This window comes from Cololabis saira, chromosome 16 (genome assembly GCF_033807715.1).
Source record: "Cololabis saira isolate AMF1-May2022 chromosome 16, fColSai1.1, whole genome shotgun sequence".
NCBI lineage: Eukaryota > Metazoa > Chordata > Actinopteri > Beloniformes > Belonidae > Cololabis > Cololabis saira.
The window spans coordinates 6,891,424-7,179,781 of record NC_084602.1 but is presented as its reverse complement, the minus strand read 5'-3'; the positions used below and the strand labels follow the sequence as shown (position 1 = coordinate 7,179,781).

Sequence of the window (288,358 nt, the reverse complement as noted above, 5' to 3'; positions counted from 1 at the left end):
TCCCTTCCTTTTCTCCCTTCCTTCCTTCCTTCCTTCCTTCCTTCCTTCCTTCCTTCCTTCCTTCCTTCCTTCCTTCCTTCCTTCCTTCCTTCCTTCCTTCTTTCCTCCTGCTCTCTCCTTCCTTCTTCCCTTCCTCGTTTCTTCTTTCCTTCCTTCCTTCCTTCCTTCCTTCCTTCCTTCCTTCCTTCCTCCCTTCCTTCCTTCCTTCTTTTTTCCCTTCCTTCCTTCTTTCCTTCCTTCTTTTTTCCCTTCCTTCCTTCTTTCCTCCTGCTCTCTCCTTCCTTCTTCACTTCCTCTTTTCTCCCTTCCTTCTTTTTTCTCTTCCTTCTTTCCTCCTGCTCCCTTCTTCCTTCCTTCATTCCTTCCTTCCTTCCTTCTTTTTCCCTTCCTTCCTTCTTTCCTCCTGCTCTCTCCTTCCTTCGTCCCTTCCTCTTTTCTTCTTTCCTTCCTTCCTTCTTTTTCCCTTCCTTCCTTCCTTCCTTCTTTTTTCCCTTCCTTCCTTCTTTCCTCCTGCTCTCTCCTTCCTTCTTCCCTTCCTCTTTATCCCTTCCTTCCATTCTTCCTTCCTTCCTTCCTTCCTTCCTTCCTTCCTTCCTTCCTTCCTTCCTTCCTTCCTTCTTTTTCCCTTCCTTCCTTCTTTCCTCCTGCTCTCTCCTTCCTTCTTCCCTTCCTCTTTTCTTCTTTCCTTCCTTCCTTCTTTTTCCCTTCCTTCCTTCCTTCCTTCCTTCCTTCCTTCCTTCCTTCCTTCCTTCCTTCCTTCCTTCCTTCTTTTTTCCCTTCCTTCCTTCTTTCCTTCCTTCTTTTTTCCCTTCCTTCCTTCTTTCCTCCTGCTCTCTCCTTCCTTCTTCACTTCCTCTTTTCTCCCTTCCTTCTTTTTTCTCTTCCTTCTTTCCTCCTGCTCCCTTCTTCCTTCCTTCATTCCTTCCTTCCTTCCTTCTTTTTCCCTTCCTTCCTTCTTTCCTCCTGCTCTCTCCTTCCTTCGTCCCTTCCTCTTTTCTTCTTTCCTTCCTTCCTTCTTTTTCCCTTCCTTCCTTCCTTCCTTCTTTTTTCCCTTCCTTCCTTCTTTCCTCCTGCTCTCTCCTTCCTTCTTCCCTTCCTCTTTTATCCCTTCCTTCCATTCTTCCTTCCTTCCTTCCTTCCTTCCTTCCTTCCTTCCTTCCTTCCTTCCTTCCTTCCTTCCTTCCCTCCTTCCTTCCTTCTTTTTCCCTTCCTTCCTTCTTTCCTCCTGCTCTCTCCTTCCTTCTTCCCTTCCTCTTTTCTTCTTTCCTTCCTTCCTTCTTTTTCCCTTCCTTCCTTCCTTCCTTCCTTCCTTCCTTCCTTCCTTCCTTCCTTCCTTCTTTCCTCCTGCTCTCTCCTTCCTTCTTCCCTTCCTTCTTTTCTCCCTTCCTTTTCTCCCTTCCTTCCTTCCTTCCTTCCTTCCTTCCTTCCTTCCTTCCTTCCTTCCTTCCTTCCTTCCTTCTTTCCTCCTGCTCTCTCCTTCCTTCTTCCCTTCCTCGTTTCTTCTTTCCTTCCTTCCTTCCTTCCTTCCTTCCTTCCTTCCTTCCTTCCTTCCTTCTTTTTTCCCTTCCTTCCTTCTTTCCTTCCTTCTTTTTTCCCTTCCTTCCTTCTTTCCTCCTGCTCTCTCCTTCCTTCTTCACTTCCTCTTTTCTCCCTTCCTTCTTTTTTCTCTTCCTTCTTTCCTCCTGCTCCCTTCTTCCTTCCTTCATTCCTTCCTTCCTTCCTTCTTTTTCCCTTCCTTCCTTCTTTCCTCCTGCTCTCTCCTTCCTTCGTCCCTTCCTCTTTTCTTCTTTCCTTCCTTCCTTCTTTTTCCCTTCCTTCCTTCCTTCCTTCTTTTTCCCTTCCTTCCTTCTTTCCTCCTGCTCTCTCCTTCCTTCTTCCCTTCCTCTTTTATCCCTTCCTTCCATTCTTCCTTCCTTCCTTCCTTCCTTCCTTCCTTCCTTCCTTCCTTCCTTCCTTCCTTCCTTCCTTCCTTCCTTCTTTCCTCCTGCTCTCTCCTTCCTTCTTCCCTTCCTCTTTTCTTCTTTCCTTCCTTCCTTCTTTTTCCCTTCCTTCCTTCCTTCCTTCCTTCCTTCCTTCCTTCTTTCCTCCTGCTCTCTCCTTCCTTCTTCCCTTCCTTCTTTTCTCCCTTCCTTTTCTCCCTTCCTTCCTTCCTTCCTTCCTTCCTTCCTTCCTTCCTTCCTTCCTTCCTTCCTTCCTTCCTTCCTTCTTTTTCCCTTCCTTCCTTCTTTCCTCCTGCTCTCTCCTTCCTTCTTCCCTTCCTCTTTTCTTCTTTCCTTCCTTCCTTCTTTTTCCCTTCCTTCCTTCCTTCCTTCCTTCCTTCCTTCCTTCCTTCCTTCCTTCCTTCCTTCCTTCCTTCTTTCCTCCTGCTCTCTCCTTCCTTCTTCCCTTCCTTCTTTTCTCCCTTCCTTTTCTCCCTTCCTTCCTTCCTTCCTTCCTTCCTTCCTTCCTTCCTTCCTTCCTTCCTTCCTTCCTTCCTTCCTTCCTTCCTTCCTTCCTTCTTTCCTCCCCTCTTCTCTTCCTCTTTCCTTGACCCAAAGACAGCACAAGGGTTAGTTAAATCTACTGAAATCTGGATCATCTCTCCAGTCTTATTCTTGGTAATTTAGATACTCAGTTTCAGTCCAGTTATTCACACTAGTTGGAAACATCGTATTAAAGAGCATATAGTGGGTTTTTCCACAACAGAGTTATCCTCATTATACCCAGTAAGCAGAATTACGGTCACTCTTATCATTTTTACAGTAAATTATTCTGAAGAACTCAGCAAAAAGTCTCGTTACATAAGATAATTTTACAGAAAGATACGAGTGCTCTCTGTTTAACGTTACATTTACTCATCACCAGCCACTTCTTTGTCTTTCCCTTGACCTCTTTGCCCGTCTTTTTCTTTGCCGTGTTCTCCTCCTTTCGTCACCCTCCCTCTCTCTCCTCTCCTGCGCAGTGACAATATTATTCACAGTTGTTTGAGTTCATATCTTTGACCCTCCCAGCAGTGATAAGGTGATGGTCTTTGTGTGCAGCTGGCGGCTCGTTCCCACACCGCCGACGCAGAGAAACACACGACTGCTTGAACGTTGTGAATCACGGTGTGACCTGAAGAACGCTGGACTGACCTGTAATTAAGCCCTGCTGCCATTGTTGCTTCTGTCACCTTTACTCCCCACCACCTTCATCGTCTCTGTCTTTCTTGGCATTACTCTGTGAATGACCTCTGTTTGCTCGCTACGTTCTATTTTAACCAGCAGAATTGAGCTTGACTTTGTTATTAACTAAACCCTTTCCCAGGTTTACATTTGGTACTTAATACGGGGCAGCTGCAAAACGTAGCTGCCGTTTATGCTTGTCCTGAGTCGATTGTGTCATTCTCTTTCTCCGCACTGCAAAAACTCAAAATCTTAACAAGAATATTTGTCTTATTTCTAGTTAAAATGTCTCATTTTTAGTAAAAAGAAATCTCATTACATTTAAAACAAGACTCATTACTGGAAAAAACAACAATTTTTATCTGTTTCAAGTAGATTTTCACTTAAAATAAGTAGAAAAATCTGCCAGTGGAACAAGATTTTTTTGCTTGTAATGAGAAGATAAATCTTGTCCCACTGGCAGATTTTTCTACTTATTTCAAGTGAAAATTTACTTGAAATAGGTGAAAATTTTCAAATAACAAGTTATTTTTCTGGTAATGACTCTTGTTTAAAGTGTAATGAGATTTTTTTGACTAAAAATGAGACATTTTAACTAGAAATAAGACAAATATTCCTAGTAAGATTTTGAGTTTTTGCAGTGCTGAGTGTCCTTTTATTTCCTACTGTATGTGTAGCTCATGCATAGGAACATAGCAAATAAAACATGTTTTGTATGAGATGGGGCTGATAAATATCTGCAATTATTTACCAACATGGCAGCAATTTCTCAGGAACCCAGTTTGAAAATGACAAAGAGGTAGTAGATCACAAGAAGATGAGAACAATGCTTTGTTTCATTTCGTTTTTCGTTTATTTCGAACAAGAAAAAAGACAAGAAAACAAATACAGGTGAGCATTCCACCACATAAAGAAAAGAAAACAACATTAAAACATATTTCAAGTTACATGTTCGAAAAGGAGTGGGAGGAAATATAAACTTATTTAATCCCACCCCCTTTCCACAACTAAACATAAATTATATGTCTGTATTTATTTTTTATACTATACACTTATTTGTATAAATATATATAATTTTTACAAAAATAACCTGTTTAATACAAGATGTAAGCTCTATCATAAATATAATATACAGTAACTATGATATAAATATAATACGTATATCTAAGTATATATACATACAAAGACAACGTGACAAAATAGCAGAACACACACAGCTGGTGATTTTTAAACACAGTCTTCACTTGCTTCTAAGTGGACCAATCACATCTGTTGCTGCCGTGTCAGTTTGATTTGTGGTTATATTTGGATACATCAGCCATTTGCAAGACAGGTGAGAATGAACTTCAGAGTGAGGCATCTTCCTACGGAGGACCAAAACTGACATAATTAAAAATAAAAGCAGCAATATATATATATTTTGTTTTTCATTTTCCTTATACATGCATTTGTTTTTTTTTTTACATTCCTCATCTCCTCTTTTTACTTTACCGTATACATTTCTGTCTCATTATGCAAATGAGGGGGGCTTCTGGGTCCCAGCTCCTCTACTATAGGGCTGGGTCGCCAAGTTGCATTCTGGGACGCGGCGGCCATGTTGGCAGCCTCGTGATTGTAAACAAACAGCAGTGTAGTAGCAGTGTGTATGCACCAAGTGAACAGACGGAACACAAAAAAAAAATGTTTAAATACCGGAAAGGAACTGGAATTTACTGGGATACCTTAAACAAAGAAGCCAGGGACCGGTATATGGAGAAATTAATGATTAGTAACGGGTTGGATCCATATGAAATCCATACTAAAGAGTGGAGCTCCGACGAGGACTTACTGCCGCAGTTCTGCACAACCGACATCTTCGGCTACCTTGTTTGCGGTGTGAGCGCCTGCACTTCGGAGCAGTTCCGTTGTTATAAGTCGTTGGAGTCTCATGTGCAGTTCACAAATGGATGGGTGAAGGAACGATCTTTTCCCCACGTCTGTTATGTGTGGAGCTGCTGCAGCTACAACACAGCAATGGGTTACCATGGTTTACAGAAGAACGGAAAGTAACGATTACAAGTAAGAAACAACGAAGAGGGAGCACGTCTGTACACAGTGTGCAGTGGTCCGAAGAGCAGCTAACGTAGCTTCCAACATGGCGGCTCCGCCCAGTGATGACGTCAAGACGACCAAGCCCTATTGGTCAATAAACAGGAAGGAGCAGGATCGGGCCCAATTCAATACTATTACACAATGACATAATACATTAATTTATAAACCAGACTCTGCTTATTTGACATAAAATTAACAGTGTTACACCGACTGTGGCCAAATGAGGATCTAATCCAGCTAATCCAGGACTGCAACGTTTAAACTATACGAAGAATGAGTCGTCACACATTACTGACCACACCTTCTCAAAGCGGTTCTGATGCAGGAGGATTGAGTTGAGTTTGAGTTTTTATTTCAGTCCATTTGGATACAACATAATACAACATAAAAAAGGTCCAATATTTTAAATGGCACCGAAAAGGTATAGGCTGAAGCCAAGGCTTATTATGCCTACCCTTAAGATTGGTACGGTGCAGAATCCAGGGTTAGATTTTCAATTCAATTCAATTCAATTCAATTCAATTCAATTCAATTCAATTCAATTCAATTCAATTCAATTCAATTCAATTCAATTCAATTTTATTTGTATAGCATCTAATAAAACAAAAGTTGTCTCTAGACGCTTTCCAGAGATCCAGAACATGAACATAAACCCACGAACAATTATTACATAAACAATGGCAGGTAAAAACTCCCCTAGTGGGAGAAAAACCTTAAGCCAAACAGTGGCAAGGAAAAACTCCCCTTTAGGAGGAAGAAACCTGGACCAGGACCTGGATCATAAGGGGGGACCCTCCTGCCGAAGGCCAGACTGGGGGGTCGGGGACGTCAGCATTACACAGCAGGCAGGTGGAAGCAAGATATCTGGGTTTGGAGAGAGGTAAATGTTTAGCATGCAGTTGCACAGATCTCTTCAGTTTGTCACTGAAGCATAAACCAGGCTTTCTATAGACTATGTTAATTTCAGTTTTATTTTATCTATCAGTTGTATGTTCCACACAACAAATAGAGGTTGGGCTATACTCCCAGTGGGCATCCAGTGTCTCAGAGGCCCAGAACATGACCCCCGAATGAAACTCCCCAAGTGGCAAGGAAGAAAACTCCCCTTTGAGAGGGACGTCATGTAGACGCTAATCCTGTTTTTCTCATAATGTTTCTCACATGTTTTCTCATTTTCCTGTTTGTCATGGGCAGGATTTCTTCCAGTGGCATCATGACTCTGATTTACTCATAATGAGGTTCTCTAATTATGATGCCTTATTTCTCCCTGATGCTGCTGATGTTTGAACTGTGCAATTCCTTGCAAAGCGGAGTATCTAGCTTTTAGCTAGGTGGTAATTGCAGAGGTCTGGCACATTACATTTCAAAGGGTATCCATCTGCAGCCTGCCGGATTCCAAGTTATACGAACACCAAGTTACACCTACTCATAGTTTGTAAGAGAAAATAATTAAAGAAGGAAAATCAATTTGAAAAACCTTGCTGCTTCAAAACAGCAATCCCAGTGAGTGTGCTGCACAAAAGCCTCGCTGCATCATTCTTGCAGAGCTAATATTAGAGGAGCAGAGGGCTCAGTTTAGTTAAAAACATGTTTTTACATTACACCAACAATTTTTTGTTCACACAAGTGCTCATCTGAGCAACTTTTTAAACTCTTTGCATCGTTAGTTTACTTTGTACCATCAATTTCACAACTTTAAGATACTGAGAGCCAAATGACAATCTGAATTTACTGATCTGATTTATAAACAGTGCGACGGTCCAGGATTTACCCCTGCCGTTCACCCACAGAGAGCTGGGACAGGCTCCAGCAGATCTGCCTGACCCAAAATAGGAATAAGCAGGTATAAATAATGGATGGATGGATTATGGATTTATGATCCAACATTACCTAACCGACACCTTTGCTAACACAGCCCATCCAAAAATAAATGCAGCAGCACAGGATGTAGTAGTCAGCATTTGGCTTTAATAACAATATTTTTCTGACACCAATCAATTTTTTTGATTATCAGATCGCTGCAACCACGGCGTGCCAAGTCTTCTCATCTCTGTTCCCTGACTGGATGTCTTGCTGCCAGTGGGGAAGCGTCTGGTTTCAACGGCAAATTCTTTACGGGCTGATTGTAGTTAGCAGTCGAGAAACCATCTCTTTTTATGAATCGTCGTTGTGGCTTGGAGAACCTTTTACCCTCAGACTTAGGCCCGTAGCAAAAACTGTGGTGTTTTCATGCGTTTTGGCCGAATGTTTTGGCTCAAAGTCACCAAAAACGGTAATTTCTGAAAAACTCCGGCCAAAGTGGAGATTTGCAAAAACTCTGTCTTCACATTTGCTTGTAAACAGAGAGAAACGGACATTAAGGATTCAGAACGTCACATTATGCGACAGAAACGTCACCAGCGTCATGTGTGCGACCTGTGTTTACAATTTGTTTGGCCGCCGTAGTTACTCGTGTCATTTGTTGATGTTTTTTTTCCAGGATTCTGATTGGCTAGCATGACTTTATCTTCTCGTTACACTGCCCCCTGTAGGTTTGGCTTCTCATAGCACCTTAACAGCGTATTTATGGGGGTTCGTGTAAATGAAGAGATTTTTCAAAACGTAGAGGGGGAAATATCAGTTTTTGTAAATACCCAGTTATGTGTAAACGTGGCCTTAGAGTGAATTAGGGACGGAGCTGCTGACACATCAGCCGCTGGTTTGTGAAGGACCGTTTTGAATGACATTCGGCCATCATTTCATGGGTCTCCTGGGAGCCACATGTGAGCATGTTTTGCACAGAAAGGTGGAAGGTGGAAGGTAATAACTAATAAGTATATGTTAGTCCAGTTTATTTATGTTGTAAACATAACGTTAAAATCATTTATCTTCCAGGTGGACTGCGTCCTGTTAGCTCAGCACATCTCAGTCGTCTGATTCGTAATCCTACTAGTTATAATTCTTGTTTTACTCAAAACTATCTGAATGATCGTGAGAATAAAAATGAAAAAGTATTGAGTGTCTTAGAAAAGTTGGAAAAACGACTGTCCCGCAAAGAGTAAATAATATCTGATACGTTTTTGATGGTGATGTTTATTTTTTAAACTGGTGGTTCATGACAAATGTATGGTCTGTGGAGTGAAAATGAAGCGCAGTGAAAAGATGAACATATAACACAGACAACAACGGTGTGATTTCATTTAATCTATACGTGCGGCAGCTATGACATGTGATGAACAGCACAGTAATTACCGTAAACTCTAAAAATCCCTACAAACGAATGATCATATCGTGACAGAGGACCAGTGGATTAACCCTTGTGCTGTCTTCGGGTCAAGGAAGGAAGAATGAAAAGAAGGAAAGGAAGAAGCAAGGAAGCAAGGAAGCAAGGAAGGAAGGAAGGAAGGAAGGAAGGAAGGAGAATTAGGTTATTTTGACCCGAAGACAGCACAAGGGTTAAAGAACAACTACGGCGTGGTTTCAGATACAGCCATGGTTGAAGAACATACCGCTTAAAGTCACAGAGAAACGGCCTTCAGCCACAGTCACACTTTATTTCCAAACTAGATGTTGGTGTAAACTGTTTAATTTCAGAGTATAGTTTGTCTCCAGGTCACCAATCAAACAATACAGAAAAAGAAACGTCCAACTCTAGGTGAGAACCCGCATGTGTTGTGTCACTGTGCCGTTGCCTTCACTTCAAGGCGGTCGTCATGGAAACACAACGCTCCGTCTCCACTGACACTGACCGATGCCGGCACCTACTGCTGTCACGGGGCTGCTGGTGCAGCAGGCCGAACCACGTGGAAACAGCCTTCCAGTCGTCTTTACACGTTGGCAAGAACTTAAACTCATACTGCTTGGCTGCTCGGTGGCGCAGTGGTTTAAGCGGCGGCTCATATACTGAGGCTACAGTCCTCCTCCTGCAGCAGTCGCGGGTTCGAATCCAGCCCGCGCACCTTTGCTGTGTGTCTTCCCCGTTCTCTCTCTCTACCCCTTTCCAGCCTGCATCTTCAATAAAGGGCCACTAGAGCCCAAAAAAATCTTAAAAAAAAAAAAAAAAACTCATACTGCTGCTTATTTCTCCTCATGGCAGGTTTTTTTCCTGAACATATACTGTACAAAGGCCACCGGAGTAATTCAAACCTTCAACAGTCTTGGTGTAACAAAGAACGCTTCCGCTCCATCAGTACACATAAAATGAGTTTTGTTTCAAACACAATTTAAAGTGAGGCTTCATTGGGTAATTTATCTGCTGGTTATTGAGCAGCTTGCCGAGCAGTTAAAAGCCACGCGCTTCTTTCAAGTGCTCTTCAGCAGATGTTACTGAGAGTTTTCCAATCCAGTCTGGGTATTTGAGCTGCCAGGCTGAAGCAGAGCGCTACAGACTGGTGTGAGTCACTTCCCTTTTTTTTTTTCAAACTTACTGTAAAGAACTACTTGAAAAACAAGCATGCATACTTTTTAAAAAGCTAGTCCTATAGATGACCCTATCTTTTTTTCCCCCTCTATTTACATCATAGTGGGACGAGGGCAAGGTCAGTCTGACCTCACCTGTCATCATAGCCCACATGTAGCAGACAATACAAACACATACTGTACCTTCAGTTTGTCGAAAGTTGTCTTTGTGTTGAGATTAGGAATGGGTGATATTTTACCGTTCACGATATACCGTCAAAAAAATTCCCCACAGTAAGAATTTGTATCTCACGGTAAAAAGGATAAATTCCCGTTGATGAGGTTTTTCGTGTAACAAACATGGTGGAAGGCGGATCTGAGAGCGAGGAGCTCGTCGTTAAAGAGGCTCCAGCTCTGGAACTGGTTTGGATTTTAAAACAGTGACGAGGAGCAAACATCATCTATTATGTGCAGAGTCTGCAAAAAAACAGTGAGTGCAAAGGATGGCAATACTGTTTTTTATTTATCAGGTTGTATTTTTTTCTACTTTGTGATTTTATAAGCTAAGAAAACTTGAAGGACAATGGTGCTGTTTGCTGTTATCGCACTGTTTAAGCCATACAGTTTGAATAAATGTTGAATCTGTTCTTACATTTCAAACTTGTTTCATTTGACTCATTACAGTTTTGCAGTACAGGTGTACTAATTTAATTGGTTTTTATGAATTCAATTTAATTGGTGTAGTTTAGTAGCATTTAGTATTCTTTTAGAGCAGTGTTTTGGGGGCGCCAAAGACTGAATGTGGTGATAGATTTATAGTTAAAAAGGTGGAGTTGAATTGGTATTTTTTTTATCGTCATTTTATTGTTATTGGGATAAATGCCAGAAAATATTGTGATACATTTTTGAGTCCATACCGCCCATCCCTAGTTGAGATCAGCTTTACGTGCTTGAGCGTGAGCAGACCCGGCCAGCAGCACCGACTGGAGCTGCAACATAAATGCACTGATGTGACCAAATCAGAAGAATGCCTTTACCGAAACATGAACCTCTTCTTGTGCAGCAAACAGACAAAAATACCAGACAGCATGCATGCATCCGTCTGCATGAAGTGCAAAGTCCTGGTTCCTCATTACTGGAAAAAGGCATAGTTTGCATATCAGATGTCGACTCCCTTAATGACTATTTTTCGTCAACAGTGCACTATTAATGATGCGGCGGCGATGCTGGGATAGGGAAAAGGGCCCTCTGCAAATAATATTTAGTAGGCCATTATCCTACTAGGCACAAAAAGTCAGCTAGGCTTAATCACCAAGTAACTTGAAATGTTAATATTTTCAGCTTAATGATGGGGCATGGGTGCACGTCTAATTCCTCAGTGCACTGTGACCGCTGGGGCTCTGGATTAGATGACGACTGTGAGCTGATGGAAACTGTTCAACATGTATCAAAGTCGAGCAGAAATCCCCAGACGTTTGCATAAATAAGCCGTTCCCCGCGGCCTTTGGGCCCCGACGCGCCCGTTAGTAGGTGGACGGCTTCTGACTGAGACGGCGAGTGTTTCGCGTGGGCAGCCGGCTGCTCGTCAGCATATTCGCTTTCACTAAAAGCTGCAGCCGTGAACCTTGTTTCTGTCTTACTCGCACCTCGAAAGCAACCAAATTGGCGAGCAAATGCCCAAAAGGAAAAATCCCACGTCTGTCAACGGGAACGGGCCCCGCCGGTCACACAGACACGGCGCGGGCACGTACACACATCACTCAGGCTCTCTCACACTCCTATTATTCACAACTCACATTAGAGTCCGCAAGTGTGCTGTTTGATAAATCTTCCCCTTAAGTCTATTATCCACGGAATACTCTGGTGGCACGAAGAAGCAGCTTTGAAGTCTTTCACCCTATCCCCGCTTATTCTCCGGCTGAAAACACAGATGACGCTCTGCAACTCAGCTGCTCACCACGGATCCACTATATTATGCTTTAAAAGTACATTTCCAGAGTGCTACTTATAGATTTTCTAAATCATTCAAAAGCCTGTTATCTATCAGTTTAAGGGAAAACACATAATGTGCTTCTGACGTTCGCCAGCAGTCATTTTGTGAGAGTGGGTCATAGTATCACACTTTATTAAATGCAAACTCCGACTGAAGGAATCACTTCTGCTCTGGTGGAGCTTGTAAAGTTGCATATAAAAGGTGGCAGACATCAACGCTGACGCTTTTAGAAAGAACGGCAACTGAATATAGTGAGTGTTATCTAAGTACTTATTTGTTCTGTGTGTGTGTTTTTGTTGGCTTGTTTTGTAGCGCAGATAAAAATGTATAAGTAAAAGTGAGTGATTTGGCTGATGGATAGATTTATGATCCACTGTTTGAATGCAGAACTTTGCAGATGGTTCCTTAAGACAGATTATGTCAAGAATCGATTCGATTTCGATTCTTAAGATTCAGAATCGATTATCACACTTTGATTCGATCCGATTCGATTCCGATATTGATTTGGGTTAGTGTTATTAAAATGTTTTTTGAGCTGTTGCATGAATTGATCAAATGAGCCAGCAGCCACAGAACATGGTAGCTGGAACCCAGAGAGACGACCTACCAATGCGTCCTCGTAAGAAACTTCTTTTGATGATTTGACTGTGTAGTTATGCAACATATTGATACTAGTATTATATTGAGATTAAACAGCAAGTATTGGCAGCTAATGATGCTCTAAGGACCAATCACCTCCAAGAATGCTGATAGAACTGCAAACAGAAACATCGTGGGTCTTAATTATCAAACAGATCCAGGGAGGAAACAGAGACGGATGAAATCAGTTTTATTTTTCCTTTTTTGAAAATTTGGTTTTTTACTATTTTATGCAAATGTAACCCCAAGACAGTATATAAGGCAATGAAATATAGACAATTTATGCAATTATAACTGAAAACTTTAATGTTTTCATACCTTTAAACATATTTCAAGGCAAAAACATGGCACCAGTTATTCTCATGTCCAATAAAACATTCCTTTTTTTGGCATAAATAAAAAAATACAAAAAGTTGTAATGTAATGATGAAAAAAAATCGATCTTTAGACATATGAATCGATTTTTAGGAATTAATATGAGAATCGATTTAGAATCGGAAAATCGATCTTTTCAACACAGGCCTAACGATAACAGAAGTATAAGTATAATTGAAGTATTACTGATTTTACTCATTTGTCGTCTTTTATCACAATACAAAGTGTATCAAGGCCATTTCCATCCATTATCTTTCCACTTAATTTGTCCATTCCAGCCGTCTTCAGGTGAAAAGCAGGATCACACCCTGGACAGGTCATCAGTCCACACACACACACACACACACGCACACACACACACACACACTCACACACACACACACACACACACACACACACACACACACACACACACACACACACACACACACAGTGTAGAATCAGCAGGTAACCTGACGTGAGTGGTTTGGACTGTTCAGCGCTTTCATTTCTGTGAGAAACTAAACCAAGCTGTGGAAACGCTGCTTCCATTAGATTTAAGAGAGCAATGGGAAGAGCGTGTTCTTTCTTTTTGACCTGACTGTAAGTATTTATCAGAAACCCTTTTGAAGCCATTTCATCGCATTTATTTGTTATTATTCCACGTGGGATCTCAGGAAATCTCATTGTTGTTGTACCATGGAAGAGATTTGGGTCAATTTAAAGCCCAGGGTAGCTGTCCTTTTGGTCCGCACATATGACAAAGAATCATGGCCACAAGCTTACTTTCTTTCTCTTTTGCTACCAAGAAACACAGATGAGTTTTGTGTTTAATGGAGGCAAACAGACATTTGGACAAAAGCGGAGACACAGACATGAGGGGTTATGCCTTATGGGATCCAATTTCACGGTGAAGTTAAAGATACGTCACAAATCCCAGTTGTCATCGTCGAAAGAAGCGGGGACGATGGAACAACAAAGAATACTTATTTGTCACTTTTGAATAATTAAACAAACAATCTTGTTAGAAAAACCTTTTGTTGTTTTGTAACTGACTCTGAGGCAATCTCAGCCACCAGAATTCCCAGCGGCGTAGAGTGCATTACGCAAACACTCCCCCACTGCTGAAATGAAGCAAGTCACTCACGCATGATGATGTCTTTATGCAGAGTTCAATGTGTGGTCTTGGAAATGTTCAAAAAAAGAGGAAAACAAAGTTTATGATATCTGGATTCTCCTTTGTCCATTGGTTTTAATACAAACAATTAGCAGAAGATAAGACGGGGAAGGAGTGTCATGTTACAAGAACTCTTTTCAGTTTCTGCTCTGTCTTTTTGGATGTTGAACGAGCTGGATCCAGTCACCTAAGAGACGCTTTAGTAGGTCTGGGCGATTAACCCGAAAATTTATTGTTACCGACATTCACTGTGATGACCCGGCGTCAATTTTCCCATGTCGGTAAATTTGGTGTTTTGATAAAGAAGACAGCGATGCTTGCAGGACCCCCTCCTCCTACACTGCACCCTCCAAGGACATTTTGATGTGTAATACAGTCAAAGTACTACATCTTTTATAGAGACTTGCTGTTTCTCTTTTTATGGAAGGCAAGGATTCCCTCATGCAATGAAACAGGTCAAGTAAAGGCCACTTAACCTCAGAGATTGTTGAAACACAATCAGTTCAGCCTGGCCTTCTGGATGAAAATCTGTCATCCCTGCACCTAGGTGAGTTAAATCTTCCCCTCAACAAGTGCCGTTTTTATGGTACATTTCCTCCCCAAGCCCTGGACGGGGCCCCATGGGGAGGGAAAAGCTACCAGGGTTAAACCCTCTCAAAGCACAGGCTGATGCAACAGTTCCATCCATTAGTCACTATTCTGTACCATTGTTAATACTATCAATTGTTGTTATTAGGGCCCGAGCACAGTGCAAAGGTTTTTCTTCCGATAATATGAGGGCCTTTTTTCCCCCTAAACGTGCCCCAAAAGTCACCAAATTTTGCACGCAAGCAAGGCCTGGCGAGAAATTTGATATTTAATGGTTTGCATTAATGGGCGTGGCCTAATGGCTCAACAGCGCCCTCTAGAAAACTTTTTGCCTCAAGCCCCACAATACGGTTTGACGTACATGCACGAAAATCGGAACACACCTGTATCATGTCGCAACTTAAAGAAATGGCCCTTGGCGCCATGGCCGAAACCCAACAGGAAGTCGGCCATTTTGAACTAATCGTGTAATTTTGGAGCAATTTATGCCATTTCTTCGGCCGTTAATGCGGCCCGAACCGTAATGTGCACCCAGGTGTGTTATACATCAAAATAGATCCTGCAACGATGGGCATTACTTTTCACAGTCAAAAGCGTTACCGTGGTGACGATAGATGCCAAAAAGCGCGCCCCCCCCCTTCATTTGATTGGTCCATATTTGATAGTTCCTACTTTCTGCCATAACTTTTGAATAGTTTGATATAGAGAGTCGTGGCTGCTGTCATCCACTAAATGTCCAGGCCTGAAGAATCTACATGCAAGTCATACAAGCGCTTCCACCGCTTCCACGCTTCATCGCTGCTTGCAGCTTTAATTTTGCATTACTTTAGAAAGCTTTTCAATTTTTTATTTTCCACATACTCATATTCAAATGATTCATAGTATTGTAATATTTGATTTATTTTGTACATGTAAAATACAACAATTAAAGAGAAGAGAAGAAAGCAAAACAAAGCAAACAAAAAAACAACAAAACAAGAATGTCATACTTTAACACTTAATATCTTAATTACATGTGCAAAAAGGAGTAGTAAGAAGTGTAAACTTATTTAATCCTACCGCCATTCACTGATCATTTATTAACACGTATTTATAATAACTAACTATACTGTAATTATACTCACACACTTACACATAGTTGAGTATTTCTATGTATTTGTACACACATGCCCATATAAATATTTATATAAATATACTTATTTACACCATACTATCTCTATAGCAAGGGATTACTGTATGTACATATATAAATGCTCAAATATAAATGCTTTTTTGTGCATTTTTGTTTTTTTTTGTCAAACTTGACCCCTTTCAATTGGAATATAATCACACTTATTACAATTAAATCCAGTTTGTTATAATCCCATTATAATGCATTTAATTTGAAGTCCCTCATATACCTTAAAGCGCAGTGGATGGATGGATGATGGTGATTTTGGTTTGGAGCTAGGGCCTGCAGTCACTCCTCCGTGTATCGAGGTGTTCTGGAGGGAAAAACCAGGCCATCCGTGTGACAGGTAAAGGTCGACTGAGGTCGGACTGAAACACACCGGCCAGTTTACAACAGAATAGCTGGAGAGGAACTGAATCCAGAGTCTCAAAGATCCAGTCAAAGGTTAGACTTCAGCCTGACTAAAATGATGACGTTGGACTTTAAGAGAGACGTTCACAATCAAAGGCTCACTTTCATGAGGAATTTGATTAATAGTAAAAAACCACAATATTTTGCAGATCAGATAGTGTTCACTAGAAATGCCAATAAATATCCAACCAAACAATCATGTTATGATAATTTACTGGCACCTAAGCCAAGAACAAACTTTTTAAAACACACTGTTTTATACAGAGCTATCACAGGATGGAACACATTACCTAATAACATCAAAAATATTACATCAAAATACAGTTTTTAAAAGGTAGCAAAAGACTTTTTACATAACATTCAATGAGTAAGAAATATATCACGTGCTATAATTTATTACAGGAATTTATTTGTGGGTTATACTTGTGGTATTGTAATGACTGTATGATGCATTCTTTGTACCAATAATGTATTTAGAAAGTTTGCTGTTTGTGTATATGATGACTCGGTGTAACAGTGACCTGTAACAGCGATAAATGTCTGTATGTTTGGACTATGTTCTTTTAAAGGAGCATGAGGCAGGATTGAGGCAGCATTTATGAAAAAAATTTGTATACGTTTTAAGTTTTCTAGTAATAATGTCAGATGAAGCGTTCCAAACCCAAAAGAATGAGCCCTCTAGTGTATCTCTCCTTTGCCTTGAACAGGCTGTGTGCTGCAAAATGTGCTGCAATTGTGGGCCCGAATTTCCCGCGCTGTCCTGCGGATGTGACGTCACATGACGCTGCATGTGCGTTCTCCCCGTTCTCCCGTGCAGGCTTCACTGTTGGCTGCAGTACCCCCGACGGCCGTCGTGGTGAAGGGTGGCGCTAGAGAGTCTCATTTCTTAAAAGGAGCCTCAAGCTCCTTTAAATTGCATTGGGGACCCCAGGAAGAATAGCTGATGTCGCGACATCAGCTAATGGGGATCCTATAAATAAACAAATAAATATTAATGAACTGAAGTAACATTAGAAGGAAGAATGGCCCAAATTTCTTCCACAACAACGTGAGAAACTGATGCGTCACGTAGAATATAAATACTTCCAAGTTATTGCTGCAAAATGTGATTCTGCAAGCAAATGAATCCTGGGCTTTACTTTAGTTTTTCACAAGCATTTTCACAAAGGATTTTGTCTTGTTTTTTTGTTAAATAAACAAAAACACAGCTGGATGTGTCAGGTCTTGTTCTTCTGAGGTTGTAAATCATCTTAAGGCTGCGTTTTTCTGATGCTGTGATACATAAAAGCAAAGAATAGGAAGAGGACATACTTCCTTTATCCCATGACTGCATAGGGACGGCCCGCCCAAGTCCTAACATTGAGTGGGAAACCCTGATAAAAATGTCTATTAAAGCTCAAGCTCTCTGTCACATTGAGATATGGTACCAGATGAGTGTAAGGATTTAACATGAGAGCAGTGAAGGTCACCCACCCAGCGGCGTTATTTCAAAGGAAGACAGTATTCCCACACTGCTGCATATCTCCATTTGTCTTACTTCCGCTAAATGATAAAAGGGGAGCTAATTCTTTCTGGGAGAAGTGCTTTGTGTTTTAGTTCCCCCTGCAGATTTCCCCGCCGGCTGCCTTGGCCCCGTTCCACAGCGATGCCACACAAACGTGGTCATGGCGTCCCAGCAGCAGGCGCGCTGCCGCGGAAAAGCTCCTCGGACATTATTTAAGCAAAGTTAACTTGTCAACAGATCAACCGGACAGTGAATAAGAAGAAGTTATATAAATGTCACTGACTGATCTTTCCAGGTCACTTCTGCCGCATTTCTCTCGGCTAAATGAGAATACATTTCCCAATCAAATACATGGTACATCATTAAAATAAGATACATCAAAAGGTCAGAGCAGCATGGCTGAGAATACAGATATAGTAAATATTACTGTGTCCCTCAAAAAGATAATACACAAGAATATCATCATATACAGGACTGTCTCAGAAAATTAGAATATTGTGATAAAGTTCTTTATTTTCTGTAATGCAAAAATGTCATACATTCTGGATTCATTACAAATCAACTGAAATATTGCAAGCCTTTTGTTATTTTAATATTGCTGATCATGGCTTACAGTTTAAGAAAACTCAAATATCCTATCTCAAAAAATTTGAATATTCTGGGAATCTTAATCTTAAACTGTAAACCATAATCAGCAATATTAACATAATAAAAGGCTTGCAATATTTCAGTTGATTTGTAATGAATGCAGAATGTATGACATTTTTTTTTTTTAATTGCATTACAGAAAATAAAGAACTTTATCACAATATTCTAATTTTCTGAGACAGTCCTGTATATTCTAATATAGTCATCTGATATGGAAGATGTGTTTTTCTTCTGTACTCCACAAAGTAATGTGTATTTTAACTGCCATTTCCCCCAGTCATGTGGGAAAGCATTGCCATTTTTTTGTTTTGTCTTTAATTTGTGAATAAAAATCTAATGTTAGTGTTTCTTGGTATTAGGCGCATGCAACCTCAAACAAACGACAATGCAGCGCTTTTTTTTCACAGTGCCATTATCTTTTCAACAAAAATGAAACTAAAAAGTAAAATAAAAATGTGTGGACAACACAAAGTACTTCCTCTAAGATGTAAGAGGGTATTTTGCAGCCAGGGGTGTAGTCCTCGATAAGAGTCGTCTTTTTCACAGTTTGTTGGTTTGGTGTGTTCAGGTCTGGTGTATTAACACAATGCCAAGAGGGAAGAAGATAAACAGTTGTCTTAAAGATGCAAAACTTCTGGCAAATCAGTCTTGGTAGGATTATTGAGATATTTTCAAGCAATTTGGAGTTCAACATTCTATCGTGAGGAGGATTATTCACAAGTGGAAAGTTTTCAAGATAGCTGCCAGTCTTCAAACCAGTCAAGGGATTTCAAGTCCAGACAATCCAACTGGTGGGATCTTGAGAGAGCTGAGCGTACGTGAACACTCAAAAAAAGGGTTGCCAAGCGTCCCTTGAAAAACAGAATCGTCCCGTATTTATAAACTAAAGTACGTGTCCCGTATTGAGCTGAAAAGGGACGCACTTTGTCTCGTATTGCTGTGAGAGTCAGAAAATAGCCATGAAATGCCAATGGAAAATGGCATTGAGCTGTTGAGTTCATAAGTTATTTTTTTCTGTTTTACTACAACTGTAGCTACAGTCATGGCCTTTGAGGCACAAATATGTTTACAAGTTTTCTACAGAATTTCTGTTGGCACTTTTTTTATTGGACTAAAAATGTGCACTATTACAGAATGGATGTTCTGCTTTCTTTCTATTGTTTTATATTAATTTATACAACTTCAAGTTAAGCAGGACAGGTTTCTGTTTAAGAAAGATACTTATTTTATTCAGTTAATTTTGTTATTTTGTATTAATGTGAATTGCTGGATAATAATTTGTTTTCCATGTGTTCATGGCATTCAAAAATATGCATCTAATTCAATTCAGGTTCGAGTCAAATAGTTAAAAAATTTGTTTCACTCACAAAAAAAGGGACTAAAAAAACTCACCACTCCAGGAAGGGTGAAGGCTGCAGATGAGGTGTCCCTTATTTATTTTACAGGGAGTTGGCAACCCTAGTTGTTGATGTTGTAAAAAAGAACAACTAATAAAAGAAGTCATACAAGAAAAAACTTCTTCAAGTCCCTGCTGCTAAAGGCGATGCCACAAGCATTTGAATCGTGAGGGGAATTAGTTTTGCCCAAATTATAATTTTTTTATTTTCCTGGATACTAACTTTTGCACTTGACTGTATTAAAAATAAAATAACATGTTGCGATCAGCAAACTTAGACAGTCATCAAGACAGACACATATAGCTGAGGCCCAAATAGATAAATGAATGAATTAATACTAAATACTAGTTAATCAGAATCAGAATCAGAAAAAGGTTTATTGCCAAATTTGTTAAGAAAACACACACAAGGAATTTGTTGTGGTGATTGGTGCAGAATATATATATAATATATTTGTATTATTTTTTTACATGCATGTTCGAAATGAAATCTTCAAATCTTCAAATCTAATCAAACAGAGCCCACAAGAGCTGGTAGCAGAGACGGACTGACAAATGTGAAGCCAGAGAGCGAGTGACGAGGCTCAGACAAAAGCACACATGCATAGAGACAGACAGCAGACAGGCAGCTCTTTTCATGGCTCACTCTGCGAGGGATCAGGGGAGGGAAACGGCCTCTGAGCAGATGGAATATTTATCATGTCTGGCTCTGTGTTCACCACCGAGTCACAGCCAAGGAGCACTGAGACGTCTGGGACGGTTCTGAACAGCACAACATACCCCGGGCACACAGGGACGTGGAGCAGCTCAGACTCGCTGTGCTCGTGATTGTGATGAAGGCCTTGTCACTAACCTGTCGCTTGCCATTCACAAAGTCTCGTCCAGCTGCCAACTAGAGATTACACAGCATGGCCCTCTAATGAATACAAGACAGCTCTGGTGCCAGTCGCAGCCACAACTATTTTATATTTTTATTGATACACATCTACAATTCTGTGGGCATTTTTCCCCGATCTCCAGCGCTCCCCGTCGTCTGGCTTTGATGTGCACTGCCGACAGCTAAGGCAGGACAAATGTCAGTAGTGACAGGTCTGTTATCAAGACAACAAAAGTGACCTACTAAAGTTATCAAAACCACCTAATAATGTCAATACAAGTGACAGTGATAGAAAATATGGAAATTTAAAGTTTCTCCGCAAGTGTTTCCATCAAAGTCTGGAGTTTTTCCACATAGGAAAGTGTGTATTGCAGTTGTGCTCAAAAGTTTGCAAACCAAGGCAGAAATTATGACATGTTGGCATTTATTTTGAAGTTATGAGGGCTCATGCAAAAAAAAACTTGTATCAACAATGGTGATCAGGTGAAGTGATTTGTTATCTCAAAATTGTTTTACTCTTTATGTAGGCCTTTGGTAGGAAGGCCCCCCCTTATGATCCAGGTCCTGCTCAAGGTTTCTTCCCTCCTAAAGGAGAGTTTGTACCTGCCTGTGTTTATGTTTATGTACCGTATTTTCGCGACCATTCGGGGCGCTGTGTGGAAAGGTGCACCCTCAGTTTTGTCTGTCATTTTTGGATTTAAAACACACATACAGCGCACCGACCGAAAAGGCGCCGTCTACACACACGGAGCGCTGCCTTACAACACACACACACGCTCGCCGCACAACACACACACACACAAGCATACAAGTGTGCGTATTTTAAAATAAAGCGGGAGCAAAACTTAGTTTGATTGTACTTTATTTAAGTTATTACATGAATCAAATCCATCGAAATCTTCATCCTCCGTTTCTGCATTCATCCGAGCCTGATCGCGCTGAGACCGGGAGAACTGATCAGCTGAGACGGGCAGAGGCCGCAGCTCTCTGGCCGCGCTGAGCAGCCGAGCCATTTTCCGTGCCGTGCGGCCCCTCGGAAATTATGCCGGCTTTTGCAAAAGCCCGAACAACAGTCCAACCCAGCAGACACGTCGGCCCACGCATCTACAATCCATCAACAGTAAACGACGGAGCCCGCCGACCGAGCGGCAGCCGACGCTTCGGTTCCTCCGGCCTTCCGCCCCGCCTCTGTGGCGCAGCTCCCCCCCCGGGGGGGCCGCGTCTCCTTCTCGGTAGCGAGGCCGAGTCTCCCCGTCCGCCCCAGGTGTCCCGCCACGGAGCCGCTGCCGGGCAATCACGGGCAGTTCACACGCCCCCCTTCCCCCTTTAACGTTCTTATGGTGGCCTCAATAACGTCCGCCTTATGGATCCGCGTTAAGTCGACGCAGCCCTACGCCGTAGGCTCTGCGTCCATAAATCAGCCTTTACAATAATACAATGGGCGCATTGCGTCATTGGGCGCGCAGTACATTTAAAAAAAAGACGTTTATATGCGCCTAATGGTCGCAATAATACGGTAATAATTTCTCTGGGATCATGTTCTGGGTCTCTGGAAAGCACCTGGAGGCAAGTTGTTTTGTAATAGATGCAATATAAATAAAATTGAATTGAACTGAATTGAATAAATCATAATGACAACTGGAATCACCCAGATGTCCCCGATCAAAAGTTGACATAAACTTGTTGGACCTTTTAATAGAAGCACAGGGTCACAGCTTTGACAATATAAGCCAAGGTCAGCTAGACCAAGAAAGATGTCGAAGATTCACCTTCCCAGGAGAATAGAACTTATCAGTGACAACTGTAAGAGCTACGTTTAGAGAGTACTCAACAAGGCCCGTAGTGAAATGTACACCATCTTCTAAGCACGGTGCCGGCTCTCTGATGTTCTGAGGTGTGTGTGCACTCTAAAGGCACAGGGAATCTAATGAAAGTAGCAGAGAAAATTAATGTAGCCGTTGTCAGAAAATACTGCCAGACCATTTGCATTCCTTAACAAGAACGTTGCACTTGGACTTTCCGCTATGACCCAAAGCTCAAGGCGAAGTTACAAAAGAAAAAGGATTGTGTAGCCATCTCAGCCTTGATCTCAATGTCATCGAGCCATACTGGAGAGATTTCAGTCATGTGGTTCATGCATATTCTTTCACTATCAGATTAAGAGGAAATACTATTCATGTATTTGCATTTAGTCAAAGGAATTTGCAGAAAATGAATCTTTCATCTTCCAGTCTCACATTATTCAGGCGGTGTCACATTGAATTAAATGTTCCATAGAATTTATTTTGACATCCTAATGGCATGAGATATCATAAAGTGTGTTATCTAGGCCTCCTCATAAATCCTGTTACTGTAGCTGTTTGGACAGGTTTGGACAGATATTTGTGGTAAGGTAGGACCAGCATCCCTCAAATAATTTAGTTTATGACTAACTACCAACAAAAGGATTATTTAGCCTCAAACACATTCACATCCTGATGGAAACTCATTCTGTAAAAAGTCAGAATGTCGAGATAAATGTTAAAGTAGCATCTCGACAAAAAAGTCGAAACGTTGAGAAAAAGGTCAAAATGTCGAGAAAAAAGGCAAAATGTCGAGATTAAAAAGGAAAGGAAAAAGGAAGAAAAAGAGAGAAAAAAGAGAAAAAAGGAGAAAAAAAGAGAAAAAAGGGGAAAAAGAAGAAAAAAAGGAAAAAAAAGGTCAAACATTTTTGAAAAAGCTCCAGGAGCCACTACGGCGGCGGTAAAGAGCCGCATGCGGCTCTGGAACCGCGGGTTGCCGACCCCCGAGCTAAGGTCAAGGGCTATATACATTATGTAAAATCTGAACTTGCACTGAAACAACTATATACAGTATGTTATACCTTGATGATGAGGTAAACCTAAAAAGTTAAGTTGGGCATACAAGTCAGACAGTGTTTCTGCTTGCTTTCACTGCTCTGCTTGGTTCATTCCATATTCATATCTAATTCATAGACCTAAATAAGGAGAAAGAGGTACTTGTCTCTGAGATGCCCTCTGGTGTCTCTGCCCCACCAACTGTGCTGCTGTTAAAATACCCCAACCCAACTCAAATTCCTTATGGAGGCTCTAATTGTATGGCAAAAGGTTAAATTCATAACGCTCAGTATCTCTATGTTATCCTAATGCGTGGGGCTGATTGAAGCATGATTGAGTTAAGTTTATTTTTATTTCAGACGGGGCAATGCATATTAATGAACACTACATTAAGCAGTTTAAATACACTGGGTTTTAGCAGAAATGCTACTTTCCACCTGCAGTCCCCACAGAAAACAGAAAAAGAAATTCAGTCAAACAATACAATCAAACAAGGGAACAAACATAAAACATACATGGTAGCGAAATAGATTTAGCAGCATTTAAAAGCATTATGGATTGTATCTAAAGTGACTTGAGTCTAAAGTCACTTGAACAAAAAAATGCACATTACGATAATGAAATACCAGCTATGATAATATTATGGTACTGAGAGTATCCAAGTTGTGTAACATACAAGATGGAAGACTAGACCCCAAGAACCAAGTCTACGCTGCAAGAGTGGACCGACTCATTTTGAAATTGGAAATAACAGCCATGCTTTGCCTTCATCACCCAGTCGAGTGGTCCAATGCCAGCCGTTGTAATCACTTTAATAATAATGTTTTAACAAATGTTTTTTTTTTTTTTTTTTACACAATGTTTGAGGTCAATTTCAGGATAAAGAGGCCATTTTCAAAACATACTGTACTGTGAAACTTCACAGTATGTTTACCACAATTGGTAATTTTACAGTCCAGAAAGACAGCAAAAAATATAAAAGCGAATACAAAGCTTTCAAATACAAATGATAAATGTTGTTAAGAACACATACTGGTTCAACGTAATGCAATAAGAGAAATACATACAAACAATACCTGAAAATAAATCCTTCAGTGTTACAGATCAAGTAGCTGTGTCTCAGCAGGTACAGTGATCAACCTGAGGGTTGGCCAGGCCATCAAACCCCAGCTCTCCACACTTTGAAACCTGCACTGCATATATAGTGTATTTAGTGTATTTATATGTATAGTGTCTGATATGACAGGAGGAAAGACCAACATACACAGAGAAATTGGTCCATAGATATCTGCCTCTGAAACACAGAAGAGAACAAGGTCATTTGTAATAACAAGTTCATATAAATTCAAGAAGAGTAAAGAATAGAGACCCAGGAAGAGCCCAGTGTAGGTGTATAGTTGCATAATTAAAGGGATAGTTCAGGGTACCTGAGCCATCCAGCAGTAACAGGGTCTGGTTCCACACAAGAGGAGCTTGAAAACTATGATAATGGGTGAAATTGTGAAAAAGGAAACACAGTAAAGCACTTTGTAGAACCTACACAAAATTGAAAGGTGCCATAAAAGTGTTGCCTATTTCATTGCAACTTTTATAGCCATGTATTTGCAGTTCTGGTAGCCAACATGTGTCCTTGGGAGAAGACAGTGAACTCCAACATCGCCCCCAATGTGTTCATTTGAAATAAAATCCTACTTAATCGGTAATTACGTGAATGTGCGACACAAGTGCTTCGTAGAAACCAGACAAGGTTACAAAGGAGAAAGAGGTTACAGTCTCCTGTCTATCTTCACTGATATAGTAACAGAGTGAACGAATATGCAACATTTATCCAAGGGTCATGAAGAATTAATATTTTTAATCTTTTACATTGCATCTTACACCTTAGCTAAACTGGGAATTGAGCTATTGAGAAATCCGTAAGGCTGATTTGAAATCCAGGACCGTTTGTCCCCACACCATCAATGATTCTCAGTAGGCTTTCAAAGACAAAAAAAGCAGTTGTCCAGACAGGTTCCATGTCATGTCAGAGCTTAAAGGGTAAAGCATCAATGTTCTGTAACGATTCCTTCCTGAAAAATCCAATTTAAACAAAGGAAATGTAGTGATCCATTCACTGTTTGAGATAAGAAGAGCAGTTTAACAGGGTAGGTAATGGCTCTTGTGGCTAGAGTTCATCAGTAGCCAGACAGTACCTGTTCCTCCTCCTTTCCCTCTGCACTTTATACTGCTCTTAATTTCTCAACTTTCTTCTCATTTCTCCAGGGCTTCAGGCTGGCAGAGACTACACTATTCAGCCGAATCAGTCCAATTAGAGGGGCTCATTTAGGGCTGTTTGAAGGGGTCCGGGTGCTCCGGTATAGGACCGTAAATCATTAATAGGTGCCTTTCCATTAGCAGGGGGTTCTGGGTAGTTTTTCAGGGGCCGGATCATTGACGCGTGTCTCCATTACTGGGAACAGCCCGGTGGAAGTGGCCTTCATGAACCTTTACAGGTTAAAAAATGTTCCTGTGGTAGGAAAGGGACTCAGATTGCCCTCTGGGAACTAGTGGGGGATCTCTGTTGCTCAGGATTTTCTAAGCTAGCTCACATGAACATAAATCACGTGAGAACATCCCATTTGAACCTACTGGACCAGAAACATTTTGGTACAAGTACTTTTGATGAAGATGGCAATTACAAGAAAAAAATGATGAATGGAACGACAAATCGGTTCAGGCCTCAGCTCGGGGTAGGGGTTTCTCTTACTACCAATTTAATTATTAGGGTCCGAGCACTTACAGTGCAAAGGCCCTATCTGTAGGAATTTTTTTTTCTAGTTTTTATTTTTTAGACGAAATGAGGGCCTTTTTTCCCCCCTAAACGTGCCCCAAAAGTCATCAAATTTTGCACGCAAGCCAGGCCTGGTGAAAAATTTGATATTTAATGGTTTGCATTAATGGGCGTGGCCTAATGGCTCAACAGCGCCTCCCGGAAAACTTTGTGCCTCAAGCCCCACAATACGGTTTGACGTACATGCACGGAAATCGGTACATACCTGTATCATGTCGCACCTTAAAGGAAAAAAAAAGAAAAGTCTCTTGGCGACATGGCCGAAACCGAACAGGAAGCTATTTTGAATTAATCGTGTAATTTTGGCGCAATTTATGCCATTTCTTCGGCCGTTAATGCAGCCCGAACCGTAACGTGCAGCCAGGTGTGTTATACATCAAAATGTGCGTCTCCATCCTGCAACGATGGGCATTACTTTTCCCAGTCAAAAGCGCTACCGTGGCGACGATAGACGCCAAAAAGCGTGCCCCCCCTTGGCGATTTGATAGTTCCTACTTTCTGCCATAACTTTTGAATGGTTTCACATAAAGATTCGTGGGTGGTGTCACGGACTTCGTTTTGAGTCCTTGACCTTTATTGGTGGAAATTGCACGCGCGAGGGCCCGTTCATCGCTGCTTGCAGCTTTAATTAGTATTAGCATGTACAGTACCATGGTGTATGCTAAAATAGCAAATAAACATGCAAAAAACATCTCTGGAGCTTTATGTTTACTTCTTTCTTCCTCCTTTGCTGCATTCTTCTTATGCATCTCCTTTTACGCTGGCCATTTCCGAACAGAAAAAAATGTCAATTACTGCCAACACATGGTTGGCAGTGTTATTTGTTTGGTCAGTGGTTCTTGTTTGACGCTGTTGTGTAATGCAGGGTGTCTTAACCTTGGAGGCCTGCCGGCTGAAGGGGTTGAGGAGGTGCTTGGCCCCGTTAGACGTTCCTGTCAGGCGGGTTTACATTCAACCTCTCACTAATGGAAAAATACTTAAAGGGGACCTATTATGAAAAACATGTTTTTTTCTTGCTTTAACATATATAAAGTGGTCTCCCCTCAGCCTGCCAACTCAGAGAAGGAGGAAAGCAATCAAATTCTACCATCAGTTACTGCTTAGACTCCCTTTTGCAAAGACAAACAGATACAAACACTCCTTTGTTCCTCCGCTATTGTTCTTTTAAATGCCGGAAGGAAAAGGTAGTGGGTGAAAAAGCCTTCCCTCTTAACTATAGCTTAGGTCTGTATTAGGATGTGTAACTTATTGTAATTTATTATGTATATTTTATGTATATTTACCATTGTGTGCTTCTCCTGTCGCAAAACTAATCGTCCCCTTGGGGACAAATGAAGTAATTGATGGATTGATTGATTCTGCAGTGTCTGTACAGCCGCCCGGATGAGCCGTCCAGTGTGATGTGGATCTACGAGCCGTTCAGATTCTGCTCCCGTCGTTACGTAACAGGCGGTGCGTGAAACCACGCCCACAACTAACTCTGGCCGGAACAACCACAACAACTCCGCTGGCCGGAGCTTCCGCCATTTTTTCGTAGCGGTGTATCGCGTCATTCAGTCAGCCAATCAGCACAGAGCCTCATTATCATAGCCCCGCCCACTCAGAATCCCACATAGATAATGAGGTTAGAGAATGGGAAGATAAAGACATGGCTCAGGGGCTGAATTTCTAATTTATTTAGCAAAAACAACCAAAAGCTTGTTTTTAAGACATTCAAGGCCTGTTTAAAATAGGTATTAGATGCCATAAAAGGTCCCCTTTAAAATACCATATTCACAACTACAAATGTCATCTAGTTATTCATATCCAAAGGTTTTCCCATTGACATGTTTCCTTTGGCCCCTCCCCTTTTCTGCAGAAAAGGCGAATCTCCATCTGCTTTATCAGATGGCAGTCTGATTCCACGTACCAGGCCAAGTAGCACCACTTAGGGATGAGTCTGGGCCGGCTTGCACTTGCAGATTATCAATCAACTATTCGCCGCTTTTTACTCAACAAATTTCAAATGCGTTTAGAGGACAGGCAAGTTTATTTGAATAGCACATTTCAGCAACAAGGCAATGCAAAGTGCTTTACTTAGTAAAAAACATGAAAGTAATGAGGAAAAGAAAAAAAACATGAGCTACAGTGCAGTGGCAGAATAAAGAAATTAGACTTAAGCTAGAGTTACAGTTTAGTACTGAAATTGAAATTTTTTAAATAATTCAGTTTGAGGCAACTGTAAACAAATTAGTTCTTAACTTTGATTTAAAGGAACTGAGGGTATCAGCGTTCCTGCAGTTTTCTGAAAATTTGTCCCAGATCTGTGGAGCATAAAAGCTGAATGCTGCTTCTCCATGTTTCATTGGGACTCAACCTGAATAACTGTCGTTTTGAAATATACAGGTTTGCTGTTTGGGGAGAACAGGCGGGCATTGGCTGGGCAGCAAGACTAAAACAGAGGCGCAACAAACATAAGGCTTCCTTGCAAAGAAAAGAAGGGGAACATAGAAACAGGAGTATCGCAGTCATCACTTTGAAATCAGCACAAATCAGACTGTACTCTAAACACAAGTGTATCCAGCAGCCTTGTTGAGCAAAGACAGGAATAATGAGAACAGATACACTGTGTGTGTGTGCGCGTGCATATTACTGTACTTTCATGTTTATGTATATCATCCAGAATGCACGTATTAACCGGCAGCATATGACTTCTTCTCATATCAGTGTAGAATCTTGGTGCATTAATAAATGTTTTATTGCATTTATGATGTCATGTGTATGTACGTTAGAATCCAAGGATACTTGTGTTTATTGTGCAATCGCCAGAAACATGAGTTGGTCTGAAGGGAGTGAAAACACAATAAAGGAGCTGAGGTATCAGGTAAAGCTAACAAGGCCAGCGCTGGCAGCGATGCAGACTGTGCATCATCACTCCCCCTCCGTGGGGAAACCGCCCACCATCATCAGGCGACGACTGCAGAATGCTTAAGGCAAACTGACAGTCAGGTGTATCAGAGAAAAAGCATTTATTTCCCGTTCCTTCACTTAAGCTGAGCAATGTAACATCATGATTATATCATAACACTAACCCAGTTTATATAATAAAACCCAGTGTTAGAGCAAAATGTGAATGGACTACAAACATTATTCTACTGATTTGTGTCCACGGACATGGCTCTCGTCAGGTAATGAGCACACATTTAAATTAAAAGATGGTCAAGTTCAACACTTGAGCACAAATATAAACCATAATCAATTAAGAGTTTGGGACACTATATCAAATGTAATTGAAAACATAAAATGCAGTTATTCTTACATTTACTTTGACTTTTATTTCCCTTCAGACAGTATTCAAACAAAATATTTCACATCTTTTTTGCCATCTTTATTTCATTTGTAAATATAATTCAATTTACTTGTGATAGTATGGAGTTAAAATGTGGAAATGGATTACAGTACAGTACAACAGCCACCTCTCCAACTACAGTATGTTGTCACACCACTATTCACAATGTTCCGTTTTAGGGGATGGAATTATCGTTGCATCTTGACATCACATAATCAATTAAGGGTGTATGTTTTGAAATTGGTGTTACAGATTCATGTTACACATTTTGAAGCTACAGCAATAGCAGCAGGATGTGACATTTGGTTAAGATCGGAATGGGGAGAATAGCTAATTCAACTCTCACCTGGGCCTGTGATGTCACAGCCCCCTGCAAATCTCAAGACCTAGATGGCCCCAAAAAGTGACAGGTTGGTGTTACAGTTCTTGAGATGAGAGTCACTTCAGACATTCACATAAATGCTTCCAAGCTCAGGTTTTATGATACTTTGATACTTTTGAGCTTATTCCCCAAGGTTCCATCCTGGGACCTCTTCTGTTTAACATCTACATTTTTCCACCGGCACAGATTACACCACAGAGCTTCAATCTATCCATCTAAAAACCACCAACCAGGCCAGAAATCTGGGTGTAGTGATGGACTCAGACCTACATTTGGAAAAACACATTAAAGCAATAACAAAGTCAGCCTACTATCACCTTAAGAATATATCAAGGTTAAACGATCTGATGTCTCAGCAGTACCTGGAGACACTAATCCATACATTAATCTGTAGTAGCTTGATTATTGTAACAGATTCTTCAAAGTCCACCTTAAAAGTCAGTTAGACAACTGCAGCTCATTCATCACTCTGCTGCCCGAGTCAGGACTAAGACCTAAAAGTGGACACATCAGTCCAGCTCTGAGCTCTTTACACAGGCGGCCTGTCCGTCAGAGGACAGACTTTAGATAGATAGATTCAACTTTATTGTCACATGTACATAGTGCAGATTAATAAATAACTGTTGCTATAAGCTGCAGATCAGACATGAATGAATGATAATATATAGGCTATTATGAACAGATGAGATGTGATTATATGATTTATACAGATTTGAGTTACAGTAGCCTATATACATGGGTGATTGCAATATTTACATGAGTGTGGAGGTATCTACAGTGGTGTGAGGAGGTAGTTAAAAGGTAAAAAGGTAAAAAGTCCAGTGCAAATATATTACAGTTGTGCAGAATGGTGCAAAGAGTTAGTGGGTACTAGCCCCGTTCACTTCTGGGGGGGTGGAGGGATGGGGGGGTTGGTGTGTGTGAGTGAGAGGGGGTTGGGGGCCTGGGGGGGCAGAGTTCAGCCAAAGATAATCTATACAGAAGATCACGCATTACCGTTTCTGCCAATGGTATGAAATGGTATACACTTCCTGTCTCCTAAGTGGGCGTGGTCGCCCCTCTCCCCACATCATTTTGGAAGTGTTGTAAACGTGTGTGTGTGTGTGTGTGTGTGTGTGTGTGTGTGTGTGTGTGTGTGTGTGTGTGTGTGTGTGTGTGTGTGTGTGTGTGTGTGTGTGTGTGTGTGTGTGTGTGGATGGACAACACTAGATACAGTAAAACTTATCTGCTACCTTAATGTCTGATATCAACCCAGTACAAGATCATCGGATCAGTCTAATATTCTTTTTTTCCCTTCCAAAAAGACTTCAATAATAACAATAACAGTATTATTAAACAAAGAAGCAAGTTTTATTTTAGTTTTAAAGTTTATCCGATAAGAAAACGACATTGGCATTTTGTTTGATAGTGAATGAAGATGGGACGGACTTTTCTGTTTCACCAAGTGAACAGACGGAACGCAAAAAAAAGATGTTAAACTGCTGGAAAGGAACTGGAATTTACCGGGATACCTTAAACAAGGAAGCCAGGAAGCGGTATATGGAGAAAATAATGATTATTAACGGTTTGGATCCATATGAAATCCCTACTGAAGAATGGAGCTCCTCGTCTTAGCTGCACTCTTTAGAAAGGATTTACTGCCGCAGTTCTGCAGAACCCACGTCTCCGGCTACCTTGTTTAGGAGTGTTTGGCAGCTGCTTTGGTAAATGTTTGACTCGCCATGTGTTTCAATAAATTAGTATAATAGTACAACATACAGTACATGTTTTGTATTACTCTTACTTCTCTTTTCTTTTTTTTTGACTGCTATATTATGCTGAAGAGGCTCCGAGGCGTGAGCAATATTTTTGTTTTCCTCGTGAGATTATTTTTTTCCTCTGCAGCTACAAATAAGAGTTAATATTTTTTCCTCAACAAACTAGTTTTATCTGAAGATTGGGGTTAATTCCACCGCAGAGAGCTGGCCAGCAACTGCGTTTAGCTGGAGAAGTGGGGAATAAAACCTGTGTTTTGATCCGACCCGGTCTGTGTGAGTGTTTGTGGTACTGTGTGGAAGGTGTTTGGTCGTTCGCCGCAATCCAAGCGAGCCGACGACTCTTTCACTCTTTTACTCTGTTATCTCAGATACTTGGTCTCCGTAGTTCTGCCTCCGAGCAGGAAACTGGTGAAAAGTTAAACCATTAGGGATCTTTTCCCCACGTCTGTTGTGTGGAGCTGCTGCAGCTACAACACAGCAACGGGTTACCAGCTTCAGCTGAGCTCTGCGCTCCACGCCCCGCCCATTTTCGTCTCGACTGCGAATTGGGAAGGAGGGGGAAGTGACGTATGCCGTAAAGCAGTCAAAGCCGTAGAAATGTGTAGTTTTTTAGTGTGGCAGGGTTCCTACCATGCTCCTCAAAGTTACATAGTGCCAGTGAAGGCGATACAGACCCCTCAGACCATGACAGAGGTTCATTAAACTTGTTGGAAGTTGATGTACCATCACAATGACTCTGGAAATATGATATTAAGGTGGAAAAGTTACATAGTGCCGCTTTAATGCCCCTGTAAAGTTCTTTGAGTCATCTTGTTGAATTGTGCCAAATAAATTTGCCTTGATAGGATAAACTAGTTACATCAAAAACAAAAACAAAAGCGTTTAGCATAATTCCTTTCTATCATATATACACACTCACTCTATTATTTACAATCAAAGCTTGACTCACCACATCTGTGTGCAGTCAAGTGATGACTAATCTGACCAAACGCTGAACTCTCATCACTCTTATCTCCATTTACTGTGAAGATAGGCTCCAAAATTCGGCAGTAATTATCAGATAACCATACTTAAACAAAATGTTTATCAAAATGGTAATCTTATTGTGCTCCTTTTCTAACGTTTTTTTTTATGAGAAATACTTTAATATGCAGGCTAATATATAAAATCATGTAAAATGTACTTGAATATCAAAATATTGCATTAACTGTCCATGAGAAATTTGTTTCCTGATTCTTTAAACTAAAATGAGCCATTTCACTAACTTTTTATTCCTATACTGTAGGTAATACAAGTATTACTTACAGTAAGACATTGCATTACAAACAGTTGATAGGTTAGTGGTGAGAGCGTTGGCGAACATTACTGTTCTTTTTAGTATTCTGATAAAAGATGTAAGAGTTCAAAATGAAAATAAATGGTTGCTTTGGAAACAGAGCCATATTCCATGTGTAAATTTCTGATTTGCATTGTAGTGCACTTTTAATAGAATACAATGTTCATCTTATGAATCTTTTAAACATTCTTATGTTATATTATTTAAATTTACATTTTAAGACTACACTGTGCATTACATTAAAAGCGATAATCCCAAAGAGCAAAGTGGAAAATAATGTCAATCCTTACAAGTGGATTCATGAAAAGACAATGTTTCTTTATGATGTTGAAATGAGTTAACATATTTTATTCTCTTTGCCATGTACATGTAATAGTTTCTTTGATAACTCATCAAAAATTCTTCATGACTATTGCTTGGGTAGAAGTTCAATTTAAATTTCACAGGTCTGCTGTTTTGCATTAATTCTTCTGGAGGTCAGAGCATGCGTTATGATGCCGCGATGCGAGTTACACGATTCTGTGAAAATTCTTATAGGACTTGATAGTGGGCTCAAGGTGTACACTTGCACATAATGTGATTAGGTCGGTCCACACATAGTCCACGTATCTTAGTTCAGTTTTTATTAAAGTCTATGTTTCTGGGCTATTTTTAAACCATAAACATTATGGCATGTTCCAGTTTACATGGGATTACCACGACACAATTGTAGAAGAGAAAACGATTAGCACGCTAACAAAATGACTCATCCAGTTCTTATTTTATCTCGCAGCAGGCACACTGAAGGGAATTACTGTAGTGGACTACACGGCTTATTTAAATCGTGTGATTACATTTTCAAGGGCAAAAATCACATTATTAGATGTGACTCAGGGAGAAGCTTTGTCCCCAAGGTGCCAGACAATGGTGCAGCTAAACTCTGTGAATGATGCTGTGGCCTTTGGCTGTGTAGAGGATTGTAAAGTTTGGTCATGAAAACAGTTCGTTGGCAGTGAAACATTGGCTGATCACACATATCCTGGCCTGGTGGACTTATGGTTGCTTTTTTATTTATTTTTTCTTGATATTTAGCAAGGAAAAGCTACTTTCATATAAAGTGTGACCACCCAGATACAGCATCCCTCTAGTGCCCACACTTCCACCCAGCTGCTCGTTTATATATTCATCTATCCACCCGATCCATTTTGCTCTCTGTCACATTCTTTGATCTACTACCCAATCATAATCAAGTAGCCTTCGAAGGCAAGGCAGAGTCTTTTATCTCAATCAACAGCTCTCCACTTCACAATCACCGACACCATCTTTGGATCTCCTGCAGAAAATGAGTTGCTGTATATATTGCAACCACCAGCTGACCCGTGCTTAGCTTGGTCACACCTTTGCCTTAAACTGCTGCTCTTTCATGAAACGATCCGCCTGAATTCAAAAGCAATGTGCAATTTCCTGATTAGTGGAGGCAGAAGATGTTTGGCAGCCGCCTGCTGAGTCAGTATGTATGCACTGTGTGTGAGTCGTCAGGGTTATCACTGCACGGCTCAATGGTTGAGGACAGTTTGTGTGTTTTTCTGCTTTCTTTGCTGTGCCTCTTATTTGCTGAGATGTTGCATTTAATGGGTTTGAGATCAGTTTACTACGTGTGTAGCCTTCCATGTGTACGTATGCGAGTGTGGGAAGAAAAAGGCTTGGGCTTGAAATTAGTCATGTTGAGTCGATGTGTAATTAACTCGTTTTAGAACAAATTAATGAAGCATTGGTTGGCAGGTTTCTTGCAGACAACATCTGCATCTAGCTAATTCGCTCGACAAAATAACACAAAGTCACTTCAACAGGATGCAATTTTACGGTGATCGAGAAGAGGAGGGGTCTGAGATGTTAAATCAAGAATCCTCAACATACTGAACATATTGGGAATTTAAAAATCAGAGTAAATCATGTAAATGAATACAATTAATCAACTGAGATTCTAGTTTTTTGATCAATGAGACAGTAGAAGTTATAAAACGACAACTTACCGTAAAAATCTTGTTTTTAAGTGTGGCTCGGATGCTTAATTAGTTTAGCTTAGCCTAACAGAAACAGCAGATTAGTGGCATGAATGTGTCTAATTCTGCATTTCAGAATCATTCAAGTTGACAGACATTAATCATACGTTGTATTTTACCTTGTACTTCTATCACAAAAGGGGATTTCAAAAACAGAATTTAACCCTGACAAAGACATCTTGGGCTAATTCATAAGGTAAGCAACAGCATGGATTCAAGACCATTTTAAAGTTGGATGAACACCAGAGAAGTACATTATAAGGGTTAGGTGGCTCCCCCTGTGTCCACCAAAGTGTCCTTGGACAAGACACTGAATCCCCATTTGCTGTAGGAGTTCAGCTGGAAAAAGCGCTATATAAGTGTAAGCTATTTACCATAAGAAGCTAATAACGTATGGACCATGGACTGGATTTAAAGAAAACACTAGTAACCATTCCATGATGTTGTCTGAAAAGTGCTTTGAAGCCCATTTTTCAGAGCTTTTGCAACATTGACAGGAGCTGACTCTTCCTAACCACGGTTAATCCAAAACTGGGCAGAAGTCTCATAGCTGGCTGGAACATTCCAACCTTAACTCAATTACCACAAACTAGCTCTTTTAGCTTAGCTTTGCTCATGCTAGCCTATGATCATAATGAGCTGCAGCTAGCTGCACTTGGCTTGCCGCTAGTTACTGGTTTGTATATACTGTAGGGTTGCCACCTTTCAGAAATAGAAATAAGGGAAGCCCCATTTCAGCAGTGCAGGCGCCAAAAAAGAGGGACATCCCCAAAACTTCTAAAATGCATAGAAATGTATTTACTTTACTTTACTACAAAATGCTTTGATTTAAAGTTTAAAGTGCTTTAATAGCATTGAACTTGCATGACTGTACAGACAACCATATAGAAACTGAAATAGCCTCATATGCTCCTATGGTAAATATAAATATAGCCTACAGGTGAAGGTCAAATTAGAATATGGTGTAAAAGTTAATTTATTTTAATAATTCAACTTAAAAGGCGAAACTAATATATTACATAGTCTCATTACATGCAAAGCAAGATATGTTAAACCTTTATTTGTTATAATTTTGATGATTGAATTGTTTATTGATTTCATAAAATATTCTAATTTTTTGAGATTTTTTATTTGAGGTTTTCATAAATTGTGAGTCATAATCATCAAAATTATAACAAATAAAGGCTTGAAATATCTCACTTTGCATGTAGTGGGAAATAATATATTTGTTTCACCTTTAGTTGAATTTATTACAAATGAAGTTTTTCAATATATTCAAATTTTCCGACCTTCCCCTGTATATTGTGACATCAATAAATAAGAGCATAATATATGTCCATATTAGTTCAATACGGAATGCAACTTTTAATTCCCAATTACGTAACGATTCCGTACTTCAAGGGACGGGTGGCAACCCTGTTTGTATATGACCACTAGGTTAAGCTGGATCAGATGGCAAAAGTTGCTTATTTGGAGCCTTCTGCCGAGGAGCTAGCTGCTGTCCGGCCGCTGGCTAGCCCCGGCTAACTGCCTTCAGTTAGGGCCAAAGGTAGTTGCTTTTGACTCCTCCAGCATAGGAGCAGACCAACCCAAAGCCGGTTGCTGCATTCTGTTAGAACAATTAACTCCACAACAAGGCACATCTCAAAATGAGAATGATTCTCTCAGGGCTTTATGCAAAGTTCACTGAAAGTGCTAAAAAACTAAAGTGATGACAACTAGCTGCTTGACGCTACAGACCGCAATGCAGCTGTCATTGAAAAAATGCCCCAAATAATGTCTTAATTCATGACTTAATACAATTTTAACCTATGAGGTAACGACATAACCCACATCATCGTCACCATCAGAGGAAAGCACCAGCTGGAATCGGTCTCAGCTTTGATTCAGAGACGAGAGCTGCACGTACACACACAGGTTTATCGGTTGTGTAGATGCACTTTAAATGCAGTTGTGGATGGCGTACTGGGCACCTTTTTTTTCAACTTTAATGGGAACTAATGAAGTGCTGACATTAAACTGCAACATTAAAATCGAGGGAGAGAAGGATGACACGCAACAAAGGTCACCTGAGACAGGCTCAAACTGTGAATGTTGCGATTATGTGGGCCGCGTCTGAAATCCCCAGGGAATCAGGTCGCCCCGTTTGTAGTGCTTCCTGCATGACGGCTTCAAAGTCAACCACAGTTAAATGAACCACATGGCTTTTCTCCCATGTTTGCTCTCTATTTATCATTTACTGTATATATTATTATTCTGCGATTGACTGGCGACCTGTCCAGGGTGTACCCCTGCCTTTCGCCTGAAAATAGCTGGGATAGGCTCCAGCAGACCCCCGGGACCCTGCAAAGGATAAAGCGAGTATGGAGAATGGATGGATGGATAGAAATTTACCTTTAATTTTTTTTTTAATTTCCATTTGACTTTGGACGCTTGTTGCTAGGCAACAGGTTATCGTAGAGACATCGTACAAATGTTCCCCGACTCGGCACGCTTTGGACTTCAATATATTCAAATTTCATGAAGCTGTGATTTAAGGAAATTTTATGTCAAAATCCATGCCAAATGGCCCCCTTCATTCGGATGGGGTTTTTTACCATGGTGAAAAAAATAATCTATCCGTTAACGTAGCCTGAACCGGAACGTGCATCCATGCATGGCATACATCGTTAGATGCATCTCCATCGTGCCTCAGGCATTACTTTTCTCAGTCAAAAGCATTACCGTGGGGACGCTAGACTCCAAAAAGCGCCCCCCATTAATAACTATGGGGAGTACAGGAATTAATGAAATACAACCGTAAACACCTCAAACTGACATAGAACCCCCCCGAACACAACCACTACAGCCCCAAACCAAAGCAGCAAGAGGGGACGAATGGGCAGTAGGGCATGCCCATATCAAAATTTCCAGAAATTTTCTAGTTATTATTAATATTATGGCCCACTTCAAAAAAAATTTTAACTTTTTGTTTTTAATTCATTTAATTTTCACTTCTAAAAATGCAGCACATACAAACATGGAGAGGAACGAACGAAAACCCCACAATGGTCACTGAGATTACTGGAACGTGACAAAAGTGATAATAAATTTACTGAACACCAGCTAATACAAATCAGTTATTACTTTGTATTGTCCCTGAACAGCATAAAAAATACAAAGAATTATTGAAAGTGACCTGGGAAAATGAGTGGGTCCCTCTAAAACACATGGAGAACGATGTGACCATAATGACAAGTCAAGATGAATTCTGTCCTGTAACAAACATCACATCACTTTTACAGCAGTCCGTCTACCTATTTCAAGAGTGAAAATGAGTCATTCTGCTTGTCGTTCGCCAAATTGAACACCGACCAGAGAAAGCAAAGCCGAGATTTGTCTGAGGATGTCAGAAAGAAACTCATTGACAAACGTCTTAAAGGCAAAAGCTAGAAGACCATCTTCAAGTAGCTTGGTGCTACTTGTTGGACATTACAGTTGGAAATGTCCATGCAGAAGTTAAGGGTGAACTCCAAGGTCAAGGTACATCAGTGTCAGACCACCATCCATCACTGTCTGAGCCAAAGTGGACTTGATGAAAGACAACCGAGGACGATGACACTGGTGAAAGCAAATCATAAAAAAGTCACGCTGGAATTTGTCAAAATCCTACCCTGAAAAGCTACAAATCTTCTAGGATAATGTCCTAGATGAGACAAAACTGAGGGTTTGTGGGAGGACGTGTCAGTTTTGTGTTTGCAGAGGTGGAAGTGAAGGCTTTATAGAAGACTGTATCTAATGTGAAACACGGAGGAGGTTTGGTCATATTCTGGGGCTGCATTGTTGCGTTCTTGAATCTGTGCATGCAGGAACAATGAAATCCCAAGACTATATGTGACTGTATGTGCTGCCCAGTGTCGGACAGCTCAGTCTCATTTGCATGTCATCGGTCTTACAACAAGATAATGAATTCATTAATTTCCCTATTTTGTATTTGAATTGAATAATGACCCGAAACGCACAATGAAAATCGGCCAAGAATGACTAAGAACTAAACACAGGATTGTCTCTTCATGAGTCCTTATCTAAATCCTGTCGAACATCCGCCATTAGAAAAAACGGAAACATGCAGTCTGGAGAAGAAACCCTCCAAACCTGAGATGGCTGGAAGAGTTGTTGAAGAGGACTTGACCAGAATACCCGCCTGCCGGTGCACGATTCTCGCTAAGAGTTAGAGAAATCACTTGATTGCAGTGAGCGGCTCAAATGTGGTGTTTTGTGTGCAACAAAATATTGAGTGGGTCTCATCATTTTTGTCCACACCGATTTGGTTCGTTTATGGGTTTTTTTTGTTTTGTTTTGTGTTCAGTTAATTCTTTCTTCCAGTTTCATGTAATTACAGTAACTATTGTGGGTTTTTCCTTCATTAATGGAAGGCTACCAACAAACGTGTATTTTGAGGTTCTGAAGTCATTTATAACAAGTAAGTGTGAATATTGCTAATAATATTTTAAAGGTGGTTAAGGATCTGTCTGAAAGATCATATCTGATCTTTTCCACTGTGTTGCACATAGATGTGCTTTGTGCGTGAAAGCAGCAGACACTTTAGCTGGGCACATTCCTGTGACAGGGGATGCAGACGTAAGACTTGTGCAGATTCATGGTAACAATCAGCACACCCTTACAGACAAAACACTGTGTCTGTGATCACACACGTCGCTTAGACACAAATATATATCTGATTTGTACCACATACTGAAGCCTGATCAGATGTCTGTGCCCACACAGCTCTTAAAAAAGATGTGATCCACTTAATAGGGAAAAAGAATCCTACAGTATATAGGGGACTTCAGCCAGGTGCTGTGAACATGGTGTGCATAGCTTACACATGCAGCATGCACAAAGTGGCCACCATCCATGTACAATGCACATATTTAGAAGCATGAATGTTTTTGCTTGACACTTTTGATAAGAAACCAAACATATTTCCAAAACTCTCAGTGTTCTTTCGAGGTTTGGGTTGGAGGTTAGGGAATGAGTGTAGAGAATTAAATTGTGAATGAAATTGGCATTCACTATACGGCGTAAAAGTGTTTCCTTGCCTGTCTTTATCTGTGTGTCTGTGTCTAATCCAAAGCTGTGGGAGAGCGACAGGGACACTGTACCTCTGAGAGTTTCAGAGAGATAATTGGGACCTTTTCCCAGGTGATTACCATTCAGAAGGAGTTAGGATCAAAGTGAGGGCACCCTGGCAGCTGCGACGAGAGGCGATGGCTGCCTTCAGTAATCTTTTCAGATAAAAACACTATCCTGCATGCTGGTACGCCTACATGGCCCTGACTGTCCCATTCAAACTGTTCAGACTGTTCCTCGCTCTCACCAAAGGCAGACCCTTGTCACACTGTCAATTAAAAAAAAAATCAAATAAAACAACATTGTATGATATAGGAACATATTTCCCCATGAATCAATTCATGTATTTATTTTTCTTAAAAGGCACAGCTACACAGATGACCCCCCACTCCTCTTAAAGAAAGAAAAGCAAAGGAGAACACATCTGTGAGGCTTGTTTAAAACAGCTACTGTTGAGTAGGTGAGACAATCGTGTGCAAACAGTAATAACTTGGCAATTTTCCTGGACCTTAATGTTTTGGAAATGTCATATTTTCCGCTTGAGAAAGCCAGTGCATTTAATCATCCAATTATATTCACATTAACAGAGATGGATCAGAACATCTAGACGAGTTCATCACATTACAGTAAATGAAATCAAAGTGTGATTGTGCTGCTGATGACTGAGATATTGTCGCTGTGTTCCATCTCCCTCAAACACTGAAGCCGATACAATCACTCAGCAGTATAACACGATTATTTGAAGTGGTGGGATTTAGGATTGAATAAGTCTCTAACTGTGTTATAGCCTCATTCTTATAGCGCTGGTTTTATCACAATCAATGTGTAAAGAATGTGTTTTTTTTTACAATTACAGCTCTGACAGTGATTAAGGAAAGGTGACAGAGATACTTTATATGAAGATATTAAATGTGTTCATACGGGCATGTTTAAGCAAGGATTTTGTGCTCTATGGGAGGAAAACCCACAATGTTGTTAAAAGTGCAAGGCGCCATCTTGGAAACAAAATGCGTTCAGCAACCGTACTAATGATTTATGCTAATATGCAGTATGTTACTATACTTTCAATTGATCAGCAAAAAAGGATGCAGGAAGCTGTGGTGTGAGGTGTCTTGTGTGCTTTCTTAGGCCTCTTTCAGACATAATTGCTCAGAGTTTGTGACCTGCTGTCTTACAATGTGTCAAAGTTGTTGAAGTGTTCATACTATGTGACTGATGGTTGCAGTGAGGTTACATACAAGCTGACAGCAACTCGGTCACCTACCTGATCTCTGAACCACGTTTTGTGAAGAAGTGCATAACACAAAGCAGGAGCTGATTATTTGAAAACGATCCGAGGGAACAAAGTACAGCACAAGTTGCGTGTGCACTGATTTGTTGGGAACGTCAATATGAAAGGATAGGGTAACGGACAATGGTAAAGGTATGGATTAGCACATGAGGGCAGCAGAGATCATCTTTACTACAGAGAGGTCCAGAGGGGAGTAAAAAACATTGTATTATGAAACACTAGTAGACTGGTCCTCTAATAAGGTTTTGCCCCCCTAAACGTGCCCCAAAAGTCACCAAATTTTGCACCAAGCCAGGCCTGGCGAAAAATGTGATATTTAATGGTTTGCATTAATGGGCGTGGCCTAAAGGCTCAACAGCACCCCCTAGAACACGATACGGTTTGACGTACATGCACGAAAATCGGTACACACCTGTATCATGTCGCAACTTAAAGAAAAGTCTCTTGGCGCCATGGCCGAAACCGAACAGGAAGTCGGCCATTTTTAATTAATCGTGTAATTTTGGCGCAATTTATGCCATTTCTTCGGCCTTTAATACGGCCCGAACTGTAATGTGCACCCAGGTGTGTTATACATCAAAATGTGCGTCTCGATCCTGCAATGACGTGCATTACTTTTCTCAGTCAAAAGCGTTACCGTGGTGACGATAGATGCCAAAAAGCGCGCCCCCCCTTCATCTGATTGGTCCATATTTAATAGTCCCTATTCTCTGCCATAACTTTTGATCGGGTTGTGATAAAGGCATGTGGGTGGTGTCATCGGACTCGGTATTGAGTACTTGATCTTCATTGGCCTGAATTAGCCCCGCCCATTCTTCTGATTGGTCAATATTTGATAGTCCCTATTTTCTGGCATAACTTTTGAATGGTTTGACATAAAGACTCATGTGTGTCATCAGACTCGGTTTTGAGTCCTTGAACATAATTGGTGCAAATTAGCCCCGCCCCTTCATCTGATTGGTCGATATCTGATAGTTCCTACTTTCTGCTATAACTTTTGAATGGTTTGACATAGAGAGTCGTGGCTGGTTTCATCCGCTAAATGTCCAGGCCTGAAGAATCTACATCAAGTCATACAAGCTTCCACTGCAGCCTGAACGTGCACAAGGGTGCGAGGGTCCGTTCATCGCTGCTTGCAGCTTTAATGTTTATGTAATAATTGCTCAGGGGTCCTGGGTCTCTGGAAAGCACCTAGACATAACTTGTATTGTAGTAGACGCTATATAAATAAAATTGAATAATGGCTAATCAGCCATTTTCGATTTAGTCACTTTTCAAAATGTCACATGTAGTCACCAAAATCTAACTTTTGAGGGTCTGATCAAATGCTTTAACTAGATATTCAAAGTTAATGTTAAATAGAAGGTAATCGATTAACGAAATGCAAGGTCTCAATGTGACTTTCAGGACCAATGTTGGTAAATTACAGTAACAGACAGACTTTGCTTATCCAGTGTGAATGCACGGAACTAAAGACAGATATCTTAAGTGTCATTTCAGAATCACTTGACCTTTGCAGGTCCAGAGGTAATTTCATTCCAGTGCCAACAGTCATTAGTCTGGTTGAAATTCCTCTAGCTAACGGTGTGTGTAGAGGCCGGTTGACGTCCACAATAAGAGTGATGATATTCTCCTCTAAAGCAGCTGCATTTCCTCGTCCAGCTCCAAGGTTCAGGTTGAGATTACCTTCTGAATAGGTTTATTGACCCTTTTGAATCCACTCCATCAACAGGTTTGCTGATGACACCTTTGTGATGGGGCTCATCTCGAGGGGGGATGAGGCTGACTATGACCCATGGACAGTAACCTGACTCTAAACACAATCAATACCAAGAAAGTGGTTTTAGATTTTAGGACAAAAAGACAGAAATGTAGCCCCTGTTTAGTGGTGCGGACTGTGTGAAGATCACAGGCTTTGAGTTTCTGGGCATCTACAACGACAATCTGACCTGGAGCACCAGCAACGCATCTCTCGCTAACCTTGCTTTGATTTTAGACGCAATTAGCTCAAGACTGCTCAGAGGCAATCTGGGAACAGTCGATGCTTCCTTACTGGCAACCCATTGTTACAAGCCACAAGTTGTTGTTGCGTACAGCAACTTGGAGACTCATCAAAGACGGTTGCCAAGAAATGACTGAAGGCCAGTCGATATCTAGCACACTGTACGTGACTCTCCATTTGAGTTACACCAAATGTGTCAGTGGTTGACATTTCCCCCAGTTTGTGTTTCTGTTTTGCCCCAGCTGTCTTCCATCTGCCCTGATTGTTCACACCTGTGTCTCGTTACCCCCTTGTGTATATCTGGTCTTGTCATTCCCTTGCTCCTTGTGGTTCCATCCTGTTTCTTTCCTCCATGTGTCCTGCCAAGTTTTTGCTCTAGTTTTTGGATCCCTGTTTCTGTGTGACTTTTGATCCTGCCAAGCAGCGCTTTTGGTTTTTGGCTCTTGCCTTTTTGTAAAATAAACCCTTTTTTGTTGAACTCCTGCCTCTCGCTCTCCTGCATCTGGGTCCTCACCACACCAGCCTGATATAATGAAAGCACAAGCATGGACTGAGGTCACGATGGCGAAGGGAAACCAGAACTAAGCAAGAGGAAGACACTGTAAACATTCAACAAGAAACATGTGTGAATTCAATTCAATTTTATTTATATGGCGTATATTACAACAGAGACCCAGAACATGACCCCCGAGCAATTATTACATAAACAATGGCAGGTAAAAACTCCCCCAGTAAAAAAACCTTAAGCCAAACAGTGGAAAAGAAAAACTCCCCTTTGGGAGGGAGGAAACCTTGAGCAGGACCTGGATCACAAGGGGGGACTCTCCTGCTGGAGGGCAGCTGGGCGGAGCAGGGAGAGAGAGATCAGACAGGGAGACTCAAGGACAGAGAGAGGAGAGGCACAGACACACTGTCAAAGGTACAAAAGCCTATGTGTGTAAGTTGCCATGGTAACAGTAAACATATAACCAGGGCTTTCGTTAAAGCCCTAAAGGTTTTGTGTTGTCAGAGAGGTTCTTAACTCAAATAAAAGATAAAAAGTCCCTTACTGCGTGATGCAGCCAGACATGTCTTCATCTCGTTCTTCTGCTGATCTGGACTCCTCATGTCTCCATGTGAAGCTTAATGTTGATTACTTTCTGTATCATTATCATCTAAAAATATCAAATCATTACACCATATGGAGTGGGAATAGGCTGAAGTTGTAATATGTCACACTATGTGCTGCAATTGTCAAAGTTAAAGCAGGAAAGAGGCAGAAAAGGATTAAAGATTCCAGCCCAGACATCACCAACACGTACATTCGGAAATGATCCCATGACCTCAGTGTTTGGTGAAATAGGGTTGAATTTTGCAGAAATTACAAATCATAGACATGGAGCATTTGGACAGGATTAAAACCACAGATGTCCTCTGATTTTTACAAATTACCGCTGGTCCCCAGCTAATTTTAATCCCGTGCGAATGGGACATTAGAATGGCTAAATGCTTTTACTTCATCTGAAATTCAGTGATATAGTTATTTTATTGTCTGCTGAATAACAGCTCCTCCAATTTTACCACCGGATAACCAATATGTTGTGGGACTTTCTGAATTGATTCCTCAATCCATCTACACAGTGTTTAGCATAGTTCCATCTTGCTTTCAGGTCAGATACCTGCATTCAACGTCCTGTGAGATAAAGTAATGTAGTGCTGGCACACATTTATTTCAGAAGTCCTAGATAACCATAACAAAATAGTCTGCTTTTTTTTTTTTACCTTGTAACATTTTCTGCTGTGGACTATTGGTCTGCAATAAAATGATTTGTTTTCCAAAAAATCACGCCAGCGAGAATGAAAACAATATATACTTTTATACTTCTTGCTGGCGAATCAATTCAGTAATTTTCCACGGTGGTACAAATTTAAAGCTTAAAAAGTTGTGCCCAGCTGGCAGATTTAAATGATGACCCAGGATGCATATTTTAGCACAACAAGAGCCAAGGGCATGCATCAGATCCACAGTTTGTGCTTACAGAGTCACCTCAGATGGAAATAATAACAAAACTGTCTCAAAGGCATTCTGTCCTTTTTGCTTTCATTGAAAAGATGATTTAAGAGATTTTTCGCCAACCAGGTTACACATTATATAAGACTGCAGTAGCATCGTTTCGACGCGGAAAGGCCACCAGGACGTTTCCAAGCTTCATGTCTTTGTCACTCGTGAGCTCAGCTAAAGCATCTGGCTCCATACAGAAACCAGGCAGCACCTTGAATGTAAATGCGGGAGACCTTATCTCAAGGTTTGTGAAATCGACAGACCCCTGGCAGAGCATAGGAATCAGGCTGCATTATTCACGGCCGCAAACGAGACTGTACAACCCTGATAGAAGCAAACCCCAAAGAGAACACACACACGCACACACACACACACACAACTGAACTGGCCTTCTGTTCATGCTGTTTTTGCATCTTTCATTCCCTATAAATCCTTGCATCACTGTAGCTGTGCATACAGAACAAGTCGCCACCTCCCTGTGGAATGGCTCCGCGCAGCTCAGTTTAGCAATGAGAACTGTTTGCTTAGGGACATTATGATGGATCTGTGTGAACAAGGGCCCATAAAGGCAAGCATGAGCAGTTCCTCCAATCTGCTGCGTATCCTTGACGTGATGAAGTGTCACCTACAGCTCGGCTGCCAATAAAAATACTTCTCAGGAAAGATCCTGCCAGTGACATAAAAGTTTTGCTTTATTTTAATTTCATATTGCATAGGTGATGTAATAAATATTTATAAACGTGACAGCAGGAGGATGAGCATATACTGTTTTTATAATGTTGTTTTCAGCCAATAATCACAGACAGAAACCGAAACCTGGCACATTAAAAATGCATAATACAAATGGTATGTTAAAATAGAGCGTCCTTGTGTATTGATCTCTGATGCCAAAAGGCTTGACAAATCAGCAATATATGCTGTCGGACTGAGAACAGGCTTGGTATTTCTTTTTGCATAAATAACAGCATCGATGTTATGCACACATTTACACATTGAGGCAGAGTTGTATCAAGGCTTAAAATGAAGTTATTGGAGAATGCTTGGACCTGTAAGGTCTTGGAAAGAGTTGTGAGGATTATGTATAAAAACCATGAATTAACTCAATTAAAATTAGTTAAATAAATTTTAAAATAATAATCAGTTTTTGTGTTATGTCTATTTTTATGCGTGTGCATGTATACAGGTATGTATATATAGGTGTGTGCACCTTGGGCATGGATTTATTTTATAGATTTATTTATTTTGTGTACATTCAGTTAAAATAAGATTTATTTATTTACATAAATGTATTAACAAGGGATTATGTATGTTCAAAATGTGTGGGTATGCGTGTGTGTGTATATGTGTATTTATTTGTATCAAGATGCATAGATTCATACTAGAGTTAACGTTTTAATATGCTGATTCTTTTTTGTCGGAAAAGAATATTTAGGTTTTTTAAATTCCTGACATATTTCGCCGATTCCTTTCACATTCATCAGATTAAATATTCTTGTCGGACAAAAAGGATTAACAAATTAAATTGTAAAGCCATTGACTAAATTAACTTTAGTTAACTTTAGTTAACGTTGTTAAACAATAGTTTTTACATTGGCATTGCTTTAGTGGTGGCCCGATCTGCTCCAGATTTGCAACCTTACTATTTTTGTTTAAACAGATTCCTCTGGTTTGGATGGCATGCTTGGGATTTCTGGACCTTTTCAACATCAGTTTTGATGCACAATACTGGAAATGCAGCATTAAGTATTTTGCTAAAATATGCCTGCGAGAATATATTCTGGACGCCTCTTCACCCAGGTTTCAGACAATACGAAGGGAAAGAGACTTCACAAAAACCCTCCCTCCTGTGCATGCTCAGTGTCCACAGTCGTTGATGTCCCTTCATTTTGAGTGTTGCTGAACTGAATTGTAGGTTCCGTGCGCTCTGGTGGCAACGTTGTTCTGTCAAAAACTCTGGGAATTTTCAACTTTTCATGCTTTGACATGAATGTCAAAGGGGTGTTTTTTCTTGCCACTGTTTGGCGTGAGGTTTTTCTCACACTAGGGGAGGTTTTACCTGCCATTGTTTATGTAATAATTGCTCGGGGGTCATGTTCTGGGTCTCTGGAAAGCGCCTAGAGACAACTTTTGTTGTATTAGACGCTATATAAATAAAATAAAATTGAATTGAAAATTGAATGTCAGGTCATATCGGTCAAATTGTTGCTGCACAGCCAGAGCTGGCCCATGAAATATACTTTGTATGTGTGCGGGACCGTTTACTCGTATGAGATGGAGAACGTGTTTAAGCCTCTGTAAAGCAGGAGGTTGTGTAGTGGTTATTAACAACAGAGTGACCCTGGACATGTTAGTGTGAAGGAGCGTCTCAGCATGCCATACAGTTACCTGCTACCTGTGACCTTCTGCCCATGTCAACTACCGAGTGAGTTCTGTGTTAATTGGCCGTACGGACTGTGGCATCATCAGCTCAGTCGTTGCCAGACTACAAGCACAACAACCCACTGCATTCATTGGGATCACTGCAGATTTCAAGGAAGCTTCTCTCTGTGACACTTCCAACTTTCTCACAATTTTCCAACTGGTTTTTATGTCCAATCATTAGCTATGCCCGATTCTCCCTACCCAGGGTCATGGAGGTGTGCTGGAGTCTTTCCTAGCTCTTCAACAGGCAGGGGAACACCCTGGGCAGATCACCAACCCATCACACTTGCCTGGGAAATTTCTAATCACCAGTTGGCCAAACATATAGCTAGTTAGACTCTGGGAGGAAACTAGGGTACCTAAGTGAAACCCAGACAAGCACAGGGAAATAAACTCCACACAGAAAGACCTTCGCTGAGATAACCTTAGCTGTAAGGCGACGGTGCTCACCACCGTGCCACCATCGGGTTATCATGTCAGTTATATTTTACTGGGTACTTATTTATTTTTCTTCAATTACATAAAAAAGGAAAGAAAAAACATCCTTTGGTGATAAGTAATCAGTTTTGATTCAGTTCCACAGCAACAACCTGATGTGTGTCTGTCTTGGGACGATCGTATCGTCACACTTCACAAGTCTGTGACTGACATCTGTCGTGATTAGCTTTATTTCCTTTCAGGTTATTGGTTTGGAATATTATGAAACACTTGCATTAGTCTGGGTGTTATTGAAAACACTGACAAGGCCAAATTAATTTAAGATGCCAACATATTACTCAGATAAACATCTCCTTTTCTCATGTATTTGTTGTTGTTGGTAATTAATTTCAATCAGTCAGTGAGGAAGGCAGTGCATGTTTGAGAAAGTGCATGGTTGACAGTGATCAGCTGGCTGAACAAGAAAGACAATAAGCGTGCAACAAAAATGTGCAATGCACCTCAATAAGCATTTTTCTCTCTCCAAATTCCTCCCAGAAGCCAGGCCATCGAGCCTTCTGGCGCTTGCCCTGTGCCAGGATATCCTGCTGCAGCATGGCCCCTGGGAATTGGAGGGCAGTAGCTCCAATCCTGATGTGAATGCAGAGCCGGAGCTTTAGTCAATAAATCACTGGCCATGACTGATGTGCTTGAACATGGAACTTAAGTGTTTGAAAACTTGGCACATTCTTTATAGAGTCACTTTCAGAGCGATCTGTCAATGCAAATGGAGTCAGAGGCAGCAATAAGACCATGCAGCACATGTTTGAAACAAATCACAGCTTCTTACTTTGACATCCACTGTATGGATGCTGCAAACTTGTTCATATATTCCATCCCATTGGATCAGATAATCCCCCTGAACAGGTACGATCCTCTGAGTAGAAGGAGAATCAACTTTATAGATCAGGTTTGCATAAACAAATGAGGAGACTAGTTTTAATTAGCTTGCTCTCAGTGTACAAGGGACAGACTTCAGAAATGTAATTAAAACTGATGTGTTCATATCTTCATTTTACAAACTGCATGCCAATGCACAAGTACCAGAGTACAGGACTGTCTCAGAAAATTAGAATATTGTGATAAAGTTCTTTATTTTCTGTAATGCAATTAAAAAAACAAAAATGTCATACATTCTGGATTCATTACAAATCAACTGAAATATTGCAAGCCTTTTATTATTTTAATATTGCTGATTATGGCTTACAGTTTAAGATTCCCAGAATATTCTAATTTTTTGAGATAGGATATTTGAGTTTTCTTAAACTGTAAACCATAATCAGCAATATTAAAATAATAAAAGGCTTGCAATATTTCAGTTGATTTGTAATGAATCCAGAATGTATGACATTTTTGTTTCTTTAATTGCATTACAGAAAATCACAATATTCAAATTTTCTGAGACAGTCCTGTAAATTTGAAGTGAAAACAATAGTGTAAAATACAACCAAGAACTTATCCTTACTTATTTCATAGTACATTTTAATGGTATATATAAATTAATATTAACAGTTAAACAAAAAAAAACAATTGAGCAGATTCATGTGTGTGACAACAGTAACAATAGTATTGAGTGTGGGGGGTACACCACCTCGCTGGGCCTAAGAACCGAGTGTTCCTATCAGGGACAGATTCTCTTGACACGCTGTCTGCTTGAATTTGTCAGCATGACAGTCTGGAAGAAACTCTTCTGATACAGGACACCTGCGACATGTGGCATTCACCAAAAATTTGACCTCACCAAAACTGTAAAATGTGTTTTACAAAACTGTTTCTTTCAACAATGAATCAGTGCCTAATAACAATCTGCTCATGCAATCCAGAGTTTTCTTTGCGATGATATTGAATGTCTTGATACCTCCCTCTGGCTAAAGGTACTGCAGGTGTTGAAAGGTAATCCACCTTCTCCACTATCTTGCTGAAAAAGAAAAAGTATTAAGCTGTGTTGAATCAGCAGATGAGAGCAAAACATCCGGGTACTTTGCCTTTTCACAGTGCCACCTCCCCGTTTTGGGTGAAAAACTTTGACTGGCGGTAAATGAGGTGTTTGCTAATATAAAGGTGTTATAAGGGCATCTGAATGACATGTTCGGCGAGGCAATCAATGATCAGCAGGAATATATGGAAAAACCTTTATGCAAACTGATGCAGGAATGTCCAATTATTCTGGCTCAGTCAAAACGACAAATGATCCCAGCAAGGGGCCAGTGGTGACATGTCCTGAAACATGTCGTTACTTTAATGCATCTCTGGGCAATGTGTTTCTGACACCTCACCTCACCTCACACCTTTTTCTTTTTAATTTCTCTGTTTTGGCTCTATCCGGATCTCTCCGGAAGTTCCTATTAACAAACTGCATTAATTGTAGACCAGCTCACACCTTTCAAGGTGCTTAAAAACAAGGTTGTACAAGGAATGTATCTTCGTCCTTTCAAGGAATCAAATTTGACAACTACCAACTTTTGGCGTCACAAGTAGTGAGTTTTTTTCATGAATAGTAGGATGAAGAGATTACAGCCTAGGCAAGGTCCCACAGTTCATGGATATCTTCTTTTACTCTCTTTCTCTCTTCGGGGAGGTAAGAAAACATCCATCAATCCATTTTCTAGACCCGCTCTCTCCTTTCCATGGTCATGGGGGACTGCTGGAGCCTATCCCAGCGAGACGCAGGGGTCCACCCTGGACACCCGTCACCCGTCTATCGCAGGGCCACACATACAGTCAGACAACCAGGCACACTCACTCTCACACCTACGGGCAATTTAGAACCATCAGTTAGAGCCCAGATATACTTGCAGTTCAGAATGCGTACGCATCATGGCCGCCACGCGTATCCTGCGTTCATTTGATGCGTCAACGTGCACGTTCTCCAAAAGACACTGAACGTTTACGCGACCTGCAGTTCTCACTCTGGCCGCGAGTGGCACTGGTCCCGGTCTGATACCAGCTGGCCACAAGTGACGGCGCAGCGGTCGCTGGCACCGTTTCCTTTGCCGAGATCACAAACCAAAGCCATGTTATAATCTCCCCTTCATCCAATGTTGTCATGTTAACTTGTTCGTTGTTCTAATCTGCTACTGCTACTACCGCTGCTACCGACAAATATAAATAACATAAAAAATGAACGTCACTTACCACTGACTCGTGTGCAGTTGCCGGGTCCGTGCTGTTGGTACTGATCCTTTTATGAGGGTACGTGTCGATGCAAAACCTAATTTTTACTGTCCTTCGTTGTTGAAACAGCCCGAGGTTCTTGTTCCGGCGGAGTAGTTGTTAGTTTCACGCAGCGGAGGCCGACCTACGACAGGAGCAGAATCTGAACGGCTCGTAGAAGCCACGTATCACACTGGATGGCTCATCCGGGCGGCTGTACAGACACTGCAGAATTTGGTTGCTTTCCTCCTTCTCTGAGTTGGCAGGATGAGGGGAGACCACTTTATATATGTTTAAGGAGCTTGAGGCCGGATTGTGGCAAGATTTATGAAAAAAATCTGTATACATTTTAAGTTTTCTAGTAATAATGTCAGATGAAGCGTTCCAAACCAAAAAGAATGATTCCTCTAGTGTATCTCTCCGTTGCCTTGAACAGGCTGTGTGCTGCAAAATGTGCTGCAATTCGGTCCCGAATTTCCCGCGCTGTCCTGCGGATGTGACGTCACATGACGCTGCATGTGCGTTCTCCCCGTTCTCCCGTGCCGGCTTCACTGTTGGCTGCAGTACCCCCAACGGCCGTCGTGGTGAGGGGTGGCGCTAGAGAGTCTCATTTCTTAAAAGGAGCCTCAAGCTCCTTTAAAGCAAGAAAAAACATGTTTTTCATAATAGGTCCCCTTTAACTGTTATTGCTAATTTGTTGATGTTTGACTGTGCCATAGAAATATTCTCCAGGTATATTTGGAAGACTCATCTGGAAGACTTTATCAGGGTTTCTTTCTTCTTTACGCATCAATGACAATTTTGTCCTAGAACTCATGTACTTGGTTGACAAATAGCTTGATGTTATTCCTGAAAACAGTGACACTGTAAATGTATAACACCACCTTTGTATCAATGCTGGCGATAAATGATAATTAAAATCACAACATTATGTACCAACCTTTCTTTTTCCTCATCTGGATCTACTATCAAAAGCACTACATTACTAACCTTTCACTATCAGAGAAAACTATTAGTCCAGTCTAAACACAGACAGTGCTCTGATGTGGTTAAGTAAAGTGGCATTGCAAATATGCAACTTTCTGTTATTCTGTTTCTATTTAAGAAGCGCCTGGCGTGATCTGGCATTGGTTTCCAAGTGTAAAGCTTAATTTAAAAAAGACAGTCTTAAGGAAATCATTGATTTGCATAAAGCAGCCACTGCAATGGACTCGTGACCTTTTCATTTGATTTGATTTGTATTTGTCTCAAACATACACAAGCATAAAACAAACGGTATATATAATGATATTAAAATAAAATAGCACATTGCGATGAAGTGCAAGTTCGAGAAGGAACTGAAGGAAGCAAAGCTTTTCAAGTTCAGCCCCCCCTTACATTGACACACAGTATATAAACAATTATACATAAAATACAATTACATATACATATATACATACATAAACACATACATACACATACACACCTATATATATATATATATATATATATATACAGATCCATTCACACATATACATGTATGCATACAGTACATACACACACACACGATACAGACACACATTCATACAAATTTAAATTCCATAAGAATATTCATAATCCATAAATCAATGCAAACTAAAAAAATTCAGAACATTTAACCTTAATATGAATAGATATAAATAAACCTTTCCAGCGTGAACCCCAGCCTTTCACCTGTAATGAGCTGGGATTGGATGTCATGGACCCCTGTGACCACGTATGGGATTAAATGAATTAAATGGATGGTGGATGAACAGAGCAGTCATGATTCTCAGCTGCCTATTGATTCTAGTAGTGCATCTAACAAAGCCAGAAAACAATCAAAAGGCCTGCAAAAGAACATATAGATAGAAAATTGTTAGACTCTTCCCACAGGTATTGAGGGAGACCAAAGTCTTAAATGTGTTATTTTGACATATAGATGCAGTTAAAGCTTGTTGGGTAGGTGGCAGCTTGTATGAATGAATTAATGATGTATTTCCCAGTCCCATTGGCATGTCCCATTGGTATGTTGATGTCAATCAATTATAAGCAACAGTAACAATAAAACTGAGTAACAATAAAACTTCTTGTGGTCCCGCGAACACAAGAAGTTATTGCACAGATTGTAAAGAGCTTGATTATATTGCATGCTGCCACACTATGCAGTGTGTGTTTCACACTACCTAGAGCAGGGGTGGCCAACCCCGGCTCTTGCAAGCGGCTCTTTGCCCGATGTCTCTTACGACTTTATTTGATAAGTGGGTCAAAATATGCCGCGACTGGAATCAAACCCACGTCGCTGTACAAGGGAAGGTTTACATAAGTCGCCTGCTCAACCTGTTGAGCTATACGGGCGCGTGCTTGTGTTTGTGACGGAAATAACTTGGAGGGGAAAATATCCACTCTCAAAATGGCAGGGACAAAATGCACAGCCAAGCGAAAATATGAACATAAACACAGTATGTTTTTAACAGAGTGGGAGAGTTTAATATATATAATATAAATTAAATATTAATATTTAAGCAATACATCACGACAGGCCGTGGTATACGCTCATTATATCACAGCTGAGGGGAGTCTCCGGCCCGACGCCAAGTGATGTATTGCTTTTATAAAACGTTTACCAATAATGCAAATATGAAAGAGGAATACACAATCTATTTTATGTAGTTTTTAATTAATCAGAAATACATATTATCCTGTAAAAATAGCCCCACTGTGGAAAAGAATAGTCCCATCTCTCCAGATGTAGCTCCGCATGTCGTCTTTTGCTCGTCTTTTTTTCAGAGAGAGGAACTCCTCCATCCATCCATCCATCGTTAGCTCCTCCCCCCAGATCAAAGTTTACCGTGAACATGCCTAATTAATTGTTAACGAAAATAAAAAAACAAACTTTAACACCAGCTACTTTTTGCTACCTGCTGTAACCGTTAAAAAAATATGTAACAGTTGGTTGTTGTCATGGATACATTGTTGCTTTCCTGACATGGAATGGTATGCTGTGATACTGTAAGGCTTTAGAATAGAAGCCATGGTAGATAAGATGAGATAAGATGAGATAAGATTGTCCTTTATTTCTCCCTCAATGGGGAAATTCACTTTGTGCAGCAGCAGTACAGTATACAGTATACTGTATACATTGGAATGAAAAATAACATGCTCATTATACCACAGTTAACAACCAATCAGATTTCCGGATTTCACCTTTCCGTTTTATAATGGTATTTTAATGTCTCAGAGAGAGCAGGGAGTGAGGGATGGGGCAGTTGATGTGTGCATGTGTACGATGTGGCTCTTTGCAGTAACACACTAACCAACCGTGGCTCCTCTGACTGGTTGACCACCCCTGACCTAGAGATCATATCGGACCCGGCCCATGCACTGTGTTGCACAATGCCCATAGATTGTGGTACATACTGCCATAGTACACACGTGTTCATGGAGGTGTGTGTCTTGCACTGAACTAAATTTGCACACATACGTATATTACGTACAGGCTAGTTAACAAGTTAGTATACATAACATACATTCAGCACAGTAGGGCAGTGTAACAAGTGGCACCCCAATTGTGAAGCCAGAAGTTGTTTGCAGATACCAGAACGAAGATAAGGACAAAGAAAGAGAGCAAGAGGTGAATAAGTACAGAGGTGATTGATGGGGCCCAGAAAATGAGAATAAACAGGCGTGAAGGGCAAGCATCTGTGGGCGGATGGTAAGAAATGTTTGAGGTGTGGTTATGAGCCTCAGCTACAGAATATAATCTCTGTTAAATTAAATGAATGAAAATCTAAACATGCTCAAAATAAATAAGAAATGCTTAGTCATCCCTGAAAATTGCCTGTCAGTACACCCTTAGCAAAGGATTGAACAGTTGTGAATGATCTCCGAGACACCTCGGGCTGCGGCGGTGCAGCTATGTGAAAACATGACGCGGGTCGGCGTTGTAAATGAGTTTGTTCAGCAAACCTGCCCAGTGAGAAAGAAATGGATTGCTGGAAATTTTTCAGAAAATAAATGGTGTATCCAGTTTTTAAACCGAGAAATGCATGAAAGCACATGATGCCATTTGTCATTGTTTACAAGACGTAGCCTCCCCATCTCACACACACATGCACTCACACAGACGCAGAAATCAAATCCTGCTAAGCAGGTCCAGACCTGCAGGATACTTTATCACAGCCATTTAAAGAGCTGCTGGATGTTTGGGATGATACATTCCCTGTTCATTTGTTTCTCATTCTTCATCTATACACTGGTTTCAAACCGTCATTGAATAGGAGGTATTATCCTTTTTGAGGCGTGAGAAGATGTCCGTCCTCATGAGCTATGATGCTAAGATGGTTCCGAACCAAAGTGTGAGTAAACAGCTGGATATGCACAGACACGTATCCCCTGATCTGGTATCTGTGTACAGGCTCTGCAACTGTGCTCATATGCACAGATGCATTTCAAACCACACAGGTCTCTCAGAATAAAGCACAAATATACAATAAAAAAGACTGTCTCAAATGAACATGAATTATTCCAAATTTTTTATTGAATTTCCCTTCAGGGGTTAATAAAGTGTTTTTGCTCCAGCTGCTCTTGGACAAGCAGCAAGGTGCCACATTGGACAAGTTGCCTGTCCATCACTGGCACAGACAACAAAAATAGAGCACCATGGATGTCCACACTTAGGTTCAATGTGGAAACCCCAATCAGCCGAGAACATTCGCTTTGGAAGTTGGGACGAAGACGGAGTACAGTAATCCCTGGCTATAACGCGGTTCACCTTTCACGTCTCGCTGCTTCACGGATTTGCATTGTGCTTCGTGTTCTGCATTCTGATTGGCTAAACAGTCTCCCCGCTTCTTCACTTCCTGTGTCAATAACGTTGGTCGCTTAGCAACAAGCTGAGAACGGCCAATGAGCTTCAGCAGCAGCTCAAGAACGGGACCCTTTGATGAATCGTTCATTACAGTCTCAGATATAATCTATGGTGGCATGTCGGTTTATAGGAATCTTTTTGCCCAGATGAAAAAAGAGCGACAACAACGACCCAGAACTATGTTCTTCTCTGGAAAAAACACACCTGCACCACGGCTTTAGAAGAAAAAGATGCTACAGAGTAAAGTCAGGATGCAGCAGCATCACAAGAGCAGTGAAATACACACCAGTCACTATTTGTCCTACTGTACTTATTGTATTTTTTTTCATAATCATTTTTCATTTTCTCTCGTTCAAATCCAATCACTCGTGTCGCGGTGGGGCTGATCTCAGCAATTTCAAGCCTTGTATAATAATTGTAAAAAAAAAGAAAAAAGTTTGCTACTTCGCAGATTTCACTTATCACGGGTTCTTTTTGGAACGTAACCCTTGGGAAAAGAAGGGATTACTGTACCTGGAGGGAACTCCACAAAGAGAGCACCCAGCTGAGATTCAACCCAGAAACCCTAGAGCAGGGGTCGGCAACCCGCGACTCTAGAGCCGCATGCGGCTCTTTAGCGGCGCCCTAGTGGCTCCTGGAGCTTTTTCAAAAATGTTTGACTTTTTTTTTCCCTTTTTTTCTTCTTTTTTTCCTCTTTCTCTCTTTCTCTTCTTTTTTTTCTTCTTTTTTCTTCTTTTTTTTACTTTTTTCTTCTTCCTTTTTCCTTTCCTTTTTAATCTCGACATTTTGACTTTTTTCTTGAAATTTTTACTTTTTTCTCGACATTTCGACTTTTTTCTCTAAATTTTGACTATTTCCTCAACATTTCGCATTTTTTATCAACATTTCGCCTTTCGCCATTTGCCTTCATTCTAAGGCTTATACAAGACTTTTCATTTTTTGCGGCTCCAGACATATTTGTTTTTTGTGTTTTTGGTCCAATATGGCTCTTTCAACATTTTGGGTTGCTGACCCCTGCCCTAGGGCTTTGAAACAATTGTGCAATTAAGAACATTCTTTTTAGTTTCACAACTTAAAAAGCAGCAATGGCAGCCATCACATATTGAGCAGCGTGGACATGTTCGGGTGAGCACGTCCAACACCTGCATAAACAAAGTGTTCCAAACAGACGTTCCACTTGTCCAGGCTTAATCATGAGCTGATAAACATCCCTCACATGGAGCCGATCAGTCCGTGGCACAGCTGACAGACTGGTGTGGCTGTCAACGTTGCAGTCCGTGACAGGGCCACTTCACTGCCTGATGAGTCTAAATCCTGCATCAGCACCGACTCCTCGTGTAGGCCCGCTGCTGCTGGCGCACCATGTCACTCCTCATCACCTCTCCCACGCTGACAGCTCACTACTTTCCCCCGTCCTTCTGTCTGACTGCTTCAAGTCTGACCTCCTCCCACTCATACCCACAAGTAACGGGCTGTAATTTCATCGCGGGGATTATCTTTGCTCCGCATGTGTAAACCCCCGCTTGCCTTTTGTTGGAGGCGCTGCAGTCTTTTTATGTTTGACCTCTGAGTGACGGCGTATTGGGGTAACTCTGATGGTGTAAAAATGATTAATTTTTAACAGATTCATGTCCATCTGAAGTCACACATCACATTATGCATCAAAACAGCACAGTTGATTCGTGGAACACTGTGAAAAGCAGCTGCCGACACATTGTCATCGCTGGTAAGAAATACATTCACACCCATCAGAATTGCTTTAACACCTTTGCAGACTGAAACGCTTGGCCCAGAGCTATTGTACATTATTTCTCAACGTGGACAAACAACATTTGTGAAATGCAGATAACGTTCTCATGATAAATAATGCTTGCTGTTGTGGAAAACATCTGGCACTGGCTGAGAGATGTGCTGCACTCTACAATGCAGCTGTTTCTGTCAACTGGAATGGAGATACATTGGGGCAAAAAAGTATTTAGTCAAACACCTGTTGTGCGAGTTCTCCCACTTAAAAAGATAAGAGAGGCGTATAATATTCATCACAGGTATATCTCAACTATGAGAGACAAAATTAAAAAAAATCCAGGAAATCACGTCTTATTTGTCTCTTTGGATGCCACTCAGCTTTCTTTCTCCTCCAAACACGAGAAGTTGTGTTTCTACCAAAAAGTTCTATTTTGGTTTCATTTGACCATATAACATTCTCCCAGTCCTCTTCTGCATCATCCAAATGCTCTCTATCAAACTTCAGACCTGGACATGTACTGTCTTCAGCAGGGGGAACGTCTGGCCCTGCAGGATCTGAGTCCCTGATCATAGTGAGTTACTGATGGTTCCTTTGTTACTTTGGTACACTCTTCCTGTTGGTGCAGTCCCCCATCCTGAGCATTCACGATGCACAATAATAACTATACATTTTATCTTCTGAACACATGAAAACATGTTTAATCATCAGTAAAGCTAATTATGAGTTTGGCATTGATATGGTTCCAATGAGACATCTCCAACAGATCATTTTTACCCCACGGGGTGAGATCTTGATGGAGCCTCAGATCCAGGGAGATTATCAGTGTCTTGTGTGTCTTCCATTTTCTAATAATTGCTCCCACAGTTGATTTCTTCACCGAGCTGTTACCTATTGCAGATTCAGTCTTCCCAGCCTGGTGCAGGTCTACAATTTAGTTTCTCTGTCCTTTAACAGATCTTTGGTCTTGGCCATAGTGGAGTTTGGAGTGAGACTGTTTGAGGTTGTGGACAGGTGTCTTTTATACTGATAACCAGTTAGAACAGGTGTCTTTTATACTGATAACCAGTTAAAACAGGTGCCATTAAAGGTAAAGTAATGAGTACAGAGGACAGAGGAGCCTCTTAAAGAAGAAGTTACATGTCTGTGAAAGCCAGAAATCTTGCTTGTTTGGAGGTGACCAAATACTTATTTTACCGAGGAATTTACCAATTAATTCAGTAAAAATCCTACAATGTGATTTCCTGGATTCTTTCCCCCCATTCTGTCTCTCATAGTTGAATTTACCTACAGTATGATGGAAATCATAAAAATGATGGAAATCATACTGTAGGCTGGCTAAATACTTTTTTCAGAATCAGAATCAGAAAGGGGGTTTATTGCCAAGTTTGTTAACACACACAAGGAATTTGTTGTGGTGATTGGTGCAATACAGTAAAAATAAAAATATAAAAACAAACAAATATATGGAGATAAAATAAGAGATAGAATAAAATGAAATGTATAAACAGAAATAAACAGAAATGTACAATATGAGGATTAAAAAGTGCCGGATATGAGTCTTTACAAAAAGTGACGTAGGATGACAGATGACAGATAAAATGTATAAACAGAAATGTACAATATGGGGTTTTTAAAGTGCCGGATGTGAGTCTGTTTTGCCCCACTGTATGTCAGTAGCACCGCTTAAAACCTGGAGGTGTTGTATATGTGACGGATATCTCATGTTTTAGAAACGTGTATAAAGGTGGCCTGTTAGGCCTGTTAGCCTGTTAGCCTAACAGGCCACTGCTTTTTCCTCTCCAGTGAGGGAGGAATTAGCCTCGAACAACCAAAGAGAAATCTGTAATAAAATATTTGAGACATGTTTTGGTAAAAATAGCACATGGATACACATGGATACAACCTAAGCTCATTTTTCAACCACAACTTTACAGTCTTATTCATAGTGGCTGGTTTGGAGGGTGGAGTCAGCCACCCAGCTCCACCCTCCTCATCCAGGGAGAGCGCTTCTTTTGAATTCAGCGTCGCAGCTTTGTGCCTACTGCACTTCAGCGGTGCAGCGACTGCAAGCTGAAATGAAGTTGAGTAGAAATTTAAAAAAATGGCGGAGGCTGGACAATTTTACTGTTATCTGGGGCTGTGATGTCACACTACCCCGTAAACCTTATCCACTCAATGAATGGCATATCTTCATATTAACGCAGCTCCAAATAACGTGACAAGATTGTGTTATGGTATCTACACTGAAAAATATTAATTAAAATATAGCTACTATAATCTTTACATTCACCAATGGATCGATTTATATGCCTTTTTGTCATTTTTGTGCAGATAATTAAAGGTCCAAGGAACATTGTAAAATGACTTTTTTCCATATTTATCAAAATTTGGGACAAATGAACAAGCGCACAGTCAGAGGGTTGTAAACTACCAGATAAGAGGATGTTGCTCAGTGTCACCTTCTAGACAAAGATGCAACAGTACTATTTGTCTGCAGCGTTTCTGATCCCATCATGAAGAGCGTAATGATGGGTAATATAATTTAATTTAGTTATAAAACATGAAGGGCCATGGTAGACTGAGCCAAGGCTCTATAAATCTGAGGAGGCTGCAGGTGCAATGGTCGGCCTTTCAATGGATCTGCAATTCAGTTCATTTCAATTTGTTTGCTTAGTATCAATCCACAACAGAAGTTAATTTAAAGCATTTTAGACCAAAATGTAAACAAGCAAGAAAACAGAGAGACCAATTAAAGTCTGTTTCAGTTCAATTATAATCCAATTCAGTCCACTTCACTGTAATTAGTTTATAATCTAATTCATTCCAGTTGAAATTCAAAATGTATATAATGCCAATCTAATCAATGTCGCTAAGCAACCCAGCAGATTACACGCCGTCCCCCATCCTGAGCATTCACCATGCACAATAACAACTATACATTTTATCTTCTGAACACATGAAAACACGTTTAATCATCAGTAAAGCTAATTATGAGTTTGGCATTGATATTGTTCCAATGAGACATCTCCAACAGATTAGAATAAATAATAATAAATCGAGTAAACGGATCACGACGAACTGAATTTAACGGGAGTATATGTCATTAAACTTAATGGTTTTGCATTCACGTTTTAATTTAACAGCTGAACAGTTTGACTTTGTAAAAGAGTTGACAGAAATAGAAAGTAGAATACCCTGAAGTTGCTTCTCAGTTACACACCAGGAAGTATTCTTTCAAAATAAAAGGAAAAAAACAGAAAAAACACCCAGATAGATAGATAGACAGACAGACAGACAGACAGACAGACAGACAGACAGACAGACAGACAGACAGACAGACAGACAGACAGACAGACAGACAGACAGACAGACAGACAGACAGACAGACAGACAGACAGACAGACAGACAGACAGACAGACAGACAGACAGATTGATAGGGTAGGAGTTTAGGGCCTTTTAGTCCTTTGCTGTGTTTGATCGGCTATGATTAGACATAAGATAGGTGTTATAAAGACAAGGTTTGACTTAAATATAGGTGAATACATGGTTAAAGGTTGGTATCTTGCCTTTGGCAAACAACTGTCAAAATAAATGTTTTTGACTCCAGATTTCTTTTTTTTTCAAATGTGCAAAAAGATGATGGGTTAGTGGGAAGACTGGGTGGTTAGAGGGGGGGAGCTGCAGGCCAGGATGTCAGCAGGCATCTACCAGCAGCTACAGGTGGTTACACCATTACTTGTCTTAACTACTTGCTGCCGCTAGGTGGAGCACCATTTCCGACGACCGGGTCGTTAATTAAAGTGCAAACTCCGACAATAATATTATATTTGCGTTACACACAGTCCATAACACGCACACATTCATTATACATCTGTGTCGCTACTTTTTATGCATCTTTACAGTCTTTTGCTCACCTGAAAATACCACTATTTCCACTAGGGGTCTAACGTGCCGAGTAGATACTTTTCTGTAACTATTCTGCCGAGGTTCTAAGCGGCTGAGTCGGCTGTATCTGACATCATCACACTACAGACCACCGATTGGTCGGGGGGTTGGAGTCAGACGTCTGAGTCAGGAGGAGGAAATCAGAGAAAGAGACTCTGACGGATTCTGGTTCATTTTATTCAACAGGCAATGGCAGCAAAAGTCTGTTTGGTGATCCAACTCTGAGGGTCAGATGTTCATAAACCTGGTGCTGAGGAGAGAATTAAAAAGGGATCTAGACGGAGATAAGGAACGACCAGATCTACCAGGAGCTCTGTCTCTTCATAGCTGCTCACGGCTCCAGCTGACTTTTCAGCAGCGCAGAGACAAACTAACAAAAAAAAAGCGTCACACTTGAAGCTTCTTTCACTCTCATTTTTGAACTTGATATCAAACACAAGCCACAGACCCAGCAGCACATCTATCATCTCCTCCAGGTTCTACATCTTTAGTGTTGTTGTCTTCTTTGTTTAGATCACACAATCAAATACGTCACAGCAGCTTCACTCCAACCTCCCACTTCTCATCTGGTATATAAAAGAAACGAGGGCAAGGCGAGTCAAGTCGGGCTGAGTAGGTACTAGTGGAAAAGCGCCATTTGACATTTGGACTGTGAGGACACGACTCAAACCGCTGGTATCCGGTTGGCAGAGGACGGCTCCGGTCACAGGCAGCATGTACCAATGTCGGCCAGAGACCCTGCAAGAGATGTGATAAAGAGAGGTTTATCTGCATTGAACGAACTAAAAAAGAAAAAGGAAAATGTTTTGTGGTCGGTTTTATGTACTACGTGTTTCTCAGAAACAGTAGAACCCTGAACTGTGTGGAGATGCTGGTGATGACCTCAGTCACTCCGCAGCATCTCACAACACTACAGCGTTTTCACCAGAATCCCTCTGAGCTGAAGGTCTGTGAAGACACATCCTCCAGTACTCTGAATGTTTTCAATAAAGATGTGAACAAATGATGATTAACTGTGTGTCATCAACGTAAGCACCTTGTTTTTTTGTGTGTTTACTATTGAGATTTTGATGAATATCAGGTCACATTTTATCCAGAAAACCAGTTAATTCTACTAGACTTGCTGGAAATGAATATTTGAAACAAAAAATAAAGAAGAAGAAATAAAGACTTGCCTAAAAACGTGTACTTAAAAGAAACCATTTATTTCCAGTTGCTTTGTGTCACTCTGCACAAAGACGATCATCTTATTGATATGCATCACTAGAGGTTTAAGTGTGTGATAATTGGGCCTCTGTGGTTTTTAATTGTTCATCTGTGCTCGTCACCTGCTGCTTTGCTGAGACTGGGATGGCACTCATCACTAGATTGTTATTCAGGCAGAAGAACAAAGCCTGTTTTAGTGAAACCAGAACCCTGGGAACTTAATAATGTGGCCCAGTTCTGTTGATGCTGCGTGTTCCCTCAGCGGTATGCGCGACATGCGCTAACATTTGATTCATGATTCCACAGTCCATCTCCATGCATTTGTGTTTGTGTGTTAGGTCTGATTAGGATCACGTGTATTAATGCATTTGCATGCAGGGGAACATCTACAAAGTAAAAATTATATAAGAAAAGCTCGTTGATGGATCATATAGTACACAGATGCAAAAAAAGCTCAGTAGTTAACAGATTTCGAGAATATCAAAGAGGTTTTTTCATTTAAAATTTCAAAAAGTCACTTGTCGACTTAATTAACTTTTATCCTAGGATAAACAGTAATCATTCTGTGTGCCTTGAATAATTGTTACACAGTGCCAGTTGCGTCATTCTTGATTCCAGATCAAATATTTATTCAAAAGATGTGTAGTAAGGCTCTTATTTTGTTCCAGGTATGCCGTACGAACGTGGTTCAAGTTACCAGAGTAGCAAAAGGCTTTTGTTTAAAGTTCCATCTTTTGTCCTCTCACTGTCGACTAGATTCAAACCCCGAACCAACGGAGGCATCAAACAGGAGACAGAAGATTTGCAGGGCTGTCTCTTAACCCTTGTACTGTCTTTGGGTCAAAATGACCTAATTCTCCTGTTCCTTCTTTCCTCCTGCTCTCTCCTTCCTTCTCCCTTCCTCTTTTCTAGCTTCCTTCCTTATTTACTCTTTTCCTTCTTTCTTTTCTCCCCTCGTACAATCTTTCCTTGTTTTTTCCCTTCCTTCCTTCCTTCCTTCCTTCCTTCCTTCCTTCCTTCCTTCCTTCCTTCCTTCCTTCCTTCCTTCCTTCCTTCCTTCCTTCTTTTTTCCCTTCCTCCCTTCTTTCCTCCCCTCTTTCCTTCCTTCCTTCCTTCTTTCCTCCCTCCCGTCTTCCCTTCCGTCCTTCTTTTCTCCCATCTTTCCTTCATTCCTTCTTTTCCCCCTTCCTTCCTTTTTTTCTCCCCTCGTACAATCTTTCCTTGTTTTCTCCTTTCCTTCCTTCCTTCCTTCTTTTTTCCCTTCCTTCCTTCCTTCCTTCCTTCCTTCCTTCCTTCCTTCCTTCCTTCCTTCCTTCCTTCCTTCCTTCTTTTTTCCCTTCCTCCCATCTTCCCTTCCTTCCTTCTTTTCTCCCATCTTTCCTTCCTCCCTTCTTTTTTCCCTTTCTTCCTTCTTTCCTCCCTTCTTTCCTTCCTTCTTTTCTCCATTCCTTCCATCTTTTCTCCCTTCCTTCCTTCTTTCCTCCCTTCTTTCCTTCTTGTCTCCCTTCCTTCTTTCCTTCCTTCCTTCCTTCCTTCCTTCCTTCCTTCTATTTTCCCTTCCTTCCTTCTTTCCTCCCTTCTTTCCTTCCTTCCTTCTTTTTTCCCTTCTGTCCTTCTTTTCTCCCTTCTTTCCTTCCTTCCTTCCTTCCTTCTTTCCTCCCTTCTTCCATTCCTCCTTCCTTGACCAGAAGACAGCACAAGGGTTAAGCGCCACCTTTCTCGATCACTGCTTGTATTATTTTAGACATTGCAGGATATTTCTCAGTGAGTGTGGCATGGGAAAGGAGGCCAGGAAGTGACCTGAGGACGTGGACTCTCAGGACCTTGGAGCAGGATAATTGAGTCATTAGTTTTGATCAAGGCCCCTATCAGCCTCCTGCAGATATATTACGGTCATTTTTTAGTACAGGTAAAACTAAGTGAAATTTTCTTAAAGAATAGCTTTTTCCTTAGGTTGTTTATAATAACTAAAGAAAAGAAAGAGTACTTAAGTGAAACAAATGAGCACTCCAGTTTTCACTTGTGAATGCAACACAGTATTAAGGTTCACTGCATGCAGTTGAGTGTTGAGAGAGTTTACCTGGAGAAAACATTAGTGACCACATTCAATGCCATCCTGACCTACAGACACGATCCCTAACCAATCAGCCACAAAGAAAAAAACTGAATATTTAGCGTGCGAGACTCCTCTTCCATCATTGACCGACTCTTTAATGCTGAATCCTATTGATATGTAGTAGGAAGCACTGATTACATTACGTCCTTCCGACAAATCCTCACGAGTACATGAGCTGTTAATGTTTAAATCAAAATCAATACGCAACTTAATCATTCAAACTCGTCTCTAATTTGTTTGTCACAATCGATTGCCTCGGCCTGAGCACGCTGTCTGCCCCTCTCCCCGTCAATTAAGGCGTGAGATGAGAGCAGACTGTAGCTGCCACGGAGGACGGCGTCCGAGGGGTTTTATGATCAGCCCCGCTGACATTATGATCTATCAAATGTTACGACCTTGGGGATATTAACTGCTAACTAATACAGAGGCATTTGCAGTCAAAATGAAGTGACACTAATGATTTCTTATTCAACGCAGTGCATGTTCTGGAGACCATAATTAGAGGATTGGTCAATTACACATGTACAGTTCACCCTGTTTTAATTGAAGGTTGGATGTACCGGGACGTAACAATAAAAAACACATCCTCAGATGAGCAACATCACGTGTCATAATGGGTCATTACTTATTTAACAATAATTACGCTTCAATTCTGAGGCAGTGGAAGGAAAGGTAAATGTGTGCTACGCTTCAATAGCACATAGAGCCATCAGTAAGCTTGATCTAATTGTTTTCTGGAGGCTTTTATCAGTCTCTCACAGCATAATGGAAGGAATTTTAAACCCCTTTTCATGACAACACGTCCTCGTTGTTTTCAAGTGTGCAGGTATTTGTTTATGCGCAGCACTTTTGGGATCTTGCAGCACCATTTCAGTCAGGTTGATGATTGATTTGTGCAGGGAATTGCGATCATTCCACGATTATTTGCTGGCGTGCTTGAAATCTTTGTCCTGCTGCATAACCCAATTTTAGTGAAGCTTTAGCTGTTGGAAATAATGGCCCGGCAATTGATTCAAGAATAGTTTGTTATACAAAGGATATTATGGTCCCCATTGTGGCCAAAACACAAGGCTGAACAACCGCCCTCCACCAGCATGCTTGACACTCGCTATGAGCAGGGGTGCACACAAACCGGTACTCAAGTGCCAGTCTACTGCATGTTTTAGATGTTTCCCTGCTTCAACACACCTGATTTTATCACTGATCATCATCAGCATGTCATAAAGGTCTTACACAACTCTGTTTGTGACACGGTCATGTCTGTCAGGGTTGTGTTGAAGGAGGGAAACATCTAAAACATGCAGTAGACTGGCCCTTGAGTACCGGCTTGTGTGCACCCCTGGCTATGAGGCATGTGTGCTTATGTGTTGCTTTAGGTAAACATGGGGCTGTACATTATAGACAAATATAACCATGTTGGTGTCACATGTACAAAGGACAGTGTTTTAGAGGTCCTGTGGTGTGTTCACATGCAACTTGACAAACCTCAGTCCAACAAGTAGTGAGACAAAGCCTGTAGATTGTGAGTAGCAGATCTTTTTTGTTTTGTTTCTTGCAGTTTCTTTGAACATTGCATGGTTTGACGTCAGGTGAACTTGCTGGGATGTTCATCCCTGGGATTACTTAATTGTTTTTCACTTACTTATGAATGACTTTCTCACTGGAGAATGATTGATTCCAGTTTGATTAGAAATTGTCCAATAACTCTTCCATGCCTTGATGGGCAGTGTCAGTGTTTGACATTTCCCCCAGTTTGTGTTTCTGTTCTGCCCCGCCTGTCTTCCATCTGCCCTGATTGTTCACACCTGTGTCTCGTTACCCCCTTGTGTATATCTGGTCTTGTCTTTCCCTTGCTCCTTGTGGTTCCGTACTGTTTGCTCCCTCCATGTGTCCTGTCAGGTTCTTTGTTTTTGCGCTCGTGTCTTTTGCTAATCCTGCTCTGCAGCGTTTTTGGTTCTTGTTTTTCTTAATAAACCCAGTTTTTTTGCAACTCCTGGCTCCTACTCTCCTGCATTTGGGGCTTAACCAACCACTCCGTGACAGGCAGCAGCAGTTTTTTTTCTCCAACACCGTTACTGATGCCGTTCTTCCCCGGCATTGCGTCAAAACACATGCAAATACTACAAAACAGTAAAATGTGAAAGTTTCTATTCTTGTGGAGATTCTCAAATTTGCTGACGATCCCTTCATTTCCATCTGATTCCCTCATTACAAACACCAGGAAACTGGACCACATTACACCGGTCATGAAATCACTACACTGGCTTCCAGTGAGTCAAAGGATAGAGTTTAAAATCTTACTGCTGGTCTACAAAGACCTGAATGGTCTTGAACCAAAATACATGGTTGATCTGTTAGTTCCTATGAAGCTCCCAGACCCCTGAGATTCATCTGGATCTGTTAGTTCCTATGAAGCTCCCAGACCCCTGAGGTTCATCTGGATCTGGTTTGTTGTGGTTCCAGAACCAGAACCAAGCAAGGTTCAGCAGCGTTCAGTTATTCTGCTCCTCACCGGTGGAACAAACTTCCTGTAGACCTGAGGTCTGCTCCAACTGTAGATCCTTTAAATCAGGCCTAAAAACATTACTCTTAAATTAAATACTTACCTGCTGTACTCTACTGCCCTTACTTTTTAACAACTTGTGCTCTTTATTATTTTACCTCTTTTCTTATCATTTTATTTCATTTTATTAGCTATTTACTGTTTAATTGTGTCTTGCCGCTTTTAATGTTGATGTAAAGCACTTTGAATTACCTTGCATTGAATTGTGCTATACAAATAAACTTGCCTTGCCTTCATAAGTGCATTTCATTAGCACCACCATTCTATTAAACGTCTGTTTAATCACTTTACTACAACTGAAACAGTGATGGTGTTTTTAGATTTTCACACACGTGTCTGCTTCTTCGGATACGTCTGTGTAAAATTAATAATGACAGTGTAATATCGCATGTGCTGTTTATCTAACGCTGCATTTTCTAATGTTGGGAGCTGTTAAAGACGAGATCATGTGTAATTAAATCCAGATTAAAATGTTGGTTTAGAATATTTTCAAAGTAGTTTTGTTAACCAGTTCAAAACAGAAAATGTAGTTCTTAAACCTACGTTTTTAGATTGATGTATACCTATACATTTCGTAATGACTCTCCCAAACCTTACTTAAACCAGGTTGACACTGCTAGAATATAAAACCATCCCAGCCATGACAAATGTCAACATTATTTTATTCTTTTCCCTTTGGAAATAATAAAATATATTTCAATTTTATTTTAGACATTATATTTCCTAATGCCCAAACACATTGGTTTATTGACATTCCAGTTGTTGAATCTGTGTGATTCTAAGGGGAACTGATGTGTCAGCAACGGTGAGCTGATGAGCACCAATTATGGCTCAAATAAAACATAAAACTGCGGCATGAAGCCCCCTCTTGGTTCTTTTCTCTCTAAAACTTTCTCTTATTTTTTATTCGTTACTTTGCTGCAGTGTGTACATGAGTGAAATCCTGCGCCGAGGAAAGACCACCAGATTCTCTCCAGCCACTGAACCAGGATGTTCCATACGTCCTTGATCAAATCTGAGCTTATTTCAGACTCGTGTTTTATTAGTCCCATAGAAACGTATTATACAGAAGTCTGCCTATGTCTTTGAAATTCACAGGTGTTGAGCAGTTCACTTCTCACTGCCTTGTTATTGAAAATCTACTGTAATGCCAGGGCTTTGAAGGCTGGGAGGGATTCGCTCCGTGTGGTTTCAGGTGGGCCCAACAGTAATAAATGCTCCACAACTCTTCCCCTTAATAACCTCTTCTAGGTCCTACAAAGCACCTAAACAGTATTCTGCCGAAGTGCGTTATTTTAACAATGTTTTATCGGACAACTAGATGTATTTTGCAGTCTCGTTATTAAAAAAACAACAAACAAAAAAACTTTCAGTGCTAAAGTCTGGATTTATTACGACTTTGCTCATAACTGAGCACAAATATAACTATTTTTAAGGAGACTTTGATTTTAATTAACCCTCGTACTGTCTTTGGGTCAAAATGACCTAATTCTCCTTTCCTTCTTTCCTCCTCCTCTCTCCTTCCTTCTCCCTTCCTCTTTTCTCCCTTCCTTCTTCCCTCCCTCCCTCCCTCCCTCCCTCCCTCCCTCCCTTATTTCCTTCCTTCCTTCCTTCCTTCCTTCCTTCCTTCCTTCCTTCCTTCCTTCCTTCCTTCCTTCCTTCCTTCCTTCCTTCCTTCCTTCCTTCTTTTTTCCTGCTCTCTCCTTCCTTCCTCCCCCTTCCTTCTTTTATCCCTTCCTTCTTTTCTCCCATCCTTTTCTCCCATCCTCCCTTCCTTACTTTCTCCCTTCCTTCCTTCCTTTCTTCCTTCCTTCCTTCTTTCCTCCTGCTCTCTCCTTCCTTCTTCCCTTCCTCTTTTCTCCCTTCCTTCCTTCTTTCATGGTTTCCTTCCTTCCTTCTTTTCTCCCCTTCCTTATTTTCTCCCTTCCTTCCTTCCTTCTTTTTTCCTGCTCTCTCCTTCCTTCCTTCCTTCCTTCCTTCCTTCCTTCCTTCCTTCCTTCCTTCCTTCCTTCCTTCCTTCCTTCCTTCCTTCCTTCCTTCCTTCCTTCCTTCTTTTCTCCCTTCCTTTTCTCCCATCCTCCCTTTCTTATTTTCTCCCTTCCATGTATTCATCCTTCTTTTCTCCCTTCCTTCCTTCTTTTCTCCCTTCCTTCCTTCTTTTCTCCCTTCCTTCCTTCTTGTCTCCCTTCCTTTTCTCCCATCCTCCCTTCCTTATTTTCTCCCTTCCATCCTTCTTTTCTCCCTTCCTTCTTTCTTTCCTTCTTTTCATTCTTCTTTCCTCCCTTCTTCCCTTCCTCCTTCCTTGACCTGAAGACAGCACAAGGGTTAAGATTCAAATCTACTTTGGTTTGAGAGAGCCAGGCTCTGGTATTTTCTGTTTGTATCTTTAATAGATACGAGCAGAAAAACATGCCTGTTATTAAAACTCACTCACACCTTAACAATCACATCAGGGTGAAATGGGCTTGGCAGGATCACTGGGGCTGTCACGTTTCTGCTCTATCCTCATCCCAACCTCAGCAGCAGCGTACTGCCGTCTGCCATCTGTTACTAACGTACTTGTTTAAAAACGTATTTAGAATCCTCACCTTCCACTCCATCATCAGTAGCTATTTCTCGTCCTTTCTCCTGTTACCCATGTAAAAATAATAGGAAGGTGTCAAGTAAAATATTTTAGCTTCTAAAATAAACCTTGGTTGAACTCACATCTATGTCCCTTTGACTTTTTTCACCTGTTGGCCTGGACAGGTTGACTAAGTTTACATGCAGTCAAAATTCAGGTTAAGGTCAATATTCCCGTTACTGAAACATTCGGAATAATCTGTTTCCATGCGTGAGCAAACAGGGTTATCCCTGATGACCAATTACATGGTAATTGTAATCATTTATATCTCCATCAAACTAGCGATGCACAGAGAACGCCATGACACAATTCCCGTCATCTCTGCTTCTTCTTCCTGTATCCAAATTCAAAACAACAACAATAACAGCAGCACGGCGGATAATCAACAGCCCAGTTGAAGTCGTTTTGTTTCTTGACCTGTAGTTCGCCTATTTCAGCGTCTTCAAGCAGAGCTTGATCTGGTCTGGCGTTCATACAAATCCTGCTTCGTGCAACTTCTCGCTCACCTTTTTTGTAAATCTCGGTAAAAAATCTATCCCGGTACTTTCTACCGTCTACAAATGCCAAAATGTTCATATCCTTCATTACATTTATGAAGTGATTAGTCTCCTCCTGGTCTTGCGTTTCTCCGTGTTTATAAGAACTTCCTGGACTCAAAAGACCAAGATTCCTTGTGAAAAGAACATGCGCAGAAAACAAATTCATGTTCCTTTTGATGGGGAAATCCTGTTAGGCTATACATGACCAAATATTCAGGTTAGAAAAGGAGTAACCCAGGGGTCATTTTTGGGTTTTTAAAAACCGGAATATGAGCAAATTTCAGTTATTCAAAGGGGTTATTGGTGTTTACATGGCCGTGCGCAACTGGGTTATTGTTAATATTCCGGTTAGAAAAGGGTTATTGACTGCATGGAGACGTAGTCATTGACATAATGTTGCAAGATCAACTAATCTCTGTGGAACTGTTGTGTCTGGCGTCTTGCAAGCTTGAGCTGCCATGTAGAGGTTAAACAACACTCAGCTCATATCTTTAGTGTTACAGAACAAAGGGTGCCTCTGGGACGCTTTGGAGATGTGCCGCACCGGAGTTACCGTCTCACCCAAGGACACGCAAGACCATACAGTAGTTTGGCCGGTGACTGAACGCCGTACTTTATGGAGCCGCCACCCACTGACAATGTTAAGGTGTAATTTTTTAAAGAGCAGCTTCAGTCTTTTAACTTTAGGTACTACTGTACATTAAGGGTAAATTGGGAGAAAAAAAAAACGTCATGGTGAAAACCCCAAGTACCAAACATGATTTCTGCAGCTTATGATTGCTTTGTAAGTAGCTGACATCAAAGAAGTTCAAAGTCATCACTCAGCAGCCAGAAAATACTCGCTGAACTCTGACCACGCAGTCCACAATTTTATTTGCCCTCCCCAAGATTCAAAGGCATGTAAAGTACTCTGCCTACCGACTGGAAGTAATTTGCCTGAAATGTGGTCATAAATCCCGCCAACCGGCAGAGCTTTACGAGGAATGTGGGATTTAACAGAAAAGTCAGGAGGGATCTGTCTTTTATGTAAACGTCAAAACACTACACAGTGATGAGGCAGACTGTGCTGGAAATCACAGCAGATTTGAGAGTAATAAAGGTATTATCATCATGTGAAACCAGGAAGGGAGCTATCCCAGAGCATTGCATCATCGGACATCTTTCAAATATTACTGCCCACAGAGATGTTAACCCTGTTGAGAGGAGCTTAAAATTACGGTACAAATGTGTCCGAAGCATGAAGCATTTATTGTTTTTCTCACAATAATAGCATGATCATTATGGAAAATAGAAGCTGTGTGTCTATCACAGCTGTGTCCAGTTCCCTGTGCTTATCTGGGTCCGGGTCGCGGGGGAAGCAGCCTAAGCAGAAAGGTCCGGACCTCCTTCTCCCCGGCCACTTATCCCAGCTACTCCAGGAAGACACCATGGTGTTGAAAGACCAGACAAGGAATATAATCTCTCCAGCGTGTCCTGGGTCTGCCTCAAGACTTTCTCCCAGCTAGACATGCTCAAAACACCTCCCCAGGCAGACGACCAGGGGGCATCTTAACTAGATCCCCCCAGCTGAACCACCTCAGCTGGCTCCTTGATTAACTTTAACTCAAACTCTGTGTTTTGCTTTAAAGTTTCTTATAAACCCCCAGCTCATACTTGAGCTAAAACTTTCGAATTGAAGGCCTGAAACTCATTTCTCTGCTGAAGGCACACCGATGACTGGATGGTACTAAAGGAGCTTTCACACCTGCAGGTTTTAGTCCACTCAGAACTAACTGGTGTTGATTGTCCCATTTGATGCAGGTCATTTTGTCCTGTGAAAACACGTAATTGCACACAAGTTGGAACAAAAGAAAATCACATTTAGACCATCAACAAAAATGTTCTTGATACAAGTCATCTAACGAAACCTGGTGATATATCATACAGAAAGAAAACTAGACAAAAAGCCTAGAAACATGATTTGGGGAATTTGCTCTTCTCTGATTCCTGTAGGATAAACTCTCGTGCTGAATCAGCCTTAGCTGTTAGTGCAGACTCTCAGAGGGGAGATGGTCACTGGCCCCCACCCATTCAAGACCAACCTGGAAGGTTCAAAGTGACGATGGATGGATATATGCCTTTGGTTTTTACCTACGTGGTATCAATCATTAATATGTGTGCAGACAAGGTAAAAAAAAAAAAAAAAAAAACAAAGTGACGATGGAGTCTTGCATTTTTACCTGAGCCACCAACCCACCAAGGCTAGCGGCGGTTGGCCACAGTATCTCTGGCAGAGCTTCGTCAATGCTATGGATGATGCTACTGACATCTGAAACGAGAACAGATTCGGTCAGGATAAGTGTGAGGTAACATTAGAGAGTTGATATGAGATACGCTAAGCTAAAATAGCTCTTTTGTGGTGGCAGAGATTAGGTGTTCTCTTGTTCCACATATTTGCCCATTTCTGGGTTAACGAGGGCTGGGCAGAGTCAGTTCCTGGCCATAAATGCAACATCCAGGTCAACAAGTGCAAAGCTTTACACCAAGTCTTCAGAAAACCTGTTGGCAACACCACAGATGGTTTATCCACATCTGTCTTTGTCCATAACAGTAAATTCCTAACATTTTTGCACTGTTCATAATGTCATACACTGGTAAATTCAAAAAAAAAAAGCATCTTATTTCTCTATTTACATCATTTTCTTGCTGGCAGTAGGCAGGCAGGATGGTGCTATGTGGCAGCTGTCCTGCATGTTTGAGATGCTGCCCAGCTTCAACCCATCCTGATACAGATGGCTGTCATTTACCCACCTGTGCAGACCTTGATGACGATGAGACCAAGCTGGTGATTATTCATTCATTTGAATAATGAGTGCTGGAGCATGGAAACATCTCAAACATGCAGGACAGGGGTCCAAGAGGGCTAGGATTGGGCACCCCCGACCTAAAACAACACAGATGTTGAGAAAATGGGAAACCCCAATAACATACAAAGTCAATATACTTGTTTCAAATTGACGATTGTAAAATTCTTTGATACCTGTAAATCTATAAGCCACCAATGATCATTATCTACACTGTCGATGGTTAATGATGGCAGAGTAAACAAAAGTGAAAGGGATAACACCACTATGGATGTTTTGTGCAGTCAAGAGTAATTGTGATGCAGCACTGGTTATCAAACCCATCAAACGTCTCTGAAAGAAGAAACGCCTCCAAACCTTTCCAAAAACATTCACATCTTTAAATTAACTTACGACACAGCAATGCTGCAATGAAAATAAAAAGGTTTTCCAAAAAGTGTTCACGTGACATTGTCCGCCATTTTCTTTTTGGTCCATGTAACATTGTCTGCCATTTCCCTTTTGGTCCACGTGACGTGGCATGGTCTGCTATTTTGTTTGTATGTCCATGAGGACATACAAACAAACATCGTGAGGCGATGTTGTTCTGACACACACACATATAATCTGAAGTTTATGTTTAATGTTTTGTTAGTTGTTGTTTATGTGTAGTTTAGGCATTGGAATTTATCCTAAGTGTTGTTTTATCATCTTTTTGACACTTGTGTAAATACATTTTGATTCATTTGAATGGGGGAAGTTTTTTGTGTTTATTGTATACATATTTGTCACAGCTGCTGGTTGCAAAGGCCTGTGCTCAGACTCCTATTATTCTGAGGAATAATTTACCTTGAGACTGATTTTGCTGTTTAGTTATCATTTTCCTGATTAAGTCAGGTGGGGCCCCGTTTTGATTCATTCATTTTGATAATTCACTTAGATAAATAATGTACTTTATTAATTATTAATACTTGTCGGAGGACAATTATTAATAACTATTTGATAACTGAACCAGCACCCCGTTTGTGGCACCACAAAAGACAAGAAAAAAATACATGCACATATTTATTTGCTGAGTATGCACATATGTTTATTCATGTAATATGTTCTTAAAGGAGCATGAGGCTCCTTTTAAGAAATGAGACTCATTAGCGCCACCCTTCGCCATGATGGCAGTTGGGGGTACTGCAGCCAACAGCTGTTCAAGGTAACGGAGTGATACGCTAGAGGGCTCATTCATTTTGGTTTGGAACGCTTCATCTGACATTATTACTAGAAAACTTAAAACGTATACGAATTTTTTTCATAAATCCTGTCTCAATCCTTCCTCATGCTCCTTTAAGACAGAAATCTGCAGTAAATAAATTTCATACGCATTGTTTTAATCTACTGATTTTTGTGCTAAACCAAATAGATGGATGTCAGAAAAGAAATTTGCTCACAAGGTAAAAACTCACAACACCATGTTGCCGGTGTCACCTTGTGAGTAAAACTCTTTCGATGGAGTCAAATCTTCTCAGAAGCTTTTATGATGATGTGCTTTGCTGGGACCTTTAGAGATTAAAGATTTTGTCATTCTCCTTTGTTGTAACAACTCCCAAAGCCATCTGCATTCAGAGGGCGATGGGAAGAAATGGAAAGTTAGAAGCAGCGGCCTTCGTCTCTGAGCCCTATCGATTGCTCATACATGTCAAAAGGGAAACGAGAGCGAGCTGACCACCACTGGATTGACTGAAATCCCTCTCAGGCAGCATCGTAATGAGGTAGAGAGCTTACGGCCCAAGAATGTGTTTGTGCGGCAGATTGATTTGTTGTGGGTGCATTATCGAAATTTTAAGGCATACACTCTTATGTCTTTAAACGTGTTCTTCTTTTTTTAATAAAGAAGAAAAATCTCATCCGAACAGATAACATGTAAACATTACTGACTCTAGTAGGTTCAATATTTTGGGAATTATGTTCCAGCATTGGCATGTAGTCACTGCGTCAGCATTTGTAACACATTCATGACATTAAAGGTTTGAGTCTGTTCCAGATTGAGTGCCTTTTGGTATGAGCCTTCTTCATTGATTCCAGATCCACTTGATCATGCTTAATGTATGCTACTTAGATTAATGCTGCCTTTGAGATAGGTCACTTGAAAGGACTATAATATACTTACCCATATAAGCAGCTTTGCTTTCAGATGTGTTTGGGTTTCAACAACCAGAAACTTGAGCCTTCACTCAAATGCTCTGGAGCAATTTTTGATTTAAGACAAGTTGCTTCTTATAGTTCTGAAACATGTAATTGTCTGTTTTTAGACAAAGAAGAACAACTGACACATTTCACAGTGTCATTATAAAGAATACTAAGCCAAATGCGGGAGCAGTGAGTGAACTAAGAACATCCAGGGTTCCCAGGGATCCCAGGAAGTGTTTTCTGTATCACAACACATAGTTTTGGAGGAGTTTTGGGTCTCTCTTCTCAACAATATTGTTTTAGTTCTTGGAGGTTTGCAGGTTTTTGTTTGCACACAGCTCTCTTAAGGTTCCACCACAGCATTTCAGTCGGGTCTGAGCTGCGACTGGACCACTGCAAGTCCCAGTGCTTTTGTTTTTCCATCATTCTGAGGTAGATTTGCTTGCGTGTTTGTTATTTTCAAAGCTAACTTTTGAGGAGTTCGGCAAAATCTTTTTCACATTAGCATTGTTAAGCATCCCTGCAGTCTCAAGCTTCAGAATAGTGTCCAATCATGTTTGTGCATTTACGTAGCATATATATTTGTTCTACCAATGGTTAAAAACAGTGTCCAATATCGTATTTATTGGCTTACTTCAAGGCTCCACACTGGTTTTTACTGACTTACTCTTGATTCGTACTGCAACTATACATTCTGTCCACATAGTATGTATTATAGATGGCCACCTGAGTTTTGTTGAAGAGGTGTAAAAAATATATTTTTTGTTGCTGAATGAACATGCTTCCACTTTTTGACTCTTTAAAATGATGATTCTGATATGATTAGCCCTCCCTGGGTATTGAATTACTAAGTGTAAGTAGATCAACTCCAGGATAAAATAACATTCTCAGCTTTTTCTTTTTTAATGTAACGTAGTAAACTGGAAACAGTCGCAAGTTGGAGTTTCCATTGAGTAGCTGTCAAGTCCACCTCTTTTTCCCTCCAAAGGACGCAACGACAACTCAATTCCAATTTCCAACTCAAACTTTTATTTTTCTTAGGTCGGTTGGTCACTTCATCTTAATACAGTAGGTTGTAAACCTTTAAACACAGAAACAAAAGTTAACATCTTAAACATTTTAAATAAATCAAATATCTTAAACATTTTAAACATTTTTAGTAAAGTTTTAACATTCAACAGAATTGTAACATTTTCACCTTTTTATTATCCTTCTGTATTCTATACTTTTAATTTTTCAAACTCAAAATGACATTTTTTCTTACTGAAAAATGAAAGATTATCTTAGTGCAAACTCATTCAACACAAAACCAATGAAGTCAATGCTGCAATGCTTTCACACTGCAAAAACTCAAAATCTTAAGAAGAATATTTGTCTTATTTCTCATTTTTAGTAAAAAAGAATCTCATTACACTTAAAACAAGAGTCATCACTGGAAAAAAAAACAACAATTTTCACCTGTTTCAAGTAGATTTTCACTTAAAATAAGTAGAAAAATCTGCCAGTGGAACAAGATTTTTTTGCCTGTAATGAAAAGATAAATCTTGTCCCACTGGCACATTTTCCTACTTATTTCAAGTGAAAATTTACTTGAAACAGGTGAAAATTGTCAAATAAGTTATTTTTCTGAGGGTGACTCTTGTTTTAAGTGTAATGAGATTTTTTGAATAAAAATTAGACATTTTAACTGGAAATAAGACAAATATTCCTGGTAAGATTTTGAGTTTTTGCAGTGCATTAACCAATCTACACAGCAGTTAAACATAAACTTGACCATATTAAGAAGCATTTCACAAAATATGAAAGCAAATAAAACATTTCACCGACCATTGGCGTCTTTGGACTGAATCCATGAGTGGACTTGGAGCTTCTTTCCTCTGAAGTTTGTTTGTTTGACTAACTGAGCTTCCCCCAGTGACAGTGAATGATCAGGCGACCAGCAGCCTGCTTGCTGCTACTGTTGCATTCTGGGAAGTGTAGTTGGGATGCATTCCTGAGATTCAGCTCAACAGTAAAGCAGCTAATGTTTTCAGAGCTTAGTTTAAAAAGGTATGCGAGCTGTAAGGACTTATACCCACAACTGGTCTGCAGAGGTGCGGGTGGGGAGGGTTTCATCGTGCACGGTGGTGCAGGCAGGAGAGGGAACCAGGGTGGCTGCACTGGAAATGGAGGCCATAGATCTGTTTGTTTGGGGATTAGGTTGGGATTAGACCTCTAATTCTTTTCCCTGGTGTGCATAATTGAAAATTGTGTCTGCCCATCGAGGGGAGATGAGAGGCCGTCAAGCTCTGAGGCGGATAGAAGAGGAGGAACTTATGACAATGAGTTTCAGTTGAGACACAATTGAATTCTACTTAGCTGCACAAAGTTGTTGGGTCCCTCCATCCACGTCTGTGAAGGATGAGCCCTCTCACCACGGCAACAAAGAGACAGACAGCTGCATCTAGCCAGCTTTTCATTCCTCCCCTGTGAGCTCCGTCGCCGTCTGTGGAGTCTGTAATAGAGTGCCTGACTCCTTGGATTCGTTGTGTGTGATTTTGTATTTGTTTTTCCCTACAATTCTGCGTGTCTTATTCTCAGCGGGCCTCACTCTGGAATGAGCTGGAATTGGCTGGAAATTCATTGCAGCATTTTTCAATGCATGACACCTTGCATCAAGGTGCAGCTGCGTAGTTGCATGTTTTATTCAGAGTTCTAGATGTATCCAGGGCCTGAGTCCGCTTGAGATTTTGAAAATGCGTTGTAATTGTCTTTTATATCCCTCAGCTAGAGTATCTGGCTGTATTTGGCACTGAATGATGACATCGCTGGGTGGATGATGAAGCAGCCCGAGATTTGTTACAAGAAATCACAGCAGATAGCTCAGTAGTGCTGCATGAAACTTGAACAGAAAGGGCACATATGATCTGTCATATGTAAGATCTATGTAAAGCCCTCCCTAAACACAACACGGGTAAAATATTTTTGAACTAGAATCAGTCCAGGCAAACTGTACTGACATTTTTTGAGAAATGTCAGGCTAATCCACAATCAGTGCGTTTCCATGCATCAATAACCCTTTTAAAACCTGAATATTGGCAATAACCCGAATTTGCACGGCCATGTAAACACCAATAACCCCTTTGAATAACCCGAATTTGCTCATATTCGGGTTTTTAAAAACCCCAATATGACCCCTGGGTTACTCCTTTTAAAACCTGAATATTGGGTCATGTAAACGCCAAACGGAATATCCCCATCAAACGGAACAGGAATTTGTTTTCTGCACATGCTCTGTTCACAAGGAATCTTGGTCTTTTGAGTCCAGGAAGTTCTTATAAACACGGAGAAACGCAAGACCAGGAGGAGATTAATCACTTCATAAATGTAATGAAGGATATGAACATTTCTGCATTTGTAGACGGTAGAAAGTACCGGGATAGAAGATTTACAAGAAGGTGAGAGAAAAGTTGCGCGAAGCAGCATTTGTTTTGAATTTGGATAAAGGAAGAAGAAGCGGAAATGACGGGAATTGCGTCATCACGTTTTCCACGCGTCGCTGGTTTGATCCAGATATCCCAAATGATTAATTACCATGTAAACGGAATATTCCGAATGTTTCAGTAACCGGAATATTAGCAATAACCCGAATTTTGACTGCATGTAAACGTAGTCACTGCTGTATGTGTCTCTTCAGTTCCAACCACTACACAGATCACAGACTGCACCACACCACACACACAACTGCATTATCAGCAACACACACCCAGGGGCGTCGCCAGGTGTAATCCCTTATGGGTTCTGAGCCCAAAGGGGCCCCTGCGTAGTGGAGGCCTAAACTGCGCTTTGCGCGTGCACGCGCAAAATTTTTGGGATCTTACGGGTCGGATCGGTTAACTTTGCATGACTTTAAGTCGTTTAGAAACAGATTGACAGCCACAAGCAGCTTCAATGATTATAACAAAAAAGACCATTCCAGATCAGCAGATGAATGCATAGCACAGGATAATAATAACTGCAGGGTGGTGAATAGTGCAACAGGGCAAAGCTCTGTATATTCCCCTATTCAATTTTAGACAATATAAGGAGTAAAAACTGAATGAGAAACGAGAAAGCCAAAGAAAATGTCATGACAACAATTATAATTATTATCCTCCTCATTTTATTGCTGCATTCAGCAAAATACCAATGACCTCCAAGTTCCAACTCACTGCATCATATAGGGCTAAACAAACATCCATCTCAGACTGGTATTTTATACAAAATGGCAAAATAAATAAATAAGAAAAAACACATGACTGACCAACATAGCAGCATATAAATAAAATTCACATTAAACATTCCCAACTCAGTCCCAATACAAAGACATACTCAATAAAATTACAATAAAACAACTTAAGGTGCCATTACAATGGCTTTTTCTATCTTTTCGTTTCTGTGCTGCTGATTTCTTCTGTTTTGTTTTAGCCTCCGTCAGTGGCGGAGCGTGGGTTTCAGCACAGAGGGGGCAGAGCATTCTCAATGGGCCCTTATGATAATTATTTTACTATTCAACAACTTAAAGATAACGGACACCACATCATACCCAGCAAACAACACAAATGCTCACGTTTACTGAGCCAAGCAAGCCTAGGTGCCTCAGAAAGCCACAAACCAGTTCACACACACACACACACTCACACACACACACACACACACACACACACACACACACACACACACACACACACACACACGCCACGCAGCCTGACAGCCGTCAATCTGAGCGCATCGCTGTCCTTAGTGCTGGTGTGACGGTGACTCACAGGGTCTGAACCATCTTTAATATAACTTAAAACATCAAATGTAAACTACAATTACACAATCTATTCAGATAGAATATAGACACAATTGTGTATAAGCCATTAATGAGATCTATAAATAGAAAATAGACACGTGGTCTAAACACAACAAAACGCATAGCCTATTAAAAATGTATCAACTGCACACAATATGCATTCAAATAGAAAATAGACTCGGCGGTCTATTACAGTTGACAACAACACAAGGTATATTAAGGTGGTCAAGGCAATAACAACATTCTGATCATTATTTATGTGCTCACCGATTGCTGTCTCTGCGCTTGTTGCTGCTGCACCAATTCACAGACTCCGAACTCCAGAACATCATCCTCGGCTCCAACAATATATTCCAAGTAACGTGGAAAACAATGTAACGGCCGCTACAGCTAACACTAGCCTCCTCATCAGCCACCGGCGCCGTTGCAAAATATGAGTCCGCCGCTCACCTCACACCTCCGCCGCGGACAGGAAGCAACTAGCCTCTCCTTTCTCTATTTTACCTTTCTTTTTAACGATCCAGACTGGTGCTTTTTATTCTCCATTTTTCCTCTTTCAAAGTTCCCTCCAAAATGCCGCAGTCTCACATACAAGACGAGTTAGTTCAAATGTAAAAAAACGAAACAAGTTAAGTTCCAGCCAATCAGGTCGGCTCTCAGCCCTGATGCGTTCAGGACAGTAGTAAAGTAAGAATTAACCTGCACTGGCCACACAATGCACATGTTATCGTTATTATAACCTACCAATTTTACGATTATATATGAACGTATCACACAAAACGGGGCCCTCTCATTGGGCCCCCCTTAGGGCAGAGGGGGGGCCCTCTACTTTGAAATGTTGTTGACATTGGGTTTTTATAACCCGGAAACCCGCGCCAGCGTCGCTAGTGCACACACCCCATTCAAAACTGTCTTCTGTCTTTGTCTGTCTTTCTGGACTTTCTGGGTCCTCTTTGACAGAGTCCAGAGCTTCAGGAGCTGCATGCTGACCTGCAGTCCCCCCTCTGAGCATCCCACTGCTGCTTCCACCTGTCTGTGAGGAAGTCTGGTGTATAACAGCCGACATCCTCACCTGAGTCCCCCCCCTCTAACCACCCAGTCTTGCCACTAACCCATCATCTTTTTGCACATTTGAAAAAAAAAAGAAATCTGGAGTCGAAAACATTTATTTTGACAGTTGTTTGCCGAAGGCATACTTCAGAGCAGGAATTGCGTCATCACGTTCTCTGTGCGTCATTGGTTTGATCCAGATATCCCAAATGATTAATTACCATGTATACAGGGATAATGTTTGCTCACGCATGGAAATGGAATATTCCCAATGTTTCAGTAACCAGAATATTAGCAATAACCCGAATTTTGACTGCATGTAAACGTAGTAAAAGTCTCTCTGATGTCAGCTGAGTCATACTTATCCAAGAAAGGCTTTTGAATTTTTTTTTTTTTTTTATCTTAACTCTCAACAATACACACAAAGCACTTTTCAGAGGCAGACTGAATCAACTCTTGTCTCGTGCTGCCGAAAGCTCCACACAGTTGGTTATCAGATATGATAACACTTTGACTCTGATATCAAAATGCCTCTCATCTCAAGGCCAAAGAGACTCGCTTTTTGCCTCTGGACTGAAAACTAAAAGTGAGCCCTAAACCACGGATGTTTTTCCTCACTGATCCTCATCCCTGGGATTTTTGAGACATGTTCATTTATGAAAACCCTGAGTTTTATAGTCAGCAGTATTTTAAGAGACAGAGAAATGTATCTGTTTAAATAATGAATGATTTCCTTTCCTGCGACGTGTGTTTTCACGGTGCCTGTGAGCCAACACTACCCAATGGCCAACACTAAATTCTTCTCGCGGCTCCTGTTATGAGAGTTATATGCGTATAAACCATACGAATACAGAAGAAGGAAAGGATGAAAAAGAGTATGTCTGTCCAAAAAAACTTTCCCATGATGCATAAAGGTTTAAGTACTTCAACGGAATTAGGTTGAAATAGAATTTTAGATTATCTTTTGATACTTCTGGAAATCCAAGACAAGAGGCACAATCCATGTTATCTTCCTACCGGCCCAGCGAGATCAAGAAAGTAGCGCTAAGGTATTTGATCTCCTCCACAGTTAATTACCAGTTAGCTATTTAATATTACATTTCTATTTGCTGAGGGCTAATTAATTACATGCATTTACCCGCTGAACTGCAGACATTTAATTGAAATGCAGATTTGAAAAAGTGAGTTTGTCAGTATCTTTTCACCTTTTGAAAGAGTCTGAAACGCTTGTGATTAGATGAGAGCCGGCGATGACCTTTTTTAAGATAAATCCTAATTAAAATCCCCCCCTCCAAAGCTAAAGGGCTCTCTCATTTGAATGACACGTTCTCTCCAAATGCTGATTAAATGTACCCAATGCCACATTTAGCAAATGAGCAGTCAGCTCTGTTTTATTTGGCTGAGTGTGTCAGAAATGTAGCAGCAGTCAGGGAAGTTAAGGTGGCTTTTGTTAAGGTCAGCCACTCCGATGAGAGGCTTTTTAACACTAATGTAGGTGTACTGTATATCAAATACTTCACAATGTTGTCCAGTTAGCATCGCTGGGCACTTTTATCTGCTTTGTTAACATGTACAGGAATGTGCTGTAACCAGTACTGGAGTTGAGGGGGGATGAGGGGGGATGGCATCCCCCCTGAAATAAAATGGTCCAAATCATCCCCCCAGTAAAACTGCCATCCCTCCTTTCCATCCCTTATGTCATTTCATCAATGAATGTGGTTTTACTGCTATTTCAACATTTAGAGTCATCACCAGAAAAATAACACCAGAAAAATAACTTATTTGACAATTTTCACCTGTTTCAAGTAAATTTTCCCTTGAAATAAGTAGGAAAATCTACCAGTGGAACAAGATTTATCTTCTTATTACTGTTTTTTCCAGTGATGAGTCTTGTTTTAAGTGTAATGAGATTTTTTTAATAAAATAAATTTAATAAAATAAAATTAACTAGGACTAAGACAAATATTCTTGTTAAGATTTTGAATTTTTGCAATGATCCATTTTACTTATCCTGTGAAGGACAGAGTCATATTGATAAGTTCAGAAAAGTGTTTTTTATTGTTGTGTTTTGATGTATTTGATGTTAGCCCAGTGGATATTTAAAGCTTACAGAAGGCTGCATTTAACTGCTGCTATGTCATTCCTGCAGTATTTCTGCAGGTGTTTTGGTCACTGCTATTATTTGTAATATATTATATTATTTGTAATCAGCACAAATTATCTGTCCTCATATGATAAAATCCACCATGCCACCTGATTTTCTTTTACAACTCGAGTACTGGCTGTAACTAACATTGTGAACAGGATTTGGAGATGTGGGCGGCTTCACTTCATTGAGTAGCAGAGTTGTCCAAGTGCACACCGGAGAATCAATCAATCAATCAATCAATCAATTACTTTATTTGTCCCCAAGGGGGCGATTAGTTTCACTACAGGAGGAGCACACAATGGTAAATATACATAAAATATACATAATAAATTACAATAAGTTACACATCATAGTACAGACTTAAGCTATAGTTAAGAGGGAAGGCTTTTTCACCCACTACCTTTTCCTTCCGGCATTTAAAAGAACAATAGCGGAGGAACAAAGGAGTGTTTGTATCTGTTTGTCTTTGCAAAAGGGAGTCTAAGCAGTAACTGATGGTAGAAACTGAAACTGTTTATGTAAGGGATGTGAGAATCAGACAACATGGAGTTTGCCTTCTTGATCAGCTGTTTGTTATAAAGTTCTTGTAAAGTTTGTTGAGCCGACCCAATGATTTTACTGCTTAGACTGACAACCTTATTGAGCAAGTTTCCTTTGACCTTCAAAGATTGAAACCAACGCTCACAGAACTTTATTCAAATGAAGGTCCCGAGAGCCAGAACTGAACTGGGTAAAAAGGCGTTCAAGTTTTCTGCCCCGTCAACCTGGAATGATGCGCAGAAGGACTTCAAATTGGTTGAGCTTGAATCCTTGGGTAAATTCAAATCCATTTTAAAAGACAGAGAAATGATCTCTCTCGGTTCTTGTGACTGCCCCGTTGTGTAAATTTTACTATTGTTTTACTATTGTTTCCCCGGAATGTGTGACTGACTGTCTGTGTTTGTATGTATTGTTGTATTGTTTTCATGCTGCCATTTTGGCCAGGTCACTCATAAAAAAGAGGTTTTAATCTCAATGAGGTTTTTTTTAGCTGGTTAAATAAAGGATATATATATATATATATATATATATATATATAACAAATAAAAGAAAAAGTGATAACAGATTCGATAAAAGAACGATAAAACATAGTCATCAGGGAAGAATCAACCTGGTTCATAAGACTGCTTCATAATCCAATGTTCACCTTAGCAGGCCTCTCAAGTCTCACGCGTTGAGCATGGGAATCACACAATTAACACTTTCCACAAGACCTCACGCCACATCCATCTTTGCATGCAGCGAACAAGAAGTTCACAACTGACGACAGTAGCATGAACCAAAGAGGGTGACACTTCCTGTGTTGCCAACGTTGTCATTTATTGCTCTGCGAAACCAGTAGGATAAACTTTGAACTGTAAGAGTGTGAGATATTAAAATAAGTTCAAATATATTGTAGTTTTTCCTTTTTAGTTTAAGTTTATGACATTTATAACTATTCTAAAACCAACGCGTTTTTTTTATAGGTGCCAAAAACTAAAATTGCAACCTAAAAGATGCCAAAAAACTACAGGTGCTTTCTGGTTACATGATAATAGTTTTGGGGTATTATAGCTATTGCTATAGCCATATACAGTTATAATTAGTATGGTACTTCACTCTTCTTTATGTGACAGAAATTAAAAATAAAATGTATTTAAACATTCACAATCGTTGATATCTTGTCACGTTCTTTTGAGGAGGACTTTATAATGTATGTAAATGACCTCCTAATCCTTATTATTGCAGGTTCTTCTTCTTCATGGTTAGAGGTTACTAAGAATAATTGGATGTGTTTAAAGGTATTGTGACATCATTTTTAACATGCTTTTAACACTATTAAAAGTCTTGGCCAACATCCCTCAAACGTGTCTAAAAGAGTGTAACAAGAAAAACTTCACTCTAGTACTTTTTTCCTGGCTGTTTATTACAGTGTTTTTTTGCGCCGTGAAAAATGCTTCCTTTCCCCCCTTTCCTGTCAATCATTGCTCCGCTCCTCCTCCAAACCTCCTCCTCCTCCAGCCATACGCTCACAGCGGCGTCGGAGCGACAGGCGAAGCATGCACGGAAAAACAGCAGGGCGAACCACAGCAAACACTCATAAAAATAAAGGCATGCAAGCAGCACTGTCCCCTTATCTTAAGTCCAGTCAGTGGCCGCGGGTCTTCTTAGCAGTTTTCCTCCGGTGATGAGAAGAGAAGAGGCTGTAAACAGCTCCATGTTAAGCCTGATTTATGGTTCCGCGTTAAATCGACGCAGCGTATGGTGCGCGTCGCCGCGTAACCCTACGCCGTAGGCTCTGCGTCGGTGTAACGCGGAACCATAAATCAGCCTTTATGGTGCGCTGGAGAGGAGCGGAGGCAGGGAGCTGGGTGGAGGGGGCGGTGATTTAGCGGATCGTTACGTAACGATCCGCCACCAAACCAGATGCGCCGTTTTTGCATAGTTATGCGGAAAATCCCAGAAAGCACACAATACACTGAATGTTAAAAGTTTGTTGTTTTTTGGGTGTAATTGATGTCAAGACACCCAACAAAACACAAAAAATCAAGAAAAATGTGTTTTTCATGTCACAATCCCTTTAATATCTGCACCAAGGTGGGTCTGTTTCCTTCTGTGCTTCCGTGTTGCTGCAGCTTTCTTGTTGCACAAACTGACCAGGTAGTTGACTGAACCATCGTCCCAGAATATTTGGTTAGCAGTCCAAATATCAACAGTTGTAGAGACACAGCTACTTATACGCCAATTATACTGTACCTCCATCTTCCAATCTAACTTGCTAACTGCTATTCTTTGGGCCTGTGAATTTACACTGCAAAAACTCAAAATCTTAACAAGAATATTTGTCTTATTAGGGCCCGAGCACCTTCAGTGCGAAGGCCCTATTGTATCTGTAGGAATTTTTTCTTTCTTTCTTTCTTTCTTTCTTTTTCTTCTGACGAAAGGAGGGCCTTTTTGCCCCCCTAAATGTGCCCAAAAAGTCACCAAATTTTGCATGCAAGTCAGGCCTGGCGAAAAATTTGATATTTAATGGTTTGCATTAATGGGCGTGGCAAAATGGCTCAACAGCGCCCCCTTGAAAACTTTGTGCCTCAAGCCCCAGAATGCGGTATGTCGTACACGCACGAAAATCGGTACACACCTGTATCATGGCGCACCTGAAAGAAAAGTCTCTTGGCGTCATGCCCGAAACCGAACAGGAAGTCGGCCATTTTGAATTAGTTGTGTCATTTTGGCGAAATTTATGCCATTCCTTCGAAAGTTAATTCAGCCCGAACCGTAACGTGCACCCAAGTGTGTTATACATCAAAATGTGCGTCTCCATCCTGCGACTACACGCATTACTTTTCTCTTTCAAAAGCGTTACCGTGGCGATGCTAGACGCCAAAAAGCGCGGCCACCCTTCATCTGGTTGGTTCAGACAGAAAAAACTTTGCGCCTCAAGCCCCATAATACGGTTTGACGTACATGAACGAAAATTGGTACACTCCTGTATCATGTCGCAACTTAAAGAAAAGTCTCTTGGCGCCATGGCCGAAACCGAACAGGAAGTCGGCCATTTTGAACATTCTGAATTAATTGCGTAATTTTGGAGCAATATATGCCATTCCTTCGAGAGTTAAGTCAGCCCGAACCGTATCGTGAACCCAGATGTGTTATACATCAAAATGTGCGTCTCCATCCTGCGACTACACGCATTACTTTTCTCTTTCAAAAGTGTTACCGTGGCGACGCTAGATGCCAACAAGTGGACCCCCCCTTCATCTGATTGGTCCATATTTGATAGTTCCCCAAAAGGCACCAAATTTGGCATGCAAGCCAGGCCTGGCGATAAATTTGATCTTTCATGGTTTGCATTAATGGGCGTGGCAAAATGGCTCAACAGCGCCCCCCGGAAAACTTTGTGCCTCAAGCCCCACAATACGGTTTGACGTACATGCACGAAAATCGCTACACACCTGTATCATGTCACAACTAAAAGAAAAGTCTCTTGGCGCCATGGCCGAAACCGAACAGGAAGTCGGCCATTTTGAATAAATTGTGTCATTTTGGCGAAATTTATGCCATTCCTTCGGCAGTTAATTCAGCCCGAACCGTAACGTGCACCCAGGTGTGTTATACATCAAAATGTGCGTCTACATCCTGCGACACCACGCATTACTTTTCTCTTTCAAAAGTATTACCGTGGCGACGCTAGACGCCAAAAGGCGCGCCCCCCCTTCATGTGATTGGTCCATATTTGATAGTTCTCCAAAAGTCACCAAATTTTGCATGCAAGCCAGACTTGGCGATAAATTTGATATTTCATGGTTTGCATTAATGGGCGTGGCCTAACGGCTCAATAGCGCCCCCTAGAATACTTTTATCTGCCATAACTTTGGAATGGTTTGACATAGGAAGTCGTGGGTGGTGTCATGGGACTCTGTAATGAGTCCTTAAGCTTCGTTGGCCTTAATTAGCCCCGCCCCTTCTTCTGATTGGTTGTCCCGATTTTCTGCTATAACTTTGGAATGGTTTAACATAGAAAGTCGTGGGTGGTGTCATGGGACTCTGTAATGAGTCCTTAAGCTTCGTTGGCCTTAATTAGCCCCGCCCCTTCTTCTGATTGGTTGTCCCGATTTTCTGCTATAACTTTGGAATGGTTTGACATAGAGAGTCGTGGGTGGTGTCATCAGATTCTGTATGGAGTCCTTGACCTTCATTGGCCTGAATTAGCCCCGCCCCTTCTTCTGATTGGTTGTCCCTTTTTTCTGCTATATCTTTTGAATGGTTTGACATAGGAAGTCGTGGGTGGTGTTATTTCTGATATGCTTATGGGGGCGGTGGCCGTGAGTGCGAGGGCCCGTTCATCGCTGCTTGCAGCTTTAATTTCTAGTTAAAATGTCTCATTTTTAGTCAAACAAATCTCATTACACTTGTCATTACCAGAAAAATAACTTGTTATTTAACAATTTTCACCTGTTTCAAGTAGATTTTCACTTAAAATAAGTAGAAAAATCTGCCAGTGGAACAAGATTTTTTTGCTTGTAATGAGAAGATAAATCTTGTTCCACTGGCAGATTTTCTCCTTATTTCAAGTGAAAATTTACTTGAAACAGGTGAAATTTTTCAAATAAGTTATTTTTTTGGTAATTACTCTTGTTTTAAGTGTAATTAGATTTTTTACTAAAAATTATACATTTTAACTAGAAATAAGACAAATATTCCTGGTAAGATTTTGAGTTTTTGCAGTGTAGCAACATGTCACAGCTCACTTTTCCACCTTCAATGCTCTTGGTCTAGTTTTAGTGTGTGTTTTGATTTATACTGACAAATAAATATTATTATTATTATTAAAAAAAACAAGTAATTTAATTACTTTAGTGTTTGTCAGATTTCCCATCTGATGATTGACGTTAATGAAATAAAGTGTTTATGAAAACTGGGGTTTCTCTGAAATATGAGAAATAAGCTCCTGAAACCATGATAAACTGATTTCCCCCGACCGTCGGCACATTCGCTGCTGCAGCTCAGAGCGTTTGTCTGTCATTGTTGCTGTTTCTCTCGGCCTCCTGCTCCCGCTGATTCCAGGCCTGACAGCCACATCGGGCACGTTATGTAACCACAGATTTTCTCCACTGTCCACTGGTTTCCCTAAAGCTTTTAGTGTACAAGTATTTTAAATACTGTTGTGGACAGTGTTTGGGGCAAACTTTCTCTTTTTGGGGGGGAAGATAATGAAGCGATAATGAAGCGATAATGAAGCGATGTTAAATGGCAACAGAAACTTGAGGAAGAGATGAAATGCAGCAAAGGTCATCGTCTGAAAACCCCAGGAGATCAGGACGCACCCCGTTAGTAGCGCTGTCTGCACCACGGCTTCAAAGTCAACCACAGTTAAATGAAGCTAGTCCCCCACATTTCACTCTTCATTTATTATTAATTTGTATAAATTATGATGATGATGATGATGATGATGATGATGATGATGATGATGATGATGATTGGCACATTACATGAACATGCTTCCACTTTTTACTCTTTAAATGATTCTGTTGAACAATTCCAATTTTCATTAGTGAAGTTCCAATTATTTTTTAATAATACTTTTGTCAGTTTCAAGTTATTTCAGAGACTATAATGGGTTTTTCTTTCTTTAAAAGAAAGATATCAGCACATGTGTCCATGTATGCACATATATTTTTGGTCTGTTTAAACCTAAAATATATGATAAAATAGAATATTGGACAGAGGAAGATGGAAAGACAGTGGAAGATGGAAACAGGTTTGTCTGGTGTAACAACCCCTGAAGGGAAAACCCGAAAGAAGAGAAGAATAATACCAGTAAATGAAACATTAAAGGTCAGCTGATTTCCGCTGACCTTTACATTACATCCTGCAGACACTTTTATCCAAAGTGACTTGCAATAGAGGAACACAGTCAAGGAGCTGTTTAAGTGGGGTGACGCCAGTCGCTAAACTGGAACAGTGGTAGGAGAAGTATGTACATCCTTTAAACTTTAAACTTTATTTATTTATATAGCACTTTTCATGCAGCTGGAGTGCAACACAAAGTGCTTTACATTAATACATAAAGAAACAATCTCCCTTGACCCTCCCACTCCCCATACCCTCATTCATACGACATACACACACATACACACAGTATATTATACAGCTGCAGACACACCCGGCTCCCCCCACCCCACCCTTGTATGGCTGAGCTGATAGACCAGGTGAGGAAACACCATCCTATGGGAACCATCCACACCGAGAGCCGTCCAATCCCACGACTACAGGGGACGCTGCCGCAGAGACCCTCCCCCACCCCCACACCCAGACAGAGAGGTGATCATCAAGTGAACTGTTTTGTTTGTTTTTTTTTACTGAATAAAACATCAAATTAGTCTTCAGCGTGCTTAAGCTAATAAAATACATAGATTTATATTTATATTTAGTAGTAGTAGCGGTAGTTCAATTCAATTCAATTCAATTTTATTTATATAGCGTCTAATACAACAAAAGTTGTCTCTAGACGCTTTCCAGAGACCCATACCCAGAACATGTCCCCCGAGCAGTTATTACATAAACAATGGCAGGTAAAAACTCCCCTAGTGGGAGAAAAACCTTAAGCCAAACAGTGGCAAGGAAAAACTCCCCTTTAGGAGGGAAGAAACCTTGAGCAGGACCAGGCTCATAAGGGGGGACCCTCCTGCCGAGGGCCAGACTGGTGGGTCAGGGACGGCAACAGCACAGCAGGCAGGTGGAAGCAGCAACGGGATGACCAGGGGTGGGGACCGCAGGCCAGCACGCAGCTCCCGAAGCTCCGGCCCAATCATCAAGTCCCAGGTTGGGGTGCAGGGTCGGGGAAAGGTTGAGAAGGGGCAGGGCCAGGGAGAGGAATCTTGACGGACAAACCTCTCCCCCGCCTGCCAGGGAGAGGAATCTTGACGGACAAACCTCTCCCCCGCCTGCCCGGGCCGTTACCCTGCCCCTCTCACTCCCACGCTGCAGGTTCCGGTGTCCGGCAAAGGATGCTGCAACATGGACAAAAGAGAGAAAAGGGAGGAGAAGGGGGGGCCAGCACAAGAAACTACAGGAACGACTCTAACACACTAGAGTTTACACTACCTAGAGATTTACCAACACCAGCTAGAGGTTTACTAAACACTATCTATAGGCTTTACTAAACAGAAATGTTTTAAGTTTAGTTTTAAAGGTGGAGTTGGTGTCAGCCTCCTTAACCCAGATTGGAAGTTGGTTCCAAAGTAATGGTGCCTGATAGCAGAACGCCCGCCCTCCAAATCTACATTTGGATACTCTAGGAACTACGAGTAAACCTGCACTCTGAGAACGGAGAGCTCTGCCAGGCATAAGGCACTATCAGGTCTTGCAAATAATGCGGAGCTAAGCCGTTTTGGGCTTTATATGCAAGTAATAAAATTTTAAATTGGATTCTGAATTTTACGGGTAACCAATGGAGCGGCGGTAGTAGCTGTAGCAGATTAGAACAACGGACAAGTTAACATGATAACATTGGATGAAGAGGAGATTATAACATGGCTTGGTTGCGATCTCAGCAAAGGAAACGACGCCAGCGCCATCGGAGATGGTATGTTAGACCGTTAAATCAGCTGGTACCAGACCGGGACCAGCTGGTATCAGACCAGGACCAGCTGGTATCAGACCGGGACCAGCTGGTATCTGACCGGGACCAGCTGGTACCGGGACCAGCGCCACCCGTGGCCAGAGCCAGAACTGCAGGTCGCTACGTATTCAGTGTCTTTTTGAGAATGTGCACGTCGACGCATCAAATGAACGCAGGATACACGTGACGGCCATGAACCGTACGCGTTCTGAACTGCAAGTATATCAGGGCTTAGAGCACCACATCCATCAACAAAAGACTGCATTTTATTGCCAGTTAATTGGAAAACCAGTTTCAATTTCACACAGTTCTTACCTTTTCCCTACAATTCCTCTTTTTTTAAATAAAAACAAAAAAATAATAATTAAAAAATGTTTTTCCTCATTTCATAATGGCAATTTTCCAAATTCCATATATATCGAATAAGATGAATCAATATTTAACTTCTGGAAAATTCAAAGTAGAAAAAAGCATTTTTGACTTGCCGTTGAGCAGCTCATGCTCCATGACTGCCCTCCCTGCAGTGCTGCTGCAGGTTTACACAGCGTGCATGATGGTCTTATCAAGCCAAGGACAATAGACGCGTTGCATGATGGTGGTTGCAGGGTGGCTGTAATTGGAATGGACAAGGTCAAGTGTGGCACTCCCAGCTCCGCAGAAAAACCTAGTGAGCTTTTCTTCTGCTCTAACTATGATGCCTACACAATCTGACATCTGTTGCTATTACACTGGAGCCACGCTTCCAGGCAGGAACGGGCCGATAGTGGGTCCGTGGTGTAATATAAATCTTCAGTTACTGAAAAATGAAACACGGGTTATGTAATCAGCGAAAAAAAAAAAAGGCCAAGTGTCTCAGGTGAGAAAAACATGTTTACCCATAGAGGGGAAATCACGGGAGCATAATGCATCAGATTTCTTCAGAGATCTTAAGTTTGTAAACATGTTTACTGAACACGACTGATAAGGGTTTGTCAAGGAATACGATGCACCAGGGATCCGGGGCCCGCGGGCCTGTTGACATCGGGAGTTTCCTCAGAGTGCCATTTTTGTTACGGTAAGGGAAGGTAAAATCTCCATAAAGAGCTAGCTCGTGTTTACAGTCACAGAGTGTGACAGGGTTTAAGATAAGGCTTCACATGAGGTGCACAGGGGTCTAATATCACTGTCAAGATGATTAGTATTCTGAGGAAAGGTGGCGTGACACATAGGCTTAATACATTTGCATTATTCATTAGGACTCTGCAAACTTGCTGTGGGAGGCTCCCTCGTTTGTTGGGAGAGATGCGCCTCCTGAGGAGAAACTTCTCTGCTGGTGACCCCTAAAATAAAATGCTGCGTCTTCATATATTGCCGAGCGAGGAATGCCGTTGTCCAAAACGATGAGCTTAATTGACAACCGGTGGAACATAGACCCTGTCATTCTGCTGAAAGGTTGAGAATTTCCTCCAGCAACATAATCAATCTTGTTGCTGTGAATGAGAGAGCCTCAACTAATACAAATGCATTTTTTTTCCCAAGCTGTTTTGGGAGATTTTACCACAGGCTATATTGTACATTACCTGAGGGAAAAAGCATATCTTTTTACACCAAATGCAGCTGGATTCCTTTAACATGGATATTTCAGTAGCTTTAATTTCAGTAGCCGTTTGGCCAAAAAAAAAGATTTTTTTCTCTCTTCCTCTGTCAAAAAAGATTTATGTTTTGAGCCAGCAATAAACACATGGCCAAAAAAATGTACAACATGCTGTATGGGGAAGAGATATTTTCCTTTAATCATCTCAACCACTTTAGCATAATTGACTTTGCCTTTGACTGTATTTGCTCTTTCTGTCTCAACAGTCTGAAGGTTGCAGATCAAATCTGGGATTGACAATCGCCACCACTTACTTGCAAACAAGCTGTTTTTATTCATTTGTTTCTGATTTTAAAGTATCTCACCCTTCCTACACACTGAACGACAAAAAAAACAACCCTGCTGTTCCTTGTGATGCTTTAAATTTATATATTTCCATATTAAGGCTTCTTTTGTTATTGTTGTTTTTGTGTGATTCCTCAAGATCAAGACTCTCTGTATGTGCAGGATACCCAATGGTAGAACAAAGTCGTGTTATTGTCATATCGTCCACAGATGGGAAAAGGGAATGAAACATGACATGGAATCAATAAGCACAAAACGGCCTAGTTAGCCCTTTTTCCATTGAGCAGTTCCATACAGTCCTGTACGGTTCATTACGGTTTAGAACGCTCCAGTCAATTCAGGTGAGCGTTTTCCCTGCAGGTCGGGCCGCCATGGCCCATGCAGGGTGGAGACCAAACACCTAGCGTGACGTCATAGTAATGCGACGACAACAAAAGTGAACCTACCATAGAGACGCTTGGCTTCTTGTACATCGTATTAGAGCCCTGCGCGTTTTTTTTTCATCCCGCTCCCGCCCGCCTTCGCTGCATTTCTGACCATTACCGCCTGCACCCGCAATGTCTGTGTGACACTCCCGCCCGCTCCCGCAAAATTCTGAGAATTCATGCCCGCACAATGATGGAGATGCATTGATTTTGTGTCTTCTCCCGTCCCACAAGAGAAATATCCGAGAGTCTAGACAAATCTATCTGATTTCATGTTAACATGAACATTGTGGAGCTTGATGGATAATTGACAGTTCATACGCACCTGACAGAAAGTTAGATGCAAATCCATCATTGTCATCATCACACGCTTTTTCGCCTTTCACGCACGCATCAATTATGTTATTGAGGTTATAGCAACGAGAGTAGGCTGTGAGTGGCTCAAACACTAATAAATAACAAATGAAACCAATCAATTTAACAAATGAATCACGTGGCCATTACATTGCTGTGGAGTAAGAGAATGTTGCTGACCGACTGAGGTTCTAATCCCTCGTCTTTCTTCCAAGATGCTCCACAGACACTAAACGCAGTTTCTCCAAATATCTGACTTGCCTTGCTTCGTCTTTGTTTTTCAAAGACCTTGTTTGAGGTTTATTTTCCCCGTCATTGATTTCCATCTTGTCATTAGATTACATCCCAATCCCGCATTGTTTTTTTTGGCCGTCCCGCCCGCAGGAGAGTTCAAACCGCCTGCTCCCGTGAGATTTGCGTTGGGTCCCGCAGGACCCGACAGGACCCAATCCCCATGCAGCCCTCTACATCGTACATGTATGTACAATCCATGCCACGTTGTTTGAGAGAAGATTGCAGGCGGCAAAGAGTGTTTAGAAATGCTTGCCCCATTCACATAGCTACATAGACATATACACACTCACGCACACATACACATATATACATATTCATACATTCATGCATGCACACATGCACACACATACACACACATATGCTTACACAGACACATTTAGCCACACTTACATATACACACACACACACACACACACACACACACACACACACACACACACACACACACACACACACACACACACACAGACACACACACACACACACACACACACACACACACACACACACATATAGCCACTCAGTCACATACATATACACACATACACACACATGACATGGAATCAATAAGCACGAAAGAGCCTACTTAGCCCCTTTTCCATTGAGCAGTTCGATACAGTCCGGTACGGTTCAGTACAGTTTAGAACGGTCCAGTCAATTCAGGTGAGCGTTTCAACTGCAGGTCGGGCCGCCACGGCCCATGCAGGGTGTACACCAAATGCCTAGCGTGACGTCATAGTAGTGCGACGACAACAAAAGTGAACCTACCATAGAGACGCTCACAACACAGCCACACAAACATATACATACACACACACACACACACACACACACACACACACACACACACACACACACACACACACACATAGCCACACACACACGCATGATCATATACATACACGCACACACACACATAGACATACACACTGGCTTGTTCACCTGTATGCTTGCTCTGTAGTTTTTGGGGTTAGGTAGCGGTAGCGGTAGCTTAGCTCAGACTGTGATCAGATCTCAAGATTTGGGTCGATTGCTGCTCGTGTTTTGGTCGGCTCCTTGTCGGTTTTGTCGGTTTTGTGTTTTGTTTGTGGTTTTTGTTGCAGATTTCCAGTGCTTGCCCTGGTTTCGCGCTTTCTTTTGTCATTGTTAGTGACGTTTTCTGTCCACCAATCAACGGATTGTATCGCGTGACGCCAGTAGCTCCGCCCTTACCGTACCGTTCCATTTTTTTCCATAGACCTACAAACAATGGGGCCAAAAAATGGTGCGGTAGGGTTCAGTTTAATGGGACCAATTTATAATGGAAATGCATAAAAATACCGTACTGGACCGTACTGAACTACTCAGTGGAAACAGCGCTTTTTAGATTTGCATTCTCATTTCTCTACATGCTGTCTGCCTCGCAGGTGGCCATTGTGTTGCAGATGTGTACAAATAAACAAGCAGCGTTGTGGGTCTTCATAATGACTTTTCTCTCGGGGGATCACAAAGAGACTTTCCATCAAGAAAAGCTTGAAAACCTTTGCATTTTATTTTCACAACAAAGAGGTATTCAAAGTAATTACGCCAGCAGGATAAACATAATTAGCACAGCATGAAACTCCACGGCTTTTCCTATGAATTTACCATCACTAATTACCTTGGTATGGTTCAACAGTTTGTTGGCCCAACCTCAATGAAGATCCATGCCTCTGCAGTTAATATCTATGTGTTTTACTTAATCACTCTCTATTCACACTTCAGGCCTCTGTCAGTTATCACCAACCCATGTGATCAGACAAATGTCCAGAGGAAGGTTGCAACCTTTCAGAATTTATTCATTAGTGTATGAATAAAAGTTTGCGACAAGTGAAAAAGCCTTGAGCCTGTTTTCGTATGTTTGCTTGCACTGCTGTGACCCCAGATGCTGCAGAGACCTATTACACAAGTGCACTTGTCTTCATTTTATTGCTTCCTCTTAGGCTTTATAGCTTGGGGACTGTAAGTGGCTACTCTCCAGACTTCTGTGTCCAACTGCCTCTGGTGGGGACAGCAAACAAGATTCACGCATTTTAGTGGCATTTTAAGAATAAAGATACTCCTATTTTCAGTATAACGTGATTTAATAATCAGATTAGTCACAGAATCAGAAAAAGATGAGACTAAACAAATGATGATTAGAAAAGGAGCGTCATGAAAGCGCACGTTGACATCAAAAGAGGTTGGAAACTGCAGATAGCTCTTTGTGAGACGAGTGACCAACAGCCATTATAAGCATAATGATTTTATGTCTACTGTATGTGTGGGCCGCTAACATAATTGCTGATGAGTTGATGGAAAGAAAGCTATCATGGCTTCTTGACAACCATAGCTGTCTCCATCTTTTAGGGAAAGAATTCATCATCATCCTCCCTCATATTACCTCCTGTTCATCTCTGTTAACTGCAGAATTACAAATAAATTATGGATGAAGGAAGCAATATGCTGTTGTATTATAATGTAGTTTACATAAACTTTGCACATAAAGTAAGGAAATGTGTGTTTGGTAGATTATTTCTTTGCTTCTTGGCAATACATATACCATTAGAGTGCCTGTTTATTTGCCTTTTAACTGGTGCCACATTTGTAAGGAACATGGATTTATGGGATGAGCAGCAGAGCTGAGTATGTAGGTTGAACCAAAGAAAAATTTATCAAATCTTCTCTGCCAATGCCAAACAACTTCTCTTGCCATTGACTGTTTGGTGTTCGGTGGCTTGGATAATTGAACTCTGGATACAACATACTTTGGCAATTTGACAATGTATCTATTTAACAAACAGGAGCATATTCTATTCAATTCAATTTTATTGTGTCTATTACAACACAAGTTGTCTTTAGGTGCTTTCCAGTGACCTAAAACATGACACCAAGCAATTATTACATTAACAATTAGTGGGAGACAAATTATAGCCAAAAAGTGGCAAGAAAAACTCCCCTTTTGTAGGGAACAAACCTGGAGCAGGACCTGGATCATAAGGGGGACCCTCCTGCCGGAGGCCAGCTGTGCATAACAGGAAAAGGGAGGATGAAGAACAAATCAGAGATTGGCTAAATTGGGTCCCTGGATTGGGTAACATATTGTGCAAATCGAAATCGAAAATAACACCAAGGTTTCACATGACTGTATTGGAGGCCATCGCAACACCATGTAATCCCTTTGTTTGGGACTAAAAAAAAAACCTCGGTTTTATGGGAACTTAGAAGCAAAAAAATTCATCGACATCCAGTCCTTGATTTCCCAAAGACATACCTGAAGTTTGGCTAACGGTTCTGTTACATCCGGCTTTAGAGACAAATACAGCTCTGTATCATCAGCATCACAATGAAATGTATGCTGTGATTCTGGCAGTGGTGGCTGGTGATAAAAAATTTGGGGGGGGCGCACTGGCGAGTGGGGATTACAATACAAGTATAAACTCTACTTGAACATACATTTTTTTGCTATTTTTTATTACATATTACTACATATACTACATATACATATACTACATATACATGTAGCATATTTTACATAAACATATTTAAAAAATGTTCAGATTTTTTCAGTTACTATATAGAGATATTGACAGATATTGTCTGAAAAATGGTTCAAATACGTTATTTTGTTATTTGAAAAATTAAAAATTTGTTTTGTTGATGAGAAAATATGTTTTCTCTATTTTTCTTATTTTTGTAAGGGGGGATATATATTGTTTTTCGGCACTACCTTGTTCTCTATAGCTGATATAACATGGATTACTCCTATGTGGGATCAATAAAGTTCTTATTTTTGCCATCTCAGAAAATTAAATATATTATATTTGGTGTCTAACTGTTTCCCAAGTATATTAGTGCATGTGTGAATGAATAAATGAGACGTAAAACGTACATTTCTTTGTAGAAAAGCACTTTATGAAAATAAGTCCATTTAGTCAGACACATTTTAGTCAGGCACATTTTATGAGTCCACAGATGTGATAATTGATGTGCCCTAGTGCCCCCTATTGACAAGCCGCCACTGGATTCTGGATTATACTTCTCAAGGGCTGCATGTATAAACTGAACAAGATTGGCCCTAGCACTGAACCCTGTGGGACACCGTAGCAGACCCTCGTCTGTTCTGAAGATCCTGTGAACCGGAAAGCCAAGAACTCATATGTTCTTTAAAAAACTGAAAAATAAAAAAGATGACAAAAAACAATATAAGGGGGAAATGCTACAATCATAATAGTATACAAATAAAGCATAACTTACTTTTATTTTATTTAGTAGTCCAGAAGCTCTTGCAAATGTAACAAAGCGTCTCCAAGATTTACTTTTTACTTCACAAATCCCTCAGTGATTATTTTTCACAAACTGGCAAGTGGCAAATTGAGCAACTTCCAGGATAAATATACCCAAAGTCGGGTTACCAGAGTGAGGTCTACCTCCCACTGTGGAAACACTTCTCTACTTCCGCTCCGTTGGTGACAGCATGTGTGAGCTACATTTGCAGTTGTTATTTTTGTCATGCATTAGGAAGCTGTGCACGGCAAAAAACAAACTATTTTTGTTGGTTCTAGCTTTACCCAAGATCACAGCCATTTACTTTAACTTTTATGCAAGTCAGAAAAACAAATGGTGGTTTTGTTAGATTAAACTATTCTTATAACAGAGCAAGAACGAAAAATGCTTTTCTGTCTCAATTGAGCCAATTGTTTCATTTTATTTTCATAAAAGAATAGGAATGTCGGCATATATAGCCAGATTAAGCTGCTTTCTTTCAGCAGTTATTTTCAACATACATCTACTTGCCTACATACAAACGCAGCAGGTGTCCAGGGTCTCCGATGGGAATAAGTGACTTTCTACTCTGCTTTTATAAGTCTGTAGGCCATTACACTGACTTGAAAACACTGAAATGAACTGAAATGAATGAAAAACATAGAACAACAAATTCAATTTAATAAGAAATACATTTTTCTTTAACTTCACGACTCTCGCTGGGTGGGCTATCGTCAATCTGAGTAGGGCGTGCACATCCATGCCCACCCATAGCTCCGCCCATCATCAGTGAATCGGAAAATGGGGAGATAGAATTATGCATCTCTATTCCTCTTACTGTGTACTGAAACTGCTGAAAGGTTAGAAAGAAAACTAAAAATAAGCATTTTTGTAGTAATATATATTCATTGCTGAGTGGGGACTAAATGAGTTTAATCTTGTCAAAAGATGACGGTCTCTAATAAAGATTAATATCTCTTTATCGGAGTTCTGTGGAGTGAATGAGCAGAGGGCTGCTGGGTATTTAGCCGCAGTGACATGACAGGAGATTTGCAGTGTGTGTTGGCATCGCCAAGCAACACCCTCTACGTTTCCTGGAGTTCTTAGCAGATTGGAGAAAAGGGGATGGAAGAAGAGAAAAGGTGTTCCCGGCAGCACCTCGGCGTATAGATCCTGCTGCCTGGGTCCCTCGTGTGATGCTGAGTGTCAGCTTGATTAATGAGCTTTGAGCTCGCACGGGCCTCTCACGGGGACAACGCAGATCAATACACACTGAGATGTTGCTCTGGAGGACCCTGCTCATGCCTCATGTGGCTGGGCCTGAAATCCCAGATTGATTGAAGCATTCGGAGAAAGTTTGTTAGAACACATTCTTGTACTTAGAACCTTAGAAGAGTCCAAAGTTGGAGCTGCAGCTGAGATTCTTTCTCAGATACCCAGTACTGGAGTTGAGGGGGGGGGGGGGGGGGGGGGGGGGGGAGGGGGGATGGCATCTCTTTTGAAATAAAAACGGTCCAAATCATCCCCCCTGTAAAACTGCCATCCCTCCTTTCCATCCCTTATGTCATTTCATCAATGAATGTGGTTTTACTGCTATTTCAACATTTAGAGTCATCACCAGAAAAATAACACCAGAAAAATAACTTATTTGACAATTTTCACCTGTTTCAAGTACATTTTCACTTGAAATAAGTAGGAAAGTCTGCCAGTGGGACAAGATTTATCTTCTTATTACAAGCAAAAAAATCTTGTTCCACTGGCAGATTTTCTACTTATTTAAAGTGAAAATCTACTTGAAACAGGTGAAAATTGTTGTTTTTCCAGTGATGAGTCTTGTTTTAAATGTAATGAGATTTCTTTACTAGAATGAGACATTTTAACTAGAAATAAGACAAATATTCTTGATAAGATTTTGAGTTTTTGCAGTGATCCATTTTACTTATCCTGTGAAGGACAAAATCGTATAAGTATTAAATATGAGTATATATATATATATATATATATATATATATATATGAATATAAGTTCATTGTTTTTTATTGTAGTGTTTTGATGTATTTGATGTAAGCCCAGTGGATATTTAAAGCTTACAGAAGGCTGCATTTAACTGCTGCTATGTCATTCCTGCAGTATTTCTGCAGGTGTTCTGGTCACTGCTATTATTTGTAATATATTAAATTATTTGTAGTCAGCACAAATTATCTGTCCCCATATGATAAAATCCACCATCCCCCCTGATTCTTTTTTACAACTCGAGTACTGCAGATACCAAACACATGAGGTGGATTATTTGATATGAAGGTCTGCGCGCTGCAGCATTTACTTTTCACCCAAACTGTCCTTGCTGAAGATGTTTTTCCAAATAAAAAAGGTGAGTTTTTAGAAGCATGTTGATGTGTGATTTTGGAAATTTCCCTGTTTTACTGCATGTTGTATAATTGGCCCTCTCTGAAAAGACAAAGCGTTGAGCGTCTCTCATGGGTTTTAATTGTTTTGGCAGGAACACAAGTCTGGCTCCTGCTCAGATGTGGGAGCAGTCAGGGTCAATAGCACACAGTCGATATTGGTTCATGTCAGGGAGAGAGCAGGGAATCACAATGTCGGGATTTACAAGCCCATATTGAAAAAGGATTTAAAATGTGGGAACGATTGTTGACGTTGAAATCCATGAATTCTAAATGGGAAAATTTATTTCATGGACGGCGAATTATTCCTTTTTTTCTTCCAGTTCACAGGCTGAGGTCCGTCCCCTCATGAAATCTCATTTTTATTTGCAGGCTCCCTTCAAAGTGGTCACATTTGCTCATCACATTTTCTGCATACAGTTTGCTTATTACTCAAGTCAAAAATCAAAGATTTGAATTTTTCTCACCCGTGAGGGCAATTGAAACAAAAACGACATGAAAATGCCCTGATGCTTGTTCTTGCTGTGAGAAAACAAATCCATTGCTCCAATTAATTTCTTCTTGATTCTTGAAGTTTTGGCTAAGTAAGAGCAAGTCTTGATTCGTTCTAACAATTTTTGCTGTTAATTTCATGGCAGCAAGTCACAAAACCTGGCTTTTTCTTAACAGTGTCTCCTAATCTGCCAATCAAACGCATCAGCTTTGATTTTGTCTCTGTGCTTGTGTTGTTCTCTCAGATGTGAGTCTCTTCGGATAAAAAGCATCTGCTAAATGACAGTAGTAGAATTTCTTTTTTATGCTCTTGAAAGGAACTACTTTAAGACTTGTATGCCACAGTATTAACACTGTCATTGACTACAGAGACATGATATTTTAAACAGTTGATCCCAACGGGTGATTGTAAAGATGATTTGGTACGAGAGAGAGCAGCATCCGCTTGAGGAATCAGTCCGTGATGAGCAAAGATTGGGCAGAGGCTCTCCACTTTGTCAACTAATATGTGAGAAAATCACTGTAAACAATATTCTTCAAAGAATGATTGGAATGGATTTGCACATTTCTTCTTCTGGGTGCGAGGCTGAGCTGGACACCTGTGATCCCCGTCGAGAACCATTATTGATCAATAGCTGATCTAACAACGTTGATGAGGGATTGCTGCAGGAAACCTTTATCAAGTGTTACTTTAGTTACTTTAACTAATGAAATTCATGTTATCTTTGGAAGTTTGTTTTGAGATCAGGTCTCCCAGGTCTGTCCAGCGTGTCCTGGGTCTTCCCCGGTGGAACCTGCCTGGTACACCTCTCTAGGGAGGCGTCCAGGAGGCATCCGATATATTCCCAAGCCACCTGAGCTACAGTAACCCTCAATGTGAAAGAGCTCCCACCCTCTTCTGGTCCTCCGTGGGGCTGCTGGTGGCCTGGGTTCGGGTTTCTTCCTTGTCATCCTCTGGTCTTTCGGGGGACGGGGTTGTGCCCTCCCTCCTCCACTATAGTTACAGTTCAGGTAGAGCATCGTTTTCACTTTGCACACACACAGTTACATGGACATACACACCTGCTCACTCACCTACATACTCACTCCACAGTTTTGGGGGACAGATAATCACAGTAGTCTAGTCTTGATTCAGTCTCAAGGACCTGAAATGGTTGATGTTTGTGTCTCTGCTTGTTCTCGTGTCTGTTTGTTTTTTCTCTTACAGATCTCAAAGGCTTGTGTGCCCGTTGTGCGTTTCCCTGTGTTTTTCACGTTTTAGACTTGCAGCGGATGTACATACTGTATATATATTACTAATAAAATAAAAATAAATATATATGATATATTAAAATACATATGATATATATTATATATTAAAAATGCATATATATACTGTATTTTCCGTACTATAAGACGCACCACATTATAAGGCGCATAAATATCTGGTAAATTACCGTACTATAGTGGCTGGGGTTGAGTTACGTATCTACCTGATGGAGCTGCGCTACAGGAAATGCTGCAAAATCCTACAGCAAATGCAAAAAAAAAACCAAGAAGAAAAGTACCGTCTGTCAACCTTTATTAACAAAATAAAAACCAGCTTTTCTCCGTCTCGTCAAAGTCTCCATTATGTGAGTCAGCGTCGCTGCTGTTGTCTTGAACGTCTGTGACGATTCCTGCCGTTTTTAGCGCCGTTACTTTGGCGACACCAACTACATTACCCACAATCCCCCTGACTACAGTAACAGAAATTACTGAAATGATCATATATAAGGCGCACTGCATTATAAGGCGCACTGCCGTTTTTTGAGAAAATTAAAGGCTTTTAGGTGTGCCTTATAGTGCGGAAAATACGGTGTATATAAATATATATATATATATATATATATATATATACACTGTATATATAGGTTTTTACCAACATGGTATTAACTATTAATATATATGCAGACAAAAAAGAAAAAGAAAAAAAAAAGAAAGAACAGCTCGACTCCGAGCTCCTCCCGAACAATTCTTCGCTGTCAGTATGAACTCAAAGACAATGTGAGAATGACCTTTTTTTATGTGATCCAAACTTTTTTGGGGTTGTAAATTAGCTTTCCCTCAACTGTTTTCTGAAGAACACAGTGATACAGATCAGATGTCACACAATTTATGTAAAAACACCTTTAACAACATTTGTGCCAATGTATCTGGCTCACAAATGGAAAACCTCACAGTAGTATGACACCATCACATTAACACCTCACTCTCACATGCTAACTACAATGTCTTGTGAACTTATCAAATGACATAATTATCAGAGTAATAAATCATATAAACGCAAACAAAACTACTTCCTATTCAAGCTGGATGTGTAACTATGAACTATGATGTCAAAATGACTCAGGATACAGTTGCCTAATTTGTGCTTTACGCCAAGTTGCCAAAAAAGAACTGAGGACATAAAAAAGAGGATATGACAAAGTAAAAAAGCCTCAAAAAATGATTACTGTAGAACACCTTATTTAAGTTTTAAACTTTCCATGTGAAGTGTGAGATGTCTTTCGCTGTGAATAAAGCTTTACAAGTAGACTAAACTGAACTGAAAAGTGACCTTAACAGAAGGATTTCCTATTGGACACAACGTTTTAAGGTTTAAATGACTGATATCAGTAGTAAATTATACAAATGCTGACCGACCAAAACTGAGGGGTCACAGTTTAAACACAAAAACAGATTTGTGGAACGCCAAAGTTCCACCATCACTAAATTAGATTTTGTGGTCACGAGGCTGCAACAAATCTGGTGTCTTCATGTTTGTGGCAGATATTACCTCGTATAATACACACCCTGATTTTGTACCTGAACATAAATCTTGGACAAAAGCTTTGCAATGGATCTTCTTTGTCTTATTTCCAGCTTTCATTTCGTGCCTTTTTATTTCTAGCTGCTGTCTTTGGCGATTTAAAAAAAAACAACAGTTTTGGTGTTTGCAAGCGTTAAAGAAATGTTTGCTTATTTCCATATAGAGCGAAAAGGTTCAGACCCGATCAATCAAGACGCATTTGTGTACACGTTTCATTGCAAAGCGTGAACACCAGCATTGACCAGTTGTGATCAGATTTCCCAGGACGTTAAATTATGGCCTCGTCTCAGCGGGGCCTCACTCACTATTGGAGTTAAATGGATTTCAAGGAGCAGAAATATGCTTGTGCTTAAGTTACATGCATTACATCGTATGATGTGCTAATTCGTTACCTTAAGAAAATACAGACCCATCCGTCACTACAACACCCTAAAATGGAGAGAGAAGTGCCTTTAGTCCCATTGGGTGATAGAGCTGGATTGCTGCAAATGACATCATCAGCTCTTTTCTATCAGGTATCAAATGGATCAGAAGACATGCAGAAAAACCCACTGCAGGTCTTTAGAAGGCTCTCTTTGTTTGTTTGTTTTTCTAGCTAAGCTGTAAAGACTTGTTTTACTTCTACTCTTGTTACCAGCATGTACAACCAAAAGCAGCACCATGTGGCATCAAATCAATATCTTTACTCGTGAACGGAAAAGCTGGAATGGTAATTAAAGTAAAGAGGCAGAATGTGTGGCACATGATGCTGTAAAGATGAGCACGTTAATGACACATTTAAGTTGAAGAGGCTCATTAGAACATAAAAAGGCCCATTAGAGTTATTGCTCAGCGTTCCTTTTGATTCCTGACATCATAGGCATTTTTCTCCTTGTGATTTCACCTTATTGAACTCTGCGTTTATAAAAAGAAAGCATAATTGCAGCAGTTATATATTTAAATATAAATATATATATATACTAGTGTTGGGGAAAAAAATCGATATTGCAATATATTGTTGCGCTCCCTGTTGCAATAAATAATCGATAAACTGATGGCAAATATCAATATTTTATTACAACACGCATAATGGATTTACGCGGTTGTCACCGCACTATTGTTCATGCACTTTAATTAGTCCAGCTGTTCAGTGTTTACATTTACAAGACTAAGAGACAGTGAGGTACTATACAGAATTAAGTTGCTTACTGACTTTTTCAGTATTAGAAACAAAGCAGTGCACTGTCCAGGTTTATATAAAACATGTTATTAATGTTCATGCACTTTAATTTGTCCAGCTGTTCAGTGTTTACATTTACAAGCCTAGGAGGCAGTGAGGCTAATATACAAATGCACTTTCTTTGTACATTGTAGGAAGTTTTGGCATTGAATAAATGCATAACTACAGATGTTTTCCTTTTTATGGGTATTTTTTTTTCTTTTTCAGTCACATATATTGTGATATATCGTTGATGAGATTTCTTACAATATATGGAATATCATAGATATCGTGTATCGTGATATTATCGTTATCGTGGGCCACATATCGCCACAGTATTGAATCGTGAATTACCCGTATCATTCCACCCCTAATATATACACTATATATGTATATACAGAGATGACAGCTGGAAACAGTCATTCTTTGGCATTTGTACAATGGAAATGAAATATTCTTCAGAAAGTTCCTCCCAACTGCGTTGCAGAAGTTCCCATCAGTCCAGTTCATCCCAAACCAGCTTCTGTCTGGAGGCTGAGCTGGCAGCTGACTGTCTTGTCTTTTTACCTAAGGTGGATCTGGCATAGCTGGGACTTATGTTTTTGGTCACCATCCTCCTGCAGAATCATGCCATTTCAGTGATGCTGATATACGGTGTAATTTGGCTACTATAATGGTAAATAATGCAATTTCAAAATTCACATTTCATCTACAAATTAATTTTTTAATTAAATTTAAATCAGTAACATTTACTATTCTTTCCTTTTCTGAGGTGGAGGGGGGTGTTGGAGCTGGTTATTCTGCTAGAGGACTTTGGGACTAGTTAGTAGTCGTGTCAATCCTTAAAAGCACTGGAGTCAATCCTCCAATAGTGTAGAAATAGCGGTAGTGCAGTCGCCACACATATCTGATCTCAGCTGATGGATGGAAACATTTATAGTGAGTTCAACATCATCATCCACTTCTGTGTTATTGTGCTGCAGTTGAAAACAAGCTCATATGGAAACTAGAACCAGGATGGAACTGATGTTCTACAATCACGCAGGATCAGGAAATAACTAGGTTTTTTTTGGTCTGGGTTTTGACCTGAACTAGTCTTGGTCTGTCTTGACTGCAACTCTATGTCAGTGCAGTGCCAAACTTTCAGTTCGGTTTATTTGTTAAACAAAAGTCATCTCAAGGCGGTTCACGCAGAGTTCAAGGCAGTCCGGGTAAATAAAGCCCAATTTAGTCCCGTTATATTCAACTCTGTCTGTCTGGCAGCATTCCAGTATATCGCAGCAAAATATGATATCAGGTTGAGAAACCAAAGTAGAAAACCAAAGCATGCTTGGACTCTTTGTATCTGAGTTAAAGTCAGATCAGTGCACACCACTTTCTTATGCTGTGGTAGCTGTTTTTTTTTGTATTACAGACATGTCTTCTATATGCAAAAAGACGAAAACAAAAGCACAGCGGCGCTTAGAACAGACGGGGGCACATGCCTTTAGATCCAGAAGTACAAAAAAGCAGATTGTGCAAACATTTCTCAGTGTTTCTTCGGTGAGAAATGTGAACCGATGTTGCAGTCGTGAAAGGTTTTAAGAAACTTTACAGAATAAACACAATAGAGCTGCATCCTCAAAAAGAAAACTGTCAAGGTGGTTAACGCACACACACACACACAAAATGAATCTAAAAAGCCATTCTTTTTGTCAAATTGCATCGCAGTCAAACAACTCCAGACTGTTGTGAAGTCTCTGCAACAATGATGCAGAGACACAAGCCTCCCTGAACTCCTGCCACCCTGTCCATATATTAGCATATCTAAATCCCTACGAGCTGAGAGCGTATTCCACTTTAAGTTCCATGAAAACACACAGGGACACACTTTTCCGCAGCACTAATTAACCACACAGCACGATTCTGCCCATATACATCAAAGTAACAAATTCCTGACTTATATAATCCTTGTGCTCACTCATGGGACTCCTGTGAATCAGCCCGTGGCGTGGCCTCATCGTAACATATTAAGTTTTAGCTTTATTCAGGTCAATCCAGACCACATCCTCTTTTGGGCTGGGGGGAGAAGATAAATAAGCAAGTAGCACATTTAAAGTTTATTTCTGTTGGGTCTTTCGGGAGCATTTTATCAGACTTCCATACTAACTCCACTAAATTGAGTGTATTAAATCATTTATTTTGCTTTGGAGCTAAAAGTCTGAGGATTTTAATATCCTTTATGGGAAAATTAAAGCATTATGTGCTGATGCTAAGCCTTTTGTCGACTCCTTTTTAGAAAGTTTGCTTGTATTATTGGAGAAAATGTTGTTTTTCTTTTGCAGTGTCAAAGATGAGCTCTGCTGAAAACCAAATGCTGTCCATTTATGATCCGCAGCCTACAAAAGCCGGGTTGCATAATGAAGATGTTCTGTGTCTCTTGTTTGTTCCTTTACTCTTTACGCCTCTGATCTGTTGCCTTGATCACATTTTGTGGTCATTACTCTCATAAACGTGGTGTAAATGTCACGCTGGGTTTCACAGTGAGGTAACATGTGGTTGCGTTTCAGACCTGGAACACATTCAAAAAAAAAGTTGGTCCAGTAAAACTTTTAGCACTTCCAAAAACTCTTAAGCCTTAAAGGGAAAGTTACGTTTTTTACAACCTGGACCTTATTTCTGGCATTTTTTATGGTTGTATACTCACCCAGGCAAGTTTGGTGTCATTTGGAGTCCTTCGGAAGATATTAGGAGTTTTGTGCGAGCTGCTTCTCCATATAACGGTAGTGAACGGGGCACAGCGGGACACAGACGATGCAGCGTCTAAATAACACATGATTGCCGCGAAACTCGTTCATTTCTTTTTTGAATCACTAGATCTGCTTCTGAGCATCTTCCAGGACCTGTTGTCAGAAATTAGGTCTAGGTTGTAAAAAACAGAACTTTCCCTTTAAGCCCTCTTAAAGGAGCTTGAGGCAGGATCGAGGCAGGATTTATGAAAAAAATTCGTATACGTTTTAAGTTTTCTAGTAATAATGTCAGATGAAGCGTTCCAAACCAAAAAGAATGAGCCCTCTAGTGTATCTCTCCTTTGACTTGAACAGGCTGTGTGCTGCAAAATGTGCTGCAATTGTGGGGCCGAATTTCCCGCGCTGGGCTGCGGATGTGACGTCACATGACGCTGCATGCGTGTTCTCCCCGTTCTCCCGTGCCGGCTTCACTGTTGGCTGCAGTACCCCCAACGGCCGTCGTGGTGAAGGGTGGCGCTAGAGAGTCTCATTTCTTAAAAGGAGCCTCATGCTCCTTTAAACCTCAACTCAATGAAGTCAACTTTATTTATAGAGCACTTGAAAAACAAACACCACGGAAGTGATAGGAAAAGGTAACACAGGTAAAATGGCTCTCAAAGGCCATGAAACGAAAAGTTGACTTTTTGACGATGGCTGGACTGAAAAGTACGCATTTATCATGCCAACCTTCTGAAATACATCACCTGCTTGCCTCATTAGCAATGAAACTGTTGCTGTTGCAAAAGAATATAGCCTGCGCCGTCACCACAACACTAAACATACACATTTCAAGGATTCATATCCTGAGCTGTCAGAGGCCCGTCAGAGAGGAATACAGTCGCGAGCCGGATTGGACGGTTCGGGCGCGCCGGATTCAGCCCGCGGGCCGCCAGTTGGTGATCACTGGTGTATATGATTAGAACAACACAGGTAACACCAGGTAACGGGGCGTTACAGGGGGGGGCTGCAGGTCTGGGCCTTCACACTCTCATCTTTATGGCCTCATTGGTAGGATGTACCTGTGCTATGACACTAGTTGATCATTATACATCACATATAGTCCATGGGTCAGCACCACTCAAGGTGACCAAACTTACTTGTGATTTTTGAAAAGATCCATGTCTGTAGATGATATTATTGTACGATAACCTTCCTGAGTGGCAGCTGGATCATACTGTAGTTATCAGCTCATGAAGTTACCCACCCCCTTCAGAAAATTACATTTTAGATGCTGCTGCATGTCCTGGTTTAGACTCATGTACAGGAAATCTGTCAATGTTTCACAATATTGTCTTTGGTATCATTTTAAGCGTTCATTCAAGCTAAGATGTGAATCTTTCTGACCAACATAGAGGTCACTGCAGCTCTTTAAACTCTAAACAACACATTTTTTCACAATTTTCGCCTAAAAGATATACTATCTTTTAGCTCTGTGTTATCTAAGAACAACAGAGACACAAAATACAAAAACTGGAATACTCACAGGACCATAAGGATTCAGGAAATGTATAATAAATATACCCCTACTATATCATTGTTACAGGTCATTGTGAGCCTTAAACTAGAAGAGCATCATTAGGCTCCTATGAAACTATAACAGCCACTAATGTCACAAACTGGTCTTTATCATGTAAATACAGGATGATCCAGCTGCTACTCAGGAAACGTTATCACACCAAAATATAATCTATAGACATGGATATTTTCAAAAATTATAAGCAAGTTTTGTGACTTTGAGTGGTGCTGATATTTGGTCTGGAACATGGACTAATCATCTGACTGTTTTCTGCAGCTGTAGCAGCAATCGCAATAATTGATCAAACACTAAAGATTTTTAAGTCCAACTTCTTCAACTTTGAGATTTTCTTTTTTTTTTGTTTTGAAGAGAAGTCTCACAGGGCGAGATGTGGAAAGTTAGGAGAATTACCCTTATTCGAAAAAACATAGTTTGATAGAAACTCTGGCCCACCACAGCGCAGCCTTCATCAACAACTCAGCCTCGATTTTCTTTTGCAAACAAAAACGTGTCATGGAAACACAACGAGAGTAACCAGTTTGCTGTAAGGTCAGAATTAATTGGTGTTGCTTATAAGATGCCTCAAAGAATGCAGAGGTGTTCTAAAATTACAACCCCCCCCCCAGAGGAAATCTTTCCTTGGGTGGAATATCTGGGCCACCCCTCGTGTTCTGCAGAGATGCTGCTGTCCTGCTGAAGGTGGATCCTTCTGCACTTTTACCCACAAACTCCTTGGTTCTTTCTGATATTTTCCGGCTCGTTATCAACTTTTCTCTGAGAGTTTTGTTTGCCAACTTTTGAGACTCCCTCCCACATTTCTTTTGCGGAGTACTTTTAGCTGGAGGAGCCTGTGTTTTGATGATTTTTTTTTTAGAGACAGGTTTGCCTAAGTTTATCTCCGTCCCAAGCACTCCCCTCCAGATCGTTTGTACATTTGTCACATTTTGCTAACTCGTCATCTTTTTATTTAACTTCTATTGTGACGCAGCACCGTAAAACTGAAGCAAGATGTCATGAGTTCTGGTGTGTGGCCAGTGTCTAGAAATCAGGGGTCTTGCTGATATTCAAACCGGTCATCATTTTTACCTTCACCCCACTCGACCCAGACGACCTTCAGGAACTTCAGGAACGTGCTAGACTCTTCTACTGAGACAGTCCCAACGTTATCAGTGCTACTTCACTGCAAAAACTCAAAATCTTACCAGGAATATTTGTCTTATTTCTAGTTAAAAAGTAATTACACTTAAAACAAGAGTCGTTAACAGAAACATAACTTGTAATTTGACAATTTTCACCTGTTTCAAGTAAATTTTCACTTGAAATAAGTAGGAAAATCTGCCAGTGGGACAAGATTTATCTTATTACAAGCAAAAAAATCTTGTAATAAGATAAATCTGGGTGTAGTGATTGACTCAGACCTACATTTGGAAAACCACATTAAGACAGCAAAAAAGTCAGCCTACTATCACCTTAAGAATATATCATGTCTAAAAGATCTGATGTCTCAGCAGGACTTGGAGACAGAAGTCCAGCATTCATTTATAGTAGCTTGATTATTGTAACAGCATCTTTACATCCACCTTAAAACTCAGTTAGAAAACTATCAACTTGTTGACCTATCTGGATCCAGATTTTATCAGTTCCCAGAGTCAGAACCAGACATGAGAAGCTGCATTCAGCTTCTATGCTCCACATGTCTGGAACAAACTCCCAGAAAACCTCAGATCAGCTGAAACACAGTTTATTTAAGTCCAGGTTGAAGTCTCACCTGTTCTCAGCTGCATTTTAATAAAGCTCAAAATCTGCACTGTTTTACTCTTAAGCTTGAGTTTCAAAACTTGATAATATTTTAACTGCTATTTCTTTTATTTGCTCCTTTTTGGTCAAAGTTTTGACTCATGCTTTTTTCTGCTATGCGATGATGTTTTAATGTCTCTATACTGTAAAGCACTTTGAACCACCTTGTTGAATTGTGCCGTACAAATAAACTTGCCTTCTAAACACGGTTTGAGGAACATTGTTTTTGAACATTTCAGGGATTTATCTCATGCATCTGTTACAATGGAAATCCTCTGGCCATATTTGCTCCTCGAGGACTCAAACCTCAGAGAAAATGGTTTTGTAATTGTTGTTACCTGTTGGACCTTTTTAAAGTAACAGCATGATTTTTATTATTTCACCTTTATACTAGCACTAAACCCCTTAATGAATTAATACTGTCAGTTAATTAAATATTAACCTTCCCCTTGTGTTGGCGTTCTGTTTTTCTTTTGTTAACAAATGTGTTTTGACCCGTGTCTTAAAGCTGCCAGAAAAATACCATCATAACAATGATTTATCATCCAATCTGCTTCTTAAGTGCAGGTTGCGTTGGTAAGCTTTTACATCCCTGACGGACTGGTTTTGAATATTTTCTTTTTACAGCATCCCTCTCGTTTTCATTCTTTGAAAAAAAGGTGAATTAAACCTTGAGAGAATTTCATGAATATATAAAAGGTTATCATTTTACCTGCAGATTACTGAGATTGTATTGTTCTACAATTCAATAATATATTTCTCTTATTTATATCAATATTGTAGCAACATATGGTGATGTTGCAGGTCAATCTTGACCCACATACATTTACTTCAAGAAAAAGGCAGAAAACTACTATGTCTCATGTGATATTGTGGTGCCGTGGTCATATCGAAGACAATGCATTAGCCTTCATTTTTATTCCAGGGATTCCACCTGCAGTTAACTGCAAAAACTCAAAATCTTACCAAGAATATTTGTCTTATTTCTAGTTTCTTGTCAAATTTTTAGTCAAAAAATACACTTAAAACAAGAGTCACTACCAGAAAAATAACCTGTTATTTGACAATTTTCAACTGTTTCAAGTAGATTTTCACTTAAAATAAGTAGAAAAATCTGCCAGTGGAACAAGATTTTTTCGCTTGTAATAAGAAGATAAATCTTGTTCCATTGGCAGATTTTTCTACTTATTTCAAGTGAAAATTTACTTGAAACAGGTGAAAATTGTCAAATAACAATCATGAGCAGCTGCGTATGTGAACTCCTCATCAGACTCATCAGCTGTGTCTGTGTCCAATCAGAGCTCTTATATCAGAACTGTCTGGAAACCGGCCCTAACACCACAAAAGTCATGATTTTCAGCACATTTGATCATTTTGTGATGTCAAAAAGCCTTGATGGAATAAAGAAATTGTAAACGGTACTACTATGCATGTAAAGTTTTAAAACGGGTCAGTGCCGACTGGAACAGAAGAGAGTGTCTGTCACAGAAAACAGATGTAGATTTCCTTTCCATGAAACAGACCACATTCTAATGCAGGTGCTTGCTTCTATGTTAACGTCAGCTCCACAAAATGTTGTTTTTTTTTGTTTTTCATGGATTTTATCAATAAATACAGAGACAGGAGGACCAAAGCAAAGAAAAAGAGAAGCAGCTGCATTCTCAGCTCTTCACTGATGAAAGCGTGAATTTTCACTCAGATGATTTGGATTGTGATTTTTATTGTCGCCTCTACAAGATAATGCCCATACTGCATCATATAGCTATAATTGGGAGTTTTGACAAGCCAGTAAATGAAGGAAAGGCATGAATAAATATCCTGGATGTCCTTTCTTCTCAAGCAGCCAGCATCAGAATAAACAAACACAAACGGAGATACAGTCTCAGTGTAGTTGAATCAAATGAATAGAATCCTGTAGCAGCAGGACTCTGCCACATCTGGTATCGTCTTGAGATGGCTTCCTTTTTTGAGGACGGAGGATGAAGGATTCAATCCAATTCAATAAACTTTATTTATCCCCAAAGGGAAATTAATTCCAGTACAGTCCGTCCAAGAAAACAAATAAAAGACATGGGTAGACGGGCGCCGGAGGACGCAGCCAATACCGGACACAGTCGCTCTCTGCTCTTCTGCAGATTTTTAGTTATATACTCAAGTATTTCAGGTTAAGGTGTCTGGCCAAGGTCATTAAATAGACACGAGAACTACAGATATCTAGTTATGATCAAAACGTTCATATCAATTCACTCATCGACTCTCAGCTGTCATACGACGAGAGGAAATATAATACCAAGGTCCTGAACTGGTTCCTTATGCACATAAACTAAAGCCACATTCAGAAGAGAACAGATAATCAAGCTTACATCTATTTGTGGTTAACAGTACGTGATCTGTTAATCTGATTGGTTCCTTAAACAGGAGAAAATCAAATAAAAAATTTTGGATTGCTCAGATTAACGGATCAAATTTAGAATAAAGAGGCCATTTCTAAATAGTCACAGCCTGTTGTTCTCACCAGCAACGTCATATGTGCATTTATGAGTATTAGGGCCAAACGAAGACCAAAAATTGGAAATTACAAGAATAAAGTCATAATAATATGAGAATAAATTCGTAAAATTACGAGAATAAAGTCATAACGTTGCGAGAATAAAATCGTAATATTACGAGAATAAAGTTGTAATATTATGAGAATAAAGTCATAATATTACGAGAATAAAGTCGTAATTTATGAGAACTCTAACATCATAATATTACGACTTTATTCTCATAATATTACGACTTTATTCTCATAATATTACGACTTTATTCTCATAATATTACGACTTCATCCTCGTAATATTACAACTTTATTCTCATAATACTACAACTTTACTCTCGTAATATTACGACTTTATTCTCATAATATTACGACTTTATTCTCATAATATTACGACTTTATTCTCATAATATTACGACTTTATTCTCATAATATTACGACTTTATTCTCATAATATTACGACTTTATTCTCGTAATTTATATGACTTTATTCTCATAATGTTATGACATTATTCTCGTAATTTACAAATTTTGTTTTTTGTCTTAGTTTGGCCCTAATACTCCGATGTATGCATTAAATAGTTGAAGCCCGATTTTGTTTTTCTGGCAGTGTGATTTTTGCCCAAATCTTTTGGCTCTTCCGGCGAACAACAAATAACAGGTTCCCTCATCCTTTCTTATTTGTCCAAATCCTCCCGATCTGAGCTGACAGCCGCTGCAGAAACATGCTAATCATCTGAACCGGAGCTCCAGGGAAGAGTCCCAGGCTGCATCAGACCTCGACGCTCTGACCTGGATTCATACAACACAAACCTCTAATCACCCGGGACATGAAAAGCACCTGAGCAGGTTTTCAGGGCCGTCTGAGGTGAATGAAACGACATTCCCCCGGACTGAACCGCTGACGTCCTGCAAACAGTGTTGAAAGTTACACAACGCTGCCCCCCAAATGCACAGCTGCTGGTTTCACCATCGGTCCTTAAATAACCTACTGTATGTCATTCCTATTGCACTGTTGCATATAAAGCCAACAGGATACATTTTATTTATTCCTCCATCAGAATGAAATGTATGCTCAAACTTGACAAACAGAAAAAATTTGCTCCGCAGAGATAAATTGAAACTATTTCCCACCTCCTTTGTGCAAACCTGAAGACAAAAAAAAGCTGTTTCTTATTACAAAGAAAAAACATCTTGGAATATAGAAATGTATTTTCTTTACAGCAGAAAACAAAATTGATGCTGGTCACGACGTGTTACATTTTTCTCAAAAATAAATGGGAAGCAAACCACTGATTTTAAAGTATGCAGTGTCCACTGCTGCCATTTGTTCCCAGATTTGGTTTTTACTTTATATGCAATTCTAACTTATTTTTTTCCCTCTAATAATAAAAAAATGTCTATATCATTGTATTAAAGTCTCTAACTTCAGGCCAACTTCAAAGGTAACAATCGAGGAACAAAACTCTCAAGAGATCTAGTTATCACTTTTCAGACATGTAATTCACCATTTATATTTAGCTGTTTGGAGTACATGTAAATATAAGATATATGCCTGAGCAGATGTGAGTGCTTTTTTAATTTGCTATACAGTAAGTGAACGTTGGGGGTGGGGTGGAGGTGTGTGTGGTGGTGGGGTCCTTTTATCTGAAAGCAAACGCTTAATCAAGCTTTTCCCAGCAGCTAATTAAAATAACTTTATCATTACTTTTGCTGCCTCCTTTTTTTCCCTCTCACGATGAGCAGACATTTGAATCTGTGTGTTCATGCGAGTAAAGTAGCTGGCTGTGCGTCTGTGCCCTGCCTGGCTCCAGCTCCAGCAGCCGCTCTGCACCGCCCACATATAAAGAAGCTGCGCCAGAACAGCGTTCACTTCCAACTCTTGTCATTAATGGCGAGTAGGTGTGGAACTGTTTCCCTGGAGGATCTTCCGAGCCCACCACTTGTAATTTATGTGATTAGTCAGTTATTTCCATTGCCTTGATCAACATGTAACACATTTGACTGGTGACTAAGTAATCTGTTAAGTGGCTAATAGAAGTACTGAAGGATCCAACTCAAAAATGGCAACAGAGCTTTTTTTGCTTTTTGCAGTGATTTAAAGCCACATGTTGTGTGGTTTCATAAAGCTCTTTTCCAAGGTAAAAACAAGCACCTTGCACATAAAACACTGCTGCAGATAGAAGCTGAGTCCAAAATCCCACACTTCCACCCTAATGAGTAGCAAAAACAGTATGTGAGATTTTTTAGTGCGTCCGAAACATTAGTACGTACACAATAGTATGTACTATCCATACTCATTCTGGAGAAATGTATTAGTATGGATTGATGGACACTAGCTAAGCAGAAACTTCCCACAATGCAATGCAGCGGTGTTTGGTTGCTAAGTGCTGCGCAGATACAAAAAATTCCTACAGATACAATAAGGCCTTCGCACTCTCAGTGCTCGGGCCCTAATTAAAGCTTCTTTAAGAGTCAGGCCACGTTTACACATAGCCGGGTATTTACTAAAACGGATATTTCCCCTTTTACGTTTTGAAAAATACCATCATTTACACGGACCCGCATAAATACGCTGTTAAGGTGCTATGAGCAGCCAAACCTACAGGGGGCAGTGTAACGAGAAGATAAAGTCATGCTAGCCAATCAGAATCCTGGAAAAAAACATCAACAAATGACACGAGTAACTTCCAGTTACTTCCAAGATGAACCAGAGTTTTTCGTTTGGAATGGAGTTACTTTTAAGTGTGACTTTAGAACAGCCTTTCTCATCCAGGGTGTCGGCACCCTGGGGTGTCGTCTGACTGCTTCAGGGGTGACATTTCATATATAAATACCGTAAATAAATTAAATTAAATAATTAAATATAAATTCCTCGCTGTCAGATTCACTTTCCGTGCCGTGCGGCGCCTCGGAAATGCCGGCTTTTGCGAAATCTCGCAAAATAGTCCCAGCAGAGTTATCGTGTTCAAGTTATTGATACAAAATAAATGGGACATATGCATTTACAGTCAGAGCAATGCAGTTTGGTTTTTAATTATATTTTACTCTGGGGTGTCGTGAAATTTTATTCACTTTTGAAAGGTGTCATGACTGAAAAAAGGTTGAGAAAGGCTGCTTTAGAATATAAAACAGGTAAAATACAAGAAAATATTGATGGTGGCCAAACAAATTGTAAACACTGGTCGCACACATGACGCTGGTGACGTTTCTGTCTCATAATGTGACTTTCTGGAGCCTAAATGTCTGTTTCTCTCTGTTTACAAGCAAACGTGAAGACGAAGTTTTTGCAAATCTCCACTTTGGCCGGAGCTTTCAGAAATAATCGTTTTTGGTGACTTTGAGCTTCGTTTTCGTGTAAACGAACGGCCAAAACGTATGAAAACACCACCGTTTTTGATACGTGTAAACGGGGCCTGAGACTCAGACGGCACCAACTGCTGTTAATCTTCAGCACTTGATGAATTAATTATCAGCATGTGAGCAGACTGATATTATGGTAGTTTTGTGGTCTGGAGGATTTAGGTGTGTGTTATTGCGAAAAGGGTAAGACATAATCAGTGGTCTTTGAGAAGCATTTGTTGCCTCACAACAATCTGGAAAATGTTGATAATATTGTGGTCAGAGAAATGCTAAAAAACATCCCAGCTCTAACACTGAACATGCTCTGCTCAGTGAAGCCTGACAGGTCAAAGTCCATGACGGATAACAACAGGAACACTGAATAAGTATTGTTTGGAAGAGCTCACACAGCCCCTGCCTAAAAAACCAAAAACCTAAAAAATCACCACTGAGATCCACAAAACTTTACAGTTTCATGCCTTATATGGACTGCTATTTTACTACGGAAGAGTATTAGGGCCATGCAGGAGAAAAAATATTTGAGAAGGGAAGATTTTTTTTTTTGTGCACTTCGAGAAAATTTGAAATGTCGAGATTAATGTTGAGATACAATTTCAAGAAAAAAGTCGGAATTTCGTGAATAACTTTTTTTTGCCTTTTTTCTCAAAATTTCAACTTTATTCACGAAATTTTGACTTTTTTCTCTCAACATTTCGACTTTTTTATCGACATTTCGACTTTTTTTTTTAAGTGCATAATGAAAAAAAAATCTGCCTCCTCTAAAATATTATTTTTCTTTTTATCCTGCCTGGCCCTGATACTCTTCCGTACAGATCTCATGAAATGGTACACTTTTTTACTTTCAACATTTGATATGTTTTCATGTTCTTCTAGGATTAAAATATGGGTTTAAAATATTTGAAACAATTGAATACTTTTCATTTTACATTTTACCAGCATCCCACAGCATTTCTGAGCAGGTTTTACCGTGATCATAGCAGCATGTTGAATTAACAAAATACCTTTTTGTTTATCAAGCTGCCTCTTATTAAAAAACATACATTTGCTCAAGTACTGCTGTTTATTACTTCAAAGTGATACAGCAGGGTTTAATCTGCTGCTGCCAGATTTCCACAACATTAACATGTATGTTTGCACAAACTAATGGTGTTGATTGTGTTGACGGGGGAAAAAGCTGCATGTTTATTAGGACTGCAGGAAACAGAATCTGTAGACCTTCATGTCTTTAACAGCAGCAAAAGCAACAGATGTTAAGGTCTGCAGGTAATCCAATTAAGTGAACATGTGCGCCTTTTGTGTTGGATTTGTGCACTTCGAGAAAAAAGTTGAAATGTCGATAAGAAAGTCGAAATATCAAGATTAATGTTGAAATACAATTTCGAGAAAACAATCGAAATGTCAAGAATAATGTTGAAATTTCACCTTTAACTCAATGTTTCAACTTTATCAATTCATGGCACCCCTTATGAAGCTATTCATCTATTTATTATTTATTATTTAAAAATTCTCCGATACCATGCACCGATACTTCATTGTTGTTGTAGTTACTGGTTAGTGATTCTAGGGGGAGATGTTGAGCTGCAGTCAGCGTGGTGATGAGAAGAGAGTGATACATGAGTGAGACTGGCAGCGCCGTTTCAGGCAAGATGGCGACAATTAATGCAAGCGGGATGTCAGCAGTGTGGACATATTTCAAAATAAGGGAAGACGACAGAAGCAAGACAGACTGAAGCTACTGCTGCTAAGGTGTCGAGAGGAGGAAAGGAGATTACGTCATTTAATACCAGCAACTTGATAAAACATCTCAAGACGCATCATAAAGCTGAGGATACGAAGTTTGCTAATGCTACTGCAAGAACACAACAGCAACATTAGCAACAGACAATGGAAAGAAACAACCCCCGGGCCGTTAAAATAACAGAGGTTCTAACCCGTTATATAGCTGGATGAGCAGCCACTGTCAGCTGGAGAAGACGAAGGATTTCTCCGTCTTCTCAACGCACTCGAGCCGCGATATGATGTTTCATTGATATGTTATATGTTTGATATTTTCTTAAATGTGAAGACAGTGCCAGTGTGAAGACTTTATTTACATAGAAAGATTATTTTTTGTTTAAAATAGTTATTCTACTCATTTTATTTATTTTTATTGAATTTATCTGTTGTAAATAAAACCTGTCTTCCAATTCATTGCATTTTTCATTGCATTTTTAGCCTAGTTATTTTTGTGGTAGAAGTATCGTATCGGTACTCGGTATCGGCAAGTACACAAATTAAAATACTCGTACTCGGTGTGACAAAAATGGTATCGGGGCATCCCTAATAATAACAGTATAAGCTTTGGGGCTTGCTGTTGGCTTTGTCTTTTTCAATATGATCTCTGACAAAGATTTAATCACAGAGACAATAGACTTGTCTGAAGCAGTTTTGCTGAAGTTAGACTAGTCCATACGACACTATAGTCCTCTAACAGAGCAAACCAGAAGTGTTTTTCTTTGCTCTGCATCACTTAAATTCATCTCTATTGCTGTGTCAAAACATTTTTTCTTCTTCTATTTCTGTCTCTCCTTTTCTTTTCAAATGTGTCCTCTCCAAACCTCGACATGAGGGTTGAAAATGAACCTTTCCACCTCCATATACCGTGGTCTCGGGGCAAGGATTGATGCAAATTAGTAAACTGTGGGAGTGCACTGCCAACCTGCAATCAATTGGTATTCATGAATGTATGCACGTTTTTATTAACAAATCAGAGAATTCCACAGTGTTTGTGAATCTGGAGTGAGTTTTTAGTAACAAGATGTACAAAAAACACCCACAGGTTCAGCAAGGTTTTTTGCTTTTTTTATGAAAATATAGATGTTGTGGAGAAAAATACAGTGCAAAATTGACAAAATTAAATTTCAGGAACGTTCAGGAACATCACGCCCACCCCGAGCACAGACTAAACCCTGGATGTTATCATGAGATTCACAGGGATCATCTGGTCACGCAAAATGATTTTGTTTTCAGAGTGTGACGGAGCATGAGCAGTTAGAGCGAGACACAAAGACACCAGAGTGAATCTGTCAATACACATTATCATTTCTTTCTGATTATATGGAACATAATGCACCTTTAACTTAGATAAGGGGCTGCCAGGAACCACTGGTGCATTTTTTTTTAATCTGTTCCCTTACATAATGAGGCAGCCAGTCCCTGCTTCACTCACCATGGGTCATCTTCCAAGGAGTGTGTGACCACACATCTCTGCCAACCGCTATTATCAATGCTGTTTTTTTCTATCTTTTGGAACATTGTTAATTAGCATGCATCCACGATCAGTAATTAATGCAGAGTAGATTGTTCACTGGTGAGAGCACAATACCGATAACTCAGTAATGACACCTCCGCCACGAGGGCTTGAGACCATCTGCCTGAACAAAGGCTTCTATCTGACGGTTTCAAGGTTAGTTCTTCCCTCATCAAAAGTTTTTTTTTCTTTCTGGTGATTATAATCGTCTGCAAACCTATACCCTCAGGGTTATAACACGCATTTGTAGAGGTTTTTGTAAAAAAGCTATAAATTGTGTTAGAAATGCATACGCAGCTCGGGCTTACAGTAAATATATCCTCATCCTATTAAATGATCCCCCCCACCGTATGTATAACCGGTGGCACGCTCTTGTTTTACTAAACTAATAGAACGTGAAGCATAAAGCAGATGCAGGGACGTAATGAACAAACCCTCCAATAGGAAGCATGCATGAATAGACACATGTTTACTTTAATCTTCAGAGTCATCAATATTTAGTGTCTCATTTTTATACAAATTTCATATTTGAAGATAGAAACCAATTCAGAGCAAATATGTTTATCTGTATGTTTTAACCCTGGTACTGTCTTTGGGTCAAAATGACCTAATTCTCCTGTCCTTCTTTCCTCCTGCTCTCTCTCTCCTTCCTTCCTTCCTTCCTTCTTTCCTCCTGCTCTCTCCTTCCTTCCTTCCTTCCTTCCTTCCTTCCTTCCTTCCTTCCTTCCTTCCTTCCTTCCTTCCTTCCTTCCTTCCTTCCTTCCTTCCTTCCTTCCTTCCTTCCTTCCTTCCTTCCTTCCTTCCTCCCTCCCTCCCTCCCTCCCTTCTTTCCTTCCTTCCTTCCTTCCTTCCTTCCTTCCTTCCTTCCTTCCTTCCTCCCTCCCTCCCTCCCTTCTTTCCTTCCTTCCTTCTTTTCTTTCTTCCTTCCTTCCTTCTTTCTTTCCTTCCTTCCTTCCTTCCTTACTTCCTTCCTTACTTCTTTATTTCCTTCCTTCCTTACTTCCTTCCTTACTTATTTCCTTCCTTCCTTCTTTTTTCCCTTCTTTCCTTCCTTCCTTCCTTCTTCCCTTCCTTCCTTCCTTCCTTCCTTCCTTCCTCCCTTCCTTTTTTCCTCCCTTCTTTCCTTCCTTCCTTGTTTCTTTTCTTTCTTCCTTCCTTCATTCTTTTCTTCCTTCCTTCCTTCCTTCCTTCCTCCCTCCCTCCCTCCCTTCTTTCCTTCCTTCCTTCTTTTCTTTCTTCCTTCCTTCCTTCTTTCTTTCCTTCCTTCCTTCCTTCCTTACTTCCTTCCTTACTTCTTTATTTCCTTCCTTCCTTACTTCCTTCCTTACTTATTTCCTTCCTTCCTTCTTTTTTCCCTTCTTTCCTTCCTTCCTTCCTTCTTCCCTTCCTTCCTTCCTTCCTTCCTTCCTTCCTCCCTTCCTTTTTTCCTCCCTTCTTTCCTTCCTTCCTTGTTTCTTTTCTTTCTTCCTTCCTTCATTCTTTTCTTCCTTCTTTCTTTCCTCCCTTCTTCCCTTCCTCCTGCCTTGACTTGAAGACAGCACAAGGGTTAAAGGAATTCATGCCCCGTTGGAATGATGGAAGATTGCAGACTAAGGCCTCTTTTCCACGTAGCAAAAATGGTGGTGTTTTCATGCGTTTTGGCCGTTCGTTTACATAAAATGAAGCTCAAAGTCACCAAAAATGATCATTTCTGAAAACTCCGGGCAAAGTGGAGATTTTTAAAAACTCTGTCTTCACGTTTTCTTGTAAACGGAGGGAAACGGACATTTAGGCTTCAGAACGTCACATTATGTGACAGAAACGTCACCAGCGTCATGAGTGACACTTGTGTTTACAATTTGTTTGGCCACCATCAATATTTTCTTGTATTTTACCTGAATTTATATTCTAAAGTCACACTTAAAAGTAACTCCACTTCTCTATCACTCCAAACGAAAGACTCTCATTCATCTTGGAAGTAACTGGAAGTTACTCGTGTCATTTGTTGATGTTTTTTTCCAGGATTCTGATTGGCTAGCATGACTTTATCTTCTCGTTACACTGCCCCCTGCAGGTTTGGCTGCTCATTGCACCGTAACAGCGTATTTATGCGGGTTTGTGTAAATGAAGAGATTTTTCAAAACGTAGAGGGGGAAATATCTGTTTTTGTAAATACCAGGTTATGTGTAAACGTGGCCTAAAGCAGGAAGCTTTGGGGGAACAAAAACTGACAAAAGCCTTTACTTCAGATAGAGATTCAGCAACTTGAAATCTAACATCACTGTTTATACGCTGATTGGGCTGGTGAAACTCTGTGTTATGTTGTATTGTGATAATTATGTTGAGTGCTTTTGTTTTTTTGTTGGGGTTTTTTTTTTTGTCAGTAACATGTAATGTAAAAAAGTTATTTCAACTACCACATTCTTCTGAATTTTGGAGGTTTGCCAATAAGAATATACATTATGTGGCAACAGAAAAGTTCTAGTATGAGTTAAAATGATGCACTGCATCTGAACAAGATGTGTGGCACAACTGACAGTTTGATTTTTGTAGTTTTATAATACTTATGAAAGGAAGCATCCTATGAGACTTTAAGCATAGTGTCTTCATATTAAATATTCCGTCAACAGAATATTTTATTATAACTATCATCTGGGTTTTTTATGCAATGTATAAAATGTATGGATCATGGCTTTTTTGTAGCAATACATTAACATATTTTAAGTGTTTGAGCAAATTTTGAGAGGCATGTTTTTGGAAGTGCTGTTACTGTTCTTGCTTCATATTCAGCACCATGGACAGAGCAATCCTGGAGTAGAAGAAACCATGTATAAGGGGAGGTCAAATAAATGTTAATATACTGTGTGTGTGTGCGTGCGTGCGACCGTGCGTGCGTGCGTGCGTGCGTGCGTGCGTGCGTGCGTGCGTGCGTGCGTGCGTGCGTGCGTGCGTGCGTGCGTGCGTGCGTGCGTGCGTGTACATATACATGTATATATATAAATAAATTAAATTAGTTCAAAATTAGTTCAAACTGAGAATCATAATTGACGCTGATGTATATACGTGTATATATATATATATATATATATATATATATATATAGATATATATATAGATATATATATATATACATATGTGTATATATATGTATGTATGTATATATATATATATATATATATATATATATATATATATATATATATATATATATATATATATATATATACTCAAATGAAATTTGTTCAAACTGAGAATCAGAATTGACGCTCAATATGACATTTTGGTGGTTTAGTGGTGCGGGGGCATATTTTAGGCTCCTCACTGAGCTTCATTTAAATACCAACCAACCTGTTGGTGTTGCTGACCTGGTCGATCTCTTTAGGACCACCGTCTTCCGATCAGGTGATGCTCCTTCCAGCATCACGCACCACGTTATCTCTTAAAGGAACATGGCATTGATCATTTTATGAAACTCAACAAGGTCTCCACAACAAACTAACCATTAATTTAGTATATTTAGTACGTACGATGTGTGGGAGTTGCTTTGTCAGCCTCAAGCTGAGCCTCTGACATTTGAAAATAGTGCTTGATATTCTAATACATTACAAAGCAAGATGGCAGTCATACTAGCACAATAAGTCCTGCAGATTCACAGAATGGCTCTGTCAATGTGTAATGAAAGCGCAAAAAAAAGAGAAAAGATTGCCATCAAATTTATTCATTCAGTACGACACACGTGCGAGCTGAAAAGTGGTGCTTGGATTTTGATTTTATTGAGCAATAATGACTTACTGTTACAGTAAGTCAGCATGGACAATGCTTTATTATATTAACTTTCACACTCTGAGGAGATGTGTTTGATTGTTTCCTGGTAACAGATTTCATATCTAGAAATTATTTCAGCTACTTTTATCATAATTTTGTGTGACTGTTTTGTACAACATTATATGCCTTTGATCAGTTTATTAGAGCAGAGTAATAACATGAAATGAGTGGAGAAACATGCACAAACCCCTGGGCCTCAAGATGGTTTTCCCATTCCTAATCCTGCCTGCTCAGTTTTAGTCATAAAAAGACCATGTGCTTTATATCTTTATATGTAAAAATGTACTAAATACGGATGATCACAAGCATTATAGAACCAAGGACCAACAGTGAGTTCATAAATACAAGGAAACTAAATACAGCTCTCCGAAGGATGCCCTTGAACTTGTTCCACATCCCCTTTAATTGAATGCATTGGCAACACAACATCTGACAAAATGTGAATTAATTCAATGTGAAACAGCAATTCATATCAAAAATCATCTCACTGAAGTTTACGCAGAAGATAGACAAGCTGAATGCAGTCCAATTAAGTTATTTCAGGACAGTTGTTTTGCAAGTCATTACAACTGAATCCAAATTCAAAATTCATGTAATGTCATTAAATACAAAACATTAAATAAAGTCCACAGCATGGTGACTTGGATGTGAGCAACGTTGCCTCACAGCAAGAAGGTTCATGGTTTAAACCTTGGCAGAGATCTTTCTGTGTGGTGTTTGCTTTTTTTCCTCGTGTTTGTGTGGGTCTGCAGTACTGCAGCTTCCTCCCGGAGTCCAAAAACATGTATCTCAGGTTAACTGATGCATCTATATTTGCCCATAAGAGTGAATTTTTTCTTAGATTTTAAGGTTCTTTTACTAGTTTTTAAAGGTGACCTATTATGGCATTTAATGTATATTTTAAACAGGCCTTGAATGTCTTAAAAACAGGCTTTTGATTATTTTTTCTACATAAATCAGAAATTCAGCCTCTGGGCCATGTCTTTATTTTTACTGCTTCTAACCTCCTTCTCTATGAGGTATTCTGAGGGGTAACGTGCGTAACGTAACGTGCACCCAGGTGTGTTATACATCAAAATGTGCGTCTCCATTCTTCGACGACGTGCATTACTTTTCTCAGTCAAAAGCGTTACCGTGGCGACGCTAGACGCCAAAAAGCTTCATCTGATTGGTCCATATTTGATAGTTCCTACTTTCTGCCATAACTTTTGAATGGTTTGACATAAAGACTTGTGGGTGGTGTCATCGGACTCGGTTTTGAGTCCTTGAACAAAATTGGTGCAAATTAGCCCCGCCTCTCCATCTGATCGGTCCATATCTGATAGTTCTTACTTTCTGCCATAACTTTTGAATTGTTTGATATAGAGAGTCTTGGGTGGTTCATCCGCTAAATGTCCAGGCCTGAAGAATCTACATGCAAGTCATACAAGCTTCCACTGCAGCTTGAACGTGCACAAGGGTGCGAGGGCCCGTTCATCGCTACTTGATGCTTTAATTGTATATTGATCTTGAGCAGTCACCACTTCAATGTCCACGGCCCGTACGAAGCGCAGGAGCTCGCCTTTTCACAGGAAAACAAAGCTACGTGATCACATCACTCCTGCACTGGCCCGTTTGTAGTGGCTTCCTGTCGATTTCAAGTCTCAAATCCATAGCACCACCCAATATGTGTGAGTACTGACACCTACAGTTACCTCTGAATGTTCCTGGACCCAAATTAAAAAAAAAAAAGTGGTGACGGAGCATTTTTGGTGGAACTGTAGAACAGTTAACATTTTCATATCAGAGCAGCTAACACACACCATTTTCTTTTCTTCAGCTTTTCATATTGACTGAGCAAAATGCTTTTTCTTTAATTTTAATTATTCATAAAGTAATTATATAATAATCTGATTTTAAAAAGTAAAAGATTAATTGCAACACACTAATGCAGACTTGCTCATGTGAATCCACATACATGTCTTCGACAGCGTAGAAAATTTAGACTTTTTTTTTTTAAACCTATTACCTCAAAAGAGCGTGACGAATGACAACATAATTGTGAAGACATTTTCTACAACCCCAATTCTAAAGAAGTTGGGACAATGTGTAAAAAAGCAAAAGTAAAAAGCAATAATTTACAAATCTCATAAATTCCATATTTTATTACCAGTAGAGCATAAATATATCAGATGTTGAAACAGGCACTTTCCCATTCCATGGCAGGCATCTCATTTATTTTACATGTTATAGCAGCAACAAATCTCTAAAAAAAACGGAAAACGGGCGAAAAAGAGTCTGGAAAAGTAATTGGCACAAATGAAAAACTACTTGAGGAACATTTGACAGCTAATTACTGACAACTGACAACAGGTCATGATCGGGTATAAGGTGGAGCATTTCAGAGAGGCAGAGCCTCTCGCATGTAATGATGGGCAGAGGCTCGCCAGTCTGCAACCGTCCATCCAGTTTCTATACCCGTTTCATCCTGTACAGGGGGGTCTGCTGGAGCCTATCCAAGCTCATTACAGGCCAGAGGCAGGGATACACCCTGGACAGGTTACCAGTCTATCGTAGGGCCAGTCTGCAACCAACTGCATAAAAAAAAGGAAACATTTTCAGGAAAATGTTTTTCAACTTAAAATTGCATAGACTTTGAAGATACCCAGATCTACAGTGTATGAGATGATCACAATAATCATCTCTGTTTGCAAGGGACAATGCCAAAGTCAGAAATGGATGATTGCACTGCAAAAACTCTAAATCTTACCAAGAATATGTGTCTTATTTCTAGTTAAAATGTGTCATTTTTAGTCATTACACTTAAAACAAGAGTCATTACCAGAAACATAACTTGTTATTTGACAATTTTCACCTGTTTCAAGTAGATTTGCACTTGAAATAAGTAGAAAGAATCTGCCAGTGGAACAAGATTTATCTTCTCATTACAAGCTAATTTTTGGCAGATTTTTTCTACTTATTTCAAGTGAAAACTTACTTGAAACAGGTGTAAATTGTCAAATAACAAGTTATTTTTCTGGTAATGACTCTTGTTTTAAGTATAAGGAGACTAAAAATGAGACATTTTAACTAGAAATAAGACAAATATTCTTGCTAAGATTTTGAATGTTTGCAGTGTGTGATCTTTCTGACCTTACTGCATTTCAATCTTGGAGGATTGACTGTTTGGGGTTACATCATGCCTGTGGTGTGAGCATGTTATACCACAGTTTTCCAGCAACATATGCTCCCCTCCAGAGAATGACTCTTTCACAGCAAGATGCTGAATCCCATACCGTTTGCAGGAGAAGAGTCCAGGTGCTGAACTGGGCTGCCAGCCGTTCCAGACATTTCACCAAAAGAACTAATTTAATCAAAAATGAAAAAAACCTGGCAATGAAAGCGCATGACTGTTGAGCAACTTGAATCCTGCATCTGATAGAACTAGGACAACGTTCCTCTCCTTAAACTCCAGCAACTGATCTCATCGCTGCCAAGAAGTTTGCATACAGTTGTTTTTATTATTTAAAAAATAATGAATAGGGAATACTACACTGTGGTCAAGGGTGCACAAAGCTGGTCCTCAAGGTTGGGCCTACTGCATGTACTAGGCCCAGTTTACACGTAGCAAAAACGGTGGTGTTTTCATGCGTTTTGGCCATTCGTTTACATGAAAACGAAGCTCAAAGTCACGAAAAACGATAATTTCTGAAAAATGGAGATTTGCAAAAACTCCGTCTTCACGTTTGCTTGTAAACAGAGGGAAACGGACATTTAGGCTTCAGAACGTCACATTATGCGACAGAAATGTCACCAGCATCATGTGCTCGACCTGTGTTTACAATTTGTTTGGCCACGTATCATTTGTTGATGTTTTTTTCCAGGATTATGATTGGTTAGCATGACTTTATGCTTCTCGTTACACTGCCCCCTGTAGGTTTGGCTCATATCACCTTAACAGCGTATTTATGCACGTTTGTGTAAATGATGGTATTCTTCAAAACGTAGAGGGGGGAATATCCGTTTTTGTAAATACCCGGCTATGTGTAAACGTGGCCTTTGAGGGTTCCTGGTTCTGTCACACCTGATTCTAAGGGTCATCAACAGCTTGTCATCAAGGTCTGCACAGTTCTGTTAATGACACAGCCATGTCTATCAGGGTGTGTAGAAGCAGGGAAACATAAAACATGCAGGACACCAGCCCTCAAGGACGAGTTATGTGCATCCTTCCACCCTGATGAGAAGCAAAAACAGTATGTCAGATTTTTTAGTGCGTCTGAAACATTAGTAAGTACACAATAGTATGCACTATGCATACTCATTCTGGAGAAATGTATTAGTATGGATTGATGGACACTAGCTAAGCAGAAACTTCCCACAATGCAATGCAGCGGTGTTTGGTTGCTAAGTGCTGCAGATACTTAGCAACCAACAAAAATGGAGGATAACGTTACCGGTACCAAGAAGAGCTGCAGCAGCAGCATCATCACGCTACAATTAAAATGTGAGGAATTAGGTGTGATTTCGCTTTGTTTCCATAAGATATTAACCAGATGAGTTCATCATTTATCACATTATTGTGTGGGGAGATGTATTTGTAAAGTTTACAAATGAACTAGCTACAGGCAGCCAATGATAGCTAGTGCTAATGTTATTGTTTTATGGCATAACGTTAACATTAAGTGAGAGAGAGTAGGGAAACACAACTATCGTAGGCTATCTAATCAATTTAAGGGGCGATGCTTTTCACTTTTAGTGAAATACTATTACGTTAATAACTCTGAGTAGTAGGTCCGAATTAATGCATACTATTGATATTTACTCAAAAGACTGCCGGACTTAAGTATACTTTTTGAGTATATACTGTTTAGTATGGCATTTCGGATGCACTGCTTGACTATAGTAATCACCCCTGTTCCTTTTTCCTTCTTTTTTTTCAACTTTTTCTGAGATGTGTTGCTACCATCAAATTCCAAAAAAATGAATATTTTCATGAAATTGTAAAACGTCAATTTTCAAGTGTTCCGTCGTCTCAAGCAGACAAAGACAAAAACAATGTAGGCAGAATCACACGCAGGTAAAGCATGTCATTCTCAACAAACACAACAGATACAGGTGAGAGTTCACACTCTCGCATCCACATACCTGTTTAATTGTCAGGAAAATAAGATACTGTATATGGATACATATGGAGGGGCATTACTGGGAGATGATGAAAACAAATGAGATATCGCAGCCAGTAACTTCACATCAGGAGGTGATAACTATTTGTGCATGTACTTAAATTAAATAAATAATTATAATTAGTGTGAATGTGAGAGTCAAGAGAAGGAATAACAGTCATGTGGAGAGTTCAGTACTCCTATATGTGTGGAATTGGAGAAATTGTGGCTCAGTTTATTTTGGTTTCTGTTTGCATTCAAAGCTCCACACAGTCTTCTTATTTTCTTTAAAAAGGGATGAGCGGAAATAGGAGATGGATGTTAAATCGACAACTGGGTCTGTCTGTCAATCACACGTTGCAGCTCCTTGCTTTATTAGGACAGTGAGGAAGTTGGAAGGAAAGCCACCAAAAAAAAAGCATCTGAAAAACATTTATTGTGTATTTACAGACTAGGGGAATGCTATCACTAATTTTTCCTCTTCTAACTGCTCCATATGTTGCCTATTGGGAAAGAGCTTGTTTCAGTGGAAACTCAGCAACAACAGCAATGTGATTGAGACGGATTTTTTTTTTTTTGGCTTGCCTTTGCCTTTTATCCTCATAGCAGAATAGAAAATCTCAAACCTAACTCTGACTTTATTTCAGAAAAAGTCATGGCGACTTGAATTTCCTCTAATACTCACATGTTCCTTTCTGGTGGAAGAACTCTAGTTTTCCTAGCACATTGGTCCATGTGGGCCAATATAGGACAAAAAAAGAAAACCCATCTGGTCCCCGATAAAGCAAGCTTGTACCCCAAAGTGAGAGACCCAAGTTGGGCACCAGCAGGACAGTCGGTGAAGTTTGGGTTAAAAGTGGGCAGGTTGAAGATAGTAGTAGTCCCTCTTGAAAAATCCCTGATAGGGACACAAAACAGTAAGACTGTTGTAGTCCCACTGACATTAAACCCCAGGGAGCATATGGAGGGTCTGCGTTGACGTCACTTCACCACTGGACCAGCCCCCTCACTCGCACTGGGTGGCAAAAATGGCTGCAACTAGTGGAGAAGACGGGATAAAGCCGATTATCGGCTTAAATTAAAGGCAGTTGGACTTGACAGTGACCCGTACAGTTACGCCAAGAACCAGTGGTCCAGGGACATTAATATTTGTCCACAAATCCAGTTTCCTGATATTTATATGTACTTAATTTCTACGCCGGGGAAATACACGAAGCAAAGCTTAAAGGCATACAAAAGTCTTGACGCTTGGTCCGACTTCAAGGCAGGATTTGTTGGCAAAATTAAAGTGATGAGGACACCGAACTTTATGATTTGACCGTTTAACGTTAGCTACCCAAAAATCCAACATTACCTGATACAAAATGGGAACCGCAAATCCACGTTTCAGTGCCTGGAATCCAATTGTTTCTGCAAATTGCAGCAATCCATTTGTCTCTTAAGCTTATTTTTCGGCAGTCTGTAAAACGATAAGTCCGATTTCTTGCTAAATCTATGGGTACAGTCTATCGCACAACAGCTCTTTCCCATTTTAGATGTAACTGAAGTTTACGCTGCCACTCAGACTTTCTGCCACTCATGGGCGTAACCCGCTGTGAAGTCGCATCTGCGACATCATGAGCATTCCCTCCATGTGGGTGAGGCCCAAGATAACCGTGGGTTCAGCAATCATATGGAGTCTATGTCTGTTGCTTTCTTGGGAAAACCCTATTGTGGTTTATCCGTGGAAAACTCACATGCAGGCACAAAGGACTGTAGATATGACTCAAGAGATTTGTATCTCCCAAACTCCTTGGTTCTATATGCTCTCACACTGCATGATAAGAAAACACATCCAGTGTCTCGATGGAATTAAGAAAGTGGGACCCAGTTGTCTTTAGGATGTCTTGTGGATGTGTATCATTCAAAAGCTTAATATTTTGCTAAAAACACTATATGGCCTCTATTGATAACTTGTCACAGTAAACCAATTTGTTATCCACTTGTTTTCTTCACTTGTATCCATAGTGACTCTGTGATAATCTGGCTCAGAAGGTTTTTGCCTGCAAGATCAACCATCTTGTGGAGACAGGGAGGTTATTTGCTAGTAGTTGGAAGGGATTGTCCCTTTATGGGGCTGCTTCATGATTATGACTATGCAACCTTGGGTTATGCTTAGTGGGTCCCATCCAAGTGCCAATTATCTAACTTCCAAGTCTCATCTACGATTTGTTGCAGTTCCTGGACTGGCGCTTGAGGCTGGCGAGTAAATCTCCCTTGACCTTCATGTTAAAATATCCAATGTTGGAACATAAATAAACATGTTTACAGCCTGGCTCAAAAAACTGTTTGAGTTTCAATTGTTTGATTTTTACATCCATGACAACTCGGAGGGGTGTGAATTTTCTTCTTATTTTGATTGATTGAAAGTTGGCTCTGACAGTCGTCATGTTACTGTGCTTAGTGAAGCAATCAGCAGTTTGTACTCACCCAGAGAATAAACTCGACTTTTGATTATGATTTTGATTTCGAAACTTGGAATATTCTGCAGATAACTTCTATTTCCATTTGGCGTGAAAATGTTTTATTGCGATGGTAACTGGTTCTTGATCTGGTGAATGCTGAGGTCCGCTCTTAGATTCACTGCCCATTGATGTTATGCAATGCTTCTTTCTCAGATATATTATTCAGTCTTAGGCTTGGGTTGGTCTAGCCACATGATGATACCTTGAGAGTGCACTGTGAATGGTTCAGTAGAAAACAACCTCTTTATTCTCCTAGCCTCTGCACCTGTAGTGTATCTTCTCACCTGGGTAACCTAAGGCTGGGGTTCTTTGTTTGGCAGATTCCAGTGCCTCAGGTACTGAGAGCTTGTGGTACTTCCTAGCAATTGTTTATTTTGTCTTTATTGCATCTTTCAATTGTTCAGACAGCTGGCATACAGTACCTCTTTCCACATAGCTTTGATCTTGGTGTGTAGCCTTCTCTGCCATGGGTCGTGAGTCTGAGGCCCCGTTTACACGTAGCAAAAACGGTGGTGTTTTCATGTGTTTTGGCCGTTTGTTTAACGAAAACGAAGCTCAAAGTCAAAAACGATCATTTCTGAAAACTCCGGCCAAAGTGGAGATTGGCAAAAATTCTCTCTTCACGTTTGCTTGTAAACAGAGGGAAACGGGCATTTAGGCTTCAGAACGTCACATTATGCATCAGAAACGTCAACAGCGTCATGTGTGCGACCTGTGTTTACAATTTGTTTGACCACTGTAGTTACTTGTGTCATTTGTTGATGTTTTTTTCCAGGTTTCTGATTGGCTAGCATGACTTTATCTTCTCGTTACACTGTCGCCTGTAGGTTTGGCTGCTCATAGCACCTTAGCAGCGTATTTATCCGGGTTTGTGTAAATGTTGTGCCCTTGTGCTGCATTTGGGTCTGCCACACAACTGTGTGTGTGTGTGTGTGTGTGTGTGTGTGTGTGTGTGTGTGTGTGTGTGTGTGTGTGTGTGTGTGTGTGTGTGTGTGTGTGTGTGTGTGTGTATGCACTGACTATGATTTCCTGTTGCAGCACCATTTCAGCCATGGCCTATGAGTAACAGAGTGTAAGGACTCAAAAATCTCCAGGGACTGTTAAGAGGGATTTCTTTGCCAGATCCAAAAGTGCTGTGGGATTCCACCATGAAAGCTGAGGAATTTAACTTAAACTGTATACCAGTTTAGAGAGCAAAAATATTTAAACAGTATTTACTCTTACAAAGGAAAGACTTTGGTCCCATTTGTATCTTCATATGTTGTCAGCTTTCTTCATCACTTCTGCAGTGAGATTAGGGTTCTATTCCAACATCCTGAAATTACAAGGAATCAACCCTAAGACGGCAAGTGTCAAAGCCATTCTGCTAAAACAAGTGTAAAGATTTTAAAGGTCAAGATGACAGCACCAAGACAATAGATTAAATAAATGGCCTTGTTTCCCCAGATTACTATGTTAGTGAGAAAATTACATCTGCACTGATCTGGGCTTTGTTTTGTCAAGGCTATGGATTTCCTGGTATGCTGAATAGAAAATCCAAGGAAAATGTCATTTCACAAGTCTCTTTTTTTTTCAACAGAGCATGCTACTTCCAGGATAATACAGTAGCTTTGAGGTGGATTTTTGTATCCATAACATTGTATAAAACTCCCAGTGCACCCCTGAGTAATGACAAATATAAACACTTTGCTTTTTGTGTCTGAGCAGAACATTAAAGCAAATAGGAAGGAATCATTTAATGAGAGTAAAGGATAATAGGATGTCTTGTTGACAACCAATGGTTCTGTAGTTAGGATCATTGTCAAGTTGTACAACACCCTCCATTTGTTGGCAGGATACAACAGAGTGCAGCTGGCAGGGTGGACATGGTTCAGTGTGCTGCCAGCATTTCCCTCTAATGAGCTCTTTGACCACCCATAAGACAGATGACTTTTTCATGGATGGGCAAATCTCACTAATGTGAACTAGTTTCAACTAATCTCCTATAGCCTCTTTTTGAAATAAAGTCCTTTTTTATGTTGGATTTTCTTGTGTTACCTTTTCTAAGGTGCTGGGGTTGGTATGTGGTTTAGTCTAGACTTTCGGTTTGACCAAAAAAGAATATCAAACTTTAATTGGTCAGTTAACCCTTGTGCTGTCTTCGGGTCAAGGAAGGGGGAAGAGAAGAAGGGAGGAAAGAAGGAAGGAAGGAAGAATGAAAAGAAGGAAAGAAGGAAGGAAGGAAACAAGGAAAGAAGGAAGGAAGGGAAGAAGGAAGGAAGGGAAGAAGGAAGGAAGGAAAAGAAGGAAGGAGAAAGCAGGAAGAAGGAAGGAAGGAAGGAAGGAAGGAAGGAAGGAAGGAAGGAAGGAAGGAAGGAAGGAAGGAAGGAAGGAAGGAAGAATAAGAAGGAAGGAAGGAAGGAAGGAAGGAAGGAAGGAAGGAAGGAAGGAAGGAAGGAAGGAAGGAAGGAAGGAAGGAAGGAAGGAAGGAAGGAAGGAAGGAGAAAGCAGGAAGAAGGAAGCAAGGAAGCAAGCAAGGAAGCAAGCAAGGAAGCAAGGAAGGAAGGAAGGAAGGAAGGAAGGAAGGAAGGAAGGAAGGAAGGAAGGAAGGAAGGAAGGAAGGAAGGAAGGATAGGAGAGAACTGAAGCATGTGGCGGGGTCAGAGCGACGACCAGACTAGTGTTACCAAAGGACATGCGAAATGGTGTGCAGTGTATGACACCAGGCAATGTTGGCTTTGCAGTGAAAACCTGCTGATCCAACGTGTTATTAGACACTCTGCAGCCATCTTTGTTGTTTTGTAAAGTGGCAGTTAGACACCCCCATCCCTGCCATATTGTGATCAGTTTAGTACATTCTCTACTGGTGGAAATGCCTCAGAAAACTGTATATCTTGTCAAATCAGCCTGGTATACCATCCCTCCCGAATGGGAGGGATATCTTTGTATGTATATGTACAACTGTCCAGGTTAAAAGTTTGGACCATTAACAGTAAGACAAGTTTTTACCAAAGTTGGAAAAAGGGAATATTGCTTAGATTTTCCGCCGACATAAACTTCTACTCATCCTAGGGGTCTCTCCCAATATGAGGGAAGTATAATGCAAAGGGAAGAGGAGTTACCACTATCTCCGTGCTCATCAGCAATTGTAGTGACCTTTCAATGTGGAGGACTTTAGGTGTGTAAATGCCCAAAATGTGAAACCAGACAATTCTGCTTGGATTACTTGGGTGTATTAGGGGTATGGTTGGGTATGTGTTTTATAAAACAGTATACACTTCTCCTTCCTCCAGCCACAGTCATTGCTTGTGATGAGGAAGTCGATATTATTTATTAGATACAAATAAGGCCACGTTCACACATAGCCGGGTATTTACAAAAATGGATATTTCCCCCTCTACGTTTTGAAAAATACCATCATTTACACAAACCCACATAAATAGCTGTTAAGGTGCTATGAGCAGCCAAACCTACAGGGGGCAGTGTAACGAGAAGCATAGATTCATGCTAGCCAATCAGAATCCTGGAAAAAAACATCAACAAATGACACGTGGCCAAACACATTTTAAACACAGGTCGAGCACATGATGCTGTGACGTTTCTGACGCATAATGTGACTTTCTGAAGCCTAAATGTCCTAAATGTTTCCCTCTGTTTACAGGCAAACGTGAAAACTGAGTTTTTGCAAATCTCTACTTTGGCCAGCATTTTCAGAAATGATTGTTTTTGGTGACTTTGAGCTTTGTCTTCGTGTAAACGAACGGCCGAAACGCATGAAAACACCACTGTTTTTGCTACGTGGAAACAGGGCCCAAGTGGGTGGAGGCAGTACTGGAGATGAGGGGGGATGAGGGGGGATGGCATCCCCCCTGAAATAAAAAGGGTCAAAATCATCCCCTCTGTAAAACTGTCATCCCCCCTTTCCATCCCTTATGTCATTCCATCAATGAATGTGGTTTTACTGCTATTTCAACATTTAGAGTCATCACCAGAAAAATAACACCAGAAAATAACTTATTTGACAATTTTCACCTGTTTCAAGTAAATTTTCACTTGAAATAAGTAGGAAAATCTGCCAGTGGGACAAGATTTATCTTCTTATTACAAGCGAAAAAATCTTATTCCACTGGCAGATTTTTCTACTTATTTTAAGTGAAAATCTACTTGAAACAGGTGAAAATTGTTTTGTTTTTTCCAGTGATGAGTCTTGTTTTAAGTGTAATGAGATTTTTTTTTACTAAAATAAGACATTTTAACTAGAAATAAGACAAATATTCTTGTTAAGATTGTGAGATTTTGCAGTGATCCATTTTACTTATCCTGTGAAGGACAGAGTCATATTGATAAGTTCAGAAAAGTGTTTTTTATTGTTGTGTTTTGATGTATTTGATGTAAGCCCAGTGGATATTTAAAGCTTACAGAAGGCTGCATTTAACTGCTGCTATGTCATTCCTGCAGTATTTCTGCAGGTGTTTTGGTCACTGCTATTATTCGTAATATATTATATTATTTATAATCAGCACAAATTATCTGTCCCCATATGATAAAATCCACCATTCCCCCTGATTTTATTTTACAACTCGAGTACTGGGTGGAGGTCGCCCTGGGACCACGACTCAGACCAGCCACAGTAGCTGGTCATAGAAAATGCCCATCATAGGGCAGCGTTGGACTTTCTATGATTTTGAAATTCTCTGCTCGACTACATTGTGGTCAGTTTGTTTGTACTTTTTCAATTGTTGTTGTACAGTTGTTAAGCTCCGGTCTTATTTTGAAAGTTGCTCTTCGCTTGTACTTTTGTGAAAGTTGCGGATCCTGCGTAGGACTGTGTCACACCTGTTTTTAATTAAGTTGATTACCCCACTGTTCTGCTCCTGCATCCACAGCTGTTTCTAATCAATGGCTTGTGTGCACTCTGCAGTTTTCCTTGTTCTGCTTGATTGATTCCTGCCTCCATGAACTTCAGTGATCTTGTCATGAGGTTCGTTACAATTAACAAAGGGCTACCTGTCATAATGTAAATAAGTCTTTTTTTTATCTGACCCTGAAACAGTTTAACTATTTGTCATTTCTATTCATAACTAGCATATTAAAGAAGGTTATCAATTTCAGTTATGAGCAAGAATGCACTGAAGTATGCACTGAAATTGTAAGTGAAATATCTTTGTGGCTTTAACTGAAAATTAAGTGTTATAAATTGGCCTTCACAACTAAGAACGATTTAAAAAAAGATACACCAACATTTAGGGAATAAGTAGTGTCTGATTGTGAGAGATGTACTGGAACAGAAGGTGACAACGGTGACATGCATCAACCTTTTTTTTTTAAGTTTTTTTTTTTAAGTTTTTTTTTTCTTTTTTTTTTTACTTTATTTACTTTCCTCCATAAATTTGCTAATATCTGCCCATAGTTTTTTCCGAATGAGAGCAAAGCCAAAATAAATATAAATAACTAAATGAATGAACTGTTTCTGGATGTAAATTACAGAAGGAACAATTTGTATTAATGTCCTTTTTAAATTTATGCATGTAATGGCGACATGCATCAACCTGAGTGGAATCAGGAGCTGTGAAAGTGCTGCATCACCAAACTATGGATCCTTTTATGCATCTGTTCAGAAGATCTTTGTCGCATTTTAGGCAGTTTAACTACACAAGATAAATATACAAGTCTCAAGGTATAAAGAACATCATTTTGGACTCATCAGTAATTTTATTGCCATAAAGGTGCATCAATCCACGTCAAGGGACTAAACAAAGCAGGGCTAGAAGGGAATCTTATCAATCAGAGGTATTGAATGCACAGAGAAGAGAATTTTAGAGACTATCTTATGAAGCTCTTGGGCTGATGGCAAATGGGCAAATTCCCAAAATATCCCCTGGCACATCCCTTTAAAATGTTCACTATATTTCATACTTGGGAAGATGGCAGCTTCTCTTGAGCAAATTGCCAAGCTACTTGGGATCATTAAATTGCCAAAGGAACTCATAATATTCATAAACAGATTAAGTTTGTTCTGTTGCCTTAGAGCAACATTTTCCCTAATGCACAACGCCCAAAAGACAAAATGTTCAAGTGGGACGTCAGCTTTTCTAATGTGCATAAAATTAATCTACTGAACTCTACCTGTTCACTTCATGCTTTCAACTACAAAACGATCATAAGCCGTACAATTCCCTGCCTCTGAAAATATTCTACTCGTAACTGCTCTGATTTACACAGATTAAATGTCTTTATTTTCATAATATCCTATTTTTACTTTTCTGAGCCACAGATAATCTTCAGCTTCTTTCATTTCTTTTCAAATGATCTTGTAATCTAATTTCATTGTAATCATTTTCTTCCTCCGTATCATTCACAGCACTAGAGCTCATTCTGAAATCAATTTTCTTTGCAGGTCTTCCAAATATTGTCCCTCACGTCCCTGCCACCTTTCCTCCTAAAAACTTGCATGGATGGCTGATGTATCGCAGATTCCCACACGTACGTTCAGTTCCAAGATAGAAGTCCAAATGGCCATTGCATGGTCATACTGGAGCAGCTGCGGAATATTGATTTTCTTTGGGATGGATTCATCACTGAAAAAATAAATATATTATTCTGCATTGGGGCCAGAGAGGTTTCTTGGTTCTGCATCATTTCCTCATATTTTGCTGAATCAATAATGCAGAGAAAAATATTCCTTACTATGCAGAATAAATTATTTATACATAGTAAATCAATATATTTTTAATTTTATTTTCCCTTCAATTACATTCATGTTGACGTGTAAGACTACATATTTATTAAGGATTTTTTTTGTGTCAAATATTTATTAATTTATTTAGACTTGACTGCTGATGAGGAGGAGATCAGGCAACATTAGCCACAGAAAAAGCCCCAGCAAACACAGTGACTGGTCTCAGTTAAAAAGTCTTCGTAGAGATGTTTGCAAATAAGGTACTACAATATACAGGACTGTCTCAGAAAATTAGAATATTGTGATAAAGTTCTTTATTTTCTGTAATGCAATTAAAAAAACAAAAATGTGATACATTCTGGATTCATTACAAATCAACTGAAATATTGCAAGCCTTTTATTATTTTAATATTGCTGATTATGGTTTACAGTTTAAGATTAAGATTCCCAGAATATTCAAATTTTTTGAGATAGGATATTTGAGTTTTCTTAAGCAATATTAAAATAATAAAATGCTTGCAATATTTCAGTTGATTTGTAATGAATCCAGAATGTATGACATTTTTGCATTACAGAAAATAAAGGACTTTATCACAATATTTTAATTTTCTGAGACAGTCCTGTAGAGTAACAAAACTGCAGTCCCTCAAAAGAACGGTCAAGTTACCATCCAATCCAAGGGTTTAGAGTCCCCGTTAGGATTCACTATCCTCCCTACTGCAGCAAATGATCAACTGAAATGTATTTTTTCTCTCGGTTAAAGCAGAAACATAAAAAATAGACGAGGTAAGAAAGTTCAACATAAGAAAAAAACTCACTCGTGATCTCTGATCTTTTTACTGTGCAAAAAAAAGTGTTCTGAATTTGGAGTTGAAACTTTCAAGAAAAGGTTTAAAGCTTGCTGCATAAATACTGCACCCTTATGAAATTATGAGATCTGGTTTTAGCCGAAAACCTCAGTCTTTTTATACTCACTACACGTTACCTGATGTGTTCCTTTTAATTTATTGTTTTGTCAGACCTAGCAACAGGGGCGGGGCTTGACAAACGGTCAATAAGGGGGAATAAACCTGTTGCCAGTTTCATATTTCTCAAAGATTGCAAACAGGTACTGTACATCCAATTTGAGTAAACGTTAACTTTTTGAACAAGTCAAATCGATTTTTTTTTCAATAAAAGCCTTTGAAAGTTAGGAAATGCTCATAAATGTTCTTCAGTAAACTATAAACAACATTGTTGTGGTGAAACATAATATGAAATCATTAAACTGGCTCCGGTTGAATATTAGCAAAGGAAAGACCTTTATTTTACATGCAAGGAGAGCAGTTCATACTCACTCTCTGGTATCCGTCTGAACCATCAGGAAAATAATAACTGAACAGAAAAATCAGTCTCAAGGTAACTGTTAGTCCCTACGTGCCAGCGTGTTGCCGGGGGTGGCGTTACAGAATAACAGTGAAAGAAGGAGTTCAAGCACAGACCTTTGCAACCAGCAGCTGTGACAAATCTGTATAAAATAAACACAAACAACTTCTTTCATTTCAATTTATCAGAATTTATTTACACAAGTGTTAAAACATAGTGAAACAACACTTGGGACAAATTATGATGGCTAAACTACACATAAGCAACAACTAACTAAACATTAACACATCAGATTATATACGTATGTGACTGTGTGTGTGTGTGTGTGTGTGTGTGTGTGTGTGTGTGTGTGTGTGTGTGTGTGTGTGTGTGTGTGTGTGTGTGTGTGTGTGTGTGCGTGCGTCAGTGTGTTAGTGTGTGTGTCACGATGGCTGTTCATACACATGAAAAGAAAGATGGATGGCTGACAAAGTCACGTGGTGACTGAGTCTCACGTGATTCAAAATGGTGGGCGAGATTTCACCTCATCCAGTGAAAAACAAACTCGGAAGCTTTATGGCCAAGATAAGAGTGTTTGTGGGGGTTAGTAGGAGAGGATGAGAGGAAAAAAGTAAAATCCAAGACACTAGAAAAATTTTTCACGACCGGAAAACCAAGTTCTTCTGATGTTTCCCACACAGAGACGCACCAATGTGAAACGCTCTGCGCTCTGGTCATTCAACTGGGAAATGAGGAAGGGCTTTGTTTTCTGTTGTGGAAGAACATGTCAACAAGATCCAGCAACGTGGATGCAACAGCAGACAAGCAATAAAATAAACAAACACACTTAAACTAATAAACACAGTTGTGATGGGATCAGTGGTCCGGCTCACAACGCAAAAATACGCTAGTTAAATGTGTTAACTAAGTTTCTCTGCCCAGACACAAAAACAGCCTCTTACATGGATCTTTGTAGTTGAAGAAAAAGGTGGTTTGGTCTGGCCAGTCAGCGTTCCTTGGGAACAGCTGGATGGTTACGATCTGCAGGTGATCCTGGTGAAGAGCATATCTCTCGTTCTCCTGCTCTCCTCATCTCAGTGTGGATGATGGGATGCTGTCACAGAGTGGTTGGATGAGGACCCAGATGCAGGAGAGCGAGAGGCAGGAGTTCAGCAAAAAGGGTTTATTTAAAAAAAAAAAAAGGCAAGAACCAAAAACGCTGCAGAGCAGGATTAACTAAAAACACTAGAGAAAAACCTGAAAACTTGGCAAGACACATGGAGGAAGGAAACAGTATGGAACCACGAGGAGCAAGGGAAAGACAAGACCAGATATACACAAGGGGGTAACGAGACACAGGTGTGAACAATCAGGGCAGATGGAAAACAGGCGGGGCAAAACAGAAACACAAACTGGGGGAAACGCAGCTGTGCCTCCTACAGCTCCAGGTCGGTCCAAAGGCGTTCACGTCGAGGCATGCAACAGTCCCTCGTTCGGCTCTTCTGGGGCTCAGAACGTTCGCGGGTCACTCGTTGCAGCGCTGCAGACTGTGGTTGCCATTTCAAGGCCACCAGACGCTTCTTCAGGTCCGATAATGGAGCAGGCCAGCCCATAGCTAGTAGCTCTTCATGCTAAAATAGGAGCTGTGGCCTTCTTCATAGCTCACAGAGAACTCCATGGGACCGTGGACAGGGCAGAGGTAGAAGAGATCTTGGGAGAAAGAGAGGAGGAAAAAGAGAAAAAGAAAGGGGGGAGCCTGCTCTTTATAGCCGGACCAGGCTGCAATGAATCGACAACGGCCCCTCCTGCGTTTTGGGGTTCAAGCCCAATGAGGAGGCTATTCCTCATCACCAAGGTCCGTAAATGCAAAGCCTGCTGGGGTTTTGAGTCATTATGGAGGTTCCTTTGTTTCGAACCATGCGGTCAGTTGTAAGAAATCAAGGCTGGTCTCAGAGTGAGGCCTCAGAATTGACATCAAGTCGTTCCATGTTCAAAACAGGACTGTGGCCCGACAACATATATGTATTTATTGTCTCCTCTGTGGGATTAATAAAGTTCTATTCTATTCTATTCCCATTACAAACTTGATCGAAGAACAGTGGAGCAGCAAAGGTTAGAAACAAAATGTGTATCGCTGTATAATACATGTCTCAACATGACTTAATGACTCACTCATGATTATTATCCAAGAATTAAATCCAAATTAACTCAACAGCAAATAAATGACAAGGGAGTTCACTTTGATTTTATTTTTTTTGTTTCCTTTCAAAGTCGGCTGCTTGAACTATTCCAGGTGGGTTTCTGGGCAAATGAAGAATGAAACACACCAGTGGAAACAGATAATGTGATGGTGAACAAAGGAAACAACACAGCAGAGAAAGAGAGCGCTAAAACAGATTATTTGCCACAGTGGGATTATCGGAGGAATATAGGATGGAACATATTTGAATGAAAAGGCGACTGATTTCTCCTAATTGGTTGTCACTGTGTGCTGCCGTACTAGTTTTTTTTTTTTTTTTTTTAGGCCAATCTTTATCTCTTGCAATCTGAAGTGCTTATTAATTTCTCAAACATCAAACCTCAACCCACACTGGATTAGTGGCAATAAAATGTGATTTACACTGGCAATGCTCACTGGGGCGCATTTCCGCTTGAAATTGAATGATGCCGAATGGTGCCTCTTCCATCCACCTAGAGTATCAGAACACACACACACACACACACACACACACACACACACACACACACACACACACACACACACACACACACACACACACACACACCACCCACATAACTGTTCCCACCTGCAGTGAAACATAACATACATGCAAGAAAGATTTTTCTTCGTTGGGTTATTTTCCTGCATACACAGGGTAGAAATTATGTTTATTTCCATTGCAAATGTACATTCCAAGTATTAGAGTTCTTGACATGAAGCAGATCAGATCCTTCAGGTTTTTTTTCTGTTTTTCTTCTAAGTTTTCTTTTCTCGGTCCAATAAAACTCTCCAGAGAAGCTAATTTGCATCAGAAACGAATGACATTATAACACCCAGCATTTTACCCCCTCCATCTGCTTTAAATAAAAAAATATTTATAGATAACTGCTGAGTTTAAGGAGCTATGTGAATAAATAGACTTTTGCTAGTATTTTCATTTATTAACTTTGCACTAACTTTTCTTTTGGTTTTCGAACACTTTTAATACATAAAACACATCATTAAAATTCAAGCATTTTAAAGGATTTAAAGCACGGATATAAATCCAGGAAATTATCTTGAAAATCCTGGAATAAAAATGATGGTACCTTCAACTTAACATTTTGTTGTAAAAAAAATGTGTTGCAGTCACTGCCAACAACCTACTCTGTATAGGTCTCAGTGAGATTTCTGCATCCACCCTTGTTGTTTCTCTCTTCATGAGCAGACAGATTATTATCCCATGGCACTTCCTGGCACTCATTTTTAACTCCAGGGCTTTTACGGTCTTCAAAATCCCTTGTGCCCTGCACAGCTTCAGTGCCTCCTGTCTGTGCCAGATGCATAAAAGCAGGCCATGACCAACTTCCCTGCTAGTTTCACAGCAGGTATGCTGTTCTTTTTCTTAAGAGTTTGAGTGTTGAATCTCTGAAATATAATTTGTTTAAGTTAGAGAAAAGAAAAGAAAAAAATATATATTTTATTCCACCTTTTTGAGCAACAGTGTGGATAAGAAATGTATTATTTTCATAAATTTATTGGATTTCCCTGCCACGCATTAAAGGCAAGCAGGTATTCATTAGAAAATTTGTTTCATTTTAATCACTTTTCAGGAGGGACGAAGTATTGTTTCAATGAGCTGTGAGGTTATGAGTGAGTTGTGTCGGTTGCTGTGTAGATTATGTTCTCACTGCAAACGATCTCGGCTCCCTTGTTTTGTGCCGCATCCGAGCGCGATTGCTGTGTTCAAATATACTGTACTAAACAAACCGATCTTAAGGGGGAAACGCTCCCTGTTTCGGAAAAACTGGGACAGGTGTGAAAGCACTCTAAGTGACAGTCCTGGGCATTGCTCCGTCTACCAACCCCGGGAGTTCCTGCACTGAGCTCAGGTCTCCTCCTTAACCTGAGGAGTGAGCAGGCCGCTTCTTTTCACCAGACAGGGTGGGGTTTATCTTGCCGGACGTAGCGCGTGGAAGGATCACGATATTCCGGCCAGATCCTCTCCACCCCATCTGGCGCCCCGGTTGGCCAGAGGGGGCAGTGTAGAGTCCAGGGGCCTCATTTATATAGCTTGCGTGCGCACAAAACAGGGCTTGAAAGATGCGCAAGCCACCTTCTACGCAAAGCGTATCTTTACGCAAACTTTGATCCTAGGGCAGGAACATTTTGAAGATATGGGGAACTGGCGACGCAGACGGTGAGGTGGTGAAATGAAGCAAGATTCATGTCATACCTGTACTTTTAATGTCATCACATATCAGACTTATAATATAATAGCGCTGATCGTGTCCCTCTGTGTTTGAAGCTCAGCGTCAGTCAGTCGGCCACTTCCAGCTGCGCTCTGGTGCTGCTGGTGCTGCAGCCGTGTGCAGGACACGCCGTGCCGGTGTCGTGCCAAAAAGTGATTGCCTGCCAGAATCTGATTTCTCCCCCTGAAAATGGGTATTTTTACCTGACAAAAATTGATTGAAGGCCAAATACAGTTAATGAAAAGTTGTTTTGTACCTAAATATGATTTGATCTCATCCTCGAGCTTCAGGAAATATTTTGAAATAAGGTGTACTGTGTATATATATATATATATGATTGTAGATGTATGTGTGTGATATGCTAAACTAGACACATCCATGGATCAAAACACACCATCACTGTTAAGAGTGAGTAAGAGCTCTTTGAAAACTGAGAATAAACAAGCATTTAGTTTCCTGAGGGAAATTAAGCTTGTGTCACATGAAATCATATAAAAGTAGATGTGTTGCTCTCCTACAAATGATGCTCGCCCTTTTGGGGCCAGTCTGTAACAAATAGGTGGTTTTGATTTGAGATGAAATATTTTTGCAATTCCAAGTACGTCCGGATGTACTGGTGCTTCATCCCCCCCCCAAGTTTTATCAGAATTCACTCAGTGGTGTTTAAGGGATTACATGTGACAGCTGTATAAATTCATGAATATTATAGCACCCCTTTGGGTTTTTGAGTGCAGCTTCAGAAAGATTGTACACAGTGGTGGAAGCATCACTGGACACGTTTGATCACCGCATATATAATACATTAGCATTCTAATAAGTTTAGTTTGAAAGGTGTGATTCACTTCTTTACATTGACTTACTTACAGAATAAATTTCCACATTAAACAAAAAAATTGAGGACGAAAAAAGATATTCCAACAAACATCTCATCTGATTGGGTGGGGTGGAGGGGTATACATTGAAATAAAGTCAAAGAAATGAAGGCACTCTAAAACATTCTTTGTGAGTCACGCAAACTGGGGAGGAGCCAGTCTGAAATATTTGGGGAATATTTCCGAGGAAGCTAAGTGAGACACAACCTCAAAGCCGTGTGTTTAATGGGGGCAGAAAATCATTCCAATTTATATGTTCCTATTTCATGTAGCCATCCCTCTCTCTCTCTCTCTCTCGCTCTCTCGGGGCTGACGATTGTTTTTTTTAATCACAATTAATTGAAAGATTATTAATTAAGTTGCAATTTATTGCACAAATACTTTTTTTTTTAAAGTTCTGCTCACCCGAAAATCAGATGTTTCAAATTGCAATAATACAGGTGCAGACAATGACCCTTGCTTTTTTTTTTTTTTTTTTAATTATTATTTCAAAAACATGTCCTGAAAGTGAAAGGAATGTCCATTTAAACATCCCCTGTTTTTAAGCAGTTTTTAATAAACATACAGTACGGACCAAAAGTTTGGACACACTTCGCCATTTGTTTGAATGGGAAGGTGTGTCCAAACTTTTGGTCTGTACTGTATTTTCAGCCTGGTTAAAAAAGCATTTTGCTTTCTGTGTGTGTGTGTGTGTGTGTGTGTGTGTGTGTGTGTGTGTGTGTGTGTGTGTGTGTGTGTGTGTGTGTGTGTGTGTGTGTGTGTGTGTTCAGGGTGTACACTGTCCTGCAGTCAGCTTGGATAAGCTCCAGCATCTGGATGGATGGATGGATGGATGGGTGGATGGGTGGGTGGACATTATACAATACACTTACAGTATAACTGTTGGCATAAATACGTGTATAAGACTGACTGGTAATAAATCAAAAACGAATTGTTTGTGGTCCTGTAGTGTGTGTAAAGGCATCTGCACAACCAGCAGCTGTTCTGTCTGAGGAAGTTGTCCCGTTTCCACATTGATAGGACCATGATGACACTTTTTTATAGCGCTTTTATTGAATCTGTTTTAACTTTTTCACTAGCATCATGGTTCAGAAACCTGCCCCTAAAAGAAAAGGAGCTCACTCAACCCGATCATTAAATGGTTGGGGAAACATAGCTGGGCCTGGAGTCGCTGGAGGCCAAGCAGTTGCCGCAGCTCCAGCTCCATTCCCAATGATGCCTCCCATTCCTTAGCGAGTGAGTTCCAGCTACTGCCATCAGGGCGCAGATTCATAGTCCCGAGAATGAGGACCACACGCTATAGGAACAACTTTGTCTCTGCTGCTGTCTCTTTTAAACAAATCTTAACACATTTTACCTGGTCGCGGGGGCAGCAGCCTCAGCAGGGATGCCCAGACTTCCTTCACCCCAGACACTTCCTCCATCTCTTCCTCCAGCTCTTCCTCCAGCTCTTCCTCCATCTCTTCCTCCATCTCTTCCTCCAGACACTTCCTCCAGCTCTTCCGGGGGGAGTCTGAGACGTTCCCAGGCCAGCTGAGAGACATAGTCTCTCCAGCGTGTCCTGGGTCTTCCCCGGGGTCTCCTCCCGGAGGGTGTTGAGGAATTTATCAAAACCAGTTCAGAAGTCCGCTTTGTGGTATAGTGAGTTTTTATTCAGCAAGCCGGCGGTGGGCGAACCTACACAGATCGTGTCTGAGTTGGTGTGCCGACCTCGAGTGATGTTGTAACCAGATTTTTATACAAGAAGTTTAACACCAAAATGCAGGAATACACAAATCAGGCAAGAGACAAAAAGTAATTTACAGTCGGATGGGATTCGGGCCAAATGTCATTATCAGACATTTGGCATGACTGTCACAGACTTCCAAAATACCCCATAGGGTGTTCTCATGTTTCAAGTCTGTTTGAACCAACTTCCAGGTGTCGTTTACAGGGGGTTGAGTAGGGAACTGGGTAGGAAGTTTGAAGCTAACACAAAGGTGTTGGGTCCTAGTTCAAAGCCCTGCAGGGGGCCACGTGCTACAATGCTTCATCAAGGGACATGCCTGGAACTCCTCCCTAGGGAGGATCCACCAGGATCCGATACAGATGCCCAAGCCACCTCAGCTGACTCCTCTCAATGTGGAGGAGCAGCGGCTCGACTCCGAGCTCCTCCCGGGTGACCGAACATCTCACCCTATCTCTAAGGGAGCGTCCAGCCACCCTGCGGAGGAAACTCATCTCGGCCGCTTGTATCCGCGATCTCGTCCTTTCGGTCACTACCCAAAGTTCATGACCATAGGTGAGGGTAGGAGTGTAGATTGACCGGATTGACCCTTTTGAAGTGGCGGAAAATGGATGGATGGATGGATGGATGGATGGATGGATGGATGGATGGATGGATGGATGGATGGATGGATGGATGGATGGATGGATGGATGAACACATTTTATTTATTGCTGAGGTCTATCCTGCTTTTAACTTATTTATTTCTATTTATCGGAAACCCTGACCTTGGTTATGCCTCTATTTATTGTTCTTTGCCTTGTGGGCAACATCTACTTTCATCCTGTTCAGTGAGCATTGTGAGTACCTGCCATGTCTGTCTTGTGCTGTCGTAAACCTGTTCTCTGTATTGTCCTGTGTCAAATTAATGACTGTAAAGATTGTGTGTGAGATGCCTTCTCCCATCTACTGCAAAACAAATCTACCTACGGGTACTGATAAGGTCAACTTGAACTTGAACTGGAACTTGAGCTCCGACTGAAGTGGCTGAACGTGGACTGAACCTGTCCCGTGTCTTATCTTGCAGGAGTTCCACCCGTGGTTCTGTCTGCAGGCGGGAGCGACTGCCTGCGAGCTGGAGACACCTGTTCCAGCGACGACACCTGCAGCCCGCGACTGCGCACCCTCAGGCAGTGCGTGGCCGGAGACGGCAGCGTCAAACTGGGTCCAGGAGCGCGAAACCAGTGTGAGAATGCCATGACGGCACTTCTCTCCACCCCTCTGCACGGCTGCCAGTGTAAACGAGGGATGAAGAAGGAGAAGAACTGTCTGAGTATCTACTGGAGCCTCCACCAGTCTGTGCTACACGGTGAGCTTGGCGTTGGGACACAGAAGCTGATGATTGTGGGGGGGGTTGAGAGCAAGTAGAGTATGTTATTGAGATTATCGAGCGTGTGCTGCCCGTTGCACATGAATTAAGAATCCGCCCCCACACAAGCACAACAGTAGATTCCAGTCCCAAAGGAAAAGAGTGATTATTGTGTCAAAACCGGGTAAAACTGGAGCTCTGATTCCTTTCATTCCACCCACGCGTATTGTATTTTATCCCTGTGGCGCTTATTTCAGATGCTTAGCCATGTCCTGACTGAAGCCCTTTTATTTGCCACACGTTTACATTCAAATGCAGGCATTTAACAGACTCTTTTCAGCACAACGCGTATGAAGAGGTTGAAAGCATTCTGCAGTCCTACAATGTAAGATATGGACATGCACAGATGAAACAGCTGCCTGAACTGATCATCAGCCATCATTCTGGATGGGATGGAGTGAGTGTGCAACAAATAATTGTCATGCACTTTACAAACGCATCCTACCGTAGCTTTGTTATACGATACAAAGCATTTTTTCATGCTTGTGCAGACTGTCCAACAAATGATTACCTACAGACTTGTTTTGCAGTTTAAATGGAAAGATGTTGACATTCGGACCACTTCAGGTTAATAGTAGCGTTAGAAGAAAAGCACCTGACATCAGAGCCCTAGTTAGTTCAAATCTGGAACAATCAGAGTGAATTTTTAATATGAGAGGTCATGTGAATTTCTTCATCAACTATCAAATATACACATGTACAGAACTGTCTCAGAAAATTAGAATATTGTGATAAAGTTCTTTATTTTCTGTAATGCAATTAAAAACACAAAATGTCATACATTCTGGATTCATTACAAATCAACTGAAGGGGGCCTGTGGGGGGGGTTACCTCATGGCGGTGGGGGGGGGGTGGCTGGGGAGGGCTCGGGCGGGGGGCTGTGGCTGGGGCGTCTCCGGGCCTCCCGGGGGGGGCGGGGCCATGGACGTGGGGGTCCCACCCGGAGGGCCCGGCCCTGCCTGGGTGGGGGGTGGCTGTCTGCGCTGGGGGGGCATTGCTGCCTTGGTCCTCCGTCGCTGGGCGGGGGCCAAGTGCCCCTGCGGATGTGGGGACTCCGGGACCCTTGGGGTGTCCGCCGGGGTGGCCTCGGGGGGGGGTGGGGCCGGGTCCGGGGAGCGGGCCTCCCCTGACCGGGGGGTGCACGGGCGGGCGCGACGGCGGGGTGGCACCATTCCCCGGTATCTATGTCTTATGTTGTCAGTATGAATGGGAGGATGTTGGACCGTTTCCCCCTCCGTCTGGGGGCTCCGGCGGCGCCGGGGGCGCCCTTGGAGGTACGGTGGGGCCCTTGCCCGGCTCGGGGGGCCGGCCCCCGTCTACTGGACGGCCGGTGGGGGGACGCGGGTGTCTTATCAGGGCCGGCTTTGCTGGTCCTGCTTCCTGGCTTCGGCCTCCGCTCCCCCTCTTGCCCCCCCTACACGATTCATACGCACATAGGCGAAAGGCGGGGGGTCCGGGTCGTGGGGGGCACTGTCCCGCGGGGCCTGGCACTCCCCGCCTCACGGTTTTAACAGCAAAATAGACACTGCACATTCAACATTTTATAAATACACTTGACAAGGACACGTAGTTCGGGAGGGGGGGGGGTCGGTGTCAATCGATACTTGGCCCTCCCTCCTCCCTGTTTTTATGGCATTAATCACATGCACTCAACACAAGGGGCGGGAGGGGGTCCCACATCACCCGCGTTCCCTCACCGGCCTGGGCCTGGGACGGGTGGGTCGGGTTACCCGGGCCTGGCGGGGCCCGCCGTGCAGCCTGGGTTGCCTTCTGGCGGTGTTGGACCCCCCCGGGGAGGGGGAAACGGTGCGTGATTGTATGTCTGTGTCGGTGAGAATGCGGTGTCCTGCCATGGAGGATTTGAGCCTCCATTGGCAGGACATCAAAAACTTAATAATTTATCAATATTATATTATACAAAGATGGTTATTATTATTATTATTATTAGTATTATTATTATTATTATTATGTATAGTATATTATATTATTATTAGTATAGGTATCGGATAGGTGAATGGATGAATGAATGGGATGCCTGGGTCTGGGGCCCTCCGTTGTCGGGCCTGCGCGGGTGTCGCCTTGTTGGGGGGTTCCCTCTCTCCGGGCCCGTCTCCGGTCCCCCCCGCTGCCTCTACGGCGGGGCGCCCCTCTGGTCTTGGAGGGCCACTTTCGTGGGGGACGGGTGCGCCTGCCCGCGTCGGCGGCCGGGGCGGCTCTGTCTCTCCGGGCAGGCTGGCCCCCTGCCGGGTGGGGGTCGTTGGCCTGAAGGGTGAGGGCCTCCTGGCCGCGTGTCCGGCCCGGACCGGGTGGCCGGGGATTGCCTGGGTCGCGGTCCGCCGCCGCGGGATCCCTGGCTGCTTCTTTCCGCGCCGTGGGGGCCCCGCCCGCGGGCCCCCTCGGCCGCCGCCGGGTGGGGGGGGGGCCTCGCAGGCGGTGGGTTGCCTCCCTCCTACTTCTCCCCTCTGTGGGGTTGCCGGTGGCCTGGGTTCCGGGCTCTTCCTTGTCGGCCTCTGGTCTCGCGGGTGGCGGGGTTGCTCCCCCCCCTCCCCCACTATAGATACACTTCAGGTGGAGCTTTGTTTGGTTTATTACACACACACACACACACACACACACACACACACACACACACACACACACACACACACACACACACACACATACACACATATAGTCATTTAGTCACATGCATACACACACACACACACACACACACACACACACACACACACACACACACACACACACACACACACACACACACACACACACACACACACACACACACGCATGATCATATACATACACACACACACACATAGACATACACACTGGCTTGTTCACCTGCATGCTGGCTCTCTAGTTTTTGGGTTTAGGTAGCAGTAGCGATAGCTTAGCTCAGACTGCGATCAGATCTCAAGATTTAGGTCGATTGCTGTTCGTGTTTTGGATGGCTCCGTGCCGGTTTCGTGCTTTGTTTGTGGTTTTTTGTTGCAGATTTCCAGTGCTTGACGTGTGTCTCCGTGTGTTCCTGCTTCCTGGATTGGCAGTGGATGTCGTCACCCCCCCCCCACCGCCTCCCCCACCCCAAAAAAAAAAAAAAAAAAAAAACACTGGGTTTGTATGTGTATATTTATGTATGTGTACGCATATGTGTGCGTATATATATGTATATATTACATACAGTAATAATGCACATATATACACTTTTGGTTTCTACCGTCATGGTATCAATCAATAATATGTGTGCAGACAAGGTAAAAAAAAAAAAAAAAAAACAAATCAACTGAAATATTGCAAGCCTTTTATTATTTTAATATTGCTGATTATGGCTTACAGTTTAAGATTAAGATTCCCAGAATATTCAAATTTTTTGAGATAGGATATTTGAGTTTTCTTAAGCTGTAAGCCATGATCAGCAATATTAAAATAATAAAAGGCTTGCAATATTTCAGTTGATTTGTAATGAATCCAGAATGTATGACATTTTTGCATTACAGAAAATAAAGGACTTTATCACAATATTCTAATTTTCTGAGACAGTCCTGTATATGTTCAATATCCAAACATTAGGAGCATGATGTCACCAAATCAAAAGTGACCTTCTCTTCTTGACCTGGAAAAGAGTTGAGGACTGTGGATTGACTTAAGACTTTCTGACCGCGCTGATTCCAAGCTGATTAAAGACGGAGTCCGTTATATTGCACAGCTCTCAAGTTTGAGGCTATGACTGCAATTTGCATGATAAAAGGAATGTGAGCCCTTATGGTGTTCTCTATTGGAGCTATATACTGTACCTCTTCAATAACATGCACTGTATAATGAGAAACTTACAATTCATTTGGAAATGATGTTTCTGTATCCTGGGCGATACACTGAGTGAGGACAAGTCGCTCCCAGCACATTTCCATCCACAGGCTCATCCACCGGCTTATAGTATTTGGTAAGCTGCTCTTGTTGAGCATTAAATGTCTGTTCATTATGCCGGGGAAAGGAGGCCTGAGTGCTGTTCAGATTGCTGCTGCACTTGAAAAAGCAGCAGACACACAAAAATCATGTGCAGGACACAATATGGCTCATCTTTATCTGTTAAAAGATTGGAATTCAGTGAATTGAGAATTCAAATCTTTTTGTTCCTCTGCTTTTAATGGTTTTCTCAAATTTTAGCGAGTAGGAACACATTGGGAATGTAAAAAAAAGAAAACATAAAATCTGAAAAGATTTCCACCCATTAAAAAGGATTTTTTTTTATTGATTTGTTTTAAAACTTGGTTTGATTTTCTTGAGCAAAAAGTTATCAAGCTGTTCCAGAACAACTCAAGGTTTTAACGTCATTAGCAGCGCCAGATGGTGGTTTCTGTGGTAGGAGACATCATGAGCGGGATAAACGGTCAACAGCGTGATTAAGCATTTCATATGTACATTAGCTCGTTAGAAACTGCGAGGGATCTTGTTTGTGGCGAACCTGAGGAGCTGTTCCTGTTACCTTACTGGAGGTTTGTGGAGCTGACGATGAGGAAGGAGATGTAGCTGATGTGAAAGTGAGGAGTCAAGAGTGTGGGAGTCGTCGAGGCAGATGCAGACGAGCAAACCGGGCACAGAGAGGCAGGGCTGATTTGCATATTCATAGATCCGATTATGTTAAATGAGGCAAAGACGCAGAGTTACATCTAAGCCATTTTAAGGCTTGAGGGGATTATTTTGACGGGGAAGAATATCTAAATGTGTCATTTTATTCAACAGAATTGAGTTCTTAGGTAGGGGGAGTTTAAACCAGTTTATCGAGAAGGCTTGATGATAATGGTAATAATAATAGTTTATCTTTTATCATTTTCAAATTAGTAAGTTCGTTTATGAAATACCCTATTGAGCCAAACATACTGACCGGGCTCATAGACCCAACCCCCTACATTTGAGACAAAATAATGTATAAATTGCACGAGGGCAATCTTGTCCTACCTTAATAATTACTTGTTTTGTTCTTTTTGATCCAGGTATGAGTGCTTTTCAGTAAGTTAATGGAATATTGATGAAAAAACACAAAGTCTGAGGGCAAGCTCTGGGCCAGACAGTCTCTGGGTGTTAAAAACTGTTTTGTCAATGCACATTAAAGATAAAAAAAATAAAAGGAACAATTCTTGCCCAGTGAAATTCCTTGGCGATTATATTTGCATTACTGTAACTGTAAGCTTGAATAAGGTGTGACGAGTGATTACAGTACACCTTATGAAAACAGGGATTGTGTGCTCGGTTGCCAGACGGGTACCTTTTTAAATTCTCTGAGGATTTGTCAGTTGAGCCGTTACTCAACCTACTATGCAGACATTAGTTTTTTTGCACCATGTTTTTAAAGCAATCTCATGGGGCTTGCCATCACATTGCACTACAATTTGTGACACCATTTTTCTTTTTTTGAAACTTTTGCCAGCTTTATCACCATCCTCCTACAGTTGGCATCAGCAGTTCTTGTTTCCTTATGATCTCCAAACACTCACAGATGCTGCCAACAATATGGTTATCAGAATCAGTGAGTATCTATGTCCACACACCCCACAAAACCGTGTCATTTTTATAAATAATTCTTCTTTGTTGCTATAAAAGCTATACGTTTGTTAGATGCTGCTTTGGAAATTTCTGTTTTGAGTCTCCAGGAGGAGAAGCAGCGGGACATGAGTTCCTGGACTGAGGTAGCTATGTAAGTCTAGAGCTTAAATGTTAGGCAACCTAACGGAAATAAAAATCATAGCTGCGTCCCAAATTCCATACTTCCACCCTAATGAGTATGCAAAAACAGTATGTGAGATTTTTTAGTGTGTCCGAAACATTAGTACGTACACAATAGTATGTACTATCCATACTCATTCTGGAGAAATATATTAGTATGGATTGATGGACACTAGCTAAGCAGAAACTTCCCACAATGCAATGCAGCGGTGTTTGGTTGCTAAGTGCTGGGCAGATACGTATATGTCATAAGTATAATATAATATTAAGTATAATTAAAGCTGCAAGCAGCGATGAACGGGCCCTCGCACAAACGGCCACAGTCCCCCATAAGCATATCAGAAATGACACCACCCACGACTCTCTATGTCAAACCATTCAAAAGTTATAGCAGAAAAAAGAGACAACCAATCAGAAGAAGGGGCGGGGCTAATTCAGGCCAATGAAGGTCAAGGACTCCATACAGAATCTGATGACACCACCCACGACTCTCTATGTCAAACCATTCAAAAGTTAGAGCAGAAAATCGGGACAACCAATCAGAAGAAGGGGCGGGGCTAATTTTCACCAATTATGGTCAAGGACTCAATACCGAGTCTCATGACACTACCCACAACTCTTTATGTCAAACCTTTCAAAAGTTATGGCAGAGAAAAGTATTCTAGGGGGCGCTGTTGAGTCGTTAGGCCACGCCCATGCAAACCATGAAATATCAAATTTATCGCCAGGCCTGGCTTGCATGCAAAATTTGGTGACTTTTGGAGAACTATCAAATATGGACCAATCAGATGAAGGGGGGCACGCTTTTTGGCGTCTAGCGTCGCCACGGTAACACTTTTGAAAGAGAAAAGTAATGCGCGTAGTCGCAGGATAGAGACGCACATTTTGATGTATAACACACCTGGGTGCACGTTACGGTTCGGGCCGTATTCATTGCCGAAGGAATGGCATGAATTGCGCCAAAATTACACAATTAATTCAAAATGGCTGACTTCCTGTTCGGTTTCGGCCATGGTGCCAAGAGACTTTTCTTTAAGTTGCGACATGAGACAGGTGTGTACCGATTTTCGTGCATGTACGTCAAACCGTATTGTGGGGCTTGAGGCACAAAGTTTTCCGTGGGGGCGCTGTTGAGCCATTTTGCCACACCCATTAATACAAACCATGAAATATCAAATTTATCGCCAGGCTTGCCTTGCATGCAAAATATGGTGACTTTTGGGGAACTATCAAATATGGACTAATCAGATGAAGGGGGGCGCGCTTTTTGGCGTCTAGCGTCGCCACGGTAACACTTTTGAAAGTGAAAAGTAATGCGCGTAGTCGCAGGATAGAGACGCACATTTTGATGTATAACACACCTGGATGCACGTTACGGTTCGGGCCGTATTAATTCTCGAAGGAATGGCTCATATTGCTCCAAAATTACGCGATTAATTCAGAATGTTCAAAATGGCCGACTTCCTGTTCGGTTTCGGCCATGGCGCCAAGAGACTTTTCTTTAAGTTGTGTACTGATTTTCGTTCATGTACGTCAAACCGTATTATGGGGCTTGAGGCTCAAAGTTTTTTCTGTCTGAACCAACCAGATGAAGGGTGGGCGCGCTTTTTGGCGTCTAGCGTCGCCACGGTAACACTTTTGACAGAGAAAAGTAATGCGCGTCGGCCGCTCGTTGGCGCAGTGGGTTAAGCAGCGGGCCATATACTGAGGCTACAGTCCTCCTCCTGCAGCGGTCGCGGGTTCGAATCCAGCCCGCGCACCTTTGCTGCGTGTCTTCCCCGTTCTCTCTCTCTACCCCTTTCCAGTCTGCATCTCTAATAAAGGGCCACTAGAGCCCAAAAAAACCTTTAAAAAAAAAAAAAAAGAAAAGTAATGCGCGTAGTCGCAGGATAGAGACGCACATTTTGATGTATAACACACCTGGGTGCACGTTACGGTTCGGGCCGTATTAATTCTCGAAGGAATGGCTCATATTGCTCCAAAATTACGCGATTAATTCAGAATGTTCAAAATGGCCGACTTCCTGTTCGGTTTCGGCCATGGCGCCAAGAGACTTTTCTTTAAGTTGCGACATGATACAGGTGTGTACCGATTTTCGTTCATGTACGTCAAACCGTATTATGGGGCTTGAGGCGCAAAGTTTTTTCTGTCTGAACCAACCAAATGAAGGGTGGGCGCGCTTTTTGGCGTCTAGCGTCGCCACGGTAACGCTTTTGAAAGAGAAAAGTAATGCGTGTTGTCGCAGGATGGAGACGCACATTTTTATGTATAACACACTTGGGGGCACGTTACGGTTCGGGCCGTATTAACTGCCGAAGGAATGGCATAAATTGTGCCAAAGTGACACGATTAATTCAAAATGGCTGACTTCCTGTTCGGTTTCGGCCATGTCGCCAAGAGACTTTTCTTTAAGTTGTGTACTGATACAGGTGTGTAGCGATTTTCGTGCATGTACGTCAAACCGTATTGTGGGGCTTGAGGAACAAAGTTTTCCGGGGGGCGCTGTTGAGCCATTTTGCCACGCCCATTAATGTAAACCATTAAATATCAAATTTTTCGCCAGGCCTGACTTGCATGCAAAATTTGGTGACTTTTTGGGCATGTTTAGGGGGGCAAAAAGGCCCTCCTTTCGTCAGAAGAAAAAAGAAAAAAAAAATTCCTACAGATACAATAGGGCCTTCGCACTGAAGGTGCTCGGGCCCTAATAATATTATTATATAATATTAATATTATAATATTGGTATATAATAATATTATATAATGTCATCTCGTTTGGGCTGAATAAACGGGAAAGAGCGGAGCAGTGCTACTGCGCCCCCTCCCAAGGGCAGGAAGTGCCGTGTGGCTCTGAGTAGTACCGTACGTCCGAATTAATGCATACTACGGATATTTACTCAAAAGTGTGCTGCTCCGCACCGCCCACATCCTCAAAACAGCGTTCACTTCCAACTCTTCTCATTAATGGCGAGTAGGTGTGGAACTGTTTCCCTGGAGGATCTTCGGAGCCCACCACTTGTAATTTATGTGATTAGTCAGTCATTTCCATTGCCTTGATCAACATGTAACACATTTGACTGGTGACTAAGTAATCTGTTAAGTGGCTAATAGAAGTACTGAAGGATCCAACTCAGAAATGGCAACGGAGCTTTTTTTGCTTTTTGTAGTGATTTAAAGCCACATGTTGTGTGGTGTCATAAAGCTTCTTTCAAGGTAAAATCAAGCACCTTGCACATAAAACACCGCTGCAGATAGATTATAATATTCGTATATATAATAATATTATATAATATCATCTTGTTTGGGCCAGGATAAACGGGAAAGAGTGGAGCTGCTACTGCTGCTATAACAGATACCATGGTAACAACTCCCCCTCCCAACGGCAGGAAGTGCCGTGTGGCTCTGAGTAGTACGTCCCAATTAATGCATACTACTGATATTTACTCAAAAGTGTGCCGACTTAAGTATACTTTTTGAGTACATACTGTTTAGTAGGGCATTTCGGACGCACCGCATGTCTTATTTTCAGGTCGAGATGGCATATTGGGCCAATAGAACTGTTGCTAGCTTAGCTTAGGAGAGCCAGAGAAGGTCCAAAAAGCCGCAAAGTCTTCACCCACGGTACAACTTGGCTAGTGTGACTGTACACTCGTACTCCTGTATGATGTCAGAAAATCCTGTCATGTCATTGTCATTAAAGCCCATGGTTTAAGGCTGTAGCTACAGGTTAACATGATCTAATCTGTCATTTCCTCAAAAATGATCATAACAAGTCATTGTCATGCATGCTGGCTTAAATCTGGTAAAGGAGGGATGCGCAATACACTCATTTTGTTCATATCTACTGTCATTTAAGCCTATGCAGTTTGAGGCCTACAGTTTTTCAGAAGAGTTCAACAAACTGGATTAAAATGGTGTCTGAGAGTCAAAAAACTTGAGATGACAAACTTTAGTTTCTAGTTTCAAATCAGGGGTTTGAAGTCTCTGAGTTGCACCATGAATACAAAAAGCCAGTGTCAATGGAGCTCTGACACTGTGATTTACCATTGCAACGTCAGCTAAATGGAACAGATCCTCCTACTTTTCTTTGTTAGAATTAGACCTTTTATTATAATCATATACTGTAGTCAATTTGAGCACATCCGTCTGCAGCAAAATAACATGGCTGCAGCAGAAAAGAAAAGAGAGCTGGCGTGGCAAAGGTGCACACTGAGTGAATGTGTAATTTACATATTCAGTGACTGCTATAATATGACATAAGTGACAAGTGGTGGAACGTAGGTGTATTATACCTAAGATTTACTTTTATATACCGTATTTTGCGGACCATTAGGCGTACCGCATTATAAGGCACAACATAAATGAACGGGTCTATTTTCTTACATAAGGCGCACCGGGTTATATAAAGCGAAACAAATCAGTCTGTTAAGTTGAACTTTATTCAACTTCTTCACAATAACTCAGAATATCATTCAGAGTTATTGTGACTTCAGCTGTAAATAAAACTGAAAAATACTCTCACATTTTAAATCATTCGTCTTCCACGAATCCACAAATAAAAAGTGGAGGAGGTAAGCGTCGTACTACGTCTTGTTCTCTGATTGGCTGATCGTTGCCAGCGATAGCGGACACCTGAAGTTAGTGTGAGGTTGGAACAACGTTGTATTTCAACATTTCATTATAATTGGATTATGATATAGATTTGAATATTGGGTTTTATTCTAAAAACCTAACGTTGGCTTGACGTCTAATTATAGAGAGATAACACTGACTAGAAGTTGGATGATGGTTGTCTGCAGCATAATTAGTTATCTAACGTCATCTGACGTCGCAATCCGTATCCAACCGAGGATCGACTTTAATATAACGTCCCTGTGTCAGTGGAATGGTCCGACAATCAATCAAGCGGAAAATACGCTATTTGCAATCCTGCTGGTAAAAAAGCGAAACAAACAGTTTAAAAAAGTTAAGGGTGAAGTGTAAGAATGATTTTGACAAGTAATTTGAATGTAATGGCCTCATAGTTGTCACTTGTTTTGATAACATTTTGCCCTAGCAAAGAAAACATTACTCAATGAGCTTTGGTGGTAATAGGGATGTTATTCAATCACGGTTGGAAATCATAAAAGAAAATTCCTTCACTCACAGCAGGATGCTATATAAATGAAGTTATAGAAAATCCTGGGAAATTCTCATTTAATGGCTCTTTCCCTCATTTCCACAAAACCCGCTTTCTGAAATGGTTCCCAGGATCCACTAATTAAAGGAACGGTTGGTAGGTGGGAACAGCATCAAGAAAGCATTGATCCTATGTACAGTATGTTGTGGTGAACTGTATCGAAGGCAGCAGATAGGTTTCGAAGGATAAGCACAAAGGGTTGACCCGCTGACCTGTCTCACTGTTCTGTTAGGGCTGCTGTCACGGACGGCAGAGCCATTTCAGTTTAATGGCCCTTTTTGAAACCAGATTTAAATCAAGAAGGTTTTTCTCTGTGAGGAAGTGAATGACCTTAGAAACCGCTAGTTCCATAACCTTGGGGAGGAAGAGAAACAAGTGAGACTGGTTCTAAGTTTTCAACCACAGCAGAGTTGAGTGAGGATTTTTTTTTAACAGTGGTATGATTGTAGCCTGTTTGAAGGCCGATGGAAATATGCCTGAAGCAAGAGAGGAGTTCATTATGGTCAAGACTGTTGCTATGGCTTGCAGTGGCTTGAAAGAAACTGTGTCTAGCAGGCAAGTATTAGAACTCATTGGAGTCCTGGCAATCGGTCTGGGAAGAAAAAGATGAGAGCTTTGCACTGCTGACTGGGAAAGTAAGGGAGGAGCACGAGGTATGCCTGTTATATGCCGTATGTGCAGGAGCCACGTAGTCACCAGTTGAGTCCATGACTGAGGGTGACAGGTTTGGACCAGATAGGACTCCAAATTGATCACTAATGGAAGCTACCTTTTTTTGTCCAAAAAAAAGGAAGCAAAGCTGTCAGCTGAGAGATTTGAGACAAGTGGAGTCGGAGGAGGGTTCAGCAGGGAGTTGAAGATAGAAAATAGTTTCCGTGTATCTGTGGCACAGCTGATCTTGTCATTGTAATAAGCCGTTTTGCTTTGGTGATGGTAGTAGTTCAGCAGGACTAGAGAGTCCTGTGCAACTTACAGATGGTATCAGTCAGCCGCGGGCGAAGCTGAGTGGAGTGAGTAGATTTGGTGGATAGATGACACAAACTATCCAGGCAAGAGGTCAGCATAGAGCGTAGTCTCTGTAGTACCATTGACCTCAAGCAAGGAGAACGTGGTTGGCAAGGTTGGCAATAAAAGCCAAGGCAAAGTGTGTAGGGGACAGGTTCCAGGGGGTGTTCTGGGAGGCCAACAGAAAAGCGAAAGAAGAAGTGGTCAGAGATGTGTATGGGTGCAGTTTCTTGTGAGAATCAAGTCCAGCATCTTACCACCTTTGTAAGTTGGAGGACAGCAGGCCAGTTTAAGGGTAAATGATTTTAGGAGGAAAATAAGCTCTTCAGTGTAAGGTTTGTCAAAGTATATGTTCAGGGTCACGCAGGATGAGTAACGGCAGTCTATATCTGGGATGGAAGACAGTAGAGCATCAACCTCTTCCACAAAGCCGCCAAGTGGTCTGGGTGGATGGCAAATAACAACCACAGGGACCTTGACCAGAGCCATCACCATGGTAGTATGGTGTTGTCAGGTAGCAGTGGAGTGGATTTCCTTTGTCAGAAATTAGGACACCATTTCCGCTTTCCCACCTTAAACAGTGGGATGAGTGGGAAAAAGAGTGGTTAGAGAATAGTGCAGCTGGTGTAGCAGTATTTTCAGGTATTAACCCAGTTTCTATGAGTGCCTGGAGATCAAGTTTTAAACTGACATGAGCAGCAATAAAATTAGCTTAGTTGACGCAAATTGGCAGTTCCACAAACCACCAGAGAAGGGATTTTATGCAGGTGTGGTTTGTCTTCTTGACCAGAGATTAGACAGATTTCCATGCCGTCTGGCAGGGAAATGTCTTTTGTGGTTGCCGGTGATGACAGATATTAGCTGAAAGCACATTTTGTTAGAGCTGAGGATTATGCATTATGGCGATAGGACATCTTGCGTTGCTGGTGTTCTTGCTTAGTGGTCACACCTGGTCTTAACTCAGTCAACACACCTTTTATGAATAATAGTAAGAAATTATTTTAAAATCATTGTTATGTGATAGAATCACTTTCACATAGGCAATACTACTACGACTGGTGAATCTTGAAATCATGGTATATTCTGGTTTAACTGCAATCATGTTCAACTTCAAATGCAGTGGTGGGTTAAACTCAAAATCTTCTGATATAAGTCAGCTGTACGCTAACCAACAGTGCAGTTGGCTAATTCAGTCTTTTCGGTCATTTTTTTTTTACACCGGATGTAGAGCCTCAATACGCAAATCTGCAGCTGAGAGAATTCTTTTGGAGTTGTTTCATCAAAGACTTACCTCTCTCCTCTGTGTTGGCAGGACTCAGCCTGGTGGAGAGCTACCCATACGAACCAGAGGAGAGGGGCTCCGACTACGTTCGTCTGGCGTCCATTGCTGCAGGTGACTGGCTAAGTACTGACCGTCAAAATTACCAGTCATGCACGGAAAGAAAAAGAAATGCTATAACAAGAGGGTAAACCAACAAACGGTTTCCCACCCGGTTTGCCTTGTCATACTTTATTATTTTAGTAGAGTATGCTATGCTATGGTGTGGATCTGTGGGTGTGTTTGGGGTGTGTGTGTGGGTGATGAGCCACATGGTGAGTTATAAACCTAATTTCCCTTCCTTCCGTCTAGCTTTTGAGCCTGTGGGCAAGCTACAGGGCTGGTATGTGCAGCAGTTTGCCCAAAAGGCATGGAATAATTACTTATTTACTTTATTGCAGCTTGAAACAAAAAATAGCTAGGGTGGTTGATATGGAGAAAGAGAGTGAGAAGAAAAGAAGGAAACTGTGACCTGGAAACAGCAGTAGGTAGGCACACAGGTGAGACACACGAGGTTAACAAGGAGGGCACAGGTTCAGGACATGATGAGTGACTGGGGAATCCTGGGAACTGTAGTCTAGGCCAGTGATTCTTAACCATAGGGCCGCGGCCCACACTTGGGCCGCGAGCGCCATCTAGTGGGCCGCCAAAAAAAATGCAGTTTTGTACGTGTGGGCCGCGAGGGCCGCGGGACTGCATAGCAACTCCCAACCAAATGAGGAGAAGAAGACACTCAGCTAGCTGTACGTGTAATAGTAAGAGAAATGGTGTGTCTTTACAGAGAAAATCCTTCATTTTGCACAGAGTAGGTTTAGATCCGCCAGGATTAGGGATCGATTAATTGGGTCTGCGCCCAGAGCGAGCGAGTGCGGCGGGATCACTTATCCCGGCGCGTGCCCGCGGCCGGGGAGGTCGGCTGAGGCTGCCGCTCGGGCGGTGGGCTCCGTCGTTACTGCTGAAAGATGGTAGATGTAGATGCGTGGGCTGTCGTGTCTGCTGGACTGGACTGTTCGGGCTTTCGAAAAAGCATCGGAAAGTAACTGCTGCAGCGCGACCAGAGAGCTGCGGTGCGGGCTGTGCCCGTCGCAGCTGATCAGGCTCGGATGAACCCGACACACTGAGTCCTGCCAACTTATTAATGTAAATAACTTAAAGTAAAATCAAACTAAGTTTTGTCCTCGCTCTATTTTTAAATATGCAACCCGGAATGGACAAATTCATCCTGTTCAGTCTTCCCACTGGGACAAAACCAGTGTCTCATACGTTCAGAGACCGTGGCGTTCAAAGTGCGAAAGTGAAACGCCACTGAAACAAAACACAAAGTTTTTCATCAAACATATCCACTCAAGTCTGAACTGAAGTCACAGAAAAATAAGCTGAGCATCTTAAAACACCCATGTTTGGGTCCAGATACAGCTGTGAAGCAGCTTTCTCCACAGTGAACATAATTAAAACTAAATATCGTTTCAGGCTCATCAATGAGCACCTCCACATGCATATGAGAACCTGAACCTGAACCTTAAATTGTTAAGATGTGTTTATATTAATTTATTATAAAAATGTGTTGAGACAATTAACAAAGAAAAGGGGAAATTCAAACTGCTGGTAGAGAAATAAAATAAGATAGCATTTGAAAAATAAAATAAAATCTACTTTATTTTTAAGAAAAAAATATGTTTAATTCAAGTTAAACATGTTAATTGGCAAATATGTACTTTTTTTAATATAACAGTCAGATGCAGATGTTGATACAACTATGAGGCTACTTGAATATATATACACACACACACACATATATATATATATATATATATATATATATATATATATATATATATATATATATATATATATATATTATGATGTTCTGGACCTTCGCTTGAGTAAATTTTCTCTAAATGGACCTCTTAAAGTTGAATACCCCTGCTATACAGTGTTTATATTTAATGGGCCCCGGGCCACTCTGTACTGAAAAAATTGGGCCCCAAGGTCAGAAAGGTTAAGAACCCCTGGTCTAGGCCGCTGATCCGTATAGTGGGGAATCTGGGGAGAGGAGAAGGAGGAGGCATGACAGAAACTGAGGCCACGTTTCCACATAGTATTTACAAAAACGGATATTTCCCCCTCTACGTTTTGAAAAATACCATCATTTACACGAACCCGGATAAATACGCTGTTAAGGGTTGGTATGAGCAGCCAAACCTACAGAGAAGCAAAAAGCCATGCTAACTAATCGGAATCCTGGAAAAAAACATCAACAAATGACACTAGTAACTTCCAGTTACTTCCAAGATGAACGAGAGTCTTTCGTTTGGAGTGACAGAGAAGTGGAGTTACTTTTAAATGACGTTAGAATATAAATCAAGTAGAATACAAGAAAATATTGACGGTAGCCAAAAAAATTGTAAACACAGGTCGCACAGATAACACTGCTGACGTTTCTGTCTCATAATGTGACGTTTTGAAGCCTAAATCTCAAACTTAAACTCAAACTTTATTTATTTATATAGCACCATTCATACATTAGGAATGCAACACATGGTGCTTTACAAGAAGAATAAAATAACAATCAAAAACAGAATTTAAAACATCCCATACGACCACACCCCCCACGCGCACGCACACACTCACTCACACTCATACACATGTGCACACACTCACACACATACACACACACACACACACACACACACACACACACACACAGTAAGTGGACTGGTGACATGGCTTAGCACTAACGATCCAGGTGAGGAAAACACTACCTATGGGTGGCCGTCCACACCGAGAGGCTCCACCGACCATGACCACAAGGAGCATCGCCACAGAGACCCCCCCCAACCCGGACAGACCAGGACAGACCCCACACAGAAGGTGGAGTCCCTCCCCCAGCTACCCAGGCCTGAGGGACCCCCATGACGACACCCCCATGGGCAGAGCAGGCACACCTCCCAGTGTGGATGACCCCCCTGAGGAAACACTGGAGCTAAAAACTAAAAGATAAAAAGAAAGTAAAAAATGCCTAAAGGTGTAAAATTTAAGAAAAATCTATACAAAACTTAAGATGATAAATAAATAAATAACATTAAAAAAAAATGTAAAAAATTAAAATAAAAATAAAAAAAAATAAAAATGTCCGTTTCCCTCTGTTTACAAGCAAACGTGAAGACAGAGCTTTTGCAAGTTTTCAGAAATGATTGTTTTTGGTGACTTTGAGCTTTGTTTTCATGTAAACGAACGGCCAAAACGCATGAAAACACCACCGTTTTTGCTACGTGTAAACGGGGCCTCAGTTAGTTTACTAATAGTTACAGTAGTTTTCAATAAAACTGAATTTTATTTAGATTTTCCAATGCTTGGGAAAGAGAAAAGCGCACAAATAATGAGTATTTTGTTCCTCTGCTTGAGAGGTCAGGAAGTCTTCTGCTTTAATCTCAATGGGAGCAGTTGTATTTTGGATGAGAGACTGAGACCAAATGACTTAAATTAATGAATTAATATGGAAGACAAGACGGTGTCAACACAAGTATAATCAGCATGGTCTCAAAAACAAAGGTCAATTACCGTGAGAGGCTAATTGTTCTTTTTACATAGTACTGGCTGATGAGCCACATCTGTGTTTCAGACAAGGTAGTTCACATATTTTGATACAGTCTGTAGTTCTTAGACGAGGTGTGGAGTGGAAGCTCGCAGTCTCTCAAAGTGTTTCCTTGAACAGTGTTATTTGTCATAATCATCACAGGATTTGATTTATGCTGTAATGTTAAAAATGCATTAGTGAGTTCTGCATCTTGACTGCGTCTCAAAGCATTGACTGCAAAGTATGCAGTAAGTTTCAGTAGATCAACCCTGAACTAATGCAAAAAGACATCAGTCAGCAGCTCATGCTTTATTTTAATACCACGAGGATGAGAGAGGCAAGGCATTGAAACGTCTATGATGTGTGGAGAATAGCCTCAAAGGTAAATTTAGGTTGTGTAACAGTTAAACATCCTGCTCAGCAGGAGCTGCTCTACCAAACAAAGCCTCACCAAAAAAAGCTTTGGTTTAAAGTAAACTGAAGTAAAGGCACACATCTGAGATGTTACTACTGTTTTTTCTGCAACAAAACAGATATTTTTAAGGCAGATTCTTGTGTATATCTTGGATGTCTTAAGGACTTCCTCTGGTTCTTTAATCCATCACATCTCGCTGAGGTCTTATTCAGTTTTCATGGATGTTCCCAAAACATTTTGGCAGACTGTTAAAATCAACCTTAAAAAGTCAGCAGTGTACTGTTACAGTGATATCAACTCAACGCCATCTATAACCCAAAGAAATGTTGGAAATGGATGCTACAAGAGTGACCTAGAAAATCCCGAGAACTAAACAAAAGAGGTCTTGTGACGGCCTCATTTCAAAGAGCGTGGTCATGTTTTGTGACCTTAGCCATATGCTTCTTTTGAATATGACACCACTTGTCCCAGGATCCTTTGAATTACAGCTTCTCCAGAACAGTTTTGAACTGCCTCCTCATAAATTTCTCTCCATTAACTACACAGGAGGCCACCCAGTTGACACCCATGCCATGCATCTTGACAAGCCGACTGCCAAAACAACAGAGGCATGATTAATGGGTGTTTTCCCACTCTTATAGCATCTTTCCCACAAGCAGAATAATGACCCTCCTCAAAGATACAACCAGAGCTACAACTCATCATATTTTGAGGGGTATTGAAACAGTACTTTTCACAGAAAAATGAATCGGCTAACTAAAGTCAAGCCAGTGTTAACAGCCTGCTTATGTTACATGTGCGTCCTGGGAGAAGCTTTTCAATGCGTCACTGGCCCATAGGAGTTGTACAAATTGTGTTTCCTTACAAGGATTTTCCACTTCATGCTCTGCGGTGGGAAGAAAAACATGCCATCAGTTTGGTTTTCTCTGGGTCACTGGTGTACAGTAATAAGTTTGTTGAAAGCTTAGCAACTAGGAAGTCGACTCATTGGATATAGATGATACAGTAAGTAAAGATGGCATCTAGATTTAAGTGTGTTTACATCCAGATGATTGAAAGGTGCAGCTGTAATCCTGGTCTATTACAATATTCAAATGGTTTTCTTTATAAGACTCTTAATGGGCCATTCCACTTAAACTACATTTTTTAGGATCAAAACCTTGCCTTATGAACTGTGAGCCTATCTGTAAGCATGACTTCTGTATGCAGCTGCAGACAGGACAATAGATTTCAACAACACTTGTGGAGAAATCCATCAAAATCTCCATACAATGATCAGACTAATATGGCATAATCTAATGTTCTCTCTCTCCTTTGCTTAAAATCACACTACTGTCAAAGCTTAGGGGCTATGAAAGGTAATTGTAAACATGCAAGCAGTGTGCCACTGTAATCTGTCCTAGGGTAACTAAATGGAAATGTCTAAGCACTTTAACCACCATTACTCAGCATGGAAAACCTTGTTGATGCAATTCCAGGTCTAAATTGAAAGTGCCCATTCCAGGTGCTAACAAGATCCACAGGTAGCCTACAATTGATTTCTTTTACAAATACTCCTTTCTAATTTGACATTGGATTTCTTACAAAACCTATATATATTTGCAGTGAAAACCAGCATATTCCAGAGTTCAGTTTTAAGGCTTGTTGAGAAATGTGTTGCTGATTCCGGGTTGTACAACGTCAACATATGCGTGCTCTGGGTGATGGATCTGATTACAGAATGTTGAAGTATGTAAGACACTTTGGGAGTAAAGAGTTCTAGGGTCTTTCTGAAGTAATTGGGACTTATTTATTTATTTATTTATTTATAGGATCCCCATTAGCTGATGTCGCAACATCAGCTATTCTTCCTGGGGTCCCCAATGCAATTTTAAAAGAACATACATAGTCCATACATACACACATATATCGCAGTTACGGATCACCGTAACCCCGAGTCATAATATACACTAACAGCAAACTTTCTGTCTAAAATACATTAGTGGTGAAAAAAAAAAAGGAATCATACATTCATTCCAATACCACGAAGTATAACCAACAAATACATTTCTGTAATAAATCATAGCATGTGATATATTTGTTATTCATTGAATTTTATGTAAAAAGTATTTTGCTACCTTTTTAAAACTGTATTTTGACGTAATATTTCTGATGTTATTAGGTAATGTGTTCCATCCTGTGATAGCTCTGTATATAACAGTGTGTTTTAAAAAGTTTGTTCTTGGCTTAGGTGCCAGTAAATGATCATAACATGATTGTCTGGTTGGATATTTATTGACGTTTCTAGTGAACACTATCTGAACTGCGAAATATTGTGTTTTTTTACTATTAATCAACTTCCTCATGAAAGTAAGGAGACTTAATTTTAATCTGTCTACAACCAACAGCCATGACAAATGCTGATGCATTTTTAAGATATTTGCATGCAGTGAACAATTTAAAGCAATCCTAGCTGCTTTGTTCTGTGCAATTTGAAGTTTATTAATATCTTTGGTGCCTGCAGATGACCAGATGGGACTGGGAAGCTTTTTGAGGGTAATGTAACGTCATGGGTTTTTCTCCATTTAAAATCAAACTGACTGGAATGCTAACGTGACATAACATCTTCTGGCTGTCAACTCTTGTCCTCAATGTCTCTGTGTTTTGCAGATTTTCATTTATGTATTTATTTTGTGAGTGTGTGACTAGAAGTGCTCTCTGGGCCACATTTTACTAAGATTTACTATGGATGTACTGTATACTTTTTGTACTTTTTGAACTGTACTGCTTCCTTGGATCTCCGAAGTTCACGCCCTGTGACACCCGTAGGTTTTCTGAAAAATGCTTTTGAAGCCTCCCTTTCCCTCCAGTGGATTTAACACCATCCTGCATTACTGTGTAAGAAACTCCAGAAGAAACATGTGGAGCCTCCACCACCCCCATGACTACTGACTACCCAACAAACAGACCACAGTTTGTGAGACTGAACGGTTGTGACCAGATCCAGGTGGTCAGTAACACAGGAGCACCACAGGGGACTGTACTCTCACCACTCCCCTTAAATCCTTCAGTGTTTTCAGTAAGATGTTGAATATCTTTTATAAGTCATTTGTTAGGGGAACATCAGAGCCAAGGATCTAAACAAACTGAGAAGAAAGAAGGAGCTGATTGTGCAAAGGACAACTTCCTAAAATGAAGATGATCAAGGACGACCCTGAGCATCTTCTTCACAACAGTTATTCAGCAACAGAGTGTCTTCAGTCAGAGGTTTTTTCAGATCCACTGCAACACAGACCGCTACAGGAGATCCTTCCTACCGATAGCAATAACCCTATACAATGACTCCTTGAAGAGACATAAATGATTACTGTAAAAATGAATCTCCTTTCGGGAATAAATAAAGTATTTCAGAATTTGGCAGCACGGTGGCTTGGTGGTTAGCACTGTTGCCTCACAGCAAGAAGGTCCCCAGTTAGACTCCCAGGCCCGGCAGGGTCTTTCTGTGTGGAGTTTGCATGTTCTCCCCGTGCTTGCGTGGGTTTCCTCCGGGTACTCCGGTTTCCTCCCACAGTCCAAAACATGCATGCTAGGTTAATTGGTCATTTTAAATTGCCCGTAGGTGTGAGTGTGAGTGTGTCTGGTTGTTTGTGTATCTATGTGGCCCTGAGATGGACTGGCGACCTGTCCAGGTAAACCTGCCTCTCGCCTAAAAATAGCTGGGATAGACTCCAGCAGACCCCCGTGACCCTGCAAAGGATAAAGCGGGTATAGATAATGGATGGATGGATTTCAGAATTTGAATATTAAATGAGTTCACCTCCATTTTAAGGGTTCCATGGATAAGATCACATGTGTTTTTATCACCTCTATTTTTAATCATTGAATGTGTTTTTGCCCCTCATAAAAATCCTTGACTAGGTGTTTTGCATATTGAAGGGTAGTTATGTTAAGGTGAGTGAGATATGATCACTTGAGACACACGTGGAGACGGTTATTGCCAAGTGTGAACAGACGCATGCAGAGCTCTACCTCTCGTGATGGGATCCCTCAAGATGTTACCAAGTTACCAAGTCTACCAGGTGTAAACGCCTAACAGCCATGACAAAGAGAAATGATAGAAGAGAACACAAGAGACCGCCCAAACAAGAGACCGAAAAAGAGTAGCCTAAATCATGAACAACTTAATCTTAAAAGCAAATTACACTGCCTGCGATGCAAAAAGATGTTGTAGATCCTCTGCTCAGGTTTCTGCTGTCTGAAAATATCAGATGATCCACAGCACGATTATAGTCAGCCTACAGTCTAGCATAATTGGCACATAAATGAGAATGAAGAATGTGAACAAAAACACCAGAATTTTGCACATACATGTAGGTATGTGTATATATATATATATATATATATATATATATATATATATATATATATATATATATATATATATATATATATATATATATATATATTTATATTTATATATTTGTGTGCATGTATATATATATATGTGGCACAACCTAGCACAACCATTTGACAGCATGTTTATTTCCCCTTTAAATGGTGCCACATTTGTAAGGAACGTGCATTTGTGGGATGCGCAGCAGAGCTGATTTTGTGGGTGGTGCCCATGAAAAATTTGCCAAATCCTCTCTGCCAATGCCAAACAGCTTATTTTGCTGTTGCTGTTACTCTTGTTTTGAGTTGCTGCCAAGAAGACAGTTTCCTCGCCCTGTCAGCACTTAGGCACCGTAGGATGTCTCCTACTGATTTGCAGTCAACGTTTGCAGGACGATATGGTCGATGGCTTTCTGCCCAGACAATCCAGAACAGACTGTTTGCAGCCAATCTCCGGTCTCACGGGGCTGCCAGGAGTCCTGCCATGACTGCCCCTTCACCACCAGGCCCATTTGCCTCGCTGTCGGCAACACGTGCACTGGAACCTGGGCATGTGGAGGAATGTTATGTGCAGCGATGAGTCCAGATTCTGCCTACAGCGTTGGATCGTAGGCATAAAGTGTGGAGAAGACATGGAGAGCGCTATGGTGATCGCTGCACCGATAGAGTGACATTATTTGGTGGAGGCAGTGTGATGGTGGGGGGTGGCATATCCCTCTCTGTAAAAATGAGATTCGTCATCATAGGAAGTAATCTCAATGCAGAGAGATACAGAGATGAAGTTCTGCAACCGGCGGTGATCTCATACCTCCACAGTCTGGGACTGATCTATATCTTCCAAGGTGACAACAGTCGTACCCAGTAACGGAGCCAGAGGGGGGGCAAGGGGGCGGTCGCCACGGGGCCCACAAGCTCATAGGGCCCAATGATAGGGCCCCGTTTTGTGTGATACGTTCATCTATAATCGTAAATTGTCGGTTATAATAATGATAAAATGTGCATTGTGCGGCCAGTGTAGGCTAATTCTTACTTACAACTGTCCTGAACACATCAGGGTTGTGAGCCAACGCTGATTGGCTGTAAAGCCTGAATTATGGTTCCGTGTTAAATCGACGCAGAGCCTTGCCGTAAGGTACGGCGTAGGGTACGGCGTAGGGTACGGCGTAGGGTACGGCGTAGGGTACGGCGTAGGGTACGGCGTAGGGTACGCCGTAGGGTACGGCGTAGGGTACGCCGTAGGGTACGGCGTAGGGTGCGCCGTAGGGTACGGCGTAGGGTGCGCCGTAGAGTACGGCGTAGGGTGTGCCGTAGGGTACGCCGTAGGATGCGCCGTAGGATGCGCCGTAGGGTGCGGCGTAGGGTGCGCCGTAGGCTACGGCATAGGGTACGGTGTAGGGTACGGCGTAGGGTACGCCGTATCCTACGGCGTAGGGTACGGCGTAGGATACGGCGTAGGATACGGCGTAGGATACGGCGTAGGATACGGCGTAGGATACGGCGTAGGATACGGCGTAGGGTACGCCGTAGGGTACGCCGTAGGGTACGGCAAAGGGTACGGCGTAGGCTCTGCGTTGGTATAACGCGGAACCATAAATCAGCCTTTACAGTTACAGCCAATTTGCCGACTCTGCAAGTTTGCTGCTGTGAAGGAGATGAGCGCTAAACTTTAAAAGAGGACTAAGCATGTACAAAGTTTTGAATGTTATCCTGTTTTCCACGTTACCTGGATTATTTTGTTCGGGCCAAGGGCTATGGAAGAGTCAACTACCATTGGTGAGTCAGTGTAACCTTCATAAATAATGTCTTTATCAGAATGTTGTGGTAGCCTTGACCACCTGCCTATTTGAATGAGCTTTGTGTTGTTGTCAACTAGACCGCCGAGTCTATTCTCTATTATAGAGCTCAGAAATGATGTTATACACCGCTGTGTCTATATCTATTTAGATTGTGTAATTTTAGACCAGTTATGTTTTTTTTGTATTTAAGCTGTATCAAAGATGGAACTGAGTCAGTCCGTGACTATCTGAGTTTTCAACGCCAGGTGATTGACAGCTGTCAGGCCTGTGTGTGTGTGTGTGTGTGTGTGTGTGTGTGTGTGTGTGTGTGTGTGTGTGTGTGTGTGTGTGTGTGTGTGTGTGTGTGTGTGTGTGTGTGTGTGTGTGTGCGTGCGTGCGTGCGTGCGTGCGTGCGTGCGTGCGTGCGTGCGTGCGTGCGTGCGTGCGTGCGTGCGTGCGTGCGTGCGTGCGTGCGTGCGTGCGTGCGTGCGTGCGTGCGTGCGTGCGTGCGTGCGGCATAGGCCTATAGGATTGCTTGGCTCAATAAAAGTGAGAATAAATGTTGTTTGATGGGTAGGATGAGGTGTTGTTGAACGTTAAAATGACTATCATAAGGCCCATGGAGAATGCTCCGCCCCCTCTGTACTGAGACCCGCGCTCCGCCACTGGTCGTCCCCCACAGAGCGGGTTTATCAGAGACCACCTCCAGAATCTGGGAGTGGAGAGGATGGGATGGCCTACAAGCAGTCCTGACCTCAACCCCACTGAACACTTGTGGGACCAGCTTGGGCTCTTCGTCCCAGAGTGACCAACGCAACCTTTGGCTGACTTAAATGCTGGTTGAAGAATGTGATAGCATCCCAGAGCAGTCAGAGACCAGGCTGGGGACCGGCATGAGGAGGAGGTGCTAGACTGTTGTGGCTGTGTATGCTTCTTCCACACGCTACTGAGGCTCCTGTTTGTTAAATGGATAAAGGTTTAAATTGCCAATATGTGTTGTTTCTTCAAATTTCAATTGTCCAATCCACCAAGCACCAAAGAGTAAATTGGCAGAGAAGATTTAGCACATTTTTATTGGGTGTAACTCACATTCTCAGCTCTGCTGCTCATCCCACAAATCCATGTTCTCTACAAAGTTGGCACCGTTTAAAAGAGAAATAAACAGGCTTTCCAATCGTATAAAATGTATTGCCAAGAAGCATTGCTACAACAAAGAAATAATCTACTGAACAAATTTCCTTACTTTTTGTGCTAGTTTGTGCCACATATATACATATACATATACATATATATATATATATATATATATATATATATATATATATATATATATATATATATTAGAAAATTAGAATATTGTGATAAAGTTCTTTATTTTATGTGATGCAAAAATGTCATACATTCTGGATTCATTACAAATCAACTGAAATATTGCAAGCCTTTTATTATTTTAATATTGTTGATCATGGCTTACAGTTTAAGAAAACTCAAATATCCTATCTCAAAAAATTGAATATTCTGGGAATCTTAATATTAAACTGTAAACCATAATCAGCAATATTAAAATAATAAAAGGCTTGCAATATTTCATTTGATTTGTAATGAATCCAGAATGTATGACATTTTTGTTTTTTTAATAGCATTACAGAAAATAAAGAACTTTATCACAATATTCTAATTTTCTGAGACAGTCCTGTTTATATGTGTGTGTGCGTGTGTGTGTGTGTGTGTGTGTGTGTGTGTGTGTGTGTACTGTATGTGTATCCAAAGGGTACAGTTTTGCCTCCACTCCCTCCATCCCGGGGCTTCTGTTACGTCAGGAATACAGCAGCTTGTGCTTTGTGATGGGCTGGTATCTCACTTTACAACATCATTCTTATTTTATATGACTGGTTGTTCTGACTCAAATTCACCAGGAGATGCAACAACAGGCCCTTTACTAACCGATGAGAGGGGCACTATCTACTGAAGGAGCCGAGCACATCGTGGGTATACATTGACTGGGGGTTCACCTGGAGAAACAAAAAGAAAAAAAAACATGAGTGTATAATGATGATTTTGAGAATAACACGGGGGGCTTTCCACTGCCTTCACAGAACTGGCTCATTACTGAGGATTCAGTGGGAGAATGAGCACAGAGGGAGGCAAAGACGAGCAAGAGCAGAAAGAATAGACGGAGGACAAATTGAAGGGAGCCGAGCTGAGGAAAGGAAAAGACAGATGGGGTGGGGATGATAGCAGCACAGCAGCAGGGGCAGAGCAAGGGAGGAAAACGGTGAGTGAAGGAAGGAATCAGGTGAATGAGGGATGGTCCCAGATGAAGGGAAGGAGTGTTGGATAGATGGATGGATGGACGAAGAGGAAGGAGCAGTAATTACAGGCCTTGTGCAGTTGGAGAGATGGAGGAGCCGCATCTTCAGAGCTGCCACTCTGCATTAACCCAGCAGAATGAAACATTCAGCCATTAGGCCTTGGCTGAAACCCATCCAGTGCCCAGGATCATTCAATATTTAACCACCATCATGTTCTATTTATAACAAGAAGGCCTTTCACACATATTCATCTTTTTTGTTCGGTTTGTTGGGCCAAGCTCATGTTTATTTGTTCATTTTAAACACAACACTGCAGCTGAATCTACAGGTGAGAGAGGGACGTCACTCCCAGCTCTAATTAGGACCTAAATTGATTTTAAAGCATTTCCCCCTGGTTTGATTTTCTGTTTTTTTAGACCATGGAAAGTTTTTTTTTTACCACTGATTTGTCTGATTTCTCTTTCCAGAGTCTGAAGTAACGACAGTGAACCGCTGCCTGGATGCTGCCAAGGCGTGTAACATAGATGAGACATGTCAGAAGCTTCGTACGGAGTACGTCTCATCCTGCATCCAGCCATCGGCCCGCTCGGGGCCATGTAATCGACCAAAGTGCAACAAGGCACTGAGGAAGTTCTTTGACCGCGTTCCCCCTGACTACACCCATGAGCTGCTGTTCTGTCCCTGCACTGACACGGCCTGTGCAGAGCGCCGCAGGCAAACCATCGTGCCATCCTGCTCCTACGAAGAGAAGGAGAAGCCCAACTGCCTGGTCCAACTGCGGCTCTGCAAGTCAGATTATGTGTGCAGGTAAAAATGCTGCTTGTTCTATTAGATTACCCGTGTGTGTTTACAGTGTTGTGCATGAACGGGTTCAAAAGAACGCGTTCATTTCTGTGAGAACGTTGAACTGAACGCAACATATTTGCAAATAAAGAACTTGAACGTGAACTTGTTCATTCTGCAGATCATGAACTGGAATTTGAACTGTTCAGATTATGAGTTTCAGCTTCGCTGTTTAGGTCCAATTATTATGGAATACATTTCACCAGCGGGCAGTGCACATTTAAAATACTCGATGAGACGACGACTTCACACTACATTACCCACAATGCAGTGAACACTAGTATAGCAACGGGCACCAGCTTGCATGCCAACGGCAGCCCGAGCCCGGTGCAGTCAGTACATGACCAATGAAGACAGAGACGTTGCAGACGCAGATGATGATCCATTTATGATTATCTGCGGGAATTAAACATTGTCTCCCAAATAGTCAGACGGTAAAAATCTAACCTTTCTGTGTAAATTATGTCCACCTGCGCTGAGAAAACAAGTCCGGGCTTCTGCCTCGTCAACTTCACATTTGAAACGTCATGTGGAGTTATATGGAGCCAAATCAAGGCCAAAAGTTTTGCTAATTTGAAAATAAAATTTGAACCTGTAAAATTTTTTTACAGTTAAAATTTTTTTTTTTTTCAGTATCAGATCTTTTTTTCAGTTTCACATCTTTTTTTTTTTAGTTTCACATCTTTTTTTTCAGGTTCAGATTTGTTTTCAGTTTCAGACTTTTGGCCCCGATCTGGCGTAGGGGGCGTGGCATCAACTGAGAGGGGCGTGGAATCATGAGTGACAGCATAACAGAGAAGGCGGAGGACGTTCCTCAGTCATGTTGCCTTCAGGAAACGTAGGTTGCAGAAGTTATCAGTAGAAGTATGATTCAACACTGTATATACACCATATTCACATGATTGACAGTGGAAAAAACGCTCCGGTCCGCCAGGACAAGTTTTTTCCACTGCCAATCACGAGTCCTTGACAATCAAACAAAGTGATCAGGAAAGAGCAAGAAGACCCAACAGCCCCAAACGACCCCAGTCCCACTGCTGCTCCTTCAGGGGGAGGATTTACCTGCAACAGGTAGACACACTGATAATGGACTACATTGTTGGAGATTTACAGCCTCTGAGTAAAGTTGAAAAGCCACTAGGACAATACATGATTGTAAACAGTGAACAGTTTTAGGATAGGGGGGCGTTTCATTCATACCTAAAAATATTGAAATGAACTGAATTTGAACTAGTTCAAAGTGAAAATGGTGAACTATGAACGTGAACTGTTCATTTTTAAACTATGTGAACGGATTTGAACTAGTTCATGAGAAGTATGAACTTGCACAACACTGGATCTCACAGGGCCGAGCCCACTTTAGAATTTTGTTCGATCGCACATTTGAACAAAATCATGTGGGGGTAGTTGGACCCCCACATGAGAAAAGTGTTCTGTCCAGACGATGTGTTGAGAACAATCTGGAAAAACTCCCAGATCTGGGAGCCAGAACGAGTATCTTTGTTCTTGCAGAGCATGAACACCCTTAAGACAGAGCAAACATTCGTACTCACCGTTTTGCATAATTACAGCATCCTCTGATATTTATTCTGTCACTCCATTTTCTATATCCTCTTCATCCTGTTCAGGACTGCAGGTCCTCAGGAGAGAAGTGTAACCTTCACAGGTTAGCGGTCCGTCACAGGCCACGCAGAGACAAGTGAGCTAAAGAGCCATGCATGCTCACGCTCAGTCTCTTACTCACCTGAATATCTGTGTTTAAACCGCGGGAGAAGGCCGGAGGGTCCAATGAAGGTGTCATGAAGGACTAATATAGAGGAACAAAATCAGCCAGAAGTCTCTAGTTTACTTTTCTAGTGAGATGTTATTTTGTATTAAATTCTGTCACCTTTTTTTTTGTCATTTCCATTTAATCATGATGTGAGAAAGCCATCCTAACCGCACATTCCCCTATCTACGTATTGATTATGCATCAGGGCAGGATTCTAATGCATCTGGAACCAGATGTATTAAAATCCTGCCCTGAAGCTCTGATGTACAAGGCTTTGAGAGAGCTGAGTAATGCAACGTTCAATAAGGCTGAGTTACATTAAGAGACAAAAGGTAAGGTGGCACATAAAAGAAGAAACTGGGGTTTGTTTTTACAGAGTGGCAGGTTCTTTTGTTTGACTTGTTACCAAACTCCCACCTATGGCTACAAAGCCATTCTGGGTTTTGTTTGATGTATCAACTTCCTGAGAAAATTAATATTAGTATCTTTGTTTCGTCATGTGTTTTAATCAGCAACTTTTTATTCATAGATTTTCTCATCTTCTCGTATTAAAATCATATTTATTCTAAAAGGTTCACACCTGCAGAATTGCACGTAAATCACAGAGGAGGTGTTGTACGTAAGGTCTAGAGGAGTACTGTACTTAACTTCGAGACAAAGCCTTAGCAGGTTTTAAAAAGTGCCTGGGGAATATGTTGTAAAAAGTCTCCACTTAAAGAGCACTGAGATTAGATAGACAGGTGCTTTGACTCATATTTAGTTATAGTCTGCCAAGAAAAATATCCACCAATTGTATCTTTAGACTTAGTTTTAACGCCAAAGCAGAGAGTTTGCATCAGGCACAGAGATGTACTGTAGCAGGTCTGCTCCTTAGTTTGAACCCACCAACCCAGCTTTATCCATGATGGTTTCTTTCTTCTCCGTGGCAGTCAAAGCTCATAGACCAAAGACGGCAACAAGGCCAGGAGGCAAGCAGGAGGAGCCGAGTAAAAAACACCACCTGCTTCAGGAGTCCCTTGCTATTTCAGCCTCCACCTCAGACTTGGTGCAAACTTTTAAGACTTAACTCACCACAACAGCCTCGGTTAACTTTTTCACCATTTCCATCAGTACTGGATCTAGCAGTGGGCTTTGTGTGACGACTATACAAAGCAACCACAACGGCTGCAGAATCGCTGCTGAATGGGGCCTTGAAGAACAGTCGTTAATATGTAGATGCCTTCTGTTGATGGTTGCAGCTCTGCCCATGTCTCATGCTTCCTTTCTATGATTTGTTGTACAGTAATCCCTGGTTTTTCGCGGGAGTTACGTTCCAAAATGAACCCGTGATAAGTGAAATCCGCGAAGTAGCAACCTTCTTCTTTTTTTTTTAACAATTATTATACAAGGCTTCAAATTGCAGAGATCAGCCCCACCCCACCGCGACCCGATTAATTGAATTTGAACGGGAGAAAATGAAAAATTATTAAAAAATACAGTAAGTACAGTAGGACAGATTGTGACTGGCTTGTATTTCTCTGCTCTTCTGATGCCGCTGCATCCTGACTCGCTCTATAGGGTCTTTTTCTCCTAAAACCGCGGTGCAGCTGTGTTTTTTCCAGAGAAGAACATAGTTATGGGTCATTGTTGTCGCTCTTTTTTCTTCTGTGCAAAAGTATTCTTATAAACCAACATGCCACCATGGATTATATCTGAGAACTGGAATAATAATACATTTTATTTATAGGGCGCCTTTCATGGCACTCAAGGTCGCCGTACAACATCAAATACAGTCGATAAAATAATTAAGACAGACTCATAAAATATAAACAGACTGCACAGAACCCGTAGCAGAGCAGCCACAAACAGGGCAACATCAGGTCTCATATGCCAGTCTGAAGATGTGGGTTTTGAGGAGGGACTTGAAAAGGGAGAAGGAGTCAGTGTTCCTGAGGTCAGGGGGGAGGGAGTTCCAGAGATGAAGGGCAGAGTGGCTGAAAGCTCTAGACCCCATGGTGGACAGACGGACTGGGGGGACAGTGAGGGTGATGAAGAGGCAGACCTGAGAGACCGGGTGGGGACATTGATGTGAAGGAGGTCAGAGAGGTATGAGGGAGAGAGGTTGTGGATGGCCTTAAATGTATGGAGGAGGATTTTATAGTTGATCCGGTGTTTGATGGGGAGCCAGTGGAGTTGGTGTAGAACGGGAGTGATGTGACTGGTGGAAGGTGTGATGAACGATTCATCAAAGGTCCCGTTCTTGAGCTGCTGAAGCTCATTGGTCGTTCTCAGCTTGTTTTGCTAGCAACCAACGTTATTGACACAGGAAGTGAAGAAGCAGGGAGACTGTTTAGCCAATCAGAATGCAGAACACTATGCACGACGTGAAAGGTGAACCGCGTTATAGCGAGGGATCACTGTATGCCAAAATAATGGCGTCCAGAGGGCGTTTCCTCCGCACCCTTCGGTACTGCTCCATGAAAGTCAAAGAGGAATCCAGAGGAACCAGACTCATTCTTCTGATGGAAGAGGAAAAGCAATAAGGCGTTGGGCGAGCTACACTGGCAGAGCAACTGTAACAGTGTCGATTTTCATTTAAATCTCTGAAATATTAAAAAAGCCACCCAGCCTTGGTCCACCATCAGATCATTAGATTGTTAATTGACTGTCGTGAAGCTCTACCCAGTTAATCGTCACGCTTCTGAGCAGCGGCTCATCATTGTTCTTTTAAACAGGATGGGCTTTGTTGGTGTGGTGGTCTTCCACAATGACTTTCCCTAAGGACAATAAACAGCATTATGTTCCCTGGAAGATGTCTGCCTAATGTGATATGTTCATTTAGATTTAATTAGACAGTTGCGTTTAATTAATTCAATTGTTATACTCATTAACTGCGTTTAATTAGTTCAGTTAAATTCTGCATTCGTTTTCCGAGGGACACAGTCTGGCAACACGTGAAAGAGTCATTATTATAAACGGCTATTATCACCCGGGATCCACTGAGATGCCAGGATGCTCAGAAAATAGTTCATGCTGAGCAGCTGATAAAAAATGGACTCTCCATGAGATGTGTTATCTGAATGTTTTGACTCGGCTTTAACTCTCTGTTTATGTGAGCGATTGGATTCACATCTGAAAGAATTTTCAATCAGAGAGCCAACGATATCGTCCAAAGTGTCGCAGAGTCGTCCAGCGTTCCTCTCTCAGGAACATGGACCCCTCCGACCATCATGTCTGTCTCTTGTCTCTGACAGCAAATGTCCCCTTGCCTTTAATCTAGTTCCTCTTCAAATGTCAAGAAGATAACGGCATTCATCTGTCATGGCTATCGATCAGCTATTATGCTCCCTCGAATGGAGCGTCTCAAGGCCCAGCAATCCGCAGCAGTCACTTGGAATTACCCGGCCGCCTGCAGAGGATGCATTCACTCGCTGCACAAGCTTGAGTTTTATGCACATCATTACAATGACATGAAAAATGAGAGCAGAACAGACAGCTGTGCTGCCCTGAGGGGGATCCCGATGCAAATGCTAGTAAGTGGGCGGCCAGTGATGCGATATGATTGCCTTATATGATGATGAAGTTTATGAGGTTAGATGTTTGGGTGGCAGCAGGAAAAGGTAAGGGAGGAAAGGCAGAGGGGGGTCTGGGAGCAAGTTATTTATGTGGAACATCCATATTTGTCTAATCTCCTCTCAGCCAGGCCCCGCCACACAGCAGCCCAAAGAATGTAGAGAGCAAAGACAAGGCCTATCGTGGGCCCTCATTGACACTTCACAGCCTGGCAGTCTTCCAAAAGACAAGTGACTGGGGGAAGAGACGAGGAAGGGGATGAGACAGGGATGAATGTCACCAGAGGTGACTGGATTATGAGCTGAACTCCTGCAGAGCACTTCAAAGGCAAAGAAACTTGATGTATGAGTATAGGCAAAGATACTCTATACCGAAGATAGCGCATTACCGTTACTGCCAATGGTATGACATGGTTTACACTTCCTGTCTCCTAAGTGGGCGTCGTCGCCCCTCTCCCCACATCGTTTTGGAACATACAACACTAGATACAGTACAACTTTCTTTCAAAAAGACTTAAAGGAGCATGAGGCTCCTTTTAAGAAATGAGACTCTCTAGCACCACCCTTCACCACGACGGCCGTCGGGGGTACTGCAACCAACAGCGAAGCCGGCACGGGAGAACGGGGAGAACGGGGAGAACGGGGAGAACGCACATGCAGCGTCATGTGACGTCACATCCGCAGCCCAGCGCGGGAAATTCGGGACCGAATTGCAGCACATTTTGCAGCACACTAGAGGGCTCATTCTTTTTGGTTTGGAACGCTTCATCTGACATTATTACTAGAAAACTTAAAATGTATACGAATTGTTTTCATAAATCCTGCCACAATCCGGCCTCAAGCTCCTTTAAATAATAAAAATAACAGTATTATTAAGCAAAGAAGCAAGTTTTAATTTTGTTTTAAACTTCATTTTATCCGATGGGAAAACAATGAGAGCCAAATCTGGCGAGAGTGTGTTGCTCAGACAGAGACAGGTCTCAAACAATGTTCATTTTCTCCTAATCTGTCGGTCTGAAAATTTCCATTTTGGTGTCAGAATGTTCTGAAGGTTTGTGGCTTTTGAAAAATGGGTCCCGTATTTATTTAGGTTACTATGGGGCGAAGGAATTGGTAATAATCTGTGCTCACGTTCACTTTTCCCATAGGACTCAATAGACTCAGGACCTACTTCCTGTCTCCTAAAGGGGCGGGGCAGTCACGTGACACAGATACAAGAAACCGAACCGTAGTGGGCTGTCTCGTTTATTGAACGTCTCTGGTATAGGCATGCAGATAAGTATTGTGGGTTTTTTTAGATCCACAATGCTGCTGCTGAGAGAAAGCACCTGACCAACATTCAGCAGCACGGTGCGTGTGGTTGCCAAGTCCAAATAAATGATGAATGGCGTGTTACTGCTCCCACAGGTCTCGCTGGGCACAGTTCCAGTACGACTGCCAGCCCTCCGAGCTGAGCACCAACGGCTGCAAGCAGGAGAACTACGGAGCATGTCTTCTCGCATACACCGGCCTGATAGGTAAGAACTAAATCTGTCTGCAGCCAGCTCTGGTATCTCCCAGCGTCTGTGATGGATCGGGAACCAAACACTTTTACAGAGAGGGAAGAGAAGAGCCGACAAGTGAAGCGAGCAAACTCTAAAGAATGATGGCGGATGGCGATGAAAACTTGCTTCAATGATCGATGGGGCGCTGGTTAATTTGGCTGCAGCGTGCCCAGCCAAATCGCTGTTATTATAAGTCGCACAATTACAACTATTGACTGCTGTTTTGACAGAATTATCCCAGACGTGACCATGGGCGGGAGCGCATGAAGGCATACAATACAGCAATTATGCTTTAGATAAAAACTTAACAAATGATCACATAATGAGCAAAATGTTGTTAAAAACCACTCAATTTAAACATGACAACAAGGGACGACAATACCAAGCTAACGACCGGAGTCGCAGGGATAAAGAAGCCGTTTTATTCCTATGGAGCTAAAGGAGAGAGACAGACAGACGGAGATCTGGCTGCTATTGATCATTGGATACAGGTGAAGAAGAAATGAGGCGTTGACATGTTGTTGTTTAAAAGTGTGGAACCCAGACAACTGATTGAGATAAATCAAAATTTTTTTGTCATTGTGTATGTCAGGGGTTCTTAACCTTTCTGACCTCGAGGCCCAATTTTTTCAGTACAGAGCGGCCCAGGGCCCAAGCAAAAACCTTATAAAATGATCACGGACTTTTATGAAACATGTGAGTGTTAACATGCACACGTCAAGCTTGATTTATACCAGGACAAATCAATCAGTTCAGGCTTATTAATAAAAAAAGATCAATAATTAGATTTTACTTAAATAAAAAAGGAAGGACTCAGAATAAAATATATATACATATAAATCAATCAATGGATGGCAGTAGAGCGGGTCGTCCAATGATCGGAAGGTCGGCAGTTCAAATCCCGCTCCGTCCCAGTGGCTGTCATAGTGTCCTTGGGCAAGACACCTTACCCACCTTGCCCCGTTTGAATGTTTTTGAATGTTTGGTGGTGGTCGGAGGGGCCGACTGACGCTTCTGTCAGTCTGCAAGGCAGCTGTGGCTACAAACGTAGCTACCACCACCGGTGAGGATGTTTATGAATGAATAATGGTCTCTGTAAAAAGCTCTCTGGGTGCCTTGAAGGGCGCTATATAAAACCAAGCCATTATTATTAATAAAAAGTAAAATACATTAAAAATAATGTTTTTAAATTAAATAAACTGTAAATAAAATTGAAATAAAGTGCAAATGAAACTATATTTGTGCATAGCAGAACCAGAATAATCTTTATTTTCTTTCATATACATATTAACAAAAAAAATACAATTCCCTTTTTATCTGCAGCTCTTAATGAGACACTTGGGCCTGCCTCTGAGACACAATCAGGTCCAGTCTGGGTGGAATGGGGGAGAGGCTCACTCTCAGAGTAGCATCCAGCGTTGCTCTGAGTCTGTTTCGGGCTTAGTAGCACTGGAAGAAAAATAAAGGATAAATGATCAGGCCAGTGATACAGTGTTTCCTCAAACCAGAGCTTTTAGTTATCTTTTTAAATCACATTTTACATCAACACTTCTTTGCAAACTGTTAAGTTTAAAGCATATTTTAAATCATATCTGTAAACTGCACACTTAAGTTACTTTAGGTTTAACCTGCAGTACACAAATGGTAAAATACATTCAAACCAAAATCTTAATAAAGCTACAAAATAATATAGCCTACAAGCAACAAACAATTTCTTATTAGCTCATTACCTTCAATAAGTCTTGTGAAAATGAACTTTATCTCAGGGAAATTCACCTTTTTAATACAAAAACTGCTACATACATAGTAACTAAACAATTAACATGAACAAATATGGTCTTTGCCTTAACGAAATGTAATAAAATACATTCACTCATGCACAACGCATGTCGGTATTGAGTAATTCCACAAGATGGCGGCAAAACGCACGCGTTTACTCTTGAACACAAAGAAAATATACTTTTTAACTTAATAAAACATCACAAAAATATTCTCCTCAAAGCTAAAACATATTAAGAAATTGAGTACCAGTTCCACCGTTAAACTAATTTAAAACATACCTGGAAAATAAAGGATCACAGTGCGCTCGCTCTCCCCCGTTGCTGGGCGCAGACCAAGTAAACGATCCCTTATCCTGGCGGATTTAAAACTATTTTGTGCAAAATAAAGGATCTTAAAATAATAAAGGATAAAGCAGCTAGATGAGTGTCCGAGGTAAATAAAACGTGCCGCGGCATTTCTCCTGTGCTCACCCGTCTTCTTCCTCTGGGTTCCCTCCTCCACCGGCTGGCAGTCAGTAACAGCGCCACCACATGGTCGGGATGCAGTCCCGCGGCCCCCGCGGCCCAAACGTAGAAAACAGAATTTTTTTCGCGGCCCACTAGGGGGCGCTCGCGGCCCAAGTGTGGGCCGCGGCCCTATGGTTAAGAATCAAGGGTGTATGTGAACCTGCCGACCGAAGTACGTGATCAAGGAAATCCTGAAGAGCCCAAAGCAGTTTAATTTGGGGTTTTTTGTCACGTTATGCTTAAAGTTGACAAAAGATCAGGGTTCTGGTTGATCAATCCAATACCTGTACCCTATTCTTCTTCTTCTTCTTCTTCTTCTGCCGTTTTGGCGGGAAAAGGTGTAATATGTTGACAGGGTGGTGAAACATGTTGCTCTAAAATCTATTCACTTTTTTTTGAATTACTGCTGTCATTTATGGATCAAATCAAATCCAACATTATTTATATAACCCATTTCAACAGCCTAAGTTGATCAAAGTGAAGGAACATGGTGTTCTTATGTGCCAAAAGTGAACCTGAACAAGTAGGTTTTGAGTTTGGCTGGTTGCAGGTCAGAGATGGTACGTTGCTCAGGGGGAAGAGTTTGGGAACTGCAAGGTTTGCTCCTCGACCGCGGGACTTCTTAAGCCGGGCAGACACTGTGTGATATTTTAAATTGTTTGATTCAGCCCCATCTCAAACTGCACAACTAGATCGCTGAGATCAAAAGTTCACAGCCCACGATTTATGGTCTCACACTGTACGACCCGATACTCTTTTGCGACCCGTCTGCTCACACTATACGATCATAATCTTCACTTCGGACTTCTGTGTACTGGAACTGCAACGTCAAAAAGAAGTAGAAGAGGAGGAACCCGGAAGTGGGAGACACCGAAGATGCTCAGCAAAAACAAACGCGCTGCTTTAAGCCTGAATTATGTATCCGCGTTAAATCGACGGCGTAGGCTCTGCGTTGGTGTAACACGGAACCATAAATCAGCCTTTAGCAATCAGTGCCATTCTGTGTTGCGATAAAAGAAAAAAGATCAGACAACGTCGTTATTGGAGAAGGAATTGGCTGGGCAGACGTGGGAAATGCAGTCTTTTTTCTGCTATTAAAACATGATTTGTAATGTGAACTTTAAACTACAAATAATAGTTTTTGACGTGACGTCAGAGATTGTGCATGCTCTCTGTGAAAGGATGAGGCCAATCGGGTCGTAGCTGATTCAACTGTGATTCCTTCACGAGGAGCGACCAGGATTTCAAACACGTTTGATTTTCTTGCGAGCACATGATTTGTGATCGGGAGCTCGTCGTGAGGTGTTACTCTCTCGTCGTGAGGTGTTACTCTCTCGTCGTGAGGTGTTAATCTCTCGTTGTTACCCCACGTACACTGCACGAGGCACGACCAACGATTGGGTCGAAATCCGGCCCGATCCAAAAAATAGTTGCACGAGTGGAAAATCGGCTCAAAACGAGCCGATAATCGCACAGTGTCTGCCCGGCTTAACAGATGCAGAACACAGAGCTCTATTAGGTTGGTGAAGACTTAAAAGCTCTCATAAATATGGAGGTGCAACACCATTAACGCGGTGGTGAAGCTGAGGGGCCAAAGATACTGTGGATACCACACCGCTGGGCTGCTCGGAGGAGAAAACACTGCACACTCCGTTCTGCTCTCATTCAAACAGAGAAAATGATGTGACAGGCAGTTGGATGTCATCCAAACAACTGTGAATGGAATTGAATGCGCTTGATGAGCAGGGCATAATAAGCAGATAGATTTGTAAATCATTTCCATACAGATGAAAGGAGACATTATGTTGTGAGCTAACTGACTCTAATGGCAGCATGTATAAGGGAAATAGAACAGGGCCTAAGATGGATCCCGGTGGTACCCCAAAGGTCAGAGGAGCTGAGGAAAAAGAAAGGTTATTGGTCATATTGGAGAAACTCCTGTCTGTTAAACACAAGCTAAACCTCTGCAGCACAGGACCTGAATGGCCAACAAGTTGATTGAAGTGTTTCTGTCAGGGTTTGACACTTCCCCCCAGTGTTTGTAACTTTCAGTTCTGTCTTGCCCCGCCTGTGTCCCATCTGCCCTGATTGTGTCCACACCTGTGTCTCGTTATCCCCTCAGTATATCTTGTCTTGTCATTCCTTGGTTCCCTGTCGGTCCGTACTGGTTCTTCCCTCCATGTCTCCTCGTCGGTTTTCCCTGTTCCTGGTTTTTGTTTATCCTGCTCTGCAGCGCCTTGTGTTTTGCCTTTTTTGGATTAAATCCTTTTGTTTTTGAGAACTCCTGCCCCTGGCCTCCCTCTCTCTCCCTGCACTTGGGTCCTTTAAAAACCATACCACAACAGAACGGACCGACCAACATGGACCCAGCGGGAGAGTATATTACTCTTTTTGAGTTCTTCCGCCGAGAGGCAGAGAAAAATGGGGACCCCTTTCTGGGAACCTGCCAGGCTCGAGGCGGGCCCGGGGGTTCTCAGCCCCAGGGGAAGCAACGGCGTCAGCGCCAGCCCCAGCCTGTTCCGGTGGGGGCCCTGGACGCACCTCTTCCTGTTCCCGAGGTGGTCCTGGACGCATTCCAGCCTGTTCCCCCCTTCTGGGGAACACGCCTGGCTCGAGGCGGGCCCGGGGGTTCTCAGCCCCAGGGGAAGCGACGGCGCCAGCGCCAGCCCCAGCCTGTTCCTGCTCCAGCGGTGGTCCTGGACGCATCACTCCCTGTTCCTGCTCCGGCGGTGGTCCTGGACGCATCACTCCCTGTTCCTGCTCCGGCGGTGGTCCTGGACGCATCGCTCCCTGTTCCTGCTCCGGCGGTGGTCCTGGACGCATCACTCCCTGTTCCTGCTCCGGCGGTGGTCCTGGACGCATCGCTCCCTGTTCCTGCTCCGGCGGTGGTCCTGGACGCATCGCTCCCTGTTCCTGCTCCAGCGGTGGTCCTGGACGCATCGCCCCCTGTTCTGGCTCCAGCGGTGGTCCTGGACGCCTCAGCTCCTGCTGGAGTTCCTCCTCCGGTGATGGTTCCGGACCCCCCCCAGCCAGCTCCGAGGACCCGTGCCCCCCCTCAGCCAGCTCCGAGGACCCGTGCCCCCCCTCAGCCAGCTCCGAGGACCCGTGCCCCCCCTCAGCCAGCTCCGAGGACCCGTGCCCCCCCTCAGCCAGCTCCGAGGACCCGTGCCCCCCCTCAGCCAGCTCCGAGGACCTGTGTTCCCCCCCAGCCCGCCCTGGATGTGGACTGTGGGGACATCTGGGATCTGTCCCTTGAGGGGGGGCCAGCGCCCCGGACCCGGGTACCCCCGCAGCCGGCACCTCGGACCCGGGTACCCCCGCAGCCGGCACCTCGGACCCGGGTCCCCACTCGGGCAGCTCCGGGGATCCTCTGCCCCCCGACGCCGGCTCCCCGCATCCTGTCTGCTCCTGTTCCGGTTCCCCGCATCCTGTCTGCTCCTGTTCCGGTTCCCCGCATCCTGTCTGCTCCTGTTCCGGTTCCCCGCATCCTGTCTGCCCCGACTCCGGATCCTGAGGCGGTCCCGCAGCCCTCTGTTCCTGAGGCGGTCCCGCAGCCCTCGGTTCCTGAGGCGGTCCCGCAGCCCTCGGTTCCTGAGGCGGTCCCGCAGCCCTCGGTTCCTGAGGCGGTCCCGCAGCCCTCGGTTCCTGAGGCTGTCCCGCAGCCCTCGGTTCCTGAGGCGGTCCCGCAGCCCTCGGTTCCTGAGGCGGTCCCAGAGCCCCGTCAGGTTCCCGAGGCGGTCCCAGAGCCCCGTCAGGTTCCCGAGCCCCGTCAAGTCCCCGAGCCACGCCAAGAATCCCCGTCACGCCCCCCGCCAAGACCCAGGCCTAGGCCTCGGGGACGCCCCCCCGAGCGGTCTCGCTGGTCTGCCCGGTCCCGAGGTCGGCCCCCGGAACTTTGGCCGTGTGTGGCCTGGGCCCTCCTCCAGGCCCCCTCCGCCCACCCTGGGTTAGGACTCTGGGGACATCTGGGATCTGTCCCTTGAGGGGGGGGTACTGTCAGGGTTTGACACTTCCCCCCCAGTGTTTGTAACTTTCAGTTCTGTCTTGCCCCGCCTGTGTCCCATCTGCCCTGATTGTGTCCACACCTGTGTCTCGTTATCCCCTCAGTATATCTTGTCTTGTCATTCCTTGGTTCCCTGTCGGTCCGTACTGGTTCTTCCCTCCATGTCTCCTCGTCGGTTTTCCATGTTCCTGGTTTTTGTTTATCCTGCTCTGCAGCGCCTTGTGTTTTGCCTTTTTTGGATTAAATCCTTTTGTTTTTGAGAACTCCTGCCCCTGGCCTCCCTCTCTCTCCCTGCACTTGGGTCCTTTAAAAACCATACCACAACAGTTTCAGGAGGACGGAGCCGTCCACCGTATCAAATGCTGACAGGAAGAGGTTCGAAATCCAGATTGGAAATTCTCAAAAATATGATTCTCTTCCAAAAATTGGAGCAACTGATAGAGAGAAAAACTTTCTCTTCAGCCTTAGCAAAAAAAAAGGAAGATGGGACACTCCTAAAATTTGACAAAACTGTAGTATCAAGATGAAGCCTCTTGAGCAGAGGTCAGACCTTAGCATGCTTAAAAACCGGTACAGATCCTGAACTAAGACAGCTGTTCATGAAAGAGGCAGTCGGTTGGTTTCAACCGCTGGAGCATTTCAGCGAGCAGCGACAAGGACACTGGCTCAAACACACTAAACACAGCAGAAGGTGCAGGAGAAGAGTAGAGACGACCTTTGCCAATGGAGCTGTTACAGCCACATGCCATGACAGGACAAAGCTTTTGGACTTGTTGCTCATTACGGTCGGCTCACCAGAATACTGATTTATCATACTACGATTAGGGGTGTCAAATTACATGTTAATTGCGATTAATTAAAGCAGCACAATGTAACTTTCAGCTTTTGTTCAGTTTGGCGGCGTCTTTGGACAAAAGCGGTAGTGCTTTACCAGTAGTGTGGCAGAGTTCCTACCATCCACCTCCAAGTTACAAAGTGCCAGTGAAGGCGATACAGACCCCTCAGACCATGACAGAGGTTCATTAAACCTGTTGGAAGTTGATGTACCATCACAATGATGATGATGAAATATTATATTAAGGTGGAAAAGTTACATTGTGCTTCTTTAATTATAAGCATATTTAGCGCGTTATGTTTTTTAATCGCTTAATCTATTTTTTAAATCCCTAACTTTACCTTTTCTGTTTGCGAGGTACCTTTATTTTGAAATCTGTGTCCTATAAATATATAAATTACTTTATAAAGCCACTTTTTTGTTGTCATATATCAATGTTTTGATCTGCCACAATAATGTAATGAATTTGAAGGAAAATACCTCAAATTTGAGGGCTTTTTATCAGCAATTTTTAGGTGCGATTAAAAAATAGATTACTTAAATTAATTAATTATAGATCTTAATTAATTAATTAATCAGTCAATTTTTTTAATGGCTTGACAGCACTAACTACAATACATGTTTCCACTGTGTGATGTTCCATCCCTGATGCTTCTGAGCCCAGCGATGTTGACACCACCTGAACAACATAAGATTCATGTACGATAATGTCGAGGAAAAACCCAAAGGAATCCCCTGCTCCTCATTGCCGATCATCATGGGTGTCCGACTTAGGCTTACGCTATTGCCCCACATTTTATATCCCTCTACACTGAGAACGTATCAGGGCGCAAATGTAACAGCTATTCTTCCAAGTTATTTAGTGTGAGTGAATGTGTGTCGGCAGGTATGATTTGCCCCTTCATACACTGTTCTGGTTCTGGTCTTCCCCCTCGCTCCATATGGATCCAAACCCTTAAACAGTAGTTTTGATGGCATCACAAAAACAGTCAATGCCTCATCCGGCATTGTCGACGTATTGCATAGAAGGAAAAATTATTTCCACAGCTGGGTTTGTGTATCATGCCCTGGCTCCTGTGTGCTGCTCACAGACTGATGTTGCCTTACACCCCCCCTTCACATGCAGCTGTGAAAACACAGCAGAAAATCTCCCGCTGTGCAGTGCACATGTGAATAGCAACTGTGAAAAGATTTTCTAGACTTAATTATGTGATATTCCCCCAAACACCTTAGTGTTCATGTGTGAAAACAGATTTTCTGTGTACTCACCCCGCTTTCATCTGTGGCCCTTATTCTACATTTCTGTCACTTTTCCTTCTCCATAAATGCATTTACATGCGCGCTAATATCTCATTCCTAACCTGATTAGAGCAGGACTGTGATGAAAGAAATTGCCATGTAAATGCCTTTATTTGATTATTGCAATCAGAGTAAGGTCATAATCAGACAAGCACAACAAGATTGAATTAGCCAAATTCCTGCTTAACAGGCATTTAACTCCTCAGTATATGTTCTATGCACTTCTGTGGAAACTGCACATTTATGAGGTGTTTATAAGTGGAGCGTTGCCCAGAAAGCCACAGAGCAGCAGCCGGGAGATCCTGAATTATAAGAGACAGCAATCATTTTCAACTCAGTTCAGTTAAATTAATAAATTAAAGCTGCAAGCAGTGATGAACGGGCCCTTGCACCCTTGTGCACGTTCAGGCTGCAGTGGAAGCTTGTATGACTTGCATGTAGATTCTTCAGGCCTGGACATTTAGCGGATGATACCACCCACGACTCTCTATATGAAGGGGTGGGGCTAATTTGCACCAATTATGGTCAAGGATTCAAAACCATGTCCGATGACACCACCCACGAGTTTTTATGTGAAACCATTCAAAAGTTATTGCAGAAAATAGGAACTATCACATATCGATCAATCAGACGAAGGGGCGGGGCTAATTTGCACCAATTAAGGTGAAGGAGTCAAAACCGAGTCCGATGACACCACATATCACCAATCAGAAAAAGGAGCGGGGCTAATTCAGGCCAATGAAGGTCAAGTACTCAATACCGTGTCCGATGACACCACCCACGACTCTCTGTGTCAAACCATTCAAAAGTTATGGCAGAAAGTAGGAACTATCAAATATGGACCAATCAGATGAAGGGGGGGCACGCTTTTTGGCATCTATTGACGCCACGGTAATATTTTTGACTAAGAAAAGTTATGCCCATTGTTGCAGGATCTAGACGCACATTTTGATGTATAACACACCTGGGTACAAGTTACGGTTCGGGCCGCATTAACGGCCGAAGGAATGACATAAATTGCGCCAAAAGTTTTCTAGGGGGCGCTGTTGAGCCATTAGGCCACGCCCATTAATGCAAACCATTAAATATCAAAATTTTTGCCAGGCCTGGCTTGCATGCAAAATTTGGTGACTGTTGGGGCACGTTTAGGGGGGAAAAAGGCCCTCTTTTCGTCGGAAGAAGAACGAGAACGAGAACAATTCCTACAGATACAATAGGGCCTTCGCACTGTCAGTGCTCGGGCCCTAATTATATGTTGTTTATTTAAAATTGAGCTGCTGTGTGAGATCTATTGATCAAGTATGGCTTTAAATGTACAAAACTGTTGTTTTTCTAGGAAGCACAACAACCCCCAACTACCTTGACAACTCTACATCCAACGTGGGACCGTGGTGCTCGTGCGCAGCAAGTGGCAACCACAAGGAGCAATGCAGTGACTTCCTGGCTTTCTTCCATGACAACGTTTGCTTGAGTGAGTAGCAACGACTCTCAGATGCCCCTGGCAACAGCGCGAACAATAACATCCCCAACAAGAAAACCAGCACACATGGGGAAATAAAACTGCAGCAGCAAACAAAATGATCCAAGACTTTTTTCCTCTTTTTTTTAGTCCTTGTCCTTTGAAGTAAAATGTATTTATATAGCACTTTTGACAGATTAAATAAAAATAAAATTGCAGTTTCAAATAAATTGTCATGTTAAAAAATAAGATGCTCTGACATTACGGAAAATATAATACAAATTTATGAGAATGAAGAAATAAATGTGAAGGCTGACGTAAAACAGCTCTCACTTACTCAAGGCTTGTCTGAGTAAAAAAGACTTCAGTTGTTGAAAGCATTAATATCTTTTCCAATTCTGGTTTTGACACCAACCCTCTTAGTTTTGAAATGTTCGTCAACTCGAAAAAAAAAAACTATTTTGCAGCAGAAGTTTGATATGATTGTCAAAAGACATTGATTGGTCAAATAAGACACTTAAATTTCTCAGGCTGTGCAGATGAAAATAGAAAGCCAACTTCTGCCAGATTTGTGGACAAATTATCCAGGGCAATAATCAGATATTCTGACCTTAGTTAAAAGGTAGCTATCAGTCTCCAGCCTTTCTTGAGTTTTTAAAGGAACATCCATCCATCAATCGTCCATACTTGTATACCTTACTGTATACCTGTTTAGGATCACAGGGATCTCCGGGAGCCTGTTCCAGCTCTCTTTGGGCAAAAGGCGGGCTCTCACCTTCGACAGGTTAGGCGGATTTAAAGGAACATCATAGCATACTGTAACACAATGTGTTAACACAATGCAAAGCGGGAATGACATAAGTTAGACAGTGAGAAAGATTATCCACAAGTGGGGAGCATTACCCCAAAGTCAGATTATGCGATTCTAAGAAAATAGAGGAACAACAGTTCAAGCCTCACTGAGCCTGGTCAAACTCATGGTGCTTTCAGACCTGTGGCCCGTTTGTTTTGTTACGATTCAGGGGCTAAATCGATACAGTTGTTTCGTTTTTCGTTTGTGTTCACAAGGCAACCGTCTGTAGCGGTTCAAAGCTGTTAACAAATGCCATGCGCAAACCAACTGTTCTCGCATTAGTCAGAAATGAACGCGGAATGAGTTTCCTCTTCCGCACCCCGGGAAAAACAACAAGCCCCTTTCACATAGAGGGTGCAGACCCCCGCCGGCAATCCCATTCATTGTGTATGTGCTACCGCGGCGCAAGAGCGGGCCGCTCTGGCGTAAGAGGGCACCTGCCACAGCGTTTGCACAGCGCCTGCCTGCCTGAATTGAACATTTTTTTAATTTCACCCTATGACGACATCTCAGCACGTCCAATAATGACTTGGTTTTATATAGCACCCTTCAAGGCACCCAGAGCGCTTTACAGAGATCATTATTCATTCATACACATTCTCACTGGTGGTGGTAGCTACGTTTGTAGCCACAGCTGCCCTGTGCCCCAAACGGCCCCTCCGACCACCACCAAACATTCATACACATTCAAACGGGGCAAGGTGGGTAAGGTGTCCTGCCCAAGGACACTACAACAGCAAACTGGGACGGAGCAGGATTCGTACCCGCCGACCTTCTGATCATTGGACGACCCACTCTACCACCTGAGCTACTGCCGCTTCTCTAATAGGAGAGAAGGTGGTGGAGGCTCTGTGCCAACTCTGCGCCCCTACCCGGCAGTGGGCGCGGCGCAAACCGCATGAAAGCAGCTTATGAGTGAGTTGTGTGGGTTGCTGTGTGGATTCTGTTCTCACTGCAAACTAACCGCTCCAGGTCTCGATTGAAATCGAGCCGAGACCACCTCTCCTAGGAGATCTCGGCTTGCTTGTTTTGACCCGCATCCGAGCGCGATTGCTGTTTTCACATATACCAAACGAACCGATCTTTAGGGGGAAACGCTCCCTGTTTCGGAACAACTGCTCCAAACAGGACAGGTGTGAAAGCACCCTTAGAGTCCATGACAGAACAATTAGATGAACACTGAACAGATATGGCTTGTTTGGAAGGGTTGCCAGGAAAACTCTCTTAAGTCTAAAAACAACATGCAACCATGACTTTGGTTCATAAAACTGTATCTGAACAAACTACTACACTTCTGGAATAATACGAGAGTATAGTGTTTGACCCGATGCCCAGTACCAAGTTATGTATATTAGCAAAAAACTCCCTACGTACTGTCCTGCACAGCAGTGAAGGGATGATGATTTGGCGTTTTGCAGCCAGTACCTGGTCACCTTGCAGATATTGTGCCCACTATGAACTCCTGGTATTCTACAGTAATCTAGAGACAAATGTCCGACCATCTGACTGCCAAAATTGGTCAAAACTGGGTAATGCAACAGGACGATGATCCAAGACACAGTCTCTCAAGGATGATTGTTTGTTTTTTCGTGCTATGAATGGGAGCAGACAGAACAGTGACATGCAACAGTAAAGCTGGTGGCACAGAGCACTGGATGAGCACTTCCAGTATGGATTTATTGGTGCAAGGTTTTGTCATTTAAGAGTTACCCACCCATCTTTTGAAGTCTATGACTTTGTGCTGTAGTTCTTATTTTTGTAACAACTCTGAAAAGACATTAGTTTGATGATAGAAGATCATGCCTCTGAAGGAATGATAGCATTGCCGACAGCAGAATGAGGCAGGTCAACAAGCGGTACGAACTGTAGCTGCTGGAGTGGAATTTACTTTGAGTTATTGCTTTTTCTAACAACAAACAAAGCTGTTGGCATGAGTAACGACAGCAGTGACAGACTAATGAGCAAAGTGATGGTACAAACTGCAGCTGCCATCATGTGTTGATAATAACAAGGCCACTGCTTGTTATGTCTATATTAAGCAGTCATTTGTGTCCATTAATGACACAATAGCAAAGGAATTAGCTCTGATCAGACAGTACACCACTGCCCTCTTACCTTTAACCTAGAACCAGTACCCTATAAAGGGTACTGGTATCATAAAACCAGTACCCTATCAAGGGTTCTGGTATCCTAAAACCAGTACCCTATCAAGGGTACTGGTATCCTAAAACCAGTACCCTATCAAGGGTACTGGTAACCTAAAACCAGTACCCTATCAAGGGTACTGGGAACCTAAAACCAGTACCCTATCAAGGGCAGTGTTAACCTAAAACCAGTACCCTATCAAGGGTACTGGGAACCTAAAACCAGTACCCTATCAAGGGTACTGGGAACCTAAAACCAGTACCTTATCAAGGGCAGTGTTAACCTAAAACCAGTACTCTATCATTAGTACACTAAAAGGGTTATTGATGCATGGAAACGTAGTCACTTTTCTACATTGTTAGTGAACTGCCATCACAGAAGTGGTCGTGATCTTCGCCACGGTTACTGAAATCTTCCATCCTGGATGCCTCGGAGCCCAGAGATGTTGACCACACTTCTGGACAACATTCTATTCTTATTTGCACAATAAAGTCTTGAAGTAATTCTTCGTTCACATGGGTATTATATCCACCATTGACGAATGACATCTCTTGATGCCGTCGTTGTCTGCAGGATCAGAGATGACCAGTGTTTAATGTAGGCTTCATGCCCTGAAATTCCTTCAGATATCTCATCATATGATGATATGATGCACAGTAGAGGGAGAAGTAAGCATTTAAGTGATTTTTCATGCATATATTTGCATATCCTCCAAGATTAATATTGCTTCTATTTTTATTATTTAATCATCATCATATTAAGCTGCTGAGGTCACCAGTCTGTGATTGTATTTTTATTTCACCCCCTTACGAGTACAAAGCTGTTCCTGAACCTTTTTTTTTTTTCTTTTTTTTTTACTTTGTCTGCATATATATTAATGATTAATACCACGTTGGTAAAAACCTAAGGCATATATATATTTTTTAATATATAATATATATCATATATATTTACTTCATTAATACATATAAATATATATATATTTTTTTGTATTTTTGTTTTTAATATGTGTTGCAGGCCTGAAGTTCAAAATTTGACGAAGTTAACAACTCAAATAAAGAAAGGAGAAAGAAAAAGCATGGCACATCTTGGGGTAACATTGTCTACAAAACAGTAAAAGTTTACCTAAATGTAAGAAATTAAATGTTTTTTAAGGTCATTCCAGCTTTTCCTCATTTGGCGTTTGCAAAGACTTTCTGTAATGTCATCTACCAAAGTGAGTTTATGATATCTCATGAATTATCTCTATCAATGATACATTCAGCTTTTCATTACACGATGATGAGGTTACTCCATCTTGCCATTTAATTATGTCTTAGTACCAAGTCACAGTATTCCTTATCATATAATTATTTAGATGTTAAACTCATTTTCATGAATTCCTACTGATACCCCAGAGTACATTAATTTGTGTAAAAACAAAAAAGAAGGAAAAAAAAGTCAATGAGCTGAGATTATGCAATATTTCGGGGCTCTTTTTGGATAATTATACATTTTCGTTTTTAGTTTTTAGGCTCAGCCTCTTTGAAGTCTCATTCACTTTCTTCCGCTCATCACATTACTATAACTGTACCCACTTATGGCTGTAAAAAGCAGGAAAGTGTCTGCTTAACCAGTACTCAAGTTGTAAAAAACAAATCAGGGGGGATGGTGGATTTTATCATATGGGGACAGATAATTTGTGCTGATTACAAATAATATAATATATTACAAATAATAGCAGTGACCAAAACACCTGCAGAAATACTGCAGGAATGACATAGCAGCAGTTAAATGCAGCCTTCTGTAAGCTTTAAATATCCACTGGGCTTACATCAAATACATCAAAACACAACAATAAAAAACACTTTTCTGAACTTATCAATATGACTCTGTCCTTCACAGGATAAGTAAAATGGATCACTGCAAAAACTCAAAATCTTAACAAGAATATTTGTCTTATTTCTAGTTAAAATGTCTCATTTTAGTAAAAAAAAATCATTACACTTAAAACAAGACTAATCACTGGAAAAAACAACAATTCATAGAATAGAATCAGGATTCTAATCATACATTCATTTGTGCTAATAATTACCCTTTTTTTTTTTTAAAGTAGTCAAATTACACCACATTGACCGGTTAAAAATGTAACTTCATTACTTTTTCTTTTCATACAAATATTTTTTTTAATAGATCCTGCACTGCAAAAAATTTAAATCTTAACAAGAATATTTGTCTTATTTCTAGTTAAAATGTTTCATTTTTAGTCAAACAAATCTCATTACACTTAAAACAAGTGTCATTACCAGAAAAATAACTTGCTATTTGACAATTTTCACCTGTTTCAAGTAAATTTTCACTTGAAATAAGTAGAAAAATCTGCCAGTGGAACAAGATTATTTTGCTTGTAATAAGAAGATAAATCTTGTCCCACTGACAGATTTTCCTACTTATTTCAAGTGAAAATTGACTTGAAACAGATGAAAATTGTCAAATAAGTTATTTTTCTGGTGTTATTTTTGATGACTCTAAATGTTGAAATAGCAGTAAAACCACATTCATTGATGAAATGACATAAGGGATGGAAATGGGGGATGACAGTTTTACAGGGGGGATGATTTGGACCCTTTTTATTTCATGGGGGATGCCATCCCCCCTCATCCCCCCTCATCCCCCCTCAACTCCAGTACTGTGCTTAACACCGGCCACATAAGGGTCCTGAGATCTGACTGGAGGTGGGATCTTGCCCGTCTGGGAAAAGCCCCCAAGAACCCTGCGCAGTGCACGGGGTTCACGAAAAAGGATCCTGGCAACCATGGGAAGAAGCCGCGGGGAGCCGCAGATATTTTCGCTTGCAAGTGGTTGAAAGATCTTTGCTTGAGAAACTCTGCGTCTTCTACTAAATGTATTCAGAGAAAACTCTCCAGCAGCAGGACTGAGGGGAACATGAGTGGGCTATGCAGTTTCTCAGGGAGAGAGATTGTATGTGAGTTCAGCACTTTTTAGACAGACTACAAGACAATGCATCAGTGTTTAAAGAATAAATGCTATCCATCGTGCGTTATTCAGTGGAGAGACTAACAGATATTTGTCACAATCTTTCAGTTTTTTACAAGAAAACTAAGTGCATCCTTTTAGTGAGTGAAAGCTCACAGTTTAGTGACACATATCCCTCTTGACGGATGGATGCTAGAAATGCGATGAGGTTGCTAGAATGTATCTCAGATGTATCTCAGATTCAGATTTGCTGCGGCTGGTCCTGTGTGCTATTTTCTGGAGGCTCCTCGGGGACCCAGGAGACGAGAACAACCCTCCGTTTGAATGGCCTCATTTCCTAAAAAAGGAAAAGGGGGACAAAAAAACCCTCTTTCCTTTCCTGAGGAAATAGCATGTACCGGATGACAAGGAGGAACAGGTTCCTTACTGGAAGCGTGATTCACTGACTGTTAAATCGCGTCGCACGCTCATTATCAGTCACTTCTCCGTCTGGAAGAGAAACATTATGATTTGGCAGAGACTCTGCCGATAACTGGGACAATAAATCTGCCCGGTGAGACCTCTTCACAATTTTTTGCTTCTGCTTGATTCTCTTGTAATCACAGTGTACAAAGTATTAAGTCGTGTTTATTTTCGGTGAAAGCCAAAAGACTCTCCTGTCCTTCAGCGAGGGTTTTGTTTTTAAAAGTGGCCAGGGCCTTCATCAATAAAACAACGCCTCCCGGTCCCCGATCCAAGTGGATTCTGCACTTGTTTTGCACACGCGTCCTCGTGTTCTTTGGCCAGCTTGCTGAGACAGGACTTCAGATGGCTTTTGATGACTTTGTAATTGAGCGTAATTTGGTTTCCTGCCTCTGAACTAATGAGGCGAACAGAGACAATAGTGCTGGGGAACAATACAGTTGCTTGCAGACGGGGGAGGGCGAAAAACTGCTGAGGAAAACGTCCCTCTCCTGAGTGAGTGCACTCAGGTTTTACGAACAGCTGTCACCCTGCCTTACTTCCTCATCACGGCAGTAATGGCCGAATCACTATGCAGAACTGCAAGGCTGGACTTCATTTTCTGAAAGCTGGGTTTGTCAGGGAAAGATGAGAGAACAGATGGAGGTGAAGCTCATTTATATCTGCATTTATTAAAAATCTTCTCTGGAAGTAAAATTGGTAATGTATGAAAAAGTGATAATAACCAGTGATGTGGCACAGGACGTGCTCTTATACCTCAAGGTTTTATTTAATTATTGTCGGCTTTATCTTGAACAACAACAAATCACCATCAAATTAAAAGCGTTGAAATATCAAAAAAATCCAAACAATTTAACAGAAATAAAGAACAACAGCAAAATAATGTGTTGGAGAGGGAATAGGAGGAAGCAGAACGCTTATTTAGTCCTGTCCCTTCCTCACTATATCATATCATATGCAGCAGAAAAAAAAGAATTAAAAATTAAAACAAGAAAAGAAAGAAAAGACAAAATAATAAAAATAAATAAATAAATACAACACAACCAGCCATGAATGCAGGGAGTTGCATTTGTATCATATATGATGTATCACATAAGGAACAGAATAATAATCAAAGAAATACATACAGAAGGTAAATTCAGTTATTTACATACTTTCACATGAAGTCTGTATATATTTACTGCTTTCACAGACATGTAACTTCCTCTTTAAGAGGCTCCTACTCATTACTTTACTATTAATGGCACCTGTTTTAACTGGTTATCAGTATAAAATAAACCTGTTTTAACTGGTTATCAGTATAAAAGACACCTGTTTTAACTGGTTATCAGTATAAAAGACACCAGTCCACAACCTCAAACAGTCACACTCTAAACTCCACTATGGCCAAGACCAAAGAGCTGTTAAAGGACAGAGAAACTAAATTGTACACCTGCACCAGGCTGGGAAGACTGAATCTGCAGTAGATAACAGCTCGGTGTGAAGAAATCAACTGTGGAAGCAATTATTAGAAAATGGAAGACACACGCTCGGTGGCGCAGTGGGTTAAGCGGCGGCTCATATACTGAGGCTACAGTCCTCCTGCAGCGGTCGCGGGTTCGAATCCAGCCCGCGCACCTTTGCGGCGTGTCTTCCCCGTTCTCTCTCTCTACCCCTTTCCAGTCTGCATCTCAATAAAGGGCCACTAGAGCCCAAAAAAAAAAAAAAAAATGGAAGACACACAAGACACTGATAATCTCCCTGGATCTGAGGCTCCATCAAGATCTCACCCTGTGGGGTAAAAATGATCACCAGAACGGTGAGTAAAGATCCCAGAACCACACGGGGACCTAGTGAATGACCTGCAGAGCTGGGACCAGAGTAACAAAGAAACCATCAGTAACACACTACACTACGATCAGGGACTCAGATCATGCAGGGCCAGACGTTCCCCCTGCTGAAGACAGTACATGTCCAGGCCCGTCTGAAGTTTGCTAGAGAGCATTTGGATTTTTGGAGCAGAGTTGCATCCAAAGAACACCAAACCTACTGTGAAGCACGGGGGTGGAAACATCATGCTTTGGGGGATGTTTTTCTGCAAAGGGACCAGGACAACTGATCCGTGTAGGAAAAGAATGAACGGGGCCATGTATGGTGAGATTTTGAGTGAAAACCTCCTTCCATCATCAAAGGACTTGAAGATGAAACGTGGCTGGGTCTTTCAGCAGGACATTGATCCCAACACATCCACCGCCCGCAACGAAGGATTGGCTTCGTAAGAAACATTTCAAGGTCCTGGAGTGGCCTAGCCAGTCTCCAGATCTCAACCCCATAGAAAATCTTTGGAGGGAGTTAAAGTCCGTGTTGCCCAGCGACAGCCCCAAAACATCACTGCTCTAGAGGAGACCTGCATGGAGGAACGGGACAAAATACCAGCAACAGTGTGGGAAAAACTTATGAAGACTTACAGAAAACGTTTGACCTCTGTCATTGCCAACAAAGGGTATATATCAAAGTATATAACTTATTCCCCACTATAATTTGCAAATACATTCTTTAAAAATCACATAATGTGATTTTCTTGATTTTTCTTTTTCCATTCTGTCTCATTCTGTCATAGTTGAGATATACCTGTGATGAAAATTACAGGCCTCTCTTATCGACTTGCACAACTGGTGTCTGACTAAATACGTTTTTGCCCCACTGTATCTGTATTTATGATTTTTAAAAATCTCTCAGGAAAAAGACTTGGAAGTCAAAGAGATACGAGCCGAGGTGCTAAAACAAATAAGTTCCCACAATTTACAAAGGAACTGTCACAACAGCTTACCACTGAATATATCAATTGGCACTTCATCTCTGCATGGCGGCAGGTGGTGAACAGCTGGAGGTGCAACTCTCATCCTTCAGCTTCCCAGGAGACGGCTACGTGCTCCCGAGCAGTAACTGCATGCTCAGAGTCCGCTGGAACACTTCCCCACCTGTCCCAGCGAGGCTTCTGACCCAGCGCACCATCAGCATGCTGCTGCCATGCCGTCCTTGTGCAGACATGTGCACAGCCTGAGCCGGCCCAGCGTGCTGGTTTTCATAACATGCACACTGCAAAAACTATATTTGTCTTATTTCTAGTTCAAATGTCTCATTTTTAGTCAAAAAATCTCATTACACTTAAAACAAGAGTAATTACCAGAAAAATAACTTGTTATTTGACAATTTTCACCTGTTTCAAGTAAATTTTCACTTGAAATAAGTAGAAAAAAATCTGCCAGTGGGACAAGATTTATCTTCTCATTACAAGCAAAAAAATCTTGTTCAACTGGCAGATTTTTCTACTTATTTCAAGTGAAAATTTACTTGAAACAGGTGAAAATTGTCAAATAACAAGTTATTTTTCTGGTAATGACACTTTTTTTTAAGTGTAATGAGATTTGTTTGACTAAAAATGAGACATTTTAACCAGAAATAAGACAAATATTCTTGGTAAGATTTTGAGTTTTTGCAGTGCAAGATCTATTAAAGAAAAAAAGAAAAAGTAATGAAGTTACATTTTTAACCGGTCAATGTGGTGTAATTTGACTGCTATTCAAAAAAAATGGGTAATTATTAGCACGAATGAATGTATGATTAGAATCCTGATGTTCTAAGATAAACCTTTTATGATCCCTAAAGGAAACTCGTCTCAGGTACTTAGTGCATTGTCTTGTATTCTTACAAGACAGTAAATACAATAGCAAATGCTACTAACGAACAACAAAAGGATTACAGAAAAATGTTCATGACTAGACGAGCCTGAACAATTTAAAAAATCTATCTCTAAAATCGCCTGAAAATATTACACTGGACTCAAAAGTTTAAAAACACATACAAGACATCAATTCTTGACAAATATAAAAATAAGGACCTCTAAAGAACTCAATTTACCTTCTGTATGTATTTCTTTTATTATTATTCTGTTCCTTATGTGATACATCATAAATGATACAAATGTAACTCCTGCATTCATGGCTGGTCATGGATCATCAGAGAAGTGACTGGAAATTACATTTTTGAGTTTAGGATATTGTAGGAGGCTAGTTTAATTATGCCTTGATACCTTGATTAATTGTTTGTGTTGTATTTATTTATTTTTTGTTATTATTTTCTTTCTTTTCTTATTTTACTTATTAAACTTACTTACTTATATAAATTTAGTATTTTTATATTTTCTATGGCATATGATATGATATAGTGAGGAAGGAACAGGTCTAAATCAGCGTTCTGCTTCCTCCTGTTCCCTCTCCAACACATTATTTTGCTGTTGTTCTTTATTTCTGGATGAGACTGTTAAATTCTTTTGCCTGTTTTGATATTTTGACGCTTTTAATTTGATGGTGATTTCTTGTTGTTCGAGACAAAGCCAACAATAAAAGTAGAAAGTGGGGAAACGTTGAAACATGATTGAAAATAGATTGTACTGATCCACCTTTTTTATAACAATTTAAGTTGGAAAACTCGGACACTGAGTTCTTGGCTGGTCCTGAGTCAGATCCATCAAATCAAATCCATATCCAGGGTCGCGAGGGCCTGCTGGAGTCTCTCCCAGCTCTCAGGCCAAAGGTCGGGGTGCACCCCGGACAGGTTGGGCAGCTTTCCCCGTCTGTGAAGTTGTCATCGATTTTGGACAGTATAAACTGATTTTTGATTATGTTTCATTGGTTTTTGTTGCCTCCCAAGTGGAAGGTCTCTGGATCGATCCCAAGCGCGGTGAGCGTCACTGGGCAGGACAGTGAACCGTGAATTGTCCTCAATGTCCCAGGTGTTCATGACGTCGATGTCAGGCCTGGAAAAATGGTGAGGGATGTGCCAGGAGACAAAAGAAAAGATGAAATTAAAGCTGCAAGCAGCGATGAACGGGCCCTCGCACCCTTGTGCACGTTCAGGCTGCAGTGGAAGCTTGTATGACTTGATGTAGATTCTTCAGGCCTGGACATTTAGCTGATGAAACTACCCACAACTCTCTATATCAAACCATTCAAAAGTTATGGCAGAAAGGAGGAACTATCAAATATCGACCAATCAGAAGAAGGGGCAGGGCTAATTGTCACCAATTTTGTTCAAGGACTCAAAACCGAGTCCGATGACACCACCCACTAGTCTTTATGTCAAACCATTCAAAAGTTATGGCAGAAAGTAGGAACTATCAAATATGGACCAATCAGATGAAGGGGGGGCGCGCTTTTTGGCGTCTATCGTCGCCACGGTAACGCTTTTGACTGAGAAAAGTAATGCCCATCGTCGCAGGATGGAGACGCACATTTTGATGTATAACACACCTGGGTGCACGTTACGGTTCGGACGAAGAAACGGCCGAAGAAATGGCATAAATTGCGGCAAAATTACACAATGAATTCAAAATGGCCGACTTCCTGTTCGGTTTCGGCCATGGCGCCAAGAGACTTTTCTTTAAGTTCCGAAATGATACAGGTGTGTACCCATTTTCATGCATGTACGTCAAACCGTATTGTGGGGCTTGAGGCACAAAGTTTTCTAGGGGGCGCTGTTGAGCCATTAGGCCACGCCCATTAATGCAAACCATTAAATATCACATTTATCGCCAGGCCTGGCTTGCGTGCAAAATTTGGTGAGGTGTTTGTAAAAAGTAGATGTGAAGTGAGGAAGAAAAACAAAGTTTCAGCATTTGAGTTGATTTGACTGATTTGTAAATCCCCCCATTCTTTAGTTATGTACATGTTTCTTTTCCACAGCGGACGGTAGCTGATGGGCGGGTTGTTGAAGCACGCACGTCAACGTTCCACTCCTTCGTCTTTATCTAGCAGCTGATGAAGTCGGCGTTGCATCAGTGCAGGAGGAGAGTGAGAGCTCTGAGCTCTGCATTGATTTCTGCAAAATCTTGTTTGCAAAGGCAAACCATCTCAGGAGAATGGATCAATTTGTTATGATCCTGTGAGAAATCAATGTTTGTATGTCACAGCCCAATACTCCTCTGAAGGCTTAGAAATCCTCTGACTAATAACCAGCGAGTTGCTGCAGGAATCTGAGCGGTTTTGGCGTGGAACCGATGAAATAACGGTATGATTTTCATGGAAAAACACTCCCATTTATTTGACCAATGGGGACTTTTCTTGATGGTTTTCCTATTCATGTCCTCATCTGAGAATATTTGAATTGATGGGACTTTTATGCAAATGCAGTTGCTGTTCAGTAGCCCATTAGCTGAAGGAAAATGAATGCTTAGAGAATATAAATGATCATATGATCATAAGTCACTCTAGATGTAATAGATCCAAGAACTTGATGTAATTAGTTTCTTGTAGAGTTTATAAAACTCTATAAATCCCACAGACAGTAACTTGTACATTGTGCAGAATGCACATAACATAATATTCCTCTGAGTTATAGCTACACGCCTGAAAACGCTCCGTTTAGATATCCACAGAGATCTTTATCTCAGCTTTACTAACAGATGAAAACTAAAAGGCGCCAAAATCTCTTTCGTCCATTTTCAGGCAACACATCAAAGTCTAATGTTACTGCTTTTTTTGGATAACTTGAGTTTCAAATGGCTTCTTCTGCACTGTCCCACATTTCCATGCCAGCACTTATCTAGAACAGCGGTTGTTTGTCTCCAACACTCAGGGTGTGACAGCCAGGGGTGTGATACCTTATCTGCTGCCAACAGGTGACTGTTCCAACACAAAACGTCAGGCGCACATGTTCACTTAATTGGATTACCTGCAGACCTTAACATCTGTTGCTTTTGCTGCTGTTAAAGACATGAAGGTCTACAGATTCTGTTTCCTGCAGTCCTAATAAACATGCAGCTTTTTCCCCCGTCAACACAATCAACACCCATTAGTTTGTGCAAACATACATGTTAATGTTGTGAAAATCTGGCAGCAGCAGATTAAACCCTGCTGTATCACTTTGAAGTAATAAACAGCAGTACTTGTACGTTTTTTAATAAGAGGCAGCTTGATAAACAAAAAAGTATTTTGTTAATTCAACATGCTGCCAAGATCACGGTAAAACCTGCTCAGAAATGCTGTGGGATGCAGGTAAAATGTAAAATGAAAAGTATTCAATTGTTTCAAATATTTTAAACCCATATTTTAATCCTAGAAGAACATAAAAACATATCAAATGGTCCTGTTCATAATTTTTATGGACAGGATTTCTAGGCGTAGCCAGGGGCCGGAGGGGATCCGGTTCGGGAACCTCAGGATTTCATCTCTGCTTTTTGCAGATGATGTTGTCCTGTTGGCTTCATCGGACCGGGACCTTCAGCATGTGCTGGGGCGGTTTGCGGCCGAGTGCGACGCGGCAGGGATGAGAATCAGCACCTCCAAAACCGAGGCCATGGTTCTCCACCGGGAAAGGGTGGCGTGCCTTCTCCGGGTGGGTGGAGAAGTCCTGCCTCAGGTGTACAAGTTCAAGTATCTCGGGGTCTTGTTCACGAGCGAGGGAAAGATGGAGCGGGAGATTGACAGACGGATCGGTGCAGCGTCCGCAGTTATGCGGTCGATTACTGGACCGTCGTGGTGAAGAAGGAGCTGAGTCGAAAGGTGAAGCTCTCGATTTACCGGTCAATCTACGCACCTACCTTCACCTATGGTCATGAATTTTGGATAGTGACCAAAAGGACAAGATCGCGGATACAAGTGGCCGAGATGAGTTTCCTCCGCAGGGTGGCTGGACGCTCCCTTAGAGATAGGGTGAGGAGTTGGGTCACCCGGGAGGAGCTCAGAGTCGAGTCGCTGCTCCTTCACATTGAGAGGAGTCAGCTGAGGTGGCTTGGGCATCTGTACCGGATCCTCCTGGACGCCTCCCTAGGGAGGTGTTCCAGGCATGTCCCTCCTCCCTAGGCAGGTGTTCCAGGCATGTCCCTCCTCCCTAGGGAGGTGTTCCAGGCATGTCCCTCCTCCCTAGGGAGGTGTTCCAGGCATGTCCCACCGGGAGGAGACCCCGGGGAAGACCCGAGAGACCCGAGAGACTATGTCTCTCGGCTGGCCTGGGAATGTCTCAGACTCCCCTCGGAGGAGCTGGAGGAAGAGCTGGAGGAAGTGTCTGGGGTGAAGGAAGTCTGGGCATCCCTGTTGAGACTCCTGCCCCCGCGACCGGCAACGGATGAGCGGAAGAAGATAGTTGGATGTTGAAAGTAAAAAAGTGTACCATTTCATGAGATCTGTACAGAAGAGTATTAGAACCAGTCAGGAGAAAAAGAAAAATAATATTTTAGAGGAGGCAGATTTTTTTTCATTATGCACTTCGAGAAAAAAGTTGAAATGTCGAGAAAAAAGGCAAAATTTTGCCTTTTTTCTCAACATTTCAACTTTTTTCTTGACATTTCGACTTTTTTTCGAAATTGTATTTCAACATTAATCTCGACATTTCACATTTTTTCTCGAAGTGCACAATAAAATAAAATCTTCCCCTCTCAAATATTTTTTCTCCTGCATGGCCCTAATACTCTTCCTTAGATCTGATCAAATTTCATGGCAGCGACACATCTCAAAAAAGCTGTGACATGAACAATTGGCTGGAAAGGTGAGTGGTAATGATCCAGAAACTCCTGCAGGAACACCGTGCAGACGATCAGGTCAGTTGTGATCAATAGTGACATGATTTGGTATACATATCACATCTTGGAGTCAGAGTCTCTGAAGTAAAGCTAGAATGAGGTCACCAAACTGCCAAAAACTGCATCTAGAAATGGCGAAACAATATCAGAGTAATGTTCCTCAACCAAACACTGAGAATCTGGAGAAATCTTGTCTCCCAAAACCCCCAAAACTGCAAAACAAATGCTGCTTTTTGTGAAAAGTCACAATTTTTTGACACATCTTGCTGCCATCAGATTCAAAATGACTTCTTTTCCTTCCATCAGATGTTTGCATTTCTTCGGCTTCAGCGTTTTGTTTCCTGTGTTCTGTGGTGAATAAAACATGGGTTTATAGCATTTGCACATTACACCCTTCTACATTAATTTATAGTGCATTCTACACAATGTGCCTACTTCCAGTGAGGAAAGGTAAGTCATGATTTCACAAATAGCTGCGGGCCGTGGCAGCAGGTGATGACAGAACTGTTGCTGAGCGCTGCTGATGCAGGCTGGCAGATCTGAATCCATCCAGCCACGGCTGGGCTGCTGTAGAGCTGCATTAATACCTTCATCACTGCACATTTACAGCAGGCCGGACCGTGAGCAGCATGCAGAGGTCACCGAGGCAACCGTGCTCTCGCGTGATCGACGGCATACATCTGTTCTGCTGGGCTGCAGATGTAAACTGTAATGGAGTTTTTCCACTAGTACCTACTCAGCCCGACTCCACTCCACTCGCCCTTGTTTCTCTTCAACGGAGGAAGCAGGAGGGTTGGAGCGAAGTTGTTGTTAGGTATTTGATTGTGTGATCTAAATGAAGAAGACAACAACACTAAAGATGTAGAACCTGGAGGAGATGATATATGTGCTGCTGGGTCTTTGGCTTGTGTTCGATATCAAGTAAAAAAATGAGAGTGAGAGAATCTTCAAGCGGCAACGCTTTTTTTTTTTGTCAGTTTGTCTCGGTGCTGCTGAAAAGTCAGCTGGAGTCGTGAGCAGCTATGAAGAGACAGAGCTCCTGGTGGATCTGGTCGTTCCTTATCTCCCGTCTAGATCCCTTTTTAATTCTCTCCTCAGCACCAGGTTTATGAACATCTGCACCTCAGAGTTGGATCATGAAACAGACTTTTGTGACATTGCTGGTTGAATAAAATGAACCAGAATCCGTCAGAGTCTCTTTCTCTGATTTCCTCCTCCTGACTCAGACGTCTGACTCCAACCCCCGACCAATCGGTGGCCTGTAGTGTGATGATGTCAGATACAGCCGACTCAGCCGCTTAGAACCTCGGCAGAATAGTTACAGAAAAGTATCTACTCTGCACGTTAGACCCCTGGTGGGAAAGCGGCAAACTGAGGCAAGTCGGGTCGGGCTGAGTAGGTACTAGTGGAAAAGCGCCATAAATGGTGTCGTCTCTTTCTTCTTCTTCTCTAGCAACAACCAGCCACAATGGTTTGTTAACCCCCCCTCAGTCTGCAAGTCAGTCTGGAGCTGTCTTTTGTGAAATATGTTTTCCCTCTCTGGTCATTTCCTCCATCTAGCAGGCTTGTCCATTTTTAACATTTGAAAAAGATCCGAGCAGTTTCCATTTTTCTCTTTTGGAGAGTGTGGTAAAGGACTTCCGGTGTCCTGCGCTCTGCAGCTCGTGACTCTTTGAGATGCTCGTGTTTTACTAAAGAGACAATCCTGCTGGGTTGAGAGCGTCTGAGGGTGTGTGTCCTTGGTTTCCACCCAGTGAATATATATATATGCAAGTCCTGCAGCATAATTCATGACATTTTGATCTTAGTTTAAAATCAATCATTGTGCATGAAATTAAACGTTGCCTGTGTAACTTTCGTCCTAATTATAGCTAACACAAGGCATGAATTTAAAGTATAAAGCTCGACAGCGGAGGGATTGCAGACCTTAGAACTCAAAGGTATTTGCTCACTCGGGTATCAGGGTTGGCTGAACTCTGCACCTGAGGCCAGACGTTAACTCCTCCACACCTCCTCCAGAAGCAGAAACTGGCACTGGACAAGTGAATATGTGCAGCCAAAGCTTCAAGTGGAAATGAAAACAAGCATTGCAAAAACTCAAAATCTTAACAAGAATATTTGTCTTATTTCTAGTTAAAATGTCTCATTTTTAGTCAAAAAAATCTCATTACACTTAAAACAAGACTCATCACTGGAAAAAAAACAACAATTTTCACCTGTTTCAAGTCGATTTTCACTTAAAATAAGTTTCAAAAATCTGCCAGTGGAACAAGATTTTTTTGGTTGTAATGAGAAGATAAATCTTGTCCCACTGGCAGATTTTTCTACTTATTTCAAGTGAAAATTTAATTGAAAAAGGTGAAAATATTCAAATAAGTGATTTTTCTGTTAATGACTGTTTTAAGTGTAATGAGTTTTTGCAATGAGTGGATTTAAAGAGAACCATTTTTTTTTGTCTGCATATATATTAATGGTTAATACCATGTTGGTAAAAACCTAAGGCATATATATATGCATTTCTAATATATAATATATATCATATATATATCATTTTATATATATATATATATATATATATATATGAATAAAATATATATTTTGTCTGAATATATATTAATGGTCCTAAGGCATATATGCATTTTGAATATATAATATGTATCATATATATTTTAATATATCATATATATTTATTTTATTCATATATATATATATATATATATATATATATATATATATATATATATATATATATATATATATATATATATATATATATATTTTTTTTTTTTTTTGTATTTATTTATTTTTTTTAAATGTGAAGGTGAAGGGGGTTGGGGTGGCGTTCGGTTGACATCAGCTGCTAGTCTAAAACGTGAAAAACACATGGAAACACACAACGAGCACACAATACTACAATACTACGAACAATATTATCATTAATTACAAGAGGTTGTGCATTTCGAGGCCAAAGATGTGGCTGGAAATCACAGTTGAGAGCGACTCCAGCCCGTCCAGACCCCGACCCCACGACCCCACGACCCCACGACCCGCGGGACGAGAGGATCTGCTGCCGCTCACATGTTCTTTGTCATGTTCTGGCTGGGCGGAGCTGTTCTGGCAGCACGAGGAAGACTTAAACTGTGATAATATCAAATCCAGCCCTTCATGTGCCGTGTTGTGACAGCTGCCCCGTTGTTAGATGTTAGCGCACGCTAGTCCCTGCGGTGCACTTTAAAGCTTTTCACTAAAAGTGACCCTTCAGATTTCTTCCCTCTGCTGAATAAACCGGGTTCTTTGAGTAAAAAAGGTCTCCTGCCAGGAGAAGAATAATATCAGCTTCAATATTTGTCCCCCTTTCCAGAGCTGGAGAGCTGTTTGAGGGGATGGAGGCCTCCAGATTACAGACCCAGCTGATGGTGTGAGGTGTTGGTGCTCTTCGTTGAAATTTTATTTGATATATTTCTCCTTCTAAATCAGGGGTCGGCAACCCGCGGCTCTAGAGCCGCCCTAGTGGCTCCTGGAGCTTTTTCAAAAATGTTTGAACTTTTTTTTACTTTTTTTCTCTTTTTTTTACTTTTTTTTACTTTTTTTCTCTTTTTTTCTTCTCTTTTCTTCTTTTTTCTTCTTTCTTTTTTTCTTCCTTTTTCCTTTCCTTTTTAATCTCAACATTTCGTCTTTTTTCTCAACATTTCGACTTTTTTCTCGAAATTGTACTCCAACATTAATCTCGACATTTCTACTTTTTTCTCGACATTTCGCCTTTCACCATTTGCCTTCATTCTAAGGCTTATACAAGACTTTTAATTTTTTGCGGCTCCAGACATATTTGTTTTTTTGGTCCAATATGGGTCTTTCAACATTTTGGGTTGCCGACCCCTGGTCTAAATAGACATCTTACCACCATTTTTTTTTAACAGCAAGCTGTGCTTGACAAAGTTGACGGATGACTTTTAGCTGACTGACTGCATCATTTATAAGTGACGTGGCACAAGCTTATGACACTATTTTGTGAACACACACTTTCTTATCATTTTTATTGTTGATGGAAACTCGTCAGAGCCACGTTTGTCAAGCAGGGCAGTTGATGCTTCTTCCTAACTTTGCTTAAAAAAACAGCCAAGTTAAATTTGAACTTATTTCACTTTTTGAGTCTTGTTGCCACCTGTTGTCTCTTCTTAAGGCTGAATTAAGGTTCTGCGTTAAATCAACGCAGAGCCTATGCCTACGCGGGAGTCTCTCCGTAGCCTACGCCGTAGCCTACGCCGTAGCCTGACGTGCAGCTCCCAAAAATTGTAACTACGCGTCGAGGTGACGCAGACCCAACGCAGACCAAGAGGGCTGTGATTGGTTTGCTTGGTAGCAACGCATTTCTGGTTCCAGTTCGTGAAGCAGTCGTGAACTTTCAGCGCTCTTTTCTTTGTGCGTGTGTGATTTGTTTGTTTTTTTTGGGGTTGTTTTGGTTTTTTGCACAATAGTTGTCCTTATCTCTTTGATTCACTGTGACCGGAAAAGCGGGAAGCTAAACAAAGTATCAACTAGCGCGTAGGCTCTGCGTTGGTTTAACGTGGAACCTTAAAGCTAGGGTCTACGATCTTGAGTTTTAAAAAAAAAAAAGACAACTACTCCCCACACAAACTCCCTCCCCCCTGTGCTCTGCCTCACATGAAGCTCCTGCCTCCGACACCCCCCCTCTGGTACGGGAGCCAGCAGGAATATGTCCGTGGTGTTGCCGTACTTTGGGAGGCGGAGAGTAGGGTGAGGACTGTCCAATCACTGACTGTGGCAGGGTGGAGAGGTTGATGGGACACGCGCACCTGTGTCCCATCCGCCTGAGTGGCTGCCGCTCTCCACCCTGCCTGCCTTTATAAGGCAGAGCTGGACAGCAGCAAAGGGTCCGGAGGAGCTGCTGGCATGCTGATGTGTGATGCGGTGCTTGGGCACGTGTGGCGGGTGATTTGCGTTAAATAAAAAAGGGTCTGCACGAAACTCTGTGTCTCTCCATCCTTCGGTCGGCCCCGGTAGCACTCGCCCTGCTACACTGACATTCAAGCAGATTGACCAATAGGCACCGTTCGGGCCGAATGGCGCCTATTGGTTGACTGCAGGATTACAGCAGATAGAAGAAATATTTTCTTTCATTTCATAGGTAACATAATTGGGTTTATTGTTGCTATGTATTCAAGTTCCCCCTCCACTACACATTCAAAGGTTTTCAAAGGGAAAAAGTCAAGGTAAAATTGCTAAGATACAGTATGTACATTGTACACATATATTGAAAAGCCACATTACTGCAATCGTTGGCCTCTGACAGCAGCTGAGACGGATGTCACAGGCAGCCTTGACGTTAAGAAGCAACAGAAAGGTTGGAGAAGAATCAAGTGTCCTGTGTTTCAGAGATGTTTTGCTGCTTCCCTTTAATGCCGCCCCACGGCTGTCCAGGTGAGCTGGCCAGGAAACCCAAAGACAAGAGATGGGTTATCCATCGTTTTACACGATGACCAGCATTCTCATTGAACAACTCTAATTTACCGTTGTGGGGATCAGATTGTATCTTACTTCCTCTCTTCCCTCTGAGATCTATGTAATTAAAATGAATGTGTCCACGTGCCCATGAACCAGGCACACTTGACAAGCGTCCCCAGTTTGTTTACTTTTAACATAAAGAAATGAATCACGCTCACATACATCTTCTTTGTCCTGTATAGTGGAGGAGAGTTTTGTAGAAGAATGAGAGCAGCAGTGTTTTGTGTCTCTCAAGAAGGATATAGTTGAGTCTGTACCTCGGGATTGAATAGCATACAGTACGTTCCACGTTGGTGCACAGAGACTTTAAGATGTGTACATTATGAAATGTCTGAATTAAACTTTTTCACAGGTCTGCATGTTTACTTTTCTCAGCCGATGCTTATGTTTTACATCCTGTGAGCAGAATAGAGTGAATATATTTCCATTCGTACTATTCAGACAGGTAGCGTCTCGTATATTTGTGTCGTGGTTCGGACTGAAGGCTGTTGCTAAGCAACCTGATCACTCGCGATTGAAGGTTGTTTTTTTTTTTGTGTTACAGAAAATGCCATCTCGGCCTTTGGGAACGGATCAGATCAGAAAACGGACGTCAGTCAGCCCGGGATGGCCAGTCCAGCGACAGGCAAGCAGAGCCCGCAGTCGGCCACCACCGCCTCCGGCATCGCCATGGAAACAGAGCAGAACGTTCTGCGGGCACAAATACCTACTCAGGTGAGTTGGGTGGACTGCTGAAAATGTGACATACAACCTTCCCTGTTTAGTTAGTCTCTGTCAGAGGTCAGAGGTCACGCAGCAGCAGGGTTGGGCATGAACGAGTTCAAATGAACGTGTTCATTTCTGTGAGAACGTTGAACTGAACGCAACATATTTGCAAATAAAGAACGTGACCTTGTTCATTATGCGGATCACGAACTGGAGTTAAAGCATCCGTCCAGTGTGAGAAAATATCTGCAAGTCCTTGATAATCAAAAAAAGTCATCAAGAAAGACGAAGAAGACCCAACAGCCCCAAACGACCCCAGTCCCACTGCTGCTCCTTCAGGGGGAGGATTCCCGTTGCTGCTTCCACCTGCCTGCTGTGTTGTTGCCGTCCCTGACCCACCAGTCTGGCCCTCGGCAGGAGGGTCCCCCCTGATGAGCCTGGTCCTGCTCAAGGTTTCTTCCCTCCTAAAGGGGAGTTTTTCTTGCCACTGTTTGGCTTAAGGTTTTTCTCCCACTAGGGGAGTTTTTACCTGCCATTGTTTATGTAATAATTGCTCGGGGGTCATGTTCTGGGTATGGGTCTCTGGAAAGCGTCTAGAGACAACTCTGTTGTATTAGACGCTATATAAATAAAATTGAATTGAAAAAAAAAATTGAATTGATTTACCTGCAACAGGTAGACCAGGGGTCAGCAACCCGCTTGCGGCTCTTTAGCACCGCCCTATTGGCTCCCTGGAGCTTTTTCAAAAATGTTTGACCTTTTTTTCTTCTTTTTTTTCTTTTTTTTCTCTTTTTTTCCTTTTTTTCTCTTTTTTTTCTATTTTCCTTTTTTTCTTCCTTTTTCCTTTCTTTTTTAATCTCGACATTTCGACTTTTTTCTCGAAATTGTACTTCAACATTAATCTTGACAGTTCGACTTTTTTCTCAAAATTTCGACTTTTTTCTCAACATTTCGCCTTTCACCATTTGCCTTCATTCTAAGGCTTATACAAGACGTTTCATTTTTTGCGGCTCCAGACATATTTGTTTTTTGTGTTTTTGGTCCAATACGGCTCTTTCAACATTTTGGGTTGCCGACCGCTGAGGTAGACAAACTGATAATGGACTACATTGTTGGAGATTTACAGCCTCTGAGTAAAGTTGAAAAGCCACTAGGACAAAACATGATTGTATAAGTGAACAGTTTTAAGATAGGGGGGCGTTTCATTCGTACTTCTCACCTAAAAATATTGAAATGAACTTAATTTGAACTAGATCAAAGTGAAAATGGTGAACTATGAACGTGAACTGTTCATTTTTAAACTATGTGAACTGAACTTTGAACTAGTTCATGAGAAGTATGAACTTGCACAACACTGCACATGCCTCTGAGTGGGAACACGGATGGATTGGGTTCACATTCAATACAAACTCACAAAGCGTCAAGGTCTCCACATGATGAACACAAACGCTGATCTTAAGAAGCTCGGACTCTTTACATTTACTCATTTGACAGATTAGATTAGATTATTCTTTATTTCTCCCTCAATGAGGAAACTCACTTTGTGCAGCAGCAGTAACTCAACACACACATGCAGGGGAGGGTGAAAAAGTAAAAAATATGTAATTACGAAATATAAACAGTATATACATTAAAATGAAAATAAAAGTAGTGCAGTACGGGAAAGAAAGAAAAACAGTGCAAAAAAGCAGTTAGGATTTGTGTGAGGTAGACAGATATTGCACAGATATTGCACATGTTATTATACGTTATTGCACATGTTATTGTCCATTAACTACTGTGAGCAGGCCTGGTTGTACAGTCTTTTGAATAAATAACAGATGTTTTTTATTCAAAAGTACACTTACAGGTGAACCACATTCGAGCCTCGCGACAGTAACAACCCTGTCATACGGTGTTTAATCTGCTTTCCTCTGCTCAAAGCTGACTTTTACATTTTATTTGGCCTTTTTAGATTTCATTTGAGTGTCCACGTTCTTGCCGTCCCCACACCCAAATGTGTTTTTGAGTCATGTTCAACGATTTCAACGAGTCTGACATTGTGCTTGTTGGACACCCACCGCCAGTCACTTGAAAACATTTTACATTTTTAATCAACAGTCGGTACCCCAAATTTGAATTTTAGAACCATCGTTTATCACTTGTTTCCAGTCACAACAAAGTGTCGGCTCACTCTGGCAAGAAAAAGTGTGCAACCTTTGCAGTTTTGGTTTCTTGCATTGATTTGCCATGAAATGTGACCTCATCTTCCTCCAAGTCATAACAGGCAAACACAAGGTGCAGAAGCTGATAACACTCAGACAGTTAGAATTCCTGCGGTGCGTCCGAAATGCCATACTAAACACTATATACTCCAAAAGTACACTTAAGTTCGGCACACTTTTGAGTAAATATCAGTAGTATGCATTATTTGGGACGTACTACTCAGAGCCACACGGCACTTCCTGCCGTTGGGAGGGGGAGTTGTTTCCATGGTAACAACTCCTGTCACAGCAGCAGTAGCAGCACCGCTCTTTCCCCTTTATCCTGGCCCAAGCAAGCGCTGTGTGGTTTTATTCGTACCTCTTCAACTTCTAACGAGAAACAGAAGAAGAATAAGAATAATGTGATAAATGATTAACTCATCTGATTAATATCTTATGGAAACAAAGTGAAATCACACCTAATTCCTCACATTGAATTGTAGCGTGATGGTGCTGCTGCTGCAGCTTTGCTCGGTACCGGTAGCGTTATCCTCCATTTTTGTTGGTTGCTAAGTATCTGCAGCACTTAGCAACCAAACACCGCTGCATTGCATTGTGGGAAGTTTCTGCTTAGATAGTGTCCATCAATCCATACTAATAAATTTCTCCAGAATGAGTATGGATAGTACATACTATCGTGTACGTACTAATGTTTCGGACACACTAAAATATCTCATATACTGTTTTTGCTGCTCATTAGGGTGGAAGGATGGAATTTCGGACGCAGATCAGGTGTTTTTATTGAACACACCCACTGAAAATCACAATGTTGGAGGAAAAAGCAAGCGAACTGTCAAAGTTAAAGGCTGGCCGAAGCTCCCTGAAGCTCTGGGTCAGACCTGAACAACGTTCGTCAGGCAGGTTTGACCAGTTCTCTCTAGATGCTTCAGCTCAGACACATTTCTAGGATTTCTGATGTGGAGATCTCTCTCGAGGTTATTTCACAGCATCTCCATGAGGCTGTGGTCAGGGCTCTGACCAGTCGGCTCCTTCTCTGGAGTCATTTTTTCATTTTCTTCATTCTTTAGGTTCAGGAAGCTCAAATCATGATAGCGTCTCTACCATGCTTCACCATGGGATAATGTTTGGAGGGTGGCACGCGGTGGCCTTTTTGGGGCTTTCATAACTCTAAGTAGCCTTTCAAATATTTCAGTTTCTGATTCATCAGTCCACAAAAACTTTTCCCAGTGTTCTTGTGTCCCAAGGTGTTCTTTAGGGAAAACTCAGGCACATAGTTTTATTTTGGAGAGCAGTGACTTCCTCCATGGCTTTATTTCATAAGTCTGTTCAATGACTTACATGTAACAGACTCTTGGACAGAGATGTTAGCCAGTTCCAGTGGTTCTTCAAGTCTTTATCTGTTACTCTTGGCTTCTTCTTCACCTCACTAAGGGTTCTGGAGTCATCAGGGGCGTCAATTGGGTATGGCAAGGTACGGCAGCCTCCACCTTGGCTTCAGAGGGAAATGTAAATGTTTGTTTTTTAAATACATTAATGGAATTACTGTCTATTCGTGACTATTCTTGACGTTGACTATTCTATTATTTAATACATATAAACTAACTACAAATGCAAATCAGAACATGATCGATTTCACTAGGTATTATCTTTCCCAACACTTGTACCCCCCCCACCCCCCCTCATATCTTGAAATGTGATGTCCCAGCATCCCTGACGACAGTGGTCGCTATCAATCTTGTTTTTAGCGCTCCTTGCAGTGTAACTAACTTACAAAAGTTCTGCTCCCTCCCTCTCCTCTTTGCATTTGGACTTTAACTGTTTTGAGTTAAACTGGGAGATTTCTGCTCTCTAACTCTGCCGTCCATGGTGCAGAAAACGGATGCGTATTGCGTAATTAACACGTTGTTAAAGTGTAGTGTTCGTAGTTATGTTAGCAGGATGTGAGTGAGACTGCATTTGAAAAAGTTCCAATTTCCCTTACCATGCAGATAAGCTACATAGACGTCTGTGATGAGTTTGCTGGGCATGTTGATTGATACTCTAGTTAAGTTATGTGACTCGTAACCTTGCCATACCTTAGCTCTGACTGAATTGACGCCACTGGGAGTCATCTTGGCTGGGTGCATACCTCAACTTTTTACACCTGTTTTTCCCAGTGTGGACTGCTGAGCACCTAAATACTCTCAGATGACTTAGTACCCACTTTCCCTTTTTGATCGATTGTACCTCATCTCTGTTTCCCCAGTTATCTTTCATGTCAGCAGCTGCTGCTTAACTGCTTCGCGTTCCGCTGCATCAAATAGTTCCTGTGGGCAGAATAAAGCATAAAACAAAACAGCATAAAGATAATAAAGTTATGGCATTTCAAAAAAAGCGTGACTCGGTGTTAGCAAATGTTGTCATTTACACTTGAAGAAGAAAAACCCAGAGCGCCTCATGAATGACATAGTTCCCTATTAATGATAGCTGCACCAAATAAAGTACGCAATCCATAAACAAGAAATTAAAAAAGCAAAGAAAGCACTTGTGTGTAAATCAAGGGGATGAAAATCAAATTGTTTGCAGTTATTGACGCCACTAAGCCATAGAAGTCATTTGGACGACACCAAGCCCTTGGTGGTGCAAATATATGTATATTGACCATATATCTTTCCTACAGCAATAAAGCTCATTCAGTATTAATGTAAACTAGGGAACAGTCATGTAAAGAAATGATAATGTACACAGCCTGTCTAATAATCGCTGGAATCTCATGAATAACTTTCTTCAGGCAAAAGGCACTTTGATCCCAATGGGAACTAAAAGTTCCGTAGATAACATAAACGACAATCTCCCAGCAGATAAAAATAAACGTAACCGCGCTTATTACCACAGAGAAGGACGATAAAAATGCCAAGGGCCCAAATGTTTTTTCCTTTGCGTCATGTCCTCTCAAGGGTTGTACCCACGCAGTTGTTTCAATGGTCCACATTAAGCAGCGACAGCAGAAATAAAGTACACAAACCAATGGAACTCTGCAGAACATGAACATTTTATCAGCTAATGGTTAAAGATGAATCAAACTTCACATCGAATTTCACCCAAACTGCTGTCAATGATAGTCATTTAAACTCAAGTATGACAGTATCTCTGATGAATCACCATCAATACATCAGTTGTTGTTTTTTTTACCTATTTCCAATAAAGTAGTTCAACCGGCTGCATGAAAACTCTATTTGTGATATGGTGCATGCAGGGTAAGTCTTATCCAGATAACAGAACTGAAATACCCCACTTTGTCCGTCCATGGCTTGACGTCAGTACCAGTATATCATCTATTTCCCTTGTTCTACTGGTAAAAGCAAGAAATAATGCACTGCTTGAAAAACATTCAAAGAATGTTTCAAGATGAAGGAGAAAAATATAATCTAAGAGGAAAATTAAATTTTAAACAACCTTGTGTACGTACTGCTCTTAAAAGCATGTGCATATCAGTCTGTGGGGAAACTTTGTGGAAGGTTCTTGATGAAGAAATCAAACAAAACTCTATACAGTTTAAAAACACATACAAGAAAAACATTCTTGACAAATATAAAAATAAGGACCCCTAAAGAACTTAATTTACCTTCTGTATGTATTTATTTTATTATTATTCTGTTCCTTATGTGATACATCAAATACGATACAAATGTAACTCCCTGCATTCATGGCTGGTCATGGATCATCAGAGAAGTGACTGGAAATTACATTTTTGAGTTTAGGATATTGTAGGAGGCTAGTTTAATTATGCCTTGATCTTTGTTTATTAATTGTTTGTGTTGTATTTATTTATTTTTGTTATTATTTTGTCTTTTCTTTCTTTTCTTATATTATTTTATTTTAATTTCTAATTTTTATATTTTCTCTGGCATATGATATGATATTGTGAGGAAGGGACAGGACTAAATCAGCGTTCTGCTTCCTCCTGTTCCCTCTCCAACACATTATTTTGCTGTTCTTTATTTCTGGATGAGACTGTTAAATTCTTTTGCCTTTTTTGATATTTTGACGCTTTTAATTTGATGGTGATTTCTTGTTGTTCGAAACAAAGCCAACAATAAAAGTAGAAAGTGGGGAAACGTTGAAACATGAGACTGCTAAATTGTTGTTTTTTTTTATATATATTTTGACACTTTTAATTTGATGGTGATTTTTTGTTGTTCGAGATAAAGCCAACAAAAAAGAAATAACTAAATAAATCAGTACAGTGTGCCGTATTCAAACGCCATCACTCTTCCTACATTTGCTGCCTTTTCTGCCGGCCTCTTAGCAGCCCGCGCCACCACACCCCCTTAAAGTCCGACTGATTCAGTGTCATGTCTGTCATTGATGCATCTCTGTTCTGTACTCTGGGGAGTGTTTGCTGTTGCTCCTCTGCCTCGGGCGGTCCACGTATGCGGGGAGGTCCCAGAACAGCCGTCTGCAAAGGACCAACAACTCAGCCGCCCTGATTCAAATAAAACACCACCGCTATACAGTAATCTTTCGCTATAAACGTGGTTTACCTTTCACCGTCTCGCTGCTTCACAGATTTGCATTGTGCATCGTGTTCTGCATTCTGATTGGCTGAACAGTCTCCCCGCTTCTTCACTTCCTGTGTCAATAACGTTGGTTGCTTAGCAACAATGCTGAAAATGACCAATGAGCTTCAGCAGCAGCTCAAGAACGGGACCCTTTGATGAATCGTTCATTACAGTCTCAGATATAATCCATGGTGTCGGTTTAGAAGAATCTTTTTGCCCAGAAGAAAAAAGAGCGACAACAACGACCCATAACTATGTTCTTCTCTGGAAAAAACAGACCTGCACCGCAGCTTTAGGAGAAAAAGACGCTACAGAGCGAGTCTGGATGCATTTTTCATTTTCTCCCGTTCAAATCCAATTACTCGGGTCGTGGTGGGGTGGGGCTGATCTCTGAAATTTGAAGCCTTGTATAATAATTGTAAAAAAAAAAAAAAAGTTGGTACTTTGCGGATTTCACTTATCACGGGTTCTTTTTGGAACGTAACCCCCGCGAAAAACGAGGGAAGCCGGCTCTGTCCTGGGCTGCAGTCTCGATCCTGTGGAAGTGGTGGGGGAGAGGAGGATGGTGGCAAAGCTGTCATCCATCATGGACAATGTCTCCCACCCCCTTCATGAGACGGTCAGAGCCCTGGAGAGATCCATCAGCTACTGGCTTCGTCACCCGCGATGCGTCACTGAGAGGTATCGCAGGTCCTTCCTCCCTGCTGCCATCAGACTGTATAACCAGGCCTGCTCTCAGTAGTTAACGGACAATAATAACATGTGCAATAACTAGATGTGCAATAATCATATGTGCAATATCCATGCAATACCTGTCTACCTCACACTCATTCTACCTGCTTTTTTGCAGTTTTTCTTTCCTTTGCACTATTTTTTTGATCTTATATTTTTTATCTTTTATCTCCACTGCAATGTATATATTGTCCATATTTTGTAATTATATATATCTTTTACTTTTTTACCTTTTTACCCCCTTCCCCGCATGCGTGTGTGTGTGTGTGTATGTTAAGTGTACTGCTGCTAACACGTGAGTTTCCCCATTGAGGGAGTAATAAAGGATTACCGGTATCTTATCTTATTACTGTATTTGCCTTTTCCAAATTGGATGTGGTGGACTGGTAATCTGGCCTGTTGAACAAAAACAGCCTGATTTTGTCACAACTTGAGTATAGTTTCACGTGTCAGGTGAGATGACAAACCTGTTGTATTTCTATAAACCGTGTGGTCTCGGGTGCTAAGCGTCCATGATTCTGCAGAAGCGGAGCGGTCGGTCTGCCAGCAGCCGGCCAGAGCCTTGCAAATGCACCCGGATAAAGGAACGTCAGTCATGTCAGCATCGTGCATCTGCAGCAGAAGTAAAGCACTACTGGGACTGCTGCAAATAAACCCCTGTCAGCTCAACTACGCTTGACTTGCGTTTGTCAAGACCAACAGATTCAGCTTGTCCACCTGAGGAACCACCATTGTGGAAAAGAGAAAATCGAGGGAAGTCGCCACCGGGCTGTTTAAGTGACTTTTGACTTCTGTGTGTTTTGTCTTTCAGCCCTTTTCTGTTTTTCATTAAGGTACAAACAGAAAACACAATGATCGTATCAGAGGTCGATACGTGAATTGGTTAGACAGTAACAGCCCGTTTAATAATCTATATCAACTACCAAAAGACCAAAATGACTCTACAAGCACCAGTCAGTGTTACTCTCTCCTTACTGAACAGATAAGATGTCTGCAATGATACCAAGTAGAATCCTCTTTAGGTTTAAGAGAACGGGTTCCTGAATCATTCTGTTTATTTCTTAAATAGATAAGACATTAAACATGGATGTCTTTAAAACTTGTATACACATTGCATGTTTTCATCTTACCCCATCTCCTGCATCTTCATCTGTCACACCAGCCAACTGCACACATAGACACATCATCATCACCCTCATCATCCTCACCATCATACATAGGAAGGAGAATAAGGTTCTGATATCAGGTGCTGAGTTGGCATATGTTTTGGGAGAAAATCAATTAAGGCTCGAGAGTGGTCGGCGGCACAAAATGAATCACACACACACACACACGCTTGCTATAATGATATATGAATACCTTTATTACCACAAGAAAAGCAAGCATTGCATAGAAGACACACACACAATTGCTCTTTTGCTAGGATAAATGTGTCAAGTTATCCCCCACAAATGGTAGAGCAATATCACTGACAATTAAACAGGGCTAGGCCTTATAATACTCTTACCTCGACACAGAAGACTGGAGAGCCGAACAGTCCAAACAGAGTGGCCAAAAATACCCCGGCTGGGCATCGTGCACAAAACCTGCAGCTGACTCTGCTTGAACTTCCGGCTGTCCCGTCTTTATAACTTTCCTAGCTGGTGAGGGGGGGAAAAGGGCCCCTTCACCCCTACGCGAGCTCTCACACCAAGTCGCTTCCCACGGGAACTCAGTCCCGTGTGAACAAGCCACATATTACAGTTACATTTGTTAATAAACAGCAGGTGCAGACTGTGTTTTGGGAATTCAGGGCATTTCAGGACACAAAACATATTTTTCTCCCTTCAGCATATAATATGAAGTCCACAGAGGTCTTGATACAAATCAAGAGTTTGGTACGATCTTAAAAAAAAAAGGAAGAACTGGGGAAGTCAACAGAACCGAAAGGCCTGGAAGACCACAGGAGACGGGACCAAGTGGATTATCCCAGAATCCTTTCCTCCCGTCGCACATTAAAGAGCATAACACATCACTATGTTTTATTTATGTGTGTATTTTTCGCACTATAAGACGCACTTAAAATCCTTAATTTTTCTCAAAAACCGGCAGTGAGCCCTATAATCCGGGGCGCTTTATATGTATGAACTCTTGTTGTGCTTACTGACCTCGAATCAGTTTTATGTGGTACACTGCGCTCAAATCTGTCAACATGTTTTAGTGACTTTGGTAGCGACGAAGCCGCTCCGCTTGATTGATGGTCGGATCATTCCCAGCTGACACATTGAAGTTGGTGCTTGGTTGGATACGGGTTGCAGTGTCAGACAACGTTAGACAACTAATTATGTAGTGCTGGCAAGTTACCATCATCAAACATCTATCCAATGTCTGTAAACTCCCTCTTATCCGACCACTATTTAATAACATTTGCATTTAATATTGTCGATGTTGAAGCGCAAAATAGGAGGTATTATTTTAGCAGATGTTTGTTCAATGAAGCTGTAGCAGTGTGAGTGCCACGGGGGCCCGACCGACAGGATGGAGAGACACGGAGTTTTGTGCAGAAACCTTTTATTTGACCCAACACACAGGACACACGTGCTTCAGCTTCAGCCTCTCCAACAGCAGCAGCCTCCCAGTCCTTATCAAGGTTGGCAGGGTGGAGAGGCTGACGGGACACACCTGTGTCCCGTCAGCCTGAGTGGCTGCAGCTACTCCACCCTGCCACAGAAGCTATTGCTAAATTTAAGGAGGGCATCGCTTATATTACGATAGTGCAAAATAGTGAAGTAGACGAGGCCAGTAGAACCTGGGTTCTACCTCTGATGTTGATTTTCTTGCTAGTAACACTGCTGATTTGCTGCATTCAGCTTTAGATGCAGTTGCTCCTTTGGGAAGAAGGGTTTCCAACCACAGGAGCTTAACTCCCTGGTATAATTCAGATATCCACATGTTGAAACAAAACGTGTGTACAATGGAAAGGAAGTGGTACTCTTGTAAGTCTGTAGACTCCTATCGTGAATGGAAAGATATCCTAATAGTATATAAAAAAGCCATTCACAAAGCCAGAACAGCTTATTATTCAACGTTGATAGAAGATAACAAAAGTAACCCACGTTTTCTGTTCAGCACTGTAGCCAGGCTGACAAAGAGTCACAGCTCTGTGGAGCCGTGCATTCCTGCAGCTCTCAGTAGTGAGGACTTTATGAGCTTCTTCAACAGTAAAATCATGAGAATTAGAGAAGAAATCAACCAGCCGGTTGTAGGCGTTTCTTCAGCTTTAGCGACTTCCATAGGCTCTGACTTGACTCTAGACTGTTTTGATCCTATAGACCTCCCTGAGCTGACTTCACTCGTCAATAGAGCTAAGTCAACCACATGTATGTTAGACCCCATCCCGACTCCACTATTCAAAAATGTTCTTTCTCTTATTGGCACGACAATACTGGACCAAATCAACCTATCCCTAAGCTTAGGATATGTACCACAGGTTTTTAGAGTTGCAGTAATTAAACCTTTACTTAAAAAAACGTATCTTGACCCAGACACCTTAGCTAATTATAGACCAATTTCCAACCTTCCATTTGTATCTAAAATTCTGGAAAAAGTAGTTGCAAGCCAGTTTGTGGCAGGGTGGAGGAGCAGCCACTCAACTGATTGGGCACACCTGTGCCCAATCAACCTCTCCACCCTGCTTGGATTCATAAAGAGCGGCTGCAAACCAGCAAGAGGTCTCTGCTGGGAGGAAGCTGCTGAGTCTGGCACGTGTGTCTTTGGTGCAAATAAAGATTTCCTCACGAAACCCTGTGTCCTCTGTCCTGTCGGGTGACCCCCGTAGCACTAGCCTTACTACACAGTTATGTGACCATTTGTATAGAAATGATCTGTGTGAAGTCTTTCAGTCAGGGTTCAGAATGCATCATAGCACAGAGACAGCACTGGTTCGAGTCATGAATGACCTTCTTATGGCCTCAGATAAGGGATTAGTGTCCATACTGGTTCTACTGGACCTCGGTGCTGCTTTTGACACTGTAGATCAGCATTTTACTGCACAGGTTAGAGCATGTTGTTGGGATTAAAGGGACAGCTCTATGTTGGTTTAAATCATATCTATCTGACAGATTCCAGTTTGTTCATGTACATGAGGTTTCTTCAGAACAGTCGAGGGTCTGATAAAATTCGACTCACCAGACTTCACATGGCTTCATATGTTTTATCGTGCGTCTTATAACCCGGTGTGCCTTCTGTATTAAAATAGATCCGTTCATTGATATTGCACCTTATAATGCGATGGGCCTAATGGTCCACAAAATATGGTACGGTACTTAACTGTTGTAATTATTTCATAGCTTAACGATTGCTCTCGTTGTTCATAAAAAGCTTTGACAGACAGAAGAAATCACAATTTTCCTGCAGACCTTTGTATCGTTCTTTATTCAGGAAAAAAACAAAAGAGCTTCTCTTCATTACGCCAGACGTGTTGCTCATCTTATTGTGGCATCTCTAGGATACAAGGGAATATTTTGAAACAATAATGCCAGTGTTTCCTTCACAGGTTTCTCCTTTGGGCTGAGCTTTCTGGAGTCTGCAGGCAGATAATAAAATTAGTTTTATTACCATGCAATAAAAACCTCTTTGTGTTGTTTCCCCCAGGTAAACGAGAATGAGAGATTGTGGGGCGACGAGGGCGACTCCACTCTTCCCTCTCCGAGCCTTTCGGGCGGTGGACCCGGGCCCGTGGGCCTGGCCCCGCTGCTGGTGCCGGCCTCCCTGCTGACGGTGCTGCTCTCCCGCCCATAGGAGGCTGCGTTTACGTGCTCTGCACAGACGAGACTCCAGATCCACGGGGTCGCTGGGGGGCGGGGGGGGTTGAGGCTCCAATGAGAAACAGCCATTTCTATGTGTGAGTGATGGTGGAAGAAAAACGGTGGCCACTCTCCTGCCCCGCTCCCCTCCCCCCCGTCCGTCACAGGAATCACTCTTACTCTCTTTTGTGAATCATGACTCAGACCAGAAGTGTTGTGAAGCCCACGCCCTCCAGAGGACCGTACCGGGGGAGGGGAGGAGACAGGAAACCCCACATCATTCCCTGCTTCACGCCTGGCCAGTCACTAACTTTTACACCTTGCACACACTCGGACTACTCTCATCTGAACATAACGTGGAGGCAGCGGTGGGAAGGAAGGCCCGGTGGGCTCGGATCGTGTACAGCAGAGACACTGAAGGAGCAGTGCAAGGAAACAAAAAAATATATATATATATATCAAACAAAACATGCTCTCTTTTCTTTCTCTTTTCTTTTCTCGAACATTCCTTGATGTATAAGAAAAAACATTAAATGTTAAGACGTTTCGCTCAGATGAAGTGTTACATGAGATTTCTTGGTGGAACGTGCGTGTTAGTCCACATGCAGCACTTTGCCCATTTAGCTTTGCTCTTTGTTTTTTTGATGCCACGATTTATATTTTCAATAAATGTGATCTGAAATGTTAGATGGAAGCACATGTTATAATCGAGTAAAAAAAACAAAAAACATCAGTGAAATCTTGGACTGTTTGCTACAGTATGTGTTTTAAGTGGAAGGTGTGAAGAGTTCATTTCCAAATCAAACAGAAACATAACATTTCAACAACATGAAAAAGAGCTCTAAAAGTATTTTAAGTTAACGCAGAACTTCTCTTTTTACTTTTTTTTTTTTAACGCATCCAGCCAGCCTGAATGGTCAGATTTCACTTCCTGTAAATTGTCAGTACCTCACCTTGGAAGGGAACTCTTCATACACATAACTCACTCTGCATACATTCAGCTTTAATGTGAGGCCCGTTGAAGGACTTTTGGGTCTATTACTCTTCAAACGTGTGACAACCGATCATGTGAGCTTGGTGAAGCAGCAACAGATTGAGACAAGTTTATATTTTTAAATGTAAGTGAACTGTGTCACGACGTGTATGAATATCTGTGACTGGGTTTGTGACCGATTTGCCGTCGTGTGAGAACTGGAGGAAAATGAAGGACCCACTCCCCACTGGGACTCTCCACTCTGCGTGGGACATTGATGCATCTCCACTGTTCTGCTCGGTGGACTGGACGTGATGGCTGAAATGATTTTGGTGTAAAAAGTACTGACGCGGTCCGGGGTTTTACTGCATTGTTCAACGATGCAACACATGCTGATTTAAACGTAAAGAGAATGTCTGGCTCTGAGCTGCAGAAAGACTGGATCAGGTTGACACATTGAAGTTGGACCCAATAAAAGAACTGGCGCCGCTGCTACGTTCCCAACAGCGCACTTTGATTTTGAAAATTCTTCGAGACGGAAAAAAATGGCGTTCACATCACTTTAAAACCTAAGATATGATTTAACAAGGACCTAAAGTACATCAGCATTTAGCCACATTTAGTCCTGAAGGGCCGGTTCATACATCCTGGATCACAAAAAACAACATGGTCATCTTAATCTCATGTGCTCTAGTTTCACAACTGTTTTTATTTTCATATAGTGTCAAAAAAAAGTATTATGAGTCCCTTGGAATTCCCTCTAATTTGTCATAAAATGTCTAAGTCACAATTTAAGTTCCTGTTTCTTTTCTGAACATAAGCATGAAACATTCACGGTGCTGAGTGGATAAGTTGTCGGAGCTCGTTGGGCGGCGGCTTCAACAACAGCACTTTTAGCAGCTCTGGATCAGAGCGGCACGACACTGGAGTGTTCCCAGTACTGGAGTTGAGGGGGGATGACGGGGGATGGCATCCCTACCTGAAATAAAAAGGGTCAAAATCATCCCCCCTGTAAAACTCCATCCCTCCTTTCCATCCCTTATGTCATTTCATCAATGAATATGGTTTTACTGCTATTTCAACATTTAGAGTCATCACCAGAAAAATAACACCAGAAAAATAACTTATTTGACCATTTTCACCTGTTTCAAGTAAATTTTCACTTGAAATAAGTAGGAAAATCTGCCAATGGGAAGATTTATCTTCTCATTACAAGCAAAAAAATCTTGTTCCACTGGCAGATTTTTCTACTTATTTCAAGCGAAAATCTACTTGAAACAGGTGAAAATAGTTGTTTTTTCCAGTGATGAGTCTTGTTTTAAGTGTAATAAGATTTTGTTTTACTAAAATGAGACATTTTAACTAGAAATAAGACAAATATTCTTGATAAGATTTTGAGTTTTTGCAGTGATCCATTTTACTTATCCTGTGATGGACAGAGTCATATTGATAAGTTCAGAAAAGTGTTTTTTATTGTTGTGTTTTGATGTATTTGATGTAAGCCCAGTGGATATTTAAAGCTTACAGAAGGCTGCATTTAACTGCTGCTATGTCATTCCTGCAGTATTTCTGCAGGTGTTTTGGTCAGTGATATTATTTGTAATATATTATATTATTTGTAATCAGCACAAATTATCTGTCCCCATACGATAAAATCCACCATCCCCCCTGATTTTTTTTTACAACTCGAGTACTGGTCACGGGGTCTGCTGGAGCCTATCCCAGCTCATTTTTTCAGGCGATAGGCAGGACCAGACCCTGGACAGGTCGCCAGTCCATCACACTCACACCTACGGGCAATTTAGAATCACCAATTAACCTAATATGCATGTTTTTGGACTGTGGGAGGAAGCCAGAGTAACAGGAAGGAACCCATACAATCACGGGGAGAACATGCAAACTCCACACAGAAAGACCCCGCCGGGCCAGGGACTCGAACCGGGAACCTTCTTGCTGTGAGGCAACAGTGCTAACCACTAAAGGCTGAATTATGCTTCTGCGTCAAAATGGCGCCGTGCCTACGGCGTGTGGTTTGGATCGACGCAGAGGACACGCCGTCACCTGCGCCGTCATTGACGTGCACCTCCTGAAAATTGTAACTACGCGTCGAGGAGACGCCGAGCACACGCAGACAGAGAGCGCTGTGATTGGTTCGTTTGAAAGCGAAGCATTTCCGGTTTCCGGTTTGAATCAGTAGTGAACTTCCAGGGCTCTTTTCTTCGTTTATATGTGATTTTTTTTGCTTTGGTTTTTTGCACAATAGTTGTCCTTATTTCTTTGATTTACTGTGACCGGAAAAAGTCGGATAAACCATTCAGAAAAAGATCGCTAACTAGTGGCCGCGGGGGGTACTGCACCGCGACCAAATGGAGTGACGGAGAAGTCAGAAGGGTTCAGCACGGCGTCACGACTGCGGCGTGTGCACGGCGTTGGTTTGACGCAGAAGCATATTTCAGCCTTAAGCCACCATGCTGCCCCTGACTGCGCCAATGTAGGGCTTTTTTTTAGTATTTTTTTTCTGTGGTGTGTTGATGCTTTGGATCATGATTCGGTTGCATCACTACGCTTCACCTAAAGGCCGGGACACACCACCCAGATAATCAGTTGGACGCTGTCAGTTGGACTCGTCATTCATCCCCGGGGATGAATCTCTGCTAACAACGTCAGGTTCATCTCCCACAGGAGGAGGATTAGGGCCAACAAATTATGCATCTAGCTTGGGCAATTTGTTTTTTTCTTGCTCCCTTTTTTCTTTTTCTTTGCGTTTTATCGCTCCACTTTTGTGTTTCTAACTCCCGCTCATGTTTAGGCTGTAGGATTACTGCGCTCTGTTGACAAGTGATCCATGATGACGTATGACGTTGATAGACGGCTGTTGATGACCAACGATTTTACCCAAAATACATTTGGAGATTCACTTGCAATTTTTGTTTTAATGTTAACTGTGAGTGTGAAAATCTCAGCACAACATATTATACAATGCTTTATACCTAATATGAACCAAGTGGTGCCACAAAAAAAAAATCTTGCGGTCCCCATTGGGGGAGTACGGCCCCCCCAGCCCCCCCTGAAGCCCCGTCCCTGGTGAAGATTCTGTGTTGCACCTCTGGAGCCGAAACCTCCCCGGCTTCCCCTTTCTGGGAAAACCTGGAGCTGTCTCCACTCACTACGGGGCAGTTTAACTGTGGAGTGATGGATGTGTAAACACCTGGAGGGAATCAGGACTTTTACTGTGAATGTTAAGAGAGTGTTGAGTAAACACTCAAGGAATTACGATTGGCATCCAGTACAAAGCAGTTTCCATTGTTACGACGATGCCAGAGTGCCGAGGCAGGTGTGGATGTGTGCATTATTAATTTGTTTCCTTACTTCTAGAACTAGCAACAGCAGCGTTTAATGAGTGCTTGGAAACCTGACAAGTCCAACTCCAATCTGTGCGTTTCTCTGAGAGATATTCTGCTGTTAACGCTGGTGAAGAGCCTCTCGCTAACTGACTGCTTCTTCGTGTTTGCCAGCAAGTCAGTAACGTGGTCTCTATTGTTTTGTACAGCATAAGGGAGTGTTCAACCAAAACCAGCTTGAAAAAGAAAAAGCTGGGTCTCCGGAGGACTCAGCTCGCCAGTACAAATGTCTTTTCAACATAACATGTAGATCTTGTGTTTATATGAAAATATTCCTTAGTGTCTACTTAATAAATGATGCATTGTATGTTGTAACTAACATATTTGACAAAACACCGTTTCTAAAGTGCTGCAATATGCATCCTCCAATTTCAAAAAAGTAAATAACACAATGCAATGATTTGCAAACCTGATAAACTGATATTTTATTCACAAAAGGGCATAGAAATCCGATCAGATGTTAAAATTAAACGGTTGCATCTCAAGAAAAAGATGAGATAATTTGGGATGTAAGAGAGGCAACACATCTCGTGTAACAGCGGGTAGCACACCTCCTTTTATGGAAGGTCGGCGTACTTGTGGGAGGTAAAAACACTGCTGGGTGGACTTTGCAAGAGTCATGGGTCTTCCATGTTTGACAGGTCTGGACTGCAGGCCGGCCGGTTCAGCACCCAGACACAAAGAGGGCCCATCTTCACATACGGCAACTCGTTTAGCAGCTGCTGTTGTCCAAAACAAAGCAAGGAAAACTAACATGAGGAAAAACAATCAAGCCCCAGCACAGTTGGAGACGCTGGCAGTAAGTGCTACGTCAATTTAAGTAAACAAACACTACAACCAGAGATAAAGGTGCAAAACAAAAGACAAACGTAGACTCCTTTGATTGTATAGATAAAGACATTCTCATGTAAGTTTCTGCAATTTTATGCTGACAAACATTAGCGTAAAATTATTTCACACTAAGTCGGTGCAGTTTTTGGCAGATTGTCGAACATCTGCACATCTTTACTTCTGCCGTTCCTCTTTTAACAACAAATCATGTCACTGACCTGTTGGTGATTAACCCAACTGATTGCAAGATGTTCCTTCAGGTGCGCCGTTTTAGTACCACTTACTTTTACAGGCTTTTGCCAACTTGTCAGACATGTGTTGCTCCTCTTGAAAATTAGCTAATATTTTTCATGAAACGGTAAAATGCCTCAGTGCCAGGCTGTAATACCTGTGTTTTATTATGAACCAAATGAGGGTCCATGAGATTTGCAAATCATTACATTTTCTTCTTAATTACAGGACTGTCTCAGAAAATTAAAATATTGTGATAAAGTCCTTTATTTTCTGTAATGCAAAAATGTCATACATTCTGGATTCATTACAAATCAACTGAAATATTGCAAGCCTTTTATTATTTTAATATTGCTGATCATGGCTTACAGCTTAAGAAAACTCAAATATCCTATCTAAAAAAATTTGAATATTCTGGGAATCTTAATCTTAAACTGTAATCATAATCAGCAATATTAAAATAATAAAAGGCTTGCAATATTTCAGTTGATTTATAATGAATCCAGAATGTATGACATTTTTTTTTTTTTTTTAATTGCATTACAGAAAATAAAGAACTTTATCACAATATTCTAATTTTCTGAGACAGTCCTGTATATTTTGCTCAGTGCCATGACTTTTTTTTTTTTTTTTTTTAAATATGGTTGTTAAAAAAACAAAAAAACAATACCAGTGGTTATTTAATTTACCATTTCTCTATACTTCAGTCCTGTGCATTTACTTAGACACGTCTGGGCTGCCGATCAGGGAAAAATCCGCCTACATCGGACTACTTTCAGATAAGATTTGTGTAAAATGAGGTTTGAAGTTCTACCTGAAACAACACACCTATCCTGGAGATCCCCATCCATCATTACTGAATATCTGCAGCCACTTTCCCGAGGATGAGTTTTTGTTTTTGTCTCTGTGCAGAGACGCCTGAATAACTCCATCCACCGATGCTAGATGTAAGTGAGAAAATGTATATAGTGGGATGTGTTTTTGTTGAACTGGCCCTTTCAATTTTCAAATGAGAAATCACCTGGATTTTGCACCGTAATGGACTATGTCATATTGCTGATTTATATGAGGAAGGGGTGTTTATGTCGTTTTCTGATATAAAAAGAAGGTACAATCTCCAAGGAAAAGGACATTTCTGGAAATATCTGCAGATCAGAGACTGTATCACATCCAGGATTCCGTACAAGGATGGAAATCACATCGTGGACTATTTCAAACTACCTGCTGAGTGTCACAGAGCCGGTATATTTTATAGAACAACCAACCAGTTGCTCAGTGATGACTGTTGGGGCCTGAAATTAGCATGGGAGAGAGACCTGGGATGTTTGATGGATAAGGAGGAATGGCTGAGAATTATATCTAAAAATGGGAAATACATTAGGGAAGCTAAAGGGAAGTTTACACAGTATAAAATAACACATAGGTATTACTGGACTCCACATAGACTTAACAGAGCAGGCATAACAAATGAAAACTTGTGTTGGAAATGTCAGACACACATAGGTACTCTGCTACACTGCATCTGGGATTGTCCTGTCATCCTGCCTTTCTGGAAAGCGGTGGTGAACAATCTGAGCAACTGGTTGGGAAGTGACCTACCGTTATCTCCCAGAATATGCCTATTAGGGGACAGAAGCCAAATACGCAATATAACAGGCGGACAATTCTCTGTAATCATGGCAGGGACTACAACGGCTGCCAGGACGATTCTGAAACTGTGGAAAACACCAAAACCCCCTGAACTGAAAGAGTGGATAAACATCATGATAAAGACGGCTTCATATGAACTCATGCTCAATAGGTTGAACAATACAGACAAGACCAAGGCACCAGACTGGGACTCGTTCTGGGCTCACATCGCACTACCTGATGATTCTACAGTATGAATACCTCCCTCCGATTGTACCATACCCGGCACTATAGTCCAGTGTACTCTACAGCTATGGATCCATCAATATGCTCTCTTTACGAACAGTAATGCTCACGCTGCATCTTTAGTTTGCATCTTTAGTTTATTTTGGTTTTGCTCTGACACTGATATTACATGTAATGTGTATAATAAGAAATGTCTCATAATGTTAAGTTTTGTACTGTCTAACACCAAAGAATAAGAAATAAAAACTTGAATTACAAAAAAAAAAAGAAATCACCTGGATTTTAGCGATGCGGCATTGCGGTGATGAAATCGAGCGAGTGGCACCTTTAACCCTCCCGGTGCCTCCGCCTCTCATGGTGATGGATCGACCGGAGGAGCAGCCAGTTTGGATTTGTCCCGTCATGCGTTGGTCAGTGGGCGTCGTGTCCTGTCCTCTGCTGTCACCCGGAGACCGGCCGACCTGCTCCCTGCTCTTCTGCGCTACAAAGACATCTGAAATGGTTCACATCGCTTCCTGCAAATACGGACAACGCTGTAAATGGAGGTTGAATTCTGCGACTCAGAACCTTCACTCAAACTCATCGGCTCACCGCCATTCCTCCCACCAGCAACCGTCCCAGACCTCACCCCGGGTTTAACCCTTGTGCTGTGTTTGGGTCAAGGGAGGGTGAAGGGAGAAAAGAAGGAATGAAGGAAGGGAAAAAAGATGGAAGGAAGGAAAGAAGGAAGAAAGGAGAAAAGAAGGAAAGAAGGAAGGAAGTAGGAAAGGGAGTAAGGAAGGGAGAAAAGATGTAAGGAAGGAAAGAAGGGAGGAATGGAAGGAAGGGAGAAAGGACGAAAGAAGGAAGGAAGTAAGAAAGGGAGTAAGGAAGGGAGAAAAGATGGAAGGGAGGAAGGAAGGGCAAATAGATGGAATGGAAGGAAGGGAGAAAGGAGAAAAGAAGGAAAGAAGGAAGGAAGCAGGAAAGGGAGCAAGGAAGGGAGAAAAGATGGAAGGGAGGAAAGAAGGGAGGAATGGAAGGAAAGAAGGGAGAAAAGGAAAGAAGGGAGGGAGGGAACGAAGGGAGAAAGGAGGAAAGAAGGAAGGAAGTAGGAAAGGGAGTAAGGAAGGGAGAAAAGACTGAAGGGTGGAAGGAAGGGAGAAAGGAAGGAAAGAAGGGAGGGAGGGAAGGAAGAAGGAAGGAATGGAGAAAATAAGGAAAGAAGGAAGGAAAAGCAAAGATGGTAATAAAGGAACGAATGACGAAAGGGAGGTAGGAAGAAAAAGGAGTAAAGGAGGGTAAAAAAGGAGGAAAAGAGGAAAGGAAGAAGGAAGGGGAGAGCAGGAGGAAAGAAGGATAGAAGGATTGGGTCATTTTGACCCAAAGACAGTACAAGGGTTAACATCTCACATTGCATCATGTGTAAAGATGTTATAATATAGTGTATACTGTCTGCTAAACAGTGTATACCATATCTATGATGTCTCACATTCAGACGTTGGGTAATAATAAAAAGGATTTTATCCAAAGTTTATCCTTCAATACTTCAGAGAGACTCAGCCGTTGAGAGGCATCGGATGTTAGACTGTTACCAAGCACAACTTTTGAATAAATACACACTCGTAGGTCTGAAACTTTAGTAAAGGAGACCCCTGGTGTACGCAGAGCCAGAACAAATCTGTGTTTGTTACAGCCTATACTGTAAACCTGAAGGGGTTTAAGTCCAGGAGTTTGTTGGCGAGGCGAGCAAGGTGAGCGAGGTGAAGCCTTTAAAGAAGGAAACGTCTTCAAAAACCTCAGGCGATCCTTCTTGGTTAATATATTAACAAGAACAACAAACAAACCTGACAGTGAACCAACACACCATTAGAAAACATCACTGCATCATTATCTCACCCAGGCAGCTTGTTTTGGTGGTTGAAAAAACAAGCCAAAGCACCTCAGGCAGACATTCATACAAAGTGACCGTAGCAGCGTGCGCGTCACCTGAGCATTATATACGGTGTCTCTAATTGCTGGCCCTCTACATGTTTTGGGTCAGCAGCTATGTGGGACGGACCTCCTGCTGTCCCACATATGCAGCGGTTTGCTGCTGCTGCTGCTGCTGATAAGACACTAACAACTCTGACCACCCACCACCAGGGAACCCAGTGCAGCGGAATACCAAACACTAACTTATAAATAACAGATCTATACCACACCTTGTGAGTCCTAGATTCTTCAAATTTAGCAGCCAAGAATGAGCTGCAAAAGAATGGCGTGATGAACGTGGAGCAAGGAAGTTCCTGGTGCGACTCCGGGGTGGAGTTTGCATGCTCTCATTGTGCTGGCATGGGATTCCGCAGGTACTGCAGCTTCAGTGTTGTGCAAGTTCCTACTTCTCATGAACTAGTTCAAAGTTCAGTTCACATAGTTTAAAAATGAATAGTTCACGTTTAGGACAGGATTTCTAGGCGTAGCCAGGGGCCAGAGTGGATCCGGTTTGGGAACCTCAGGATCTCATCTCTGCTTTTTGCGGATGACGTTGTCATGTTGGCTTCATCGGACCCGGACCTTCAGCATGTGCTGGGGCGGTTTGAGGTCGAGTGCGACGCGGCAGGGATGAGAATCAGTGGGTGGAGAAGTCCTGCCTCAGGTGGAGGAGTTCAAGTATCTCGGGGTCTCGTTCACGAGTGAGGGAACGATGGAGCGTGAGATTGACAGACGGATCGGTGCACCGTCCGCAGTTATGCGGTCGATGTACCGGGCCGTCTTGGTGAAGAAGGAGCGGAGTCGAAAGGCGAAGCTCTCGATTTACCGGTCAATCTACGCCCCTACCCTCACCTATGGTCATGAACTTTGGGTAGTGACCGAAAGGACGAGATCGCGGATACAAGCGGCTGAGATGAGTTTCCTCCGCAGGGTGGCTGGACGCTACCTTAGAGATAGGGTGAGGAGTTCGGTCACCCGGGAGGAGCTCGGAGTCGAGACGCTGCTCCTTCACATTGAGAGGAGTCAGCTGAGGTGGCTTGGGCATCTGTACCGGATCCTCCTGGACGCCTCCCTAGGGGGGTGTTCCAGGCATGTCCCACCTCCCTAGGGAGGTGTTCCAGGCATGTCCCTCCTCCCTAGGGAGGTGTTCCAGGCATGTCCCTCCTCCCTAGGGAGCTGTTCCAGGCATGTCCCTCCTCCCTAGGGAGCTGTTCCAGGCATGTCCCTCCTCCCTAGGGAGGTGTTCCAGGCATGTCCCTCCGGGAGGAGACCCCGGGGAAGACCCAGGACACGCTGGAGAAACTATGTCTCTCGTCTGGTCTGGGAACGCCTCAGACTCCCCCCGGAAGAGCTGGAGGAAGAACTGGAGGAAGAGTCTGGGGTGAAGGAAGTCTGGGCATCTCTGCTGAGACTGCTGCCCCCGCGACCCGGGAACGGATAAGCGGCGGAAAATGGATGGATGGATGATGGATGGATGGATAGTTCACGTTCATAGTTCACCATTTTCACTTTGAACTAGTTCAAATTCAGTTAGTTTCAATATTTTTAGGTGAGAGGTACGAATGAAACGCCCCCCTACCCTAAAACTGTTCACTGTATACAATCATGTATTTTCCTAGTGGCTTTTCAACTTTACTCAGAGGCTGTAAATCTCCAACATTGTAGTCCATTATCAGTGTTTCTACCTGTTGCAGGTAAATCCTCCCCCTGAAGGAGCAGCAGTGGGACTGGGGTCGTTTGGGTTGTTGGGTCTTCTTGGTCTTTCCTGATCACTTTGTTTGATTGTCAAGGACTTGCAGATATTTTCTCACACTGGACGGATGCTTTAACTCCACATGACGTTTCAAATTTGAAGTTTACGAGGCAGATATTCAGACTTGTTTTCTCAGCACAGGTGGACATCATTTGCTCAGAAAGGTTAGATTTTTACCGTCTGACTCTTTGGGAGACGATGTATAAAATTCCCACAGATAAATATAAGCTGATCATCATCTGACGGATGGATGGATGGATGGATGGATGGATGGATGGATGGATGGATGGATGGATGGATGGATGGATGGATGGATGGATGGATGGATGGATGGATGGATGGATGGATGGATGGATGGATGGATGGATGGATGGATTAAAGCAGGCCTACACAGTTATCTGAAAACGATTTGTCAATTTAAAGATTATATGTATCAGGAAATGATCAAAATAGAAAATAAATATGAGCACCTGAATAAAAACAGTAGTTTCAGCCATGTTTCCAGTCTGGAGCCTTCATGTCTGGGTTAACATAACACCAAGGAGGATAAACATCAACAAAGATTTTAGAGAGCAAGTGTTGCTGCATAGGATGTCCTGGGCTTTTGTGGGCGACCCTGGACCAACCCAAGGTCACACCCAAGGTCAACCCAAGGTCAGCCTGTGATGCTCAGGGGAAAAAAACAACTAAAACCTCAAAACTGCTCAGATTTGCCCGTCAGCATTTGTACTTGGGGCCCACGTGAGATATTAATATGCTGGAAAAATGGACAGCATAAGGAAGTGTCCATTCGTCCCATGTTGGCCCCATCATGTGAATTATTAGCAGTGGTTCTGGGTCAGTATGGGGCCAAAATGGAACCAGTGGACAACCGCATATGGGGGCCCAATTTTTAACCCACTTAAACTGTATCTCACATGGGCCCGCATGCTAATGTTAGCTGGAGTTATTTTTGAAGAAGACCGCAAAACTGTGGTTTGTTTGAAAGGGTTGCCAAGAAAAGGACTTTCTAGAAAGATGATGGCAGCAAGGTTTAGCTTTGTAAATTACATCTGGACAAACGGTAACAGCCACCATGCACAGTGCCATGTTTAGAAACAAGGAGTACATATCAGCACAAAAATTCCATCCCACGTAGAAAAGGCAGTTGTTCCTATTTAACAGCTACATGACCTAAGCCCCATGAATGACCCCGTGTACCAAAGGTGTTCTGGGGTCATGTGTGAGGTCGTCTGTCTGCTCTCTAAAGGCTGGCTGACGTTGATCATGCAGCAGGTCAGCGATCCCAAGCAAACTCACAAATCTAAGACAGAATGGCTGAAAAGGTAAATAATCATGGTGTAGCTCCCGTCCATTCAAAGTCCTGACCACAGCCTCACTGAAGAGCTGCGGGACCACGAGAGAGCTGTGCACAAACAAAGGCCCACCAACCTGAATAAACTCTTACAAAAATATGTTGTAAAGACCGGGTGAAGGGTGGGAAAGAAAATGTCAACACCAAGCTACTGCTGCTAAACATGGATCTAAAGGCTGTTGAATTATGGGAAGAGTTTAGTTTTTACTTTACTTCTAGAATTGTTTTGTAAAATAAATAATGACATCACTGTATCTCTCTTTTTTATCTGAGGTTATGCATTTGCTCGGCAACGCATATGCGTAACGGATGTGCATATGCGCTACCGTGAGGAGGAAAGGAGAAAAGAGATCTGAATGATGTGAGTAATCTGGCCGTGCAATGATTGGCAGCACCCGAAATCTGACCAATCAGAAGGTACTCGTGCAGCAGGCTCTTTCAATTTTTCATCCAAAAGACATCACAAATCAGGAACAAGCAAGAGAGGAAAAAAGGCTAAACACGAGGAAACTCCTCATGTGCCTCATTTGGAGGTGGGGATGTTATCGAAATAAAACTTTGTAGCACAAACACCTGAGCTTCCACTCAGATAGAATCTGTATCCAGTCTCAGTCTAAACTGGAGATTTTTGTTTTTCCAGCAGCCCTGATGAACATTTATTGAACGCCTTGTTAATGCCCTATGCATCCACCTCTGTCGAAAAAGGGTCGTAAAATTACCAGTTGGTCATATATAAGCTACAAAGGTCAGCCAATATATAATAAATTGGCTACATTTTTCTACCCATTTTATCACCCGGTGCTCCTAGCTAAGTCAGTCCTGGGCATTGCGACAGCTACAGTTTGATATCAATTTATATTGTTACACTTTCGTGGGGGCGGGTGCTCCTGCCCGCGTTGGCGGCCGGGGCAGCTCTGTCTCTCCGGGCAGGCTGGCCCCCTGCCGGGTGGGGGTCGTTGGCCTGGAGGGTGAGGGCCTCCTGGCCACGTGTCCAGCCCGGACCGGGTGGCTGGGGATTGCCTGGGTCGCGGTCCGCCGCCACGGGATCCCTGGCTGCTTCTTTTTCGCAGGCGGTGGGTTGCCTCCTTCCTACCTCTCTCCTCTGTGGGGTTGCTGGTGGCCTGGGGTCTGGGTTCTTCCTGGTCGGCTCCTGGTCTCGCGGGTGGCAGGGTTGCTCCCCCCCCTCCCCCACTATAGATAGATACACTTCAGGCGGAGCTTTGATAGGATTATCACACACACACACACACACACACACACACACACACACACACACACACACACACACACACACACACACACACACACACACACACACACACACACACACACACACACACACACACACACACACACACACACACACACACACACACACACACACCCATTCAGACATATACATATACATATACACACACACACACATACACAGCCACACAAACATATACATACACACACAGGCATGTACATACACACGCACGTATACACACACATACACACAGGCACACACACACACGCACACACACACACACACACACACACACACACACACACACACACACACACACACACACACAGGCATATACATACACGCACGCACACACATAGATATACGCACTGGCTTCACCTGCATGCTTGCTCTGTAGTTTTGGGGTTAGTTAATCGGGGTAGCTTAGCTCAGACTGTGATCAGATCTCGAGATTTGGGTCGATCGCTGCTCGTGTTTTGGTCGGCTCCGTGTCGGTTTTGTGTTTCGTTTGTGGTTTTTGTTGCAGATTTCCAGTGCTCGACGTGTATGGAGTAAGATAACTTCCAAAAAGATGTGTCCATGTTATAACTATTCGTATTCGTAATGATAAACATTTGTATGTAAATAAAAAAGTTTTACCCAAAATTCTGCTGTCACACACATGAGTCTGATAAATTATTAGGGTTAGGATTGTTTTTATGTGAGTATGAATCTAAAAGCTGTGAGTGCAAAGTCTTGTGAATACAACTCTAATTTCTACGACTACGAGTTTTCACTGTGAACACGAATTCAAGTTTATGGGCACGAGTCGAAAAACTGTTGAAATCATAGACATATATACGTAGACGCCTCATCGAGTGTTCTTGCCCGCTGCTGCAATACGTCAACGCCGCCGCCATATTGGATGTGGCGAGAGCCGCGAGAATGCGCTGTGAACTAATATAAGTGAATTGACTTATTTTCATAAAGCGCCTTTCTACAAAGAAATTTGTAGAGGGGGCTCCAAATAACATTTCGCTTAGGGCCCCAATTTGGTCAGGGGCAGCCCTGCACATAAATAAATGAATAAACTGCATCACAGCAGACGACGTCATCCACTCAGCTGTCATTGACTCAAGTCAGTGACTAAAAGGGAAATTTGATTTCACAAACCATTGCCTTATGCTAGCGCTCACAGCGGCATCTCTGAAGTTCACTTCATTACTTATTCCAACTCCACTTTGGGCCACTTTCTCTGCTCTGCAATCTGAAAAAAAAAAGAATATTAATTACGTATTTTATAAGCCTCGGTCTGGAGGGAGCATAACTCCTTCTACACAGAGCGGATGTTTTTTGTGATTAAAAGCCGATATCAAGCACCAGTGTAATAGCGTGTTAAACAGGGCTAAAGCGACAGAATGTCATTTGTGTTATTTATTCCACTTATTAGTAAAATAACAAAAAGGGGAAAGAATCCATAAAGCAATCGCTTAATTACTCAGAAATGTATCCTTTTTTTCTTTGCTTTGCTTTAGATTAAGATAAACTTGTACTTATCAGTATATACAATCTGATCATTCATGTTAAAACATTTGTTTTTGATAGTCTATTAATGTTTTATTTATTCAAAGAGAGGCACAAGAATAGGTTTTGAGAGTTTATGTCACACTGTTTTTCTGACTCATTTCTCACAACAAACAGACATTTTAAATAAATAATTCCATTTGTTTCAAGGTAAAAAAAATAAATAAATACTATTTTTTATTTCACATTTGACAAATACAACGGACATATTAGGTCATTCTTAGGAGCAGATAATTAGGGATCTTGTTGGGATTCCACATGCCTTTAACTTGTTAAACCATCCACCCATCCTGAAGACATTTCTTCTTTAAACTCTCTTGCAGCCTCCACAAAGATTCAGACATTCCCAAGTGATTTCTGCTCTACCAATTGTTCTTCGGCAAGAACAAAACACGATTATATTCAAAAATACACTCAGAGACAGTTTGTTCATAAGGGCACTTGGCGGAAGCATTCATTCATTCATTCATTCATTCATTCATTCATTCATTCATTCTCTGTTAGAGTCCCGACTGATTTGACAGTTTGAGCTGCCTCTGTGGGTTTTTGTTTTGTTTTTGTACTATCAGAATAAAGCTATGCCGGCGGTGGCCACGCCCCTTCTGGGGCGATTTCACCCAGGTTCAAAATGCACAAGGTTTTGCTCAAAAACTAATGTATCATCAGTTTCTTTTCACACTTAACAGGCTTCAGTCATGGACCGTAAATACAATAAACGAAGTGACTCATTGGTGGGTTAGTATACACTGCGGATTTATTGGTAAGATTGGTGACATGACGATTACAGATGAAGAAGTGACAGTGGTTAGCCGTTGTTTGAGCCAACTGTCATTCATATTAGAAATAAAAATATTGCTTTCTATAAACTCTCCTGATGTGGTACAAAAAAATGCAAACTACTCAGACTGGTCATGGATGTGAAATAAAAGGACTGAGATTGGAGATTAAGTCGCTTTTGGAGCCAGCCTCTAGTGGCCAGTCGAGGAACTGCAATGAGTCGACCCGGAAGTAAAATGGTTGGTGCTTGATTTCAGTGCAATTTCTAAGGGTTCCAGGAGGGCTTGCACATACATGCTTACGTCAAACATAACTCTGGGGTAGTAGGGTAGTGACGTCACTTTCAGAGTCAATATGGCTACTGTTTGCCCATGCAAGCACACACGCACGCATGCACGCAGTTTAATTTTCTACAGCTGAATATGATATGATTAAATTGTCTGATTATATGATGTGAACCTAAGGTTATTCTAAACTTGCATTTCTTTTTTAAAAGGGTTTTCGCCCAGGCAGCCGCCGTAGCTTCAGCTCCATCTTATTCTGCATTGTTTGGGATCGTGGCGTCATTAGGGTCGCCAACCGTCCCTTGAAAAACGGAATTGTCCCGTATTTATAAACTAAAGTACGCGTCCCGTATTGAGCTGAAAAGGGACGCACATTGTCCCGTATTACTGTGAGTTGTTTGTTTCTGTTTTACTACAACAGCTACAGTCATGGCCTTTGAGGCACAAATATGTTTACAAGTTTTCTGCAGACTTTCTGTTTGCACTTTTGTTATTGCACTAAAAATGTGCACTATTACAGAATGGATGTTCTGGCCATGAAGCTACGGGCAGGTCCAGAAGTATTCAGTCAATGAAAGGGTATTTGTGATTTTGCCTTTAGAGACCAAAGTGGACTTGACATAAAACAACCAGGACGTTCTCAAAGTCTAGACTTTCAACTTTAACTTGAAAAGTTTCAGAATAATATGAACTTACAATTTAGGAATCAAAGCCTGGAAACAAAGTAACCCCTTTTTTAAGCTCAAAAGAATTTGGACAAGTGACTAAATACTTGGTCAATTGTCCAAGTTAACGGTTCACCGGAACCGCTCACCGGCCAGGTTATCAGGGGTCGGGTTATGGGGGCGGCAGCCTGAGCAGGGAAGCCCAGAATTCCCTCGCCCCATCCACGGCGTCTGGCTCATCTGGGGGCTCACAAAGCGTTCTCAAGCCGGCCTAGAGACATAGCCCCTGCAGTGTGTTCTGGGTGGTCCAGGGACGGAACAGTGGCTGTACTCTGAGCTCATCGCAGATGACTGAGCTTCTCACCCCGTCTCTAATGGCACTTTTACACTAGTACCTACTCAGCCCGACTCAACTCTTTTCAATACCCAGATCAGAAGTAGGAGGTTAGAGCGAAGCTGCTGTGACTTATTTGATTGTGTGATCTAAACGAAGAAGACAATCCCCTAGTGGGATTTTTGAAAATGTTAAAATAGCCAGTATTTTCTCATACTACGACTTAAACTAGGTAATTTGAGAAACAAACCCTGTGCGCCTCGCCGTGCCCTGTACACGTGTCCACCGCCCTTGTCGCCGCTCCTCCAACAGAGCCAGGCAGCGTGTTTACCGAGTTCTGGAGTTCCCTCACACCTTGGGTTTCTGTAACGTAACACTCGTTCTCATGCGCTATCGCTCAAATGCACGTGCTGTTCTGGAGTTCCCCAGAGAGGTTGGGAGGGGGATGAACGTTGTGCAGATTCACATTTTCTAGCCAGTTACTGGAATTTTGGGATGTTCAAGAATGCACATTAAACATTGCAGTCGGTTGAGATGGACTCACTCCTGAAGCAGCTCCTAGTGGTCATGCACGGAACTGTTCATGTTGTCTGTCTGCCTCTTCCTGCCTCTCTCTGCACCTCAGGCTCCGGCACAGAGAAAATAGATGAGAAGGTGCTGCCCTTTGATTGCACGTCTTTGACAAAATCCGTCCTGATCATCATTAGAACAGCTTGCACACGCCGCTCTGTAGCGGTCGGCGAATAATGAGCCTTCTCTTTTTTCTCTCTTTTCCCCTCTGCCACATTACTGCAATGCTGTTCGCAAAACAAGCCCCCAATCGTCTGAGTCTGATTCTCAGTAAACAGACATTGTTTGCAAAATTTACATGCGTCTGCACATTCAGGTCGTCTGGTGTTTGTTGCTTTCACCCAACAGTCTGATGTAATTATTTCTCCTCGGCTTTTATTTGGCTGGTTTTTCAGCAGTCTTCAGGGACAATAACATCCACATAAAATTTCTCCTGGCTTCTTTCAAATTCGCTGAACAAAGGTATACGGTGATGTGGTATTCTTAGAAATACGGCACTTGTGCTTATTTTCTCTCACATCTTGCTGACACTAATTATGACAATGAGTCATGTCGCTGCTTCTTCCTATAGCAGCACTGACTGATGTTGTTTCACCATTATCTTTTGTTATTGTTGAATGTCACATAATCTGTAGTAGTTTTTTCAAACATGCTTCAAAACAATAAGTGCTGTGAAATAATACACGAAGCTTCCAAGATGTCCGTGATGGGGCAAAAATACTGTGATAAACCTCCTGGAGAGGACAAGGTGCACTAATCTCTGCAAGTCTCTGCAAGTTTTACTGGGCAAAACCCCCAGTATTTGATCAACGATTCTGCAATTCCTTTTCTGGAAATAAAATGTACTGTATGAACATGTAGATGAACAGGCACTTATTCAAATAGCGTCAATTTCTAACAGATTTCAGAAACGACTCTTGGGTTGATATGAGAAACATTTCCCAAATCAGAAAAAGTTGGGACTATATGAAAAATGCAAATTAAGAGAATAATTATATGATTCTGAAATTGACTTGGGAGTTTGAGCCCCTGCTTTAACACCTAACTCCTCCACAGTGCTGTGAGAGGAAATGGCAACATTACAAAGTGATAAAAGCATTTCTCTCCCAACATTTCTTCAGCTTGTGTTTCAGGCCTGAAATGCAAAACTATATCCTGTATTAACAAGTAAAGCAAAGTCGATAAGGGAATATTTTGGAATCAGTGTGCATCATTTTCCGTCCTGACTTCTTCTGGCGTTGCTCTCAGTTGGTTCGTGCACGCTCACTTTTCTGCTTATCTTCATTGTGGCTTCATTCAGGCAGATAAAGCATGTGTGGTATGTTTTATTCATGTGAGATCTGACAGCAGATCAAGAGATACCACTCACAACATGTTGTATGACTCTAACAATGGACGTCAGAGTGCCAAGCAAACGCAAGCTGCATATGCATATCAGCAGTGTGTGAAAGCAGCTGAAAATGTGTTTCCAGTGAGGGTTGGACTCCGCCAACGCTGCCCCTTGGCACAGATTCTGCTCATTTATTTATAGGCAAAATCTCTAGACTCAGCCGAGGAGGGGAGGGGGTCCAGTTTGGTAACCTCGGAATTGGGTCTATGCCTTTTGAAGATAATGTTGTTCTGTTGGCTTCAATGGGCCATGACTTTCTCTCACTGAATGTGAAGTGGCTGGGATGAGAATCTGAGACCGTGGTCCTCAGCCAGAAAAGGGTGGGGTGCCTTCTCCGGGTCGGGGATCAGACCCCGCCACGAATGAAGGAGTTCAAGGAGTTCCTCAGGGTCCTGTTCACAAGGGAAGGAAGAGTGGAGCAGGATATTGACAGATCAGTTCGCAGCATTGGTCTCTCATGGTGAAAAAGGAGCTGAGTCACAAGGCAGACGTCTTCACTTACCAGTCAGTCTACGTTCCCCCCCTCACCTGTGCTCACTAGCTGTGGGGAGTTACTTAAACAATGAGATTGCAGATAAAAGCAGCTGAAATTAGTTTCTTCTGTAGGGTGTCTGGGCTCTGCCTTATGGCGCTTTTCCACTAGAACCTACTCAGCCCGACTCGCCTTGGCTCGTTTTTCCGCTTTTCCACTAGGGGTCTAACGTGCCGAGTAGATACTTTTCTGTAACTATTCTGCCGAGGTTCTAAGCGGCTGAGTCGGCTGTATCTGACATCATCACACTACAGGACACCGATTGGTCGGGGGGTTGGAGTCAGACGTCTGAGTCAGGAGGAGGAAATCAGAGAAAGAGACTCTGACGGATTCTTGTTCATTTTATTCAACCAGCAATGTCAGCAAAAGTCTGTTTGGTGATCCAACTCTGAGGTGCAGATGTTCATAAACCTGGTGCTGAGGAGAGAATTAAAAAGGGATCTAGACGGAGATAAGGAACGACCAGATCTACCAGGAGCTCTGTCACTTCATAGCTGCTCACGGCTCCAGCTGACTTTTCAGCAGCGCAGAGACAAACTAACAAAAATTAAAAAGCGTCGCCGCTTGAAGCTTCTCTCACTCTCATTTTTTAACTTGATATCAAACACAAGCCACAGACCCAGCAGCACATCTATCATCTCCTCCAGGTTCTACATCTTTAGTGTTGTTGTCTTCTTTGTTTAGATACACAATCAAATACGTCACAGCAGCTTCACTCCAACCTCCTACTTCTGCTCCAGATGCTGAATTGTTATGGAAAAGAAACCAGGCCGAGCTGAGATGAGCCGAGTAGGTACTAGTTGAAAAGCGCCATAACAGTATTCCATCTTAAAAAGTCCATCGTTTCTTTATCAACTGCATCCAAGTCATTTGAAATAACCTCCATATTGTCCAAGTCTGTGTCGTAATCTTCTGTTCCAGGTAGTTACTAGATTTTCTTGTTTCCAGTTCTGTGGGACTTAACTTCTGAGCATTTAATAACCGCAACTCCTGACGGGAACATGTTTCTTTCCATTTCCAGCGGTGCAGCAGACAAATGTGTAGCAAGCACACCGGCCCTCCTTCATGAAATCTTCATAAGTCTGGAAGTAGATAGGCCCATAAAAGACCTGCTTACTAAAAATCTACCTCCGATTCACGAACAGATTGTAGCACCGGGATTTGATCATACGTATGTGTTTATGTCCATAAATATCAATAAATCACAAAGTGGCAGTGAATTCCCGGCCTGGGACCCCCGTACAACGAGGTGTAGAGCTGCTGTTCAAAGAAGGGTGTGGGCGAGGTAAACATTTCTTAGATGTGATTATAGCGGTAACTTTAGATAGAGAAAAGCAACAAAAGAACCTTTTACTGAGGCATTTCAGATGTGAAGTGAAAATGCTTAGATATAGTAGAAAAATCTCTACATAGGCAAAACTGCAGACAAACACGTTGCCGCTGGCTATAATACGAGACAGCTTCAGGAGTCATCCCTGAGGGAGTCATGTGTACCAACACAACCCCATACCGTCACAGATGCTTCTGAAGTTTTCACTCATCTGATCACAGAACATTTACGTTCCACCTTTCTTTTTTTTTTATATCTTTTTATTTCACAAAAGAAAGGCAATCAGATACATCCTTAATGACGGTAGGTCTTCCAATTTTCGTTTGTGCACGCCTGCCTACTCCCGCATACCCTCCCCCCCCCCACAAGAAATAAATAAATAAATAAAAATAAATAAACTGGAAAACTAAAAAGTGAGTGAATAACAATATGGAAAATAACATCAGTAAGTAACAGTAGGGGCATCAAAACTTAAATACCTACAGATACATAAAGTAAATGACAGCAATAAAACACCAATCAGCGTACAATGAAGTTCTCTAAACCAGAGAATAATGGGAACCAAAATTCTTGAAAAAGATGGCCACGATTATATTTTTCCAAGGTTAGTTTTTCTAATGGTAGAAATGCTGTGAGTTGATCTACGAAAGTCTTTCAATCGTTCTTCCAAAATAGAAGTATACATTTTTTTGCAAAGTAAGTGATCAAAATTAATATCCTGCATTTTTTGTTATCTAGTTGTAAATTATATGTGCCATTTAATAAATATAAACTACTGCTTAAATCAAATTTTTTGTCCAGGATTAATTGTGTAAGGGAATGAATTGAATTCCAATAACTTTGTAAACGGTCGCATTCCCAGAACATATGCATGAATGTCCCCTCCACCTTTCTGATTCAGTTTTTTGGCCCAAACAAGATGGCTACGTTTCTTGCATGTGTATGGGTTGTAAGCTGCATTTGGAGTTTGTGCTGAGTTGTTACCATGGTAACAACTCCTCTCCTCTGAGTAGTACGTCCCAATGAATGCATACTAATGATATTTACCTAAAAGTGTGCCGAACTTAAGTATACTTTTTGAGTACATACTGTCTAGTATGGCATTTCGGACGCACCGCTTCTCAAAACTGCATCTTCTAAATCTGTCACCTTCTCCATTTAAAGGAGCATGAGGCAGGATTGAGGCAGAATTTATGAAAAAAATTCGTATACGTTTTTAGTTTTCTAGTAATAATGTCAGATGAAGCGTTCCAAACCAAAAAGAATGATCCCTCTAGTGTATCTCTCCTTTGCCTTGAACAGGCTGTTGCTGCAAAATGTGCTGCAATTCGGTCCCGAATTTCCCGCGCTGTCCTGTGGATGTGACGTCACATGACGCTGCATGTGCGTTCTCCCCGTTCTCCCGTGCCGGCTTCACTGTTGGCTGCAGTACCCCCAACGGCCGTCGTGGTGAAGGGTGGCGCTAGAGAGTCTCATTTCTTAAAAGGAGCCTCATGCTCCTTTAACAAGCAATGAGCAATGAGCAAATCAGGTCCTTGAATGCAACAGAGCTCTCCGATTGGTCAGAGAGCTGACGCCAGAAAGAACAGCAACATTATAATGTGGTAGGTGTTTTCTCCCTCTACTCCTTTTTTTTCCAATTTGTTTCTGATTTGGAGTTTTACAAGTCGAGTCCTTAAATCACAAAGCTGCTTAAATCAAGCACAGTGCTGTGAAAAAAGTATGTGCCCCCTGACAGGTTTCTTCTGGTTTTGCTTTTTTCTCCCACTCACATGTTTCAAATCCTCAAACAAAGTTAATGTGAGACAGTAAAGGTATTTGATGTGAACACCTTGTAAAGGTATCATCACGAATAGCTGTGGGACTAAAGACTCAGAGATAAAGAGGAAATGTTTAGGAAGGGAAAGAAAGAAATGAACAGGATGGAGGAAGTGAAAAGACATGAGAGAATAATGGTTTTGAAAGAAATGTGCACAGGTTAAAATATATAAAGCAAACATAGAAAAAAGCCAGAAGGTCAACAGGGAGTGAGAGGTGGTAGGACGAAGGAAAAGGGGATTAAAAAAGGAAGAATAACAGAACTAATCAATGAGTGGAATCTGGATTACAGAGATGAGAATAAAACGGATAAACATGAAGTGGTAACAGAGGATAAACTAAAGGAAGGATAGACAGGAGAAGAGCCAGAGAGACTGATAAGAACAGCAGATCGAGGATTCAGGAAGAGAGAGGGGACTGGAAAAAAGTAGAGTTTAGATTTTGAAGGGAGAAGACGTGATGAATGCAGGAGAATGGATTGTAAAGCAAAGGATATTAATAAATAAAAGGAAGAGGTGACACAGACGGGTGATGTCGAGGAGGAGTGTATAAAAGGAGGTGAAAGGGTGTGTTATGAAAGAAAGAAAAAGTGCACAATAACAGATGAGATGGATGGCAAGGATGGAATAAATGAGAGAGAGCGGGAGGATGTGGGGGAAATGATGTGAAATAAAAATGAAAGATTGGGAAAAAGAAGAGCAGAAAAAAGAAGGATGTAAGAGCTAGAAGGCGTGGAGGGGGGAAGGGGGGATTTAAAGAAGGGAAAACAGGTGACGGAGGGGAAGATAAGGAAAAGAAATAGGACGGAGAATGAGAATACGCGAGATGGAGATGGGAGGAAGACAACGACAGATGAGAAATGACAGAGGGAGAGAAGTGATGGGAAGGAGAGGAGAAGGAAGGAGAGCAGGGAAGTGAAAGAAGCAGATCAGGAGTGTGAAATGAGTGACGGAGAGGAACAAAAGAAGATACGGAGCGAGGGAGAAGGAAGAAGAGGTGTCAGATGGAAAGATTAAAGGGAGAGAAAGAATAAAAGAGTGATGAAGGATGACTGGTGATGAATAATTGCTGGTGAGAATACAGCAGCTCAGAGACACTCAGCCGCTCCCGCCGCTGCTTAGCTGCAGGGCTCAGAAACATCAAGTGCAACAATAAAAATAGCAGCGATCATTTGAAAAGAGGCCTGAGGAAAAGAGCATTTACAAATAATTATTCTCAACATTTGTTTCATCCCACTTGGAGCAGCAGACAATGTCTTACAATGTGGTGCTGCGACACGAGCAGAGCCGTGTTTGTGAGCGAGACCTAACCCCCCGTGAGACATCCTGACACCTGCAGAGAGGACTGACAGCAAACCTGATTCTGCTCATCAGCACCCGTCACCGTGTTTTCTAATGGCTCTTTTGACTCCATCACCATCACCCGTATGTTTCCATCACAACACGCATGATACCCAGTGATTAAACCTTCACATGACCTGAAGTCTCCTCCTCGTTTACCTGACTGAACTAGTGCTTCAAAAACAACAGATTTCGGAGAACACAAGAGTTTAGTTTAATTTATTGTTTTGCACGGTTTTAAAAATATATAGGAAATATCAAATATAAATACTATATGGTGCAGGAAGAGGCAAAAAACCCAATGTGCTTATTTGAAGCCTCCACCGAAGTTATTCAAATTTCATGTGTTATAAAGAACACAAGATTAACATACAAAAACAAAAAGTATAACTACACAAAAGTGATTGCAAACTAATAATGCAATATATAAATAATAAAGAATAAAGACAAAAAATAAGTGTGTGTGAGTGTGCGTGGGATATTGTTTTTACAACTTATATTACTTATATTGACTCCTGAGCAAATAAGACGGTACATGTCACTATGAGTGAAACACAAAAAAACAAACAAAAAGAACATGGATACATGTGCAACAATACATTGGGAAAACAGTTACAAAACAGCAGTCAAGTGGTCCTTTAAACGTCTTTTGTAACATTTCAAAGAGGAAGAGTCTTTGCCAAGTGGGAAAAATCATTCCACAATTTAGTCCCTAAATCTCACCGAAAATTGACCTCTGCAAGTGAGAAATTTAGGAGTATGAAGATCTGAGGATTGTCGAGTTGAATAAGAATGAACCTGTGAATTTAATTTAGAGTAAGGCTTGAACTGTCCAGGAATATTCCCTTCACTTGAATTTAGCTTATAAATAAAAACGCATATCTGAAAAATATTGATATCATAAATAGTAAGAATCTAGAGTTTGTGAAATAAAAGAAGCATGTGACTCTGATCGAGTTGCAATCCTAAGAGCTTCTGAATTAATAAAAATGGTCTCTTTCTGCTTCAAAACTTTAAGCAGCAAAAACAGAAAAAGTTAGGAGATATTCAACTGACAAGAATAAAATGTTCAGATTTGACTTTAACGTTGATATATAGTAAGGACGTGAAAAGAAAATTGCTATGTTATTCAAAACGGCCAATCGTAATAATGATTTGGTATAAAAGCCGTATCCATCAAAGGCTGAGTCTTTTAATGCGGAAAAGGAAACTGAGATTTTAGAGAAACACATGCTGTACTCAAAACATTAAGTGGATAAATAATTTAAGCCAAAGAGTGCTAGCCGAGATAGTCTGGAGTATAAATGCTTGTGAATCTAAATAAACCAGAACGTTGTCATACAACATTATTATTAATCTTGGTGTTGCACAACTTCAACTCAAATTCAGTTCAGAAATACTTTATCAATCCCTGAGGGAAAATGATTATTGCAGAAGTCTTCATTTTTTCAGTCTCTTCAGAGATTCATCGTAGAGGGTTATGGTTGTGGGGAGGAAGCGGCCCGAAGGATCTCTGTAGAGGTCTGAAGGATCCCCTGTAGAGGTCTGAAGGATCTCTGTAGAGGTCTGAAGGATCTCTGTAGAGGTCTGAAGGATCTCTGTAGAGGACTGAAGGATCTCTGTAGAGGTCTGAAGGATCTCTGTAGAGGACTGAAGGATCTCTGTAGAGGACTGAAGGATCTCTGTAGAGGTCTGAAGGATCTCTGTAGAGGTCTGAAGGATCTCTGTAGAGGTCTGAAGGATCTCTGTAGAGGACTGAAGGATCTCTGTAGAGGTCTGAAGGATCTCTGTAGAGGTCTGAAGGATCTCTGTAGAGGTCTGAAGGATCTCTGTAGAGGTCTGAAGGATCTCTGTAGTGGTCTGAAGGATCTCTGTAGAGGACTGAAGGATCTCTGTAGAGGTCTGAAGGATCTCTGTAGAGGTCTGAAGGATCTCCTGTAGAGGTCTGAAGATCTCCTGTAGAGGTCTGAAGGATCTCTGTAGAGGTCTGAAGATTTCCTGTAGAGGTCTGAAGGATCTCCTGTAGAGGTCTGAAGATTTCCTGTAGAGGTCTGAAGATTTCCTGTAGAGGTCTGAAGGATCTCTGTAGTGGTCTGAAGGATCTCTGTAGAGGTCTGAAGGATCTCTGTAGAGGTCTGAAGGATCTCTGTAGAGGTCTGAAGGATCTCCTGTAGAGGTCTGAAGGATCTCTGTAGAGGTCTGAAGGATCTCCTGTAGAGGTCTGAAGGATCTCCTGAGGCGGTCTGTGTTGCGGCCGATCTGAAGAACCTCTGACTGAAGACTCTGTTGCTGAATCTTTGTGTTGTGAAGAGCATGTTCAGGGTTGTTCATGATCTTAAATGTATGAAGTATTCTCCTTTGCATCTCCAGAACTGTTCCCAGAACAGAACCAGCCTTCTTTATCACTCTGTTCAGTTTCTTTAAGTCACTGGCTCGGATGCTGCTCCCCAACAGATGACTGCAGATTTGTTTGAACTTTCCACGACAGACTCATAGAAGATATTCAATGTCTTGCTGCAAACGCTGAAGCACCTAAGTTTCCTTAAGAAGTAAAGTCTGTTATTTCCTTTCTAATAAACAGCATCAGTGTCGTGTCTCAGTCTGCTGTCCAGATAAACCCCGGTGTATTTTTACTCCTCCACCACCTCGACTTCTTCTCCCAGGATGGAAAAACTATTCAACTAAAGCCCATAATTATCTCCTCTGTCTTGTTCATGTTCAAGATGAGAAGGGAAGTTCTCAAACCCACATGTCTGTCCACTATGGCATCAAGCATGGGCGGCCAAGGAAGATGCTCTCGGATGTCCCGCACTGCTGAGTCTCCGGGGATGCATTAGCCTATTAGCGCTTGGTGATAGGCTACTGTGTTCCTCCAGAATCACCAGGGCCCTAGTCTGCTCAAATGGGACAGGTCAGGGGTGGTGGTGGAGTCATTGGACCACGATAAGTCGGGCTGCCTGATTGTGTGCCTGCACACCAGCCACCCACTGTGCCAGGTAGCTGCAGTGTTACCGCCACCCTCTAGGATGCTGGAGCATCGACAAAAGCCAGTGGTACCACTGGTGTCCCCCCTCCCTGCATAGCCCCTGGTGCCACCCAGCCAGCACCCAGCCAGCACCCAGCAAGACACAGCATCTGGTGTTGGCTCCATGGAGGCTCTACCCCCACGGGCCTCTCCCCAACCGCATTAACCCCCGGCGTCGTGGTCGGCCTCTCTGATGCCCCGTCCTCTGCGTTCTGCCACCCAAGCGCTGTGAACCTGAGATGGGCCATTGGGTGCTGGACCATTAATCTTTCTTATTTATACCTTACCGGACTGGGGGGGATAGAGGGTTTATCAAAAATATATTGACTGTTATGTTGTCGTTGGTGACTCCACAGCTGGTTTCCATAGCAACAATAGAAGGTTAAATAAGATAGGGAAGAAGCTGTCAGACCATTGCTGATCTGATGTTGTGTAAGGCAGTTTATGTCGCTGTTTCACTCCTTACCTGTAAGTCACCTCATCTGTTATTGTTATCCATGACAGTTTATTGTGTGTGTTTTTATCAGGATCATTAGTTTACGTTATTGTGCCCCTTTTGTCGTCGGGCCTCTTCATCTTTGTCATTAAAGATATTCCATTTGACGTCGAGGAGTGTTTTTCTTCACAGATGATTAAGATTGGTTCTTCAGACTCTTTTTACTGTGTGTTGGTCTGTCGCCCACATGCTCCTGCATTTTTTTTTAAAAAGATTTTCGTGACTTTTTATCCTCAATAATCAAGTTGGAAAAAAGTCTTAATAGTTGGCAATTTTAATATTCATGCAGGAAGGGAACCTTTACCACTGACTGAAACTTTTCATTTTGAGCAACATGTTTCCACCAAAAAGGCCACACATCCCACACCCTTGACTTAGTTTTTTCGCTTGGCATCAATGTTGCCAAACTCTGTGTAGAAGAAGTCCACATTAGTGATCATTCCTGTGTTTTATTTGACCTGTCCTTGGCTGAGATTAGGTTAAAGAGGTGCCTCATCACTGAGGATACGGCAGCTCAGTTCTTTGCCTTATTTGACTCTAAAGGGCTTGTGGAATGTCGTGATGTCGATAGCTTCACATATAGTTTTAACACTCATTGTGAATTCATTTTGGATCAGTTTGCTCCTTTTAATTCAAACTTGGTGACTAAAAAAACCCCATGTCCATGGATTAATGTCTATATAACTCTGGGGAAACAAAGCATCTATGGAAGTCTAGCAAATTTGAGATACATACAGTAGACTGCACATTAGGGAACTGATGTTTTCCTTAAATGAAATAATAAAAAATGCCAGCTCTGGCTTCTTTCATCAGCTGATCATTTTAAATAACAAGAAACCCCAAGTTGCATTTGACACCATTAATATGTCCTGTTGCTCCTTCTACGCTTGTTTCTTGCAAAGCTGATGATGTGTTTTAAAAGTATTTTATCAGCAAAATTCAGGATATTAAGGTTAAACTTCGACTGCGCTCGTCTTGTAATCCTGTTGTTGTTGTTTATCCTGCACCCCATAATTGGTCTTCTTTTAATCCGGTAACCCGAGCTGATATCGCAGCTTTGGTAACCAGAATGAATCCTCATCTGATGCTCTTCCCTGTAAACTATTTTTAAAAGTGTTCCATGCCATTGGCCCCTGGGTTACTAAGCTGGTAAACGCCTCACTGTCTTATGGTGTTTCTTTAAACATGCCTTTGTGGAACCACTTCTCAGAAAATCTAGTCTGGATCCCACCGATCAGAGTAGTTTTAGGCCTGTATCAAATCTTCCATTCCTGTCTCAAGTCTTAGAGAAGGTGCTCTCTGAACAATTGACTTCCTTTTTAGAGAAGTGCAACATTTTTGACCCTTTTCAGTCTGGTTTCTGTAAGCATCACTCTACAGAAACTGCCCTGCTCAAGGTATCTAGTGACATTATCATGTCTGCAGACTCTGGGAAATGCACCGTTCTAGTCTTGTTGGATCTTTCCTCGGCATTTGACAGTTTTGTAGGCTTCTCATTTTTAAAACTTATTTTCAAATGTGTGAATAACTTTGCCCCATAAATACTCTGCCAATTGGTAAACAAACAAAAACAGTGGAATTATAACTAGGGCTGCAACAAGCAGTAATTGTAGGATAGCAAAACGCAGAACAACATTTGGACAGTCATCCTTCTCGGTAAAGCCGGGCAGACACTGTGCGATTATCGGCTCGTTTTGAGCCGATTTTCCAGTCGTGCGACTTTTTTTTATTGGGCCCGATTTTTACCCAATCGTTGCTCGTGCCTCGTGCAGTGTACGTGGGGTAACGACGAGAGATTAACACCTCATGACGAGCTCCCGATCACAAATCGTGAGGTCGCAAGAAAATCAAGCATGTTTGAAATTCTCGTGAGTTATCGCACAGTTGAAGCAGTGCTGCGACCCGATTTGCCTCATCCTTTTACAGAGAGCATGCGCAATCTCTGATGTCACGTCAAAAACTATTATTTGTAGTTTAAGTGTTGCAAATTCACATTACAAATCATGTTTTAATAGCAAAAAAATACCGCATTTCCACGTAAGGTGCGGGTCGCCGCGTACCCTGCGCCGTAGGCTCTGCGTTGGTGTAACGCGGAACCATAAATCAGCCTTCAGTGTGTGCGCTGTCTGCTGTTGGGAAAACCTCTTTTTTCTCTTCTCACTTTGCTGGGACGCCGGTCCCTTCGCCGAGACACAACTTTTGCGGTTTGCGTTCTTTGTTGTGTCTAAAAATGATGCGCAGTGCCCACCCAATCAGAAACGGTACAGATATTTTGGGATTGTTTTAATATATATATATAAAAAATTTAAATTATAAAAAACTAAAGGATCCCCATAACCTTTGATTGAGTGGGCAGCCAGGACGCACGTTTGGGTGGGAACAGCCCACCCCTGCCCCAGAACCGGCCTCGAGTTCCAGTACAGAGGTCCGACGGGAGGATTATGAACGTATAGTGTGAGCAGAGGGGTCGCATCCGAGCATTGGCTCGTACAGTGTGAGACCATAAATCGTGGGTTCTGAACTTTTGAACTCTGCGATCTAGTCTTGCAGTGTGAGATGGGGCAGTCTCATACGATTCAAAATATCGCACAGTGTATTCCCGGCTTAATACGTACCAAATCATGGAATAAACTGCCACCTGAAATCAAAATATTGACAGAGCTCAAGGTTTTTAGCACACAAGTAAAACAATGGCTGAAACTGAAACAAGCTTGTGAACATTGACTTTAACATACTGTACCACTGTATTATTTTAGTTTTCTGTCCTTATCTGGTCTGTGTTTTTGCTTCTTGTCTTTCTATTGTCTTTATTCTGTTTATTCTGTTTTGCATGTTTTGTATTTTAATGGTTTTGTACTGTTTTAACTCTGCTTTCAAATTTTAAGTAAAGGCCTAACCAGGGACAGGGGTTGCAAATTAGCTCTGGCTAGAAACCTGTATGTATGACATCTAGTTTGTATTTTTATGAAATAATGTTTGATACATTTGTCCCTGTTCAATAAACTTAATAATAACCATGAAATCTTGTGAACAAGACTGTGATTTGATTGGAATGTTCTATCGTGGTTAATTTCCTATTGGCCAGCTAGGAGTTTTAGTGTTTCAGCAAACCAGTTCTTGTCCGACTGCTGATTTGCCGTGCGGAGTACCTCAGGGTTTTGGGACCAATTTAGTTTCTGTTGTGTGTTTTTGGCTTAGGAAAGAAAATCCAGGAGTTGATTGATGTTTCATATCATTTATTTGCAGACATGATCCAGCTGTACTGCTCTTTTAAGGTCTCTGTGATTCAGAACTTGAACTCCTTGATGTACAGTAATGCCTTGTGAGATAAAACAGTGGCACGGGGCAAATTGTCTGCAGTTGATCTCAGATAAAGCTGAGGTGCTGGTGATTGGCCCTGATAATGCCATTCCAGTTATCAAACAGTTTTTAGCTGATTTGAGTGCTCCTTCCAAGTTTTTACGCTCACTGGACTCCATTGACGCTTTTAAGAGCAAACTTAAAACCCACCCGTCTCTCCAAGCTTTAAAACATCAGTAGTGAGAGGGTTGTTTCATGACAATCATGTTGATTTTATGTACATTTTTACTCCAGAAAGGTTTTAATTGTATCTTCTAATTTTTACAGTATTTTCCATTTATTGTATAGTGTTTATTCTTTGTGAAGCACCTTGTTAAATTCCTTTGTCTGTGAAAGTTGCTATAGAAATAAACTTTACTAACTTAGAACAATGGAGCAGTAAGATCCATAACTGCGGTGGAAGATGAGACGCTGAGGTGACAGGGAGGATGGATCTGCTGGCTGGAGGAGACGATGTTTCTGAACTGAACTTGTGGAAGAATGTTCAGTTCATTGGCTCCGTTTAGACTTTTATCCATCTGGTCCTCCTGCTTGAAGTCTGTGATCTTCTTCATCCCAGACTGATGAACACATGAACCCAATGATCTTCTCAGAACCCCCCCCCCCAAAAAAAACTAAACGAAACAAAACAAAGTACAGTCAGCAGAGTTTTGAAAGGTCCCTCAAGATCATCTTTTGATCTTTCTGGAAATGTGAAACAGGGTGGGCTCATGTAAACCTGCAGCTATTCCCAAACAAACATTTCCAACAGTGTAACCTGAAGTCAACTAAAACGTACTGAGAAGTCATTTTGGGTGATGTGTGTTGACAGCAGTTGTGAGTTGTTCGTGGTCCGGTGGGATGTGTTTTTCACGGGACCCATAAGTCCTGGCGCCGCCTGTTGACATCTCAGAGTCCTGCTGCAGCTGAGCTCGCAGTCTCCAACTCCACTGTAGGAAAAAATACTTTAACATGTACAAAGATGACTTGTCAGAATCAGAAGCCAAGTCAGACTTAAATCAGACGAGAGAACTTGACTCCGGTTCACACCGATGGCACCATTTGTACGGACGCCATTTCTTGGAGGAGGGATGACACTGGGATGGAGGAGGGAGAAAAAAAGGCATCTTCACACTGTGTATTAAATACCCAGTGTCAAGGTGCAAAAAAAACCCACCTCAGCACAGAAAAGCAACATACATACAACAAAACAACATCATAACTTGCATGGGTATGGGGGGTGGCCGGGATCCCGGCACAGTTCATCCAAGTGAGGGATGAACTGTGCCTTCGTGGCACTTGAACCCGGCGACTGTGTCAGGGCTGATAGGAGGGAAGCCAGGGAAGGCGTTGAAGATGAGGGGGGTGTGGTTATCAGTAAGTGTGTGTGTGTGTGAGCGGTAAGTCCGTGAACTTCGCCCCAGAGCTGCTCCTCAGCCATTGTCCTTGATGTTATCAGACGGCTCGGTACAGTTCGGAAACAGGTCCACAGATGTTCCTGGGAGAGGGGAGCGTTAGTGGGGGCAGAGCACCTTGTTTTCATTCCACCAGGGAGATTGTGACTGGAGGAGCGGGCCAAGCTGCTCTGTCAAGGTCAGATTATAGAATCAACAATTGTATTGAAAAGAAACAGGCAGACTCCATTTTCCGTCTGCCTTGAGTCTCTGGTTCATCAATGGTGACTCCAAACAGACGAATTTGTGATCAATTCCCGCCAAGCCGAGCTTCCAACTTCTCCAAGGTCTTATCCATCTTGCCAATGAGCTCAAAGACCGCCGCCAGCCTGCGATTCTGTTCAAGAATCGCATCCAGCTTGCGGTTTTGCTCTCCCAACGTTAAAGTCTGAGTGTTGGTCGCAGAGCTTATCCACTCAGCCACGTCGGGCAGCTCAGAAAGGGCCAGAACAGCTGTCGACGACTTACGCGTTTGTCGATAGACCAGGAATCCCCCCACTCCAATTCAATCATAAATCCAATTATGAAGGCATCTTCAACGTCCTCGACAGACAGGATCGCCAGACACAACGGCCTCCAATGCTTCCAGGAGTCCATAGTGTATCCGGCAAAAAATGTCCCATCGGGGCAAGAGGGCTCCCTTATCCCCTGACTTCTCGGTGCAAAAGTTTGGTCAATTGTGCTGAGAGACCAGTTAATCAATTCCATGATTGTAGAATTTCGGAGGAGTGAAAAAGAGAGAACAATTCCATGATTGTAGAATTTCGGAGGAGTGAAAAAGAGAGGCTCTGAAAGACAAGACAGGACAAAAAGCAGCAGCAGGGCAGGTAGGGAGAGGAGAAGAAAAGCGTCCGCCTTCGCCGAAAGCCGGAAGAAGAATGTCCAGAATTGTCCAGATAATTATGAAAAACTTTTGTTAACACCATGACATAAGATGATTCTGTCATATCATCCAAAAAAAAAAGGGGGCCAGTAGTCTGCATTACTAAGACTAGAAATTCGCTTTTTACTTTGTCACAAAAATCACAAAAAAAGACTGATTCCAGCAGTGATCATCTCAACAGAGTTGATGTGCCTCTGAGCTGCAATAGAGATGATTGCAGAGCCGCATGTGGGTGTGAGACCGGCGCAGCAGAACGGCATCGTCAACAACGTTGCTGTCGCCTTCCCAGCTCATACCACATTACTGACTTGTGCGTCAGCACAGGTTTAGAAACAGCCCTCAGCTCGTCTACGTGAATTATTAAAGAGTGACGGCTTAATGAGGACGAAGTATAGAAGAGCTATGTTGGTCTGGATGGGCTGAAACAGAAATAAAACAGAAAACTATTGTGAACATCTTTATTGGGAAGGTTAGTAAACTGGTAGGAGGCCAGTGAACTACAGCGGGACGTCAGTAAACTACCGCGAGAGGCCAGTAAACTACCAAAGGTCTGTAAACTACTGCAGGAGGTCTGTAAACTACCGCAGGAGGTCTGTAAACTACCAAAGGAGGTCTGTAAACTACAGCGAGAGGCAGGGCTGGACTGGGAAAAAAAATCGGCCCGGGCATTTTGAGCCTAGACCGGCCCACCAGCTATTGATGGAAAGAAAATGAAGCCTATGAATGAAAACAAACGTTCTTGTGACACCGCTTGTACACTGTCTTGTTGGTGTGTATGTTCTTGTCTAATAAACCTAAACCTACACCATCCCCCCCCAGTCCCGTTATAGATGTACTTAGTACTGTTTCTGAGTAGACCAGCAAACTTGTATGGCAAGCCGTTTTAACATTTAATAGCTAGACTGGATATGTGTTGCAGATATCTGTAATTCAATTCCTCCTAGTCAAAAAGAACATTTCAGATATCTACAATGATATATTAACCCATTTTAGACAGGGGGAACGCATTCTGACAGCGTGAAATACTGCTGTCAGAATGCGTTCCCCCTCTGTTTATCATGAAGGGATGCTCACACATCTTTCAAATTCATACTGCTGACTTCTTTCACCACCACAGATAAGTCCTGTGATTTTCAGGCTGATATCATCATATTTGACCATTTTAAACAGGGGGAATGCAGCGCTGCCTCTGTTTTTACTAACTAATGACCATGAATTGCCTAAACAGTGGGTTCTTCCAATATATGTACACAAAGTCTTTGCTGCGATGGCATCACTGTAGTAGGTAAACATTTCTCCAAAAAGATTAATGTATTATTTCACCCACCCACTATTAATCACAGCATTATTAAAATTTAGTGACAATCAGGAATCCAAACACCACTGTCCCTGTCAAAAAAGCAACTTAAATTTTGAGTTGCTAATTTAGTTTTATAGAATATATAAGATATTGAATATGAACTCATCATTCTTCAAATAGTATAAATAATAATATCAATAATAAGCCACGCGCTCTAATGTTGTGACTTCTCCAGCCAGAGCTGCCTGGGAGACTTGCGAGGCCATGTGTGGAATGGTCGGGGTGGCGAAATTTTTTGGGTTTTTCGGGTCGGATCGGGTGTCTATATGCGCAATTTTAACTCTCCAATTAGCAAAATACTGGATACTTTCCCCTGCCTCATCATCATTTGGCTTGCCTCGACGCAGGGCCCCACGGCTGCTTGAGACCCGGTTGGATCGGTGATTTTTGTAACAAATTTATCAAACAAGCCTTTCAGAGAGGCATTAAACTCTTCCATTTTCTTTAGTTTTTTCCCCTGATGGAAATTTCCTGATTCTGTCTTGTTCTCTCGACATTGTGTGACAGTTTGTTCCAACTCCACCGTGTGGATCAGAGCAGCTTGTGTCTGCGCTTGGTCTGACGCAGTTGTACTGAACAACAGACACGCGCATCATTGCACATATATTTATTGATATGCACAGACTAGTACACATTTAGGTCTGTAATGGAACGTGACTGTTGATATTTATAAGGGAAAAAACGAAAAAAAACGAAAAAAAAAAAATTGAAAAAAAAAACAAAAAAAAAACCGCCCATAGCGTGAGGCCCCTTGGGGCGCGAGGCCCCTTGGGGCGCGAGGCCCCTTGGGGCGGCCCTGACTTCAGCCCATAACCAATTGGCCAGTGGTACCAGTTGTTGTCAGGTAAAAAACAAAATCAAATGGGCCGATGGGCCGGGCCGGGCAAAAAAAAAAAAAAAAAATTTTTTTTTTTTTTTTTTTCTTTGGGCCGGCCCGGCCCAAAATCACCATCGGCCCACCGGGCAAATGCCCGGTATGCCCGATGGCCAGTCCACCCCTGGCGAGAGGTCTGTAAACTACCGCGAGAGGTCTGTAAACTACCGCGAGAGGTCTGTAAACTACCGCGGGAGGTCTAAAAACTACAGCGGGAGGTCTGTAAACTGCCAAAGGTCTGTAAACTACGGCATCTGTGTTGTCCACTGGCATTTGCAGACATTTTAATGCAAACATTGTGGAGGTGGTTGCCATAAGTACTGGGTTTCACGTTTATGCTCTTTAAAAACTCACTGCACTTTACTGCATATCATATGAGCAAATAAGTGATCATTTTCCCTGATTATCATACGAAGACGTCTCCAGTCGGTAGAAACTATGAAGTCAAAAGAACCAGTGATGCTTAGATTTTCAGTTTCTTAGCTTCATATTTCTTCTGACTCATTCATCATTTCACTGCACGTCTCACATCTACACACACTAAAACAGAAAAACATCATCTGTAATGTTAAAAAGCAACAGCTAATGAGCGTGACTAAACAGAAACATCCAGCTCTACGTTGTCCTGGTCCACTTTTATTTTCTGAATCCAGTCCTGGGTGCAACGTTTGTGCAAGGATTTGATAAACAAGTCACTTACAGGAAATATTAAAAATGTAGCGTTGGTAGAATGTTGAAATATTGAAAATGTGTGTGTCTGACTAGTAACTGGAGTCTCTGTGATTCTCGCTGTCTGTTGTTCTGAAATAATTACACATTTATGGAGTGCAAAACTGCTCTAGCGGTTCCACAGATTAAAATTAGATGTGTGAGTCACATGGCCACCCTAAACCCCGACGGCTCAGGAAAGGTTCTGGCTCCAGCTCCACTCGTGTAAAAACCTCCCAACGTTATGGACTTGCTGGTGTGATATACTTAAATGTGTCGCCGTCAAATTAGAGGTGGGATTATTTTCAATTCTTTAAAAAGACAGGACAGGCAACATTTAGCAGTCAGAGCCACAACCGCATCACTCTGACCGATCACAGATCTAATTTGTAGTTTCTCCACATTCACTTCTCTATTCACTGTGACTACGTTTACATGCAGTCAAAATTCAGGTTAAGGTCAATATTCCAGTTACTGAAACATTGGGAATAATCTGTTTCCATGCGTGAGCAAACAGGGTTATCCCTGTTTACATGGTGATTAATCATTTGGGATATCTGGATCAAACCAGCGACGCAGGAGAACGTCATGACGCAATTCCTGTCATTTCCGCTTCTTCTTCCTGTATCCAAATCCAAAAAAACAACAATTAAAGCTGTAAGCAGCGATGAACGGTCCTCCACCCTTGTGCACGTTCAGGCTGCAGTGGAAGCTTGTATGACTTGATGTAGATTCTTCAGGCCTGGACATTTAGGGGATGACACCAGCCATGACTCTCTATATCAAACCATTCAAAAGTTATGGCAGAAAATAGGAACTATTAGATATCGACCAATCAGATAAAGGGGGCGTGCGCTTTTTGGCGACTATCATCGCCACGGTAACACTTTTGACTGAGAAAAGTAATGCGCATCGTTGCAGGATGGAGACGCACATTTTGATGTATAACACACCTGGGTGCACGTTACGGTTCGGGCGAAGAAGTGGCCGAAGGAATGGCATAAATTGCGCCAAAATTACACAATTAATTCAAAATGGCCGACTTCCTGTTTGGTTTCGGCCATGGCGCCAAGATACTTTTCTTTAAGTTGCGACATGATACAGGTGTGTACCGATTTTCGTGCATGTACGTCAAACCGTATTGTGGGGCTTGAGGCACAAAGTTTTCTAGGGGGCGCTGTTGAGCCATTAGGCCACGCCCATTAATGCAAACCATTAAATATAAAATTTTTCGCCAGGCCTGACTTGCGTGCAAAATTTGGTGACTTTTGGGGCACGTTTAGGGGGAAAAAAAGGCCCTCCTTTCTTCGGCAAAATAAAAACGAGGAAAAAAAAACTGGACACTATTCCACATCGCCTTCTTCATTAATGGAAGGCGATAACGTGAAGAAATGGCAAATGGAGCCGGAGCTGTGCCGGCCATATCCATGCTACCGTTTCCACCAGAGACCCCGGACACTCTGGATGAAGGTGCAGTCAGGACTGGTGGGAACGGGTCGTAATGATGGAGTTCACGACGCGTCTTCCAGCGGAGCTTGATCGGGTCTGACGTTCGTACAAATCCTGCTTCCTGCAACATTTCGCTCACCTTTTTGTAAATCTGGCTATCCCTGTACTTTCTACCATCTACAAATTCAGAAATGTTCATATCCTTCATTACATTTATGAAGTGATTAGTCTCCTCCTGGTCTTGTGTTTCTCCGTGTTTATAAGAACTTCCTGGACTCAAAAGACCAAGATTCCTTGTGAACAGAACATGTGCAGAAAACAAATTCCTGTTCCTTTTGATGTGGATCAGGTTAGGCGTTTACATGACCCAATATTCAGGTTAGAAAAGGAGTAACCCAGGGGTCATTTTCGGGTTTTTAAAAACCGGAATATCAGCAAATTCCGGTTATTCAAAGTTATTGGTGTTTACATGGCCGTGCAAAACCGGGTTATTGCTAATATTCCGGTTAGTAAAGGGTTATTGATGCATGGAAACGCAGTCAGTGTTGAAAGCAGATAAACTCTGTGATCTAGAGCTGCTATCAGGGCGTGTTGGAGTCACAGTTTCAAAGGCAATCATTTCATGAGTGTACTTACCAGAAATGATGACTATCCTGAAATGTCACCCCTCTGTCACAGGCAGATTCAAAACAGCACGACTGAAATTAAATCTCCGTCAGTTACGAAGACAACAGTGATGGCTGGATTTTCACTTTTAATAATAGACAAAATGTTCAGTCATTCTTTTTATTTACATCATTTTTAATTACAAGGTCAGTAAAGCATTATCCTCAAGTTTTACACCAGCTTCTAGTTAATGCTTGTTGGACTTACACTGCCATCTTACATATAAAATATGCTATTTACGGTAGTCACATTTTAAAAGCCTGGAGAGGTTTTGCCATAAATGATCTTTAAAACCATTCAGAAGTCATTCACGATAATTTCCCAATATTTACAAAGGAAAACAAAAAAACATCCACTGCTAAATCATACATATGAACAAACTACTTCCTCAATATATATAATGCCGCTATACAGAAAGAAAGGGGAGGGTAAAGCCTTGGTTTTACAATGACCTTATTCTGATGCTTCAATCCGTGGTGGGAAACATTTTAAATACACTCTGACGGTAAAGTCTACCTTTACTTTGAAAGTTGGGAACATTTACAGTAGCTGATCACGATTTCTACATATGCTTCTGCTGTACATTTCTATCACAGATCAATGAGCGGAAATAAGGCCAATGTAAACTTAAGCGTCACCCAGCAAAGTTGGAGTCTTGGAAAGTTAGGGCGAGATACAGGAAGCTGCCGATCTCTGCAACGCAAAGCCAACGCCGGGGAGGGAAAACGCTTCCTACACATTTCCCTTAGCCGACCTCCACACACACACTCTCACACTCGGGCTGGTTCAAACTGTGAGAGAGGTAATCGTCAGGGGAAATCTGAACGTTAGGACCCGGGGAGCCCATAATGCAATATCTTTGATGAAGGGCTGGGCTTGATGGTTGAGAGAGGAGAAAGGTCGAGAGATTAAAACCTTAGCGAGTCCAAGGTTGGTGTTGTGCTCTTAAGATTTTTCACATGGATGGGGTTTCGGATACTGAAGGAAGACTGGGACACTGGGAGATGTGGCTGAACGTTTGGGACGCAGGGGGCGCTATGTAAAAATCGACATTTTATACCGCAGCTGTTTTTCCCACCCGAAGTTGCAGGGGCAACCAGGGCAGGAGGAAAAATATTTGAGAGGGGAAGATTTTTTTTTTATTGTGCACAAAAGTCGAAAATGTCGAGAAAAAAGTAAAAAAGTCGAGATTAATGTTGAAATACAATTTCGAGAAAAAAGTCGAAATGTTGAGAAAAAAGTCGAAATGTTGAGGATAATGTTGAAGTACAACTGAATTGTATTTCAACTTTATTCTCAAAATTTCGACTATTCTTGAAATTTTATTTCAACATTAATCTCAACATTTCGACTTTTCTCAACATTTTCGACTTTTTTCTCGAAGTGCACAAAAAGGACAAAAAGGGAAATCTTCCCCTCTCAAATATTTTTTCTCCTGCATGGCCCTATGAAATTTCGAAATGTCGAGATTAATGTTGTTAATACAATTTAGTGAATAAAGTTGAAATACATTTCGACTTTTTTATCGAAATTGTTCTTCAACATTATTCTCGACATTTCGACTTTTTTCTCGAAGTGCATAATGAAAAAAAAATCTTCCTCTAAAATATTATTGTTATTTTTCTCCTGCCTGGCCCTAATACTCCGTAGAGATGGGAGTGAAGGCTGGCAGGGCTCTGCCTGCAGTCACTCCTCTTCTCCATGGCATCGCCTCATGCAAAGCTACAGTTGCTTTGTAAGTCCATTTTGCATTCAAGAACAGGTAATAAAAGGCTCTGCTAACTCGTTGAATGCACGCCTCTTTCCTCTTTTCCTCTCTTCCCAACAAATGCATCCACCGATCTGCTGGTGGAAGACTTCCAGGCCAAAGCTGCACCAACAGGAAACGTTTCAGTTTGGGTCACAAGCTGTTTAAAGATAACTGTGGAGCTCCTGACCCGTGGTCGTAGTGTGGATCAGCATTTTTAGAAGCATGCTGACACACTTTGCTGCCAATAATTTCACACTTTACTTGGCAGTAATAGAGCAAGAAACACAACAGTGGGCCAATAAACGGAGGAAACTCGATGCAAGTCCAATTTACTTCGATTTAACACCCAAGTTAAGGTCAATCTGCTCCACAAAAATAGGAAAAAGAACCAGGCCTTTGCACTACGCCGCCACATCAGAGTTCCCGCTGTGTAGTAAACCCAACTTGGGAGGCATTAGTGTGGGTTTTTCCCACATTGTTTACAGGAAAAACATGGAAAATAAATGTGTTTACTGGCCAAACCTATCCCCTTCCAGCCAATCACCAAAGGGACAGAATTATATGTCCCTTAGAAAGTAATTGCGCAAAACACAGACGCAGATATCATGCACTGATGATACATGAAACACGTTATTACATTTAGCGTCCCGCCTAACAGGTGCAACAGGGCACTCAATCACTGTCAGCGCACGCCCACCCGCCCCTCTCAGGGGGGATAATCAGCAAAGAATAAATGAAAACGCCTGTGTGGGAGGACCGGAGGTGAAATGTCCCAAATAAGTGTTGAAATTGCAATATTTCTTCCCCATTTTCATAATCGCTTCCGTTGCTTTGAGACGGCGGGAACCCGGCGAGGCTGCTGACGGTCGATCCGCGCAGAGCAACCTTTACAAAAGCTCGCTGTTCCATCACGACCAACGCTGAGACTGGAAATAAAACAAAGGCCGACATCACGTTGGTGAAGTCGGCTTTTGTGTTTTCCACACTATGAGACGCAGGATGCGCTGGACAGGAGAACCCACGATCACACAAACTCCTCCCAGTGTCTTCCAGTTCGCTTAATCACCGTGGCCACGTAAGATGGGTCTTTTTGTTTTGTTTTACATTCATTAAGAAAAAAACACACACAATCCTCTTTACATTACAGGTTAAGTTTCTCTGCAAAGTGGGATCTCTGCTTCTCAGGAAACTAAATCAGATTTAAAACAGTCAACATGAGTTTGGTTAGAACTTTTGTCATTGATTACTGGAATCACAGCAGAAGTGGAATGAGAGTGGAGCCGCCTCCGAATGATGAAACCCGCCCTGCAGCCTGAGCGGGAGAAGCACCGCTATCACTGCAAAAACTCTAAATCTTACCAGGAATATTTGTCTTATTTCTACTTAAAATATCTCATTTTTAGTCATTACCAGAAAAATAACTTGTTATTCGACAATTTTCACCTGTTTCAAGTAGATTTTCACTTGAAATAAGTAGAAAAATCTGCCAGTGGAACAAGATTTATCTTCTCATTACAAGCAACAAAATCTTGTTTCACTGGCAGATTTTTCTACTTATTTTAAGTGAAAATTTACTTGAAACAGGTGAAAATTGTCAAATAACACGTTATTTTTCTGGTAATGACACTTGTTTTAAGTGTAATGAGATTTGTTTGACTAAAAATGAGACATTTTAACTAGAAATAAGACAAATATTCTTGTTAAGATTTGGAGTTTTTGCAGCGTGGCACACGGGCTCGGCATGGTTGACGGGACATGCTGCAGCTCTGGCGTCTCTCCCGCCGCCGTCGGCTCAGTTTCCCGTGACCGAGACCAACAACAACGCTACGAGGTTTTGGTTTGGTACCTGATGAATGGACTCGGAGTGAGAGTAAACAGTCAGAGGAGGGTGTGCACACCTGAGCGGCCCGGCGGGAGCGCTGGAGAACATTTGGCGGGGGGAACATTTCCGCGTGCTCTGCTTTCAGACGGAGGCAGCACCGTGACTCTCCGTGAGAGGTCAACAACCTCGCCCACCGCAGGGAAATGTTACATCTCACCAAGTGTTTGCCGAAGCGATGTAAAAAAAACATTATTACCAGTCAAAGACCAAGAAAGAAGAAAAGCAAGAGAAGAGCTCCGACCCCTGAGCAGAAGGCTGAGCGGGGTCTGGTTTCTCTGGTTGCTCTGGTTTCTCCGGCCGCGGTGTCCGCTGGAGCCGCTGCATCGAGACCGCTCTATAATTAAAGAATGTCAGCTTACTTCATGCTTTCTCCCGTGACCTTTTCCCGTTGCTAAAAGCGCGCCCTTTCACCAGACGAGCGGTTCTGGTGTAGCGAACACGTGTGCACTAAACATGCTGGAGTCTTTAGGGTTCTTAGCAGCGCGGGGCGCTGACCTTGTGAGGCGGAGGAGGATTTTCAGCAGATTGAATTATGCCTGGCTTCAGAGGAAGCCCTGCAGGCGTCGCAGCAATCACTTATATCGGGCATTGATGACCAACATGAGCTGCTGTTAGTGTCGGTGCTGGAGAAGAACAGACGCGGCGGCGGGGGATGCGACGCCCCGGCGCTCTGACGCGCAGCCACACGGAGCCGGATTTCAAAGCAACACATTAGTGTTAACAGAGCTTTCTTCTTCTTGTTGTGTCTCTTTGTTCTCTTTAGTGCTTTACCTCATTCCCCACGCTGATGAAAAGTTAACGTTACTTTACAAGTGGAGCACTTGTCTCTGACAGAGTGGGTAGACATGAAATAAACAGGGTGGAGAAAAAATAAAAAAAACAACTAAAATCATACAATGTTGAACATGATGATCATTGGAGGACTCCCCCAGACAACAGAGCATCGGTCAGGTTCTGGTAAAGAAGTGGCCGATGGAAGAGTCCCGTTAATGTAAGGTGCTGTGGAGCAGACAGACAAGGACACACACTCTCAGCCTGGACCCGGTACCGTTTACGGGGCTGCACCGGCAGCGCCGCCGTCGCCGCAGGAGCAGGAAGACACACGTTAATGCCGGCGGGACGGCCGAGCGGCCGCAGACGGCTCAGGACAGCGGGACAACCGCCACGGTGCGGCAGGGTGGTGTCACCGCGCGGCGTAACACGGGGACACGCCAGCAGAGATTAGAGGTTATAGATTTCCTTGACAACAATCGCAGAGCTGGACCGTCGCCCTCAGCAGAACGGCTGCAGGCCGTCGGGCTCGGAGCATCTGCAGAGAGCTGGTTTCACCGGCCTGCACCGAGCCGTGGGCCTTCAGCGCAACTGCACTGCAAAAACTCAAAATCTTACCAGGAATATTTGTCTTATTTCTAGTTAAAATGTCAAATTTTTAGTCAAAAAATCTCATTACATTACCAGAAGAACAACTTGTTATTTGACAATTTTCACCTGTTTCAAGTAATTTTTCATTTGAAATAAGTAGAAAAATCTGCCAGTGTGACAAGATTTATCTTCTTATTACAAGCAAAAAAAATCTTGTTCCACTGGCCGATTTTTCTACTTATTTAAGTGAAAATCTACTTGAAACAGGTGAAAATTGTTGTTTTTTTTCCAGTGATGAGTCTTGTTTTAAGTGTAATGAGACATTTTAACAAGAAATAAGACAAATATTCTTGTTAAGATTTTGAGTTTTTGCAGTGTGGGGGGAGTCGTTAGCTGGAGAAGTTTCAATCGTTGCTGGGGGTGAGATTCCTACGGAAGAGTATTAGCGCCAGACAGGAGAAAAATAAAAATAATATTTTAGAGGAGGAAGATTTTTTTTTCATTATGCACTTCGAGAAAAAAGTCGAAATGTCGAGAAAAAAGTTGAAATGTCGAGAATAATGTACAACTGAATTGTATTTCAACTTTATTCTCGAAATTTCGACTATTCTTGAAAATGTATTTCAACATTAAATCGACATTTCGACTTTTCTCAACATTTTCGACTTTTTTCTCAAAGTGCACTATAAGGACAAAAAAATATTCCCCTCTCAAATATTTTTTTTCCTGCATGGCCCTAATACTCTTTCATAGATTCCTTATCTGGCACAGCGCGGCGATGCCAGGGAGGCTGGGGAGGCGGCTGCTGGGACAGAGACGGTGGAGATGACGCTCCACACAGGACACAGCGAACAGAGAAGTCAGGGTTTGGGCCCAGGAGCGAGCTCCGCCCAGCCTTGGGTGGTGGTGGAAGCCTGAGAGTGCCGTTAGCTCGCTGCAGGGCCGCCCGGGGCGGGAACGTGACGACGGCTGCACGAGGAGACGCCCGTGGGCCTGGAAAGGTGCCTGTTGGAAGTGTGTGTGTTTGTGCGGCTGAGCACAATCCAGCTTTTGTTCCTTCCTTCAAATCAATACAAAAACAAAATAAAAACAAGAATAACTTAAATACATCTTCAACATACAGGGATGCAAAGTCGCTGGATGTTTCAAAAACTATGAGACTACGAGAATCTCTTCTAGCAGCAAGCCGTGGCCGCCTCCACTCCTCTGAGGCGGTGTCGACAAATGTAAAATGCGTTTTCAGGGTGGATAGTAGGAGTCCGAGCCCCCTGGCCCCTCACTTACCCCCCCACCCCGTTGTCCAGATCATTTCAGTGGGAGCCAAAGCCCCCGGGGAGGATGGGGAGGCTGCTGAGGCTTCAGTCCGCCTGACAAACTCGGCCCCGCACCAAAATGTTCCATTCCTACGTTCCAGCATGCACCTCTCCCTGCCAGAATACTGCTGGCTCCAGTCTTTCAGGAGGGGGCCGAGGCGGTGGGGGGGGCGTAGAGAGCGCTGAGTGTCGGGGTGGTAGAAGAGGACTGTGGGTGTGCTCAGATACAGGTGGAGGGTTGTGCGGTGGGCTGCTGTTTGCGGTTCCTCAGGCCTCCGGATTTCTCCTTGTAGCCGACGCACATGGTCTGGGAGACGTCCACCAGCGCGCTGGCCACCGCCAGACCTGCAGGGACACCACAGCGTTACACGTGGACCACCAGCCAGGACAAGATACACGGCTTCAGTTTGTTTGTTCTTTTTTATTTATTTCGAACATGTATAAAAAAAAAAAAATCAAGAAAGAAAAGATAATAGAAACAAATACAGGTGGGCTTTCCACCACATAAAGAAAACAATAAAACACATCAAAACACATATTTCAGTTACATGTTCGAAAAGCAGTGGGAGGAAGTATAAACTTATTTAATCCCATCCCCTTACCACAACTAACCATAAATTATATGCCTGTATATTTACTTTTTATACTATACACTCATTTGTATAAATAAATATACAGGACTGTCTCAGAAATGTAGAATATTGTGATAGAATTCTTTATTTTCTGTAATGCAATTAAAAAAAAAAAGTCATACATTCTGTATTCATTACAAATCAACTGAAATATTGCAAGCCTTTTATTATTTTAATATTGCTGAATATGGCTTACAGTTTAAGAAAACTCAAATATACTATCTAAAAAAATTAGAATATTCTGGGAATCTTAAACTGTAAACCATAATCAGCAATATTAAAAAAATAAAAGGCTTGCAATATTCCAGTTGATTTGTAATGAATCCAGAATGTATGACATTTTTGTTTTTGGAATTGCATTACAGAAAATAAAGAACTTTATCAACAAATTTACAAATTCAAATCATTCCACAGTTTGATTCCACAAACTGATACACAAAAACTTATTTTTGTTGTACGCACAAATAAAGATTTGAAGTTTAGGTTTCCCCTTAAATTATAACCCCCTTCCCTCCCAATGAATCATTTCTGAATGTTATCCGGTAGCTAAATGATTTTTTGCTTTAAACATTACTTGTGCAGATTGAAATGCAACTAAATCCATAAGTTTTAATACTTTAGACTGTAAGAATAGTGAGTTAGTGTGATCTTGATATCCAGCTTTATGAATGTATCGTATTGAAGTATGAGTAATGAATGTAAACTGGTTTTATAGTTATTGCCCCAAATCTCTGCACAGTAAGTAAAATATGGAAGAACTAGTGAACAGTAAAGAATATGAAGGGCCCTGTAATCCAGTTTCCTTCAAAACAAGTGGAACAAAGGTTACTTATGTTAGGATTTCATGAAATTGTTTAAAAGTTTGAAGGGTTTTTCTATAAGATTGTACACTGGTGGTTGCTCTCAACGCAGGAACACATCCCCCCGTTTACATGGAGCAAAAACGGTGGTGTTTTCATGCGTTTTGGCCGTTCGTTTATTTGTTGATGTTTTTTTCCAGGATTCTGATTGGCTAGCATGACTTTATCTTCTCGTTACACTGCCCCCTGCAGGTTTGGCTGCTCATAGCACCTTAACAGCGTGTTTATGCGGGTTCGTGTAAATGATGGTATTTTTCAAAACGTGGAGGGGGAAATATCCGTTTTTGTAAATATGGCCATGTGTAAACGTTGCCTAGATTGTTTACCTGAGTTCTCAGGTGAAGACAATGAAGAGAAACAGAGGTTTTAAGACAGATAGGTTCCATCCTGTTTCTCTCAAAGTTTTAGTGATCTTAGGTATTTGCTGAGTCAGCATCTCAAGTAAGAAACAATCAGCAGGATATACATGGCTGAAAGTGTGACATGTTTAGGTTTCTTTCCCCACAGATAAGGTTCAACATCTGCACTTATAACATACAAAATACCTCCCTTTTCAGTGTAAATATGACTGGATTGATGACCACTGTGTACATTTCTCTCCTACCTTTGTGGTTTGAGAAAAGTGAAAAACCTCCGGCTGGAAAACATTGTGCATGATATAATAAAAGCTTGTTTTAACATTTGATTCTGTTCACTGGTTTTCTTATGGTGCACCAGACAATGAACACGAGGATCTTTCACAATACATCGTATTTGGTCAAATGAAATGAAACCCTGTCATCACTAGTTGATTTAGTCAGAAACAGAAGAACAACCCAACAGATTTATGACTATGGGGTAAAGCGTTTGTTTCCATCTTCTGCGGTAGGTACTTTGATGCTTCCTGAAATCTGTGCACTCACTGCACTTGTAAGGAAAGAGGAGGCAGGAGGGTAGCCATGGATGCTTTGGCTGCTTTTTTAAAGTCTACAAAAGATTCTAGCTATTTGATTATTCTCTATTTTTAAGGCTTTTAATTCCAGGCTGTTGTTTAAGTTTCATCTTTACACAGAGGTACACAGAGTACACTCCATATAGTACTCTGTGTAGTGCCAATGCAATTGGTACTTTTTTTCACATGATTTGGGAATGTCAAGGAGTTTTAGAGTTTTGGAGGATGGTTGCTTCTAAACTCTCATTACTTTTTACTATTAACATTACACCATCCCCAACCATATTTTTATTAAATGATATATCCCAGTTACATTTGAAATGTACACAAAAACGCATCTTTTTTGCGGGATTAACAGCAGCAAAGAAAATTGTGGCTATGAGATGGAAAACTCCTCATACTTTAACATTCCAACACTGGGCTCTCACTTTCTTAGATATTGTGTATATGGAACTCTCAACGGCCCGGCTACATGGTGCAAGAGAGAAGAACATTAATACATGGTCTCAATCCGCAGAGGTGCTCCAAAACATGCTTTAAAATTGTACTTGATCTTATAAGGTGCTGTTCTTTGGCTTGGTGTATTGATGTGTATTTATATGTGATATATTTGCGTAAATATATATGTATTATGTCTGCGTATATATTGACACAAGGCAAATGTGATACAAAATAATTATGCATTATGTAATATGGTTGGTCCGATTATTGTTGTGTTTTTGTGTGTCATACAAACCTATTATGTATGGAAAAAGAGTATTATGTTGATCGGTTTCCAACTGTTAAATGTCACATACATAAATAAAACAATAACAAAAAAAAAAAGTTTCATGTTTATGTTTTTACTCTTGGCCTTTTAACCCAGTTTTGACAAATCAACTTTCCATCTTCTTCTTCTTGTGTTTTTGCTGGTATTCATCTTGATTCTGCCGGTGTCCGGCACTGCGGCCAGCTCCGTGGTTTTAAAGTGCTTTATGAATTAACTGAGCTGAGTGGAGCTCAGCGGAGAGGTCACAGGAGCGCCGGGCCGTTTCCTGGTGGAGGAGCAGAGACTCAGCTCTTGATCCTCGTCAGTTAGAACAACAACCCTCCAAGCTCATCTCCACTGACTGCAGCCATGACCTCATTCTTGAGGTCTACGACGAGGACGCGGTTCGTGACCACAGCTGAGGGGCCGAGCATGGTCCTAAATGGAGAATTTTAGACCCAGCTAGCTCTTAACCACAACTCATCTATTAATATCCTGCTCTGTTCGACTCACCAACAAGACCCTGGGACACCTGAGCTCCGCTTAAGATAGCGACTCAACCCCGAGGAGATAACCTGCCCCGATGTGGCTTCAGATATGGAGGTCCACACTAGAGGGCTGTATTGGGATTAGGGCTGCAACCATTCATCGACATTGTCGACAAAAATCGATAATCAAAATTGTCGATAATGAATCCATTGTCGACAATTGTCGCCAGATGTGTTTTTTTCCAATGGAGTGAGGCATCTCACTTCAATACAATCTCTGCAGAGAGTCGCGCATGCACAATAGCGTCTCTGCGAGCGGTAGTGGGTAAAACAAAATGACGGCATCCTGTACAGCTGTGCGTAACAAAATTTCAAAACTTTGGGAGCATTTTAGTCTGGATACGGCGAATAAAAAGATTACTTGCAAGGTTTGCAAAGCAGACCTTGCTTATCACGGGAGCACGTCGGTAATGCACAAGCATTTGAAGAGAAAGCACGTCGGACAGTTGACGAAACGGACTCGCCTTGGTAAGATATTAATCGTATTTTGGCTTTAAAGGAGAGCTTTAACCTTATGCCTGACTGTGCCTGACAAAAGTATTTTAAATTAAATGGATGCAGTCCGAAGAAGAGCCACCATGGACCCAGACGTGTTCCCCACAACAGGAGACTGCCCTCACTGAGTCAATACTGCAGCTGATCTGTGATACGAGGCTCTCCATGGTTCATGGTGACAGGTTTCAACAAATGATACACCAGTTCAACCCAGAGATCGTCCTGCCATCCAGAACCCATTTCACCCACTTGATGGAGAAAAAATATGAGATTTACGAGTTTTATTTTATTTTATTTATTTATTTTTTATATAACACAATTGCCTGTCCTTAAAAAATGAAAAATAATGGACAGAGGTTTATTTATTTATGGATTTATGTCTATACTGACTGATCACTGTGCCTGTCCTTGGTTTTAGATATTTTATTTACTTTTTGTATGAACAGCGGCAAAGTTCAATAAAATATCTATTTTTCTTTGAAGTACCCATCTTTCTTGTGTTTATTATCATTTGCCACATAATTTAAGCAACTTCATACTAAATTTAAGAAAAAAATACTATTATCCGATTAGTCGACTAATCATTTCAATAGTCGGTGACTAGTCGACTATTAAAATAGTCGTTAGTTGCAGCCCTAATTGGGATCGGGTCCCACCGCAAATCGGGCAGTTTGAACTTTGCTGTGGGCGGCTAAAAAAAACACTGCAGGATCGGGATGTAGCCTAGCGACAAGATGGAAATCAATGACGTGGAAAAGAACCTCAAACAAGGTATTTACAAAACAAACACAAAGCAAGGAAAGTCAGATATTTGGAGAAACTGCGTTTAGTGTCTGTGGAGCATCTTGGAAGAGAGACGAGGGATTGGAACCAGCAGTCGTTCAGCAGCATTCTCTTCCTCCACAGCAATGTAGTGACCAAGGGATTCATTCGTGAAATTAATTTGTTTCATTCGTTAACTTTGTTTATTTTATGTTATTTATAAGTTATTTGTGCCACTCACAGCTACTCTCGTTGCTATAACCTCAATACCAGATGTGTATAATCCAGGTGCCATAAAGTAAAAATCCTGTCCAGCAGTTGTTCCAACCAAATACTAAACCAGCTCCTCTGCAGGTAGATGGAAGGTCCTTAGTGAAAACGCGATGATGACAATGATGGATTTGCATGTAACTTTCAGTCAGGTGCCTATGAACTGTCAATTATCCATCAAACTCCACAATGATCATGTTAACATTAAATCAGATAGATTTGTTCAGGACATTCCTCTTGTGGGATGGGAGAAGACACAAAATCAATGCATCCCTATTATCGTGCGGGCATGAATTCTCAGAGTTTTGCGAATGCGGGAGTGGAACACACATGTTGCGGGCGGTAATGGTCAGAAATTCAGCGGGAGCGGGGGGTGTCCTCTTAATATTGATCAAAGATAATCATAGATCTGTGAAAATCCCTGCCACACAATAAACATGTCAAACCAACCTGAAATGGTGAAACATAAACATTATCATCATATGGGGTGTATCACAGACCCCTCAAAGACCTCAACCTCATACACGTGTGATGAGCTCAGTGTCCCAGCGTTCATCAACACCCCCTAATATTGAACACTCCCTCGGCCGAGACGTCCCAATAAGGTCCATTTAGTGGTGAAACTGCATTTAAACCCCATCAAGAACACACGGTGTATCTGGGCTGGGATCCCATCCCAAAATTTACTTGTTCTTTGATCTAAAAATTGGTGTGCGGTGGCTCCGTCGACCCAGAAGAGGCGATACAAATCAAAGACGGCCCTTCGGCTGTTTGGAGAGTGAGAAGGGCAAGTGTGTTTTGGAACACGCCGAACTGAAAACAGATGTGCTGCGAGGTTTCCCAGCTCACAACAAGAAGGCAGCTCCAGAATTTAAAACCTGCCGTAGCCGGATGAGAAACAAGTTTCAAGCATTATAACAAGAGACCCCCCAAGGGCACGGGGAAATGGTGAAACACGGCCTACATGGTCTCAGCAAACGCTGCCCGAGGGAGCGCTCCACCGGGAGCCTAACCCTTTTTGTTATGACAAAAGGACTTTATGGTAATTAATGAAGGCCTTAGGCATGCTGATGGTCTGGAGACTGCAGCCGTGGGAGGCTGAGAGAGACCACATGGAGGTGGGAGGTGGAGGCTTGATGGAAATGAAGCCTGGTTAAGGTCTCGTATTAGTTATTGGAGGACAAAAGGGGAGACAGAACAGGAGTAGCAGTCCTTTATCCTATCAGACTGTCCTGGAAAGAAAGGGAAAAAGAGATATATCTACGAGTAAAGAGGGGCAGAAAAAGAGGAGAAAAGAAAGTAAAGGATTTTTCTCTCAGTGAATGTGTTCAAAAAGAACATGCAAATGAAGAAAAATACTATAAGTGATAGTTTGAAGACAGAGCTCCCAAACAAAGGAAAGAGGAGACAGAAGGAAGTGTATTAAACAGCTGTAAGTCCCAGCACAGACACAGAGAGATGATGCAGGAGGATGCAATCAGGCTGCAGCCTTTGTTCCAGCAGATGCAGGAAGAAAGCAGGAACCAAAGAAAAAACAGGGCAGAAATGAGGTTAAGACAATTCAATTCAATTCAGAAATACCTAATTAATCCCTGGACGCAGCAACACCTGACTCCTATGAGTTAGTTTGGTTATTTCATGCTGGCTAAAAAAACAGTTAAATAGTTGTCTAAACTGGAAGAACTGCTCTCTTTCAGTTTGTTTTTCATATTAGTCAAGGTTTGCCTCCAGAACTCAATAGTGCAACAAAATAATCAGTTTGTCAACTTTTTTTTTTATGTTAGAGACGTTTACATCCCCTGTGCCCATCCTCGAGTCAGAGAAACAACATAATCCAGTTATTCTCCAGTTTTTTTATCAAGCTACCTACTATGGCTTAATAAACTCCCCACTGGAAGGGTTGTCAGGAAAAGTACGGCGGATACAACTTGTGTCACTTTATGAAGTTCATTTTCCACACACACACAAACCTTCACACACTGGTTAGTCTGCCTGCTGCAGCTACACCAGCCTGAGTGTTAGACAGTTGGGTTGTAAACTGTAATTTACAGTCACTCAACAACAAGGCATACCAGTCCTGTGGATCGGTAGAATGTAGTGATGCACCGAAATGAAAATTTGTGGCCGAAACCGAAACTGAAAATAATAATAAACACTTGGCCGAATACCGAACAATACCGAACATGGTTCTTCGCAGTTTTTCATTTATTTTCACCATTGCATGAATCAAATAAATTTGATTTAGGCATGCTTTTCAAAGAAAAAAATCTTTTACAAAATTACAAGGTAGAAAATATTTATTGAACATAAAAAAACTGAACGTTTTTTAATTTCCCAGCATTATGTTGTTTTGGTTCCACCTCCTGTTGAATGTTAGGTAAAAGTCTTATGTGGTTACTTTTTGGTTGGCCAACGATTTATGTTTGTGGTGCGCAACCGTTACGGGAGCGGCCAGTCTATTAGGTAAAATTCTTATGTGGTTACTTTTTGGTTGGCCAACGATTTACAACGCCGTTATTAATTGTTAGTTTTTTTTCCAACTTATTCCACCGAACACCAAAAGTGTTTTTTTTGCCAATTTCGGCCTAACAATTTCGGGTACCGAACAATCGGTGCAGCACTAGTAGAATGAAAATAAACTAAAATGACATCTCTTATATACCCGTGCTTTCTTTCCTTACAGATCTTGGAAATCAGACGTAATAATAACTTTAACAAATCTTAAAGTAAAAAGACTGATAATTCAGTGATCATCCTCATGGCTTTGTTAAATATATACAGTAATATAAACATATATAAAATAAAAAAAATTTGCATATGAAATGAGGTAGTACTTATAACAGGGAATGTACGTATACTTATTACCATGGAATACTCACTACCACACCTGCACAGACCAATAATTAAGAAAATTATCCTATTATTCAAGAACACAATCTTAACTCAATCCATCACTTAATAAGATATATATGGAACAATAATTTTACCTGCTGGAAAGTTCTACAATGAGCATCTCTTACTCAGCACCAACCTGGTCACAGGAAGCTGGTGTAACTGTGCATCAGTGCTCCTGCGCTGCAGAGAGGGATGTCTCTCTGAGCCAGATGGAGGTGACATCAATGCCGTGACTGGGTTTGTGACGGGTCACGATGTCATGTGTGGAGACACCGTCCCCACCAGGACCGTGAAGTGCTTCCCTATTAAAAAGCCCTGTAACATCACCGACCCGAAAAAAGTTGCCGAACAGGAAGAAAAGGGCCTTCTGGGAGGGAGACGGGAAGCTGCAGCGTCAGGTCGGGCTGATAAAGAACAAGGAGGTGTAGAAGGAGCAGCTGGAGGGCAAGGTCCAGCAGAACAACCTGCAGGGTCTGTGGTCAGGGACGGCACCACTGACTACGTTTACATGCAGTCAAAATTTGGGTTATTGCTAATATTCCGGTTACTGAAACATTCGGAATATTCCGTTTCCATGCATGAGCAAACAGGGTTATCCCTGTTTACATGGTAATTAATCATTCGGGATATCTGGATCAAACCAGCGACGCACGGAGAACGTGACCGTCATTTCCGCTTCTTCTTCCTGTATCCAAATTCAAAACAAATGCTGCTTCGCGCAACTTTTCGCTCACCTTCTTTTAAATCTCGCTATCCCGGTACTTTCTACCGTCTACAAATGCAGAAATGTTCATATCCTTCATTACATTTATGAAGTGATTAGTCTCCTCCTGGTCTTGCATTTCTCCGTGTTTATAAGAACTTCCTGGACTCAAAAGACCAAGATTCCTTGTGAACAGAGCATGCTCAGAAAACAAATTCCTGTTCCGTTTGATGGGGATATTCCGTTAGGCGTTTACATGACTCAATATTCGGGTTTTAAAAGGAGTAACCCAGGGCTCGTATTCGGGTTTTTAAAAACCCGAATATGAGCAAATTCGGGTTATTCAAAGGGGTTATTGGTGTTTACATGGTCGTGCAAATTCGGGTTATTGCCAATATTCGGGTTTTAAAAGGGTTATTGACTGTATGGAAACGCAGTCACTGGCTCCAAGGAGAAAGGGCTTCGGACTGACGGACGTCTGGACAGAACCAACGACGTGGACATGTCTTTCAAGCCTCAGACGTCACACCCTCTCTGGACTCATCGTCGTCACACTTCCACAGACCTCCTCCCGGCCGGGCTCACATTACAGCAGTTCTAGAATCACTGCGTTGGCTCCCCGTGCGCTTCAGGATCGATTCTAAGATTCTCTTATTAGTTTTTAAATCTCTTAACAGTCTAGGGCCTTCTTATCTGTCTGATCTGCTTTTACCCTATAAACCCTGGCGGACCCTGAGGTCCTCCGGCCTTTTAATCATTTCCAAAGTCAGAACCATAACCCACGGTGAGGCATCACTTCACTACTACGGCCCACGTCTGTGGAACAGCCTGCTGGAGAAACTCAGGGCCGCAGAGACTGTTGATGCTTTTAAAAGCTCAAGACTCAGCTTTTTAATCTGGCTTTTAGCTGATTCCTTTTAGTCTTTCTCGTATATCCTTGTTTTAACTAGCTGTTCTTGTTGTTTTAACCTCCATGCTGGGAGTGGACTCTGGCCTGCAGGTTTTACAGCAGCTCTGTGACCCTGAGCCAGGAGAAGGTTCCAGCGCTGGGGAAGACATGTTGTCTGGTTCCAGTACCTCAAAACCGTGTGTCCTCTGACTATGGAGCAGTTTGGGAGTCTGTGAGTAGGTGTAGAAACAGTCCCCTCCTCGTCAATGTGACAAAGGTGGTGAGTGTGGGTTTGAACAAGCAGAACAGCGTTTTAATCTCCAGTGTTTGCAGGAAGATGTCACAGTTCTGGTGGTGACCCGGATTCTGCTGCTGCTAGCTCCATTACATGATTTCATTTCATTGTCTCGGAGTGTGTCGTGTGACGACTGAGCTGCAAGTGAGAAATGTGTCAACCAGACAGAACGCCATGACAACCTTTGTACAAGGACTCCTTCCAGCGCTGATGGTTTGGGACTTGTTGTGAACGTGTCAAACAACTCCGCACTGGGGCCGCGGCGCCAACTGCTGCTGCGTGAACGGCTGCCGTCTCCCCAGCACGAGAAACAGCATCCCCAGGAAGCAGGAGATCACGGTAGAGGGGCTGAGGAGGAGCCACGGCGTCTCAGCCTCCGCTGCCCGACGCTAAGGTCGAAGAGATCCCTGCCAACCTCGAGGTTTGCTGTGAGTCAACACAATCAGGCCTGATGGCGTCTATTGGTGCTTTTACACTAGTACCAACTCAGCTCAGCTCGACTCAACTCGGCCTGGTTTCTTTTCCACTACAATTCAGCACCTGGAGCAGAAGTAGGAGGTTGGAGTGAAGCTGCTGTGACGTATTTGATTGTGTGATCTAAAGGAAGAAGACAACAACACTAAAGATGTAGAACCTGGAGGAGATGATATACAGTGACTGGCGAAAGTATTTGGCCCCCTTGAACTTTGTGACCTTTTGCCACATTTCAGGCTTCAAACATAAAGATATAAAACTATAATTTTTGTGAAGAATCAACAACAAGTGGGACACAATCATGAAGTGGAACGAAATTTATTGGATATTTAAAAAAAAATTTTTTTTTCAAAAAACTGAAAAAGTGGGCTTGCAAAATTATTCAGCCCATTCAGTTTTATATAAAGATATAAAACTGAATGGGCTGAATAATTTTGCACGCCTGACCGGCAAAAGGTCACAAAGTTCAAGGGGGCCAAATACTTTCGCAAGGCACTCTATGTGCTGCTGGGTCTGTGGCTTGTGTTCGATATCAAGTTAATATGAGAGTGAAAGAAGCTTCAAGCGGCGATGCTTTTTTTTGTTAGTTTGTCTCAGCGCTGCTGAAAAGTCAGCTGGAGCCGTGAGCAGCTATGAAGAGACAGAGCTCCTGGTAGATCTGATCGTTCCTTATCGCCGTCTAGATCTTTTTAATTCTCTCCTCAGCACCAGGTTTATGAACATCTGACCCTCAGAGTTGGATCATGAAACAGACTTTTGCTGCCATTGCTGGTTGAATAAAATGAACAAGAATCCGTCAGAGTCTCTTTCTCTGATTTCCTCCTCCTGACTCAGACGTCTGACTCCAACTCCCCGACCAATCGGTGGCCTGTAGTGTGATGATGTCAGATACAGCCGACTCAGCTGCTTAGAACCTCAGCAGAATAGATACAGAAAAAGTATCTACTCGGCACGTTAGACCCCTAGTGGGAAAGAACCAAACCGAGGCGAGTTGAGTCGGGCTGAGTAGGTACTAGTGGAAAAGCGCCATGGAGACCTGGCTGCATCATCCCAATTCTCTTGTTGAGATTGTAGATTTCTTTCTTGTACGAGTGGACAGAACCAAACAGGGAAGAATGGAGGGGTTTTAACGACAGCTGGTGTAGACAATACAGGGTGAGAGAAGCAGCATGCACAGCCCATGCAGAGCTGTCTAATCTGATCATGTGCAGTACAAGTTCCACACAGCAGCAGCTGCAAACCAAACAGCAGACTGCATGCACAATCTTTATTTTAGGAGGTTAAAGGACTAAATGGTTTAAATGGAACTATCCGCTGGTTTCGAACAGTACCAGTAACATGTGATAACACGGGATAGTGAATAGTTAGGGGTAGGGATAGTTGCATAAATGTTGTGAAAACATCAAAACCGCATACACTGCAAAAACCAAAGCCCCGCTTATCAAACTTGGACCATAATACTATTCAGCTAATTCCAACCTACAGGAATGCTTTGAAAAGGATTAAGGCACAAAGTAAAGACAGGGACCATATGGGACAGAGATAGCAAAGAAACGCTGAAAGGATCCCATCTGTGCACGACCGGGACTTATTTCACGAACTGGAAACGAGTGAAGCCACAGGAACAATCACAGACGTCATACCGAAGAGCATTAGGGACTGTATTAACTGGAAAAAGAGAGCTTTTAAAAATAATGATAGAGCAAGTGTTAAGGTTGCACAGCAGGAACTTACCTGATGCTAGGAGGCACCACAAAGACGCTAGACAGGATATTTTCGATCTCTATGAAGGCAACTAGTACGAGCACAAAGAAAAAGGGCCTTGTTGCTGAAAGTGACCTGGACAAAGCCGGTGAATTGAATGTTTTGGGGTTTTTTTTCCCTTCATGTCTGAAAATCGAACCTTTTCAAAGGAATGTAAAATGTACTGGAAGCCTTCTCAACTCATCCCTGTTGCAGGATTGTAGTTGACCCAAAAAGGAATCTACTGGCAGTGGTGGTGTTACTGCACTGTTCTCTAAGGCACTTAAGAAGTATACGAAAATAAATGTCGTGTGTCCTAAAGGCAGAGATCCACTTGGCACTCGACCCACTGCAGTTCACCACCTGCCCAGGAGGAACTGATGATGCTGTCAACAGTATCACCCATCTTACCGTTTACTCAGAAACCCCCAAGCAGATGCACAGATTTTATTTGAGCCTTTTCGCTTCAATTTTAAAACACTGAAGGAGATGAGAGTTGATGCCTTCTTAGTTAAAAGGTACCAATCGAAGTCACACATTCTCAGCCCGCAGAACAATCAGAACAGGCGTTTCTCAGGGTTGTCGGTTCCCCTGTTTCCTTCGGACACAAATACTTCTATTCTTGGTTTATAGTCCAAAAATCTTACTTCAGTTCAATGTCACCATGAAATGAGATCATTTGTTTAGTGGTGAGATGACAATCATCTTATTTTAAAAGCTGTTAAAACTAAATATGCTCAGTATGAGTGCTGTTGACCGGACCATCGTATTTTTATTCTATCACGTCATGGTGAAGAGTTGGGCCCGGGATGGCATGGAGCCTTGTAAGGAAACTTAGACCAAACTGGACAGCCTGGCCCACAGGGCTATGAAGGTGAGGAGGAGGAAGGAATCTCCAACACTGTTGTGAATTCTTCACGGACAGAGACGATAGGTTTAAGACGCTCTTATTTTGAAATGTCATTTGACGGCGCAAACTGTTTCCGCTTCCGGTTGCGCAAATTGTATACGTTACGCAGCGCCGACAGTACAGTCAGATCGAGTCATTGACGATGAAAGTCCTGGTACTGTAATGTGGATTTATGTGGAAAAACTGTTCCGTTTATCGTTGTACTTACTAGTGATGCACCGAAATGAAAATTTGTGGCCGAAACCGAAACCGAAAATAATAATAAACACTTTCATTTATTTTGACAATTTTTTCACCATTGCATAAATCAAATAAATTTGATTTAGGCATGCTTTTAAAAGAAAAAAATCTTTTACAAAATTACAAGGTAGAAAACATTTGTTGAACATAAAAAACTGAACCTTTTTTAATTTCCCAGCATTTCTTAAATATTCCAGCAGACATTATACCAGCAGAGAACAATAACTTAAAATAAATAAATTAGCAAAATAAATTTTTTGGCCATCTTTGAGCTTATGTTAGGCTTAACTGACTGAACATTGTAACATAGGCCTTAAAACAATAAAAATGCATTAAAGCGCTCAGGGTTTTTTATCATTTCAAATGATAAATCAAACTTGTAGTGCTGAAAGACTTTGCAGATGTGCCCCCTCTAGATATTTGAGCAGAACATTCATTGCAAACAGCCATTCTTGTATTATTCTTTGCCACTCTAAAATACTTCCACACTGCTGACATGTTTGCACCGCACCACTTCACTCCACGCTCTTTTATCTGTTTGATTTCGTCATCTAAACGCACCTGTAATAGATTGATTTATGTTGTTTTGGTTCCACCTGCTGGTGAATGTTAGGTAAAATTCTTATGTGGTTAATTTTTGGTTGGCCAACGACTTATGTGGTGCGCAACAGTTACAGAGCGGCCAGTCTATTTCCTTATATTACAACGCCGTTATTAATTGTTTGGTTTTTTTCCCACTTATTCCACCGAACACCGAATGTGTTTTTTTTGCCATTTTCAGCCGAACAATTTCGGTTACCGAACAATCGGTGCATCACTAGTACTTACTCTTGAGTGCATTTACTGTTATTAAGTGTTTGTTGTGTAATTAGCTGTTCGAATAATAGCCTAACGTTGAGCTAGGTAATTTAGCTAGTGAGCCATATTCCTGTGAATGTGTGTGTATTGCTGCATTAGTTAAGGCTTACTACTGCTAATACTTCTGGTTTGTAATTAATTTCTTTTGTTTATTGCAGAAACTCTTTCATCCATTCATTCATTCAATCATTTGTTCAAATCTGTCACCATCCGTCATCTGTATGTCAAACTTCAATACAGTAACGTGTGGAACAATCAGATGTCTGACCGGAACGCTGTAGTGGTCAATATTCACATTTACACCAGTTTCTCAGGGGTCGAATCCCCAACACAACACATTAATCCATTCATGAGGTTTTGGCTGAGCCGTCACCCGTATTCTACCGAGGGTAGGAACTTTTACTCAGCCTTGAAGCATTACAGCATCACTGACTGCAAATTAAACTGCTGTAAAAGAGCTTTATTCCTATTTCTATCAAACACTGTGTACGGCTGAAGGAATTGGATGGATGTGTGTGCAATCGTCACTATAGTTTCTATTAGGTATGTGCAATATTTTTGTGCAAATTGCTTTTTAATTGTTGCTGCTTGTGCTGTGTGAAAGTGTATTGTTTGTACTGTTGTCTTTGTTGGATGAGCGCAATGTAATGGAGTATCTTTTTTCTTGGATGTCTGTTGTGATTTGGAAGAGTCTCTGTGCCCAGCATGAGTCAGAGATTTCCCTAAGGGTACAATAAAGTTTATTGTATTGTACATGTTTGTGGTGGAGATTGAATTTTATTTGCAGTCATTTGGCAGTGCAGCATAATTGGAGACGGTGACTCAAAGAAACTGGGCACACTGATACAGGACTGTTCTGGAGCTGATTGTGCAAAAAAGATTGTCGTATAAGTTGCTTAACATAATGAACAATACTACACATCCTCCAGAAATGCACAAACCCCATATTTCACTCTACTCAATTACTAAAACTAAATACAAGTGGTATTCCCATCTGATGAGCTCCAGTGAAGACAACACCAAGACTCGGTTTACACTGCAATATTGTCAATATTCAATAGTCTCAGACAATATCTTCCAGCCACATGACTCCCCACCCCTCCATATGTACTCAATTGACTCCTGGAGTTCGTTAATGCTGTTTTTCAATGGCAGAATTAACAACATCTACTTAGATCTACTGCCTTTCTCCACCTGAACCAATCCCAGCCTTTTTCAAGCTTTGTACTCCCTGTTTAGACCGAAATCTCCAACCCCGTCAGGAAATACAAGCCCTCCACATGTCAGCTCAATCCCTTACCTACAACTGGGGTCAAATCCCGCCTCCCCTCCCTGCTCCCATTCATTTCTGCCATCATCCACTCTTCACTCACCACTGGAATTGCCGGCTCAGACCAACAACCACAATAACCTCGGCCCATCGCTAACCTACCCTTCATCTCTGGAAACCCTAGAAAAAAAAGGGTTGCCACCCATTTACACTTTCACCTAACTCTGAACTCCCTTTATGAGCCTTTCCAGTCTGGTTTCTGCTCCCCTCAGAGAACTGAAACAACCCTCCTGAAAATCACGATCTCCTCACTACAGCCGACTCTGGGCTACTCTCCATCCTCATCCTCCTTGACCTCAGTGTGGCGTCTGACACCATTTCACACTCCATCCTCCTCAATACATCCATTAGCATCACCCATACCCCCCTCCACTGGTTTCATTCTTATTTCACAGCCGTATTAATAGCTTCAATCTTTCAGATCCGACCCCTCCCCAGTCACTACCGGTGTGCCACAGGGCTCTGTTCTGGGACACCTTCTCTTCATCCCCCTCTGCAATATTTTTTGCTAATTCTATATCCATTTTCAAGGTAGAAGAAGACAGCTGCGCTTCCTCTGATTGCTGCCAAAAAAGTAGACAGTGGGTGCTGGACTTAAAAGGAACTAAACTTGAAGATCCACCAAGTGGTGAAAGCAGAAAAAGTTACAAATGAAACTTCTCTGAAGAAGGCCCCGCCGAAACGCGTCAGCGTTTACAATAAAAGATGGATATTTTTTACTGAGCCTGTCTTGCATTGATATGTTTTGGTGTGCTGCTTTCACCACTTGGTGGATCTTCAAGTCTATATCCATTTCCATTGCTTTGCCAATGACATCCAGCTCTACATTTCCAGTAAACCAGACATCATACTCCCACACACCTCCCTCACCCCCTGCTTGTGTGAAATGCAATCCTGGTTCACCTAAGAAATTCCTTGAAATTAAAACAGTGAAAAAATTCAGCTCCTCTTCATTGGCACGAAATCATCAGTATCCAAAGCTCCTCAGTCTGCCCCTCCCCTCAGGCTAAGAGTCTGGGTGTCATCCTCGATGGCACACTGTCATTCCATTCCTATATCAACAACATACACTCCTCTTTGGCTTTCCCCAGACGTCCCTCTACAAACTCCAACTGGTCCATAACTCTGCTGCCCGGATCGTAACAAGAATCCCATCATTCCTCCACATCACCCCCATCCTGCAGCAGCTCCACTGGCTCCCAGTCTGCCAAAGAATTAATTACAAACTCCCCCTGCTCACCTTCAAGGCCATCCATAACCTCGCCCCACTTTATCCGTCTGACCTCCTTCAGATGGCCACTCACTCCTCCTCCTCCTCCTCCTCCTCCAGCCCCCCCACTGTCCCCTCTGCCCGCTCCAGCACCACGGACAGCAGAGCCTGCAGCCGCTCCGTTGCAAAACTCTGGAACTCCCGAAATACTGACGCTCTTCCCATCTTCAAATCCCGACTCCAGACTCACCTGTTTAAGACCGTCTACTCACTATAGGTCCAAATACACTGTCCTTCATTTTTTACTATAGGCAAGGCAAGTTTATTTGTACAGCACAATTCAACACAAGGTAATTCAAAGTGCTTGTAGGTCCCTATCCATCTTCAAAAGTCGCTCAAGAGAACATTTAATTCAACAGTGTAGCCAAGAAAGCTCTTGCTTTTCCCACTGTTAATGTTTCTTTTGTACTTCATATTCTGTGTTGCCACTTGTTCAGCATAATATTCATATTTTCATGATCATGT

The 288,358-nt window shown here is 41.7% G+C and overlaps 2 protein-coding genes across 2 annotated transcripts in view; one reads left to right on the top strand and one right to left on the bottom strand.

Moving 5' to 3' along the window:
- The first annotated feature begins 90,716 nt into the window (after positions 1-90,716).
- Positions 90,717-227,447, top strand: gfra4a (GDNF family receptor alpha 4a). The gene is made up of 8 exons (XM_061744286.1): positions 90,717-90,849; positions 149,167-149,448; positions 162,726-162,806; positions 175,649-175,988; positions 182,754-182,863; positions 192,652-192,786; positions 213,835-214,004; positions 226,105-227,447. Exons 1-8 carry the CDS (start codon positions 90,717-90,719, stop codon positions 226,249-226,251), a joined length of 1,398 nt encoding a protein of 465 aa, XP_061600270.1. The 3' UTR covers positions 226,252-227,447.
- A 43,119-nt stretch (positions 227,448-270,566) lies between these two features.
- atrn (attractin) overlaps positions 270,567-288,358 on the bottom strand; it is a 209,928-nt gene continuing 192,136 nt past the window's right edge. The window contains exon 29 of the mRNA XM_061744197.1: positions 270,567-271,385. Within this exon, the coding sequence (XP_061600181.1) occupies positions 271,261-271,385 (125 nt within the window). The 3' untranslated portion in view covers positions 270,567-271,260. The remainder of the gene's footprint in view (positions 271,386-288,358) is intronic.

What these genes read in the sequence shown, in the direction of transcription:
- gfra4a (XM_061744286.1), top strand. Translation starts at nt 90,717, where the DNA reads ATGGCTGAGCTGATAGACCAGGTGAGGAAACACCATCCTATGGGAACC. An exon ending in AAGTCAGATTATGTGTGCAG is followed by an intron (nt 175,989 to 182,753) that starts GTAAAAATGCTG and finishes CTGCTCCCACAG; the next exon opens with GTCTCGCTGGGCACAGTTCC. An exon ending in CGCATACACCGGCCTGATAG is followed by an intron (nt 182,864 to 192,651) that starts GTAAGAACTAAA and finishes TTGTTTTTCTAG; the next exon opens with GAAGCACAACAACCCCCAAC.